Below are 288,358 nucleotides of genomic sequence, written 5' to 3' on the forward strand. Positions count from 1 at the left end.
TCCGTAACACTCTCCTCCGACACCGCATTTCAAAGAAATCTACTTTCTTCCTATCAGCTTTCTTCACTGTCCAGCTTTCACACCCATGCATAGTAATAGGGAATATGATGGCATGAATTAATCTTGGTGGCTAGTGACACATCCTTACACTTCAGAATCTTTTCTAGCTCCTTCATGGCTGCCCTTCCCAGTCTCACCTGTCTCTTCCTTTTCCACCAGATTGGGAGCTGGCTTCTGCTACGGGACTAGATCTTCATCACTCTCCATCCCTGATGTTATGAAGGGAGCTTCACAGATGTGGTAGGTACCTGTCTATATAGCCCAAAAATTCTGTAAAGATCCTTCTGACTGTTCTTTGCTAGGCAAACCCATACTATCTTGTGACTGAATGTTCCCCTGCTGTTCTCACCCGTACTTCCATCTCAGTTCCTGAGCTGACCTAACCAGGAAGTTAACTGCACATTGCTCTGTTTTCTGCAGTTGATTAGATACAATTGAAAACAGTCATCTAGCACAGTGGTACTCGCTCTGTGGGGACAGCTCATTGTGGCTCTTCCCCATACCACCTCTGGCGCTTATTCTAATTTGGGGGGATTTTCTTTGTACCTCCAACTGTGTATCCAGAAGTAAAATGCATTCAACAAATAAATTAATGGGATTATTTTTGTTACAATGAAAAAATTATTTGGATATATCATTACACATTTAATATTATTGGTTGTATTTGTTTGGTGGGGTGAAGATGAGTCTATTGCACATGATTTTTCCCCAGGGACTCTTTTTATAAGGAAGTCTGATCCAAGCTAATTTCCCCTCTTCTTAATCTAACAAAGGGCAGCTCTGAGGAAGGGGAACTGAGGAGTCTCCTCTGGAAAGGGTCAGCCCAGACAGTGAAACAAGTAGCTAAATTCTGTGCTGCAATATATAAGATCCGTCAGACAAAGCTGGGACTTGGTAATTTAACCTACAAAGGAAAATGTTATATTAATTCAAGGTCTTTTAAATTGCTTAAACTATCTAAGAATCGTATATTATATATATATACTGTATTATTATTATTATTTTACAGTTTTATCCTGTAACTGATATGAATGTTTTAATGACATTGGCTGTACTAATAAATCTGAATCTGGTGGGGTGGTGCATAGGGCATTCAGCAGTTATGTGGCTTTTTTGGTTGATGATGGTTGCAGATGTGACTCTCTGTGAGCCACATGGGGAGGGCCACTGCAGTGCCTGAATAAATGTGGTAGATTGTGGCAAAAACAAAGCAATGAAGGGGGTTGCGATGGGAGGCTTTAAGAGGGGAGTGGACACGTTCCTGGAGGAGAGGGCTATTCATGGCTACTAGTAAAAATGGATACTAGTCATGATGCATACCTATTCTCTCCAGGATCAGAGGAGCATGCCTATTATCTTAGGTGCTGTGGAACACAGGCAGGACAATGCTGCTGCACTCGTCTTGTTTGTGGGCTTCCTAGAGGCACCTGGTTGGCCACTGGGTGAACAGACTGCTGGACTTGATGGGCCTTAGTCTGATCCAGCATGGCCTTTCTTATGTTCTTATGATGCATTTTTTTCAACACCTTTCACTGACGGGAAGTTAAAGTTGTTTGGAACCGGTTGGGTGCAACTACATGCAGTCCTTATTCTAAAAAACATGGTTGGCTTTGTGTTGAGATTCTTCTTCAGTTTCCATAAGTCATAACGGTGGTGGGAAGTGCCATCAAGTCGCTGCTGACTTGTGGTGAGCCCGTAGGGTTTTCAAGGCAGGAGTCGAACAGACGTGGTTTGCCGTTGCCTGCCTCTGCGTAGCAACCCTGGTATTCCTTGGAGGTCTCCCACCCAAGTACTAACTAGCTTAGCTTTTGAGATCTGACGAGATCCAACTAGCCTGGCCCATCCAGGTCAGGGTAAGGCATGGTACAGCTTCCCTATTCTTGCTCCTTGTTAATGGCTGTTGCTGGCAGGAGGGATATGCACAACACAATAATATTGGGGCATTTGGGTGAGCATTGGGGCATGGGGTAAATCGTGCAGCTTGTTTTTGGTGGCATATTGTGGTTCTGTTGCAGTCTCTGACATAAACTAGTCACTTCAACAGCACGACATAGCCTAGTTACTTCAACAGCACTACCCGCTTCAGTTCCACTCTGCATCCCTTCAAAATAAATGGGATTGTTAAATAAGATTGCTTAGGGCTGGGCTGAAAGGAACTCAGCTCTTCCTGTTTTGGTCTGACGGTTATTAAGAAAGGAAGTTGTAAGTTGTAAGGTTCTGGCTATCGGTGTGGTTCAGACATAACACAACAACTGTTTATTTTAACTGTGATAAGTTTGTCGAACCAGGAATTGACTCTCAGAAATTCCCTCAAATCCTGGTTTGCTTTGACAAATGCTGGTTTAATCTGTTGCTACGTTTTGTAGCGTTGTATGTCTCGGAAGATGTCTTTGAAGGAATCCAATATGACTCTCTGTTAAAAGTCTGTTGGCATTTCTAATTAGTTAATTGGCAGGATTATTAACGAATCCGGGCACGGCCTCCAGAGGTCACGGCTAGAAATCCGATTCTATCTTTATACCGAAGTTTTTGTGTCGCAGTTCTCTGTCAAGAGTCAGGTGCAGAAGTCAAAAATTCTTGTTTTGAAGCAAAGTACAGGTTAATCCTGACATAATACATTTTTTTTGTGTGTGTGTTAGGGTTAAATTATATGCACAATGGCCAATCCGTTGTACAGTCCAAACTTATTTGTGTCCAGGAGCCCAGTATGAGAATTCCCTTTGTTAACCTGGCTGTTTTGGGTTAGTTTGTGCACAACCTCCTTCTGTTTGTAAACCTTTCTGTGCCACCTATCCAGCACAAATCATTCAAGACCGTCAATTCCATGACTCACCAGGGAGTGCCATATTCAGTGCAGCCCATGTAATCGTGCTGTCATGCAATTTGACCAGTAGTTAGCACCATTTAGGACAGAACGCATCTCCTGCCTCTGTTTCAGACCACAATTAATTATTTTTCATGGGCATTTCTGGTTATCATGAGGCATAGCAAAGGAACTGCATCAGAGGGTTTTAAAAGGGTTGCTTTGTGCAATTTAATCTTCACTATGGTTACAATCAGGTTTGGGGTCTTATTGGGGTCTTATTGCACATCTCTCCCTCTGGTGCCTCCAACAGATGTTTCCTGTCCTTGCCCAAAACTTCAATGCCTTAAAAACACATTTTTGTTTGGAAACTAAATATATTTGATAGGATAGCCACACATGGGCATGCTGTTGGTAAGGTTTATTCTGAATACAGAAATAGAGATTTCTCAAGGTAGGTTTGGGGAGGGATAAGCCCATCTAGTCCTTCTGATGTGTTGGAGAATGTGCAGCTCTAACTGTGTTATATTAAATATTAGAAGTTGCTCTTAGGTACATAAGACCTGTCAATTGACAACTGAGTCATGGCGACTCTAGCAAGGGGCTTTCAAGGCAAGTGAGGTGGTTTGCCATGGCCTTCCTCTGCAGAGCCTTCCTTAGTGGTCTCCCATCCAAGTACCAACTCTGCTTAGCTTCCAAGATCTGCTGAGATCCGGCTATACCAGGGGTGGGGAATGTCAGGCCCGGGGGCCATTTAAGGCCCGCAACATCATTTGGTCTGGCCCTTTGTGGGTCCTGGCAGATCTCTAGCTCAGAAAGATCTAAGACTGGTGATCCACCCCCTCCCGCGGACAGGAATAGCCTCTATTCAAGGCGGATGTCAGTGTATTTTGTCCAGAAAAGGAACCTTTTCCCCCCCTTGCAGAAGAGTCGTTAGCTATGGAGCTGCTAGGACCGCCCAATAAACTGTGTTAACCCTTTCCCACCCAGGCCATGGAGAAACGAATTCCCTCTGTACTACAAGAGGGCTGGGGGCGGAAGTGGCGACAACGGAGGGGTTAAAGGGGGCAGGGCCAGAATGCGCACGCAGGGGGGGGGAGTTTTTAGCCAGTGTGTCCTCATTTCACCCCTGCAGGTGGAGGTAGCAGGAGCCAGCTGTAAAATCCGGCCCCGACCATGCATTCATCCAGCGTGCAGCTGAATGGCTACGCCCGGCTGGTGCAGCAGACCATCCTGTGCCACCAGGTGGGCGAGTGCGCCACCGGTTGGATGCCTGCCTGCTTGCCCGTGCAGGGGCGGGTCATCTGGGGCAGCTGCCTGCTTGGGGCTTGGTCGGCTAATTTTTAAGTCGATAATTTTGTATGGCCCTCGAATTATGTTATAAATATCCAAATGGCCCTTGGCAGAAAAAAGGTTCCCCACTCCTGGGCTATACCATGCTGTCTTCCCTCCCAAAGTTGCTCTTAGATTTGCAAAATCCTGTTCCCTGCTATTACATTTTTATTCCTGCTTGTACCATTATGAGCTTGCAAGTCCTCTAGGCAACATCGGTGTCCTTTTTAATGTTCTGTGCAACTCCTAGTGTGTTACTGATGATAAACTGCAGCGGCAGACCCAACTGGTTTTTGTTCTGCTTTAGAAGCCCCCTGGATACAACGTTAAATAAATAAACAAGGTCTGTCAACCTGATTTAAAGATATTTTAGTTGGTTCATTCTCCGCCTTTTCAACTGGCTTATTGATTTATCCCATGGGTTAAATTTGTATATTACCATACCGTCAGTGTAGATGCCTTTTTGAGTTATTGAAGGCAGTGTAAAGTAATGATTTCATAAAGAAAAGCTGTCGCTTGCTGTTGGAAGGAAAGGCGATCTGTAATACCTTCATTTTCATTCTTTTTTCAAGAACACTCAAAGCAAAAATAGCTTCACAGTACTTGCAGTGAAGAAACTGGATATCCTTTCATTTCTCTACTTCAATAATTTATATGTAGTGACAGTTTTCAATTAGTATTAATCTTACTGACTGGATAAAATATGGTTTAACAAGATTCAGAGATGTAATTACTTAAGGTCAACATATGACTATATATTCAGGGGGGAAAATGGGTAATATAATCCCTGTCCCTCCTAATTATTTCCTAATTATTTCAATAGCTGTATCCAGATGTTACCTTGACCTGGATGGCCCAGGCTAGCCCAGTCTCCTTAGATCTCGTAAGCTAAGCAAGGTTGGCTCCATTAGAATATGGATGGGAGACCACCAGGATATAGCAGGGTTGCTGTGCAGAGGCAGGCAATGGCAAACCATGTCTGAACGTCTCTTGCCTTGAAAACCCTACAGGGTTGCCATAACTCGGCTGCAACTTGACAGCACTTTTCACCGCCACTCAGAGGTCACAAACAAACCATGTTTTGTGATAAGGAGACAGAAGTCACCAAGCTTGTACTTTCCTTCCCTTCTTGTGCTGTGCCAAAATTGAAGTCTTCTGGTTTTCAGTCTAGCCCATGGTTTGACAAATCCCAGGCGCCATGGCAATTAGAAATGTCAAGAAATTTTGCCAAGGCCTGGTTTAGCTGCAGTTAGTTATGATGTCCTGACCGGGCTGTTTAACAAACAGCAGTTTGTTTCTTGGCTGCAAACCAAGATTATTAGGATTAAACGGGGGCTTAGAATTCTGGTTTGGAGGGGAGAACCTAACCATGATTTGCTTAACTATCTAATTTGGCTGTCACAACAAAATAGACTTTCTGAATCAGGAAATCTTCAAGTTTGTGCAACATGCAAAGGAAGGAGAGAAGAAGCATGTGAGCCTGAGGACTTCCCGATCCTTATCACAAACAAATTATGGCTTGTTTGGGACATCTGAATGTAGCCAATATCTTCCAGAAGACTTTATATCAGTTTATGAAACCTTAAATTGAAATGCAGGCTGCCAGAATCTGAAACACTGATTGGGTTAGGCAATAATTTTACATTTTGATGGGAAAAGATGACAAGATCTGATATTCTAGAGTCTACTAGACAGTATTTTTATACAGGGTTCAGCAGCATTCTCCCTATATAAATCTGAAAGAAAATTGTTATATGACATTATACTTGTTCCTTATTTTATAAGGGATCAATTCCTTATATAATAAGTAGAGTTTGTAAAAATAACCAATTTAAATGTTCCAAAACAGATTTTTTTGCATATCTGATGGGTGATGCAAATATATTTAAGAAAAAGTACTAGATCCGGTTAGGAAAATAATACATGTTGTTACTTCATTGTGATCCCATCTGCTTTTTATCAGGCTTTCTAAATAATTTAGTGAAAGAAATAGCCTATGAAGTGATCTTATTAAGTAGCCTCAACTAAACTATTTGTTGTGAATGGACATTGCAGTCTGAAAGCATCTTCTGTTTGGTATGGCAATCTAAAAGGTAGGAAATGGCAGGAATAGCTGAACTTATAGAAATGGAAGATAATTTGTAGAGCACATCAATAAGAGATTGTTGCCTTTCATTCTGTTTTGGAGAAGAGATAAGAAATTGAATGCTTTTGATTTTTTAAGGCTTAGTTCAGGCATAGCACAAAACCATAGTTTAATTTAACTATGGCTCGTTTGTGCAAGCCCTTACCTGGATGGCCCAGGCAAGCTTGATCTCATCAGATCTCAGAAGCTAAGCAGAGCTGGCCTTGGTTTTAAGTTGCTTTATTAACCATAGTGCCCTGACCTGGATAGCCCAGGATAGCCCAATCTCATCAGATCTCAGAAACAACATAGTCAGCCCTGGTCAGTATTTGAATGGGAGACCACCAAGGAATACCAGGCTCGCTACATAGAGGCAGGCAGTGGCAAACCACCTTTGTTTGTCTTTTCTTGAAACACTACAAGTTGCCATAAGTTGGCTTGACAGCAAAAAAATTAACCATAGTATGTCTTAGCTTTGGTTTTATATGATGTTTGAATGCAGACATCCTGACTTGTTTTCAGGTGATTTCTTCTCAGGCTACAGAGGGAAGGCAATTAAACTAGCCAGCATTGTTGAGTGATTGTCTGTGAGCTGAATCTTGGATTCACAAACTAATCATACTTGAAATTAATCATAGGCTGTGGCTCAGTGGTAGAGCATCTGCTTGGTATGCAGAAGGTCCCAGGTTCAATCCCTGGCATCTCTAGTTAAAGGGACTAGGCAAGTAGGTGATGTGAAAAGACCTTTCTCTGCCTGAGACCCTGGGAGCCTCTGCCAGTCTGAGTAGACAATACTGACTTTGATGGATCGAGTGTCTGATTCAGTAGAAGGCAGCTTCATGTGTTCATGGTTTCACATTATGTCTGCACTGAGCTTTACAGTGCTATACCTGTTGACTTCAATGCACTTAGAAGGGGGCTACTCTGCTTAGGATTCCATTGGTAGGCTGCACTTCTAAGAACAGTTTCTTGGGAATAAGCCCCATTGAATAAAATAGGAAGTACTTTTGAGTAGACCTGCTTAGGAGCCCCTCATTAGTGTCCAGCCAACTTCAGGCAGATCAGTTGTAGCTCTGGGAAATCTCCAGGCCCCAACTGGAGGTTGGCCAATCCTAAGGGCTTCTGTATAAATTCTGTATAAATAGAGCTTCTGTTTAATGTGTAATTGTGTGATGATGGATTTATTTGGTTTGGGCGGCAGTCCCAAACAGACAAGGGAGCAAGCCCTACTGAGCTCAAGGGGTTTCCTTCCGAGTAAAATACTTAGGATTGCAGTGTTTGTCTTGCGCATATGTTTCCTCTCTTTTTATGTTCTGTTGCTTACATAAATTCAAAACTGTTCTTTTAGCAACACCACAGGTTTATATTTGCCGTCATATTAATATTCTGATTCATTGATTAATCGGCCAAAACGTTAGTTGATTAATCTCCCAATTAAAGCTTTCAGCCCTGATTTAAACATCGGAATGACACATTGACATCACTTTGTTGAAAATGCCCAATTATAAATTGAAAGGAGTCAATTAAATAGAGTGTTTAAATAGAGATCTTTGCCTGTTGACGAAGCAATTTTCTGCCTGTGCTGCATAAAAATATGAAATAAAGCAAAGAGTGATGGAGGTGGATGGTGGATTTGTTGTCTGTCGTGTATTTGAGTATTTCTCAAATACGTCCCTCGGCTTTTCAAAACACGCTGTGATACATGGAATGATAGCAACCGTTGAAATACAAAAATCATACACGTAATGTTAAAAAACTGAAAGCAGTTCTGAAAATTTCGACTGATAACCAAGATAGCTCAGTGGAAACACCATTTCCAGGCAGAGTACTTCGGAATAGCAGCTGTGGGGGCCAAACATCAGGCAAGGCCCATCGGCGTAATGCGTCCTTGTGGCATTTAGCCTGACTCAGTGGTCCCGTCAGTCAATCAATCAATCAATCAGTCTTTATTGCGTTAGCCAAAAAAAAAAAGCCATAGCAACAATGCAGAATAAGGTGGAAAATCCACCAAAGTAAAATTTCAAAAATAGTAAAATATTTTTTTTTAATTCGACATCTTACAGAGTATTAAAATACGAATACAAATTCATCATTGAAAATGTATATCTAATAATAGGAAAGAAAGACCATACAGTCCAGAGACAAATAAAAAGATAGCAAGTGACCCAGAGTGGAGCAGTCACGGGTCAGACATGCTATGGTCAGCGTGCCCCATCATCTTTTTATCCTTCATGATGGCGGCAGCAAATCTTGCCATTTGGAAAATAATGAATTTGTCTGATGAAGCATCACCCCTAAATAGTTAAAGCTAAAGTTTCTCATCCATTGTCCATTTATAATAATGCGGTCTTCTTCAAAAAATTATAATCTTGTTTTTATCTTAATTAACATGAAGTAGATTTTTTTTTTACAGTAGGAGCTGAACTTTCTCAACAGCCTTCAAAGACCATTTTGGTATAGGAAATTAGCAGTGTGTCATCTGTTTAGAGTAAGGTGAAAATGGTTTTGCCACCTATTTTGACTGGAAAGAAATGAGGACCCAACAGGAATTCTACCATATCATTTATGTATCGATTAAAAAGCAGTAGGGCCAAAATGCAGCCTTGGCGGACCCCTGTTGGGGTTTTAACTGAGCCAGACAATTGGCCATGGACACCTAGTCTAATCTTTAAACTGGTGTCCATATAAAGGCTCTTTATATGCTCTAGCTACCTATGATCTGTATTCATATTACTTAGTTTTAAATAATTCTTCCAGCTTGGGTGTGTTCAGTAGCTTTTGGCCATATACAAATGTTGGTATGTGTTGCTTAATCACTGAAGACTAGCCTAGCCTCAGGTTTTTTTCCCCATAGGAAGAAAACTACAATTCTTGTCACCTCTTGAGTATGAATATAATCAGGCAGGAAGTACCTTTGTTGGCAAGATCACTTCCTATTAACTACAGCTGGTGCCTCATGTGTTGATGGATGTCTCCCCTTCTTTTTTCCCTCAGGAAAAAATCAAGCTACATGACTTGCTAGAAGAAGAGGATGATGTTATGTTGGGGATATTGGTCTTTTGGACTTCCTGGGGCCGGCAACAGTTTACAGGCGATCATCCCCGAGCCTCAGAGCTGTGGTTTCATTCATGAGAGGAACATCAAAGAAGTCGCTTGTGGTGGCAACCATTCCGTTTTCCTGCTGGAGGATGGGCAAGTCTACACGTGTGGCTTGAATGCCAAAGGACAACTAGGCCACGAGAGGGAGGGAAACAAGCCAGGTAAGTTGATTCTCAACGGAGGGAACCAACCCCTGTTGGTGTGACAAAAAGGGCAGAATGGGAAGCGCCTATGGGGAGGAGATGGTGACTTTCACCCCTGAGTGGTGAACTGGCAAGTGGGATTTCACTCCGCAGTCGCTTCCTCCTGTCTACTGGACTCTCCATTCAAGCATTTCCTGTTTTCTAGGTTTGGACAAAAACCCCAGACGTAGTTTCAGGATTATATTTTATTTAAAAATTGAGAACCTTGCTTTGAAAAGCGAACTTAGGATTGCTCTACATGACTAGACTGGCTGTGTGTGGACGTCCTAAACAAATTGCATTTTGTTTGTGACCAGAGCAAGCCTCTGAAGTCCTCAGACTTCCATACTCCTTTCCCTTCCCTTGTGCATGGCAGGCAGAGGTTCAGATGATAGAAAACAACAAACTGCATTTTCCCCTTCTTGCCTAAGACCCGAGATTCCATGCTTTGTGTAGGACTAGGATGTCTTCAGTAGTAGAAAAGGGCAAGAGTCCAGTAGCACCTTAAAGACTAGCAAAAATATTTTCTGGTAGGGTATGAGCTTTCGTGAGCCACAGCTCACTTCTTCAGGTTTCTGAAAGCTCATACCCTGCCAGAAAATATTTTTGTTAGTCTTTAAGGTGCTACTGGATTCTTGCCCTTTTCTACTACTGCAGCAGACTAACACGGCTACCCACTGTGAACTATCTTCTAGGATGTCTTCAGTTTCCCTGCCAGGTGCAAGAGGAGGAGGGGAGGGGACATGTGAGCCTAAGGATTAGCCGCAATCAAAATGCTATTTATTTACTTCATGTATTCTCCTCCTTTCTCCCCAGTGGGGAACTGTAACGAGTAGCATCGTTTCCTCTCTTCCCATTTTATCCTCACAACTCTCCTGAGGGGTAGATTAGGCCCAAGTTTGTGTTGGGCCCAAGGTCACCCAGCAGGCTTTCATGGCAGAGAGGTGATCCTGGATGCTAGTCCAACACTCTAACCACTACACCATACTGGCTTAAGAAGGGACTGTGTAAAGTGGCTTAAAGTGAATAGACTGGAGGCGGAGCCCTCTGCGGGAGAAATGTTGACACATGCACATAGACTCGCACGGAGTGAAAGCAGGGATGAAGAAGAAGGGTTGGTTTTTATACCCCGCTTTTCTCTACCTTTAAGGAGTCTCAATCACCTTTACTTCCTCTCCCCACAACAGACACCTTGTGTGGTAGGTGGGGCTGAGATGGCCCAAGGTCACCCAGCAGTTGTCATGTGGAACAGCAGGGAAACCAACCCGGTTCACCAGATTAGAGTCTGCTGCTCATGTGGAGGAGTGGGGAATCAAACCCGGTTCACTGCTCTTAACCACTACACCACGCTTAAGTGCTGTGGAATACAGGCAGGATGGTGCTGCTGCAGTCGTCTTGTTTGTGGGCTTCCTAGAGGCACCTGGTTGGCCGCTGTGTGAGCAGACTGCTGGACTTGACCAACTTTGGTCTGATCCAGCATGGCCTGTCTTAGGTTCTTACGTTCACGCTGGCTCTCCTTGACCGCTACACCACGCTGGATGAGTGCAATGGCTCTACCCCACTGCCTTCACGTGATCTTTGGCTTGTGATCATAGTATCTACGCATGAGGAAGTCTACATAGCCTCCCTCTCCACAACTGGAAATGGTTATTTTGGCGTTCCCGATCACAGGAGGGAGACTATATGGATGCACTTTTTCCATGTTTAGACTCCATGCTCACAAAGCATCCATTAGTTGAGGAAAGGGGCATGCTATGCCAGTTTGTGTCCATTCCTGCTCTTTGTATTTTGACTGGCTGCCATTATTTATTGGGGGCTTAGGTAGTCAGCAAGCAGGTGGGGGGGCCAGAAAATCTGTATGTTTGGCCAACGGAAATCCTGCTGATTCCTCCTCTCCTTCTCTGCTACCTTTTTTCCTTTCATGATGACCCAGGGGATGAATAAAACGTAACATGACTTTGAGTAGGGTCCAAGGATTATGCTCTGCTAACAGTTGCATTTTCCTCTGGAACAAGGAACCTCCTGGCAGTGAAATAATCTCCTTGTGTCAGCAGAAGGATCCCTGCGCCAGAGGAAAATGCTGCCATTAGCAGAACTGATCCCCAGGATCATGACCTGTGTATTGAAGCAGAAATGGGAAACTCTCAAGGCACTTGTGTTCACCTTAGCTCTTTAAACTTGAAGCTGATAAACTGTATTTTGAGAATTTTTCTCAGCTTGCTATCAAGCTGGCTTAGTTTATTCTGTCTTTCCCTCCAAATGATTTTTGTTCTTCGTGGAGTTTGAAATATTTTCTAATCCTGTTTCTGTGTGTATGAACTACGTTTTGAGGTGGTTTTTTCTTTTTTTCTTTTTCCCTGGGCCTAAGAAATTAGTTTACCTCTTGTTCGGAGACTGAAAAGTAGGAAGCTGAGGGAGGGCAGGCGATTTAGAATAGCGGAAACATCTTCACAGTCCTTGCAAATAATCCCACAAAAATTACATGCTTACAAAATAACTTTCTACCAGTTTTCCTGCCAGTACAACCTAAAAGGTATCGGTTGTCAACAAACTTGTGTTCATTGTTGGTAACACTGCAGGCTTTCAACCACCCCTAGTGCTGTTGGCTGAAAACATATTAATAAATGATGTATCCTGTCATATCTCTCATCGTAAGGCTGATGAGGCTGTAAGGATACCTTCACTTGTCTCCTGCATACCCCCTGAAAGGGGGGAAAAGTCAGTTTTATTATTCATTTACTATACAGCACATGCCCTGCTTCAATACCAAGTTTTTCAAAGTGGTGTTCAACTTCAAAAGGATTAGAATTCACTTTAACATTAAAAGCCAGTCCAACAAAACAAGTAGCAGATCCAAAAACAGCACGCAGAAGCCTCTCTTTGAAAAAACCTGTTGGAAAAAGGTTTTTGTCCTTTTCCTAAAATATCCAAGTATTGGGGCTGAGCATATTTCCTGAAAAAAGATGTTTTGTTGAAAAGGAGCAGCTACTGAGAAGGCCCATTTCTAGTGGGTGCTAACCTTGCATCTGTGACACGGTGTTCCTGGAAGAGGGCCTTGTTGGCAAGTAGGGGGAAAGTTATTGCGGTCCTTGACCAGTATTACAAAGTTAAAACATCATTAAAACAACAATAGTTCAATACAACAACAAAATAGCTACATGAACATTTGAGCTAGTCAAATGGGTTTAAAACTCTGCACCAGCTTTAATATCGTTTCCCCGTGTCTTACATATCCCAAGACAGAATTTAGCTACTTGTCTGGATACCCAGTGGTTTCTATCAGACAACAGATAGTCCAGTTTAGCTGCATCAAATTAATCAAGAAGTCCAGTTTAGCTTCATCAAATTCATCAAGAAGCCCAACTAACACTGGCTGGAGATATTTTGATCTGGCATCCTTGTAATATTGACATCTCAGAAGCATGGGCTTTGTAGTTTCCACCTCCCGCATCGAGCATAAACATAATCTTTCTGAGTATGGGATCTTTTTTATTCTCCAGCAATTGGAGCAGGCAACTCTATCTCTGAGATACTCTGGATCCAACCTTTAGGGCTTTAAAGGTTTTCTTTAATCACCACTTAGTGGCTGTGTACAAGCTTTCTTACGGCTTTGCAATTAAGTAAGAAAGCTATCCTTTGACAGTTTGTTGTAGGCTGTTGCCGGATTATTATTCTTTGCCAGTAATGCAGCCGACATTCAATCACCCAAAGTGTTGTTGGCTGGAACATCTTCATAAATGTTGCATCCAGTCATGCTTCTCATAGTGTAGTTGGTGAGGCTGTAAGGTATCTCCTCCCGTAGGATGTGGCTCGGCTTGTAAAGGGAAAAGAGTTCCAAGTTTCTGGTTTCAGTTTCCAAAGGGATTCTTTCTCTACCAGCTTACTATCTGACTTATCCTGTTTTCAACGCAGCTTCACATGCTCTATTTTTAGCATGTGCATGCTTTTTGCATGCTCAGAAGGTAAGATCTAAGAGCAATGCATGTTTTCTGCTGCTTATATGCTCAGAAGATACTGAAGTTTCCTTGCCAGGGTTGCATGTGATGTTCCTGGCCAGGCAGTGAATACTGTTAGTGGAGTAAAGGGGCTGACTCATGCAAAGTAGCCTTATATTAGGGATGCCTGCCTCCAGGTGGTACCTGGAATTACAGCTCATCTCCAGACTACAGTAGGGTTGCCAACCTCCAAGTACTAGCTGGAGATCTCCTGCTATTACAACTGATCTCCAGCCGATAGAGATCAGCTCACCTGGAGAAAATGGCCACTTTGGCCATTGGACTCTATGGCATTGAAGCTCCTCCCCAAACCCCGCCCTCCTCAGGCTCCACCCCAAAAACCTCCCACTGCTGGTGAGGAGGGACCTCGTAACCCTATTTGCATATGGAGGTTGCATTCCACCCTTTAACCACCTCTTATTTCCCCTCTAATTACCCCCCCATCACTCTAGTAACCATCAGGACAAGTTTTATTTGATCAACATGCCTAGCAGTGAAGAGAAAATATCAACGTATGTATGACATGGAAGATACTGTATCCCAGGTCAGATCTTAGTTTCCAAAATATAAAAGAGAGCGATGGAAGGGGCAGGGGTGGGCCATTAATGAGGGCTGGCCTATGACCCACTTTCAGAGACTTCGCGACCTACTTTTGGGTCCTGACCCACAGGCTGGGAAACACCATCCTACCTGATACTGCATTCTATGCTCTCCCCCTTGATTGCTGTGGAATGTAATTTCTAATGGGCTGTAATCTGTCTGAAACAATTTAAGAGCATAAGAAAGGCCATGCTGGATCAGACCAAGGTCCATCAAGTCCAGCAGTCTGTTCACACAGTGGCCAACCAGGTGCCTCTAGGAACACATGAACACATGAAGCTGCCTTATACTGAATTAGACCCTTGGTCCATCAAAGTCAGTATTGTCTACTCAGACTGGCAGCGGCTCTCCAGGCAAAGGGTCTCAGGCAAAGGTCTTTCACATCACCTACTTGCCTAGACACTTTAACTGGAGATGCCGGGGATTGAACCTGGGGCCTTCTGCATGCCAAGCAGATGCTCTACCACTGAGCCACAGCCCCCAAACAAGATAACTGCAGCAGCATTATCCTGCCTGTGTCCCACAGCACCTGATATAATAGGCAAAATAATATAATTTGTATGCTAGTTGAAAGGAACAGAGGCTTTGCTGGTTGTTGCCTGGTGTTCAGACCCTGTGTAGCGAGTAGTTCTGTAGAGAATAGCTTCGGACTAGGGCCAGCGCTGTTGATCATTCCTCTAGTAAAATTTCCCCTGTGAGCAGCGGTATGTCTGCAAATGCATCCTGGCGATTGTAATTAAGATCAAAGTGAGACGTGTTCAAGTTCAGCGGCTTGGAAGCAAAGAAAGTGAATGATTCATGAACTGAAAGATTTGCCCTTATTTTACTCCTGTCCCCTCTTCTTTCAGTACTGATCTCCTCCCCCACCATTCTGGGGTGGGTTGTGGATGTTTTTTCTTCTCTTGAAGTACTTCAGGCCCTTCTGTGGGAATTCTGCCCCCCCTTCCTCAATAAGATATTGTGTTAAAAGGAACAAGATGCTAGATCCAAAAGCACACACCATCTGGAAAGGAACTCTTCCATTAGCTTGTGATTCATCCCTGGCTGTTCAGCTGCTTCGAGTGGAAAACAGAGGCTATTTTCAGTTTTGACAAACCCTTAATGAGGCACTATGTGTACAGAAGCCTCTCTGTGCCTGTGTTAGGCCATTTATGCATGGGAGGTTTTCCCTTGGATTTGTCGCTCTCTAGATGCACATTTTCCCCATCTGAATTCTCAAAACTCAAAACTACGCCCCCATGCAGAGTTTTAAGGTGGGGAAAATGTGCATCTATAGAGTGGCAAATCTAAGGCGAAAGTGATGTCGCACTGGTGACATGGTGTCACTTCTGGTATTTGCTGGAAATGATGTCACGCTGCTGGCATGGCGTCATTTCTCCCTATTCCCATGTTCCCCACCGCCGCTGGTTGCCAGGTGCTATTGAAGAGATCCTGCCCAAATAATAAATTCTGTCATAGAGCTACAGCTTCCCCTTGGGAATCTGACCAGTTTGCTTCCCATCAGTATGGACAAAATGAAATTATTTATTTAAAAGGTTTTCAAAGTCATTTTCTTCTCCCTTCTGTGCTCTCTGCAGTGGTCAGCTGCCAAGAGGTATCCTGTTACTTGCAGGTGACGTTTTCTTCTTCTTTTCCCCCCCACAGAGCAAATTTGCGCTCTAGCGGATCAGCACATAATCCATGTTGCCTGTGGAGATGCTCACAGCATGGCCCTCAGTGACCAAGGCCAGCTCTTTTCTTGGGGCGCGGGGAGTGATGGCCAGCTAGGACTAACAACTACAGAAGATTCAGTGGCTGTCCCAAGGTAATCAGAACAATGGTCAAATGCTGAGGTTTCCTAGGTAGTTTTGCTCATCCTCAATCTGCGGTGGAGGGCCTCAGATGTTCTTTCTCATCATCGCTGGAGCAGGATGCAGGGCCTTAGCTGCTGTGGCCCAGACACGGAAGAATCCCTTGCCCTTCTCATTGAAGCCTGACAGAGAACGTCAGTGCTGTTGTTTTTTAGGAAGAAGGCTAAAGCAGTCTTGTTTCAACAGGTTTTGAGAAGAGCTTAAATTTAAGATGAGGGCATTGGAAGATGAGCTATTGGTATATTATTTTCAGCTGTTTTATTATTTTGGTATTGAGGGTAGTTTTTGTATTGTGAAATGGTTTCAATTGAGGATGAAAGGCAGGAAATACATATTGGAAGGGGGGAAAGAGGTCCTCTAGGAAACTTGGATGCTTGCATCTGTTCAGTTGTGTTGCATTCCCGTTAGGGTTAGTTTTTGGTTCCCATATTTTGTGACACTAAGGAGCTACTTTTCTGGTTTGCTTGTTCTTGGCGGTCCATCATTACTTTACGATGAACATGTAAGAGGATTGATGGGAAAGCTTCCAAAATAAGACCAAACTTCCATTTGTCTGTAGTAGCCATAGCCCCCAAATGTGCACATATATACAGGAAAAACTCTTGCATGGCTGAAGAGGCAAGCTAATTAAATTTACATTGCTTCATGAGTATGTGTTAGAACCCTCGTGGCATTTTAACATATTGTTTTAATTGAGATCTCAGGGACCATCTAAAAGTACATCAGGGACTGGTGTTTTTAAGAATCCCTGTGATCGGTGATGAAAGAAATGGACATGGTTGTAACATGATATACTTACAAACCCCTCCATATGATATTTATCATTACATTATCGTTGGCACCGAACACTATTAGTTCTCTTCATGCAAACTAGTTATTTTTGTATTGCCAGTGTTGTGTTTATTAAACTGCTTTAACCTTGTGTTTATAGCAGTAAATGCCGTACTGAAAATTGGACGGATTCTCTTAGGTTCAGGCTATTTAAAAAAATCAATTGTTTTGCTGTTTAGGTTAATCAAGAAGCTGAACCAAGAGACGATACTGCAGGTCTCCTGTGGCAACTGGCACTGCCTCGCTCTTGCAGCTGGTATCGTAATATATTAACATGCAATAGCTGAGTACTCTTACTAATGCTGAACTCTTAGTGATTTGAATGGCAGATGTATAGAAAGAAATGGTACAAGAACTTGCAAAAAATGCATAGTTTGCGGATCCCATGTTGGAAAGAGGTGCACTATTTCAGTTTTCACTCAGGAGGAATTTTGTCTTTTAAGAGGGTACTTGTACACAAATTTATGCATAGTAAAACTCATAGAAGCTAAAATGACTAAACTGAGGCTATTGTACTTTGGTCACATTATGAGAAGACGAGAGTCACTGGAAAAGACAATCATCTTAGGAAAAATTGAAGGCAGCAGGAAAAGAGGAAGACCCAACAAGAGATGGATTGACTCAATAAAGGAAGCCACAGCCCTCAGTTTGCAAGACTTGAGCAAGGCTGTTAAGGATAGGACGTTTTGGAGGACAGTGATTCATTGGGTCACCATGAGTCGGAAGCAACTTGATGGCATTTAACACACACACACACACACACACACACACACACAAAACTCATATGCTTGATTGACTTAGATTTCTTTCCTCAGACCCTTCTTATGTTTTAAGAATATCTATACATGGCTCTGTTGAGAGAACAGAGTCACCTCTGGAGCCATGCCTTTGAACAAGTCCAGTTCGAATGGCAAACCAGGGAAGGTTCCAGAAGGCCGATGACCCTCTTTCAAGATCTGCCATTTCTAATAGCGCCTCATTTGGGGTAACCGCAAGGATTTGTATTGGGATGTTTTGGTTAGAGTATTGAGCGAGGACCTGAGAGACCCAGGCTTGAATCTCTACTCTGCCATGAAGCTCACTGGGTGACCTTTGGGCCATCGCTTTCTCTCACAGGGGTTGTTGTGAGGATAAAATGGAGGCGAGGAAAACTAGGTGTACCCCCTGGAACTCCTGAGAGGATGTGCAGGATAAACATTGATTAAATATGTAAGTAATAAATAACTAAAGCACAAAGATTATTTATCAGTAATCTGGAAGTATGAAATTTGTCTTAACCAGAACATAGTCCATCTAGCTCAGTGCGGTCAGCAGGTCTTCTAGGCTTCTATCGGGGGAGGTCTGTTTTGGCCCTGTTACCTCTTTTTAACCCGAGGTGCTGAAGACGGAACCCAGGACTTTTTGTATGCAGAGCGTCTCTTCTACCAGTGAACAATGGCTTCTCCCACGATCAGGGCTGGCTGAAGCCATTTGGGTGATCGAAGGGGGCCTCCTTCAAGCAGGCCACACCCATGGAGGGCAGCGGCAGTACGGGCATTGAAAGGAGAGTTTCCTCCTGTTGTTGCTGCCACCGCTCTGGACCAAGGCATGATAGTCACAAAGGCTTTGCCTTTAGAAAAGTCTTCATCCCAAGTCTGCTTCTGACAGCTGTTTCTTCCTCCTGCTCCTCCCATGATTCTCTTATTACAGCAAGGAGGAGGGGGAGGAGATGAATGCCTTCTGTTCACAGGCTAAAGACACAGGCCTTTCTAAATGCAAAGATGTAATCCCAGATTCAGGATGTGCTGCTCTACCTTTCCCTTAACAGTCCGGATGTGGCGTGAGTACCTGTTTCATTACAGTCAGAGGAAGGGAGGGAGGAAGAGAACTTCTCCCTCTGAGGCGAAGGGCATCTTGGAGACAGATAGGTGATTCCTTTCTGGTTCTAAGGTCGGCAGGAACTAGTAAAACTTTCACCCACTTCCTGCCTGGAATCGCCCTCTGTCTCCAGTTTTCCTTCCTGCCTCTCTAAGGTTAGGCAGCTCCTGAGGTTGCTCCGCTGTATGAAGCAGGAAAGGGAAAGGACAAGCCAAAGGCCGCCTGGACAGAATCACTGGCCCCTATCAGCATGGTGCCTTCAAGCAGCTGCTGGTGTCTGTCCAGAGCCTCAGGCAGAGGCCTTTTCTAACCCAACCACTTGAAATCTTTTCAACTGGAAGTACTTGGCCTTGAACCTGGGATTGTTTACATGCAAGACACGTGCTTTGTCAGTCACCGCTGCCTTCTCTCTATAATCCCTAGCATATTTTGAGCATTTGAAACATTTCAGGTGTGATATCTCATTAATCCACACAACCACCTTTTAAGTTAGGCTTCACATTATACACTATTATTATATGATTACAATAGTATTCCCATATTGCATATAGAAACCTGAGACTGAGAGAAAAGTGGCATATCTGAGGCTGCCTAGTGAGTTCACGGCTGAGGTGAGATTTGAAAAGGTACGTCTCGGCTCACGTTCTAAAGATCAAAATGTACGAGGTTTCCTTTCAAATAGCTAATAACACTACCCCTCCCCATTTCAATTAGCAAAGCCATACGGGATTGGAAGGATTAAAGGCTTTCTCCCATCTCATCGTGGCTCCAACTTGAACTGGAGCCTCACATGGTCACAATTTGTCTTTAAAAGACTAGCAACATAACTCTGTTATGCCTAGTTTGACAGTGATGTGATGGACATCACCTAAGATATTCCAAGTCAGAATGCCCCCCTTTTTCACAACAGAATGATCTTGTGTCAGAGTGTTGACTTTTCTGATTGCCGCTATTTGTTTTCTGCTTTTTCCCCCAGATGGACAGTTCTTTGCATGGGGGCAGAACAACCATGGGCAGCTCGGGCTGGGTAAAGAATTCCCCTCACAGCCGAGTCCTCAGTGTGTCAAGTCACTCGACGGGATCCCGTTGGTGCAAGTCGCCGCAGGAGGAGCACATAGCTTTGCCCTGTCTCTCTCAGGAGCTGTGTTCGGTTGGGGGAAAAATTGCTCGGGACAGTTAGGATTGAGCGACCAACGAGGTATTTTGAGGAGTTGCTTGGGAGAGGTGAAATTCTGACTAGTAATGGAGGAGGAGTTGCTGTGGAACAACTCGATTCTTTCTTATGAGTGGCCCATCCACTTCTTTGTGCGGGGGGGTTTATGAAGTGTGAAATGGGGGCAGTATCTTGCTAGAGAGGCTTACCACTGGATTTTTATCCTGCTTGACCAATACTTGAAAACAGAGCTGAGCAGTTGAAGGTTTGGTTTTGTCCAAGTCTGCTTGAAATGATTGCTGCTTTCTCTCTGCCCCCTGTTATCCACCCCCCCGTTGCTTCCTGAAAATAGCTGTTAGTACAGAGGGTAGCCATGTTGGTCTGCAGGAGAACAGCTAGATTCGAGTCCAGTAGTACCTTAGAGAACAACAGGATTTTCAGGGTATGCGTTTTTGCGACTCAAGGCTCCCTTCGTCAGATATCTTGAATCTAGCTGAAATAGCTAGGAGATTGCAAAGGAAAGGCAGACGCATAAGGGAAACATTATCTTCTCCTCCCTTTATATTTGCTCTTCTGACGTTCTTTTTGGGCCCATTGCAGACACATAATGTCCCCCAAGCTCCACTTCCCTGAGTGTGGAGTGGCTGGGAAAAAAAATATGCTACTATGTTCACATTAGTCCCCGCAGAGAAGTGGCTTTGGTTGTCATGGCTGTCAGTCATTTTTTATTAATTCATTAATGAAATTCATTGAAAAGTTTTCACTCTGCCCTCCCATTGGTCTCCAGAGATTAGTTTATGAGTGCTTCTGTAGCCATTTGATAAAATTTGTAACTATAATTTTTAACGGATGTAGATACTGTGTGATGTTGACATACTTAAAGCTGTCTTGTGAATTCTGCCATATTTCATAACCATATACTTTGTGGCACATGCTTTTATATTCTCTCCAATGCAGATCGGGAGTCTCCATGCCACGTGAAGCTCTTACGGTCTCAGATGGTCGTCTATATCAGCTGTGGAAATGACCACACAGCTGTCCTCACAAAGGTAAAGAAACATTTTAGGCTTTGACAGTGGAAGAGAGGGGAAAACCAGCATTTCTTGGAAGTAGGGCTGTTGAATTTAAAAAAATTCGGTATAGTTCGGATTCGGCCGAATTCGGCCCGTTTAGATTCGGGATATGCCGAAGTCCGAACTCCCCCACTTCGGATCCGTTCAATTCGGCAGGAATTCAAAGTTCGGAAAAAAATTCGGCCGAATAAAGCCATTAAAAACACAATCGCGCCTTTCCGCGGCTTGGGGGGGGGCATTTTTGGGGTTAGAGGTCCCAAACTTTCAGCAGAGCTTCAAAGGACGTTTATTGAAAGACTCCCCAAGTTTTGTAAAGATTGGGTCGGGGGGGCTGAGATATGGGCCCTTAAAGGGGTCCCCCCACCCTTAATGTGCATCTCTCAGCAGAGCTTGCCGCCCACGCACAAAGCTCCCAGCCCCGACAACAGTTTGCAAAACAACTGCAAAGCAACACAACCTTGTAAAACAACACCTTTGCAACAGGGAAAACCAGAAGACACACAACTGAAACCTCCCCCCTCAAACCAGGGAGCGAGAGACTCGAGGGGGAACACACACCCCAGGCAGAACCGACGAAAGCCGCCTTTGGCTTCCCCCCCACCCACAGAAACTGCTCCCTCCCCACACACACACAGACTCTGCTTTCCCCCACACACACACACATACACAGGAGAAAAATTATAGATTAAAGCCCCCAAAGGGGTCTTACTGTGGCTGTCTTCTGTTCAATCAAGAGGGGCTGAAGAGGACTTGTAATCCAAGATGATTCCAATTAGGCACGGGACGTTTTGCTCTGGAGAAGATGCACACAGGATCGGCTGATCCATTCATCCCAATAGGGAAAAGGGGAAAGGGGAAAGGGGAAAGCCCATATCTCGGGACCCTCTGACCCAATGTTCACAAAACTTGGGTGGTCTCTTAAGAACACTGGTCTGAAACTCCGCACAAAGTTTGGGATCTGCACCCCCAAAAATGCGCCCCCTGCAGCCACGGAAAGAGAAAAGGGGGGAGGCGATATTTCTGCCCCCACTGAACCCATCTTTACAAAACTTGGGTGGTATCTTAAGAATAATAGTCTAAAGCTATGCTGAAAGTTTGGGGGCTATATCCCCAAAAAAGCGCCCCCTGCAGCCACATAAATGGAAAAAGGGGGAGGGAAAAGGGGGAGAGCCCATATCTCGTGACCCCCTGACCCAATGTTTACAAAACTTGGGGGGTATATTAAGAAGCTTCATCTGAAGCTCCACTGAAAGTTTGGGGTCTGTACCCCCAAAAATGCGCCCCCTGCAGCCATGGAAAGAAAAAGGGGGGGAGCCCATATCTCGGGACCCCCTGACCCAATGTTTACAAAACTTGGGGGGTATCTTAAGAAGCTTCATCTGAAGCTCCACTGAAAGTTTTGTGTCTGTACCCCAAAAAATACGCCCCCTGCAGCCACAGAAAGGAGCAAATGTGCACAAGCACTCCCCACACACACACGAGGATTTCGCTCTCTCTCGCTCTCTCCCTGGCCGCGCCGCACATCAGCTGATTCCTCCAGTACTCAATCCTGACTGATTGTCCAGAAGAAGACCCAGCTTGGCCACCGATTGGCCGGGGGAGGAGAATGCTGCTTACTGACGGTTATGCTGCTTACTGACGGCCGAATTTGCCGAATTTATTCGCGAACTCCCGAACTCGCTGAATTTGGCCCCCCCCCCCCCGGTTGCCTGCCAGTTTTGAGTTCAGTTCCTCCCGAACTAAAAACCACCGAATCGGGAAATTCGGCTGATTTTCAGTTCGGGCCAAACCGAATCAACAGCCCTACTTGGAAGCACTGATGCCCCACTCATTTAGAACTACTTCCTCCCATTCTTCCAGATTTCCTTCTTCAGAGAATCAGATATGAAGATGAAACATGTCTGTGTATATGGGGGGGAGGGAGAATTGTGAATGCAACTGGGGGTGCCTTTGAGCTTTCTACTTGTAGCCATTTGCTTGGTTGAAGAGGCAAGCCACTTTTTAACCAAAAAGGTGGCTTTTTTCCCTAGCCAAGTGAGCATCGACAACTGTTGTGAGCTTCTCTTCTTATGTTTTATCCTTTTTTGTTCACCAGAGTGGAGGGGTGTTCACCTTTGGGGCAGGTTCCTTTGGCCAGCTCGGCCATGACTCCTTGAATGATGAAGTAAACCCCAGAAGGGTTCTGGAGCTAATGGGCAGCGAGGTGTCCCAAATCGCTTGTGGTAGGTGAGTGGACTTAATATGCTGCTTCACCAGTGTGGTGAGTAACAGTGTTGTTTTTGGCAACGAGCGAAGCAGGAGTTTGGACACTTGCAGTCTTGCACGGTCTTGGAAGAGTTCCCCCCCCCTTGATTCTGGTTGAATCTATAAACCAATCTTTTGAGGATCTTCCACGGTATTCACAGCAGATCTTAATTCTGCTACATTCTCAGCTCAGTTAATTTCCTCTTTTGCTGAACTTGTCTAGTCTCCAGATGTAAACTTTCTAGCAGGCGAACTAGCTTTGTTATGTGAGTCTCTTTGATGCTAACAAACTTGCATTTTCCAAAGGTTAATTTGTGAGTTGAATGGAGGCTTGCAAGATGGAAAATTCATACTCTGCACTCCTGCCTCGAGGCAGTCCAAATTCTGAATAAAGAAAAGCTGAATTCAGCAGTCTGCATAAATTATGCAAATGTTCTTGCTTTTCTATAATCATGGGGGGTGGGGGATGGACGCAAAGAACTCAGCATGGCACTGAAGGCCTAGCTTCCAACCACAGAATATCCTATTCAGCCATCCTTCTGGCTTTTAAAGATTTCTTTAGTCAGAGCCATTGCTCTTTTAATTATATCTTTATTTGCAGTCAGATCATAAGTACAACATAAAACATTTAACAGCTTTAAAAGAGCTTCATAAAATCAGCTAGACCAGAATGTAAAAACAATTTAAAGGATCAGCCCCTGACTACCTGGGTAGGATGGTTGGGAGGCGAGAAGAATCATCCATTGAATCTTTTTCTGGTCAGGCTTCTAAGAAACAAATGTAAATAGAAAAATAAATATTGCAAAAAGTTTGTAAACGTTTTGGTTGTGCTTTTTCAGGCAACACACACTAGCCTTCGTGCCTTCTTCAGGAATTATCTATGCATTTGGCTGTGGAACCAGAGGCCAGCTAGGAACTGGACATACCTGCAATCTTAAATGTCCTTCCCCAGTAAAGGGTCAGTGGGCAGCTTACAACGAGCAACACTTGGGTACAACAGGTGAGTGGCCTTCTTCCCCTCTTTCATTTTATTTATGTAGTCAAATTCAAATTCAAAAACCTTTATTGGCATAATAGATCGTACAAGGTATTCCAGAATTTGGCAAATGATAAAACATCAATATTGCAATCTGTAGCAATAGATATGAATAAAATGAGGTATCCCGGAGTACAGTGAATATAAGGTATATATAGAAAACTAGTGTCTACAAGTAACCGGAATAGCAGCTATTATATTTTTTGTTTGATTTTTATCATTAGAGCTTGCTTCAAAAACATGGCTACTATTTCTGTAGTTTCTGGATCATACCCGTTCAGTAAAAGTCTGAACAAAGAGTGGGGGGAAGAGTTCCTATCCAAAATTGATGGCATTAAAAATTTAGTACGTAGGTCCGCTAGCATTTCACATTCCAATAAAATATGATAAACGGAGTCTATCTGATTCAAGCCACAGTCACAAATTCTCTTTTCCAAAGGGGTACCATTAAATCTCCCGAATAAAACTGCCGATGGAAAGGCGTTTAGTCTAGCTAGCATAAAGGCCCTGCGGAGGGAAGGATCACTGTCTTAGAAAGTAGAAGTAATCCTGGAGGAGTCCAAAATTGGCAGAAAGACCCAATTTGGATGAAGAACAAGATAAAGGAGTTGCAGGCAGGATTGTTTGTCTTTCATGGTCAAATAGTCTTTGCTTAATAACTCGGAAAATGGTTTGGCTGTCCAGCATCAATAAGTTGTCTATATCTAATCCCAAGGTTTTCAGTTTGTGTGGGATAAGCGTGAACCACTCTATATCTGCAGCTTCTTTTAATAAAAAGGGAGTATGACGATTTTCATTTGGAGAAAAATGAATCTTAATCCAGTATTTAAAAGTTGAGAGCCAGGCTTTGGTCTCTAAAGTCATCATTCCAGTTTCACTAAGGATAGATTGGAATGGGACGCAACTAGGAAGTCCTAGTATTTGGCGGAGGAAGGAAGTCTGTACAGCTTCCAAATTTTTATTCAGTGCTTCTATCCAGACAGGTATTCTATACAGTAGTTGCGCCAAAATCTTAACTGTAAAAACATGAATAGCTGCAGGTACATATTGGTTCCCTTTTAAGTAAAAAAATCGTTTAATCTGTGATTCTGAATATTTAGCTAAGTTGATGACATTATTTCTGTGATTTGTCCAAGTTAAATTGTAGTTAAAAGTGAGACCCAAATATTTAAAAGTCTTGACCTGCTCTATTGGTACATTGTCGATGGACCATTTTGAAAGAAGCCAGCTTTTGGTGAAAACTAAATTTTGGTTTCGGCATAATTAATTTGCAATTTGTTATGTTTACAATAATCGGCGAACAGTTGTAGGTGTCTTAATAAGCCGACGCTTGTAGTCCCTCTGCCTAAAGTTTATGAGAGCCTTCTCACCTTTACAACTAGATTTTGCTACAATAGTAGGTGTAATTTTGGACGCCATTTTGATCTGTATTATGGGGTGATAAACTGATTTAAATTACGTTTTACTGTATTTTATGTGTGGGTTGTTGGAAGCTATCCTGAGCCTGTCCTGGGACGGAAAAGGGCAGGGTAAGAATATAAGAACATAAGAAAGGCCATGCTGGATCAGACCAAGGTCCATCAAGTCCAGCAGTCTGTTCACAAAGTGGCCAACCAGGTGCCTCTAGGAAGCCCACAAAGACGGCTGCAGCAGCATCTTGCCTGGGTTCCACTGCACCTAATATAATAGGCATGCTCCTTTGGTACTGGAGAGAATAAGTATGCATCATGACTAGCATTCATTTTTACTAGTGGCCATGGATAGCCCTCTCGTCTATGAACATGCTCTCTCCCCTCTTAAAGCTTTCCAAGTTGGCAGCCATCACCACACCCTGGGGCAGGGAGTTCCAGAATTTAATTATGCGTTGTGTGAAGAAATACTTCCTTTTATCAGTCTTGAATCTCTCACCCTCCAGCTTCAGCAGATGACCCCACATTCTAGTGTTATGAGAGAGGGAGAAAAGCCTCTCATAATACTAAGCCTGAAGTTTCACCTTTACAACTAAATTTTATTACAGTAGTAGGTGTAATTTTGGACGCCATTGCAATCTGTATTATGGGGTGGTAAACTGTTTTAAATTACATTTTAATGTATTTTATGTGTGTGTTGTTGGAAGTCACCCTGAGCCTGTCCTGGGATGGGAAAGTGTGGGGTATAGATAGAGTAAAATAAGTAAATAAATTGGCAGCGCTATGGGTGGATGCCGGCAAGAGCTGAGACTAGTCAGGGTGTGACTAGGCCTTTATATGCTCCCATAGCCTAGATTCAATGCTAATTGACACATTTATTTTTATAGTGGCATGCATTGCCTTTTGCAGCTCCCGGTGCAAAAAATGAGATTATAAAGTGTGGAAACTATGCTTTATCATATTGGAGAAGATGCTTGAAAACTTGCATGATTTTTATTTTACTGATTGGGTAGCTCTCTTCTATTTTATACGCACAGACTGGTTTGTGCTTGTGGCTCCCCTTAGCTTTTGTAAAATTGGTGTTGTGAGGAGTGAATTATTTGAAGTTGTCAGTGTATTATATTGGCCTCAGGGTTTCCTGAAAGGAAGCTACTCTCTCTGAGGACGGCTCCCTATCAACAAGAAGACATATTGTAGAAATATCAATCCTCTCCTCCAGTATACCTCCCTCAATTTGAGTTTGTGTGTTCTGTGCTTGAAACAGAGATAGCATTTATTACACTTTCTTCTTAAAATTATGCTCTAGTAGTGCCCAGCTTCAAAACAGATTATTTTATGAAATATTTGCAATGGCTTTTATATGGTAACCACTGGCTAGCGATGGAATTCAGTTGTAATAAGGCAGGACCATGTTTGTAGCCTATTTTCCATTCAGGGTGACCTTTTTCTGTCATGAGGTGTCTTGGAAAGGGGCAGGGTTTGCCAGGGACAGGATGTGGTGTAGTGGTTAAGAGCGGTGGACTCTAATCTGGAGAACTGGGTTTGATTCCCCGCTCCTGCACATGAAGCCAGCTGGGTGACCCTGGGCTAGTCACAGCTCTCTCAGTCCCACCTACCTCACAGGGTGTCTGTTGTGGGGAGGGGAAGGTGACTGTAAGCCGGTTTGATTCCTCCTTAAGTGGTGGAGAAAGTCGGCATCTAAAAACCAACTCTTGTTATTCCTCCTCTTCCTCCTTCTTATTCCTCTTCTCCTCATATGTAAGTCAAAAGGGCTTGCTAAAATCTGCCTTTTGTAGTTGTGGGTTGGACCTTTCTTCCCTTGGCAAGCCTCTTGTGCTGTTCCTGTATCTCAACTGTCCCCAGGGAGCAGCAGTCCAGTAGACATCTTGAACGGCAGTGGAGTGGTAGTGGTGAAAAGTGTTGGTCAAGTCACAGCTGATTTATGGCGACCCCCCCCCCCCTTGGCGTTTTCAAGGCAAGAGACGTTCAGAAATGGCTTGGTGTTGCCAACAGCCTAAACTCCTTCCAAAGGGGATTTTTAAATAGGATGATGTTTCTTCTCCATAGTCACCTGATTGACTAACGCAGGATAGTTAAAGCTATGGCTCATCTACTCCATTCCTCAAAATGAAACATACGTTGCTCAGGTCAGCGTGCAGCAAAAGGATGTGATTTAAGATGATCCCTCGGCAATGACATTCACAGTTTTTGCACAGGCAAAATGGCATTAGTGCTTTGTGTCAGTTTCCCAAATGTCGGCAGGAGCAGATTAATGTATGTGCTAAGGGTGTGCACTTTCCTCAGCAGTCTGAGGTTGAAGGTTCCTCTGCGTGAGCAGAGAGTAGTTCTGAGAAACTACGAGGGGCCCAAAGTCAGCCAACAGGCTTCATGTGGAGGAGCGGGGAATCAAACCCGGTTCTCCAGATTAGAGTCCGCTGCTCGTAACCACTTCATGACTCCACAGATGGAAATTCCTTCAGTCGTGGGAGATTTTGTATGGGATCCCACCTTGTGAGCCAGCATGGTATAGTGGTTAAGAGCGGTGGTTTGGAGCGGTGGAGTCTGATCTGGAGAATCGGGTTTGATTCCCCACTCCTCCACATGAGCGGCGGAGGCTAATCTGGTGAACTGGGTTTGTTTCCCCACTGCTACACATGAAGCCAGCTGGGTGACCTGGGGAAGGCACAACTCTGTTAGAGCTCTCTCAGCCCCACCTATCTCACAGGGTGTCTGCTGTGGGGAGGGGAAGGGAAGGTGATTGTAAGCCGGTTTGAGTCTCCCTTAAGTGGTAGAGAAAGTCGGCATATAAAAACCAACTCTTCTTCTTCTTGTGGTTCTGAGGAAGCAAGGTGTGTGTTTGCTGAGCCATCGCTAATGTGTATTGTTTTCTTCACAGATCCGTGTAAATATGACATTGTTCAACGTATCTTTTCTGGAGGAGACCAGACGTTCGTTCTTTGCTCTGAAAGGGAGGTAATATAAAGTCGTTCCTTTCCTAAATGGGGGGAATTTAGAGTGATCATAAAGAGTGATCCCATGCACTGTAACTGTGGGATTTCCTGGTTTGGCCATTCACTTTCTGCATGCAATAAAATATGAAGAATGGGCAGGGCATGATGAGAAAGTCAGTATCTCAACATCCCTTGGGGTAATGTTCCACCATTTTTTGGGAGGAGTTTAGTTCCTGGAAACAGCCTACAACCTCCGTGTAAGTCATCAAGCATTGCCATGTTCGTTTATTTGCATTACAAAATCAGCAGTGAAACTTCCTGCTTAGTGAGAAGGCATGCCAAAGAGGCAAGAGAGAAGCGCAGGATACATGTGTCATCATTTCTCTCTCTCTCTCTCTGAATATTGTGAACTACATCTTCTTTCAGAATTCTGTGCCTGCTGATGATTTCCGAGCCATAAATCAAAGTGACTACACCTGCTCAATTAATGATGAAACGATTGACATGTGGAGACACAAGCTGTCAGAGAGGAACAACCCCAATTCAGTAAAGTATGTTGCTTGCTTATCCTATGTTTTCAAGAATGGCAGGAGGGTGACTAAAGGTAATGGGTTGAATCCCATAGATCTGTTCTGCTAATGACGGCATCCCTCTGCGCATGACCTCTTGGCACATTGGCTGAGCATGCAGGGAGGGACAGCAAGCATGAGCATGCTGGCCCCACCCCTTGCCTCTGTGCAATCACTGGGTCATCTGCCCAATGAAAACATGTGGAGGGAGTGCTTGTGCATGCGCTTCCTCCATGTGTTTGGGGACGCTGCTTTTCCAACATGACCAATGGTGGGGATTGAGTGTACACATGGTGCTATACTCAGGAGCTGGTGATCAGGTGGACGCAGGAGGTGGGGCCAGTGTCATTGCTTTGCCTCTTTGTGCATTGACTCAACATGCGGAAGGGTTGTATGTACAAGGCAAGTCAGTTCTTTCGTTTGGCACAAGGAGCCTTCTCCTGGTTCAGGGGGGCTCTTCTGCCTCTTACCGTCAGCAGAGAGCTCCTTGCTCCAGGGGAAAGTCCACCATTTGTGGAACAGATCCGTAGGAGCCAGCTCTATATTACGGTCCTTCAGTGGGCGGTGTGCTTGTTGAACCATTTCTTGTGAGCTTCTGCTGTGGTTCAGGCCCTTGGTTCAGGCAACGCTGTTGTCTATGAGATACAGGCTCCTGCAAACCTGATTCCATAGCTGCCTCCATATGCAGAGATGTACCTTGATGCGATAGCGTTGTGATGGGTATAGCTAGATGGAAACCTGGAAGCTGGTTCCCTTTTACCATTGGGCACCCTGATGTCATTCAGGTAGTGGGCAGAGGATGTGTTGCACTGTCTGGCTCCTAAGGCTTTGCGTCTTGGGTCAGATACAATTGCTTGCCCTGATTTTAGTCTATAGGGAGAGCACAGTTCAGACAATGGACATCATGGTTTGTTGACATCTGCTGCATTGCAGCAGTTGTTGGAGGACAAACCGTGGAAGCCAATTTTGTTTCCAGTCTGTTAAGCAGTTATTCGGTCTCTAGTTAGTGCTCTGCTATAGTGAAGAATCTTTTGGTAATTTCTAGCAGAGAAATGATTGGTGGACAGTTCACATGTGTGCAATGGGCAGATGGCGTTCAAGGAGACCTGAACAGCAGAGCTGAACCATTATAGTCACTCCTTTATTTACTTACTCCATTTGTCATCTGCCTTTCTGTGCAGTGGGGGCCCAAAGTGGCTTACATCATTCTCATCTCCATTTCATCTTCACAGCAGCCCTGTGAGGTAGGGCTGGACTCAGAGTGTGTGTGACTGGCCCAAGGTCAGTCAGCAAGCTTCCATGGCAAAGTAGGGAGTTGAACCTTGGTCTCCCAGATCCTAGTCCAACTACACCACACTGGCTTGCTAAAGAAAGCCGTTGCAGCTGTCCCACAGCCAAACATGTAGAGCCATTTTAATGCATTGGTGTAGCTGTTAAGGTGACCCAGAGTCGAATCCTGCTCATCAGGAAGTTCGTTGAGTGACCGCGGGCCAGCCAGATTCTCTCAGCATGAGTATCTCAGGATAAAATGGAGGAAGGGACACCCGTGTACGCCACCCTAAGCTCCTTGGAGGATGGATGGTGTAAACCGCCAATCAATACTAATCGGTCTGTTGCTGGGTGTGACGAGGGGGAGAAATCTCTCCCACGTCACCTACTTCGCTTTACCTCAGAAAACTCAGACACCAGAGGCTTTACCCAGTTGAACAATAAAACAACAGGATTTTATTATATTTCAAAGGGAAAGGTATGGGAAGAAAAACTAGTATTAAGGAAAGGTACAAAGTTTCTATACGTATAATGAGTTGCTCAACACATACAGATCACATGATATTTTATCTAATTTAGGTTTCCAACACTTTAAGGTAGCTTAGTCCCATAACCTGCACACAGAGGTTCATGTGTATATTCTGGTGCCTAAAACTAGGAAATGTAGAGATTCTCCCTTCTCCTTTCCTTTATCTCTCTGTAGAATTACTTCACAGCACTTAAAGTAATTTCCACACAGCACTTGGGCCAGGAATACCTCCTTCCCCAGAGACTATTCCTCCCCTCAGTGGCTACAGTAGGGACCTTTCTCCCCAAACTCTCTCTTTTGTCACCCTTCAGGTTTCTGCCCCAGTCACACTAGGCACAACCTATCGCACCGGAACCTGGAGTAAAAGACCCCTTCCAGCAGCTCCGAGTCTCTTCCCTTAAACTCGGCCCCACTTACAGTCACTGACATATACGAACCCTTAGTCTATCACACTGGGTTTTGAACATGAATATTTGGAGTGTCAAAGGAAGTAGACTTTAATTCTTCAGAAGTACTTCAGGCTACTTGAATGACAGCTGGCCGAGGAATTATTCTGGCAACAATTTCTGTGTTGCTGCTGTTCTGAACTGCAGATGTAATATAACAATAACAATAATAATAATAAATACCCTGCTCTCCCCTGGTGAGCCGGGCTCAGGGCAGCTAACATCATATAGGTGTACATAATATAATACAAAAGTTAAAAAAAATATCTAAAATCATAAACTAGGTTAATATATTCTATGCAGATGGCACCTAAAACTATTCCACCTTAGGGAGGGTGCGCCAATAACCACCATCGATGTCACTCAGTCTGGGGGTGGGGGGTGGGGAGAAGGATGGAGACAGAAGGACACAGGGATAGGGAAACACAGAAGGAAGAAGGGAAGGACAGGGAGGGCAGGGGCAAAGGGAAGGGAAGAAAAGAAAGGAAAAGACCAAGAGGGGAAAGGGAAGGGAGGCCAGGCTTTAGATGTGATTCCGTCACTGTCCTCAACCATATAGAGAGCGGCTTGCCATGTTCTGTTCTCAGCATCACTTGGAGGAGGACTTCCATTCTCTCTCCAGAGGCCATCTGGCAGTGCCCTGGAAGAACTTTGTGTGATGGGGGGTGGAGTGATCCACGTACCAAGCTGCTTGAGGCATTAAACAAATCATCATGTTCTGTTATGGATATTTTTTTTAATAACAACATGTTTAAACTGTTTTGCGCAGCCTGCACATGGCTGTTACACTCCTACTTGACCTCCTTTTTTCTTATTCAAAATATTTTTGCCTAAAGGAATGTAGGAATGGGAGCAGTTGAACTCTTTAGGAAATAACAAAGTAAATGGTATATGGAATGAAATGCATTAAGGTGGACTTGTAACCGGTCTCTTGGTGTCTCTTCCATATCGCTCTAAGCAGTGAGGTCGTGCAAATCCTGTCCTCCGCTGCCTGCTGGAATGGGAGCTTCCTAGAAAAGAAGTAAGTGACCAAAATCTTCATGGGGGAAAACCCACAAATAATGTTTGCTGTCGGTCACTCATGGTGCGTGTGTTGAAGAAGCAAATGCAAAACAAAGATTAGTCAGTGCCAGTTATAGATCTGTGACTTCCTGGCAAGGGAAGGGGCTCAGATTTTGAGGTCATCTTACCAGGAACTTCTCCTCTGCAAATCCTGTTGAAATGAATGGGAGTTGCCTAACTGGGGGCCAAATGTGTGGATTGGAAAGGGGTGTCAGCTGGTCAAGAAGTGTCTCTTTTAGAAGGGTTTTAATTATCGTTGCAGGCAGAAGGAAAAGCCGGAACGGTGTAGTGGTTAAGAGCGGTGGTTTGGAGCGGCGGACTCTAATATGGCGAACCGGGTTTGGTTTCCCCACTCCTCCACATGCAGACAGCTGGGTGACCGTGGGCTAGTCACAGTTCTCTCAGCTCCACCCACCTCACAGGGTATCTGTTGTGAGGAGGGGAAGGGCAGGAGATTGTGAGCTGATTTGATTCTTCCTTAAGTGGTAAAGAAAATCGGCATATAAAAACTAACTCTTCTTCTCCTCCTCCTCCTCCCTGGCTGACCTCGCACCTTGCTGGCACAGTTTCTCTATAGATAGACTCTGCGCCATTGCATGATAGATGCCTCGGGGAATGACAAAGCTTGCAGAAACCTTCCTAGCTCCATCGTCTGGGTTGTTATGGCGATGGTAGTTATGTGATCCTAGGCTATGTTTAGCTCTGTGTCTCCCAAGAGCTTTAGCAATAAACTGGCAAATGTGGGTTGTGATTAAATGTAGCCTCTTCCTCATGGGAGCCGCTGCTGTTGATGCACCTCACCTTGTTATAGTATGCCAATTCCCAGTCCGAGAAAGTCTAGCTTGGCATTAGGGACTGTGATAGTCACAGAGAAGTTGTGTGTTACCTGCTTGATTTTTCACAGGCATTGCTTGGGAAGCACATGATGCAACCTTTCAGACACGTTGAAGGCCCCGAGTTAAATGCTTTTGTTAGCAGTACTGCAAGTCCTGTTGCACATTCCATGTAACAGAAAAAGAAGAGTTGTTTTTTATATGCCGACTTTCTCTCCCACTTAAGGGAGAATCAAACTGGCTTACAGACACCTTCCCTTCCCCACCCCTCAACAGACACCCTGTGAGGCAGGTGGAGCTGAGAGAGCTCTAAGAGAGCTGTGACTAGCCCAAGGTCACCCAGCTGGCTTCATGTGTAGGAGTGGAGAAACCAACCTGGTTCACCAGATTAGAGTCTGCCGCTCATGTGGAGGAGTGGGGAATCAAACCCGGTTCTCCAGATTAGGGTCCACCACTCCAAACTACCACTCTTAACCACTACACCAAGCTAGCCAAAGTATGCAATCCGTATCTTCACTTTTTTTACATTTGTTTTCCCATGTTCCCCACAACCCCACAGCAGCTGTGAGGAACTGCCTCTAAAAGAAAAAGAGGAGAGCAGAAACTGAGCACCAAGGGAGGAGGAAGGACTCCTGCCCGCCCCCCCCAAGCAGTTTTCTCATGCAAAGATTGCACCGGGGGGGGGGGGGCTATTTTATGAATTTTGCCGCTCGGCATGCACAGATACTCCACATGGAGCAACAAAATTGGTGAATTAACTCCCCCCTTGGAGTTTGTGCATGAGAAAACTGCTAGGGGGGGCAGACAGGAGTCCTTCCTCCCCCTGTGGTGTTCCGCGCCCATTTAGACTGCCTTTCTGGTGTCTCATGCTTCTTTCTTTCTTGCTCTTTGTTTAGAATAGATGAACATTTTAAAACTAGTCCCAAAATCCCAGGGATTGACTTGAATTCCACCAGAGTGATGTTTGATAAGCTAATGACAACTCAGCATTCCATCTTGCTTGACCAGGTACGAAGCTCAACCTATGTTTAAAAAAACTTTGTTTTTTTAGCAAGGAGATGTTTCTTCTTTAAAGCTTGTATGCTGGAAAAGATTAGAGCTGCAATCTCTTATTAAACTATTGACTCATACTTTATTGAAGACTAGGTGCAATTAAAACTATAGTTTTTACATTCGTGTTTAGAGGTACACCCGTATGATCCTTCTCAAATATCTGTTTAATGACCAGCTACTGCTTGTTCTGAGCAAGTCTGGACCAGGAATGTATGATGGGCAGCAGAGAAGGTTTAGACTGAATAAGGGTGCTTAATTATCTAGGACCTGCTGGAGCCAAGGGCTGGGAGGGTTTTGCAGAGGAAAATCAGTGGATGAGGTTTAGGGTAAAGCACAGTTCTCTTGCCCAAAGCTTCTCTACTTGCTTTCAGGCCCTTCTGGGCCTGATTTCCACAGGAGAATCGACAGGTGCAGAAAAGAGCAACCAAAAGGATTAGGGGACTAGAGCAAGTGCCCTATGAGGAGCGGTTAAAACGCTTAGGGCTGTTTAGCTTGGAAAGAAGGCAGCTGAGGGCAGACATGATAGAGGTCTATAAAAATATGCATGGTATGGAGAGAGTGGACAGGGAGAAGCTTTTCTCCCTCTCAAAACTAGAATGCGGGGTCATCTGCTGAAGCTGGAGGGTGAGAGATTCAAAGCAGATAAAAGGAAGTATTTCTTCACACAGTGCATAGTTAAATTGTGGAACTCCCTGCCCAAGGATGTGGTGATGACTGCCAACTGTCAACATATGTCAAAGTTATGCCTAGTCTGCAGTTTGCTAAACAGATCATACTGATCAGAGTGACAGCTAAGTCATGTGATGAGGCTGGTCTGATCCAGTTTGTACAGCCAGGAATGGGGATTTCCAGAATGACTCATCTCAGGTGAACTGTGATTGGTCATGAATGTGTATATAAGTCTGTATAGTGAATGTGAGTTACCTATTGCCTGAAATATATATGCTGGCGGAGCATGCTGTTGCTCAGAGCTGTGAATTTAACAGCCAAAGGACTCTGTGTAAATATTGTAAATAAACTGTACATAGCAGAACTGCATGGTGTGAAGTTGCTACCAGGTAAACTCCTGAAGTCCAGACAAGCTGTGCGCGACACCAACTTGGAAGGCTTTAAGAAAGGAGTGGACATATTCATGGAGGAGAAGGCTATTCATGGCTACTAGTAAAAATGGATATTAGTTATGATGCATACCTATTATCTCCAGGATCAGAAGAGCATTCCTATTATATTAGATGCTTTGGAACCCAGAAAGAACAATGCTGCTGCAGTTGTCTTGTTTGTGGGCTTCCGAGAGGCCCCTGGTTGGCCACTGTGAGAACAGACTGCTGGACTTGATGGGCCTTGGTCTGATCCAGCATGGCTTTTCTTATGTTCTTAGATAGGCTTTAAAGAAAAGGGCCTGTAATCCCTCTGCTCCATTAAGCCAGGTCGGAAGTCTTCCTCCAATCTAAGGGGCCTTCCTCCAGCTGAAGTGACTCTTTTTCCAAAGAAAGAGCCTCTTAAGCTGGAGGAAGTCAGGAAGTTCTTCCTGCCTAAGGTAGGGTACTGCCCAGAAGGTTGAGAACACAAGTGTTCAGTCTTCTGTAGTTCTGCAAAGCTCCTGGAGGTTTTTCAATGCTGATGTGTGTGCAAGAAACCTTTTTAACATGAGTCCTGGTCCAAAGGCCTGTTAGAACAATCCCATATCTGTTTCTTTTGTTTATGTTGACTTTGTGGTGCCCAAACCATACTGGAAAGAGCTACTGGAAAGGTGTTGGCTCTCGAAAACAGACTTCCATCTCTGCCTCACTATCATCTTGTTCTTTTTCTCCTCCCTAGGTCTTGAAGAGCTTTGAAAGCTTTTTGATCCCTCAGCTCCCCAGCTCCCCACCAGATGTCGAAGCCATGAGGATCTATCTGATTCTCCCCGAATTCCCACCATTTCAAGATTCCAAATACTACGTAACATTAACCCTTCCCTTGGCAATGGCCATACTGCGCCTGGACAGAAACCCCAGCAAAGTCTTAGGTAGGAGATGTCACATTTTTGGGTGTGTGTTTTATTCTTCATGCTTTTTTTTAGTGCATTTTTATCCCATCCTTTCTCTAGGGAGCTCAGGTCAGTGTGTATAATTTCTTTCCCTCCTCACCTTCACTGTATCCTCACAACAACCTGTGAGGGAGGTTAGGTGAAAGAGGTCTCCCAGTGAGCTCAGCAGCCAAGATAGGGCCTTGAGCCTGGCTCTCCCATGTATATCATTGCGGCACTGCTACGGCACACTGGCTCTCCTACATTGCTGTCTTATGTTTCTTTGAGCCTAAAATTGTTCACAAAAGAGCTTCATAGGTCAGCAGTTTGAAAGGGTGACCTTGAGCCAGTCACCCTAGCATTACCTACCTCACAGGGTCGTTGTAAGGATAAAAAGGAGGAGAGGCGAACAACATATTTTTCTAAGGTAGTTAGATTTTTTTGCCTTCCACAGGTGCAATTTCTGGCATTTTATAGGAGACACTCTAACATAATTTGTTTTCTGGTGTATATTTAATTCTTCAGGGGATGCCCAGATTTGTTTTTCTTTCTTTCCAAGCTAATGTGCATCATTCTGGTGGTCTCAGTGCTGCATTTTTCTCAGGGCACTCCTTTTGACTCTCAGCCTCTGGAAGCTAGTGCCATCTCAGATGCCTCTTCCTATAGTGTGGGAACCCTGCTGTGGGCATGTATTTCCTAGTGGCTGTTGGTCTTCTGCAAAATTAGTTTGTCATACCACTACTTTCACCTAGAACACTAGACATACCTTACTTTTGTCTTTTATGTTAGTGCAAACACTCCCCATAGTCATGGAATTCATTGTAATTATGTTGTCTTCAACCAAAGGGGGGCAATTCCTAGATACTGATTGGAGGCTTCGGCTATTTGGCCTTGCCCCACACTGGGACATTCCATGCCTTGTCCTTTTTTGCTCCTTTCCTGACAGAAACCCCCATCACTGGGGGATGCCTTTCTAACCCCTCAGCAAGGTAATCTGTTTTTATGTCTCCCCCCCTACAAAAACAGTCATCTTTACAAAAACAGCAGTAGACTAGAAAAGAGCAAGAGTCCAGTAGCACCTTAAAGGTTTACAAAATTTCTGTCAGGGTATGAGCTTTTGTGAGCCACAGCTCACTTCAGATAGACTGCATATATTTAGCAATGGTCTCTTAGTTGCATATATACTGTTGGGATTTTATTATCTCTTCTCTCCAGAGAGTCTAACTACAATTTTATAAGCCTAAGGTTGAAAACCTAAGCATATTTACTAGGGAGTACATCCCAGTGAACTTGGTGGGATTTACTTCTGAGAATGCATGCTTAAAATTTTCCATGCAAAGCTTGTAGAAGGATGTCGAGTTTGCAGTCTTATGCAAACTACTGGGGAATAATCCCCCCTGAATAGGTTGGCATTTGCTTCCAGATAAAGAGGACGGCCTCTGAACAATTGCTTTCTCTAAAAGTGAAAAGTGGATCTTATTGAAGATGTTGGGATTTTAGTCACCGTGGCTGAGCCAGGGTAGCAGTTGTCATAGTCTTTAATTGCCATCTCTTTCAGTGGGATCATAAATGCTACAGAAGCGCATTCTTTCTTGTGTTTTTAGATAACTGGTGGTCTCAGGTGTGCCCCACATACTTCTTGAGGCTGGTCGATCTCTATAAAGGCGCTGTGGTTTACCTTTTGCATGGGAAAAAAACATTACTGATCCCAGTCTTGTACAGCAGCTACATCACAGCTGCCCTGCGACTTCTGGAGAAACTTCATAAAGTAAGGGAGCAGAGCATGTACACATGGGCCTGCCAGCATGGTCCTCTGCGTGTGTTTGGAATGTCTGTGGTGGGGAATAGAGTCTCCCTCCCCTCCCCTCCCCTTCCCTTCATCAGGGGTTACATGCATAGAACACAGGCCATAGAAACATGAACCATGTTATCTGTACATCTCCATTTTGTGGTAGAGAGAGCCTGTAGTTCAGGGAAGCATGTGTTGGGCTGTTGGCATATAGATCTCAGTCCAGTGGATGAACACCTGTGCAGATGTGTTATGGGAAATGGCAGATCGGTATAATCCTGGTTTCTCCTTACTACAAGCACCTTCTGCACCATTGATGGAAGGCTTGTGCTAGTCAGTAATATTGTTGAGCTCAGGGCCATAGTTTCCCTGTCCTAGACTTGTTAGGGTTCGAGATATCAGAGATACATGTTAGGTCTTATTTTTCTGGCTTCATACTGCTGTGCATGAAGGAATTGTTCATTGCTTCTCTCCAAACTGATAAATTCTCCTGTTTTGACTTTTCCCTAAATCAGGTAAATCAGAAAGTTAAGCATGTAGAATATGACAAGTTTTATATCCCAGAGATTTCCAGTCTGGTGGACATTCAGGAAGACTACCTGATGTGGTTCTTGCATCAAGCTGGAATGGTAAGAGTCTTTGTCATCAGATTGCAAGGGGGCTGACATACAGCAGAGATTCCCATGACAATACACTGTATATATGTTTATGTATAAATATGCATATAAGTAAAATGGCCTCAATCAAGCTTCCTCCTCCTCCCCCCGTAATGGTCTCGGCACCCCAAAAAAATCACTGGATTTGTGTTTGTTGGAATAGCAGATTCCTTCTGTTGTATAAGAAACCTTTTTTTTAAGGTTTAGGAGGAAGAGGAATCAAGGAGGTAGAGCTTAACTGGCCTTGGGAGGAGGCTAGCTTATCTGGTAGTAGAGAATGTGCCATTGGCAGAAGAGGCAGGATGCTGGAGAAACTCCCTGGGCCAAAGGAAGCTGCCTTATACTGAATCAGACCCTTGGTCCATCAAAGTCAGTATTGTCTACTCAGTCTGGCAGCGGCTCTCCAAGGTCTCAGGCGGAGGTCTTTCATATCACCTACTTGCCTAGTCCCTTTAACGGGAGATGCCAGGGATTGAACCTGGGACCTTCTGCATGCCAAGCAGATGCTCTACCACTGAGCCACAGCCCTTCCCCTTCCCCCAGAATGAAAAAGTAAAAAGGAAACCCTTAAAACTGCCAAGATGAAAGTACATGCGGGTGTAAGGTATGGGGGAGGAAACTTTTCCCATCGGGCTCTCTCTTGTTGTTTTTGTGAGTATGGCTGCAGCTTGTGATGTAGACCTCCATGAAGTCATCTAACTGGAAGCTCACGTATTGTTCTTTTTCCTCCCCTTCGCAGAAAGTGCGGCCGGCGATCATGCAGGTAAAGAAAATCCCGGCTAACTCTTGCCGAAGTAGCTTTCAGCAGAAGCCTAGCTGGCACTTTTAAAAAATTGAATTGCTCCTCCTCCTTTCCAGGATGCCGTGACCCTGTGCTCTTACCCTTTCATCTTTGATGCCCAAGCCAAGACGAAGATGCTGCAGACGGACGCTGAGCTGCAGATGCAGGTATCTGGCTCTCCCTCGTTCTGCCTCCCTGGCCCTGGCTCATCATGGTTTTTCCCAACTGATAAGTCTTCTCTGACCTGCAGCTGTGTATGCAATCTAGCAAGAATAAATAGCGGAATCATTGGGGTTTTCACAATACAAACTGTTTTATTATTTGTTTTCAGGCTCCAAAGACCATCATAAAATGCCTTCATATTCTGTACAGCAGATAGAACTGTTGAGCATGTGTGATAGGTAGCCATTAATCTCTGGGGAGGAATGCACAGTCTGTGTCATATAGTGGGTGCAGATTTGGAAGGGCAAATCAAATCTCAGCTCAGCTGTGTGGTTTGCGGGAAGATCTTGGGCAGTGACTTTGTTTCAGCCTTCCCATCTGTAAAATGGGTGCCGTACTGCCAGCCTGTCCTACAGGGCAGATGCAAAGATTGATGAGTTCATTTGCATGCAGCGTGCTCAGCTCTTAGGAAAAGCTAATGGCAGTAGCTAATTAAGGCAGTGATTCGTTCAACATTGGAAAGCCTTTCTCTCGCTAAATGCTTCTGTGTGGTCTTGATGAATGTGCACGTGTAGAAGGAGCAACTCCCTACACCATGGAGACATTTTGGCAATATAGAGAACAAGAGCTCTTCCTCTACTATTCAAAGTTTTTAGGGGGTTGAGCAGGCTGATCTTTGCTCTACTCCCTGTTTAATGGACTTATTTTTTTATGTATTTGAGTAACTTATTACACTGCTATTCTCCCTGAGAGGGAGCCAACTTGCTTGCAAAAATACCTGATTTTTTAAAAAAAAATTAAGTGAAAATGCAACAAAACAAAACAGAAGACTGCTGCCAGTGTTTCTCTTGTTCTAGAACATGGGTTCTCAACAAGGGGGGAATTCCCCCCTGGGGGGAATTTTAGGGTTCCGGGGGGGATTGGGACCACTGTTCAACAATGTGTGATGTCCTGTAGATTATGTACAATCTGTAAAATTGTAGTTTGTTTTTAATTTAATCTGCAATGTTCAATAAAGTGTATCTTGGGAAGGGGGGAATTATATTCCGAACAATGGTGAAAGGGGAATGGAGCAAAAGAGGTTGAGAACCACTGTTCTAGAACAAATTTAGTCCTTCTTAAACTGTTTTGGATGCCTTTTCCTTTTTCTCTTTTAGTTCATTTACATTATCCCTTTCTTGCTTACCTGGGGTAGGTAAAGACTCCTTCCTTGTCGGTGGGATTTTGTGGCTTTCATAATTGCAATTTGGAAGAGCAAATGTTTCCAGTAGATGGTGCTAGTACAAAGATTAGCTGCTGAGGGGCTTATGTCTACTTCTGATGTGAATAGATTTCTCTCGGGGGGAAAAAGTTACAAGTCTGTGTATGGAAATCGCTGTAGGTTAAGGTTTTACAGGAAAGATCCCCAAACACGATTCTGGGGCCCTGATGGTTTTTGATGCTGGATCTCTCCCACAAAGTCCATATGGGGAGACACATGGTATCCCCCCCTCCTTCCTGTTTTGTAGTGATAGGGATTTTTTGAGGGAGTAGATGGGCACTTTTCCTGTTTTGCTCTAATTATCCTCAAATACAGGGAAGGTTAGAAGGAGTGAAGAGGGTACCCCAAGCTGTAACTAGTTTTGTGCGGCAACTGCTTTGACAGTGGGACACAGTGCTAGGGTTGGGACAGCTTCCCTGTTAAGTGGACTGTCGGCAGGGCTTGTTTTTACAACCCTCAGTCCCTCCGCATGCTGTCCTTACGTCTGGGTTTTTAGGGAGCAAATGGTACAACGGACAGGGGTACAGCTCAGCCCAGGGGGTCTCCCTGGTCCAATGGCCACCGCAGATATAACGTTGCTTAATCTTCCAACCATGATTAAGATGCTAGACTAGATTTAAAAAAAAGGAGGTGCCACAGAATGAAATGTTGTGTCCCACCAAGAGTCCTGCATTGACTGTCTTCTGGACTTTTTTCTGACTGAGAGGAGTGGAACTACCAGCACCTGGACTGTTGCCAAGCATAATCCTGAGAGACGATCCATAAAGATAAAATTGTCAATAACGTTGAAGGCTACCAAAAGCCCCAAGAGGAAGGAACAGCAACTCATTCCCCCATTCTGTTTCCCCCCGAAAGGTGATCTTCTGGTGTACAGAAGGGCTTGGATCCGGTGGTAAAATTCCACTCATGGAAAGGGGGCCAATTCACCCTTCCATTGCGCTCCCCTCAGTTTGCCCCTCAGAAATGACCCGGTTCCCGCACAGGGGGACTACCATTACCTTTTTAATAGACATCACCCCTTCCTTCCTCCCCCCCCTTTTGAATTGGGAAGACACTGTCTTTCTTGCAGGAAGAAAGGATAGAGGGCAGACAGAAAAACAAGCCAAGGCCCCCTTGTTCATGGTTTCCTTGTCCCTGTGTTGCAGGTGGCAATTAGTGGAGCGAATCTGCAGAATGTTTTCATGCTTCTTACCCTGGAGCCCCTTCTGGCACGAAGCCCTTTCCTTGTTCTTCACGTCCGTAGGAGCAACTTGGTTGGCGATGCCTTGAGAGAGTTGAGCATCCATTCAGATATTGACTTGAAGAAGCCTTTGAAGGTAAGATCCCATCAGTTTTTTATTTCCCACATCATCTTTGTGGGAAGCTGTATTTGTGGCTCTGTTCAGACAGCTGCATACAAACTGGCCTGACCACAAAACCTGCTTAGCTGTGACATCTGACTGCAGTTAGTTTAAGGAACCAGGTTGGTTGGTTAATGTCAAGCTGGGATTTTCAACTAAGGTTTGAAGATAGATTCAGAAGGTGGCCTTGTTGGTCTGCGGTAGAACAGCTGGATTAGAGTCCAGTAGCACTTTAGAGACCAACAAGAATTTTGGGTATAAGCTTTTGAGAGTCCAAGCTGCCTTTGTCAGATAGTTTCTTAACTGCAATTGGTTCAGTGCAGTTGGTTCTAATTGTGGTTTGTTCTGACGTCTGAAGGGGGATTTGAACATTAGTGTCCCAGAGTCCACTACACAACACTGGTTCTCTCAACGGCCGAGCAGCACCAGTCCTCTAAACCCAATTATTGGTGGTGGAAAGTGCCATCAAGTCACAACCAACTTATGGTGACCCTTGGTCTCCCATCCAAGAACTAACTGTGGCTGACCCTGATTGTCTTCCAGTATGTGATGAGATTGGGCTAGTCTTGGTCATCCAAGTCAGGTCAAGCAATTATTGCCCAAATATAAATGACCCTATTGCATAGCAAAAATTATTCTTGGTCACCAGTCTCTAACAGTCAAAAGAGACATAGCAGAGGGCACGGAACCCCATTAACTTGTTAAATTTTTATTGTGATTTGGATCAGGGCTTCGTGAGAAGGGAAGAGGAGATTTAACTCTGCAACCCACACTCTGTTTTGGTCATTGAGATTGGGATTTCCGTGCTCTTATTAGCAATTTACCTTCAATAAACTTCAAGGTCTATGATCTCCAACACATCTGTGTTTTGGCCCTAAGCCCTTCCTTTCACGCAGGACTCCGGCTAAGACATTTTCACTGCTGATGATGTCATTTTTCTTTACACTACATCAGGTGATCTTTGATGGTGAGGAAGCTGTTGATGCTGGCGGAGTCACAAAGGAGTTCTTCCTTCTGCTGCTGAAAGAGCTCCTAAATCCCATCTATGGAATGTTCACATACTACTCAGAATCAAACCTGCTGTGGTTCTCAGATACCGTAAGTCGTTGGCTTATTTGTGACTTAGAGGCTGCCTGCTGCTTTGTCTTCTACCACCAGCATTGTGGGATGTTGGGGGTTGTCTTTCTGACAGCATCCTCCATGCACTGGATAAAAACAGTGAGGGTACGCAGAGGAATGTTATTGGTGGCTACACCCAAGGTCCAAAACTCAACTGTATCCCACACTTCAATCTCATATTTAAAGTACCTATCCAAGAAGCTACCACATTGATGTTCCCGACTGAGTTGCTTGTTGCTTAGAAGACAGGATACTGCAACTAGGGCAAAAACCACACGTGTGAACGAGCTTCTAGTCCCTAGTCCCACACCCTAACCACTACGCCATGTCGACTGCCAATCTGCTTTATAACCTTAGTCTATTAAACCCAATGCTATGTGCACCAGGCAGGGCCGGATTTAGATTTGATGAGGCCCTAAGCTATTGAAGGTAATGGGGCCCTTTATATGTCCAGCTGTCCTTTGTCAACAACAAATTGTCGCTGTTTTTTGTGTTGAATATATGCTATATGGTAATTTATGGACCTAATAGGTATCTAAAGCCATTTGCACATAAAAAAATACGTATTTTATCAAATGTACATACAGTTTTTTTTCCTTTAATTTTTTTTTGGGGCCCCAAGAGAGTGGGGCTCTAAGCTCTAGCTTGTTTAGCTTATACGTAAATCCGGCACTGGGGGCTTTCGGGTTAGGGAAGACTGCCTGTGGTGTTGTGGTGTAGTGTTTAAGAGTGGTGGTTTGGAGCGGTGCACTCTAATCTGGTGAACCGGTTTGGTTTCCCCACTCCTCCACATGAAGCCAGCTGGGTGACCTTGGGCTAGTCACAGTTCTCTCCTAACTCGCTCAGGCCCTCCTACATCACAAGGTGTCTGTTGTGAGGAGAGGGAGGGCAGGAAATTGTAAGCTGGTTTGATTCTTCCTTAAGTGGTAGAGAAAGTCGGCATATAAAAACTAACTACTCTTTTTCTTTCTGAGATCTTTTTAACTGGCGATGCTGAGAATGAGATTCAGAGATTTAATAATATAAACCCCTGTGTTCTACAACACTTAAAATGTTATGCACTTCTGGATTTCAAAAATTCTACATAAACGAATTAGCTGTGGCTTGCCATTTGCTAGACTGCATCCCCTTGTATCGTCGTGCATGATTCCAGTGCTGATCACAGTGCATAACGCTAAACTAGACCTTCAGGTTTAAAGAGGGGAACCCAGATGCAACTCAGGTTCTGCGCAGCCACACATCAGTTGTGGGAACAGCACTTGGGGGAGTTATTTCCTCATTTTTGCTGCTCTGTGTGCACAGAATACTCCATGTAAAACTGCAAAAATGGAGAATTTTTAGAAAAATATTATTTTTAAAATTAAGATTCTATCCCACCCTCCCCAGCAAAAGCCGGGCTCAGGGCAGTTCACACAATAACATAGATTATACAATAAAACACAGTAAAAACTTATTAAAACAATGATTAAAATCTGCCCCATGAAATCAATAAATAGAGAACAACATGAATCAGATGGCGCACTTCACTGTGACATATAGGCAACAGTAGCGCCGGCAGGTAGTCCTAGCCCCCTCCCCCATAAGACGGAATAAATTCAAGGGGGTAGGGCAGGGTAGGAAGGACATCATTGATGGAAAGAAACCATAGCTGGCCTCAACCATAGGCCTGGTAGAATAGCTCTGCTTTGCAGGCCCTGTGGAAGTCCTTAAGGTCCAGCAGGAGCCTGGCCTCACTAGAGAGGCTAGTCCACCAGACAGGGGCCAGGGCAGAAAAGGCTCTGGCCCTGATTGAGGCCAGCTGGACACTCCCCCCATGGTGACATTCCCCCCATGGTGACATTCCAAGCCCATCTGGGCTCTCCGTTATTTTTTAAAAGCCATTGTGTGCAGCTACTGTGTGTCTATGGGGTACCCAGCCTGGCCAGGGAATCTGGACTCTGCTCTTTAAAAACCCAAACATCTAGTTTGGCCCATAGTTCTAGGTCTAGTCATGTGTGAATTGGGCCATCCTAAAGATCTAATACTGCAAAACAAATTTCTGTATGTCCTCTAATATAATTCTTGTCCATTGTGTGAGCTCACATATTTGGCCATTGGTCATTGAGGGTACATTAATCCTATATAAAGATACCCATGTGTAGCACATGCATATGTGAGCCAGTCCTCAAGGTGAAGTATTTCTGCACTTTTCTGGTTTCTTTGTATGCCCACTGATTTTAAGTAATGATTTAAGAATATTTTGCACTGCTTTTCTCCACAAAGCTTCAAATGCCTTGTAATCATATATAATTCAACTTAAAGGAGGGTCATAAAGAGAAACATCAGCTCATCCCACTGACAGCTTTTTTCCTCCCTATGGCTGAAGTGTTTTGTAGAGCACAACTGGTTTCATCTCATCGGTATAGTCTGTGGGTTGGCCATATACAACTTCACCGTGGTGGATCTTCACTTCCCTTTGGCTCTGTACAAGAAACTCCTGAATGTGGAGCCCTGTTTAGAAGATCTGAAGGAGCTGTCTCCCATGGAAGGAAGGTAGAAAGCTCTAGAAGTATGCCTTTCCTCTACATTTTTGCTTGACTAAGCCATGTAGAATTGCAATAGTGTTTTAAAAACTTGAGAGAAGGAAGACATTGCTGTTTTGTAAGAGACGAGTCCTTTTCCTTTGCTATCCTTTTGGGGTCCAGAGAAGATTCTGGACCCCATTGTGTGAAGCCAGTACTTTTTGAGAAGGAGAGTTTTTTATTTAATGTGCAGGCAACATCCATATCTCAGATGTCTGATTCCCCCACTCTCCCCTTTCTGTCTTTCCTTTGCCTCATATGTAGGAGCCTTCAACAGCTTTTAGATTACCCTGGGGAAGATGTTGAAGAAACATTCTGCCTGTGTTTTACAGTAAGATCAATGAATATGTATTGAGAGTGTCTGTGCAAGCCATTTGAAGCCCTTTGGGATGCAGTACATTTTGGCTCCGAGTCAGACCTAGATCTGTTCATCAGTTATGCACCATGGACACAATCCAGAGAACTCTTAGCTTCATTTGAAAAAGTCCCATGGATTTTAAAGAGAGTTAAAGCGGACTTGATTTTTATCTGGTTGCAATTGGCTGCTGTCCAGCTATTTGGTATGGATGCAAGGATCTCCAGTATAAACCCCTTCCACATGCAAGGCTTATTTTGGTAGAGGGAGACAGTTTGGAACGAATGGAGCTGTCCTCTGTTGAAACAAATAGGGCAATGCATATTCTTAGGAGTTTTATGTGCATGTGAGAACATGCCCAGGGCTATGAATCCAGCCCTTTGTGGTTCATAGCAAAGTCTTAACAAAGAAATGGTATTTTCTTAGGCATGCTTATTTGACATCCTCTGGAAAGGTCAAAATCGGACAGATGTAGTATTTTAAGGCTATGCCTGTCATTTCTCCATTTCTCACAACTGATGGAACCATCTTCCCAAGAGAAGCTGTGCAACTGTGCAAGTTATGCAGGGCAAGCAAATGGTAGAAAGATTGCACAAAGCAAGGAGAGGCAACTGGGGGCTTCGAGGACCCAGTGCTGCCCTCGGGGTTTCCAAGATAACCTCTGATCCAAAGGACCACCCCCTATGCTCCCCACAGTGCAATCCTAAACAGTATTATACCATTCTAAGTCCATTAAACCAGTGGGCTTAGAAGGGCATAATACTGTGCTGAGAGACAGTCAGAGGGTGCGTTAACTTCTTCTCTCTGCCCACTGTGGACAAAAATGGGCTGCTGCAGAGGTCTCCCCGTGCATACCATAGCCATTCACTCCAATGTATGATCCAGGACAGTACAGTCTGGTCCAATCTGGAGTTTGGGGCTGCAGAACGACTTATTTGGGACCCCAGATTCCTGGTGCCCCAAGTGGCCCGTTAACAGAACTGCCGCATTGCCGTTCTTGGAATGAAGGCCTAAATATGTTACCAGACTTAGAATCCAGAGAGATGGCAGGGGACAGATTTCATTTATAAGAAGTCAATCTTTACCTCCAGGATTTTTGACCGATATTCTGCACAATTGCTCCTTTATTTAAAAATATGGAGATGTCCAACAAGCCATCTTAGCCAGTGGCGGACCTATTTTTGGGACCCTGAAGCTTGAACTTTTATGGGGACGCAACCAGCAACAATAGGGATTCTGTGTTCAGTTTTGGGTAGGTTTGCATATGTGCACTCTATTGGTATTAGTGCTGTAAAAAAAACAAAAAAGGTAGGCCCATGGTTTATTATGCATCTGATCCTTGCATCTCCTCCTCACCTGGCCAGCCCAGACAATGAACCCATCCGTTTATTTAGCACTCAAAGACCAACAGATCACAAGCAAAAAGGAGAATAAAACACATATAAAACAACAAAATATCTGAAGTCATATATAACATTCATTTCAGTTTTCACATTTTAAACAACTAAAAATATAGGTTAAAATTTTAAAAGACAATACCATTAAATGCCATAGACAAAAAATTTGCAACCACCAAGGACACGTTTGGATCAATATCTGCCAGTATCTTAACTACAAACTCTTGCTTGGTATCAGGGCTCTATTTTTGAATATATCTATAGATCCATATGATCTATAGATATATAGATATATATCTATAGATCCAGATGAACAAATGTGGTGAGCACAAAAACTAGTGCTGTTATAATCAAGCTCTTGAAAGGTAGCTTCATGTTTTTGTTTTCGCCTGAACTTTACAGAGTAAAGCAGTTATTGTTTGTCGCTCTTTTTTTTTTGGTGCGGAAAAACAGATATGCCGAGAGAGCTACGGCGTGGCAGAGCACAAGAACCTCGTGCCCTACGGAGACAAGATTCCAGTGCAGAAAGACAACAGGTGTGCTGCAGTCTGGGCTGGTTGCTGTGTGCCGATCTTGGGAGTCGCGTGGGACCCTTTGCTTCCATTAACGCTCCTTCATGTGTACAGAAAAGGGGTGGGAGTGGGAGAAATTAAATGCCAGGAAAATAGTGGTGTAGGGAAGGGCAGCCATGAAGGAGCTAGAAAAGATTCTGAAGTGTAAAGATGTGTCACTGGCCATCAAGGTTAAGTTAATTCATGCCATCGTATTCCCTATTACTATGTATGGGTGTGAAAGCTGGACAATGAAGAAAGCGGACAGGAAGAAAGTAGACTCTTTTGAAATGTGTTGGAGGAGAGTGTTACGGATACCGTAGACTGCCAAAATAACCAAACCAATCAGTGTGTTATAGATCAAATCAAGCCTGAACTGACCCTAGAAGCTAAAATGACTAAACTGAGGCTATTGTATTTTCGTCACATTATGTCTTTTCGTCACATTTTTCACTGGAAAAAAACGTCATGCTAGGAAAAGTTGAGGGCAGCAGGAAAAGAGGAAGACCCAACAAGAGACAGATGGACTCAATAAAGGAAGCCACAGCCCTCAGTTTGCACGATCTGAGCAAGGCTGTCAAAGACAGGACATTTTGGAGGACATTGATTCATAGGGTTGCCATGAGTCAGAAGCAACTTGACTGTACTTTAACACACACACACACACACACACACGATCCACAAGGGAAAACATGTGGAGGGGGGGAAATAGACTTTGACAGAGATGAGAAATGTCATAAGACAGGGTCCAGTAATCTGCCGCTCCATCTCATTTCGTGACATTTGCCTTAGTCCTGGGGGAAGGAAATGAAAACCTAGCATCTTGCTCATTACTCTGCATGCTTTATGCTGCACTATTTGCAGGAGGCTTACCTTGGCAAACACGGTTTGGAACTTGGTGGGTTGAAATCGAAGCACCTCGAAATGTTAAGTTGAATGAGGAGGGGATGCCGTGGGCAGTTTACAGCTCGTCTGTCCCTGCTGGGCACTGGGATGCCCAGAGTTGTTCAAGCTTTGCAGCACTAGTTGGACGTGGGTGGGGAGGGCTAACCTAATCTCGTCAGATCTTGGAAGCTAAAGCCCTGGTTAGTATTTGGATGGGAGGCCACCAGAGGACGTCCAGGAGCACAACACAGAGGCAGGCAATGGCAAACCACCTCTGAACGACTCTCGCCTTGAAAACCCTACGGGGTTGCTATAAGTCGGCTGCGACTTGAGGGCACTTTCCGCCACCACCACAACACAGTAACCCAGATCGTGCAGCAAGAAAAGCTAAATTGTGGAATTAAGGATAGATAGTGAAATGTGAACGAGTCTGCAGACATTCACTTATTTGAAGGAATTAAGCCAGCCTTGCGTAGCTTGAGAGTCACTAAACACAACATAGCCTGCTGACCATCTGTGGATCCCTGCCAGATGCTGTACAACCCTCCGGTTTTTTGTGGTTCCACATGAACACCTGAAGCTGCCTTCTACCGAATCAGACCTTTGCCCCATCCAAGTCAGTACTGTCTACTCAGACCGGCAGCGGCTCTCCAGGGTCTCAGGCAGAGGTCTTTCACATCACCTACTTGCCTACTGGAGTTTCCGGGGATTGAACCTGAGACCTTCTGCATGCCAAGCAGATGCTCTCCACTGAGCCACCGCCCCTCCCCCAAACCAGTTAGGCTGGCTTGCTGTGTTGGGCTTGGTGGGGCCCCTTGCGGGCTTCCAAGGCTCGGGCTATCCTGAGATTTGCTCCTTAAGTACTAGAAATCATTCCTCACTCTGCTGGCCTCCAAGACTGGGTGTGTGTTTCTTTGCTATTCTGCCCTTCCTCTCAGGAGCTCAGGGAGGTTCTCCCCTCCCCATTTTATCCTCACAACAACCCTGTGGGGTGGTTTATGTCGAAGGAAGAGTAGGCTGGTCACCCAGGGAAACCATGGCAATGTGCGGATTTGATCCCTGGTCTCTTATTCTTGAGTCTGACACTCTGACCACAAGATAGAAGTTCTAGATTAGATGCAGAAGCTAGTTGCTTCCATGTGTATCTGACGCTCTTCTGAGCAACTAGATTTGATTCCAGTAGCCACTTAGAAACCAACAAGGTTTTCAGGGTGTGAGCTTTTGAGAGTCAATGCTCCCTTTGTCAGGTATCCCAAAATCTTGTTGGTCTCTGAAGTGCTACTGGACTCGAATCTAGTTCTTCTACTGCAGACCAACACGGCTACGCTCTGAAACTATCTTCTGAACAAGTTTAGGAGAAGTTAAAAAAAAAAAGTTCAGGGTAGATGCCAGGGCCTTCAGCGGTTCCTTTTCCCTCTTACTCCTGTATAGCATAGTTACCAGTTGTGTTTCTCCCATCCCCCTAGGCAGGAGTTTGTTGATGCCTACGTGAATTACATCTTCAACCTTTCCATCCACGAGTGGTACATGGCTTTCTCCTCCGGCTTCCTGAAGGTGTGTGGCGGGAAAGTCCTAGAACTTTTCCAGCCCACTGAGCTCCGGGCCATGATTGTAGGGAACAGCAACTATAACTGGAAGGAACTGGAGGAGGTAAGCAAACCGTCCAGGGCCATTTAATGTCTTGTTTTCTGCTGTGTTCTGAAGCCTCGCAGAGGGCAGCACTTTCCGAAGCCTTCGGAGAATATCTGACAGCTCCTTTTAGCTGGACAGCATCAAAGAGGGCCTCGGTCTCCTGAATTCATGACATGAATTCATTACATCCATGTGTTTAATTCTGATGAATCTATGCCCTTAACTTACCCTAGATGGCCAGCTGTAGATGTCGAGGAAATTCTTGAATTAATAGGTAATCTGAAGCCAGGCAAAGCCCCAGGTCCTGATGGTCTCCCGGCCGAATTGTTTAAGGCATTTACTGGTTGGTGGGCTCCGCTCCTTGCTAAACTATTCACATCTATTGACCTGTATGGCATCTTGCCAAACTCCTGGCTAAATTCAATAATAATTCCTATTTTTAAAAAGGGTGATCCAACTCTTCCTGATAACTTCCGTCCCATCAGTCTTCTTCCAGTCTTGGGCAAACTGTACGCGAAACATCTAGAACAGCGTCTCCTTAGCTGGGTAAAGGAAAATACAATAATAGGCCCAGAACAAATCGGCTTCTCCAAAAACAAATCAACCTTGGACCACTGCCTGGTTCTTGCCACAATTGCAGAAAAGTATATGAAAATGGGTGGCAAGAAACTCTTTGTCGCTTTTATTGACCTCAAATCTGCCTTCGACTCCATTATCAGAGATAAACTCTGGTCTAAGCTGTCTAGTATGGGAATTGACCCTCGTCTTTTATTCCTTTTAAAAACACTCATCCACAACATGCCAAGTAAAATATTCTTCAAACGGTGGCCTTACTGATAAGATCCCATTTAATAAGGGTGTGAAGCAAGGCTGTATACTTGCTCCCCTTCTTTTTAATCTGTTTCTGACAGACCTGGCTTGTTCTTTAGAGCCTATTAATGGACATCCTCCTAAATTGGGAGGCAAAGCTGTTCCTATTCTTTTATATGCCGATGACACCGCTATTTTATCCTATTCTAAAATTGGACTCAAACGCTACTTAAGTGCGTTTGAGGAATACTGTCATCTAAATCTTCTTAAAATTAATTACTCTAAGACTAATATCATGGTTTTTTCAAAAAAATGGTCGCCCACCAGCTGGCGTATAGGTCAGGCCAAAATCCAACAGGTTAAGAGTTTTAAATATCTTGGCATTACTTTTAATTATAACCTTAAATGGGCAGTTCATAGATCCAGGATTACCAAACTAGGGAGACTCTCTTCAAACCAACTGATGTCCTTCCTTCTTTATAAGGGTAACCAGTATGTCCCCGCTGCAGTTAAGGTATTCAACTCCAAAATCTTACCCCAGATTCTGTACGGTGTACCTATCTGGGCCAATGCGTTCAATCGGGACTTAGAATCCATTCAAGCTAACTTTTTTAGAAAAATTCTTGGTCTCCCTCGCTGTGTCTCTTATTATGCTATTACCTCTGAACTTGGTCAAAGCTTGTGTGAAACCAAGGCATGGCTGCTAACCATTCGTTATTGGCTTAAACTGTTTTTTAGAACAGAGCGTGGTTCTCTGATGTCCCTGCTGCTAAAAGAACTTCATAATACCTCCTGGGATTGTCTAATTCTGTCTAAAATAAGATCATCTGGAATCTCTGTGGAAGACCTGGCTTTAACTACTGAGGCCCATATTTTTAAAATTGTTAAACAGCGTTTCTTGGATATGGAGCGTCAGACGTTACTCCCCACTCAACCCTTGGTCTGTTCCCCTGCAATGTTGGGTCTCAAGAATTTAACCAACAATATTCCCCATTATTTTCACACTTTGGACATCCCACCCCTTCGCAGAGCCTTCTCTCTCGCTAGGGTTAATGCCTTTCCTTCAAGGATGTTATATGGAAGGTATCAACAAATACCAATCCAGGAAAGGACTTGTCCCTGTGATACCCATTCCCTGGACTCAATTGATCATATTCTGTTGGTCTGCCCTCTATATGAAACACCCCGTGGGAAATGGTTAAAAAATTGGCTTCTTTCAAAATATCTCCTATCTACCCAAGCAAAACGTCAATTTTTATTAAATGATTCCAATCCGGAGGTTACTGTAGATGTTGCCAACTTTCTAGTGGATGTGATGAAAGTTCAAAAAGCCCAACGTTTGTAATTTCTATTTTTGGAACTTTCTGGCCTATGTTTTTATCATAATGACTGCATATTTTATGTACTTTCTGTAACAATTGTAATATTACTTATGCCATTAAAGGTTTCATTCATTCATTCATTCTACATCCATTTCACTCAGAAAGAGTAGGAGAATTTTTCTGATGTTCTAAGAGGACAGCTTACCGTGCAGGAAACAGAGTCATAGAATAGAATCATAGAGTTGGAAGGGACTACCAGGGTCATCTAGTCCAACCCCCTGCACAATGCAGGATATTCACAACTACCTCCCCCCCCCCACCCACACATACAGTGATTCCTACTCCATGCCAAGAACATGCCCAAGATGCCCTCCCTCTCATCATCTGCTTAAGGTCTTAGAATCAGCATTGCTGACAGATGGCCATCTAGCCTCTTCTTAAAAACCTCCAGGGAAGGAGCGCTTACCACCTCCTGATGATGCCTGTTCCACTGAGGAACTGCTCTATGGAGTGGGTTGGAAAGAAGTGATGGAATGGGACAGGGGATAGCTAGGCACGTAAAAGACATGAGGTTTCGAGCTGGATGGTTCACAGGCAAACTAACAAATATTGTTTGCATACTTTGAAGAAGTCTGGAATTCCCACATCATCTCTTCAAATGTTATCCACAAACACTAGAAGTATTTTTTTTTTACTATCTGGGGGGAAATATTTCTTGTTGAAGACTGACTATCCCTGAGAAGAAGAAGAAAAGTTGGTTTTTATATGCCGACTTTCTCTACCACTTAAGGAAGAATCAAACCGGCTTACAATCACTTTCCCCACCCCACAACAGACACCCTGTGAGGTAGGTGGGGCTGAGAGAGCTCTAAGAGCTGTGACTAGCCCAAGGTCACCCAGCTGGCTTCATGTGGAGGAGCGGGGAAACAAACCTGGTTCTCCAGATCAGAGTCCACCACTCCAAACCACCTCTCTTAACCACTACACCACTGCTTTCCCAGAGTCAAAAGAGGCCTGTCCCTGGGTTTCCCTTCTGAAAAGACTGTATTCTAAAATTGTTGTTATGAGTCACTGCTAGATTTTGACATCTGCCTTGGGGTTCATGCTTCCACTTACAGAGTGCTGCTTACAAGGGAGAATTCTCTGCCACACACCCGACCGTGAAAATGTTCTGGGAGACGTTTCATGAATTCCCTTTGGAAAGGAAGAAGAAGTTTCTCTGTAAGTAATCTAAGGCCATTTATGCAGGGTCAATTTTGATGCTTGCTCAAAGCTCCTTTTTTAAATGCCACCTTTAAAATGACTATACACCGTCCCCATGCAAGAGGAGAAAGTCAAACAAATCCCACCCCCCGCCTGCTCCTCCATTACTTCGTTTGCAAAGCCATTAGCAATTGTTGTTTGCATAGCTAAGCGCGGCTGTGATTCTTCATGCTTCTTTCAGTGAGTGCTTCAAGGTGGGGTGGAGCAAATACAAAAGGTTGTGTTAAAGGGGCTCTTAAGAAATGCAAAGAGGTATGCAGCGGCATCGCAGTGAGTGGAATGACAGTTCAGCGTGAAGAAATCAACAAAATATGCGGGGCACTTCAGCCTGGAACGCGCTGCTAATTACCAAGCATAGACTGCCTAAGTCTGGGGTATTAAGTAATTTCCCTCTAATTCTATAGCCTGAGAGTCCTTGAGGGGTTTTTTGGCAACCAGAGCTAAAAGTGATTTACTGATGTATCCGCCTTCAGGAAAGGAATTGTGGGTATCTGTGCGTGTGAGTGGTGAGTGACCCGCCTTCCCCTCTCTCAGTGTTCCTGACAGGCAGCGACCGCATTCCCATCTACGGCATGTCGAGTCTGCGCATCGTCATCCAGTCCACGGCCAGTGGGGAGGAGTATTTGCCCGTGGCTCACACGTGCTACAACCTGCTGGACCTGCCCAAGTACAGCAGCAAAGAAATCCTGAACACTCGACTGACTCAAGCCATCGACCATTACGAGGGCTTCAGCTTGGCCTGAGGGGAGCTCCCCCACCAACAAGGACCGTTCTGTACAGAAAGAAAATACTGTCTTTGTTTTTTATTTTTGTAATGCTCCAGTAGTGGGGGGAACCCGGGATGAAGAGCCTCCGCAAAGGCCAACCAACAGTCCCCGGATTTTCAATTTTGAGGTTTTTGACCCATCAAACGAAATCAGTTTAATGCATTTTGACTGATTTTTTTTAAAAAAAAAAACTTCTCTCCTGCCTTTCCCAAAACTACGTTCAGTAGTTTTGATTTCTTGGTCTTTCCAAAGATAGGCTGTAACAACTTACAGGGAATGTCTGTTCTCTCCTCTTGGGAAATCCCCTTTCTGTTCTCCCCTCCTTTTTTCCTCCCCATGTGGCCCTCAGCCAAATCACAATAAACCTGCACGCACACCTGATCAGGAGTTGTTCCCAGGTCCACAAAACTTTATCTTCTAAAAAATTGTATTTCTTTAATGGTGCCGGAGAGTTCTATAGTAGCTGAGATCAATTCACATGGAGATTAGTTTGGGGGTGTGTGAGAAGATTTTATCGTCTGGGATCTTTTAAAAACTTTTTCCTCTAATTGAGACTCTTCCCATAAAAGGAGAGATGACATAAATAATTTAGCCAGAAGACTTTCAAAGCTGTGAAGAGATGACGGGAAAGAGAAATCATGATAAAGATCATACAAACTGGGAGTGGATGACTCATGGAGTTGGATCCGACCAGCTTTTCTGCTGGAGGAAAAGGAAGAAGGGGTCTCACACTGGGCATTATGGGACTTGCGTGGACAAAAGGCATGTGAGAATGGCAGCGGGGGCTATAGGAAGGAAAGCGGGGGCTATAGGAAGGAGAGCAGTGGTTAGAGTAGTGACTCTAATCTGGAGAACCGGGTTTGGTTCCCCACTCCTCCACATGAGCAGCGGAATCTAATCTGGTGAACCGGGTTGGTTTTCCCACTCCTACACATGAAGCCAGCTGGGTAACCTTGGGCTAGTCACAGCTCTCTTCCAGCTCTCTCAGCCACACCTACCTCACAAGGTGTCTGTTGTGGGGAGAGGAAGGGAAAGAGATTGCAAGCCAGTTTGATTCTTCCTTTAAAAAAGGCAGAGAAAATCGGCCTATAAAAACCAACTCTTCTTCTAAATAAAGCAAATAAATAAAACACCTGGGCAAAGAGTGAAATAATCCCTGGTCCCACCCTTTAAATGACCATCTACATTCAGATTGACTCCCCCCCCCCTTTTAAGATTGTGAGGAAAAATGGCAACAGAACTAGTAGCGTACTTCTGCCCTTGGGTGATTACCTCTGCTTTAAAATTTGACTTTTATGCAGCTGGATTTGGGGGTGGCCATATTTCAGTGTAGCATTTCTCTCCCTTTCTTTGTTCAGGAATAGTGTTCTGTTGTTCGCCGCCCTGAGCCTGGCCCTGGCTGGGGATTAAGGGCGAGATAAAAATAGAAATAAATGAATAAAAGTAATTTCTGGTGCTGTCCATCTCCCCTCTTCCCTTAGGTGTAGTTGAGGTTCCCTTGCCAGGTACTATTGAACCATTTTGCTGCCCCGGTGAACCCACTGCAGGGAGGATCAGGCCTTTGTCCTGCTCCTTCAGACTCTTTTTGGAGACCCAGCTTGGTGGTGTGGTTAAGAGTGGTGGTTTGGAGCAGTGGACTCTAACCTGGGGAACCAGGTTTGATTCCCTACTCCTCCACATAAGTGGCGGATGCTAATCTGGTGAACCGGGTTGGTTTCCCCACTCCTCCACAGGAAGCCAGCTGGGTGACCTTGGGCTAGTCACAGCTCTCTTAGAGCTCTCTCAGCCCCACCTACCTCACAGGGTGTCTGTTGTGAGGAGGGAAAGGGAAGGTGATTGTAAGCTGGTTTGATGCTTCTTTAAGTGGTAGAGAAAGTCGGCATATAAAAACCAACTTCTTTTTTCAATGGGCGGCTTTTCTCGGCCTTCCCTATAAGATTCAGGACCCACCAGCCCTCTGTGGGACCCTGGCCCACAACTGTTTACACTTTGGGGGAGGGAAGCAAGCTGGTGAAGCAGTTTCCTCTCCTTTCCAACCACTGCCTCCCAAGACCCCCTTCTTTCCTTCAGATCTTGTGAGGAATAGCTTATCCCTGTTTTTCAAGATCCGGTGTTAATTTAAAACCTGCTGTTGGAGAGTGGATTTATTTATATAAAATGGCAGTCTCAATCCTGCCCAAATTAGCCCACAGTTAATCCAATAGAAAGCAATTGGAGGTAGCCGTGATGGAGTTAATGCGATGGAATGATTCCATGGGTTTCAGTGGGACTCCAGAGCTTTGGTTGGATTAGGGCCACACTCTTTATGTACCTTGTTTAGTAGGTACCACTGAGCCATGTTTTGGGTTTGTTTGTGTTTTTTGCACCTTGTGAGGAAAGGCAATGAAAGGCTTTTGGGGCTTTTTAAAGAGAAACAACCCGATTTGCTGCTCTGGTAGCTGCTCAGCCTCTTTGTAATACAGCATTAAATACAGATCTATGAAATGTTTATTTTCTATGTGTGAGGACATAGCCCAGTATTACGCAATAAATGTACTGTTTCCTTCAGACTTTTATCTCTGCATATAATCCCCCCCCCCTTGGTCCTATTTAACTGAGTCACTCCTGGACATGAGCTAAGCCTCGTTAAAAAGTTGAAGGCAAGATTCGGGGGAACTTCTGTGGCTCAGTTCAGACAGAACATGAAAGCGTGTTCTAATTTAACTCTGGTTATAAGGTGATCGTCCGATCATGGGCCTTACCACTAACTCTGATGAATTAGGCTGTGTCGAAACAAGATCTGAAACCAGGATTTGAAGTGTGATTATTAACTATAGTTAACCAGCTGTGGTTTTCATCCATGTTGAATGTGGACATTTTGACTCAGTTCTTCCGCGCCTTGCTCTCAATACACTCCCCAGCTGCAGAGGAGCCTGCCTAGATCGGAGGCAACAAAACCCGCATTTATCAAGGCAAACCTGGATTTGAGTGATCATATGCAAGCCAGATCCTAGCTTCACTCACTAAGCACAGTTAAATTAAGACCTGGTTTCATATTTGTTTTTGTCCTGAGACAGCATAGTAGGAAGAGGAATTAGGGGAACAGAACTATGCCTGCTCACTGGGTCTGGCCTGGCCTGCTTCTGGGCCTGCCAGGTGGAGGGGAGGGACTGTGGCTCAGCGGTAGAGCATCTGCTTGGCATATGGAAGGTCCCACGTTCAACCCCTGGCATCTTCAGTTTAAAGGATCAGGATATAGGTGATGGGAAAGACCTCAGCCCGAGACCCTGGAGATCCACTGTCAGTTTTAGTAGATAATATTGACCTTGATGGTCTGATTCACATGAACACATGAAGCTGCCTTATACTGAATCAGACCCTTGGTCCATCAAAGTCAGTATTGTCTACTCAGTCCAGCAGCGGCTCTCCAGGGTCTCAGGCTGAGGTCTTTCACATCACCTAGGTGCCTAGTCCCTTTAACTGGAGATGGCGGGGATTCAACCTGGGAACTTCTGCATGCCAAGCAGATGCTCTACCACTGAGCCATGACCCCTCCCCAAAGGGATTCAGGATAAGGCAGACTGATAATGCAATGTGATGTGTGTACATTGATGTGACATTTGTATACAGTGCATTGCCAAAACCACATGTTGGTTAACCCACAGAATATCCATGGAACGATGGTCTCCCAGAGCTGGTTTTTGGCAATGCACTGAAGTCTAGAAATTTACAATCTGTCTTTTGTGAGTTGTCTTGAGCGCTCTTGGTGTGTGGGCTGGGTTTATAAATATTCTAAAAAAGTAACATCTTCCTTTTTTGAAACGTTTAGGAGAGATTTCTCTCTAGCCACATCAATACCTTCTGCCACTGGAATCCAAAGGTTCTGATCACATCGAGAACTAGGTAACTAAACTAGTCCTATTATTTTTTCTGGCCTGCTTATCAGTATATGGGAGAAATGACGGGGCACTGTTTCTATCCATCCCTAAACCATCCAAACTGCTCCCAGTGTGGTGTAGTGGTTAAGAGAGGTGGACTCTAACCTGGAGAACTGGGTTTGATTCCCCACTCTTCCACATGAGTGGTGGACTCTAATCTGGTGAACTGGGTTGATTTCCCCACTCCTCCACATGAGATCTGCTGGGTGACCTTGGGCTAGTCCCAGTTCTCTCACAACTCTCTCAGCCTCACCTACCTCACAAGGTGTCTATTGTGGGGAGAGGAAGGGAAGGAGATTGTAAGCCAGTTTGATTCTTTAACAGGGAGAGAAAGTCGGCATATAAAAACCAACTCGTCTTCTTTTCAGCCTCTCCCTATAAGTAAAAAGAAATCCAAACCAGGTTTATAGTTGCAAGACATAGCTGGGAAAAGAAGTGTAGCTGAGTGCTTAATCCTTTTTGCATTAGGAAAGACCCCTGGTGCCTCCAGATCTAGCCACGGGGAGTGTTTTTGGGGAATAGGTAAACAGCCATCTTGGCAGAAAGGGGACTATCACATGGGTTCTGGCTCTTCTCCGAAGCCAATTTAATGTGGCTTATCCCAGAGTTACATGCCATTGCTTTGGCCTCATTAAGCCAAGTTCCAGTGTGAGTTGAACTTGTTCCCATTCCTTCCTGACACCGGGCAGCACAAAATAATCTCAGCAAAGAAAATCCCACCCTCCTTTACACCCTTTGATTGCTGGAGTACAAAAAGACCTGGATTTTTTGGTTTACAAAACACTCATGGCAGTTCCTGTTTGTGAAGTCAAGCAAGTGTTCCGTTCCATAGCTTTTTTAACGTTTGGCAACCATGTGCAAACTTTGCAACCTCAAAGACCAGAGCAAGGATGTGACAAACTGAGTGGCCCAAGGCCGGGCTTGTTTTAAGGTGCAATGTGCCACAGTTCTAAAAGAACATTTGGCTCAGATCAAAAATTAAAATAATGCAGAAGTTGAATTGTTTGCATAAACACTTTCAGATTCCCAGGGCTGAGGGTTCCCCCCCTCCATTCTGGCATCTCATCTAAACTTAATTGAATGCCACATTAACCAATAAAGCATGTGTATGCACATGAGAAAAATGTGCAGCTGTGGAGTAGCATGGTCTAGGTGCATGTTCTGAGGGGAAGAATCTACCATTGACTCACAACCAACTCAGGGAAACCCCAATCCCGGGGTGTTCCAGGCAAGAGGAGCAGACGTGGTCGACATTACCTTTCTCTGCATAGTAATCCAACTTCCTGGGTGGTCTCCCATCCACGTACTAACTGTGGCTGACCCTGCTTAGCTTCCCATGCTCTAGTTAAAAGCCAGGCTGAATTACAGGTGAAAAAGTCATGCTCTGTTGATACAAATCCATCTTTGGAAACATTCCACGGGATTGATGCCTGTTGATACAGTTTGCATCCTGAACAGGGCTTGCATGTTCCCTTGTCCTCCACATGCACAAGGTAAAGTGCAATGTGTAATTTTTTTCCTTCAACAAAGTGGAAGTGTGCATGCTAGGCTTATGGAGGTAGCCACTATCACACAAGGGGCTCTGTGTGTAGACATCAGGCCCAAGTATGCCGGTTAAGCAGGTACAGTCCTGCTTCTCCAATGCAATATGAATGTAAATATTTGCTCGGGACTGTTCTAACAGGATTAGCAAAGTCCTGCAGAACCTCCAATTTTCAGAGGCTGCATTCCTCTGTTATCACCAGTACAGTTAACCAACTAGGTCAATGCATTTTGCATCAATAGCACTGTTGTTATTAAATACTGCCATTTCACTAGCCTCGATCTAGATCACAGCTCAACCCCACTCCGAGGGAGGGGGAGACTTTAACTGGCTTTAGAGTCCTTGACATGATCAAAGCATAGATAAATGCCATGTTGGCAAAGATGGCTGGAAGCTCTTGCAGTCAAAAATAGGTTTTATTTTCTTTTGTTTTGTACAAAATACAATCATGTACGAAAATGTACACATATAACATTTGTCAAATCAGTTGCACATGTTGAAAAAAGATTCAGTGTTTCAAATGAATTTTGCTGACGTGATGTAAACATAGAACTGAGCCCAAAAGGTTTCATCGTCTGGGGCAGAAAGCAGATCGTTGCTGGGAGGACATTGTGCAGGTTACTTTCACACTTAGAGTAAAATCAGACAAAAGGATTTTCTTAAAGCTGTATCAGCGACAGATGTTAGCTTCAGATTTCCAACTGAAATCAAACTCTATATACATACATCAGAAGGGGCACAACCCATGGGAAAATTCTCCTGCGCATGTCTGATTGAAACAGCCCCATAGTGTGATTTTTGCACAGTGCTCTATTTAACGGGGTTTTTCGGAGAGAACTTTGCCATGGTTTGTGTCTGAGAGTGTACAATTATAGGTAAAAGGTAAAGGTAGTCCCCTGCGCAGACACCGGATCGTTACTGACCCATGCGGTGACGTCACATCTCGACCTTTACTAGGCAGACTTTGTTTATGGGGTGGTTTGCCACTGCCTTCTCTAGTCGTCTACACTTTACCCCCAGGAAGCTGGGTACTCATTTTACCGACCTTGGAAGGGTGGAAGGCTGAGTCAACCTCGAGCCGGCTACCTGAAACTGACTTCCGTCGGGATCGAACTCAGGTTGTGAGCAGAGTTTTGGACGGCAGTACTGCAGCTTACTGCTCTGCGCCATGGGGCTCAGTAGTACAGTTATAGAGACCACTCAATAAGGACACGCAATAAGCATGCAAAAGGTGGATTGTCAATGCATGCAGATGTCCACATAAGGGTCGAACAGGCACAAAGATCACTTTGAACATACGCTTTCAGGCAAGGGTTGAACACCTAACAGTGGTGCAGAGTCATCGCAGAGATGGAATACAATTTGACATCTTGCGTAATGGTGGGGATATCGGATATACTGATCCCCTCTTCTTGGGAGACCCAGAGAGCGCTCACCTTATGTTGTCACTACAGAACTAAAAAATGTGTTTTGAGACAACCTATAGAACCTGCAAGATACGTGTTAGCAAAATCACCCAGCTTCAGCATTGTTCAAAGAAAAAAATATGCTGTTTTCCAAGGAATTAAATACCCCTTCTGTACTACACAATTTCTGTTCATCCATTTCATAGGACAAACAGACAATGGGAGAGCATGACTCTGTGAGGCCTGGCATTAATTCTACATAAACAGACATCCTTATGAAAATACGGTGATCTCATGATACAGGGAAGAGTGCCTATTCCCCTCCCCCATTATTTAATTGCAGTTTATAATGGACCATTGTACATCAGAGAATGGCAAGCAGGGACATATCTACACTGCCATTTTATGAGAATTTAACTGCCTCAGAAAAATCCTGGGAATTTTGGTTTGTAGAAGAAGAGTTGGTTTTTATATGCCGACTTTCTCCACCACTTAAGGACGACTCAAACCGGCTTACAATCACCTTCCCTTCCCCTCAACAGACACCCTGTGAGGTAGGTGGGGCTAAGAGAGTGCTTTAATAGAACTGTGACTAGCCCAACGTCATCCAGGTGGCTTCATGGAGAAACCAACCCAGTTCACCAGATTAGCCTCCACTGCTCATGTGGAGCAGTGGGGAATCAAACCCGGTTCTCCAGATCAGAGTCCACTGTTCCAAACTACTGCTCTTAACTACTATACCACGCTGGCTCTTCTACTTCTACAGATGTGCTAGGATAGTGGCTTAGCTTGACAGTTCAACTCTCATAAACAAGGATTGTGGTCTTACGTTTTTTCTCTAAAGTGTAAACTTTTATAGGCAGGGAGATTATGATGTGAGTTTGGACCAATGATCTGTCTGGTGCCTTGTGTGAAGGTAAAGCTGAATGGAGGACTGTTCATTTATTCCTGTCTAGTGTCGACTTGGCTAACTACAGCGGTGGGCCCTGGGACACATAAAGTGGAATTCTAATGCAAACGTCAACTCTAAAGCAATGGCTTTCCGCTCAACGTCATCCAAATGGCACAGTCCTTTCTTGAACCACTCCTGAACAAACCTGATGGCCATGAATGCCATCCGTGTAATAACTATGTATTACATTGATGGTATTTTTGGCTTTTACTTTTGGAACAACGCAGATGTAAACAACTTGTTCACCATTCTACAACAGACTCACAAGTGTCCCCATGGAGAAAACAGGATCAGGCCTTGCCCTTATAGCAACCACAGTCTAAGACCCCATACTTATTTGCATGCTGGGTGACCCCTGACCCTAGGAACTTTAACCTTTTCTAAAAAGGGTTTGTGTTCTGGGGGAAATTCTCATGATCACATGACCATGAAGTCTGCCAACTGGTGGTTTTCTTTTCCCAACAGAAAAGCATTAAGAAGTTTCTCTCTGTGCTTGCCAACAATGCACCTTGGTATAGCAAGCTGGCTTCGCCTTTTGGAATAAATCCGTTTTTTTTTTACAATTCAGGAAGATGCTGCTGATTTACTTTTCAGAGTAGAACTATCTGCATATATCTGCAAATCCAACCTTGACATCTAACAAAATAAAAGAAACTGTTAATCTGTTCCACACTTCAGTGTACAAAAAAATAAAAATGATTTGTCCATTTACTCAAGCGTAAACAAAAAATGCCATTGCTGCCTGCGAACAAATTATAAGCGTCTCCCCCTGCCCATATTTTTAATTCAAGGAAACTTTATATTTCAAAAGTGGTTCATTAATTATTGTTCTTATTTAGTTTTAAAATAAGTCAGCCTTGGTTATTTATAGCTGCAATTTGAAATATACAAACGTGCGCTTGAGCAGGAAATTAAGAAACACCCCCCCCATTCATCCTGTGCTGTTTCATAGCAAGCTGTGAGCGCCACCATCCATGTTTCCCACTAAATCCAGACACTGAAAGTAGGTATGTCACACCTAACACTAAAAAAGAAACCCTGCCCGCAATTATTTTGGCGAGAAAAGAGACACTAAAAACGACAAGAACCATTCGGTCTCATGAAAACGGATCGTGTTCTCTCAGTAGATTTTTTGGCTTGCTTTTGACCCTTAATTTTCACACCACGTTGCAAATTGCTTTTCAGACTCCCAGCATCTATTGCTGTGTGCTCTCAAGGACTGCTGTTCAAGAAAAGCAACTCTAAAGACCTCTTGGGTTCACAGAACTCGTTCTGCAATTCTTTGGATCCTGGCCCACATTTCTGCATCAACTTTGATCAGAAAAATCTTAGTAATTGCGATTCAGTTTGGAGAAGCAATCACTCACTGGTGCTCTGGCATGGACTCTTGTTACCCAGTTTTTAATTCAACAGATTTACGCAGTTTGCAAAGGCAGCTCCATGATCTGACATGGTTCATTTTTATCAAATGCACATTTAAAATTTTGTAGGACTCGTGCCCGGAAGGTTTTCTGCAGATTATGATATACTTCCTATTCAGCTCCTTGCTTCTCTAGACAAGTCTTAAAGCTCAGCAGCAGGCATATTTTTTTCCTTCCTAAAAGAACAACGTAACAAAAAAGTCAGGTAGAGGAACTTTTTTTTTTTTCAAAGTACAGTTTTGGTTATGCTTTCTATTAGTTCTGCTATTTTAAAAAAATAAACTCTCTTGCTCTCTCTAAAGTGCATCATTTGTACCTACAATTTTACACGAGCCATTTCAAGAGCGCAGCAATCTCGCTGCAGAAACGACTGCGGCTAAGCTTGCGACACAAAAGGGTACAACCTGATTATTGGCTATTGATGGATCTGTCAAAGTTTCTGGGGGGGCAACCAAAGTTGCTATGGCAAAAGACTGGCTGATTTGTCCCATGTTTAAAAACACAGGGCTGCATCCTCCTATTTCACTTAGCTAAGCGTGGCGCTTCCCTCCAGTGGAAAAGGTTCTTCCTCACCTTCTTACCCTGGAGGAAGGGTTGAGACTTAAAGGAACCCAGCCCATCTGGCTATGGACCCTTGGCTTGCTGTGGACGTTTCTGGCCAGTGTTCCAGGGAACTGGCCTCGGGGAGATAAAGGAGAGAAAACCAATAATGAAGACAGATTGGCTTTCAGGGAAGCTTGTCTGCCATTATCAATCATCTCACCAAGCAATCTCTTCTTGGCAAGTGTCCAAGGAAATCCAAGATGCCCCAGACCAATCTGAAAACCACTGGCCTAGTCCAATTTCAACTCAGTACTTGCACAACTTTGAGAATACCCAATCACACTTTTCTGTCTTCTTTTTTCCACGGTTGGATCCAGCCAGTTTTCCCGCTCAATTCCCATTCTCATGACAGCCCCCGTCCCACATGGCTTTTGTACGTACAGATCCCATGATTCTCCAGCATTATCCAATTTTGGTGGTCAAAGGGTATACCCTCCCTCCTTTTTTGGTACTAAGGAAGCTGGTTGGATCTGACCCCTTTTGTTCAAACAGAAGAGGCAGTCACGAAACATGACCCAGGGATTTAAAAAAAAAAACAGCTCTGAGAAAGAAGGCAATGCAAACGCCACGGTAGCAGCGTCTTCCCCACAGAGTGGCGATTCAACATTGAACAGCGGCAAACTGAAACAGCCGACAGCCGACAAACCAAGGCTGTGGTCAAAAGGAGATTCCCGAGAATATCGTTTTCAAACGCTACAGCTGAACAGAATCATCTTAAGAGTCGGCATCCTGTCGCATTACAGCAGACCCTGATGTTTGATTGGTCTGACGATTACAGGTAATCATTGGCGATTTGTGACAGCTCAGGCGAGTTCACCTCTCTTTTCATTCACGCACTGGAGAAGGCATAAATCTTACTCTGATCATCTAAAAATTTCAGAAGCCGCAAGCTGATCAAAGCAAAGGACCCCCCCCTTTGGAACAGAATCTTTCAACTGTTTCGTAATCCCTTCTTCCTGCTGGCTTGGGTGACCAGCTTGGAGAAAGAACAGTCTGCAAGTCTACGGAAAGATGCTAGACCCTGCCGTCCTGTTTCTCAGTCCATGGAGAGCTGCTCAAAAGCCCTCCAGTATACAAGGCTCTTGCTGAGTACTTCAAGCAATCATTCCTTTGGCTCGTCCAACTTCTTAACTCTATTGGCAAGGTCAAGGACGCCTTCCTTACATGATCTTGGAACTAATATCTCTTTTGCTGATAAGGACTTCCAAAAGCCTCATCTTGGCCTTAACCTGTTTGTATTCATTATATTCTTCTGCCATAGGAGTACGATCCTCTTTCTGGACGTTTCTGTGAGAACAAAGAAGAAGAGTTGGTTTTTATATGCCAACTTTCTCTACCACTTAAGGGAGAATCAAACCAGCTTACAATCACCTTCCCTTCCCCTCCCCATAACAGACACCCTGTGAGGTAGGTGGGGCAGAGAGAGCCCAAGGTCTCCCAGCTAACTTCATGAGTCGGAGTGGGGAAACAAATCCAGTTCACCAGATTAGCCTCCTCCGCTCATGTGGAGGAGTTCTCCAGATCAGACTCCACTGCTCCACACCACTGCTCTTAACCACTACATCACACTGGCTCTCACAGAAGACATGTAAATGGCTTCAGGTACAATATATTCTGTGGCCCAGGCTAGCCAAATCTTGGAAGCTAAGCAGGATTGGTCCTGGTTAGTACTTAGATAGGAGACCACCAGGGAAGTCCAAGGTTGCTATGCAGAGGCAGGCAATGCCAAACAACCTTTGAACATCTCCAGGATTGAAAAACATATGGGGTTGCCATAAATCAGCTGCAACTTAACTGCACTTTCCACCACCGGCTAAGAACCAGTTTTTGAAAACATCTGTTCTCTTGCTTGCTCAAAAGAGAGTTCATGACATTGACTGAGGAGGGAAAGGACGGCCTACTGAACAGGTGGACAAGATGAAGGCTGCAACCCTACAAGCCCTTTCCTGAGAGGGGCGTTAGTTAGCAAAGGGCTACACAGAAGGACAAACACATGGCTCAGCCAAGGCCTGTATGCTTTGACTCAGTAAGGCGAAGAGGTGGGATGAAAAATAAATTACCTTCCATTTTGTCGGAAAAAATTGTCTTCAAAATCTCTCAGTTTTTTCCGGATCCTTTTTTTCTCTTCCCTGACTTGTTGAAGCTGTTCTACAAGTTCTGGCCTACAGAATTCAACAAAAAAACACAACCCACTCAAATATATTAAATGAAACAAACAATCTGAAAGAGTACATATCTTGCTATCATGTGACAGACAATGATATACAGATTGAATATCCTTTATCCGGACTGCTTGGGACCAGAAGTGGTCCATATTTCAGATCTTTCAGTATATTGGAATATTTTGGAATTTTTGCATATACATAATGAGAAATCTTGGGGATGGGACCAAAGGTTCATTTATGCTTTATATATACTTTATACACATAGCCTAAATGCAATTTTAAACAATATTTTTAATAATTTTGTGTACACTGAACCATCAGAAAGCAAAGGTGTCACTATCTCACCAGAATACCTGTATCAGCTGTTAAACAAGAACAACAACAAACTAACAATGGCAGGCTTTCAGTCTCCATCTACGATGCAGTGTACACTGTATTATTTTTTTTAGGTGAGAGGAAACATTGAAAGCAGGCAACATGGATCTGCCTGCGAGCCAGCTCACAGGGTATGGATGTCTGGATAAGGGATACTCTACCTGTATTTACCTTTTTGATGCGATGATATGTTTCACCAGCTTGTTACAAGGAAGCAATCTATTGTTAGATTTCTTTCCTTTTATTTCAGGCTCATCTGACCAAAGGTCTTGAGCACAACGTGCATAGGATAAAATAATTTTAACATTACAGATTCTTAAAATGTACAACAGAAGTGACTTTAGATTCTTAAAATACATGAAACACTTTAAAATAAAATCATAATAACCAAAAATTGAGTTACTTTACAAGCATAACAGTAACTACAATAATAATAATATCACTAGTTAACAATAGTTTAACCTTGTTGGGCCTTTAAGGAAACTATTATTACCAGATAATACTTCTGGGTCAGCATCACTCAACAGAAATGGGACCACCCAAGAGTCAACAGGAAGATGATATCTTGATAAAATGGGTGCAATCCAGGTGGCCCTGTGATATTATTAGATTTATCTCACACTATTCTCCTCCCTTAATTAAGCTTCCATATTTACCAAAACACCCAGTGCAAGAAACAGAAAGATGGCTGGTTGGAAACTTGACGTACATAGAGGCAGCGTGGAGGTTTGAGAGCCCCATGTCATGGCTGCCCCTTGAAGGAATCCGATCGTCCACTGGAGAAACGAAGCCGTCGGCATCGTCTTCTAGCTGGTCCAAGAAACTTCTCACGTTGAAGTCTGATTTTACGGTGACTGTGAATTCCGGTTTCACGTTGCTGTCTTCCTCTGAGCCATCCTCTTCCTCCTGCAGAAACATTTGGACATCAACGATTATCTATATGGCCTGCAAAGGCAACACAAATATTATGCTTGTCAAAGGGCAGGCTCAGCATTCCAAACACGCTAAAGGAAGTGGGTGACCGGGAGCAGCCTTCGCTAAGGGCCAGTCGCATAACATGCCCACCACATGGAGTGGTTGGTGCAAACAAGGTGGGTGCCACAGAGACTGATACATTTGGCAATGTCTGGTGGTTCTGGGGAGGAAAACTAACCAAACTATTGAGCAAACTAGCACTGTATGGAGACACGCAGGATTCGTGGAGAGCCAGCATGGTGTAGTGGTTGGACTAAGATAAGAACATAAGAAAGGCCATGCTGGATCAGACCAAGCACACACTTCAGCCCAGGAGCTTTGGGGAAACTACAGAAGACTGAACACTCGTGTTCTCATCCTTCTGGGCAGTACCCTACCTCAGGCAGGAGGAACTTCCTGACTTCCTCCAGCTTGGGTGGCTTTCTTTGGAAAAAAGAGTCACTTCAGCTGGAGGAAGGCCCCTTAGTCTGGAGGAAGGCTTCCGACTTGGCTTAATAGAGCAGAGGGATTACAGGCCCTTGTCTTTAAAGCCTATCTAAGACCATAAGAAAGGCCCTGCTGGATCAGACCAAAGTCCATCAAGTCCAGCAGTCTGTTCACACACAGTGGCCAACCCGGTGCCTCTAGGAAGCCCACAAACAAGACGACTGCAGCAGCATTGTCCTGCCTGTGTTCCACAGCACCTAATATAATAGGCATGCTTCTCTGATCCTGGAGAAAACAGATCTTGGATACATAGGTTCGAGTCCCTGCTCTAGGCACCACCGCAAAAACAGCTGCCACAACAGCCCCAATTGTAAAATCTTGGAAGGTTCCACAAAACGCTGGAAGGTTCCAACCCCAGCATCCTCCTACAATGGAGGCAGCTGCTTCCTAGCGGGCTGGTTCTCCCAGCAGTGAGGCCAGCGGGGCTCTTGTGCAGCTCCTTGTGTACCTCGAGAAGGCAGAAGAAACCAGGGGCCGTCTTTCTGCTTTGGGGAAGAGAGAGATGGTTTGGTTTCAGTTTCCAGACGGGAGGCCTGGCTTCCTATGTGGTCGAGGTGTCCTAAACTTTTTAGTAATCCTCACAACAGCACTGAAGGGTATGCCAGTGTCAGCATCACCGAGCAAGTGCTGGAACATATCGTTTTCTTTGCACGAGGAAAGCATTAAAAAAATGCCACTGGGTACCTGCAGTAGTACTGTCTGCTCTATGGATTCTGTGTTATAGGCACAGATCGGGACCAGGTACAGAGTACACACCACAGAAAAGACAAGTGGCCATAATAATTTCCTTTAATTTCTCCCTTAGAAGCTCCTTGATCCATTGATCTTGAGCAGCATAATTTTAAATCTAATGTCTGAGGGATGTAAGAACTGAAACAAATCTTGCCACTGACAATGTAGCCTTGGGATCCCTATCACTTAATAAAAAAGGCATTATGTCAGACACAGAGGCATTAGATTTATATGTTAAAAGAGGAGAGATATAACGTGATCTAAGTTCCTTATAAAAACGGCATTCCAAGAGGGCATGAGCTAATGAATCGACAGAGCCAGAAGAGGAAGGACAGGTCCTGTCTGGGTATGGTATATTCAAAATTCTGCCTTGCATAACCATAGAAGGGTCAGCATTCAGTCTAACTAAACAGAAGGCTCTAGAATAATTTCCAAACAAGGGAAATATCTTCAAAGAAGGAGAGGCTTGTAAGTAGCAATTTTGCATTTTGAAAATTGAAAAAAGCATATATGTGATAGGTAAGGTTGCCAGGTCCCTCTTCGCCACCGGCAGGAGATTTTTGGGGCAGAGCCTGAGGAGAACGGGGTTTGGGGAGGGGAGGGACTTCAATGCCATAGAGTTCAATTGCCAAAGCGGCCATTTTTCTCCAGGTGATCTGATCTCTATCGGCTGGAGATCAGTTGAATTAGCAGGACATCTCCTGCTACTACCTGGCAGTTGGCAACCCTAGTGATAGGAATTTTTTTTTTTTCAAAAGAGCCACAGGGGTCTTGAACAGACACGAGTAGAATGTATCAGATGCAGAAAGGCAGAATTCAGCGGCTACTGATTTTTTTTTGTTTGTTTCGCTTCTTGGAAATGCTACCAATTAGGAACATACAATTGATCACTTTCACTCTGGGCGAAGGGAAGTGATGCGGGCTGAGCAAATTAGTTAGCAGTGGGGGGTTCTTCACCTTTATCTCCTTGAAGAAGGACGCTGTTTCACCCTCGATAATTGGCTGCAGCAAAGGACTTCTCCGCTTGCTGGACGGGGAACCCTGTGACAGGCATTAACAAGTAGGTTACTTTATGTCCCCTTTCTGCTCCATTTCTCTCTTTCTCTCTCACACCTCTTCAGCACTCATTTCCAGAAACAATTACATATTTAAAATTTTAAGAGCCTCAGTGACATTTTTTTTAGACCAATGGTTTGAAAGCTGCTTCTCCTATTATATTTTTCAAATGCAAGAAGGTGTCTGCATTATCATGGCCAAAAGACAAGCACAGGAACCTTTGCACAGAGGCTCCAGTATCCAGACATTTGTTCTGGTGCACATATGGAGCTTCCCGGCAAGCAGGGGCTTCCTCAGTCTTACAATCGCCTTCCCTTTCCCTCCCCACAACAGACACCCTGTGAGGTAGGTGGGGCTGAGAGAGCTGTGACTAGCCCAAGATCACCCAGCTGGCTTCATGTGGAGGAGTGAGGAAACCAACCCAGTTCACCAGATCAGCCTCCGCTGCTCATGTGGAGGAGTGGGGGAATCAAACCCAGTCCTCCAGATTAGAGTCCACTGCTCCAAGCCACCGCTTGAGCCGGCCTTCAGCCAAAGAGAGGTGGGCACTCACCTTCTGACCTGTGAAGAATAAAATGTGGCAAATGGCTATGGAACAAGAGAGCAAGAGTATTGCTGTCCTTTGAGCAGAATTCGGGGCCTTCGGGGAATGCCAAATGCAGGATAGGCAGAACAAAATCTTGCCAGGTCGCCAATCCAAACTGGGATTATAACAAGGATGAGGACAACATGGTGCACAAAGGCAGGATTTCTCCCTCTCACCCTACCAGGTGTGAGAAGCGACCCAAGCTAAAGACTCAGAAAAGGTTCGTACTCACGATACTAGGGATGGAGTTGGCCCTAGAGAGGATCTGCTTGACCAAGCGGTACCTGTCGTACAGGGGCTTCATCACCTGCCGTTCATGTTTTGTGACCTGAAAACAAAGAATAAGAACATAGAGTTGGCTGTGTGAGAGCAGAGGTGGTGGGCTGAAAGGCAGAAGCAGGCTGTATCAACTCCTATTTCATTGCCTTCTGCTGAATCTCATTTGTGAAGGACAAAACTTCTTGGAGCAAAAAACAAACAAACAGTGCCAGCTTTCTCCCTGTCCATCAGGTGGGCCTAGAAATGGGCATCTTGGCACCACTGGCAAGAAATTACAACAGCATCACTGACAGAGGTACATTGCCCATCTGATTTCTTGATGTTCCTAAGCCAATGATTCTCTCCTTAATCCCTGCTGTTCAGGTATCTAACTCTTTTATCTCAGTTCTCGCGAACCAGCCCCGGCCATCAGACTATGAAATCAACTTCGGGGCATCAATTAGGATCAAACGCGTGCGGAAGAGCTGAAAATATGCCATTGGACAGTTGCAGCAGAAATGTATTCCTTGCATCATATGATTGCACCAATGTTCTGTAACAATATCAGTACTGTTGATTATACCCTTAAGGGTCTGTAGCTCAGGTCTACTGTCATAGTTTGGTTTCATATCTATCACCAGCCTGAAAGAGAAAAATACTGTCTTGCTGTCTCTCAGCGGTCTCATTTAAGGTCTGATTCTGGCTCCATGTTATCTAAAAAACCTTGCCATTGTTATCTTTTCCGCTTTTGCTTATCAACCTAAAAACAACAGCACTGTGTCTATCAAAAGGAAAAGTTCATGTTGTAGAGAGAGGAATGTAGCAAGCTGTAAGAAAATACCGAAATACGACTTCCTCTTACAGAACTGAAAGGAAATCCATTTGCCAGTCTATTCCTGTATTTACCTCTGTATCAATCTATCATGGTACTTTTATCCCTACCCAACATCCAAAGACCTCTGCGGGGTGTGTGTGTACATGGTTTCACAGCCCCCCATTTGGCCCTCACAACAATCCTGTGAGGTAGGTTAGATGAAGAGAGAGCGACTGGCCCAAAATCACCCAGTGAGCTTCGTGGTCAAACAAGGAATTGAATCCGGCCCTCTTAGGTCTTAATCCCGCACTGTACTGGGGTCTACTCCATTACATTACACTGGCACTCCATATTATAGTATATAGCATCTAGGGTTGAAGAAGAAGAGTTGGTTTTTATATGTTGACTTTCTCTACCACTTAAGGAAGAATAAAACCGGCTTACAATCACCTTCCCTTCCCCTCTCCACAACAGACACCCTGTGAGGTAGGTGGGGCTGAGAGAGTGTGACTAGCCCAAGGTCACCCAGCTGGCTTCATGCGTAGGAGTGGGGAAACCAACCCCGTTCACCAGATTAGCCTCCGCTGCTCATGTGGATGAGTGGGGAATCAAACCGGTCCTCCAGATCAGAGTCCACTGCTCCAAACCACCATTCTTAATCACTACACCACTCTGGCTCTCTGGTTGCCAGATCTGGGTAGGGAAATTCCTGGAGATTTTGAGAGTGGAGCCTGGGGATGGCAGAAATTGGGGATGGGGGGACCTCAGCGCGGTATAATGCCATAGAATCCACCTCCAAAAGCAGCCATTTTCTCCAGGGAAACTAACCTCTGTAGCCTGGGGATCAGTTATAATTCCAGATCTCCAGCCACCACCTGGAGGTTGGCAACTCTAGCAGCATCACTAATTTCCATGCAGATTACACCAACAAAGCAGAGCCTGCCCTTTCATAAGAAATAGTTATGATAATTACTTATGTGGAACGGTTTTGTTGTGTCTGTTAATGCTATTTGGAAATCTATTATGGAAGAGTTGACAGTAATAATTATGCTATCTTTTAGACAGGGCTGCAAAACATGATTTGGATGGATAGAGAAAAAACAAGGTAATTGTAATGCTTAAACAATGACCTAATAGCACATCCTTCAGGCACAATAGGATTAATACAAAACCATGAATAAAAGAGGCAAGAACAAAATATCATTGAAAGAATGAATAGGGGGGAAACAACACCTAATGACTGATAATTTTGCCGTCTTTATCACTGTAAAATGTTTCCCTTACGTGGCAAGTCATTAACGGTGTTTTGAATGCAAATGGACAAGGGCAGGCAGAAGCAGGCCTCACTGAAGAAGACAAGGCCACAAACGTGGGCGTGTAACTTACACCCTTATTACTAACCGCATGAAACGACCCCTCGGAGATGCCAATTTTCATCAACAGCTTGTTGCAATGCATGCTAAAACCTTGGTAAATAACTGTGAAGCGCATCGTGTGAGACCAATATTTTGAGGCCAGGAACCTCGTCCTGGAAGCAGCTCTGGAAGCCCTTTCTGTGGGAAAATTACAGAGATTTCCCTGATGGCCTTTCAAAGGCATTGGCAGCAAGACAATTTCAGGCACGCTTGATAAGAATCCCACAGCACATACCGGTCTTCCATGGATGCTCTCGTAATACAAGAGGGCTTTCTGCAGAGCCACTTTCTCCGCTGCAATCTGATCCCGAGTCATATCCTAGATAGGGTGAGCAAAAAGAAAGGGGTTCACACCTGTAGCACTGGGAACGCTGCTGTGTTTGCTAATTTATCCCAACTATTTCCCTGCTCCGTCCACTTTCCTCAAAAGGAGCTGGACAACAGAAGATCCCAGTTTACCGTAGCTATGACGGCTGTCAAACTGAGCAATCATTTGCCTTTTCACTGTTTAACCCAGTGGTTCCCAAACTTTTTGGGCCACCGCCCCCTTGGTTCCACAGACTCTACCCCAGTGCCCCCCACCCTATAAAAAGCATTATTCAAAATAGGGGTTTGCATGATGCACTAAAGAAGAACAATACAAACTTCAAAACAGTGACAATTAATTGCACATCTATTCAAAATCAAATTAAAACTTTTAGTTGAAATTTATTTAACAAAACTGATGAACTTGATCCAGTGGGTACCAGCTCTTCAAAGTCTGGGGGGGAAAAATCTTTTTGACAGCTTGACCAATGTAAATTAGTGAACAACACAGTTGAAGGGACCCAACTCTAGAGCCCCCTGCTGCCCCCTTGCCTCTTAGTGCCTCCTAATCCCACTTCCCCCCGGGGCTGGTACTGCTCACTTTGAGAGCGACTGGTTTAACCAATGCATTAAGTAATTACATTTAAGCAACATACACTTATTAACAAAACTTCAACAGGGTGGCCATTGCAAGATACTGAAGGGTGAGACAACTCCCACATTGTTCATTCACAAAACAACTACTTGTTGTTACACCCTGGGGCTGACAGGTTAGGTTCCGCCTCTCCCCGAGAGCAACCAATGAGAGCTGATGGAATGTTAAGGGGGACAATCGGAAAGCAGCAGGTGGGAGGTGGCAACCAGGGAGTTGAGCAGGAAAAGAGTACAGCTGATTGTGAAGCGGAGGCGAAGAACAGCTTAAAGCTAAACAGAAAGAAAAGTCAATTTGTAACAACAGATCCCCAAAACTGGAATAGTGGAACCATTCAAAAGTTCAAGGCAAATGAAACACTGTAACCTCTACCTTACTTTCTTCAGTGTTATTATGTTCAAACCTTAAATAAAGGTTAACTCCTTGTTTGTCGCAAACCCACTTCTGAGCCCCTACCTACAGTTTAAGAACCACAGTGTTACGTTATCTTTGATATATTTTTTTATCAATGCACCAGAACAAACACCGTCTAAAACAGGGGTGTCAAACATAAGGCCCGCAGGCCGGATCCAGCCCCTTATCCGGCCCAGGCGGGCCAGCCGAGACAGCCACCCCTACTCCCTCGATCTGGGCTGGAGAGGAATGGCTCGACCAAGTGACATTTATGTTATATCCAGCCCTTGAGTTTGACACCCCCTGGTCTAGAACATAAACAAGTATGCCTAATGTCCTCCCACACTGATTAAAATGTGCCCTCGCCTATCATGACCGGCCTACACCAATCAATCAGTGAACGCTCTAGTTAATTTATCAATTAAACTGATAACATCCTGTAACCCTAGCTACCATCAGTGGAACTAGAGGTCTGAGCCTATGTGCCTCCTCAAGATGACCGCATGGGGTAATTCACAGTGGGTAGCCGTGTTAGTCTGTCTGCAGTAGTAGAAAAGAGCAAGAGTCCAGTAGCACCTTAAAGACTAACAAAAATATTTTCTGGCAGGGTATGAGCTTTCATGAGCCACAGCTCACTTCTTCAGATACAGCTAGAATGTGAATCCATCTGTCTTTACGTAGATTCAGACAAGCATTAGTATGTAAATGTTAACAGTATGTAAATGTGAATAGCAGGTATGATGGGATGAGGTGTGGTATGCAGAAGAGTCTGTGATGTCCAGGGGAGAGATGGGTGTGGAGAAATCAGCATTGGTCATGAGCCATGAATGCAAGGTCTTTATTCAGCCCAGGTAAATGCATTGTCTTTAGTTTGAATATCAACTGTAATTCAGCAGTTTCTCTTTCCAATCTCCCTTTGAAATTCCTTTGTAAGAGAACTGCTACTCTTAAATCTGCAACAGAATGTCCTGGAAGGCTGAAATGTTCTCCCACTGGTTTTTGAATATTGTGGTTTCTGATGTCAGACTTATGTCCATTTAATCTTTGTCTAAGAGACTGACCTGTTTGTCCAATGTAGATTGTGGAAGGGCATTGCTGGCATGTGATGGCATAAATACATGGGGTAAGTGTATCAAGGCTTGGCAGGAAACTTGTAGTGGGAGCAATACCCACTTGTATATATTGCTATTTGTAACAAGAGTGGTTAAGAGTCCTTCCTACAATCCCGGAGCGAAGAGTTAATAGATCTGTAGTCATCTATAGGGAAGTTCAATGTTATTAGCTTACATCAAAGCACTTTGCCACCATTATCTGAACAATTCACAAATCAGCCCCATCGGGTACTCCAAACTTCCATTATCCTTTTACCGATAATAATGTGTAGGCTGAGAGCTTACATCACATATCCATCATCTGCTTAAACTCAGGACTCAGACATAGGATCACATCATGCAAATTAGCCCTCTCTTCGATGCCCTTTTAACTTTCCAGCTACAGCAGATGTTTCCAAGGGAAACACTGCCAAAAGAGCATTCTTGTAGTGAGCCCCACTTCTACCACCATAATTTCGAGACAAATTTTAAAAAATGAACGGGGAAAAAATCAGATAGCGACTATCAAGTCATAAAAGGTACTAGGAACTAAGAGATGATCGTCTATGTTATTACAGTCATTCTCTGAAACTACCTGTGTGATCTTATTGGAACATAAGAGCAGCCCTGCTTGATTCGACCAAAGGCTTATTTCTGCCCAGTATCCTGTTCCCACGGATAGAAAGCCAGATACTTCTAGGAAGCTCATAAGCAGGGATTTAAGGCACCTGTCCTTCCCTGTCGATTACCACCCCCATCTCCAGCAGCTGGGCACAGTGCCACAGAGCACAGAAGCTCCATTTAACCATCCTGTCAAATAGCCATTGATGGAGTCTTCTGCTCCATGAATTGCTCTCATCTGCTTCTAAAGCTATCTGTAAGAAGATATCAATCAAAGAGCCTAGGAATTTACTTTCCATCTCAAGAAATAGCGTTTTTCCTTCTAAGTAGGAAGTCTGGGACCCTCGTATATGCAGGACCACCTCTCCTGGTATAATCCCCATAACATATTAGGATCGTCCGATGAGAACTTGCTGGTGGTCCCCGGCCCTAAGAATGTGTGGCTGTCCTCTGGCTTGGTGGAATGCTCTGCCAAGGAACATCAGGGCCCTGCAGGACCTAAGGGAGTTCCGAGGGATTTATACACCATCTTTGATTATTGTTTTAAGGTTTGATTTTATTGACAGTTTTGTTGTTATTATATGTTTATAAAGTTTTTTTTAAAAATGATGTTATCCGCCCTGAGCCAGCTTGCTGGGGAGGGCAGACCACAAATATGAAAGATAAATAAATAAATAAGTACTAATCATAGCTTCAGGGAAGTGCTGGGTACTAACAACTTGATTATAAGCAATTGTCAACTGTAATTGACTCACTCTGTGTAATCTGCCTTGAGTCCCAGTGAAAAAGGTGGACTATAAATGATGCTAATTAAAACTAACAAACCAACAGACAAATAAATATCCACTCAGCAATATGTACTACTGAGCTTAATGAAACTTTGTCATAACTATGGCTTCCATATGTATGTATATACATAATCCTGTGCATGTTTACTCAGAAGTAAGTACTCGATAGGACATGCCCCAGTGGGACTTATATTCAGGATTACATCCTTGGTCATCAGGTAGATGATTTTTCAGACAGCTCTTGCATGTGTAGTGAGCCAAAGTTCAACAGAAATCTGTTTATCTCTCGACTGTCTCCCATGTCTCTTGCAGATACAATATGAAGCAGCTTCCATTTGTTCACTGCAGATTTGTATCAGACCCTTGGTCCATCAAAGTCAGTATTGTCTACTCTGACGGGCAGCAACTCTCCAGGGTCTCAGGCAGAGGTCTTTCACATCACCTACTTGCCTGGTTCCTTTAACTGGAGATGCCAGGGATTAAACCTGGGACCTTCTGCACGCCAAGCAGATACTCTACCACTGAGCCACAGTCACAAAGACTGCCTACCGAAGGTAGTACACACGAGCCATATAATTTCAAACATATATGCTTTACGTGATGCACTAACACACTTGTATTTTTCTGAAAGCATGTGTATACATCAGTTACATAACAAGAAAAATTTATTTAAATCAGTCCACCCTGCAAAAAAATTAGCGGACACTCAGCAGCATCAAGAAGTGAGTATACCTAATTGTTATGGTGGGCAGGAGAATTTGCCATGGGGCTGCTACTCCCGGACCAACTCTCTATCAAGTTGGAGGAACGCTGGCAGAAAGGAGTCAGTTTGAGAAAGGTGGCCATGTAGACAAAAATTAATGAGAGTCTAGAGATGTACCTTAATGTCCTCAGGCCGGTTCGCCTCTGTCCTCTTCTCCTGGAGCTTCTTCTGGATGGACTCCAGCGTCACCTCCACTGCTGGCTTTGTTGATTTATCGGGCAAGTCTTGCTTCTTTTCTTCCTCTTTCTCGAGCTGAGACCCGAAGCTCTTGGGGAGCGTGTTGCTCCGCTGGCGCATCACCGGAGCCAGATCCTCCTCCGACATCTTCAGCCTTGACTCTAATTTAGGAAAGAAAAGTGAGTGGATTTTCAGGGGTGCCAGGAAGAGACTCTGCAGGAATCCTGGATCTGGACACAAACCACAAGTGTGTATGTGTTAAGTGCCGTCAAGTTGCTTCCGACTCATGGCGACCCTATGAATCAGTGTCCTCCAAAATGTCCTATCTTTGACCACCTTGCTCACCTCTTGCAATTTGAGGGCTGTGGCTTCCTTTATTGGGTAAACCCATCTCTTGTTGGGTCTTCCTCTTTTCCTGCTGCCCTCAACTTTTCCTAGCATAATTGTCTTTCCAAGTGACTCTTGTCTTCTCATAAATATAGAACGTTCTTGAGCAATAGGTTATATTGCAGGGCCATTTTGGACATCTTGAAGGGGTGTGTGTGTGTGTTAAGTGCCGTCAAGTCACTTCCGACTCATGGTGATCCTAGGAATCAATGTCCTTCAAAATGTCCTGTCTTTGACCGCTTTGCTCAGATCTTGCAAACTGGGTCAATCCATCTCTTGTTGGGTTTTCCTCTTTTCCTGCTGCCCTCCAAACTTAATTCCCCTTCTCCTCCCCTGTGCAGGGTTCCTCCACATCTATCAGACTCCAGTAACAGACTGCAGTGCAATCTTAAGCAAAGGTGCACCTTTCTAAGGTTCACTGAAGTCAATGGGCTTAGAAGGATGTAACTCTGTTTAGCACTGCACAGCGTCGTGCGTAACTCAAAACCCAGGATGACAGGAGCAAACACAAGAAGCAGATGTGAAGTTACACATCAAGGTGACGGCATAACAGAGGGAAGACGAGCTGACAGTCCACAGGCCATGTTCAGTTTTCAAAGCAATTTTATGTGACAATGGCTGTCCCCTCAACTCCACACAAGTCAACACAACTAAAATTTAACCACGTTGCATTGCCTTGAATTCACTTGCAAGAAAAAGTGGAAAAAATATTCTTAAAATGGTGAAAGAAGGAAGACCTACTTATTGGGTACTTAAAACAATAGGTACAGTACATCATGCTCCATGTGAAGACCGTAATGCTAGAAGGTGCCGACTCTATTATAGAACCAGGCCATTCGCAAGAAGGGTGGTACTGTCCGCCCACCTTGTGGAGGGCCCTTTTCGAAAGCAGGCTTGGCACAACAGATCTCTCCAGATTACTTGGTGTGTGAATAATCTGTTGCAAATAAATTGAGTGAGTCCAGAGCCTAACGATTCTGGATATTCTAGTGTCACTGCCGGAATAGCTTCCTACCTTTCAGTTGCTTCCGAAACTTGGCCAGATCATTTGTCCACTTCAGCACCTCTAGGTTGGCAGCTTTGTCACTATGTGATGGCTGGAGGATGAAATAAAGATCCCAAACGTTAAAACACAAAAGCATGGAGGCCTTTCATCAAAACCAGGGTTCCATTCAAGAAGTTTATGCACTGACTTCTGTCTCTTTGCATCTGATGTGAAGGCAGAAGTGGGGTTGGTCACACAAAGGGCTCCTTGGTGATGTGGGGGAGACCTTGCCGGCAGCAAACTAGCAGCAGCTGACTTACACCTGGGTTAAGTTTGTTCTCCTCTTCATACAGGTATTTAAAGTCTTGGTGGTGTCAGAGGCATGAGACCTTGGGTGTGAGTGGAAGAGGCAGAACCAAAGGGCTGCTGGCCCTTTGTTCTTAAGGACTCACAGCTCAGGGGCTGCATTAGGCAGTCCAGGGTGTGTGTTTTGTCCATTTTATTGTATTCTTTGTTAAAACTGACTGACAACATTAGATATTTTTTTCTGAGTTGCTTTGGGTTCCCACAGAGAGAAAAGTGGCATACGATTGCCATAAATAAATAGAAAGAGGTCCACATCTTCTTTCCATACCTCCGATCTCTCCTATGTAGGGGGAACTTGCTCACCAATCCAGGGATCAGATGCATATGGTCCTAATGCTCACCTCCTTTTCACACAAGGCAGAGTGAAAAGAGGATTCACCCTTGCATAGCCTGTGTTGTCTTCTCTGCTTCCATTTTAATAGCCTCCCTTTGCACTTCTGTCTTCATTGTGGGGCTTTCTCCTATAATATTACCAATCCTGGACATCTTCTAACTTCTCTTTCTCATCATGGTTGAGTAACTGTTTAAAGAAAACCCGCATCATTATCTCCTAAGACCCTAACTGTTTTATCCTTGGACAGAACTGAATTTCCGAAAATGTGCATGCCCAATGCATACAGGAGGCAGATACTGCTCTTCTCCCACTGGCGGGTTTGCAATGGTATTTGCTTGGATGGTGCATTCCCTAGCTCCTTCCTCCCAAGACTGTGTTTTCAATGGGAGAACGCTGTATCAAGTGACTTGCAACTACCTGCAGACTGAAATGTACAGCTCAGACACACCTTACATTTTTCCAGCAAGCTCAGGGTGGAATAAAGAGTTTTTCCTTCCTTCATTTTATCCTCACTACAACCCTGTAAGGCAGGTATGATAGAGAGTGACAGAAACCAGAGTGCAACCAGACATCAAAGGCACTGATGTATATCTACTGATGTATGTATGTATGACAGCCAGCATGGCATAGTGGTTAAGAGCGGTGGACTCTGATCTGGAGAACCGGGTTTGATTCCCCACTCCTCAACATGAGCAGCGGAGGCTAATCTGGTGAACTGGATTTGTTTCCCCACTCCCACACATGAAGCCAGCTGGGTGACCTTGGGCTACTCACACTCTCTCAGCCTCACCTACCTGACAGGGTGTCTGTTGTGGGGAAGGGAAGGTGACTGTAAGCTGGTTTGATTCTTCCTTAAGTGGTGGAGAAAGTCAGCATATAAAAACCAACCCTTCTTCTTCTACTTGCCTGCCAGCATTGAACCCATCCAATTCCCTACTCTGCCATGAAAACCTGCAGGGGGACCTTGTGACAGAGTCACTCTCTCTCTGCCCAGCCTACCTCTCAGGATGTTTGCTGTGAGGATAAAACAGAGGAGGGAATGATGCATTTTGATCTCCATCGGAGGAATAACAGTATAAATCAACTGTTTCTACTGAAGACATCAGCTGAATCTGATACATTTATGCAGCTTGTTAGTTACAGCAAACCTAAGGCTGCAATTAGCTGCAGAACACATGAATTGATTAGCTTTTAACCTTTTTTTCACTATGCTGGCAGTAATGTTTACAGAATTTTATTCCAAGGTATACTGAGTGCCACTTAGGGAGTCTGTGCAGAAATTGACATGGGACATCTTTGACACCCAATAATGTGATGTTTTAATCTGCAAATGTCATAAATCCTTCATAGACCACAAAACGATGAGAGAAGACAGACATCAGGGGTACAAAAGAACATGATCTAAAAACCTCTTGCGAAAAATATGTCAAGACATAACATTTCTAAACCAATTAAAAAGGGACAAAGAAAGAGAAGGCCACAAGGGCCATTTAACCCCTTCCAACCCAACTAAACTATCAGACGAGCAGATGCGCTATTAAAATCTGTAACTGTCAAGGATGTTCAAGCCGGTAAAAATTCACGTTTTGGCAACAGGGGAAGGTACTCCAATCTGCCCAGCACTGCCCAACAAATAAACACTAACTTACCCTGTATTTCCTCTCCTCTTCAAATCTGTCTTCAAACCTCCTGATCTTTTTCTTCAGCCCCTGAATCCTGCGTGTCAGCTGTGCTGGAGTCAGATCTTCCCGGTCATCATCATGAGAGCCCAAAGAAGAACTTCTTCTTCTGTAATGAACGTCACAGTGTTGTTTCTGAGTCAATTGGTATATACAGGATAACAGGGAAAAGGACTCTATCACATTTTTATTCCGCCCTTCCTTCCAAGAAGCTCAGGGTGAATTCTGCAATTTATGCCTCCTTTTTGCCCTCACAACAAATCTGCAAAGTAGGCTAGGCTGAGAGTTACCCAGTGAGCTTTATCTGAGTGGGGAGATGGCCCTAGGTCTCCCCAGCTATATTCCAATACGCTAACCACTACTCAAAGTGGCTCTGTGATACAGAGGAAGGTCAAATCCTCAAGAAGGTAGTTAGTGCAAGGTCCTAACATGAAGAAGAAGAAGTAAGAGCTGGTTTTAATATGCCGACTTTCTCTACCTTTTAAGGAGAATCAAACTGGTTTACCATCTCCTTCCCTTCCTCTCCCCACAACAGACACCTTGTGAGGTAGGTGGGGCTGAGACAGTTCAGAGAGAACTGTGACTAGCCCAGGATCACCCAGCTGGCTTCATGTGGAGGAATGGGGAATCAAACCCAGTTCTCCAGATTAGAGTCCACAGCTCCAAACCACTACACCACGTGATTGCTTGCAAATGAGGGGATGAGGCAACAGATCTTGGTGTTGCCTTTACAGAAAACCAAGGTGAGAGGATGGATATTGAGCTACAGCTTATTGGACAGCAAGCAGGACTGGATCAGAGGGACTGGAATCAACTCTCTGTACTTCCACAGCATCGTTGTGCGGGGTTCTGCCACATTCTCAGCCTCCATCCCTCTTCTGTAAAATGGGAGCAATTGTGACCAAAGCTTATAGGACTAAGGCAAAGTCAAAGTAAAGCTCCTCGAAATGAAAAAGCTGTATAAAATAATTAACAGCCATGTGGGAGGGGGCGGGGCACGAAGCAGAAATGGAAAGAACTTCTTTGAGGGTGCTTCCAGCCCGGAAATTTTTCTGAGGTCAGCCGCAGAGTATTAGCACGATCCGCATGGGATTTGTGTTGATCCCTGTGCAGACTGTGGCTTGTCCAAATGCTGTCGCAGGAGTACAGGAGACAACACCGAGTGCTGTGCAAAGCCAGCGACCGTTAACCCCAACCGTCCAGGTGCAAGCAAGGACCTCCCCTATGAGGTTCTTCCTGTTCTGGCTTTGGGACATGCTTAGTTCTACATGTGCGAGGGAAAGTTCAAACCCTTCGAGGCCCTCAACAGATGCTTCCACCCAAGGCTGCCAAACATGGGGTTTTGGTACAAAACTGGAAAACCCTTATGCTACAAAATCAGCAAACTACAAATATCATCATAAGCCAAAAAGGTACAATGTATGTATATCTCAAAAAAGTATCACAACCAAAAAGTATACGTCAATAACACATATTCACAGACAGAGCAATAAACAAATATACATCACGTTATAGAAATATTAGGACTGACACATAGTATTTTCTTAATCTCTTGCAGGAGATGTGAACAATGAATACATCACAGAAGAAAGTTAAGTGGAAAAATAGTAGTCCATATGGCTTGATGCTTGTATTTTTTTTGAGGTAGATCTTGAGGTAGAAGAATCGCCTGCACTCATTCGGACTGCATCAGACGGACACCACAGCCCTTTTCAGCAGTTACGTTTGACCATGAGTGACCCTCCTGATACGTACAATTACCATTTTGTCTCAAAGAAGGGAACGAACATATGTATATTCCAGCTCAGAACAGGGCCATACTGAGCCTGAATCCACATGCATTGTCTCTTGAGACAAAACGGTGAACACGTGTTATCGGGAAGATCACATGTACCACGTTCTCCCCATATTGCATGGAAAACCGCTTATGTGTCCTCACATTTAAAAAATGACCGATGCCGGCTGCAACTTGACGGCACTTGACACACACGCACACACAAGCTGAAAACTAACACTTCAAGGAGCAAGGTTTTAGCCCAGCTTTCTCCCTGCTGCTTTTCTACTTACAGGGAGTTTACCCTCTCTCACAGTGGAGGGTTCAAATGTGTGATGCATTTTACTCTTATCAGGCCTCCGCCTGTTCTGTTTGCACAGCAGAAAGGGATGGTTAGGATGGTTATGATGTCACAGAGTTTATGGAGTCAGAATGGACTATACCACCTCAGGCTGTGGGTGAGAAGGAAATACGTTTTTGAATGCTTCCCTGTGGTAAACGCCCCCCCCCAAACCCTTCCCCAAATAGTGCCTCAAGGGGTTTTTAAATAAGGAAGTGGTACAGTCCAGTATGCCACCTAAGGATTTTACATCATTTTGAGAGGCTGGTTCTGGTGTTACTGAAGGCCATTCTGAGGCCTCCCCACTTTAAAAAAAAATTTCTCACCTCAAACCTTCAACTAAATGGCTTAGAATCATAGAGCTGGAAGGGACCACCAGGGTCATCTAGTCCAACCCCCTGAACAATGCAGGAATTTCATTACTACCTCCCCCACACACCCTCAGTGACCCATACTCCATGCCCAGAACATGGCCAAGATGCCCTCCCTCTCATGAACTGCCTAAGGTCATAGAATCAGCATTGCTGACAGATGGCCATCTAGCCTCCACTTAAAAACCTCCAGGGAAGGAGAGCTTACCACCTCCCAAGGAAGCCTGTTCCACTGAGGAACCACTTCCCAATGTCTAGTTGAGGTAGCTTCCATAGAAGTACTTTTAAAATTACCAGTGCTTACTCAACAGCTAGCAACATAAGCGATCGAGTAAAACAGTCTAGATAAAACTACCCAAAGGAGAATGACGGAAAACCGGCCCAAACACTCTTCAAACATCAGCCAAAATCAGCCACAGGCCTCTGTAAACAGAAAGCTTTTGCCCAGTGCCTACAACTAAATAAGCCAGATTGCCAGGAGAGCTGCTGCAAAGAGGAACCACAGAAGTGAAGGGGCCACTGCATAAAAGGCCCTGTGACGGGGGGGGGGGGGAGGGGCTGAGGCTCAGTGGTCGAGCATCTGCTTGGCATGCAGATGTTCCCGGGTTCAATCCCCAGCATCTCCAGTTAAAGGGACTAGGCAAGTAGGTGATGCGAAAGACCTCCGCCTGAGACCCTGGAGAGCCGCTGCTGGTCAGAGTAGACAATACTGACTTTGATGGACCGAGGGTCTGATTCAGTACAAGGCAGCTGATTCAGTATAAGGCAGCTTCATGCGTTCTTTATGTGTTCATGTGAACGAGCCTCAGTTGAAGATTTTAGCTGAAAGGAGGTTCATAAATGAGAAAGAGGCCAAATCTTAGCCCAAACTAAAAAGGTCACCATTACATTTTCTTCCATTTTCCCCCTGGTGTCCTTGTGTGTGTGTGATATGCTGTCAAGTCACTTCTGGCTTATGATGACCCTATGAATTAATAACCTTCAAAACATCCTATCAGTAACAGCCTTGCCCAGGTCTTGCAAACTGAAAGCTGTTGTGTCTTTGCTGATTTACATTCCTTCAACACCAAAGGTAAATATTTAATAAAGGATTGGTCTTTTTTTCTTGGCAACCGGTGGCATGCTCAATGAAATCACCTAAGGTTTTTAATTTATATAACTGACTTTGGTTTCTATTTGACACCCACACCAAATTAGTAATTTATATAGTTTCACCATGCTAATTTCAGTTTCCACTTCTGGTTAATTGATGGTAAAAATGACCCCGCTGCCTATAATCAGAGTATGAACTTCAATTTATAAAAAATTACTGGGGCCGGGCAGAAGAGAACATGAATCACTCAGGGCAACTGACCTCCTTAAGACTGAGGAATATACACAGCATGGAGTTGCTGAAGAAAGAAAACAAAGTTTTATCATAATCCCTGCACTTCTTTGTGCCAATTTGACCCTACTTTTTGGAAAAGGGCTTTAAGCATCCTGGTCCCATATCATTCAGAGCATCAAATGTAATAACCAGCAGTTCATATCATGCTCCAAGCCAATAAACACCAAATGTGCCTCTTTCAGAATGAGAGATCATGAGAAGGAGGGCATCTTGGGCATCTTCTGGGCATGGAGTATGGGTCACTGCGTGTGTGTGTGGGGGCGGGAGGTAGTTGTGCAGACAAGGATTGTAAATAGTCTCAGATGGGCAGGACTGGAGCATGCCTGCCCCTGGCTGGACCCCTACCTACCTCATGAATGAATGCGCGTTGGGAGGGGAAGGAGGCACTTCCGTGTCGTCCAGGTACTGCTGGCTTTGACCGTAGGCATAGAAACGAGGGGACAGCATCGGGTCACTGTCCTCATCCAAAAGCTGTCGAATCAGGCGGCCAGCCTGTGGGGAGAGGTGGGCTTCGTCGGAATCTAAGCCATCGCGCTGCCAGGAGGAGAACGCTGGGACGGGCTCTGGAAATAAAATGGGGGGGGTGACATGTGAATTGGGATCTGGGCGGTCTGTGAAAATCAGTTAGCGCCACTGCTGAGAGCTGGATCCAGACTAAATCAGCAATGTACAACAATTCCCCCCCTTCCTGCTACAGAACCCCCTTATGTCATTTCTCAGGGTCTCCAGTCCCCCAGAAGCAGCTTTTTTGTGGCTATCTATGGGCTGAAGTGTGTGCGTGGGGGGGGGGGGAGAAAGTTCCATTCTGTTGGTAGAAAATTTAGGTGGGATCCAACCCACTGGGTGGTTCTGCAAAACCTACCCTTGCAGCTGCTTGTCCTGGTCGTTTTAGCTGCTTACAATGGCCTCACAGGTGAGTAGGAAAAAAAAGAACCAGCATACAAGACATCATCTCAGGGCACTTGCCCTAGGGTTGCCGGTTCCAGGTTGGGAAATACCTGGAGATTGTGGGGGCAGGGCCTGAGGAGGGCAGGGTTTGGAGAGGGAAGGGACTTCAATGCCATAGAGTCCAATTGCCAAAGAAGCTATTTTCTCCAGGGGGAATGATCTCTGTCACCTGGAAATCAGTTGTAATAGCGAGAGATCTACAGCCACCACCTGGAGGTTGTCAACCCTTGCTTGCCCCTAAGTAACTGTGGGCCACCCAACAGCCTGAGCAGTATTTTTGGCCAGCTGCATGCCTTGGAAAGCTGACCAGCACATCCATCTGCACTCAGCTTTTTATGATATGACATCTGGCATCTAATCTGACAACCCAACATTAGGAACAACAGAATTTCACCCATACCAAGATAAAGGAATTGCATTACTCTTTGCAAAGGCATTAGAAACCCAGTCATTAAAAAAAAAATACTCCAAAAATAAACCAATCAATACCACAACCACAACCACCCCGGAGCTGGTTCTTGAGCCTTGACCAGATCAAGAATGAATTAATCAGGACTCAACCCCTGCCTTTTGAGAAGAATGAAAAATATGAGTTATACAGCCTAAAGGTGCACATATTTTGCAGTAAAAGGAACTCAATGGACTGGAATGTGCTTAGGTGGATTGTGGCCAGTGAACTGAGAAGACCTCCCTTATAGTTTTGAGTTTGGGCCTAGCACAACCAATACAGAGGGAAGAATTTGCCACACAAAACTGATTCAATTGTGAACTTGTCCTTCCTATTCTATCCTTCTGTCACTCTATGGCAGCAGTCTTCAATCCATGGTTTGGAATCCATGGTCCACCAACACTTTTTTGGGTGCCTGCCAAGTGTTTTTAAGAAGTAGGTGGGGCCAGGCAAGATTTTTGCCCAGCAAGGCTTCTGATGGACTATTAGGGATTTGATTGGCTGTGCAGATTTTTTTTTTTTTTAAGTTGCTTTGGCATCAGCCGCCATCACAGCACAAGGATCGACACTGCGTTGCTGAAGTTAAGCTGTGGCAATCATTGTGTGGCTGACCCTGCCTCCTGTGACAGCCATTTTGTGGCTGCTCCCACCATGCCAAGTCCAAATACGCCCTCAAGTGCAAAAAGGCTGGGGTGGGTCTGCTCTGGTGGGCCGTGGCCCTCCACCTGCTGGGTTACAAGCCTCTACATAGCTGCCTCTTTTGGGGGGGGGTATTTTGGAAGGGTTTGCTGCTTGTGCACATGTACAAAGTGCAAGGGCACCACTTCCACTGCCTCTCTGCGCATACAAGCTGAGCACAGCATCAGGATGGTGAGAAGAGGGGACTCAGCGGTGGCGAGAATCCCTGCGTGGCTCTAACCTTTAGCTTGTTCCTCACTGTGGCACATCTCCTAGGGCTTGGCTTGTGTCTCCTGTTCCCAAGCCTCTTGGTCTGCTGCCCCCTGGCCTGGACACCAGTGAGGCTGTAACTCTGGCTTCTCTCTTTTCTGTCGCATGACTGAAGTATCAGCTTAATGAGTTCCATGCTTCTGCCTAGTCCCAAGACTGGAAAGGGTGAAGATTGGTAATTATCGTGGTACAGGCGAGGAGCGAGGGCTGTAAGCGTAGTCTGGGGAACAGTCCAAGGTCATTCACAGTGAAGGCAGAGTCCGAGATATCAATACAGGCAAGGGAAGTCCAAAGCGTTAGTCAGAGCCAGTCCAAGAAGTCAGGATACCAGGAATCCAATGGATAGCAGGGAAACAAGGCAGGTACTCAAGGAGGTTGGTGACAAGTTGCTTGCACAACAGCCAAGCCTAACTGATGGCTTAAATCCCTTCCCCTGCTGCTGTAGCAGCTAGCTGATGCTGATGAGGCTGAGTTCACAGGTGGTGCTTCAGCCCTGCTCTTCCTCATCACTGCTACTGGGGAGGTTCCTCTGTAAAGCCTTCAGCCTAGCACTTTGCCGTCTCTGCTGCATTGCCAGACGGACCTGCTTTCTCCTCTGCTCCAGTGGCCCTGGCGAGGCCTCTGGAGACACTGCATGTTGCAAGGTGTCAGGTCCAACTGGAGTCCTTGAGCTGGCTGGCTGAAGACATGGTGAGTCATCCCCTGACCTTCGCTGATCCTCCCCTCCGGCAGGCTGTAGGCCCTGTGGTTGTTCCTGTGGGACTTTTGCCTGAGGATGTCCCTCTTTGTCAGAGGAGGTCTCTGCAGGCTGACTCATGACAGTAATAGTCTATGATATGGTTTGTATGGGACGATGATAGAGTTGCCAGCTCCGGGTTGGGAAATACCTGGACATTTTTGGGGGCAGAGCCTGAGGAGGGCGGGGTTTGGAGAGGGGAGGGACTTCAATGCCATAGAGTCCAATTGCCAAAGAGCCATTTTCTCCAGGGGAACTGATCTCTATTGGCTGGCGATCAGTTGAAATAGCAGGACATCTCCAGCTAGTACCTGGAGGTTAGCAACCCTAGACAAGGGGGGGTTGGGGGAGAAGGTTGGTATGTGGAGAGATGCCTTGCCTTGCCACTCTCTTTTCCATTGGAGGAAAAATCTGGCCCCATTACAAGTAGACAAAGAGTCTTGAACAGCCAACAGTGAGTTTATTCTACAGTGCCAAAGAGCTATGTTAAGATTTGAACCACCAATGCAAAACTAGGAGAAGATGGAGGGATAACTGTACATTGAGGCACATGGCTCTCACATCAGCATGATGATGATGATGAGTTGGTTTTTATATGCCAACTTTCTCTACCACTTAAGGAAGAATCAAACCGGCATACAATCACCTTCCCTTCCCCTCCCCACAACAGACATCCTGTCAGGTAGGTGGAGCTGAGAGAGTGTGAGTAGCCCAAGGTCACCCAGCTAGCTTCATGTGTAGGGCTCCAGGTTCAATCCATGTCCATTTCTATAAAGAAATGCAAAGACCCAGACCTCTTATCTATAATCTGGAGAAGCCCTTGCAAATCCCATGACAGTATTGGACTATTTATTTAAATGGTTTTATGCCACCTTTCCACCCAATCAGGGTCCACAAGATGGCAAACATTAAAAAAATACAGTGAAAATTATAAAATCCAGTTAAAACATGTAAACACACAGCACTAGAAGGAGGGGTATGCCAGACTAACGGGTATGCCGTTATTGGGGGTGTGGCAGACTTTTGTTTCTTCACCTGCTGGCGAAAGACACCGATAGAGGGGGACAAATCTCTCTGGGGAGGGAGCACCAAAGTTTTGGTGCCACAGTGGGGAAGGCCCTTTCTTGAGTTGACTCCCCTCTAGCCTCAGATGGCAGAGGCAACTGAAGCAGGGCTCCACATGCTTGGAAACAGCCAGGATCCCCAAACTTCTTTAGATGACCGTGGGGGGGGGGAGGGAACCCTCTTCCTTCCTCAAAGGTGGGGACGTTCCACCTGCCCAATGGCCCACTCCTGCTTACCCAGCATGATCGTCTCGCTTCCCTCTATTCCTTTGTGACATCATCCTACTCTGTTCTACCCATGCATCTCAAGCCAGGCTTCAGCTGCTGTGAAATGGTCAGACAGCACGCATCCGGCCCCCGGCATGAGGAACCCCTTGATGTTCCTCAACCCCTTCTTTCATTTCTGAAAATAATGGTTCTGAATATTCAGATCCACAGAACTTTCACTGAACATTTGCCAGAAGCTCCAGTTTCAGACAAGCCCTGAAAACCATGAATCTCAAATACACGAATACCTATGAAGCTGCCTTATACTGAATCAGGCCATTCGTCCATCATGGTCAGTACTGTCTGCTCAGACCGACAACAGCTCTCCAGGGTCTCAGGCAGGGGTCTTTCACATCACCTACTGCCTGGTCCTTCTAACTGGAGATGCCGGGGACTGAACCTAGGACTTTCTGCAGGCCAAGCAGATGCTCTGCCACTGAGCCACAGGTAGGGTTGCCAACCTCCAGGTACTAGCTGGAGATCTCATGCTATTACAATTGACCTCCAGCCAGTAGAGATCAGTTCCCCTGGAGAAAATGGCCATTTTGGCAATTGGACTCTATGGCATTGAAGTCCCTCCCCTCCCCAAACCCCACCCTCCTCAGGCTCCACCCCAAAAACCTCTTGCCAGTGGCGAAGGGGGACCTGGCAACCCTAGCCACAGGCCTTCCCCTGCTTAGAAGAACCATAGCCAGAGAAACAGTGCCTATTTCCTTCCCCTGCAAACTGGCTGGTTTGACTGGCCAACTTTTGAACGCCTGCCATTGTGCGAGAGGAAAAAGGAAATCAACCGGACGAGAGACGAAATCAGCGTTTCTCAAAACAAAATAGAAAAGAATCATCTTGTCTTGTGACCATTCCTCACCTAATACCACGAGGGTCCTTAATAGTCTACGTTTGGACAGTTTGCTAAGCTGGTTTGCATGCTCCGACTTAGCGCCACGGGATTAGATGGTTTAAGGTTTTGTGCCTCGAACTTGTGATTCCAGAAATTTGGAGTCAAACATAAACACAGCTCCCCATCAAGGTACAACAAATACTTAAAAGCAGAATTTCTGCAGACGTTTCCTGAGCTTTAAAGCAATGCTTCTCCGAGGGCTTAGTTCTTTCATTAGTTAATGCCCATGCCTCAAGATGTCTGAACACTCCCACTACACTCCACGCACCTTACTTCACTTTGTAAAATCCCACCGGTAGTTCATTCTCGTCTTTGCCCTGCTGCTTCTAACCGTGCTACATTCCAGTGTCTACATACAGAAGAACAAAGAAGGAAGGCTTTTCCTGACCTATAGAGCTTCAGGCTGTAGATGGGTAAGCTGCATGGCTAAAAAAAAAAACCCTTGCAGACAATATGCCCTGCATGCAGAATGCTAGAAAGAGCAATTCAGCCAAGTCTTGTCTTTCTAGATGCAAGGAAACCTGGCCACCCCAGGGGTTTCCTGAAGGTGTTATTTTCCCCCTCTTTTTACCAGCACGGAAGGCACTCGTCACAAGGAGCAACTGGGAAAGAATGAGCGGACTGCACGCTTGGTGGCTGCAGGCTGCTTGGTAAGTCAGATGAGCGAGAGTCACGTTTCCATGCCATCTGCTCTACCTGCTTCCCTGCAACCCCACAAGTACTTATTAATCTGTTAACTCTCTTCACAAAATACTTCAGAGGTGACAAATGATGGCAGAGGGGAAGCATTTGTGGCCATGCAGCATGCCATCCTCTCTAAACTTGAGAGTACTGTATGTGTAATTTCAGGGCCATCTGCTGCACTGTGAAATGAAAACATTTACTTGTTTCCTTTGTAGCCGCTAACGGGAAAAAAGGCAGAGACTGACTGCAAGGTAATAGTTCACCTATTTACAATGGTAAACTGTAAATTGCCAGCGTGGTGTAGCGGTTAAGAGCGGTGGTTTGCAGCAGTGGAGTCTCATCTGGAGAACTGGGTTTGATTCCCCACTCCTCCACATGAGGCCAGCGGGGTGACCTTGGGCTAGTCACAGTTCTATTAAGAGCTCTCTCAGCCCCACCTACCTCACAGGTGTCTGTTGTGGGGAGGGGAAGGGAAGGAGATTATAAACCGATTTGATTCTTCCTTAAGTGGTAGAGAAAGTCGGCATATAAAAACCAACCCTTCTTCTTCTAATTGTAGCTCACAAAATGTTGGGCTGAACCTGGGCAGCTTTTTCTGTCAATCTTCACCCCCCCCACCCCCCGGTATTATAGCCCTCATTCCACATGGCTTTGACCCCATGATCCCCAACACAGCCTTTTCTGTGGTCCAAAGGGAAGCCCCTTTTCTCCCTCGGAAAAAGCTGATTGGATATATCTCACTGGTCTCAAGAACAGAACAAGTAGCAGACACCAGATGTTACATCCATGTGTACTGGGAGTTCAGCAACCACGTGTCAGAAGAACGTACTACCTGCAATGCTTCCGATACGCATGGTCGCCATGCCTGAAGAGGGGCAAAACAGATATTTTGCATGCATTTATAGTTGTGGTATTTGTTAACCAGAACCCTGCTAAATCCAGAGGTCAGCTCGCAAGCCCTGAATCTGTACACAGATGCAAAACATGTGTGTTGTCTCTGTTCACATGCATATTGGGTGCATCTCTGCATGGTTAGGAGGCTCCCGGTGTGTATGGATGTAACGCTTGAAATAGTATAGAATTATGCAAAGATCCTGCTTCAGTTGGCAATCCTCCTTGCTCTAAGCCATCAACAGAAGGCAGGAAGCAGGCAGCTGAGAATCCCTTCCCAAAGGAAGAATAAGACTCATTTTAATTGTCATTTTTTAATTCCTGTAAGCTGCTTTGGCCAAACCGATAACAAGTAAGTAATAAACACAGGACTAAAATTATAAAATGACAGAAAAAATTGGTTGGTGAATTAAGCCAAAACTCCACGCAATTTTTGCAAGCTTTTCCAATAGTGCTGAAGAAGCTCTCTCCCCACCATCTTATGTTTTGGAGCTCTTTCTGAAAACGTGCCTGTCTTTCCTTAAGTTACCCTCACTTGTCTTCAGTGGCGGCGTCACTCAGACAAATACTATTAGCTGTGTGTTTACTTACTTCATATTTTCCCTGCCTTTCTCTCCAACGGGGGCCCAAAACTGGCTTCCTGCATTCCCCTCTCTATATTATCTGCACACCAAACCAGTTAGGTAGGCTGAGTTGGTGTAACTGGCCCAAAGTGTTCTTCAATATGTGGTTATTTTTTGGGTGGGGGCGTGCATGTAAGTGTTTCATGAAGGGGGAAGAAAACGACAATTTGGGGAAAACAAATTATGCCCGGCAGCATAATATCCAGGAGGAGGAGACAGCTAGCATTAAATTAAAGGGAGGAAGGACTATTAAAAACTACTGATGCAAGTCCTGTTATGAATGGGCCAGTCACAGTTCTCTCAGAACTCTCTCAGCCCCACCTACCTCACAAGGTGCCTGTTGTTGGGGGGGGGGGAGGGAAGGCGATTGTAAACCGCTTTGAGACTCTTTACAGGAGAGAAAAGCGGGGTATAAAAACCAACTCCTCTTCTTCTCCTCTACTTGATTTCTGAAATCTCTTTTCAATAATATGTGATACATTTCTTCAGTAAAATAAACATTTTGGGGAACGAGGATGAAGCCTGTGAACGTTCATCTGTCGGTTGTTTCAGGAAGAAAAACCAAGAGGACCGGTGAGTTTCAGAGTGAGGTAGGGTTGCCAGCTCCAGGTTGGGAAATACCTGGAGATTTTGGGGATGGAGCCTGAGAAGGGCGGGGTTTAGAGAGGGGAGGGACCTCAACGCCATAGAGTCCAATTGCCAAAGCGGCCATTTTCTCCAGGGGAACTGACCTCTGTCGCCTGGAGGTCGGTTGGAATAGCGAGAGATCTCCAGCCACTGCCTGGAGGTTGGCAACCCTAGAGTAAGGAGAGCGATCTGGTAAGCATGTAGTGATGGAGCTACGAGACACAACGCAGGTCATGAAATGAAGCACGTACAATTGGTAATGAATAGCCAAAAGGAGAGAGGAGCTCTGGCGAAACAGAGCTGGGGCCCACAGGCAGGTAGAGAAGGGTACCCCACTTTAAAGGAGGGAACAGGAAGGGACAAGGCTGCAGAGAATGGGGGGCGGATACCGAGGTCTAGCCAGGCCTCAATCTGTGTATGCAGGAGTCAGATACAAGAAGTTAGCACTTTATTGCTGGAATCATAGAATCACAGAGTTGGAAGGGACCACCAGGGTCATCTAGTCCAACCCTATGCACAATGCAGGAAATTAACAACTACCTCCACCCCCACATCCCCAGTGACCCCAACCCTTGCCCCTCAATGCAGGATCCCACAATCAAAGCACTCCCGACAGATGGCCATCCAGCCTCTGCTTAAAGACCTCCAAAGCCGGGGACTCCACCACCCTCCGAGGCAGTGCATTCCACCATCGAACAGCCCTCACCATCAGAAAGTTCTTCCTAATGTTTAGGTGGAATCGCTTTTTTATTAGATTAAATCCATTACTCCGTGTCCTAGTCTCTGGAGCAACAGAGAACAAGCTAGTTCCCTCATCAACATGACATCCCTTCAAATATTTAAACATGGCTATCGTGGAGCAGAAGGAAGGCTACCAGATAGTGGCATGTGAGAGGATGCAAAGAGTGCTGAAAGATGAACCGATGAGCCGTATGTTATATCCCTGGTGCTGCACATAGCTGCTGACCAGCAACCACTGCTGCTGCTCAATAGTGTGAGGAACATAATCTCTCTCGTTCCATGTATCTGTAAATGTCATCAATTTCCCACAATGGCCATCGCCATCTTTGAATCAGAGGAAAAGTCCAACGAGTGAGCCATCCGCATGGATGTTTCTCAGCCATCATGGACCGGGTTGGGGGGGGGAATCAAAGTACCGTAACTAGGCTAACCATGCAACCCTAAGCAGAATTACACCCTTTGAAGTCCACGGACTTTGATGGACGTAGAAGGGTGCAGCGCTACTTAAGATTGCTCTGCGGGATATTGAACACTTGTACTTAGCATTCCACATATCTCCCATACCTAGGGTTGCCAGCTCTGGGTTGGGAAATACCTGGAGATTTTGGGGGTGAAGCCTGAGGAGGGATCTGGAGAGGGAAGGGACTTCAATGCCATACAGTCCAATTGCCAAAGCGGCCATTTTCTCCTGGGGAACTGATCTCTGTCACCTGCAGATCAGTTGTAAAAGCAGGAGATCTCCAGCTACCACCTGGAGGCTGGCAACCTGACCCTTACCCTGAGAATGACTTCCCATTTATATACCACACTTCCTGAGTGCTGAGCTCAGTAGCAACGGCTCAAGAGAACCAAGTGAGCAGTACTAAATATTATACACTATTAGCAATGGAACATGGAGCAAAACATTCCAGAAACGGACTGATCCAATCAAGGGTATCAGACGTGGTTCCTTGCATTGCAAAGCTCCTGACTGAACACCTATACCTCCAATGCATCGTTTGCTTTTCCTATGACGTTCATTAGAATCCTGATGGGATGGGGGTCACAGCCACAATGCATAAAACTACAATTTGGAAGTAGGTAGGCATGAGTGCAATGCAGGGAACTTATATAAGCTTGGTCTCTGATCCTACTAATTATCATCTGATCCTACTAATCATCATCTGCTGGCCTCCCTATTCCCCTCTCTTTGGGTATACTGATGTCAACTGAGGGGTAACCTGCTGCATATATTTGGCAACATGAGCAGTGTTTAGGCACCATCCGTATTTTTGTATTTTGTAGTTGTAAGTTTTTAATTTGGATTTTATTGTCTTAAATACAGTTTTTTGGCTAATTTTATTGTTGATTATATTATTGTATTTGTATGATGTTACCTGCCCTGAGCCGGGTTCAGCTGGGGAGGGCAGGCTATAAATCACAAAATAAAATAAATTATTAAGAATGTACTGGTGAAAACTACCATTCTGAACATTGTCTTTTATGCCTTTTAATATTTTTCATGTATTATGTTTGTCTGCCAACAGGGTCCTCTTGAGTAACCCAGGTCGATTTTTTGCAAAGGTATGTCTGCTGAATTACTTCTGCGAACGCTTCAGCGTGAGTACAGATTGCTAGTTCCTCTGATCACAACACAACATTTCTGGATCAGAACTCCCTGTGCCGTGGGAAAAAAGTCTTCCGAAGAAGTGTGTTAAATTGGAATGCAGTAAGTGGATGACACATGCACAAAATTCCTGTCGTGGGGTTCAGACCACCGTTTCGTCCAGGGAAGGGAAAGTCTATAATGGAATCCAGCGACGAAACAGAGAAACTTCTTTAATTACCAAAATGTTGGGGGAGCCACCATTTGACAGCCCTTCGTCTGAGGCTGTAAAATGGCATTGTATCACCCAAAACTCAGAACACCTCTGGACCTCAGAACACCTTACATAACCAGTTTCTTCACTGTATCCAGCTTCAAACTAGGAAAGAAAAGGACAAGGCAGAACCCTTTGGAAACCACGACGCTCACATGTTTCATTTGTCATTCTCTTTGCACCAGAGGGAAATTTGCATCACATAATGTGACAGCCTGTAGGGTGTACGGCCAGGCTCATCTGCTCCCTCGCCTCTCCCTCGCCTCACTATCTAATCAGCATTTGAAATCTATACTTCAAAGAAATAACAATTCTTTAAAAGGTTTTAAACACAGACAGCTGCATCCATTGGTGCAGGAGACAGGTAACCCTTATCTAAGTCAACTTTGGGAAAAAAAATTTAACTGATGCTTCTCACGTCACACCTAATTAGAATATTAAGAAAAATAACGAAGAAGCAAAGGCTATAAGATGCCCTTTAGCTCTCTAATGAGACAGGTTCGCATGCCAAAGTGGACAGCGTCTTGTGAATCATCAGCTTCTAAAGGAAAATTCTGTCGGCTGGTGTCTTCAGTCAGGAATACCCACACCTGCTCGCCTGCGTATTAGCTACTAGAACTGGCCCCTCTAAAAAAGTCTGAATAGATACGTAAGTAACATGGATATATAATTTGATAGCCCCCCCTGAAACACCTCTGTTTAGTAAAAAGAGGAATTGTATATCTTGTTTCACTGCCTTGGAGGCAAGATAGAATCAAGCCCTCATCCCTGAATTTTCAAATTAGGAGAACCCGACATAAAAGCTGCCTTCACAGAATCTGTGACGAAAGCATATTCAGGAGTCTCTGAAGGACTTACACAGCAGTCCTAGGCAGTGTTACTTCCAGTCTAAGCAGACAAGCTTCAACGGGAGCAGTTCTGCATAGGTTTTTGCAGATATTAGACACCCACATCAACAACGTTCCACCAGATGGGCCAAAACAGCTGTCTTTCAAAATACCATGACTTAAGTCTTTCTGGCTGGTGTTTGGGAACAAAAAAAAACACAAGGCCACTATTGCCAAACAGGAAGTGCCCCACCAGCTTCCTTCTCCTGCAGAGATAACTACAGCTCTGCTCAATCCTGCAATTGTCATGAATGTAAACAAACAAGTGCTAGTGACTCTCCTCTCCCTTCAAACACACACACTCCTCCTTTCCTGCCTGGGTGTGTTCCCAGCCGATGTGTCCGTGCGTGCCAAGACAGATGCAGAATATCAGAATTGCTAATGCAAAGCATCTCTCTATAGCCACAGTGAGAAACAGCATCACAGATTTATGGTCTTGAAAGAAAAAAAAAACTAAGGAGGAACAGAATTTTACACGGGAGGAGGGGAATGCATTGACATGGGACTACTGAATTAGGAAACCTAACGAGTTTTCCTCTGATGCTGATACTTATGTCAAAGCTTGAAAAGACATGCAGAAACAGGACTTGGCAATTCTGGGACGTAGGGCTGTTCGCCCTAGAGTGATGCCAGGGAGTAACCGTTCAACATCTCGGAGACCAACCAAGCAATTACTACCGTCAAAATACAAACACTACCTCTCCCTTTTCTCAACCGTCAGAATCCCAATATATCCTTTTCAGTAAAAGTGTCATTTTTTTTCATATTAAAATAGATTTTCCATTGCTGAAGATAGTTCGCCAAAAAGCTTAAGAAAAGATGCATCAACGAAAAGATGCATCAACGAATCAACGAAAAGATGCATCAATGAAGGTTTTCTCGCTCTCATGTCAACAAAGCCATCTACCATACCTTCCCAACTGCTTTCGCTACACAAGGCCATCAGGTCCAGCTGAGGCACTTCGGATGCGAAGGTCTCTTCCTGCGCGTCAGCCTCTTGGCTCCTCTGTAGTTTGGCTTCGGGAATGCTGGGATGTTCCTGGATCTTCATGCTTGAATTCTGCAGCAATCCGCCAAAGTGAGAAAACAGACGCAGACAAAATTTTTTGAAATGTTTGAAGTACCAACCCCCCGCCCCCCCAAAAAATACTCGTGAATAAAAATCAAGGTCCTTTTTTTACAGAGCAGAGTGCAAAACAAAAAAAGTCTTTCCCAAGCTGTTCGTTCTGTGCACCCCTTATCAGCTACTGGTCAAACTATCCTTTTCTCAAAAACTTTCTCCTTAGGTTAGAATGCTGTAGCCGTTTGTCCTGAAGCTGTTTCTCTCCAAAACTGCAGCTGGATGATTAAAGGTTTCCGGTTATTGAATGGGATGCAGAGGGAGGGATTCAGGTCAAAGGACTCGCCTTCCCTTAAACCTGCTTGACTTTTGAGGCATCAGCAAAAAAAAATAACAGTGCCTCTGTTGCTAAGGCTGCTGTAGCAACGGAGTGTCTTTTGAACGCAGACGCCACCACCGTTGTCCTGTCTCCCTGGAGGAAGCAGAATCAGCCAAAGAGGAGGGCAAGCAAGGGACGGTACGTGAACGCTCTTCCAGTGAGCTGTGCTGGCTTAGATCAATTAGTGCCAGCTAAGCTGACCCGGCGGCACGTCCCCTTGCTTTCCTGTCGTTGTTTTCTCGCTGGGGCGTGGGGAAGAGCAGGGACTATTTATGGAGGCGCTCAGAGTTATTACCAGCAAAACGTTGCGCAAGCCCCAGACCGGAGCGGGCTTTTTGGCATTTAGTGGCTGGAAGCTGTGCAGACCCTGGGAAACCAGCCAGAGCCTGGGAACGCTCCTTGCTCGGCCCAACCCCTGTCCCCCTCCCAACCCAGAGCAAAGAGCTGCTGGGTAGGTGATCTATAATTTATACTGGAGGAGAATGCCGTGGCTTTTTGCAGCTCAGCTCCCGACTGCTCACCGGCAAGATATCTGAGATGTGTAACACGGCTGTGTACACAGGACGCTCTGCTCTTTGCTCCTTCTGCTGTTTGTTTAACCATCACCTATCTGACTTCACCATTTGATTTTTTTTATCACGGGGTGTTCTCTCTTATTGCAGAAGGAACTTGCGAGAGAGAGAGACTTGATCCACGGGGGACTCTTAAAGTACATACTGTGTGTCAGTCCTATATATGAAAAATGGTCTTCGTATCTATTATAGGAAAAAGGTGAAGGGTGGAGGGAGACCTCTGTTCTCTATGCTACTGAGAAAGGATGGGAAAGACTGAGAAAGGAGACAAGTGACAGAACTGAATGACCGTTTAGGATTTACATCCCTCGAAAGTTGTATAGGAGAAAACTTTTAACTGTGGATCTCTCTTTAGAACAACGGCATTCCATTCATAAATACAACCTGTAAGTCTTTCATGACTTACAGGATGGGAGGAGGGGACATTCTGGTACTTCCACCCAAGTCTTCTGTAGGACTGTATAAATTCTCATTGGCTTGTGCACACGTTTCCTTTTTTTAAAAACAAAATAATCATAAAACCATATTTTTCTGCATACCTGGCGAGCCCTCGAGTTTGTACAAAACTCTAACTTTGACTGTGGGTAGCATGGTTTTACTGCCGTTGACTGACAACTATTTCCCATTAGATGCAGTGATGTACTTCCACATATTACAAGAAAATTTATTTTAAATTCTTCAGTTCTGGCATCGTACCTCTACAGAAGATTTAATCACAATATTCAAATTGTTGTTAGATGTAAGACAAACAGCTTCTCCAGTTAGGAAAGCGGATTCACTCTGTGACTGAACCGGCGCCGTATACTGGTTAGAGTGTCGTTTGAGGATCTGGGAAACTCAGGTTCAAATCCCTGCTCTGCCATGGAAATTTGCTGGGTGACCTTGGGCCAGTCACATATTCTCAGTCTAACCTACCTCACAGGGTTGCTGTGAGAATAAAATGGAGGAGAGGAGAACCGCGTAAGTGTCTTTGGTTCCCCATTGTGGAGAAAGGCAGGGTATAAACAATGTAAATAAAACTGTCTTTTAATTGATGGTGGTCTAAAGCAACACTCATACTTGCAGGCAAACGTGAATTGAGGGAGAGAGGTTTCTCAGTAACTGTTATGAAAATCCTGTGTCCCACATACTTCTGGGTCCTACAAGTGGTACACGTACCACCAGTTGAGAACCACTAATCTAAATGATGTTTTATCACATAGTAATTTGGGGGCTAGACATCCTTTTCTCTACTGTGTGCCAATATTTGTAATTCCCATTTTATTTTAACAAAATCTGATTGGGGAAATTGATTGCTACGGAAGATCAACAAGGATGCAAGCTGTCCCATTTGAAACAACAATAAATACAAACTGACCTAAGTAGTATCTGGCAGTGATCTTAAGCATATTTGCTAGGGAAGTCCCACTTACCGCAGTGCAACTTACTTAGAATTATAGAATCATAGAGTTGGAAGAGGCCATACAGGCCATCTAGTCCAACCCCCTGCTTAATGTAGGATCAACCTAGCACACCCCTGACGAGTGTTTGTCCAGTCTCTGCTTAAAGACTGCCAGTGAGGGGGAGCTCCCCACCTCCCTAGGAAGCTGATTCCACTGTTGAACAACTCGTAATGTAAAAAAAGTTTTTTCTATTACCCAGCTAGTACCTTTCCTCCCGCAATTTAAATCCATTATTGTGAGTCCTATCCTCTGCTGCCAACAGGAACAGCTCCCTGCCCTCCTCCAAGTGACAGCCCTTCAAATACTTAGAGAGCAATCATGTCCCAAGTAAGTGTTCTCAAGATTACAGTCATCCAGCCCAACCCTAGGCATTCTCATCTGGAAGGAAGTCCCACCGAGGTGCATGCTATGGACTTCCAAGTACGTTTGCACAGGGTTGCAGTTCCAGGATACAATCCTACTCCTGCAGAAATCAATAGGAAAAACTTTGATATGCGCCAGATGGGAGTGCAACCCATTTCTCTTTAAGAACACATGAAGCTGCCTTCTACTGAATCAGACCCTCGGTCCATCAAAGTCAGTATTGTTTACTCAGACCGGAAGCGGCTCTCCAGGGTCTCAGGCAGAGGTCTTTCACATCACCTGCTCGCCTAGTTCCTTTAACTGGAGATGCCGGGGATTGAACCTGGGACCTTCTGCATGCCAAGCAGGTGATCTATAGCTGAGCCACGGCCCCTCCCCTAAGAACAAAGCCAATTCACTAGGTAGACGTATCCCTGCTGACATCTGGACAATCATGTTGGGAATACAGTGCAATGCTCTTCTAGAGCTTGAGCTACACAAATAGACTTCTGCTTGTGAGAAGTAGCCCTGTTTCCAATTGTCAGTTTGCGGTGCAAAACAAAATCAAGCCTTAAGTGTGAAATCTGCGTTCCGTTGAATAATGGACACTGCAATCGAATCTGGATTTCACTTCACGCCCGTAAAGAAATATAAGTGAAAATGACTGTCTAGGCAATCTCGCCAGTAGGGAAATGACACACAAATTATAAATAAGCAAACCACAGAAACTCCAGCGACCCAGAGTTGTAATATTGCAAAACTTTCGTCTGCCAAATCAGCTCCAAGGAAAGAGAGAACTCTTGTGTTCAAAACAGACACGTTTTCTGGATCAAATTACTTTCCAGTTTCAAAGCTATAGTGCCACAGTCCCAAAATCAACATGCCACATGATTACCCCCCTGAGCTACATGTGGATTTGCCATGCTAAGACTTCAGCCCTAAGAACCCTGTCCTGCGAGTAAGCCCCAGTGACTAAAATGTATCTTGCTTCTGAGTAGACCTACTTAGTATTTCTCCCTAAGACAGCCAAACCATACCAGCATTTTTTGCACAGCAATGCAGAGAGGAGCAGGTCTGACTGTAAATGGGGTCATCGGGGGCCGGCTTAGCCCTCCCTCTGTTTGGATCTCCAAATGTATGCTGTGACTGAACAAAGGAAGGGGTATTGGGGATACTGGTGCAGAGGAAGTTAAAACCACCACAATATTGACAAAAGGCAGGGATAAGGGATTCTGCTATGCATTGCAAGTCCCCTGCTACTTCTAGCAACCTCCTTCTCTGGAAGCCACCCCCCAAACATACTAACAGATCATTTGCTAGTGCAGAATATGAGCAGGTCACAACCAACGCGAACACCTCTCTTGATCCCGATAAAAGAAAAATAATGTTTGTTTTGACGCTGAAAACCTTCCTCCGCCAACCGTTTGGACTTCGATCCATTGCACAACTCCCTACTTCCTTTCTTGCTCAGTTAACGTACGAAGAAAAACATTGCAAAGATTTTTTTAAAGTCCTTTAAGATCGTTTTGTACAACCCAACCTCTGCAGTTAAAAAAAAAAGGCTAATTCGAGAAGAAAGATATTTCTTCGCAAGCCACAAAAACATGCATCTGCCCCCTCCGGAGTTGGAGAATTTGAGAGCTACTGTAATGCTTCAGTAACAGGATTCGTCACAGGGTGGAAATGAACATCCTTATCCCCTTTTTTCTACAAGACACGCTGTACCAGTCTCTTAATCTGCTCTCATGTTGTCACACTGCTGCCATTTACGATCGCCAGCGATCGTTCAAAGTAATGCAATACAAGCAGGTCAGGGTGATTGGGTTGTGTTTGTTTTTTACAGTAACTGGGGTATGGCGACCGAGAGCACACATCCAGAACATTTTCTTCAGCAACTCCCAAGTCAACAGAATATTCATCAGGCAGCAATTCACCAGCGTAATTAGCCAGCGGATTTATTTATAACCGTACAGAACTTACTGTACCTCTGTGACAGCCTCTGAACTGCAGCCGTTTCCTTCATAGCCCATGTGAAATATAGACTGGATTGGAACGTTTTTAAAAAAACCAACTAGTAAACATTGCCACGTTTTTTGCCTCTCTGACACTGCTGAGCAGACGGCATGATCGGGAACCTCGGGATAAAAGGGGATCTCTGGACTTTCTCCACAACTGTTAGTTACACTCTGAGGGTTACTCGCTCATTCATGCAGTTCTTAATGCAATGAATAATCCATAAGGCCTCCTGAAGAATAATGGCAGCCCAGGCCCAAGGGAGGCATGGTTAATTTGCAGGAACTTTCTAAATATACACGGGCGGCTCGCTGCTTTAGCAAATGCATTAAAAAAAATTCTTTTCCCCTTCGGGTCGCCAGATGCCACTTAGATCAGAGTACGATCATAAACCTACTGGAACGTGCATTGCCTCTCTCTGCAAGTGGATAGCTTTGCAGGGGGGTGAGAGGAGACAGCTGCCAGAAAACCCGAAGTTAAAGTAATGTATGCTTGCTGGAAAACAGTGGGGAGAAACCAAGTGCTCCAGCAATGGCTTACTGCTACATCATGTGTGCTGGGGTTTGAGGCTGCATGGACCATCTTGGGAACCCAGGCTAGCATGAATACCCTACTGTCAGGGAAAGGAGGGCAGATTATGGAAGCAGGCAAGAAGTGGAGAGACAGAGCAGCCAGCTGTGACTTGCTACTCCCCCACCCTCTTGGTCGGATGCCAATTCTTATTTTATTTTTCATTTGCTTCAAATCCTGCCAGCGTGGTGTAGTAGTTAAGAGCGGTGGTTTGGAGCGGTGGACTCTGATCCGGAGAACCAGGCTTGCTTCCCCACTCCTCCACATGAGCGGCGGAGGCTAATCTGGTGAAACGGGTCGGTATCCCCACTCCTACACACAAAGCCAGCTGGGTGACCTTGGGCTAGTCACAGCTCTCTTAGAGCTCTCTCAGCCCCACCTACCTGACAGGGTTTCTGTTGCAGGGAAGGGAAGGTGATTGTAAGCCAGTTTGATTCTTCCTTAAGTGGTAGAGAAAGTCGGCATATGAAAACCAACTCTTCTTCTTCAAGGACACCTTGCAAGTTTCCATGGCAGAGCGGGGATTCAAACCTGGGCCTCCCAGATCTTAGTCTGACATTCTCACCACTACACCACAGGATGCTTGTAGAATGTCTTAAACTCCAAAGGCACTCTCTGTTTCTTCCTTCTCTCCATCACCTGGCCCCTTCACGTACTACGACTCTTCACAGGTCCAAGCAAATTACCTGCCAGTTCTCAAAAAGTGTCCTTACAGTTAGTCACCAGGTATATTTGCCTCTGGGCAAATTCTATGCCTCGTATCTGACAAAGGGAGCTCTGACACTCAAAAGCTCTTACCCCAAAAAACCTCGTTGGTCCCTAAGGTACTACTGAACTCAAATCTAGCTCTTCTACTGAAGACCAACATAGCTGCCCTTCTAAAACTATCGCTCTGCACACGGTAACAGTAATTTAGGATTTTTTTTTTTTAGTAAGGATTAGAAGAGAGGTTGGGTGGGCAAAGAAGCCCAGAAGATAATGGAGGACAGGGGTTTAGCGGCTGGGTTGCAGTGGCCACTAAGAGTAGGGGAAGAGGACAAAACAGTAGCCTTAGAAGAAGATGAAGGGGCCAGTGAAGTCCCCCTCCATGACTGTCAGAAACCTTGCTACCGAGGCACTAAGATCTCACCGTGGAAACAGGCTTTCGCTGTTTGTCTTGTTTCCCCCCATCCTCATCGGAAATCATCTGAAGGCCGATAAGCCTGTTCTTATTTACTTATTTTGAAAAAAAAAGAAGTTTAAAAAGCTGTTTGTTATAAAACGTGGGTTCCTAAGCTCCCCTAAGCAATGGGCTTAGAAAGGTGAGGAATGTAAAATTAACCGGAAAGAATGTAACATTTTTGTGACCCTCTAATACCTAGATAATGGGCAAGTTCTAGGCCTTTTCCCGCGGCGAAGGCACATGCTGAATTTTAAATTATTTGTAAGTTCATTCTTAAGACTCTCATTCAGTTCCTCATCTTTGCAAAATGTGTGCTTTGTCCCGTCACTGAATCCAGTGGGCAAGCTAAGTGTTTTGATGTGAATTGTAAGGATTTTGTGCAACCCTTTCAGCTTCAGCAAAGATTAGGGGGAAGGTTCACAAAAATCGTTCTTGGAAGCAAGAAAGCTCTTTACTGCTAGAATCATAGCGTTGGAAGGGACCACCAGGGTCATCTAGTCCAACCCCCTGCACAATGCAGGAAATTCCAAACTACCTCCCCACCCCGACACCCCGAGTGACCACCACTCCATGCCCAGAAGATGGCCTCTCATCATCTGCCTAAGGTCATAGAATCAGCATTGCTGACAGATGGCCATCTAGCCTCTGCTCAAAAACCTCCAGGGAGGGAGAGCTCACCACCTCCCAAGAAAGCCGGTTCCACTGAGCAACCGCTCTAACTGTTAGAAAGTTCTTCCTAATGTCTAGACGGAAACTCCTTTGATTTAATTTCAACCCGTTGCTGTTGGTCCGGTGCTCTTGGGAAGCCCAGCATGACACCAGGGGGCATTTGGGTCTCAGGAAGGGCATGAGGATACCATTTGCATGGCACATCTGCACTACACAAAGCCTTTCCGGGCGCAGTGACACTAAGCTGCCTCCTCAGAAGAAAAACAGAGTTTTGCCTATTTACTTGGAGAGTAGAGTTAGTGGTTACTGAAGAACCCCTGTCCTCCTTGCCTTGCTTAGTGTATCACAGCACAAGCAAGGGGGGGCATGACTCTGGAGTAGAGCATCTGCTTGGCATGCAGAAAATCCCAGGTTCAATCCCTTCCACCTCCATTAAAAAAACAAAACAGGGTCAGGTAGGTGAAAGACCTCGACCTGAGACCCTGGAGAGTGGCTGGCAACCTGAGTTGCAATAGGGGATACATAGGGGAATATCAAGACCCTAGAGCATATCCTTTTTGATTGTAAGACCTATAGTCATATTAGGGAAACTCTGATTACCCTCATAATTACCTGCCATCCTGACAAAAATAGAAGGACTCTTCTCTCAGTAATGCTTGCAGATAAGAATCAAGAGATCACTTTCAAAGTCGTCAAATTTGGATGGATAGCCTATAAGACTAGGAAAACTTGGGTAAGCCATATATAGGCTTTTTAGTTATAATTTTTATAAAGCTAATGTATAATTCTGTGAATTTATAATTTTAAAATGTTTCTTTTCTCAAAAGTTGTTTGATATACTGGAAGTTTGAATTATTATATTGATTCTATTTTTATTGGTCTTGGAATGTATTAAATCAATTTATTTAGACAACACATACCCTGATAGACCAATGGTCTGATTCAACACAGGACAGCTCCATGTGTTCCTGTGGGAAAGACTCAACATTCCCTGCCTTCAATTTCTGCAGGGCTGTTATCCTTGCTGCTGCACAACTTTGCAAAGCACAGACTTTTAAACTCCTGGGCTTATGTATCCTTCCAATACGAAAGTTTAAGGGCCAAACCAGATTATGAGATTTTGGAAGATCCATGATTGAAATCTCCTAAATCAGCCATTTTGGATTAGGAAAATGGTACGGAAGGAAACAGATAAACGCCTCCTCCCCAATACCATGACCAATATGAAGGGCCCCAGAGATGCTATTTACCAGTAAAAAAGGAAGGGCATGAAGGGCCCTCCCCATGAGGCACCAGCAATGGTGCCAGGAGAGACTCTACTGGTGGAAGCAGTAAATCCAGGGCCGCTGCCGGTTTTGGAGATGACACTATTTAATGTGTTGGATGGGCCAGAAGTTAATCCAATTTCATTACATTTTATTATTATGTAAGATGCTGTGGCAATTCTTCCCTGGATCAAAACATGGGGTAGAAATCAAACAGAAGAAGAAGAGTTGGTTTTTATATGCTGACTTTCTCTACCACTTTAGAAAGAATCAAACCTGCTTACAATCACCTTCCCTTCCCCTCCCCACAAAAGACACCCTGTGAGGTGGGTGGGGCTGAGAGAGCTCTAAGAGAGCTGTGACTAGCCCAAGGTCACCCAGCTGGCTTTGTGTGTAGGAGTGGGGAAACCAACCCGGTTCACCAGATTAGCGTCCACTGCTCATGTGGAGGAGTGGGGAAGCAAGCCTGGTTCTCCAGATCAGAGTCCTCCGCTCCAAACCACTGCTCTTAACCACGACACCATGCGGGGTCTCCTCTATCCCTCTCTACAGTACTGTGAATTGTTTTCCCTGAATTGTTAATATAAATATTAAATTTTCTTTCAGCAGGTGTTACATTCCTAAGGTATTACTGCAACCGTTCACACAAAGAGGCCTCGCTTTCTAGGGAACTATAGACGAAAAGTGATTCCCATAAACACCCTAAGAAAGGAACGATCAAAAAGGAAGGCGAAAACAGAAGTGACAGAGAACAAGAAGTTCTCTTGTTCTAAACGTACAGTTTCCCTCTCTTAATCCCGATAAACCCCAAAGCAAAGGGGACAAGCTGCAATTCGCAGAAGAAAGCATTAAGGGGCGGGGGGAATCCACCAAGATTAGAGGGGGGAAAGCACATATAGTCATTTCCGGGATGGGGGGAGGCAAAAAACAAAAACAAACCTGAAGCAAGGAACACAAACTGATCTCCAGCCAAGTGAGCTTATCACGCGGGCCTCTGGATTAGCTTCCGTACACAACTCAACAAGAAGCCAAACTGCTGACTTTGCTGGCGCAGAGTAGTGGCAAAAAGCTGGCACTGTCGACCAGGAAATAATGGGTTTGAATTTCACCTCTGCCTTGAACTTACTAGTTGGGCTTCAACGAGCCTACAACTCTTTGGGAATAAGAATCCCAACCTACTTCGCAGGGGTAGTGTGAAGATTACTGATGTGAAGCTCTTGGAAACACTCTAAATGGTTGTTGTTGGTGGAAAGTTTCATCAAGTTGCAGCCGGCTTATTGCGACCCCGTGGGGTTTTCAAGGCAAGAGATGTTCAGAAGTATTTTTCCATTGCCTCCCTCTGCTTAGTAACCCTGGACTTCCTTGGTGGTCTTCCATCCAAGTACTAACCAGGGCCGACCCAGCTTAGCTTCCAAGACCGGGCCAGTTTGGGCTTCCAAGTCAGGGCTCTAAATGGTTACATATTTTATTTTGGGTATTTATCACCACTATGCTAGATATCATACAAAGATGCTACCTCTTAATGTATCACAAGAGCTTCCCTTCTTGGAACTTCTTAACATCTACAGAACCTTCCGACACTGAACACATGAAGCTGCCTTATACTGAATCAGACCTTTGGTCCATCAAAGTCAGTACTGTCTACTCAGACGGGCAGCGGCTCTTCAGGGTCTCAGGTAGAGGTCTATTCACATCACCTACCTGCCTAGTCCCTTTAACTGGATATGCCAGGGATTGAACCTGGGACCTTCTGCATGCCAAGCAGATGCTCTACCACTGAGCCACGGCCCCTCCCTAATTGGACCTGGCCTTTGGCAGCCATTTCTGTGATGGTGCCACAACTCTTTTGCAAAATTCTAAAGATGCCTGAAGATACTGTTACCTCCCACCCCCCATTTTTATCCTGCCCTTTCTCCAAGTGGCTGACGGTGGTGCTCAGTTCTCTCCTCCTCCACTTTGTCCTCACAGCAACTTTGGGAAGTAGGGTAGGCTGAGAGCAAGTGAGTGGCCCAAGGTCATGCAAAAAGATATTCATGTGCTCATTTAGTATATACTGCAAGGATCTGAACCTAGATTTCCAGGTTCCAAGTTCAAACATCTAGCCTCTGAACCACAATGCTTCCGAAGCAGTTGCTCCACGTCTACGGCTACCTTCTGATTATATTCAATGCCTGCTTCTGTGCTGCAGTTGTTCTTTTCTTTTTCTTTTTTTTTTGATAAAAACTAATTTTTTAAAAATGGCACTAACCTGAGAGTGTCGTAATGAATCGCCATCATTTTCACTGTCCTTGCTAGAAGATAAAGAAATAGTTCAGATTAAAACAGTGTCATAGCCCAGTGATCCCCAACAAAAGAGCCCATGGGTATCTACAAAGCAAAGAGCCAGTCTGTGTCTTCACAGAGCGCCTATTCAAAAACAGCTGCCTTCACCACAAAAGGATGCTGAGCTTGGAACATCTCAACGTTTTTGGACTGATGCCATCCCTCCCTCCAAGTGTTTTGTGGTGGCATTCACTAACTGTTTGCAAAATTCCAAAGGTGCCCAAAGGCTCAACAAGGTTGGGGACTCCTGTTGTAGCAAAAGATAGCAATGTGCCCAAGAGTTAATACCACTATTTTTTCCCCTGAAGTTACAACTGCATATAATCTTCTGGACCTCAGAGTTTAAATGGTTAGCAGCATTATCTTATGCATGCTTATCAAGAAGCAAGCTCCATTGCATTCACTTGCTCCTCAGTTAAGTGTGGATAGACTTTCTGTGTAAATCATACATTTCAGCTTCCTCGTGGAAGACCTAGAGAAAATGTCATCCACAATTTACAAACCTTCAATAAAGAGTCTCCGATTAAATATTATACAGTTCATTTTTTATAATATTTTTTTATTTTCTTAATTTGACATATTAACATGTAAAGCAATATCTAATATAAAATAGTAATAGTACTAAAAAAAACAATTACAATTTCTAAAAAAACAATAAGTTGACTTCCCCCTCTCCCTCTTCCGTCTAAAAATAAATTGTATAAACTTTTGCTAACGGGACTAATCCCTTTACAGTTTTAATTAACATAATATTATCCTAACTAACATCATTAAATCAATGCTTAATATATAGTTAATAGAAAGTACAAATAAGGGATGAGATCAAATATTTTCCTAAAATGGTCCCATTAAAAATTAATATTTTCCAAAAGTAAACGCACAGTTTAACAATTAAAGTACTCAATAAAAAAGAAACAAACAGGAACCATTAAAAAGTGTTTGTATATAATAAAAAATAAAATAAAAAGGATATTAACTTCCCCTACACCTCCCTCCTTTTCCATTAAAAATTAGTTGCTTCATTAATTTTCCATTTCATCCTAGCGCTCATTTCAAACATATTAGTTCTAATAATCATAATCATATATAGTGCTATTTCATTCAGGCCAGTCCTTTTAACCAGTTCAAATATTATACAGTTCAGAAGTTGAAAACGTGTGTATAAAACGCCGTCAAGTTACAGCTGACAAGTTGCAGCAATCCCATAAGGGTTTCAAGGCAAGAGACAAACAGAGGTGACTTGCCATTGCCTGCCTCTGCATAACCACCCTGGATTTCCTTGGGGGTCTCCCATCCAAATACTAACCAGGGCCAACCCTGCTTAGCTTCTGAGATCTGACAAGATCGGGCTAGCCTGGGCCACCCAGGTCAGAAAACATTACTGTTCAAGAAAACCTTCGCAATAGTGCTCTCAAAGAGAATGTGTGCAGGCAAATGAAATCTAGAGCTACAAAGCTTGATACTAAGAATCTGGCTCGAACCCAGCGATCGGGTTTCAAGCTTTAAGCAGATCTTGTGCTTATCAATGTTTTCTGAAATCATGATTTCTAAGCAAGTCACCTGTCTTCAGATAGCACTTCCATGTCATCTGGTCCTCTTCTGTCCAGAGGCCTCGAGGAGCCAAAACTTTCCATCATCTAGAAAACATCAAATATTCAAGACAAGTGTTATAATTTTTTTTTTAAACATACTTTAAAATTACTTGTGTTTGTAGCATGCAAGCTTCTGGAGAGAACTGGTAACACTCAAATTATTACCACAGGCAGGGGTGCAGATAAAGAGTCATGTACGGCAATGGATTTGGGGAGGCACCGACCTCCATAACGCCCCACCAAGGAAGAAAAAGGCTGGTTCTTTAATGAGAGCAGGTTAGGGAGATAATGGGTACAGAAAAGTTGCCCACATACAAATCTCTATTTGTGGACATGAAGCAAAATCCTCACGGGTAACCCTTCTCCCTCCTCAAAGGTCTCCTCTCCCCAGGCCTCTCCATGCCAACATCTTTCTAAAGGGCTCACTGTCTTCTGTTTCACCAACTTTTCCCTCGGTCTCTTGGAAAGTCAGTTATTAATTTCACTCCTCTCTTACCCGACAACTCTAAGGCTTCAATCCTAAGGGGTGGGGAGCCGGCGTCCCCCAGCGCCGGCGTAGGTGCCACTTTATCATGGGATACAGTGGCAAACACGCTGGCGTCTGAAAGCGACAGAACTCCGCCGGACCCCGCCAGCACAGCCACTCTGGGAACTAAATCCCGGAAGAGAACTGCTGCGCTGGTGTGGGGGAGGCGTTCCCGGGGACGCAGCTGCCTTTGGGCAGCTTCCTAAGCCCTTTCACCCAGGGAATGCCCCCCTGAGCTGCAGGGGGCTGCGCCATTTTTTTTGTTGGAGCAGCCTTGCTGTTTTCAATGGGACAATTCCCCCCATTTTTTATTTTTTTTTAACTTTTTTTTCCTCCGTGGCGGCCGGGAAAACTTGGAGGAGGTGGTGCGGCTCTGCTGCTCCCAGCCGCCGCAGATCTCCCTCCCCTTTAGGAATGGGCTGCAACCCAATTTCCAGAAATGACCCCTTTTTTAGACTAATATCCTGTCCTCATTTGCACCATCAGTGGAAGCCCCCATTCCCCTTAGGCCTCCTTATCTCTGACAAGAGCACACGTTTCTTTCTTGAACTGCCCGAGAGCCAAATGTTCACAAGCAACCTGGACTCCCAAGTTCCAGTCTGGCAATCCTATAACCAGATATCTTCATGTCCTTTCTGCCCCCCTTTAAAGTCCCTTGTTGAATAGTACGAGTGAGGTTCCTGGAGTTTATGTCTACAAAGCTTAGTAAATTAGCAGGGCCTCAAGATCTTAGGCAGACCATGAGAGGGAGGGCAGGAAGGGTTGTGTCAGTGTTTGGCTCTCGTGGCCCTTTCTTACATGCCCAGGGAAATGCCGATCGCCACTTTGGAGTCAGGAAGCAATTTTCCTCCAGGCCAGATTGGCCAGGGATCCTGGAGGATTTTTTGGGGGGCCATCTTCTGGGCATGGAATAGGGGGTCACTGGGTGTGTGGGGGTGGGAGGTAGTTGTGAATTTCCTGCATTGTGCAAGGGGTTGGACTAGATCAGTGGTCGGCAAACCGTGGCTCGTGAGCCGCATGCGGCTCTTTGGGCCCTTGAGTGCGGCTCTGGAAACCCAAACGTTTCTGAGGAGGAGGAAGAGGTGCCCCCCCACCAAAAGTCGACCGCGAAATTTCTCCTCACCACCCCATTTCAGGTTTATTCCCCCCCGCCCACGAGAGGGGCGGTGTGTGAGGTAAAGCGCCCTCCTCCCCCCCCTTTCGCTCCTCTCACGGCGCGGCGCTCGAGGGCCGGCGGCGCCAAGGCGGGCGGTGGCAGCTAATCAGCGGGCGGGATTTTTCGCGCTGGTTTTGGCTGGTGGAGGAGGCCGAGGCGCTGAGGAGAGGCGGATGGGTGGACGGCAGGCCGGCCGGGGAGGGAAAGAAGGAGCCCAGGCGGCGGCAGTGATGATGAGGAGGAGGAGGTCGGGGCCCGGGTGTGGGGAAGCCATGTTTGATTCATGCACATTTTCCCCATCCAGATTCTCAAAACTCTGCATTGGGGGTTATTGGCCATTTATGAATGGGAGGTTTTGCCTTGGATTTGCCACTCAGATGCACATTTTCCTCATCCAGATTCTCAAAAGTCTGCATGGGGGGTTATTGGCCATTTATGCATGGGAGGTTTTGTCTTGGATTTGCCACTCAGATGCACATTTTCCCCATCCAGATTCTCAAAACTCAACAATAAGCCCCCCTGCAGAGTTTTGAGAATGCAGATGGGGAAAATGTACAGTGTTTGTCAGTCACTGTCATGATTTAATTTTATGGATACCTTACTTACAATTTAATTTTTATCAATAAATAAGATCACTATTAAGTATGATATCAAGTTTATTCAGTGTACCTATAGTTTAATTAAGACTTAAACTTTAATTAAAGTTTATTAAGTTAATAAACAGTGTACCTACCTATATAGTTTAAGTTTAAGAAATCTGGCTCTCAAAAGAAATCTCAATCGTTGTACTGTTGATATTTGGCTCTGTTGACTAATGAGTTTGCCGACCACTGGACTAGATGACCCAGGTGGTCCTTCCAACTTTATGATTCTATTCTATGATCTGAACAGCGTAACATTTGGTACAAAATCTAAGCTTACAAATCTCCTGTTTGTAAAAAAAAAAAAAGGGGGGGGGAGAACAGGCATAAGACCATAAGAAAAGCCATGCTGGATCAGACCAAGGCCCATCAAGTCCAGCAGTCTGTTCACACAGTGGCCAACCAGGTGCCTCTAAGAAGCCCACAAACAAGACAACTGCAGCAGCACCATCCTGCCTGTGTTCCACAGCACCTAGTATAATAGGCACGCTCATCTGATCCTGGAGAGAATAACTATGCATCATGACTAATATCCATTTTGACTAGTAGCCATGAACACCCCTCTCCTCCATGAACATGCCCACTCCTCTTAAAGCCTTCCAAGTTAGCAGCTATCACCACATCCTGAGGCAGGGAGTTCCACAATTTAACTGTGCGTTGTGTGAATAAATTCTTCATTTTATCTGTTTTGAATCTCTCATCCTCCAGCTTCGTCAGATGACCCCGCGTTCTAGTATTATGAGAAAGGGAGAAAAGCTTCTCCCTGTCCACTCTCTCCAAACCATGCATGATTTTATAGATCTCCATCATGTCTCCCCTTAACCGCCTTCTTTCCAAGCTAAACAACCCTAAGCAACTTTGGAACCAACCACACACACACACACACACACACACACACACACACACACACACACACACACACACAATCAGAGGAAACATTTTACCAGCTGTTAACCCCCAGACAAAATTTAAAAAAATAAAAAGGTTAAATCTTCAAAAATGTGTGCGGTTCCACGATTGGGTTGTAGCCAACCTGCTTCCCTCCCCACCTCCAATCCACCAGCAGACGCAAAAGTCTGTTTCTGTGCAGTGCGAGGCATCACTGACGGCTGAGCCTGCAGAAGGAAGACCTCGAGGTTGTGTCAGCAATGTTCACACTTTGTTGCTGCGGATGGCCAGCTTCCGCTGTGAAGGTCAAAGAGTGATTTCTAGCAAGCTGCAGTGAAGAACTGGCAAGCTGGAGAGCTTAGCCCGGCCTTCGGACCGTTCCCGTTCCTGCCATTTGCTGACAAAAGTTCAGGCAAGCAATTATGATAATCAAATACGGTGGGTCAAGTCGGTCGCCCTTCTCCTTAGAGGGCTTGAAATTAAGCTGCCTCAAGCTGTCAGACGCAGTTGTGAGGAATCCTTAAGTGCCCACGCTGTAATCTTTCTAGCCTTATAAACAGCCACGACTGGGACTGACTGACCAAACGGTCATAAGAACGTAAGAAAGGCCAAGCTGGATCAGACCAAGGCCCATCAAGTCCAGCAGTCGGTTCACACAGTGGCCAACCAGGTGCCTCTACGAAGCCCACAAACAAGACGACTGCAGCAGCACCATCCTGCCTGTGTTCCACAGCTCCTAATATATTCGGCATGATCCTCTGATCCTGGAGAGAACAGGTATGCATCATGACTCCATTTTTATTAATAGCCATGAATAGCCTTCTCCTCCATGAATATGTTCACTCCCCTCTTAAAGCTTTCCAAGTTGGCAGCCATCAACACATCCTGGGGCAGGGAGTTCCACAATTTAACTATGCGTGGTGTGAAGAAATACTTCCTTCTCTCTGTTTTGACTCTCTCACCCTCCAGCTTCAGCAGATGACCCCACATTCTAGTATTATGAGAGAGGGAGAAAAGCTTCTCCCTGCCCACTCTCTCCATACCATGCATAATTTCATAAACCTCTGTCATGTCTCTCCTTATCCGCCTTCTTTCCAAGCTAAACAGCCCTAAGCATTTTAACCGCTCCTCATAGGGCGGCTGCTCTAGCCCCATGATCGTTTTTGTTGCTCAGTCTCCAGATCGCTCTCCCTCCTCATCCCAGGCTCTTTCTACCCAGCATTGCTCTCAGAACTATATCAAGGCTTACTGATAATCAAAAGCTTTTTTAAAAAAGAAAACTTAAAAAAGAAGAGTGGAGAGGGAATGATAGTAGAGCCCGTCCACTGATAGGCCAGACACAAACAGCCATAGATTTTGCCATTTATCAGCTGTTGTTTCCTGGCGAACAAAGGAAGGGTGGAACTGCACCTGGTTGGCCAGTCCGCTACATGGTGTGGCATTTCAGGGTTGCAAAATGCAGAGCTATGCCAAAAAGGAGATGAGAGAGAACTCTGACGGGGCACTTTTGTTACTGGCTTTGAAAGGCGGCACTGGTGAGTTAGTCAGCCCCGAGCTTGACTAGCCCTGGCTAGCCCAATCTCATCAGAGCTTAGAAGATTAGTAGGGTGGACCACGGTTAGCACACATGAACACATGAAGCTGCCTTATACTGAATCAGATCTTTGGCCCATCAAAGTCAGTACTGTCTACTCAGTCTGGCAGCGGTTCTCCAGGGTCTCAGGCGGAGGTCTTTCACATCATCTATTTGCCTAGTCCCTTTAACTGGAGATGCCGGGGATTGAACCTGGGACCTTCTGCATGCCAAGCAGATGCTCTACCGCTGAGCCACGGCCCCTCCCAAGAGGGAGGTCAAGAGCATCACCTCCCAAGCCTCAAAGGAACATATCTGGAAACTACACCAGCCAAGCCAGAGTGACATCCTGGTTAGTACTTGGGTGGGAGACCACGGGTTGCTGTGCAGAGGAAAGTAATAGCAAAGCACCTCTGCTCATCTCTTGCCTTGAAAACCCCATGGTCCTGGGATCGCCATGCGTTGGCAGTGATTTGATGGCACACAATTATTAATTATCAAGTTTGAATGGCAAGAGTTTTGTCCTAAAATACCGCAGTGGGCGGGGGGCTCGCCCAGGCTGCTCTGCTACCAGAGAGATGATTTCCCCACGCCCATTGTTCACTGTCTTACAATAACTTTATTGGTTTTGCTTCTAGGCAATGATTCAGAATGGCCATTTGCCATTAGGGATATGAAGCTGATCAGGGATATGAAGCTGAACACATGAAGCCTTAAACTAAATCAGACCACAGGCCCATCAAGGTCGGTATTGTCTACTCAAACTGGCAACAGCTCTCCAGGTCTCAATTAGAGGTCTCACATTACCTACCACCCGATCCTTTCTGCTGAAGCTGCTGGGGACTGAACCTGGGACCTTCTGCATGCCAAGCAGATGCTCTACCACTGAGCCACATCCCCTCCCAAGAGGGAGTTCAAGAGCATCACCTCCCAAGCCTCAAAGGAATACCTCTGGAAACTACACCAGCCAAGCCAGAGTGACATCCTGGTTAGAGTGCCACACTCAGATTTGAGAGACCAAAGTTCAGATCCCCCATGAGCCAAGTTGGATGTTGGGCCAACCACTCCCTCTCAACCTAACCTGACTCACTGGTTGTCCTGAGGACAAAATGGGGACGGGAGAACCATGCATGCTACCTTGAGGAAGGGTGGGATAAGAATGCTCTACGATTCCTTACCAGAGGGCTATCCTGGTTGTCATTAAGCTCAGAAAGTTTGGTGCTGGATTTCTGCCGCTTGGGTTTGCTCCTTTCTCCAATGTACCCGGAGCTGTTCTCTTGCAATTTCTCAACATCTTGTGCAGTCAGCATACATTCTTCAATGCTGCTGAAGCCAGAAGGAATGTTCTCTTTATTGATGACCTCCCTTTGTAGAAAGAAGTTGCAGAGTTACAAACTGATTCAGCAAGTTCGTGAAAGCAAAGTCAGGAGTTATTGAGGGGCGGGGGAGCCCACTTTGGACTCAGGGCTGTTTCACATGTATTATAATTCTGTGTTCTAGCTACTGGTACTGACCTTTAGGTAGTTACAATTTAAGGAAAGATGACAACCTGTGAAAATTTCTCTGGGGACAGATCAATGAAATGGGCGCATGAGGCTGCCATAAAATTAGCACCAGCAGTTACATTAATTACAAGGAACCCAATGCATGATGGGGTATCTTAGCTTCTTGACCCCCCCTCCCCAGCCAGGCACTAACCACCTTACAAGGTACTGGTAACACCCAATGTGATATAGTGGTCAGAGTATCAAGCTACGCTTTGGGAGATCTGGCTTCAAATCCACACACTTGCTCAGTGACCTTGGGCTAGGCACTCTCTCTCTCAACCTAACCTACCTCTTCCTAGAGTTGTTGCGATGATAAAACTGAGAATGGAGAACTGTATACACCATCCTAAGCTCCTTGAAGATGGATGGGAAAAATAACTACTAGATTGGAGATGTATGTGTACAAAGGAAACTTAAACATCTAGAGGAACTTCACTTTAAAAAAAGACATCTTTGTGTTCAAACAAATATGTAATTCAATTTCCAGGTTGGTGTTTTTGTCTGTTATTAGCACTACAAGGAAAAAAAGGGATTTGTTTGTCTGGAATTTCCCTCTCCAAGTTTGTTTCTAATTCGTATGGATTATTACCTTACGGCATAATCTATTATGTAATCAGACGCCACGTATGCATGGGCTAATTCATCAACTACAATATCAAGGAAAATCTTTGCTGCAAATCCTCTCGGCTACTAATTGCTTAAGAACAAAACACCACCACCCAAACAGGAGGGGAAAGTATGGGTCACGTCTTTCGTTATGTCTGCGGGACAAAAAGATTTGCTTACACCAGCAATTAAAAGAGAATTAGTTTTCAGTACACTGGAAAGCAGAACAGGAGTATGGGAACGGCTCCACGTTTTGCCAAACCCTCTTTATATATATGCAGAGAAAATAATCACGATACTTTAGTTCCAAACTTATTTTTCTGGGAGGGCAAGACAGAGACACATTACAAACATTCAACAACATGAACATTAAACAAATCACCAAACAACCATACAAGCTAGAGTTTAGGGATCATGCCGCAGGATCTGTCTCCTCCCCTACCTTGCTTATACACCCTCACACACACCCCTTCCTCTATCCATGTTCAGCATTACATGAAAACAGTGACAGCCTGTTTGGATAGGAGTGGGGAATCCAATCCAGTTCATTAGGTTAGAGACCACCGCTCATGTGGAGGAGAGGGGAATCAAACTCGGTTCTCCAGATTAGAGTCCACTGCTTTTAACCACACTGGGACTCATTACATGATATGTGGCAGGCTAATCGATACAGGGGTTTCTCATATATTTTTCCCGAATGCTGTAGGCAAGGGGAAAAATAGGCTCCACCAAAAAGAGAGAGTCCAGACATAATGTTAGGTCCCATTTGATCAGTTCCACTTTCGATCTAAACCAGAGGGAGGTGCTGTGGCTCAGTGGTAGAGCATCTGTTTGGCATGCAGATGGTCCCAGTTTCAATCTCCGGCATCTCCAGTTAAAGGGACTAGGCAAGTAGGTGATGTAAAAGACCTCTACCTGAGACCCTGGAGAGCCGCTGCCAGTCAGAGTAGACAATACTGACTTTGATGGACCAAGGGTCTGATTCAGTATAAGGCAGCTTCATGTGTTCAAAGGGGTAGCTGTGATCACCTGCTGCAGCCAAGCAAAAAGGGTTAATTTATTTCAGCTGAAGCTTTTGTGAGCTGGAACCCACTTAGTAGGGCTCATCAAAGGCTGCAAAGCTAAAGAATCAGCTTCTCAGAAACAACAGCTTGTCACAATTCTCCACAATCGTTTTTGAAGCCACGCTACTCCCGCCTTTAAGGAACAGGACCAATTTGCAGAATCGGGGATTCTGACAGCCTTGCCAATCTTACTGAAATGTGGGGCTCTAGCAGGAAAAGAACCAGGGCTTGAAGATCGAACTGAGAGAGCAGCAAAAAAGGCAGATCTGCGACTGAAAGAGAAGGCAGAGGTGGTGGTGGGGGGAGAGGCACAGAGAACGTGTCTGCAGTGCTATATGCTAACAAACACGTCCGCCAGACCAGCTCTGACCTACTTACCCTGGACGCCTCACAACCCAGAGACCAAAATCAGAAACATCATTTCAGACACGTATGGGGGTTTGGGAACCCACCTACAGCGCCTTCCCAAAGGTGCAATCAACTTCTACTTTAATTCACTAAAACAAATCCTTTTATTTTCTGTATCGTTGGTATATTTCTCTCATCAATAAAGGAAGAATTAAGTGTTTCATGTGTCCTGCCCTGTGCCAGCATTACTTTATGCTATCAAGTATAAAGAACAGTGGTTTCTAGGCAAACATTATCTCCTTTAGTTATCAGCAGCTTTTCCCAGTCCAGCCACCTGAGTTTCTTTTCAAGTTAAGAAAAAGAAGAGTTGGTTTTTATATGCCGACTTTCTCTACCACTTAAGGCAGAATCAAACTGGCTTACAATCACCTTCCCTTCCCCTCCACACAACAGACACCCTGTGAGGTAGGTGGGGCTGAGAGAGCTCCAAGAGCTGTGACTGGCCCAAGGTCACCCATCTGGCTTCATGTGTAGGAGTGGGGAAACCAACATAGTTCACCAGATTAGCCTCCCCTGCTCATGTGGAGCAGTGGGGAATCAAACCTGGTTCTCCAGATCAGAGTCCACCGCTCCAAACCACAGCTCTTAACCACTACACCACGCTGGCTCTTTCTAAGATGTCATGGATTGAGAATGGGACCTTCTTACATGCCGAACATGAGCTCTGCTCTTGAGCAGCATCCCCGCTTCCGTCTCCTCTTCCCTAGATGGAAACTGTGGGAACCGGACGCAAGTGTGCCTTCTAATCCCTAAACCAGGGTGTCGAACTCAATTGTTACGAGGGACGGATATAGAGTAAATGTCACTTGGTTGGGCTGGACCATGCCTTGCCAGACCAGATTGAGACTGTGTGGGGGTGGCTGCCTTGGCTGGCTTGCGGGCCGGATAAGAGCTCTCAAGGGGCTGGATTTGGCCTATGGGCCTTATATTTGACACCCCTGCCCTAAACAACTGCAAGGGCCAGAATGTTACTTTTGGGGCGAAAACGCATGGTCGCTTTATCCTCCTTTAATCCCTGTTTCAGCCAGGATTCAGCCTGGATCGAACGCATGCGTTTCGCCTAATGTGCGGTCGATCCTGGCTAAAACAGGGATTAAAGGAGGATAAAGCGACCATGCGTTTTCGCCCTTGGTGGTTTTAACAGAGCAGGACTCTAATCATTGGAGAGCGGGACCAATTCTGAAACAGCTGATCTGTATAGACCGTCCTCACCTTCCATACAGAATTATAGTCTCCATCTCTGTACTTGGAGTTTTATAATTTATACTAGGGTGGATCCAACCATCTTCCAGGTAATCTTCCTCCAGCCTAAGGAACCTTCCTCCATTTTGAGTGGCTCTTCTTCTTCCAATAGAAGAGCTTTTTAATTTGGAGAAAGGATCCTCAGATTGGAGGAAGGCTTCAAACTTGAGCTAAAAGAAAAGGCAACCTATCCGTATTTTAACAAATGAAAATAAACTTTGCTTGAAAGATCCTCTTTCTCAGCCCCTGCCCCTCCAAATGCAACACAGAGACAATAGTTCTAACCTGCCTTTCAGGGTACTTGTAATTCTTATAATGTATCCGAAGTACTTTGAATGCTGAAAGAGTACTGATGCTGAGTATTGTTGTTACTACAGATCACCACAGCGATCAGTATTTCAGCTCTAAGGCAGTTTACAGTAAGGACAATAAAAAAAAACAGACAAAAAAAATTCAAGACTAATAATAACATTCAAAAACCAACCTGCAAAAGCTTAGCCAAACAGGCATTCGCCCAGCAAAACTGAGCGCCAGAATGAGCACAGCAACAGTAAAACCTGATTGATGGAACCGATAAGAAAAATAGGGCTACACCGAGCAATGTGTCAGCAAACCAAAAAAGGAAAAAATATGCAAGGTGATCTTTTCTTTTCTTGGTTTGATGGAACTGATGAAAGCAAACATTGCCTTCCCCTGAAAAAAAGAGACGAGGGGTTGCACCTGCTGAAACTCCAATCAGAAGGCGTTTGAAAGGACAGGGGCCACCAAAGAAAAGGCCCTGGTAGTTGCACAAATGAGGGTGCTTGGAGCAGGGGCTAATCGGCAAATCAGAAGAGCTCATACAGGAGACATGACTTGATTGTGCCCTGATTCCTCAGGCTGGGGCATGTTTCAACAACATAGTGGATTTGAAATAATGGTGAATTTTAAAAACATCTTATTACTATTTAATTCTATGGTTAATGTGTGCCTGCCAGAGGTCAGCCAATGCATTTTATAAAGAAATAAATATTTGCTCTGGGGTTCCAAAACAAACAGTCTTTTTTTTTAACTTCTGAAACTATCTGACAATTGTTAACGATTGGTTTTTTAAAATGGATGGGGAAGGGGAGAGAGAGAACGCCCAACGTACATATCTCTGTTCCTTCGTGCTTCTTCCTGCTCTTTATGATGCCGCCTCCTTTGCCGGGCAGACACGTTTGACGAGGTCGAGGAGGTTCCCGATTCAGAATCCTCAGAACTTTGTCCTCCGGATCCATGAGTGTCGAAGAGATGTTGCTCAACCGCAGACCGGATGGTTTTTTCTAAATACCTGCCAAGCCAAATAATAATAATAATGAAACTCTACACAAAATGGTTGCCGCAGCTTACCTTCAGTCACACGCTAAAGTTCCTTGTACTGTGGTGGCAGCTGCTGCCAAAGCAATGCTTAAAAAAAAATCTGCACAGCCAGTCAAATCTCCAATGGCCAATCAGAAGCTTTGCTGTGCAAAAGCCCCACCCGGTCCCACTCACTTTCTAAAAACACTTGTTGGGCACCAGGAAAGACGTCAATGGGCATCATGGTACCCAAGGGTACCAAGCTGGGGCCACTGCTCTACATTCAACCTCGCCTTTGAGCTAAAAGTTCTCTGAACAGGCCATTGCATTAAAACAAAACAAGCCAAAAGATGGGTTGCAAAATACAGGAAGATGCACACCAAAAAACCATAGAATCATAGAGTTGGAAGGGACCACCAGGGTCATCTAGTCCAACCCCCTGCACAATGCAGGAAATTCACAACTACCTCCCCCCCCCCACACCCCAGTAACCCCTACTCCATGCCCAGAAGATGGCCAAGATGCCCTCCCTCTCACGATCTGCCTAAGGTCATAGAATCAGCATTGCTGATAGATGGCCATCTAAGCCTCCAGGGAAGGAGCTCTTACCACCTCCCAAGGAAGCCTGTTCCACTGACGAACCGCTCTAACTGTTAGAAAATTCTTCCTAATGTCTAGACGGAAACTCTTTTGATTTAATTTAACCCTGTTGCCAGTCTAAAAACCTCAACCTACATATTTTACATGACCTTATTTTTCAACTGCATGAACCGCCAGCGACTTTGGTCAAGGACACTGTCCTGACCAGTCTGTGACATCAACCAAGTAAATAGATTAAGAACAAAAATAGGGCGAGCAATTAAAAAGAAAAGAGGGCAATGAAATAAATCAGTCACTCACTCTCCGGAAGCAGGGACACTGTTGTTGTTGGCCTGGGACACATGAGCACTGAATGAGGGGAAAAAAGGAAATGCGAAGTGAGATCCAAGCAACAAAGACTTTTGCAGAAAATCTGTCAAAAGTGAATTTCGGTTTCTGCTACACAATCCACTGAGTGACTAAAAAGGCTTCTTCTGACACAATGCCATGTGCACCTTATATTTTGGGGTGGGTCACACACGAAATTAAAACTATCACTTGTTTGCTGGTGAGTGTCAGATGAATAAGTGAACTGACACTGTTGGAAACTACTGGGTTTGTCTTCTGCGGCAGCTCATTTGCTTTAGCAAGTTATCACTTGGTATTTCAGTAACCAAGTGACAAACAAACGTGTGTACACCAGTCTTTGTGAGCCATTGGAGGGCACCGATTCGCCTAATGTTTCTGGTGACACTGCTGTGCCCAGGAGATACGGCAGGTATTAGTCCTCATAAAACAAACTTCCAGCCCTTTGCACAATTTACACACACCTAGCTTTAAAATGCACTATTAAATAACATCGCCCACAGGAAGAAATGGAGCGGCTTAAAAAAAATGGAGTGGCTTCCATTTTACCTGGAAGAACATGTTTGCTTGCTATTCTTTATGTTTCCCTGTGAACATTGTACAGCGCGAAGGGGAGGCGCATCTGTAAACATGGAGGGAGAAAAACGCTTCCACTGTATATTTACAGACATAAGAACATAAGAAAAGCCATGCTGGATCAGACCAAGGTCCATCAACTCCAGCAGTCTGTTCACACAGAGGCCAACCAGGTGCCTCTAGGAAACCCACAAACCAGAACCAACAGGTTGAACTTAAATCAAAAGAGTTTCTGTCTAAACATTAGGAAGAATTTTCTAACAGAGCGGTTGCTCAGTGGAACAGGCTTCCTCGGGAGGTGGTAAACTCTCCTTCTCTGGAGGTTTTTAAGAAGAGGTTAGATGGCCATCTGTCAGCAATGCTGATTCTATGACCTTAGGCAGATCATGAGAGGGAGGGCATTTTGGCCATGGAGTAGGGGTCACTGGGTGTGTGTGTGTGGGGGGAGGTAGTTGTGAATATCCTGCATTGTGCAGGGGGTTGGAATAGATGACCCTGGTGGTCCCTTCCAACTCTATGATTCTACCTTCCTGGCAAGCAGATGTGCCGGGATGCCCTCTGCTTCCATCGGTGCTCTGAACTGTATGGCTAGATTAGACTGAGACCTGTGGAGTCCCCCCCACCCTCCACCACAGCTCTGGAGATAAGAGGTCCCATGTGACATTTCACTGACGCTCACCCTGACTCCAGCGTTCATTAAACCAAGGCGTTATGAGCTTAAACCATTTCATTTGCCTTGATCCTCTTATCTGCAAGCGAATTAGTTAGCCCAGATGGCTGGGGACTGCTCGTATGTAAATCTACACGCCATGCTTGCATGTCAGGGGGGTCATAGTGAAAGCTACACCATGGAATGCAAGGCTACACATGCTGCCCCGCAACAGACGCTAATTGAACAAGGAATTGCTGCTGTATTACTTTAATCCTCTTGATTTTTTTTTAAGTTTTCCTCTTATGTATATTTGCACCCACCCAGAAAGACTGCTCTGATTCACCTGATGTAGGGCTAAGGCAACTGAGCGGTTCACAACTGCATTTTTAAAGCACATTTAGTGCAGCCAATGGAATCGTTTAAAGGCATGACTAAAAATAAAACTTAAAGCAGTAGGCCTCACGGTTCATTTAGTTATTGGTTTTTTTTTTAATTCTAGCCTATCTGTACAGTCTCAGGATGGAGAGGGAAGCTCCGTAGTTCGTTTGCTTATTAAGGGTATTTTTTTAAAAAGCACATTTAAAAATAAATAAAAATATACTACTAAATTAGCCCGAGCTTATCATTCACTTGCCCTGATCTAGATGGCTAGTGGCTAGCCCGATCTTGTCAGATCTTGAAAGCAAAGCAGGGTCAGCCCTGGTCATTATTTGGATGGGAGACCACCCAGGAAACCCAGGGCTGTTACGCAGAGGAAGGAAATGGCAAATCCCCCTCTCAAAGTCTCTTGCCTTGAAAAACCCTATGGGGGTCGCCTAAGTCGGCTGCAACTTGAGGACCCTTTCCCCCACTTAATTCCATCATTCGATCCCATCATTCACTTAATGACTGCTCAAACAGGCAAGACTTCCATCACCTTGAGAAGAGGGAAAGGCTCTTTCATATATGACATCTGTGAAGAACAAAGAATTAATCTTTGAAGTCTTGCCTGTGTTTTTTTAATAGTTACCAGGTGCCAGATTCCGGAACAGTTCCCATTCCCAGTATTACTAATGACTCCGCATAGGTGGGCTCTAGGCAAGCTGCTATGAGCACTATGGTGGGCCTCAGTTTCCTTTTTTCTGTTTCATACTACTTACTCTTAATAAAGTTATACTTTGCTTAGATACTTACTCTTAATAAAGTTATACTTTGCTTAGATGAGGAAACCCTGAGCACATGCCTGAGTTTTAGCATTTTACAGTGCTCTGTCTTCTTGCTATTACACTCTAATCTGGGTTACTCTTCCGGACTTAGGTAAACTGCCTGGTTTCCATATTTACTAGATCACTAGAAACGCAGTCAGAGATTCACTGGGTGGCCCTGGGCCAGCCACAGACAAGTTTAACCGGTCTCTGTGTTGCTCTGTGAGGGTTGCTCCGTGAGGATAAAATAGAGGGGGTTACCGCACTTGTATTCGCAACGATGTATTAAGAGTTTGAAAAAGTTATAAAAAATACTGTTCGCACTTTCTATGTATTCCACCAGTGTATTAAGAGTTTGAAAAAGTTATAAAAAATACTGTTCGCACTTTCTATGTATTCCCACCGATGTATTAAGAGTTTGAAAAAGTTATAAAAAATACTGTTCGCACTTTCTATGTATTCCCACCAGTGTATTAAGAGTTTGAAAACGTTATAAAAAATACTGTTCGCACTTTCTATGTATTCCCAGCGATGTATTAAGAGTTTGAAAACGTTATAAAAAATACTGTTCGCACTTTCTATGTATTCCCACCGGTGTATTAAGAGTTTGAAAACGTTATAAAAAATACTGTTCGCACTTTCTATGTATTCCCACAGATGTATTAAGAGTTTGAAAACATTATAAAAAATACTGTTCGCACTTTCTATGTATTCCCAGCAATGTATTAAGAGTTTGAAAACGTTATAAAAAATACTGTTCGCACTTTCTATGTATTCCCAGCAATGTATTAAGAGTTTGAAAACGTTATAAAAAATACTGTTCGCACTTTCTATGTATTCCCAGCGATGTATTAAGAGTTTGAAAACGTTATAAAAAATACTGTTCGCGCTTTGTTTGGCCCCTTTAGCTGTGAAGACGTTTTCCAACCATTTATAAGCCGTGGTATCCAAAAACCCTTTTAAAGCGATGTTTTTTTATAACATTTTCAAACTCTTCATACATCGCTGGGAATACAAAGTGCGGTAACCCCCAGAGAGAGAAGAACCCTGCACACGGATTTGAGCTCCTTAGGGGAACGGTGGGATTAAAAAAAAAAAAAATAACACAAAATGACTATGAGGCAACGTAATGGACTGGGAAGGGGGTCTGCCACAGGACCAAGAGGGAATGATAAAATGACAGCTCTTCAAGCACCCGTCCTGCAAAAACCACTCTGTAATTCAGGATCAAGGGCTTAAAATGCAATTCTGCCACAAACTTCAGCATGTTCCTTCTGAATCTGTACACATCAATTTTTCCTAAAGCATTTCCACACAGTATTGAACCAGAGTCGACTTATTTTGACGCCAGGTAGCTGACCAATGTGATTGCAAGAGTTATTACTCGCATTCCCACATTCTTCCCACCTCCGTCCACCTGGTTTCTCTCTCAGGACTGTGAACAGCGCCACCTACAGTTAAAAGGAAAGATGTGCTTGGAGGACTAGGAGGACTTCCCAGAAAGGCATCCGGATTAGTGTAATTGCAGCAAAGGGAGAAAGGAAAGGGAAACAAATGCCGATGATGGATTAAAAGAGCTGAATGGTGATATTTCTGGGCAAAACTGAAAGTGTACAGATAAGCTCAGCGCTCTTATGACATCATCTGCACTGGGATAGAAAAAGGATATCAGCCTATATCTGTGCAAGCTTAACAAGAAGATGGGACACATTTCTACTTCAGTGGTCTTAAGAAACGTGCCAATTAATAACAAGACCAGAAGGACCACTTTCATATTATCATGTGTAACATATTTTGGAAAAAAGAGGGGAAAGGTACAATACCACAACTGTGTAGGAATTACAAGTGCCGAGGCAGGGGGTGTCAAATAATTGGGAGAATCCTTTTGGACAACAACATAACTTACCAGATTCCAGATACTTTGCAAGAGCAGCTTAAGTTTTCCTTAAGTCTTTCTCAACTGATGGATATGATTAATACAATTTGGGAAATATCAATTTTTTCAAGTCACAAGACAACTCCTGGAAGAAGCGACTAATCGGAACGATCTGACTGATAAGCATTTCCCTGTTAACAAGAAGGAATCCCCTATCTATCACAGTTCTATTCTGCCTTTCCTCCAAGGAGCTCAGGGTGGGTGCCCCTTCCATTTTGTCCTCACAATAAGCTTGCAAGGTAGGACAGAGAGAGAGAGAGAGAGAGACTGGTCTAAGGTCACCCGATTTCACAGCCGAGTGGGGATTTGACCTAGGCTCTCACACGCCCTTGCACAGCATTTTAACTAGCACACCACATTGACTGTCCTATACTGGAAAAGGGTGGGGATAATGTTACACAGGCTGAACAACTGCCATTTAAATGTACATTATGTAGGTCAGCATGATATCACCACACAGAAGTGGAAACTACCCATAATTTTAAAAGGCTAACAGTCCAAGCCTATACATATTTGCTCAGCAGTAATCCCCACTAAGTATTTGGAGTAAGTTCCACTGACCTCACTTTGGAGTCATGCATAGCAGAGTAGCTTAATTATACTTTCTCTGCAAAATGAGCCCTGATGTGGTTTTTAAAAAAGGAAAACCCAGCATGAAACGGAATTTAGAGTGGAGAAATGACTGCAGAGAAAGGGATGTTTACCTTCTCTTTACCAGTTGATTGTGTGTTATACATTATCCCTCTCCACAACCCCGCTCTCCTGCTCAAACATGCTTTTTGGAACCTTACAGGGGAAAGCCACTTTAAGTAGCAGTTTGAAAAGGGTGACGAGGAAAGGGTTTGGGGAAACAGTAAAGCATCTCCCTCATAAGAAGAAGAGGAGGAGTTTGTTTTCATACGCCGACTTCCTTTACCACTTAAGGGAGAATCAAACCGGCTTACAATTCCCTTCCCTTCCCCTCCCACAACAGACACCCTGTGAGGTAGGTGAGGCTGAGAGAGCTCGAAGAGAGCTGTGACTAGCCTGAGGTCACCCAGCTGGCTTTGTGTGTAGGAGTGGGGAAACAAACCCGGTTCCAGATTAGCATCCGCCGCTCATGTGGAGGAGTGGGGAACCAAGCCCAGTTCTCCAGATCAGAGTCCACCACTCCAAATCATCACTCTTAACCACTACACCATGCTGGCTCCCCTACTACTATAAGAAGACCCCTGCTGGGTGAGACCAGTGGTCCATCAAGTCCAGCATCTTGTCTCACCCAGCAGTCAACACGTAACCCTCGAGGGCCAACGAACAGCACACAGAGGCTAAGGCTTCCCCTAATGTTGTTGCCTTGAGTGCGTAACGAGAGGTTTGCTGCCTGTGACTGTGGAGTTTCCCTTCAGACACCGTGGCTAATAGGCATTCATGGACCTCTCCTCCATGATAGTAGCCATTCATGGACATCCACCATCAGTGAATTCCACAATATCTTTACTTGTTGAGTAAAGAAGCACTTTTAGGTTGCTAGGCAGGAGACTAAAAGCCAGGACCTCCAAGGTAGCTTTCTCAGAAATGCTACCTGTTCCACGTGCAGGACCAGCTAGGCACGCACAGTTGGTGAGTCTCATTGTGTGGATGAGATGGTGGTGCAGGGAAGAGGGCTTTAGATTTGTAAGGAACTGGGCAACATTTTGGGACAAGCCGGGCCTATACAAAAGGGATGGGCTCCACTTGAACCAGGATGGAACCAGACTGCTGGCGCGTAATATAAAAATGGTGGCAGAGCAGCTTTTAAACTGAACCTGGGGGGAAAGCCGACAGGAGCTGAAAAGCATCCGGTTCAGGCAAACTCAGTACATATGGACAAAGGGAAAATTGCTTCAGATTGCCCACATAGGAATTACTTAGACATGAAAGGGAATGGAAAAAAAAAGATGGATAGCCATCTTAAAGATGCCCAAAGGCACATGTCAGGCAAGTCGAAAGAGAGAAACAGTGTGGAGGTGTTTCTATGCTAATGCTAGAAGCCTCCAAGCAAAAATGGGGGAATTAGAGTGCATGGTTTTAAGAGAAAACATAGATATAGTGAGCAGTACAGAAACCTGGTGGAGGGGAGAGAACCAGTGGGATACATTCATCCCTGGTTACAAACTGTATAGAAATGACAGGGAAGGGAATATTGGAGGGGGTGTTGCTATGTATATCAAGGAAGGCATAGTGTCTAATAAGCTAGAGACCATAAAAAGGGCAGACTCGTCCACAGAATCCTTATGGGTGACGGTTCCGGGCCCCAAAGGAGATTTAGTACTGGGGAAGTTCTATCGGCCCCCTGACCAAATGGCTCAGGGTGATCTTGAGATGGAGAATGAAATTAGGGAAGCATGTAAAGGTAACGAAGTAGTAATAATGGGAGACTTTAACTTCCCTCATATTGATTGGATAAATGTATGCTCCAGACAAGCCAAAGAGATAAAAATTTTAGACATCCTAAATGACTGTGCCCTCGAACAGTTGGTCATAGACCCAACCAGAGGGGAAGGGATCCTGGGTTTAATACTCTGGGTGCTGCCGGTGACTTAGTGCGGGATGTGGATGTAGTTGAGCCAGTTGGCAATAGTGATCACAATGGCATCAAATTTAATTTAGATGTGTGGGAAAGTGACTGGGAAATCTCATACAATTACCTTTGACTTTAAAAGAGGGAACTTCTCTAAAATGAGAAAACTAGTAGAGAAAGTTGAAAGGACCCCTCCCCTTCTTGCCATTTGTCCACCGAAAATCACACGTAACACACCTGCTTTCCCACCTGTGAGGGGAAGGCCCCCGCATATTCTCCCCCACAGGTTGGAAAGCAGGTGTGCGAGGGATAATAAGGAGAAAACAAATTGCTATGAAAATACAAGGTTAAGCAGCCTTTCTCCAATTCTGACTGCATTGCCCAAGAGGGCTTTTCATTAAAAAAAGAAAGAAAGAAAGATCTATCAAGAGTAAGAACCACACCACACATAGCATGGCACAAAAGAGGCCTGCTTTGTATTTTCAGAAACACTGACATGGTGTTCCAGTAAGAAAAAAAACAGGCACCTTATGTGTTTGTTCTTGTTCTATTTATTGATCAACTACTTTGATAACTGAGGGTGTAACAGAAATTAGGCTATTTCTCTGAGCCACGTACAGGTAATTCCTGCCAGCATCTTTCTTTCCTGCCCCTAAAAACATCCTTTCTATAAAGTTCAGTATAGAACACGACTTTTTTTTCCTTGTCCAAGAGTTCATTTTAACCTGGGTAGTCAAAGCATCTGTACTCAGAGGCTGATTGGATTACTTGAAAGGGTGTTATCTAACCCAGCTGACATTCACTATGTGTTGTTTCCAGCTTTCTGAAGAATGCCCTGCTTATCTAACAACTTCAGGCCTAACAATATCCGTCTCAACACAGGGAACAAGGCACAGATCTTTCCTCGTGCACAAATCCCTAAGAAATCAAATTATGAACATCTTCCTTTTGCTTTAGTATGTTTCAGGAGAAACGTGCATGGCCAAAACATTAGATCAGCCCTTCTGACTGCAATTCTTCCCTCTTTCATAAAATCAAATAATTGTCTTATAGTACCATCGACATTCCACTGAAGTCAACGACAAAGTACCCATTGATCTGAAGAACACTGGATGGCATGTTTCGTAACACCATCTGGTCAGAGAGGGGATGCAGTATAGGCAGCAATGACCCAAACTAGCATTAAAGGATTCCCCCCCCCCCTTCATTTAGATAATGACGCTTAGGGCTGTTTAGCTTGGAAAGAAGGCGGTTAAGGGGAGATATGATAGAGGTCTATAAAATTATGCATGGTATGGAGAGAATGGGCAGGGAGAAGCTTTTCTCCCTCTCTCATAATACTAGAACATGGGATCATCTGCTGAAGCTGGAGGGTGAGAGATTCAAAACAGAGAAAAGGAAGTATTTCTTCACACAAAGCATAGTTAAATTGTGGAACTCCCTGCCCCAGGATGTGGTGATGGCTGCCAACTTGGAAGGCTTTAAGAGGGGAGTGGACATGGTCATGGAGGAGTAGCTACTAGTTAAAATGGATACTAGTCATGATGCATATCTATTCACTCCAGGATCAGAGGAGCATGCCGAATATATTAGGTGCTGTGGAACACAAGCAGGATGGTGCTGCTGCAGTCATTTTGTTTGTGGGCTTCCTAGAGGCACGTGGTTGGCCACTGTGTGAACAGACTGGTGGACTTGATGGGCCTTGGTCTGATGCAGCATGGCTTTTCTTAGGTTCTTATAATATTTTTGACATGCAAGTACTTGCCTCATTCAGAACCATCCACAAGCTTGAGAAACAGGCGATATTTTAAAAACCATATTATGGTGCACCAAGAGATGTTGTAGGAGTGGTTGTGGCGACAGAGCTGCTGACGTTGATAAGTTAACTTCTTTGGCCACAAGCCTCCGGGCATATTTTGTTTTTTTGCAGATGAAGGAATTGAAACTTACTCAAGGTGAACCAGGCAAGTCCCTGCCTGCACTGGGATCTAAACAGGACTATCACAAAAACAGGGTGCAGGAAGGTGCCTACACTACGTGAATCTAAATATTCAGGAATTTCAGACACCCTCGGTTGAAAGAGTCCTCATTCTAAGGTGACAGAAGGTTTACACATTCCGATTCGGTGCACTCTTTGGGTTTCATCTCTTTGCTGAAACTGAGCTGAGAGAAGTAAGAAAGGAAATCACACCTCTACCACTGTGCTCATTAAAAAAATCTTTACAGCATTTGCAGGCCTGGTTAAAAAAAGAATACACACAAAATTCCTGCTCTTTGGCAAGCATCAAGCATTGTGTGATTGCTGGAATCTGGACAGCCCTTGTTACATAACTGTCTGCTCCCAATCACTGAACTCCTTGTACTCTATAAAAGACACAACCCACATCCTCCATGTGTTTACATTCATCACTCAGTTGCTGTATCACACCCATAAGTTTACATCACGGCAAGCTGCCCTGGCAGGAAAACAGCAAGGCAACAAGGAGAGCAGTTCCACCACGTAGCCTTGGGCACGGATTTACCAGCCTTTCTGATTTCTGCGAGAAGGCACGGAGGATAAAACGGCAGGAAGAACGTCTACCTCTCGCTTCAAGACCTTTCAAGTGGCAAAGTACCAGTGCTGACCCGTCTTGCCAGTCAAGTTAATTCCCCTTGGCAAATCGTCTCAAAACTGCTTCCTGGTTTGCCACAATGGAGTAGGGCTATGGTTTTGTTGTAAGATGATCTGCTTTGCATGAAGAAAGCCCCAGGTTTAATCACTGGTGATGTACAAGACCTCTGCCTAAGACCCTGGAGAGCTGATGCCAGTCAGAGTAGACAGTACTGACCTTGACAGACCAAAGGTCTGACTCAGTATCAGACAGCTTCATGTGTTCATTATCAAGGGGAGGGGCTGTGTCCTGATAACCCACTGCCAACTTCATGTGTGGTCGTGTTGAGCAGCAAAAAAATTAACAAGCTAACAAAAAGCAATGAGATCTAATATAATGTAGCTCAGTAGGATAACCAGCATCAGTATTAAAGGATGGGGTTACAAAGATCGATCCCAGACCTAGTTCAGTAATCTGTGTTATGTGCCATTAACTTGCTTCTGACTTATTGCAACCTGATGAATTAATGACCTCTAAAACATCCTCCAAAACATCCTATCATTGACAGCCTTGCTCAGATCTTGCAAACTGAAGCCGTGGCTTCCTTTATTGAGTCAATCCATCTCATGTGGAGTCTTTCTCTTCTCCTATTGGCTTCAACTTTTCCTAGCATTATTGTCTTTTGCGGTGTGTCTTGCCTTCTCATGAAATCACCAAAGTATGATTATTTTCAGCTTAGTTATTTTAGCTTCTAGGGAGAATTCAGGCTTGATTTGATCAGTACTCTAACTGCTACATAACGCTAGCTTTCAGGATTTGCTTATGAAGATTTACATGAAGCTGCCTTATCCCAAATTAAACCATTGGTTCAGCTAGACCAATACTGTTTATTCTGACGAGGAACAGCTATTTATGATTCCAGGCAGAAAACCTGAGGTCCTTTTGGCTGGAGATGCCAGGGATTGGAACAGGGACCTTGCACATGCAACACTGGTGTTCTACCATTGAGACACAGTCAAGAATTTACTAGGGAGCAGACATAAAAATGACTAATAACTGTAACCTTCATGGTTTCTTACAAATGAAACCCCGCAAAAGAATACAAAATAATGCAATACCTCAGATAGAAGGGCGACATAGGTCTTTCATCCTCTTGAGAGCTGAAAATAAATAAGAGATATTTGCCATCAGTATTCAAGCTTCTGTTCTTCATTTGCAAACTAATTCATACCAAATCACTGAGGTTAGAACGAAAGAGGATAATATTGGGATGAAATGAGGTTGACAACCCCATGGGAGTAAGATGCTCTGTTACACTCTTCAAGGTTACCAAATCCCAGCTCATTGGCCAGTAAGAACATAAGTAAAGCCATGCTGGATCAGACCCAGGCCCATCAAATCCACCAGTCTGTTCACAAAGTGGCCAATCAGGTGCCTCTAGGAAGCTCACAAACAAGGTGACTGTAGCAGCATTGCCCTGCCTGGGTTCCAAAGCATCTAATATAATAGGCATGTTCCTCTGATCTTCGAGAGAACAGGTATGCATCATGACTAGTATCCATTTTGACTAGTAGCCATGAATAGCACTCTCCTCCATGACCATGTCCACTCCCCTCTTAAAGCCTTCCAAGTTGGCAGCCATCACCACATCCTGGGGCAGGGAGTTCCACAATTTAACTATGTGTTAAGAAATACTTCCTTTTATCAATTTTTAATCTCTCACCCTCCAGCCTCCCTGCTTATAGGAATCTAGGGTAGCAAAGAGAAAGCAAGGCTGCAACCATTCTCCCTTACATCTTTATGTGGAAGAAACTTTTTTATTAGGTAATCTAAGCCCCTATTTATTTATTTACTTCATTTATCGTCTACCTTTCTTGTTGGCATTCAAAGCATTCAAATACAGTCTTCTTGGCATTCAAATACCGTATTAGAAGATAACGCATTCTGCTAACGGTGCAATAAAAACAAGGTAATACATACTATAAACAGTGTGAACAAAAACAAAATCTAGATTACCAAATTAGAAAACAATGCAAAAAACAGAATAAATACAATAAACAATGCAAACAGAAGAAACCTGATTCACTTGATAAAAATGCCTTCCCAAACTATCTGTCTGACTGCAACTCTATTCCCTTTACAAAAAAGTTGTCAAAATGTTTATCATTTGAACAAAGGTATTAACTGGATCTCAGACTTGTCACTGGCCACGTCTGGAATCCCCCAACCCTGACACTGGTACTGAAACAGTGTTTAAAGAGTTTTTCACCAATGCTTCAGGCCTTGGCCCAAGAGCTGGCAACTGGGAGAAGAAATGCTGCACATGTACAGGCCTTGGAACAGGAATCTTTTAAGTATGCACAAAAGAATCTTTTAAATGTGGCACCCATCGCATGGCATTCACACTCAATTCCCAGGCCACAACCTGCAACCTGGAAAAAGCAACAGGTCATTTGTTTTGGTCTAGAAATACTCATCTAAGGTCCGGCCTCTTTGGAATGGTTATCAGTTGACCTTGACTCAAAGATGAATCATCCAGATTGTCCGCAACAGCCCTTGGAGAGCAAAAGCACTGGGGAATGGCTGTGGCTCCATTTGTAGAGCATCTGCTTGGCATGCAGAAGGTCCCAGGTTCAATCCCCAGCATCTCCAGTTAAAGGGACTAGGTAAGTAGGTGATGTGAAAGACCTCCGCCTGAGACCCTGGAGAGCCGCTGCCGGTCTGAGTAGACAATACTGACTTTGATGGACCAAGGGTCTGATTCAGTATAAGGCAGCTTCATGTGTTCATGTGTTCAAGAATCAGAGTTCTCTACATCAAAGGAAATGTTTGCCAATGGAGCCATGTACCTTCTGCCCCTAGAACAGGGGAGGGAAATGCTCCTTTTCCAGGTCACACTCTTCTCCTCAAATATTTGGATACTTAGAATAAAATCAATACTTTTCGGTTCGTAAACTATTTTTATGGCATTCTGCTAAAAGGTCAAAATGCCTGCCAGGCAGAAACACAGTGGCTTTAGCGTATGACTGGTATATGGGGTTAACAGAGAGCTTGTTTGTTTTGGCGAAACCCAGCTGCAAACTTTGTTATGTTGGATCTTGTTTTCTTCTTATCATTCTGCTACAGCTTGGCAGGTCATGCATTTTTTGTGCATGTGTGAACAGACCTCAGCAACTTGGCTCCTGCAGAAAGACTCAGGGAGCATTTTCTGAATTAATTCAGGACATTAGAGGGATTTTAGCTGATCAAAAGTGCGGATTTACCTGCTAAACTGATTGCTGGGAGGTTAGACTGCATATTCCTTTGATAATTATGTTCTCTATCAAGCGGGATTCCAACATGGGGTATGACTTGATCCACTAGGTACTTTCTACTAATGGCTTAGGTCAGATGAACTGCTAAATTTTAGCTCTGCTGTATATAAACGAGCTCTAAGGGAGGCTGGAGTTTGCTTGCAGCCTTCCTCCTTCCTTTTACCACTGCAGTCTAACTGTAATTTGTGCTTGCCTGGGAACCAGCATTCTCAGCCAGGACCAAAGTGTGGTTCACGGCAGGTGCAAACCACAATTTGCTGATTGGGTGCCTGGTTGGTTGCACACCCAGAATTAGATTCTGGCATGCAAGAGGAGGAGGGAACCCCTGAGCAAGGCCTAGGCCCATTCTGATAGCACAAAACCTTGTCTGGTATTTTATCTTCTAAACTAGACTACAGTAATGCACTCTGCTTGGGGCTGCCCTTGAAGACAATCCAGAAGCTTCAACTGGTACAAAACATAGCTACTCTATTAGCTAGAACACGGAGGTTTGAATGTACTACCCCAATTCTGTAATCTACACTGTCCGCCTGTTTGCTTCTGGGACAACTTTAAGGTGCTGCTTCTTACCTATAAAACCATACACAGCTTGGGACCCACGTACTTGAAGGGCCATCTGTCCTGGAATGAGCCATATGCACTGACATAGATCCTCAAAGGGCTTTTCTATCCCTGAAGTCCATTAGATCTGTCACGGCTTGAGCTGTGGTTCTTCTCAACCCCAGAACCTGTTTTTTGCAACAGATTTCCAGACATGGCAGATCATGATGGGGTTGGTCTGTCTGTAGCAGTAAGAGCAAGAGTCCAGTAGGAGGTGAGGAAGATTCCCCCTTGGTCCGGTTTTGAAGACATTATAAAGCATGGGTTCTCAACAAGGGGGGAATTTTAGGGTTCGGGGGGGGGATTGGGACCACTGTTCAGCAAACTGTGATGTCCTGTAGATTATGTACAATCTGTAAAATCGTAGTTTGTTTTTAATCTAATCTGCGACATTCAATGAAGTTTATGACTATCTTGGGAAGGGGGGAATTATATTCTGAACAATGGTGAAAGGGGGAATAGAGCAAAAAAGGTTGAGGACCACTGCTATAAAGCCTTTCTGCTCATGGAGGATTCTGAGGGCAACTGAACAAAATCTGGACAACTAAGCCCATGCACCAGTGATGTCTTAGGGCCGTTATGTCTTTTCAAAATTTTGTCCAGATGTGTTAATATGTTCGTGCAGTGCAGTTCACACCTGCCTTTGTAAACTCCCTTCAAAATCTATTGGTGGGGGAGTCAGTTAAATGCTATTAAATAAATAAATATCTGAATACGATACAATCAGCAACTGGCCTACTGAGGAGAGCTGCTTTCTCCTTCAACCCATCTGTCAACTTACGGGCACACAAATGCAGCAACAAAGTGGAGTTTGTGGTTACAGAACTTGCCAGCGGGGTAATTCACAGGCCCCGGATCAAAACGCTGACCCCTTTTGCTTCTCCAAAACACCCTCCAGGACCACGGGTTGCTGCCCAGGACTCTAAAGCCCTGAAAGGATCTGTGTCAAACCTCACCTGGCTTGGCTTCACCTATCAGTTGAGAAACCTTACCTTGGACTAAGAAATCAACCCACCCACTTGGATGGAAAATTACGTGCTCAGAAGCACCATGCTTTTATCTATCCCAGCATGTCTCGTGTGATATGACCACCTCTCTTGGCTGGTCCTGAGCCACAAAACGGTCACGTGAAGCCTCATCTAATCTGAGCCACGCTATCCGATAACTCAACTAACCCTCCAGTGTTATCTACAAGATGCTTGTAAAGCATGCTAATTCAGATCAATGCTGCATCTTTTGAGACCTTCAACTGCCCTCTTCTTCCATTGTAATGCTGCATTCTTAATAACATGTTTACCCGCATAACACCACTCAGCTTTTGTTGATTCATTTCTTAAAGATTAGCATTAAGAGATAAGTCCGAGCGGGACGAGACACATCTGTTTATTATTTGAAGCCCGGCCAGCCTCCTTTGATGGGTAAGACAGAAAATGGGTCAGGAAGAGGTGGAGGGAATTACTGGAGTTGAACGGAAGCCAAAACGGCGCCCTTCCTTTGAATCCAACAGTAGCATGTTGTGCAGACCAAACACATGTTAAATTGCATAACAGACCCACAAGTATTAGGTTACCAAGCAACTGCAACTCTTCTCTGCAGGACTGCTTTCTGAAAACGTGGTGAAGAGTCAAAACAGCATCCATGCAATGTTTCGGCACAAAGGCTTAGAATTACCGTCCTCACCTACGGACCTTTGACAACTCAAAAGTCTCCCTTCGAGAACTGTATACTCCAGCCCAGAGTGAAGGCGCTTGTTTTCATTACACAAATACGACATCTGAAGTGTTAAAAGCATTTGAATGTGATACACACATACAAGCTTTAATTTCTAATGTATATCCCTTTCTAGCTATGTGGTGCAGTTCTAGCTATGTGGTGCAGTTCTAGCTATATGCAGTTCATATAGTTAATGCTCTGCCACAAAGCATTTTGAGGGGTCTCAATGGTCCAAAGGGAAAATATTATCTCATCAGGCTGATCTAGAAAGCATGCGTTCAAACCACCCATCGATGATCCAAGTTAAAAACATCAAAGCAATCACAAAATTTACCAACCTAAAACCTTTTTCTTTACCAGACTCTAAACTATTTGAGACAATCTTACAGTCTGAAAGATAACAATCCATTTTCTTACAATTTACAAAAGAGTTTCCTGAGCTCAGGGGTCCCCAATGTAGTTCCTTTGGGCGCCATGGCGCCCGCTGACACCTTTTCTGGCTCCCGCCAAGTGTTTTTAGGAAGTGGGTGGGGCCAGGCAAAGTTTTTGCCCAGCAAGGCTTATGATGGACTATTAGGGATTTGATCGGCCGCGCAGATTTAAAAAATATGTTGCTTTGGCAGCAGCTGCCATCACAGCACAAGGATCGACACTGCGTTGCTGAAGTTAAGCTGTGGCAATCCTTTTGTGGCTGGCCCCGACTCCCCAACTTTGTTGCTGCGCCAACCATGCCATGTCAGAATTCCAAATGTGCTCGCAGGCTCAAAAATGTTGGGGACCCCTGCCTCAGCTGGTCACCAGGAGAGAAAAAATGTGCTCTGGAGGATGGGCCCTATGGCATTATACCCTAGTTAGCCCCCTCCCCTCACCCTCCTCTCCCCAGGCTCTACCCCCAAATCTCCAGGAATTTCCCAACCCAGAGTTGGCAACCCTACTAGATAACCCGGTGAGTGGCTGTTTTTAAGCCTGCATAAAGCGTAACACAAAAAATGTGCAGGCCTTCACTCAAAGGTTAAGAAGGGGCAGGGAGCTTCCACCCATGCAGCCAATTAGGTTGAAAAGGCTGCCCACCACTAATGGGGCCACATGGCCCCCACCAGCCACTACTCCAAACTCCTCATAATCCCAAATCTTTGCATGTTGCTCTTTACAGCCACAGGTCAACGCTACCCTATATATTTTTTTAAACTACACATGCCTAAATATAGACATTTCTGATTATATTCATGGGTGGAGCTGCAAACTTGAAGACAGGCATCTTAAATATTGCTGCAGCCGGTGAGATTCGATCAGCCAGTGTGTAGGACTGCAGCACGGGGTATTTCCTCAGCAGTTTGAGCAGATAAGGTCACGCTGCACTTGAGCGACCCATACGATGGGAAAGCAAGCTCTAGCCCTAGAAGTTGTAGCCTGAAAAACAACAGGTGCCAGGGAAGGGATCGAACATCCCAAAGCTGAGGGGGACACCACTAAAAAGGTCCTATCTCTCATGGATGTTCACTAAGGTCGCAGGTGGTCCTTTAGGAATCCCAAAACCATTTTCTTGCAAGTAAAAATAAGAGTAGATCCCTATGCAAGCACTGGGTCATTACTGATCCATGGGGTGACATCACATCACATTTACTAGGCAGACTATGACTGCCACTGCCTTCCCCAATTGTCTATATACCCCCAGCAAGCTGAGTATTCATTTTACCAACCTCAGAAGGATGGAAAGCGGAGTTAATCTTGACCCAGCTACCGAAACCGACTTCCGTCGGGATCGAACTCAAGTCGTGAACAGAGCTTATGACTGCAGTACTGCAGTTTACCACTCTGCGCCATGGGGCTGCCTTTCTTGCAAGTAGTCCTATTTAAAATTAAAGGTAGCATTGTAAGTATTTCATGATTAGCCTGCATTTAGGGATCTAGCCTGTGCATGTAATATATATAAATATATATACACACACACACAAGCTTTAGCTAATATCTAATGTATTGTATACCCCTTTGTAGCTGTGTGGTGCCATTCGTATAATTAACGCTCTGCCACAAAGCATTTTCAGAGGCCTCAATGGAAGTCCAAAGTAAAAATATTATCTCATCAGGCTGATCTAGAAAGTATGCGCTCAATCCTCCCGTTGATGATCCAAGTTAAAAACAAGTCATTATAGCAGAATAAGAATAGCAACTCCCTTTGCACCCTACACAGCCCATAATACCCATGCAGAGAAGGCAATTAAGACGTTGATGGGAGATTATGTATCAGCTAGTGTCTATTCAGTGAAAGCCTTCAATGGCTGGGGCGCAGGTCAGAAATCATTAGTGGCACTCATGGCTCCATTACCAAGACCATTAATCACAAAATGGGCCTGAAGCCTTGTAGATTATCTCCTCTCAACTTAATTATTTACAGAGGGGGCCATAAAGAGGCTACTCAATCACGTACACATTTTAAAGCGTGTGAATTAGGTTTCGGACCCATTCCTCCGGAAGTGTACTATTGGGTGCCACCGGATGTTTCAACCCTAAGCCATTTCGATGGAACAGGAGAACATAAAAAGCGTACACCTCTCTCTGACCTAGTATTTCTAAAAGTGATTTCAATTAGCTATTTACAATGTACACTGATTCCAAACGAGGATCAACACGTGAAGCTGCCTTATACTGAATCAGGCCCTCAGTCCATCAAAGTCAGTATTATCTGCTCAGACTGGAGATGCCGGGGATTGAACCTGGGACCTTCTGCATGCCAAGCAGATGCTCTACCACTGAGCCACACCCCCTTCACTAACAGATCCAACAGTGCAATCCTAAGCAGAGCAGCACCTTTCAAACTCCATTGACTTTAATGGGTTTAGAAGGGCATTAACTCTGTTTAGGATTGCACTGTCAAAGACTTGTTTTGGTATAAACTTCTATTGGCTGGAAAGCATGCCACAATTAATTCATTAGTGCCTACTAGAGATCTGATATGAGGCCAACATGTTTGCTAACATGCTGAAAGGTAAATGGGTATTACCAACACAATCTATCTAGGTAATCTGGTAAACTTTTCTTGTATTCCATATATTGTTCCCTGTGTCTTAAAAATGGAACCTTCTCCACAAACCGAGCCTTTCCCCCCCCAAATCCCCATTCTAAATCTGTATCGTTAGAAAAATCTTGTGAAAATTCTGTAGCATTATCTGGACTTAAAATTTCGCAGTTCAGCCCCCGTAGCTCTCTCATAAAAATGCTTCCCTGTCACAGCCCTGCCTCTGTTCATCTATGATTTTCTTATCGTTAAACCCCGTGACCACATGAAACATCTTATTAAGAGGCTTGCACAAGCTGACGCTAAACAAATGTCAAACTGGGTTGTTGGAGTCATTAAAGTACCAAATGCTTTTTAGCATACCTTCTCAGACTTCTTAAACCAGCATTTACTTGTATATATGGTGGTGGAAAGTGCTGTCAAGTCACAGCCAACTAATGGCTGTGATCCCGTAGGGTGATCCCGTAGGGTTTTCAAGGCCAAAAGATGAACAGAGGTGGTTGCCGCTCCCTGCCTCTGTGCAGTAACCATAGTCTTCCTTGGCGTTCTCCCATCCAAGTATTAATCTGGGCCGATTCTGCTTAGCTTCCGAGATCTGACAAGATTGAGCTAGCCTTGGACAGCCAGGTCAGGGCACAGAACTGATTGGCGGTGGTGGAAAGGGCCATCAAATCGCAGTCAACTTATGGTGATCCCATAGGCTATTCAAGGCCAAGAGATGAACAGAGGTGGTTGCCATTCCCTGCCTCTGTGCAGCAACCCTGGTCTTCCTTGGCACTCTCCCATTCAAGTATTAACCTGGGCAGACCCTGCTTAAAAAGGTAAAGGTCCCCTGTGCAAGCACCGGGTCATTCTTGACCCATGAGTTGATGTTACATCCTGACATTTTCTAGGCAGACTTTGTTTACGGGGTGGTTTGCCATTGCCTTCCCCTTTACCCCCAGCAAGCTGGGTACTCATTTTACTGACCTTGGAAGGATGGAAGGCTGAGTCAACTTTGAGCCGGCTACCTGAAACCGACTTCCGTCAGGATCGAACTCAGGTCGTGAGCAAAGCTTTGGACTGCAGTACTGCAGCTTACCACTCTGCGCCATGGGGCTACTGCTTAGCTTCCGAGATTTGACGAGATTGGTCTAGCCTAGGCCAGCCAGATCAGGACACAGAACTGCTTGGTGGTGGTGGAAAGGGCCATCAAATCGCAGTCAACTTATGGTGACCCCATAGGCTTTTCAAGGCCAAGAACAGAGATGCCATTCCCTGTCTCTATGGAGCAATCCTGGTCTTCCTTGGTGTTCTCCCATCCGAGTACTAACCTGGGCCAACCCTGCTTAGCTTCTGAGATCTAACAAGATCAGGCTAGTCAAGGCGATCGTACATATACAAGGATTATAATGCTTGTAAAATATTTCACCTAGTGCCACTGCAGGAGCTCTTCCACAAATGCTTCTGTAAGATTTAAAAACCACAAGAGTCACTCAAAATCAATATCTGCTGTCAGCTCCAGGAAAAAGCCCATTTGACTGTCCCACCTGTAAGGGTGCAGCCCCTTCTGTGAGAATCAACACATCGCCAGGAAAATCCACCTAACTGACCGTGTCCATTTTACAGTAGTACTAAGGGATGAACCCTTGGGAAAAGAACTGCCCCCACTGTACTAATGTGACACTGAAATGGCATATAAAACTCTTACTTGGCAATGAGTTTAAAAACTATAGTAACCCTCCACCACCACCACCACACACAGACATCAGGGGCACAAAAACCGCTTTGGCTTAGTGCCAACTCTCCCTCAGCAATGTCGACAGGTGAAACTGTTGATATACCAACAGAGGATGGTTGCAGAGGGTTAGCCGTATTGGTCTGCAGTATCACAGCTAGATTCGCGTCCACACTATAACCCAGGAGGCAGCTGTTTCTTGATTGTGGAGGGTCTAAATAGGTTACTAAAACAGTACTGTGAAGCAAGTGCAGAGCTTTGAACATGAGTGTTTAAAGTTGTCTTTCAGGCAACCCATTTCAGTGTAGTGGTTAAGAGCGGTTGTTTGGAGCGGTGGACTCTGATCTGGAGGACCGGGTTTGATTCCTCACTCCTGCCCATGAGCAGTGGAGGCTAATCTGGTGAACTGGATTTGTTTCCCCACTCCTACACATGAAGCCAGCTAGCTCTTAGAGCATTCTCAGACTCAACTACCTCATAGGGTTTCTGTTGCGGGGAAGGAAAGGTGATTGTAAGCCTGTTTGATTCTTCCTTAAGTGGTAGAGAAAGTCGACATATAAAAACCAACTCTACTTCTTCACATCCTGCAATTTCCACACAGCCTTCAAGGGCAATCAGAGGTAAAAGTACATTTTGTGTGTGTTTATATGACATTTAACAACTGCCCTCAGTGTTTAACGACAATAACAGATTTTGCCCTTGATGAGTAGATACGGTAGTCCTTTGGCATCATAAAAGAAGCTGCTTATGTTTACAGGCCCCCAGGATTTGGCCCGAGTCCAGGCATGTGTTTCTGGGTAGATGACTAACAGCATGTTTAGTCGAGGCTGGGAAAAGCAAGAATGTGCATTTTCTAAGAGGTGGAGCACAGGGATTGCTGCACACAAAGAGCTTTTAATCTGACAGCCTATGGGAGCTTCATGTGTTTCCTGGAAGTGGGTCTGCGCCTTGTCTAGTTCATGCATGCAGGAGACAGGCGGCAGAATGGACCGCACCACTTACCACAGCGGATTCCAGCTTGAACTTTTCCTTTTCAAAAAGAACACTAACATAGCAGATAGAAGGCTTCTACATTCTCTACCTGAATTGCTAGTTTTCTGTTTGCAAAGAGGTTTAAACATTGCCTTTTTATGGTTATCAAAACAGAGTTCTCTGCAGGGTTGCCAACCTCCAGGTGGGGCCTGGAGATCTCCCACAATTCCAATTGCTCTCCAGATGACAGAGATCAGTTCCCCTGGGGAAAAATTGCTACTTTGGAGGGTGGACTCTATGGCATTGTACCCTGCTGAGATCCCTCCCCAGGTTCCACCCCCCCCAAATCTCCAGGTATTTCTTCACCCAGACCTGGCAACCCTAGTACTCTGTGATCTTGTGTTGCAGTCTGAAGCGGTATAGTCAGTCCACTGCCTTATCCCTAACTTGATTCCATACAGGTGTGAACCAGGGTAAGAATGAAGGTTTGGTTAGAACAAACTGCAGGTGAGTAGTTAAACTTGCACTAGGCAGTACACCACAGGTTTGAAGGTGGATGCTCCAGTGACTGAATGTTCCTCTTTGTTTCTTGTACACACACACACAAGATCTGCCAGGGAGAAAGAAACCAACCTGCTGAAATAAGCCATTTATTTTAACTAAGCAACTCTTTGAAATAAAACTGCCAACTGTTGTTTTCCAACACACTAGGGGCCCAGGCCAACCTGCAAGCCAAACATAAAACAAGGGGCGCCGTCAAGACAGCTGTGTAGAAGAATGCTGTCTGTCTAGTAAGCGTATTTCCAGTTGAGAGAAGTGTGCATTTCAGCCACCAGCTGCGCTCCTCAGAATCCCCGAGAGATGAAATGGAAGAAGATGTTTCCCATGAACTAAAGCCATTTAATTAAAAATTGGAACAGTGACGGGCAGCCGGAGGTGGTGCTATCTCCACTACAGATAAGCAGAATTGTTTGACCTGGCAAAAGGATGAATTTTCCCTGTCACTCCGCAGTTTACTAAAGCCGGCACTAGGGAAAGATGCTTGGCAGTACATTTTCAGGCATTTTATCCTAAGCAAAACAAATATCCTTGCAGTTCCAGAAAAAAGAAGAAGATATTAAAGCGGATGTATGAATATCAAACGTATTTGCTCTGTTTTCCAAACTAAAGTCAGTCGGAACCATACTTATACAATTAAGACACAAAATGTTCTTCTAAGAAGCAGAACATGGACTCCAAAACTAATGCTGTTACCATTCAAAACTTCCTTATGAAGCAACTGCCTACTTCCATTTTTTAAAAAACGGTAAATCATCTACTACCATACCGTTTTGATACAACCACATTGTCTGTCATACACACACACAGTGATGAAGAAGGGATTGTCTTAAGGCAAATAGACAAAAGCAACTTTCTATCAGTTCCAAAGACAAGTTTGAAAAAAGAGAGCGTGGTGAGTGCGGAGTTTGAAAAGAGCCAGCGTGGTGTAGTGATTAAGAGTGGTGGTTTGGAGTGGTGGACTGTAATCTGGTGAACCAGGTTGGTTTCCCCTCTCCTCCACATGAAGCCAGCTGGGTGACCTTAGGCTAGTCACACTCTCTCAGCCCTGCCTACCTCACAGGGTGTCTGTTGTGGGGAGGGGAAGGGAAGGTGATTGTAAGCCGGTTTGCTTCTCCCTTAAGTGGTAGAGAAAGTCGGCATATAAAAGCCAACTCTTCTTCTTCTAAAAACCCCCTCTAAAAATCTACAATATTTCAAAGGGCCATTTCTAGTGTTCAACAGGGCACTGTAAGGTTATGTCACGATAAATACTCTGGATGGCATCTTATTCCTAAACCTGCATTCTTGCAAGATGAACCATACTGACTCAATGCAAACTGCCCTGCAAATAAATATGTCTAATAAGACTTAAGACGAGACAAGTGCCCTGCAGGGAAAAGGGAAGCAAACAGACCAAAACACATTGATTTGTGTTTGTTAATAAATGTGGATTTATTAATCAATTCTTCCTTGCCTTCTCATGAAAAGAAGCCCTTGATTCAAACCGCAATTCAGAGTTGGTTGGATTTATTCGGTAAAAACCTGCCTAGGAGCTCCTCCCTGCTCAAAATCCAGAGAAGTCTACCGTTTGCTCCTAAATACTTCCACAAGGCATATGGAAGGAAGCATTTTATACCAAACTAATCAAGAACGCTGGAAGATCCAAACTCATTTAGGAAAGTTTTTTTTTAACTGCACATGAAGACCGTGGGTTTAAAAACCACACACAAGTAGCCAAATAAGTATATCATAATCAAACGGACAATATTTCTGTAAAATAAACCATGCAGATACGGGCTGTAACTAACAGCCTGCACGCCTTTCCCAGAATATATTTCACTTAAAACCTATTTAAAACTCATGACGTCTTACAGGTTGTAACTGCAGCCTTCAGTTGTTGTTTGTTTTTTAAGATGCTTTGATTCCCCTTTTACTGCATACAGATCCCCAAAAAACTGTGAGGAAAGAAAGGAGGAAACTGGCTGTAACTAACAGCCTGCACGCCTTTCCCAGAATATATTTCACTTAAAACCTATTTAAAACTCATGACATCTTACAGGTTGTAACTGCAGCCTTCAGTTGTTGGTTTTTTTTTTAATATGCTTTGATTCCCCTTTTACTGCATACAGATCCCCAAAATATTGTGAGGAAAGAAAGGAGGAAACTGGCTGTAACTAACAGCCTGCACGCCTTTCCCAGAATATATTTCACTTAAAACCTATTTAAAACTCATGACATCTTACAGGTTGTAACTGCAGCCTTCAGTTGTTGTTGTTTTTTTAAGCTGCTTTGATTCCCCTTTTACTGCATACAGATCCCCAAAAAACTGTGAGGAAAGAAAGGAGGAAACTGGCTGTAACTAACCGCCTGCACGCCTTTGCCAGAATATATTTCACTTAAAACCTATTTAAAACTCATGACATCTTACAGGTTGTAACTGCAGCCTTCAATTTGTTGTTTTTTTTAATATGCTTTGATTCCCCTTTTACTGCATGTGTGTGTGTGTAAAGTGCCATCAAGTCACAGCCGACTTATGGCGACCCCTTTTTGGGGTTTTCATGGCAAGAGACTAACAGAGGTGGTTTGCCAGTGCCTTCCTCTGCACAGCAACCCTGGACTTCCTTGGTGGTCTCCCATCCAAATACTAACCAGGGCTGACCCTGCTTAGCTTCCGAGATCTGACCAGATCAGGCTAGCCTGGGCCATCCAGGTCAGGGCTTTACAGATCCCCAAAAAACTGTGAGGAAAGAAAGGAGGAAACTGGCTGTAACTAACCGCCTGCACGCTTTTCCCAGAATATATTTCACTTAAAACCTATTTAAAACTCATGACATCTTACAGGTTGTAACTGCAGCCTTCAGTTGTTGTTGTTGTTTTTTAAAATATGCTTCGATCCCCCTTTTACTGCATACAGATCCCCCAAAAACTGTGAGGAAAGAAAGGAGGAAAACTATCAGACGTGACAGATGGCCGGCTGGGTTTGGAAATCCTCCCATCGCTGCCGCCGCTCGCCTTCTCGAATCTGACCTTGAAACAAAAAAAGCAACCACAAAAAAGAAAGAAACTAACCGCTAAGAAAAGATTTCTAAAAAAAAAAACAAAAAAAACAACTCGACCTCCGAAATTTACCTTTGCAGAGGCATGATTTCACAAGCCATCCCTGGGACTCCGCACGGGGATAATGAATGGGCTCTCCTTGAACCTTTGCAAGGAGCGCGCCTTCTCGCGCTCGCCCGGCGCGGCGGGGAGCGGCGTCTCCAAGCCCGTCCTGCGCGCAGACAGAGCCAGAGGCGCGCTGGAGGCTCGGACCCCGGGCAAAGCTTTTCCCCCTGGTTGCAAAGCCCTGCCTGGATCAGGCTGCGCCCGGAGACCTACAAACTCTCCGCTTTCCTCTCCCTCCGCCTCCCACCCCCTGCGATCGTTGGCTGCCTGCAAAGGAGCCAGGGCAGGCTTTTTAGACGGGAGCGCCACGGTGCTTTCCCTTTTTCTGTCTCCTTCCCCCTTTGGCAGCGCCACCCTCCGGCACACTTTGACCTTTTGTGCCCAAGGGAGCCTCCGGCCAATCGGAGGGAGCGGCCAGTGGCCACGGCTGGTCCGGCCGCCCCCAGGTAACTCGACACTTTGCACGCGCACCCCGCCCCAGGGCGCCGCCCCCAGCTGCCAAGGCGTTCAAGGGTCCCCGGACGTCTCTTTGCATGGCAATAGGCGCGCAAGACCGAGCAGCGTTTGCAAGGCGGAACCGAAAAAAGCAAGGAAACCACACCCCAATGTTTCAAAGGGCCATTTCTAGTGTTCAGCAGAGCACTGGAAGGTTATGTCACGATAAATACTCTGGACGGCATCTTCTTCCTAAACCTGCATCCTTGCAAGATGAACCGCGCTGGCTCAATGCAAACTGCCCTGCAAATAAATATGTCTAATAAGGCTTAAGACGAGGCAAGTGCCCTGCAGGGAAAAGGGAAGCAAACAGACAAACAACGACAGAAAAAGGGCAGCCGGATTGTCCCGGCCGGCTCATCCTACCTGCCTTTCCCAGCACGCCGAGCTCCCTTGAGACAGACACGTCTCCCTGTCACGAAGTGCAGCAAGCCAGAGGGCAATCCTAGGCGGTGTTGCTCCGGCCTCATCCCCTTCGTTTCATAGAATCGTAGAGTTGGAAGGGACCACCAGGGCCATCTAGTCCAACCCCCTGCGCAATGCAGGAAATTCACAACTACCTCCCCTCCACACCCAGTGACCCCTACTCCATGCCCAGATGGCCAAGATGCCTTCCCTCTAGGGTTGCCAACCTCCAGGTAGTAGCTGGAGATCTCCTGCTATTACAACTGATCTCCAGCTGATAAGAGATCAGTTCACCTGGAGAAAATGGCCACTTTGGCAATAGGACTCTATGACATTGAAGTCCCTCCCCAAACCCCGCCCTCAAGCTCCACCCTCAAAACATCCCACCAGTGGTGAAGAGGGACCTGGCAACCCTCCCTCCCTCTCATCATCTGCTTAGAGTCAGCACTGATGACAAATGGCTATCTAACCTCTTAAAAACCTCCAGGGAAGGAGAGCTTACCACCTCCCAAGGAAGCCTGTTACACTGAGGAACTGCTCTAAATGTTAGATAATTCTTCCTAATGTCTAGGCGGAAACTCTTTTGATTTAATTTCAACCCGTTGGTTCTGGTCTGACCTTCTGGGGCGACAGAAAACAAATTGGCACCATCCTCTATATGACAGCCCTTTGAGTACTTGAAGATGGTTATATCCCCTCTCAGTCTTCTCCTCTTCAGGCTAAAGATACCCAGCTCCTTCAACCTTTTCTCATAGGACTTGGTCTCCTGACCCCTCACCATCTTTGTTGCCCTCCTCTGGACACGTTCCAGCTTGTCTACATCTTTCTTAAAATGGGGTACCCCAAACTGAACACAATACTCTAGGTGAGGTCTAACCAGAGCAGAGTAAAACAATATCAATGGGGTTAGGCTAGTGTAACTCTCCTTAGGGTTTCAACGGTAGAGGGGCTAGCAAATAAATGAATAAAGCAAACAGCAGTTTTGTGTGGCAACTTAAAGACCAACATTTTATTTTCTGGAGAAAACCAGACTAGGTTATCTTTCTTTCAGTATAGCCTCCCACTTTTGTTTCCTGGCTCCTGTTCGACTAGGAAACCCCCCAACATAACACTAAACAAATTTCTACTTGAAATAAACCCCATGAAACTCAGTGGGATTTACTTGCAGCGAGTTGAATTGCAAAAGGTAAAGTAGTGATTTCTTACTGATCAAGACTGCTGCAGAATTTGAAGACTTTCCCCTTTCCTCTGGACGTTAATTGAGGCAGGATAAAAAAAAAGCATTCAATAATAAAGATCAAGGGTCACCGTTCAGTCATACATATTGCTGTCTCACACAAGCTATGTTGAAGGGTCAAGGTGAAAAGGTGTCCATTTGCATGTGGCTGGCCAAATCTAGAAACTTCTGCCTCTTCTGAGGAGTCCCTTGCTGGAAATAAAGACTTTTTCCGCTTTCTGGCTTGGCCAAAAGCAAACCATGACATACTTTATTAGAAGAGATGTGATCGGAGTCAGCCCCCAAATCTTTCGCAGCATTCAATTCGCTCTTGTGAAACTGAACTAAATGTTTGACATACCTAATTATAGGTATGCTCCAGGAATTCCTAACAACATACTCGATGAAGCACATGTGTGTTTACATTACAGGAAAATCCAGCAACATGAGGCATGTCGATGTGTCTCAATGACATACAGGAAAGAATTTCTTTTGACATTCCCTTATGCAACTCGTTTAGGAATGGGACAAAAATCATCTTGACAACCCTACATTTGTCCAGAGGTTGCTGACAACTTCCAAACATGCCTGACATATCCAGATACGTTCTCCAGATGCATGATTTGCTTGTGTGTGTGTGCCGTGATACAGCTGACTTATGGTGGCGACCCCGTAGAGTTTTCAAGGCAAGAGACGTTCAGAGGTAGTTTTTGTAGCATTGTACAGATTAACGAATGACTATAGAGAACCCAAATTCAGAGATCCTCATGTTATCTCCTTCTCTGGCAGTGCCAGTCAGTTACTACGAGAGTAGGAAGGGAAGGGTGTGTGTCTGCCTGGTATCACCTCCCCCCCAATAGTTAATTGGGGCTGTCATAGTTTAACATATTTTCCCTTGCATTTCTACATTAAAAAAAAAACATTCCAAGAGGCAAACAAACCACAAACATTATCCAGTATGCAATGAATCACAAAGCTGCTGACAATGATTTGCGTGTGATTTTATTATTTTTGTTGTGCGAAAATAATAATAAGTGTGCTTATCAGGGTAGAAAGGTGATAACAGAAATAAACGTCACTAACTTTAAGTAAATCCAGTTTAAAACAATACACTTTAGTAGAAAAGAGCAAGAGTCCAGTAGCACCTTAAAGACTAACAAAAATATTTTCTGGCAGGGTATGAGCTTTCGTGAGCCACAGCTCACTTCTTCAGATTTTCGTGAGCTGTGGCTCACGAAAGCTCATACCCTGCCAGAAAATATTTTTGTTAGTCTTTAAGGTGCTACTGGACTCTTGCTCTTTTCTACTACTGCAGACAGACTAACACGGCTACCCACTGTGAATTACAATACACTTTAGAAAGTGATTGCCTCTATATGTGGTTAAAACAGGATGGTAAACAAGATGGACTTCAGTGTAAGGCAGCTTTGTGTGTTCATGTGTTGTAATAGCGAGAGATCACCAGCCACCTCCTGGAAGTTGGCAACACTACTAATATTGCCTCCTAACAACAACTTTCAGAGGTTTACCGCCTCTGTGTATGGCTGAAGGAGGAGCAGGTATGGAGTTGAAGTACCCGAGAGAGGTTGATAAACTCTGAAGAGTCTCAGCTTTCACATGCTGCTAAGTTATTTCATGCCTCTTAATATTAACAGACTGAGAAGTGGGCCTCTCTATAAGAATGTTTTGTGTACACGGTTAAGCAAGACACAGCGACTAAAAAAAAAAGTTTTCCTCCCCAATGAGTCATACTGTCGATGTAACTTTTAAAAATATAACATAAATCTTGAGGGTTGGCTGTCCCTCTGCCCTACCCCCTGCTAGGTGCTATGATAGTTGGTACAGATGATTCCTGGCAAGACCTTCTTCTTGCCTTCAGTCTGCCAAGCTGCTTCCAAGAGGCAGGTTTCCCCCTCCCCACTGCAACATTTTTAGTCAACAATTGTCCAGAGGTGCTGCAGGCTCTACCAGAGTCCTGTTTGGAAGCCTAAAGACCAGATGTTTCATGCACCTGCCCCAGCCCCAAACATGATCAGGTAGAGGTTGAAGCCATGAGCATGTAGGCGATCATTTCGGAAGTCACGGTTGCTGCATTGGCCTGAAAAAGCACTCTGATGGGATACAAAACCACTTTTTATTATGCCTTGGGTTAAACATGTCACTTTTCTAACATGGAGAGCGGCTGTGGCTCAGAGGCAGACCATCTGCTTTGCATGCAGAAGGTCCCAGGTTCAATCCCTGGCATCTCCAGTTAAAGGGACTAGGCAAGTAGGTGTGAAAGATCTCTTCCTGGAACCCTAGAGAGCCGCTGCTGGTCTGAGTAGACAGCAAGGGTCTGATTCAGTACAAGGCAGCTTCATGTGTTCATCCTCTAAGACACGGTAAATATTAGAGCTGGCAAGGAATCTGCTCAAGGGAGGCATTAGCTAAATCCTGTTAACTCCGAAGGTTTTTGGTGGTGATGCTAAGTTTTGGAGACCTGTGCTGATCATACTGGTGGCACGTAATATCACCTGGAGATCTCTGCAAAGGCTTCGTTCAATATAGCTTTTGTCACTCCCTCTACCTAATTCTCACAGTGGGACAGGGAAAACTCCTCAGTGTTGTGGAGGCAAAAATGTCCCAGTTGGTGTGGAACATGAATGGTTATGCAGCATCATGAGAACTTCTGGTCTTGTGTACACTGCATCCCATCATATATTACACATGAATAGGAGCAATCAGGTGCCTGAACAGAAATTTTTGGAATGGCAACAGTTATTGCTAGAAATGTAACCAGGGTTGTGCTAATTGAGAGAAGAGAGAAGAGGTCACAGCCACTGGTTAGCCTAAATCAATATTATCCATTCCGTTAATTGTAGGAAATCACTGCATGTTTCCTTTTTAAAAAATGCTGTCAGCCATTTAAGGGTATAATTCCCCAGGTGGCAGACATCCCAGTGCCAAATTTCTGATCCTGGCAAACTTCTGTCTCTCCAAAGTCAAAGCAGCAGCTCTTCGTGGCACTATATTCAGGCAGAACATGAACATTTGCTTTCCTTTATTGCACAAGCCCAAGCGTATCTAGAACAAGCCGGTTGTCAGGTCTTACAGCAAAAGAGAAATGGAATTTTCCATTTAATCAAAACCAGACGAAGCCCTGAAATTTCATCTGCAGCCTGTTTCTGACTCTTCCCTCCTCCCACTCTTAAAAACAGCCAGGCTGGCCAGTAATAGGGACATTAAACACCAAGAGTTCACTTTGAAGTCAATTGAGTTCTAACATTCTTTGACACTTTTAGACAGGTAGAACTTGGAAATTCTACAACTGACCTTCTTTTGCCTTGTTTGCTAATATACTTTTTTTTTTTTTTAAAGGTTCACACATGTACTAAGTTTCCTATATAGGTTTTCGATCTCGCTCTCAAATGCCGAGAGCTTAAAGCTTGTTAGAATTAATTCTGAAAGCAGAAACAGCCTGTTTGCAACAATGGTTATTTTTAATTGGAAGAATATCTTTCAGAGTTCCAAGGGACGCGTTATCCATCAAGAAAAGCATGTCCTTCCAAGCTCTCAAGAGAATTCTTTCATTAACCCCTTTCCCTGAGAGCGCCAGAGCTCTCTACACACTCCCTGCACAATTTCCTTCTCCTTTTTCATCCATTACCAGGCACTAAAGGAGTGCTAGTTTCTTACACTGAAGGTCTAAAATCCATCCCTGGCATGTCTTATCCAAAGACCCGGGTAGAGGCTTGAGAAAGACCTTTCTCTGCCTGAGACCCTGGAGAACTGCCTGACCAGATGGACTCTTTTGTAGCACCCTGGCAATTAGCTCTTAATAAAAAAAACTGGGCCACTATGGGCTCTCTCATCAGTTCCTCTTATCAATGACTCATGAATCAGCCAAATAACTTATTAAGACCAGAGTTTTCCAGGTAGAGAGGCAGCACGATCTGAATAAGATTCAGAATCCCCTCTTTAGAAAGGACCTGCTTATTAGGAACACCACTATGCCTTATCTGTCAGATCACAAATCATGAATATCGTAGGGCTTTTATGCTCCTTTGATATAATGCTCTTCCCTCTAAGTTTCTCGAAGGGATATATAATAAAAGGCCAATGGATGCATGAAAATGTATATGCAACCAGGATGCATTAGAAACCACTGAACATGTTCTTTTTGAGTGCATGCTATGCGATCATATACACTCAGGCCCTCTGATTCCCTTGTTAGTGGATTGTTCCAGACCTCTCAGAAAACATCGTCTAGAGCTCCTTTTGTCAGCTATAACACCAAATTTATCTGTTAGTATGGCTAGATAGGCGCCCCATGGCGCAGAGTGTTAAACTGCAGTACTGCAGTCAAAAGCTCTGCTCACAACCTGAGTTTGATCCCGATGGAAGTGGGTTTCAGGTAGCCGGCTCAAGGTTGACTCAGCCTTCCATCCTTCCGAGGTCGGTAAAATGAGTACCCAGCTTGCTGGGGGTAAAGGGAAGATGACTGGGGAAGGCACTGGCAAACCACCCCATAAACAAACAGCCCATTCCTGAGCCACGCCGGTGGCTCGACCCAAAGGCCTTTGGAGGCCGACAAAGACCTCCGCTGGTGCGGGGGCCCACAATGGCGGCGCCCAGAAGGTACCCGGCCGGCGTGAGTAGCCCCAGCACCGCTGTGCAGGCCTGGCCACTGGTCCCTGGCCACGGCAGCGCTGGGCCTGGACACTGCCTGAGACTCCCGCCGGCCTCTGGCTGCTGGCACAGCGTCAACGGAATGCGTAATGGCGCCGGCCGGGGGCCCGACGTTAGTCGGTCTCCTGAGCCGTTTCGGCTCGGGAACGCCCCTTTTTGTTTTTGACAAGATACGCCACCATCTCCTGTGCAACCCTATGAGGCTTGCAAGAGTTTTTGGCGCTGGGCGGAGGCAACGCTGATGGGTTGCCTCCTAAGCCCGGCGTTGGCAGTCTGCTCAGGAATGCACTGATAGTCTGCCTAGTAAACGTCGGGATGTGACGTCACCCCATGGGTGAGGAATGACCTGGTGCTTGCACACGGGACTTGTACCTTTATGGCTAGATTTACCTGGCTGGCAACTAAAATAAGACAAAATGCACTTAAGGCTCTGGAATAACCAATCTGTGCTTAGAATCTCTACTGTTTTATGCGTATCTTGGAGGATTTTATCCCTTTATTCCAGTTTTTAATCTCCACTACATTTTTATCTTTTGTATTATCAGTCCGTAACTATTTATGTAGGTATTTAATTACAATTTTTTAGAATATTTTTTTAGAATATTTTTTTAATTTTCTTCATTTAATATATCAACAGAAGCAATATAATAGTAATAATAAAAAGAAAAAGAAGTAATATCTCTAATTTAACAATAAAATGACTTCCCCCTCTCCCTCTTCCATCTAAAAATGAATTGTATAAACTTTTGCTAACAAAGCTAATCCCAATATTATTTTAATTAACCTGTTCTCAATTTTTTAGAATATTTGATGGTCTATGACTGCAAATAAAGTCTGTTCTGAGTCACATATAATCAGCTTTGTATATTCATATTTTGGAAATATTTTGCATTGTCTCCTTTCTCTGATCCATGAAGAGAAAACAGAGCCAAGCTTTTACGGTGGGAGCAAAAGATAACTGCTGACTGGGCAATTTAAGCTCACTGCCTTCCAACTCCGTAGCCAACATTTGTCTAAATAATGTAGCAGTTCCTCCTCTTTAGAAACATGAGCAAATAAGGAGCTTGGAATTACACGTGGAAGTCTGAGTTGCAGAGCCAGAAAAGGGTCAGTAGCACACACACACGCGACTAAAATAGTTATTGGCTCTCCACTTAAAATAACAAGAGTGGAACCAGTTTATCCTCCAGTTTAGAACAGACAGATTGGGACATGTGCTTTTCTGCTGTAAAATGGGGCTTCTTAATGCAAACTCTTGGGGATGGCGGTCTTAAAAGTGAAAGAAGGGCAGAAAAGGTGGAGGAAGGGGAATAGTCACACTTCCTTAACCTGCCAGCCAAATGTTACTTTGCCAGGAAACACCATGTTGAAAATTTTCACGAGTTTTCCAAGGCAACAGCATACAGAGGTGTAAAGGTTTTCGCTACAGAAAAAAACCCACATTGCTTTGTCCATTATAGGTCAAGGTCAAATTAAGGAGCAAAATGTTTTTGATTACACAGAATCTTTGCAAATACATTTTTAAAATTAAGCAGTTGACCATTGGGAATTTTAAGAGGGTTCCATGGTTTGTGAACTGTTGACTGGTATAATCTGTGCATACGAAACAACCTCAAACATTATTTTATCCACCTACTTGCAAGGCCAACCACAATAAATCAGCCACGTTTCCATGTTCTCCTAATCAGTCCTTCTTTAAGGTTGGGAGAGGCCAGCATAGGGATCCCTCCAGCCAAAGGACAAAACCATTGCAACAGCTGGTGAGAGATATTATCTCTTAGAGGTATCCATGACTCACTTTGGGGCAAATAGGTCAGTAGTTAATAATACCCCAGAGGAGAACATCAGAGAAAGTAGAATGCAAATTAAGCCACAGTGACCTCAACCAAATTCCATTTTAGCATAAGCACTGTCCCAGTTCATGTGCGAAAGCTACGTAAGTCTGGAGTTTGTCAGGCCTGGATGGGAGACCACATAATAACCCACATGAGGAATTCAGAAGAAGAAGAAGAAGAGGAGGAGGAAGAAGAGGAAGAGGAAGAAGAGGAAGAGGAAGTTGGTTTTTAAGGAAGAATCAAACCGGCTTACAATCACCTTCCCCTTCCCACAACAGACACTCTGTGAGGTAGGTGGGGCTGAGAGAGCTCTGAGAGCTGTGACTAGCCTGAGGTCACCCAGCTGGCTTCATGTGGAGGAGTGGGGAAACCAACCCGGTTCACCAGATTAGAGTCCGCCGCTCATGTGGAGGAGTGGGGAAACAAATCCAGTTTTCTATAGTCCACCCCTCTTAACCACTACACCACACTGGCTCTCCATTGTCCCAGGGACAATCCTGAGTTTCTAGTCTCTGCCCTTGGTAACGTTTTATTCATGCCTTTTGGAAATGCCTTGTTACAATTTTGTCAGCATGAGCTGCTAGAGGGGTCATTCTTCAGGGCCCTACTCCCTCGACAGAGTCTCTAGAACTTGACTCTCCAACTTGACTCATGGTTCTATTAAAACATGCAGGTAAATCCACATACACAAACTCTACTGTTCAAGGTAGTCTTCCACACATGGGCATTTCACACATTGGCAAGGCTCTTTCTGAACTCTTGCTAACAGTGTGCAGGGCAGGTGCTAGCAGATCTTTAAACCAAAGGCCTCCTATTTTTAAACAGGGCAGGACAGGTTATTGCAAAAAGAATTAACACAGCATACAGAAAAGGGCCTTCAGCAGTGCGTATGAGGGAATGTTCTGGCAGTAATCCCTGTTTGAAGCCATCTTCTGCCAGCAGGTGAAGAGTTTTTTCAGCGAGCCCTCCTTCCTGACCAATGTTTTAATTGTTGTTTTTATGCCTTTGTATGTATTTCAGGTCTGGTCTTACTCCCGCCTACCCTGTCTTTGAGGAGCCGATTATCCAGCCCTCCCCATTCACCCAATAGCCCCTCACGTGGGTCTGGCCTGGCCTCTAAGGTTGCCAACCTCCAGGTCCTAGCTGGAGATCTTCTGCTATTACAACTGATCTTCAGCCAAAAGAGATCAGTTCACCTGGATAAAATGGCTGCTTTGGCAATTGGGCTCTATGGCATTAGAATAGAATAATAGAATCGTAGAGTTGGAAGGGACCACCTGGGTCATCTAGCCCAACCCCTTGCACAATGCAGGAAATTCACAACTACCTCTTCCACACACTCCCAGTGACCCCTACTCCATGCCCAGAAGATGGCCAAAATGCCCTCCCTCTCATGAACTGCCTAAGGTCACAGAATCAGCATTGCTGACAGATGGCCATCTAACCTCTTCTTAAAAACTTCCAGAGAAGGAGAGCTTACCACCTCCTGAGGAAGCCTGTTCCACTGAGGAACCGCTCTAACTGTTAGAAAATTCTTCCTAATGTCTAGACAGAAACTCTTTTGATTTAATTTCAACCCGTTGGTTCTGGTCCAACCTTCTGGGGCAACAGAAAACAACTCGGCACCATCCTCTGTATGACAGCCCCTTCAAGTACTTCAAGCATAGAAGTCCCTCCTGTCCCCAAACCCCGCCCTCCTCAGGCTCTGCCCCAAAAACCTCCCGCTGATGGCAAAGACGGACCCAGCAACACTGCTGGCCTTGCCTGTTTCCCTGGTCCAGGTGCCCCTCTTCAATCATCTGCTGGCTGGCTCCTATAGACATTCTTGCCTACCTTAGGCAGGCAGCCTATTCCTGGTGCCTTTCCTTCCCTCTGATGGCTGTGGACCAGGTAAGCATCCCAGCTCTGGGGCCTTGGGAGGGGGGTTCGAGTCCCGGCGCAGGCTCATGCCTGGACAACAAATATAAATAAATAAAAGCACGCCTCCATTTTCTAATGTGAAACGCTGGAAGGTAGAGGACAAATAAATAACTAGATTAGCTAAGCATGGACTGTAGAGATTGGCTCAGACAGGAACACCATTTCACATTTTAGAGAAATGAGACTATTGGCCTTGGCTTAAGGAACCCCTCCATGCCCTCACCATGAGTACAACTCTGGTAGTTTCAACCAATTTATAGCTAATGCAACTGGCAGGTTTTCCTTATGTAGGAAGCCCATTTGCAGCTGACTCAGGGGGCCTTGAAGGAGCCGAATAGATGCGACTTCATTTCATTTTGACTCCATCTACATTTCTGCTGCCTCAGACCATTATTCTGCACTGGTGTGCAAAGACAAGCTGGCATTAACTCTCTGACAGGCTACTTCTTACATAATTGTTCCTTTCGTTTCCTGGGAAAGAGGAAACGTACACAGGCTAAGCCAGATGGAGCTCTGATATACCGATTGTAGCCAATAAATAGCTCCTCAAGTTCACAGGATCAAGTCACTCACTGAGAGCATCCAGGCCTCCCTCGGGAGGTGGACGAGAAGCCAGTCTCCAAAAAGAAGCCGTTGGCCTTTACGAGAGATGCCACACCCAACATTCAGTGCATTAATTTCGCTCCACAGGCCTATCTCCTTGTGACTGAAATGGATGCTGACGTTACATCTTGGCTTCCTTGGAGAAGCACTGGGAATGGATTTCTAAAAGGGTTTTCTGGGAACAGATCAAGTTATTTAAAAAAACTAGGTCATTCAATCTACCAGGAGAGAATAGCACATGGCAGAGTTTGCTAGGTTCTTGACTGGTACTCTGTGGACAAGGAGAAACACGAAGGGCCAGATCACACGCCATGATCAGTCTCTTGACAGTTCTCACTTTCTCTAAAATGCAGCCTTGGAGGTACGGTTGCCAGTCTCCAGGTGGGGCCTGGAGTTCTCCTGGAATTATAACAGAATTACACCTCATCTCCAGACTACAGAGATCAGTTCTTCTCGAGAAAATGACTGCTTTGGAGGGTGGACTCTATGGCGTTGTATCTGACTGAGGTCCCTCTCCTCCCCAGGCTTCATCCCCAAATCTCCAGCAGCTTCCCAACCTGGATCTGGCAACCCTGCCCCCCCCCCCCGTCCCCCGCTAGTGGCCAGGGAGGACCTGGCAATCCTATCTACCTGAGATTCTTTAACTGGTGATGCCAAGTATTGAACCTGGGACCATTTGTATACAAAGCAAATGCCCCACCACTTAGCAATATATGCTGTATCCACACAGGGGCAAGAAAAGCCACCCATGCTGTGGACACAGCAGTGATCAGGATGGAGGCACATAGGGACAGCATCTACAGGTCCCATCCCCATGCTGCTGTCACTGAACACATGAACACATGAAGCTGCCTTATACTGAATCAGACCCTTGGTCCATCAAAGTCATTATTGTCTACTCAGACCGGCAGCGGCTCTCCAGGGTCTCAGGGGGAGGTCTTTCACATCACCTACCTGCCTAGTCCCTTTAACTGGAGATGCGGGGGGTTGAACCTGGGACCTTCTGCATCCTAAGCAGATGCTCTACCACTGAACCATGGCCCCTCCCCACCCCCTTCCTGCTCATCTAGGGTTGCCAGGCCATGTTTCACAGCTTCAGGGGTCAGGGTTGCTGGAGATCTCCCGCCGTCACATCTGATCGCCAGGTGACAGAGATCAGTTTACCTGGAGAAAATTGCCACTGTGGAAGGGAATCATACCCCGTTGAAGTCCCTCCCCTCCCCAAACCCTACCTTCCTCAGGCTCCACCCCCAAAATTTCCAGGTATTTCCCAACCTGGAGCAAGCAACCCTCTCAGAGGTGCCGACACGGGGGGGCCCTGTGGGGGTGTCTGCGCCATGACTTCATTTCAAGAAAAACACCTTGAAAGAAGGCGAGGCCAAATGCCAATGGTGCAGTGGAAAGATGAAAATTTATTGAATAGAAACTAAAGAAGTCCCTATGCATCTCACGCGCAGCTTCTTCAGGGGATCTGAACCATGAGCTAGAAGGAACATGAATAAAATAATATTAAAATGTGTGAGGCCCCGATACTTGTGCCCTCAGCAAGCCACTCCCTTGTAAAACAATACTAGAACATTATTTGAAGCAAGGAGACGGCTCAAAGAACAGACCATAGTAACAAGGGGTGTGTAGAACCAATGGAAATTATGTATTAGTCAACCAGCACCTGACTTCCAACATAATATTTCCTAAGCAATAATCAATAGAGAGATTATATCATAATGCCTCCAAGTAATCAGGGAACTCCTTGCACCTTGATTCATAATTGAATTACTAATCACGAACGTCATGATTGAATGCTTTCTTGAAAAGAGGGTAGCTGTGTTGGTCTGCGGTAGAAGCCCTAGATTGATTCCAGTAGCACCTTAGAAGCTAAAATGACTAAACTGAGGCTATTGTATTTTGGTCACATTATTAGAAGACAAGAGTCACTGGAAAAGACAGTCATGCTAGAGAAAGTTGAGGGCAGCAGGAAAAGAGGAAGACCCAACGAGAGATGGATTGACTCAATAAAGGAAGCCACGGCCCTCAATTTGCAAGATCTGAGCAAGGCTGTCAAAGATAGGACATTTTGGAGGACTTGGATTCATAGGGTCGCCAGGAGTTGGAAGCAACTTGATGGCACTTAACACACACACACACACAGAGAGAGAGAGAACCTTAGAGAACAACAAGATTTTGGGGGTATGAGCTTTCGAGAGTCAAAGCTCTCTTCATCGGATATCTGAAGAAGGGAGCTTTGACTCTTGAAAGCTCATTCCCTGAAAATCGTACCGGTCTCTGAGGCGGTACTGGACTCGAATCCAACTGTTCTTAAAAAAGAAAACCCTTGCTTTTTGTCAAGCATTCTGAATTGGCTCACAATGAAAAAACAAGATTCTGCACATGCGCAGAATGGGCTATTAAGTTTATTTCGGGCCTGAATTATGGCTGCTGGCTGCAGCTCTCACAGCACAAAGCAGCCAATCCCAAGGGCTCCGACAGCACGGTGGGCAACTCCACAGACTCGCTGGAGCCTCAGAACAGCCCCTGATCTTCACTACTTGCCTGAAAATGTCTCCAACTTCCTCAGCCTTCACAGCCAATGGTTTATCAAGGCTTTATTAATTTCTTTGTTATTTCCCTGCCACATTTTATTTCCTTGACCTTCACAGTTTATGATTATATATATTAAAAACACTCCTCAGTGCATCAGCATTTTCATAATGCAAATTGATCAAACTAGACGAGGCAGTGTGAAGTCTATTAAAAGATTTCCCACACGCTTTCTACTAGTAAATGGCATCAGTGAGGCCTCAAATTCAGACCAGGGCCGCAAAGCACCCAAGGGTCAAAGCTATAACCCTTTCCGCCCATTAGAAATGTAATTTTTCCAGAAATTTTAAAGCCATAGGAAAAGAAAACATTCTTTTCCAATTCTTCTCCATGCCTGGGAAAAACAGAGATCTCGGTGGGAAATTGAAATATATGCAATACTTCCCCTCTTATCAAACCTAAACTTTTTTTACCACTTCAACTACATGACATTCATTGTTTATAACTCAGTAAGCATACACAATTATATGACTTGGTATATTTATGGAATTTAACCAACCATATATATGCCTTAAGTAGTCTACAAGCAATATTGTGAATATAAACAATATGAGAGAGAGGGCGAGAGCTGCAAACCTCTGTATACACCACACTACTTCACCAAATATATTGTAGATGTTTGCCATCTGACAGGTAGGAAGGGTTGAAAAAAGGAAGTACAAATTTTGTAACAAACAAAAGGACATGGACATAAACAGTCTCATGTAATCACAATAGGACTACAAGCTCATGTGGATATTGAATTTTGTAACACTGAAAACACCAAACTATTTAAGATTACCGCACACCATATAACTTACTCATTGTGGACAGAATTAGTCACATATAAATAATGAACATATCCTTGAAAAGATGGTGTGTGTGCAAACAAGAATTATTATCCTCTAATTCCTTAGATTGTCTTACTACACATACAGAGTAATACTTAGTCTTCAAACACATTTTACTCATTCAAAAAGAGAACGCATGAAGGATCCTGACTGAGCTGAGTGGGGAGTGATAGGAATGCTTCCCTGCCCCCTCTAGCTTCAGTCTTGTGGGGCGACAACTGCAAGTGAAAGTCATTGCTATTTCCTGGCTGTGTGGAGGTTTAGTTGATGTGAGCAGGTGCTTCCCCCACACCAGTAATTCATGACATAAAAATACCACCATGGTGTACAAATATACAACCTGGTTTAAAAAACCTGCCTACTAATAATATAGAACCATTATATTAAATTCTTACTGATAGTAAACTCATATATTGCAAGGAAGAAACCAGTAAATTTCACTAAGGCCGTTTATACAGGGTGAATTTTGATGATTGTCCAAAACTCTTTTTTAAAATGCGACCTCTAAAATGCCTATTCACGGGCCCGACGCAAAAGGAGAAATTCCACCCCCCACTCGCCTGCTCCTTCATTCCTGTTTGCATAGCCATTAGCAACCGCCGTGTGCATAGCTAACGCGCAGCTGTAATTTTGCAGGGTTCCTTGAGGGGATTATTCGCGGCAGGGGCGGAGCAAACACAAAAGGTCGCGTTAAAGGAGCTCTTAAGAAATGCAAAGCAGGTATGCGCCGGCTTAGCAGTCACTTCCTAAATGACGGTTCAGCGTGAAAACCTCAAAAAAATATGCAGGGCAATTCCAAGCATAACTGGCCTAAATTTGCCTGGATGATTTAAAAACCTTAGCTTAGAGAGACAGTATGGGATAGCGGCTAGCATACTGAACTAGAATCTGAGGGTCTTGGGTTGAAATCCTTGGATTGTCATTAAGCCTGCTGGATGACAAGACTAGAAGATAAAATCAGAAGATAAAATCAGAAAGGGAGAATCATGAACGCCATTCCGGGTACGAAGAGTGGTACGAAGAAAAAGAGGAAGACCCAACAATAGATGGATTGACTCAATAAAGGAAGCCGCAGCCCTCAATTTGCAAGACCTGAGCAAGGCTGTCAAAGATTTTGGAGGACAGTTTGGAGGACATTTGATTCATAGGGTCGCCATGAGTCGGAAGCAACTTGACGGCACTTCACACACACACACTTAAAAAAAAAAAAAGAACCACAAGTGAGGTGAATCAGTGCCCCAAAGTAGGGCGGACTACTCACTGCCCCTACCATTATGTATATTTATAATGTTGAATTAAGGGGGCCCTCCAACCTGAAACTGCATTTTGTGATACTGGCAATCTTTTAAATTTATTTGAGTGGATGTATGTTTACCATAGCCCTTTGACAAGCACCTCGGCCTCACTTTTTGAATTTCCAAATGAAAACGCCGCGGTCGCGCCTCGCAATCACAGAGTAGCCGGAGCGCGGAGATCGATTTGATTTCCTCCCAGCTACTTAGAGATGAGCTTTTGTGAGAGACAGTCTTGAGCGCAGATTCCTTTTGCACGCTGATAAGCAGACTCTTTAAATACCCCCCCTTTTTTTGCGAACAAATAAAAAGGCACTCTCTTTCCCCAGGCTCCGAGGCTGAGCGCAGAAATTGTTCAAATAGCTGACACAAGTTACAATCCCTCTGACCATCAGCCACTCTTCCCTTCCTGAGGCAACCAGCTTGATTAGAATTTTTTTTTTTTTGCTTTGCCCTGGAAGTCGCAGGTGCATTTCTGGCTGTGCCTGAACCAAGGAAAACCAGCAACAGTTCAGTGATGCTAGTTCACATGTGATGACCCCCGGCCCTTTCATCAAAATCTCCACTGGGAGAGTCCTGGAGAAACTGGAATACAAAGTGAGGGAAAGAAGCTTTTCCACGATGCCCAGCTACGCTGAATAATTATATGCATTTCCAGGCAAAATTAATGCCGTTTATTTACTGACATTTTAAATAATACTAATACTAATGTAATGCAGCTGAAATGCACACTGTAATAAACAATCTGGATGTCGTGAATAAACTGATGGCATCTAAAAGGGCTGAGGTTTTCCAGGAAGTAGATCTTGGCATAAATCAGGGATACCCCAACGTGGTGTGTGTGGGTACCATGGTGCCCCCCGACACTTTTTCTGGTGCCCGCCAAGTGTTTTTAGGAAGTGTGTGGGGCCAGCAAGGCTTCTGATTGATTATTGAGATTTGACTGGTTGTGCAGATTTTTTAACATGTTGCTTTGGCAGCAGCTGCCACCACAGCACAAGGATCTACACTGTGTTCCTGAAGTTAACCTGTGGCTATCATTTTGTGGCTGGCTCTGCCTCCTGCAGCAGTAGGGTTGCCAACCTCCAAGTACTAGCTGGAGATCTCCTGCTATTACAACTGATCACCAGCCGACAGAGATCAGCTCACCTGGAGAAAATGGCCGCTTTGCCAATTGGACTCTAGGGCATTGAAGTCCCTCCTCTCCACAAACCCCACCCTCCTCAGTCTCCGCCCCAAAAACCTCCCACCGGTGGCAAAGAGGGACCTGGCAACCCTATGAGGCAGCCCTTTTGTAGCAGCACCCATCATGCCATGTCAGAATTCCAGATGTGCCCACAGGCTCAAAAAGGTTGGGGACCCCTGGCATAAATTGTGGCACAGGCAGTATTGTGGCAATATTTTTGGGTAAAAAAACCAAACTCGATGTAAGGAATCATTAGAAATGAAAGGGCAATCATCTAGCCATTATATAACTCTATGGTAAGAGGTTCTGCCCTGACCTGGATGGCCCAGGCTAGCCTGATCTCATCAGATCTCAGAAGCTAAGCAGAGTCAGCCCTGGTTAGTATTTGGATGGGAGACCACCGAGGAATACCAGGGTTGCTGTGCAGAGGAAGGCGCTGGCAAACCACCTCTGTTCGTCTCTTGCCATGAAAACCCCAAAAAGGGGTCGCCATAAGTCGGCTGTGACTTGACGGCACTTTACACACACACACACAAGGTGTTACAAGATTCTTATTTTAAAGACCACCATTTTAAAGGAACCTGTAGCTGATCCCCTAGTCTGAACGTCTAATTGCTACACTACATTGGTTCTCTCCGGAAGCATCAAACTGTTTTGTTCCAAATAAAACACTCCCAAATAAAACGCTCCCAGTCCCTTTATTGGTTGTACCTGGCAGAACTGAGCTTTTTGTTGAGCAGAAAAGACAACAAACCATGCATGATGATAATATAAGGGGGGGGGGAAACAAGACAAGGTCATCTGGGATGAAGATTACATTTCTCTTTGTTTTCAATGGAAGGAAGGAAAGGGAAGGTGGAAATGGAAATCTGTAAAACATGCGCTTGGCTCTCCGTTTAAGCTAAAGGTGTAAATTAGGTAAGTTTTTTTCTTTCTTTTTGGCAATGATGAAAGCCAAGCAACTGAGTAGAGAATATTAAAAGTATTGAATGCTGATAATGATTGAGTTTCCTGGGCCAAACCAAACCAGTACCCTCTCCTAGGAAGACCATCCCAGAAATATCTGTGAATATAAAAAGTAAAGGCAGTTTGTTTGGCATCTAAGTGTAGATAGAAATAGGCAATTCAATGGGAAATTGTGGCTCAGTGGTACAGCATCTGCTTGGCATGCAGAAGGTCCCAGGTTCAATCCCCGGCACCTCCAGTTAAAGGGACTAGGCAATTAGGTGATGCGAAAGACCTCAGCCTAAGACCCTGGAGAGCCGCTGCCGGTCTGAGTAGACAATACTGACTTTGATGGACCAAGGGTCTGATTCAGATAAGGCAGCTTCATATGTGTCCCACCCCCACCCCCCATCATATCCACCTGCGAAGATTTGCTGTTAGGATTACCAACCTCCAGGTACTAGCTGGAGATCTCCTGATATTACAACTGGTCTCCAGTTGATAGAAATCAGTTCAGCTGAAGAAAATGGCCGCTTTGGCCATTGGACTCTATGGCATTGAAGTCCCTCCCCTCCCAAACCCTGCCCTCCTCAGGCTCCACCCCCAAAATATCCCACCAGAGGCGAAGAGGGACCTGGTAACCCTATTTGCTGTGCTAGTAAATAGAAAGGGGAGGGGAGATACATGGGCTTTGAGGGGCTTTGAGTCCACACTGAGTGGAGAAAAGTGGGGTGGGAGGGAAATATCCAAAAAATAACAATAACCAGCTGCATCCCTGCTTGACTATACTCCATTGTTTTAAAGAATTCAGCTTTGCATTAAAAATAGCATTCTGATGTCACTTGTTCCAGAAGCTTCTGAGAGTCACAGCAGCATATAAAGTACAGCAAGTTTCTCCTTTATTTCTCCTTGTTTGCATCCTTTTCACCACCTCAAGTTAGAAAGCAAACCAACCGAAGGTCTTCATTGTTCCAGGCCATGTTGTGTGATAAGAGTAAAATTACATATTGTTGACTGGAAATGTCAAGTAGGGTTGTTGATATTTTTTTCTTCCCCCAAGTATATCAGGCCAATCCATTTCTGTGCTTCTGTCATGAGAGTCGGAAACAGGTTTACATAAGGAATGAGAAAAGGTCAACCGGTAACGCTCATCCTCTAAAGAACTCACAATGTTTTTTCAAAGGTGGTTTACTAGGTGTGGGAGCTAACTTTTTAATAGGGAAGCAAAATATTGGAGGAAGATACTTGTTCCTATATAGGGTTGTAAACAGTCTAGCCTCCATGGGAATCTGTTATCCCTGCCAGTTAATAAGTAATCATCTTGTGACCCAAAATGATTTAACTTGCTCGCTCGCTCTCTTTCTTTCTCTCTCTCCGCTTTAGGCCCTTGTTGTGCTAGTTTTTCCAAGATGACTCACTTAATTTTTGAAATGTACATTTGACTCCACCCTCCTATGCAATCAATCCCATTTTTATATTCCCCTCTGGCACCATGAATGAGGTTGCATAACCAACTTTTTTGGAGAAAACATTCGTCCAAAGCACAGACAACAAAGCCCCTTGTGACATCTGTTTGTTTGTTTCCCCTTTCTCCCAACTTTGAGAAGGTTGCAATCTTGGCAACAGAGTTTGTTCCCCCCCCCTCCCGCCCCATCGTTGCCAAGTTTTTCCACTGTACAAAAATTTCCACCACCACTACTTCAAGGTTAGGCTTACTGCAGCCATCCTAGCTACCAAAAGGGGTGGGACATACAGGGAGATGTTAAGTAAACCAGACCCAGCTCATTTACAGTAAAGCATGAGGGAGAGTATTACGGATACTGTGGACCGCCAAAAAAAAAACAAATCAGTGGGTTACAGATCAATTCAAGCCTGAACTGACCCTAGAAGTAAAAATGACTAAACTGAGGCTATCATACTTTGGTCACATTATGAGAAGACAAGAGTCACTGGAAAAGACAATCATGCTAGGAAAAGTTGAAGGCAGCAGGAAAAGAGTTAGACCCAACAAAAGATGGACTGACTCTATAAAGGAAGCCACAGCCCTCAATTTGCAAGACCTGAGCAAGGCTGTTAAAGATAGGACGTTTTGGAGGATACTGATTCATAGGGTCGCCATGAGTCGAAAGCGACTTGATGGCACTTAACACACACATAAGGGATGTCCCATTTGCACTGGCAGTTCAGTACTGGTTTAAGTTGGGAGCTACTTCCAAATGTGCCCCTATATCGCTATAGGATCTGTATTCTATCTATGGTGCTAATTTGGTGTTCAAGAACTGCTGGAGGAATCTAGCAGCACATTCATTGCTTGTAAAGGACAGTGGAGAAGGTTCTAGAAGTGAATAAACGCCATCCTTCTGGGCAGGAATAGCTGAGCGGTGCCTGTGTCCAAGGCGGGAACCCACAAGAGACTTTAGGAAGGCTACTGTTTTCTTCCCAGCCTGGATGCTAAGCAACAAAGAAATAAAAATATCATCACCTCCATATGATCGTACATAACTGCCCAGGACTGGTTCTAGTTAGTTTGTTATCCCAAGCCAGGTATACTTCTTTCCTCCTCCTGCACCTCTACAGTCCAAGCTAAGCCCCTGCGGTACATCAGTGTGATGCGTCCACACCCTCCTCATGTCGCTCTAAGCAGTTGCTTGAGTGCCTAAGCCATAGAGCCAACCCTGATGCGGCCTTACACTGTGGCCATTTATGCAGGGCTGTTTCCCCGCAGTCACCCCGCCGACTGCTTCGGGGCTTCCTTTTCGATTACGCATGCCTTTCCCAACCATCAGAGGTCGCCTTGCTCTCCCTGAGCGTTTCTGCGCATTTGCCCGCGTTTTCATGATGCTGTTTTAGCCAAAATCTGGAAAACGCAGGCAAAACGTGAGGGGGGAGGGCACAAAGAGGCCTCTGACAGTTGGGAAAGGCATGCATAATCAAAAGGAAGCCCTGAAGCAGTCGGCAGGGCGACCGCGGGGAAACAGCCCTGCATAAATGGCCTGTGTGCGGCAGCTGGTCCTTCCAGCCTAGGATTGTCTCTTCTGAGTGGTCAACAGTTCTCCAAAATCCCAGACAGAGACTTCCCATAGGTGAGGAGACAAGACTGTGGACATAAAAGTCAGCAAGGGTAGTATAGGAATAAGTTATTTCCGCCTGCAGAGGTGGAGTGAATGCCCTCTGAAATACCTGTTTTAATGCCCTGATATTATGGGGCTAGGGCACTTTAGTGTCGTAATAAATGACAGCAACACACGCATGTCTCCACCTTGTTTATGACGCTGCTTATAGAGCCATGTGACCAATAAACACTTTCCACCTGGAACATGGAGTCATATAAGTCAGTCTGTGCATTATAGCGTTTGCACAATCAAAACTTTGCTTTGGAAATTCTCAGGGATACCCAGAAGGTGACACTGGGAACTTGCCCTGGCAGGTACCTAAGAAGCATGTATTGCTGTCATGAAGAGCAATTTATCACCTCTGGCAAAAGACACCGAAAGCACATGAAAAGCCAGTTTATGTTTTCTTAACTGTTGCCAATGAACAGTGCGCCAGCAGAATTGCTTGCTCTAGACAAGGCGTGAAACCAATTTAGCTTGGAAAGTTGCACCGGAAGTACATCGAGTACTGGAAGCTAATTTTTGTATTTGAAGGACATTAAACAAAATTTGGGGAGGGCTCACAACTCAGTGGCACAGCACATGCGTTCCACGGAGAGGGCCTAGGTTATAAAGCCTGGCATCTCCAGCTGAAAAAAGGATCTCAATTAATACTAGTCAGGGGAAGGGCTGTGGCTCAGCAGCGGAACATCTCTTTGGCACGCAGAAAGTCCCAGGTTCAATCCCCAGCATCTCCAGCTTAAAAAATATATATATCAGGTTGTAGGTGATGTGAAAGACCTGTGCTTAAGACCCTGGAGAGCTGCTGCCAGTCAGAGTAGACAATACTGACCTTGATGGACCAATGATCTGATTCAGTACATGGCAGCTTCATGTGTTCACCTGGTGAGGAGTACTTCTACAACATGAACACATGAAGGTGCCTCATAGTGAATCAAGCCCTTGGTCCATCAAGGTCAGTACTGTCTACTCAGACTGGCAGCAACTTTCTAGGATCTCCGGTAGAGGCCTTTCACATCTACTACTACTAGAGATCTTGGAGTGATACAAACAGTACTGGGCTAGATGAACCATCACTCCACATGCTCACATCTTACCACCTGTATTTTCCTACTATAGCTAGAACTAGAACTTGCAGATACAGCTACCCTTATTTCTACTCTGGAATTGTTAATCCAAACTGTATAAACTTTGTGTTGACCCCAGAGAAAAGCCATAATATGTGGGCCAGACATAATTAGATACAACCAACAATTACTTCATTTAAAGAAAGGGACAGTGAGTTGAGTCTTTGTCTTATAAAGAACTCATTACACCCCTGTGAATAGCAAGACAAACTATGCATTGCGCAGAACAGGAAAAAACAAACAAGCGATAACAATAGTACAAATGCTGGACTATTGTGTTCCACAGAAAACTTACGAAACAGATTGGATTTTGTTGAATGAAAATTGGATTTCTTGAATGTCAGATGCCACTTTTAGAAGCTGCTGACTGGAATAGACTGGACAAATATAAAGTTATCTCCAGGCTGTACTAAAGGAACAGAATTTCATTGTTCTGTAAAGATTTGCAGATTTAGTGAGGGGTGAACTCGGAAGTTAAAATGGTTCAGTAGCGGAGATGGAAACAACCATCTCTTCCAGGGATAGAAGAATGGAAAGATAAACTGATGGAATATGCAATAATGGCCAAAATGACCTACTTGATGAACACAACAGAAGTGATGTCTCATGATCAGCATAATGAAATGTGGAAACTCTTCTATAGTTATCTTGAGGCTACTTGAAACCACAGTAAAAGCCTAACGTTATATAATTACTAGTTAGTTTTTTGAAGTACAGTAGTAAACTTCCTGAACAGCCATAAGAAACATATGATGACATTCATTATTAGAATGAACCTATATTTGTATTTGTATTTGTATATTCGTACTTAGATGATAGCCAATTCAAGAGATACAATAATCTTTATGTAGCCCGCTCGGTTAATTTTTAGTATGAGCAAGAATGTATGGTTTTTTCCCCCCCTTTGCCTTTCCCTGCCCTTTTTACCTTCTGTATCCTCAATAAAATAAAATAAAATTTAAAAAATGGTTCAGCAGCAAGGCAAGTGGACCCCACGGGGCTGGTGACATTGCAGGGGGCACTCGGCTCGCGTTTGGCCAGTGGTGGCCTCAACAAGTCAACGCTGTCGACCAGTTCTCTCCAGTCCTGTGCCTGAGCAGCCTTGAAGAACAGCACTGAAGGGGCCACTCAGCTCAGACCCCGCTGGCTGCAGCACAGGAGGAGCGACAGATGAGCAGATGCCCGTCCACACCGCTGTGGGCTCAGTCCAAGCCAGGCAGCCTCTGTAAGGGAGGAGCCGTGGCTCAGTGGTGGAGAATCATGCTAGGCATGTGGAAGGCCCCAGGTTCAATCCCTGGCATCTTCAGTTTAAAAGATCAGGATTTAGGTGATGGGAAAGATCTCAGACTGAGATCCAGGAGAGCTGCTGCCAGTCTGAGTACACAGTACTGACCTTGATGGACCAAGGGTCTGATTCAGTACACGGCAGCTTCATGCTTAGCTTGATGCCGCTCACTACCAGCTTCCCACAGGTCACTCCCTATTTTATACACATTAAAACTTAGAATAAAAATGTCACAGACCTGCTAGACCTCTTGTATTTCAAGGCCTGTTAGCAGTTGGTTTGCAGTTCTCCTCTGCAGCCATCTGTATGGATGCCCAAACAGCAACTTATGCCAGGGGTCACCAAACATTTCTGTAGGAAGAGCTACTTCTGAGTAACAAAAACTATCCTGAGCAACCCACCCCTCAAATATATTATCACATTTTGTTCTGCCCTAGAACAGAACATGAAAGAGTACCAGAAATGAAGCCATGAGCTAAGCAGTGTAGGAAAAAAATCCTATGAAATAAAAACTTTTTAAAGAAACTACTAGAGTTAGGCTGACTTAGGTCTCCAACTTTAGCAACAGGCCTGCCGCACTGGGCCCTGCTACTTCCATGGCTGCTTAGTGGAGCAGCAGGAGACAAAACGGGGTTGGGGAAATTAGTGCAGCACCAATGGTAAAATGTCACTTCCTGTGTAAGCCCATGCAGCAACTTATGCCAGGGCTGTGGCTCAGTGGTAGAGCATCTGCTTGTCATGCAGAAGGTCCCAGGTTCAATCCCAGCATCTCCAGTTAAAGGGACTACACAAGTGAATTATGTGAAATATGAAATAAGAGCTTTTTACAAAGCCTAGAGCAGATATTTTTGCCATCTTTTCTTGGGTCTTCTAGGGAAAGCAAAAGCTATTCTGTGGCAGCTGGTAAGCGACCAGTAGCTCACAAGTTATCTGTGGTGACCCCTATTCTATAGGTACCTAGATATTTCATTTAGTGGAGTCTTGGACTCTTACCACAGAAGATGCAAAACCATCCAGAGTCCCCTCGTACACAAGCTCCTGCAGCTGATGCCTTCACCAACCATAAGCAATAAGCAGGGGGAAAGATGGTGGGAGAGGTGGAGGTTGGCTGGAAAATGAGGAGTCCTCGCAGGGGGTAAGTGGGGGGGAAACAAGCAAAGGAAAAGAAGGATCTGCCTACCTCAGCAAAGAGTGAAAGGAATCGCTCTTTCTTTCTTTCTTTGCCATCAAGTCACAGCTGACTTATGGCAACCCCACATGGGTCCCAACCTGAGGTACACGTACCACCAGGGGTACGAACCAAGTCATTTCAGGATAAGTGAAAAGAAAAGAAAGGAATGTGAAATAACAGCAACCATATTAATTACAAACATTTTGGTAATATGAGGGGTACAATTTATGGAAACGGGCTGCCAAGGGGTAAAAAGGTAAAGGTAGTCCTCTGTGCAAGCACCGGGTCATTACTGGCCCATGAGGTGACATCACATCCGGATGTTTACTAGGCAGACTGTGTTAAGGGGTCATTTGCCATTGCCTTCCCCAGCTGTCTACACTTTACTCAGAAAGCTGAATTTAAAAAATTGTTCCTGGAATACCTGGATGTTGCTGTGAGAAAGCAAGATGGGTACTCATTTTACCAGCCTCAGAAGGCTGGAAGGCTGAGTCAACCTCGAGCTGGCTACCTGAAACCGACTTCCGTCGGGATCGAACTCATGTCGTGAGCAGAGCTTTTGACTGCAGTACTGCAGCTTACCACTCTGCGCCACGGGGCTCCCAAGGGGTACACAAGTGAAAAAAGGTTGGCAACCACTGCCACAGGGTTTTCAAGGCAAAAGACGTTCAGAGGTGCTTTGCCATTGCCTGCCTCTGCGCTCGCAACCCTTGACTTCCTTGATGGAATCCAATCCAAATACTAACCAGGGTCGACCCTGCTTAGCTTCCGAGATCTGACGAGATCAGGATAGCCTGGGCTATCCAGATCAGGGCAGGCATTGCTCTACAAGAGTTTTTTAAAGCCCCAGAAACATCACCATACGAATAACCCTCACTGGAAACAGGTGGGTTGCAGAGTTCAGTATCAAAAGGAAAATGAAGGGAGCTGTCCACTGGGACTCTGCAACGCATGGTGCTGAACCCTGACAGTAATCTTGGGATCCTTGCAGAGCTCTGTACTGGAGCCTTGGACCCCATAACTAGGATGGGGCTAGAAGCAATGTCACCCTAAATGAATGGGACGCAGGCATTTTCGGCCACAACAGCCCTGTTCTCCTGGCTGCAGCCATTTCTCTCACCCAACAAAAGTCAAAGCAGCAATAAGACTCGTGTTAGGGGCTGTGGCTCAGTGGTAGAGCATCTGTTTGGTGGTAGAGCATCTGCTTGGCATGCAGAAGGTCCCAGGTTCAGTCCCTAGCATCTCCACTTAAAGGGACTGTTGTATCTGCGGGACCGCCTCTCTTGGTATACCCCTGAAGAACTCTACAGTCATCAGATAACAACTTACTGGTGGTCCCTGGCCCTAAGAGTGTACGGCTGTCCTCAACGAGAGCCAGGGCCTTTTTAGCCCTGGCGCCGGCCTGGTGGAATGCTCTGTCTGGTGGCATCAGGGCCCTGCGGGACCTTAAAGAGACAGAGCTTTTCCGCCAGGCCTACAGTTGAGGGCAGCCACGGGCATCATATTCGCTGGCCTCCCTATTCCCCCCTTCTATGTTAACTTCTATGTTATTCTTGTTAATTGGGGGGGGGCAGCCTGCTGATTATTCCGGGCACTATGGGCTAAATTTGGCACCATCTGGGGTTTTAAAGGTTTTTAATCGGGTTTTATTAATTTTAGAATTATTATTAATTTTATTGTTGATATTTTGGTGTATCCTGGATGATGTTACCCGCCCTTTGCCTGGTCTTGGCTGGGGAGGGTGGGTTATAAATCAAATACGGTAAATCAAATAAATCAAATACATACATACATACATACATACATACATACATACATACATACATACATTCATACATAAAGGACTAAGCAAATAGGTGATGTGAAAGACCTCTACCTGAGACCCTGGAGAGCCACTGCCAGTCTGAGTAGACAGTACTGACTTTGATGGACCAAGGGTCTGATTCAGTATAAGGCAGCTTCATGTGTTCATGTGTTACCTCTGGTTGAGTCACTTTAACCCCTCACGCGAACGTTAAAAAAAAAAGAAATTATTAATAACTGTTCTGGAGATGGGAGTGTGCAGTTAAAAGAAAGATGAATTTTAAAAATTGTTCCTGGAATAGCTGGACATTGCTGTGAGAAAGCAAGCAGCCCTGCGTGATTTCAAAAAGCTATCCAAGCAGATAAGGAAGTTCTTTTATACCACAGGATAACTCACTGCCAGTGGATGCAGTGATGACCACTAGTTTAGGTGACTTTCAGAGGGGATTAGCCAGATTCATGGAGAAGTGGTTCATCAATGGCTAGAAGCCATCGTGACTAAAGGGAACCTCCACACACAGAGACAGTCGATCTCTGAACACCAGTGCTAGGAGCCAGAGGCAACATTAGTACAATGCCTTGGCCTCTATGCTATGGTTGTTGGCCACCCAGCTATGGTTGTTGGCCACCCAGCACAACTTCTTCAACAGAAGAAGAAGAAGAAGAAGAAGAAGAAGAAGAAGAAGAAGAAGAAGAAGAAGAGGAGGAGGAGGAGGAGGAGGAGGAGGAGGAGGAGGAGGAGTTTTTTATATCCTGATTTTCTCTACCACTTAAGGAAGAAATAACCTGGCTTACAATCACCTTCCCTTCCCCTCCTCACAACAGACACCCTGTAAGGTAGGTGGGGCTGAAAGAGCTCTAAAAGAACTGTGACTAGCCCAAGGTCCTCCAGCTGGCTTCATGTGTAGGAGTGGGGAAACCAACCCGGTTCACCAGATTAGCCTCCACCGCTCATGTGGAGGAGTGGGGAATCAAACCCGGTTTTACAGATCAGAGTCCACCCTCTTAACTACTACACCACGCTGGTTCCTGTTTACTGCCCAGATGTGTTCCAAAGATGCCCAGGGTTTGCATTTTATGGGAACAATACACTGTTGCCAGGACCAGGATAGGCTTGAAGGAGAAATTTTGTAGTCTGGAAACTGGTGCCCTTCATAGAGAACTATTCATGACTGCCCAATAGTGGGCAAAAAGGGTAGTTCTATCCTCTTCAAGGCTGGTTCAATGTGACCCAGCCCAGCTAAAAATGTTTCTGGTTCTGACCTAAGGCATTATTTGTGTAGCAGCCCAGCTTATGCCTTCCCTACATACCTCTCTACTTTTACCATCTGCTTCCACGCTCTCATTACTTTGGTTTTTAAGCAGGGGTTCTGCTGCCCTTGCTAATACAGGATTTTATTATTTATTTGAACAAGGAGACTCACAAAGTAAAGCATAACAAAAAATAACACTATAAAAAGTTGTAACAATTCAAAAACTGTTATTAAAAACATCAGCAAGAGCATAAGAACAACTTAAAACATATAGCCTGCCACCTAAAAAGTAAAGGTGGCACCAACAGAGCCTGAAGGGGAAGAGCAATGAACAAGCTAGAGGCCACCACTGAAAAAGCCCTGTCTCTGGTCACCTCTAACATCACATCGGAAAGCAGGAGCACAGAGTGCAGGGCTAGGGAGGAAGATCTTAAACAGTGGTGTGAACAGTATGGGGGGATGCCTCTTCCAGCCATAGCGATGTAAGAAACAGCAGCTAAAGCATTCCATTAAACTCGAGTTCTTCAGAAACAGCAACTAGCGTTAAAAAACCTGCAATAATTGAGAACCCACACAATCCCCCACCAATTTTGTTTCAACCAGAAGTATACATAACAAATGGACACAGTATTTCATGCTTATCTGCACTTCCTTACAAACTGGAAAAACCCACCGTTGAGAAATGTAAAACCTAATTCATTGCACAAACAGATTTAGGATTGCATCTGAGTATTCCACAGGGATCATTTCACTTTATGACAGTAGTCATAAAGATCGTTTAACTTTATGACAACAATCTTAAATGATGGAAGTCGTAAGGGAACGTTTCTTACAGACCACCATTAGAGCATCTTAGGTGCACATGTAAGCAAAGCATCCTATTGTATACTAACGCTAACACAATGAAGGCCTGATTTAATACGGACACGGCCGTCAGCTCAACCAATTCCTCACAGCCTTTGCAGCAACGCTACAAGGCTGCTAACGTGCTTTGTGTGCCCAGCAAAGACGCTGAGGTTCCAGAAAGATGATTTGCAAACTACATATTGCATTTGATGGAGAAAGAAGGAACACTTACCTGGTGAAGAATGTAGAGCTGCTTACGAAGGAGATTTCGTCAGCTAAATCCATCTCCTCTGAACAAAAACTGCCGGTTACGTGGATGCTAACCCTGGGAATTCCTTCTGACAGCATGGGCTGCGGCACTGTGCGTGCCACAGAAGATCTTTCTTGCTTCGACTTTGTGATCTAGAGAAGCAAAGTAAAATATATATATATTAAAAAATGGATATCGAGGACAAAACCTTCCCAGCTCATTTGCAGCATGCAGGGTATATGTGGCTGCTTTATAAACGACAGTGCTGTGAATTCACAGCAAAGAATGAGTCAGCAGAATGTTTCTACCAAATGAAAGAATGTACATCTCCTGCTAAAACGCAGCTATAAAAGCTTGAACCATGACTCAACCAAGTATCTTGAAGAATATTAAAGTGAAATTTTGCTCAAAAGCTGGGAATTTTAAACAACAAGTAACACAAATCATGAGAAAAGAGCAAGAGTCCAGTAGCACAAGTCACTATATTTAGAATACTGTAACAAGCTTGAATTATGTGAACGTCATACTCAGGTTGCAACTTCTGATAATTCTGAAGCGTAACCCATTTTACACAAGAGGAAATGATAGACAAGCTTTACCTGCAATGAACAACACATGGAAGGAGCTTGTAGAAGATGTCTTGGCAGAAAGCATGTGCCCAAACAGGGCTCCAGGCCTGGCCTAAGAGGCATTCTAGCACTCACACAAATCGGGAGCAAGACAGTGCTCACATCTCCAGAATACCCAACTTTGCAGCAAATGGGGCAGCCAAGCTTTATTTATGCAAACTCTTTCTACATATTTTGAGCTGTGGACTTGGGACAACACATAGTTAAATTCCCTGCCCCAGGATCTGGTGATGGCTGCCAACTTGGAAGGCTTTAAGAGGGGAGTGTACATGTTCATGGAAGAGAGGACTATTCATGGCAACTGAGAGGCGTATTCAAAATGGATACTAGACATGATGCATACCTATTATCTCCAGGATCAGATGAGCATGCCAATTATATTGGGTGCTGTGGAACATAGGTAGGACAATTCTGCTGCAGTCGTCGTGTTTGGGGGCTTCCTAGAGGCACCTGGTTGGCCACTGTGTGAACAGACTGCTGGACTTGATGGGCCTTGGTCTGATCCAGCATGGCCTTTCTTATGTTCTTATGACTTGTCCACCTGACAGCTTTGCTCCGTTGCTGATTTCTTGCAGAGACGTCAAGTCAAAAGCGGAGGAATGACCTCCACAAACAAAGGGCACAAAAGAATACGGAGATTTTCCATGACAATTAGCACAATCAGTTGTGTGTCTTTCAGGTGGCAAGACTGTTCAATCAGCCTGCTCAACACTTGAAAAACCTCTCCTTCCAGAAACTCCTTAGTCTCCATTTATGCATGCCACAGCCAAATGTCAAATATTAGTGGAACAGTGGTACTATAATTCCCTTTAGTGATATATAAGTCTACACAGCTTTTGCTCATTTGCCTGTTATCAAAACAGCACACAAGGCAGACATTGTCAAAGATATTGTCAAAGATCTCCGCCAAAGCAAATGGGGAGGGGGCATAGCTCACCGACAGAGCAGTTCAGTTCCTAGCATCTCCAGGTAAACGGATCAGGTAGTAAGTGATGTGAAAGGCCTCTGCTTTAGATCTGGGAAAGCTGCTGCCAGTCAATAGACAATGCTGACCCTGATAGACCAAGGATCTGACTCAGGCAGCTTCCATGTGTCTAAATGTCACTGGGTTCCTTGAAGACAATCGGCTTACTTCTTGTCCTGGGACAGTATTCAAGTGCACAGCGGTTTCACTGGTGCGTTAAATGCTCCCTTTGTTTAAGCGCAGAACGAGTTGTCTTCCAGAAAAGTAAACATTCCAATGAATTCCTTGCTGAGCTAAACTCACAAGCAAAAGCCCTGTATTACTGTTTATTAACATCAGCCAGAATAACACAAAACTTTCAAGTGCTCTGAAGCTCTTAATCAGAATCCAAGATCTAAAAAACATTAAGGTGGTGAGGGAGAGAAAAAAAAACTCTTGTCATCTCTTCATCAACATCCCATAATAAGGAACTTATGTTTGTTTACTTAGAAAGTGGTGAGTGAGGGTCGCTGCATACGAACACACATGAACACACGAGACCCTTGCTCCATCAAAGTCAGCATTGTCTACTCAGTCCGGCAGCGGCTCTCCAGGGTCTCAGGTAGAGGTCTTTCACATCACCTACCTGCCTAGTCCCTTTAACTGGAAATGCCGGGGATTGAACCTGGGACCTTCTGCATGCCAAGCAGAGGCTAAACCCCTGAGCCACAGCCCCTCACAAAAACAGCAACCACATATATTGGGAGGATCTACATAGTTGGTATATACAGCTGTTAAATCTGAGAACAGAAACCCATAGAAACCCATTCAGGCGATCAGCTCATTACTGATCTCAACCTAGATGCTGCTACTTCCGTTACATCCATAATCAAAAAGAATGCGCTCTAGATGTCAGCTCAAAGTAGGGAAGCCTCCCAGTAATAACCTCTGATGCCTACGGGTACCTTGGGCATTGGCGGGAGGACTTGGGGGGAGGCCTGACCCCCTGGCAGCTTCTGAGTTCAACCAGAAGTAACATGGGACGCTCTAGCATTCTGCAAAAAAACCTCTACGGTAAAACGGCTGACGTAACTTCTGGGCACTCAAGGAGCGATGTCACTTCCCTTCTGAAGTGCTGACATCACTTCTGGGCATGCAGGGGATGATGTCAGCGCATCACCGGCAACATCATTATGGCTCCAGGAGGGACCACCTGGTAAGTCTCCCACTGGTTGCCAGGTTGAAAGGACTAAGGGGGTTATTCAGGAGCCTTTACCATCAAGAGCTTGTGTTTTCGTAGATGACAATTCTGTCAGTCGTGCCCTTTACAAGGAGGCAGAAGCCAACTGTGGAACAGTACCGGCTACACTTTTATCAAGAGCAACCACCAAGGACACAGCAGGAGACTGTTGTTTACACACACACAAGAGTTCACATCCCATATAATCTATGGCTATAATTTCCTTAGATAGCAACAGAGACAAAGTGAGTATGTGGAAGCTGGTGTCCTTCAAAAGAAAGTTCTCGCAGACATGACAAATTCAGCCCTAATCAGAAGATATTTCCTTCAGATATCAAAGCTGAATGACAAAAAGGCCAAACCAGCTCCGTTCCCATAGGCTTGGAAGAGCTTTAACCTTCCTGGGTCGGGGGGAAGTTGATCAAAAGGAATTGTAGACTGGGGAAAAGTATATTCTTGCCTTCCTGCCTAGTCCTTGAAACAGTGCAGAATACAAACAAGGCCTTACTCAATGACATTTAGGGCCACTGGCGCCAAGCATATACATTTATTGCTTTAGAGCAAAGGTTTCCAAACTTTTTGAGTCATGGAGCACTTTTCAGAAGAGAAATTGGTCACGGAGCACTAATTTTCACCTATATACTAAACCGAACGACAGTAGTATTTTTCTTTCCAATCTCTTCACGGAGCACTAGGAGATGCTTCGCGGAGCACCAAGTGCTCCTTGGAGCACAGTTTGGGAACCTCTGCTTTAGAGGATCATAGACTTGAAAAGGTCCTTACAGGCATTCCAGTAAACACCCCCCCCCCCATGTAGGAAATCCAAACTAGGGAATGCCCAGCAAAGGGTTTCCTACCACTTCTAGAAAACCTCCACCTTTAGGCATGTAGTTCAGCTGTACAGCATCTGGTTTGCATGCAGAAGGTTTCAGGTTTAGTTCTGGCATCTCCAGTTAAATGGATCAGACAGGAGGTGATATGAAAGGCCTTTGCCTGAGTCCCTTGGGAGCTGCTGCCAGTCATTGTAGACTGACTTTGATAGGCCAATGGTCCAACTCAATAACCTAGTTCACAAGTTACAGTGAACATATGTACAGTCCATGTATAGTGTACTCTTGATATGTCTTCATACCTGCGCTGAGTAATTCTCATGTTACATTCAGCACATTAACAGCTCTGAGCATGTGGTCAAAACTGCACATTTATCCAGGTACTGGTCCCTGGCTTAACTGGCAAGTTAATGCACATTGGCTGTTTCTTACAAACAGATGTATGCATGCACGTGCAAGGCGTATATGTGTCCACTGTAACATATGAATAGGGCCAGTAGAAGGCAGCTTTATGTGTTCTCTGAGGGAGAGCCCACTCACCCCTAGGTAATACAGAATTCTAATGAATATATCATGGTACTTAATGATATTTTGTACATTTCTTTAGTGTGTCCCAGGCACTTCAGATAAATGATCTTGTTTCAATCCTTACAACAACCTTATGAGGTAGGACAGATTATTGCATACTGGAGATGGCAGGGGGGACAGACTGAGGTTAAGAGAGAGAGGGGCTTGCTTACATCCATCGACCAAGCAAAATTCATTGGCAAGGCTCAAACCAAAGACTTTTTGATTTGCAGCTCAGTCTTTTAGCCTCCACACAATTTCAACACTGTCTCTCTGCCCAAGGAAAAACAGCTGAAAAAAAAACAGTAAATCAACAAGTGTTCTGTTCAGGGCAGCAGAAAATGGGCTCCACTCCAAGATAAGTCACTGGACAATTTTTTTTAAGTGATGTAAACAAAAGATAGGTGATATGTAAAAGCACCAATAAACTAAGCCACCAACTTGAAAAACAAGGAGAGGCAAAAGGCCTCTGGTACGTAGGGGCTGCTGTAAACCTTCGGCTTTTGACCTCCGATTCAATGGTGGAATTAAGAGGCTACAGCCGGAAACATTTATTGAACTACTGGAGCAGGCTTTGGGCTATTCCGTAACCTAACAACCACATATGATTATGGACAATCAGTTTGCAGGCATGTAACATTTTGGGTTCCTTTCCCCAGACGCCTTCCAGAGCCCCGTCTTGAGAATGGATGAACGGATGACACTGCTTTATCCCGAGTCAGACTGCGGCCTCTCTAGCCCAGTATTGTGTACTCTGACAGCTGCTCTCCAATGCTTCGGGTGCTTTAACCTGAGACCGTATAGGTGCAAAACATTTGCCCTACCAGAACTATGGCCCCGTCCTAAATTGTTTTAAAGATACCACCTTCTGTCTTCTAGTTCTGTCTTCTAGTTGCATAGCCTTGCTGGGACACAAACCCAGGATTTCTACACCCAAAGTGAGAATCATGCCTCAGTGCATATTAGGAGGAAATGATGATGAGGAATGCCCTTATGACCCATTTCTTGCTGTTTCCAATAAGATGTTGCTGCCCTTCTCCAAATCTCCCATAATAAGAAGCCAAGCTAGAATGTATTTTGAGTAATATTGCAGTGCTTTCTTTCATCACCGTTCATTTCTCTTTTCTGTCCTGCACCTAGTGCCTTTCAACTTCACAGGAGTTTCTCTTAGAAGCTTGAGAGGCCAAAAAGCTCCCTTTATCAACTTTATTCATATAGCTATTTATTTTACTTCATTTATACCCTGCCTGCCTCTCCTAGAGAGACCCAAAGTGGCATATATTGTTATCCTCTCCTCCATTATATCACAACAACCATGTGAAGTAGGTTAGGCTAAGCATGTGTGACTGGCCCAAGATCACCCATCAAGCTTCCATGGAACAAGTGGAGATTCGAAGCTGTTTCCCAGATCCTAATCTGACACTCCTACACCACACTGTCACAATGCCACACATAATTCTATAGTGAACTCTACCCCATCCCCTTTTAGTCAATTTTTCTCTAAACCTGAAAAGCCTCAAACTCTACAACCTTTCCTTGTACAGAAGGTGCTTCAACATGTTGATCACTTCGGTTGCCCTCTTCTGCCCTTCTTCCACCTCTGCAATACCCCTTTTGGAGATGGGGCAACTCCCTTGGCAGGCATAGATAGCTCAGTGAGAGATTTATCTATACTGCTGCTGCTTCTTGATGGAGCAAGGTCTCCTTGAGTTTCATCTGCCTCTGGAAAGGTTTATATAAGCCCTAGTGGCTGTCCTGGCTTGAACTGCTCTGAGTGACACTTTCACAGATGGGTCCTTAAGTAAGACACCCCCTCCCCAAATCTAACCATCAGAGACGGCCAGTTCTTCCACCCATGCACAGGAAATTCCAGAAAATGTGCACCTACAGCTGCTATGGACTGGCAATCCCAGGAAGCGGCTGATCATAATGCTGATAGTGAACTAAAAGCTCTGCCTTTCCATATCCTGGCCGCTGAAGACGTTTTAAATGAGTTGAAGGTTTCAATGCAGCATTTATGAACTTCTCCTATGCTTTCAGGCACCATTCCAGACGAGGTGTTAATACGTAGGCCATTCTGGGCTGAACAGGAATCCAAGAATCAGTGCTCAGCTATCTCTTGCCCATTAGCAGGCCCCCAAGGAGATATTTTGGGCAACAGGAAAGCTAAGACACATGAACCCAACCCACCACACACCCAGCTGCCAGTTACTGCCCTGGCTGCCGAGAGGCCAGCAAGAATTCTCACTGGAAAATTCCAGCTTTCGCAAGGGCTCTGAGCTGAAACATACACCAAAGACAACATCAAAGCTAGTGTGACTTCATTAAATTAATTTTTCTTAAAAAAAAAAAAACCACTAGTGAGGAAGCAGCCATTTCAGGATAAGGTTGCCAATTTAGGAAATTCCTAGATAATTTGGGGGTGGGAAGATGGAGTTTAAGGAGGGAGCTCAGCAGATGTGATGCCATGGGGTCTATCCTTCAAAGCTGGCATTTTGTCCAGGCCAAATAGGGTTGCCAACCTCTAGGCGGTGGCGGGAGACCTCCCAGAATTATAACTGGTCTCCGGACAAGAGATCGGTACCCTTGCAGAAAATGGCTGCATTGGTGGGTGAACTGTATGGCATTACATCCTGCTGAGGTTCCTCCCTTCCCTAAACTCCACCCTCCTCAGGTTCCCTCCCCTCCAGGTATTTCCCACCCCCAGAGCTGGCAGCGCGAAGGTCAAATGATCGGTGTAGTCTGGAGATCAGCTGTAATTCTGGGAGAAGTCTGGTAACCTGGAGGCTGGTAACCCAATTCCAAGCGGCTGCCTACATTGCACTTATACCTTTCCTTTCCTTTATTCCTTGGAAGCTCCTTGATCCATTGATCATGAGCAGCGTAATTTTAAATCTAACGTTTGAGGGATGTGGGGACTGAAATGGATCTTGCCACTGACAACGTAGCCTTGGGATCCCTGTAACTTAATAAAAAAGCCATTATGTCGGACACAGAGGCATTAGATTTAGATGTTATAAGGGGAAAGATATAATGTGATCTAAGATCCTCATAAAAGCGGCATTCCAAAAGGGCATGGAGCTAATGAATCAATAAAACCAGAAGAGCAAGGACAAGTCCTGTCTGGGTATGGTGTATTCAAAATCCTGCCTTGCATGACCATAGAGGGGTTTACTGCACTAATACAACCTTTGACATTTTGGAACAACAGAGCCTGGCTAACCCCAGTGAACATTTAGAGCCCATTCCTGAAGGGGGGGGGTGAAGCTTTTTAGGAGCCAGCATGACTACACACCGGCGTAGGTGCCACCTTATCATGGAATAAGGTGGCACCTACGCCGGCACAGGGGGAAACATGCTGGCATCCGGGAACTGCTGGCCCCTGCCACCAGCTCAGCCGTGCTGGCAAGCCTGCCCCAGCATGGCATTCCCGGGACATTTCTGGGGAGGAGCTGCCGTTAGGAAGCTTCCTCACCCCTTTTGCCCCGGGAACATCCCCTCACGCTGTGGTGGTGCTGCACCACTTTTTTTTGATGGTGCAGTGCCATTGGACGCAATGGGGGATTTCCCTCCTTTTCTCTATTTTTATGTTTTAAAAAGCTATTTTTTGCCTTTGCCACGGATTTGCCCCCCCTTCAAGATTGTGCCGTCCTCTTGTAAGTAGCACACATTGATCCTCTTTGAAAAAGAACTGCACAGCAATTATTTACACATACCCAATACATACCCCCAACAGCACAGAGGATTTTTTTTCGTATCTGCCAAAGACACTGAATGACAAATCTATTAAATGTTTGTTCCAATGGGGGAAAGTATCTGTAGAAAAATCTTTACAGAGAATATCTGAAAGCTCCACCAAAAAAATCCACTTGTTTCTTAAACTGTCCTAAGGCCAGTTTGAGTCCCATGGATGTTATTTTTGTTCTCACTGGAAAAACAGATCAGGGAAAAACAAAATTAACAGGTGTCTTTCATGACCTCTTCTGTGGCTGCTGCCCAGACAACATTATTTACACAGAGAAAGTTATCAGCAGATTGCAAAGGTCACCATGGGCCATAAGGGTAGCCGAGGTCCCTAAAATTCATTTCTCCATTGAAGCCTGTATCTTGTTTTTCACCTTTTTTTGTCCGTTCAATGGTCATGGAAATCAGCAAAGAATTAATAACCAAGGCAAATGGGCAGTCCTAGGCACTGTTCCTTAAGCAGAATGGGTTTTTTTGGGGAGGGGGGTATAAATATGGAAACATTCTGATAATAAATTTTTGCTTCCAAAAGTTAACGACTATGCCAAAATGAAAGAGCACACAATTTAAATCCATTGATGTATGTTCAAAAGGCGAGAATGCACTGTTAGAATCCTGGTCCTTCTCCATTTATGGTATTAACATCCCACAACACAGGATTACAGGCTATTGAAAGAATCTGGGTGCCTACTTGACATCATTGGCATTGTTACATAGGGCACGATAAATCACGTAGGTCTTTTCAAGGCATGCAGACGGTTCACATAAACACCAGCGATTTCTGCTTCTCTTCAGCCTGAAGGGGCTGTGAGTCAGAAAATTGGAGGGGATGGACCACAGCTGCACTAATACGTCCAAATCGACTCAGCTTGTCATCACTCCCCATGCGAACATGGGTTTGGGGTGTCTGATGAATCTGTGTCTTTTCCCTCCAAAAACCCATTGCAGTTTTCAAGAGCAGTTTTAAATCGTGGAAGATTTAGGTCAGGTTAAGCACCCTCTCTTTCCCCTGCTCTTCAGAGCAGCTGCCTGGGCAGAAAATTAACAGAGTCAAAAACAACAGAATGCCCGATGCACAGGTCTCTCCTGTCAAGTCTAGTTTGGCCCTTAATCTTCAAATATTTCCCCTGAAATGATGAGTAAAGTCTAGCCTATCAGGAACCCGCAAGAAGAGAGAAAAAAGACAGGATAAGTAATGTGGAAAATATCAGATACTATTTTTTGTGGCTAGTTTGTAGGTATTGGTGATTTTACTGTAACACAATCTGGGTGCCAAGGAAAAAATGTATGTGATTTTATATTACTTTTTCTGTTTTCCCTCCCCTCTTGTTACTTATAAAAAAAAAATTAAAACAAAAGGAACTTGCTAGATCTTCTAGCTTACCCAACTGTCCTTTCTCACCTTACAAACTAATACAGCTCTGGGCCTAAGGAGGTAATCCCAAAACTGGGTGTGCCAAATTTACATTGCAGGTAGAGACATTCACTTGGAGGAGGAGGAGGAGGAGGAAGAGGAAGAGTAGGTTTTTATATGCTGACTTTCTCTACCACTTAAGGAAGAATCAAACCAGCTTACAATCACCTTCCCTTCTCCTCCCCACAACAGACACCCTGTAAGGTAGGTGAGGCTGTGACTAAGAAAGCTGTAACTAGCCCAAGGTCACCCAGCTGGCTTCATGTGTAGGAGTGGGGAAACCAACCCAGTTCACCAGATTAGCATCCACCGCTCATGTGGTGGCATGGGGAATCAAACCCAGTTCTCCAGAGTAGAGTCCACCACTCTTAACCAGTACACCATTCTGGCTCTCACTTGGTACGAGGAACACTATAAAACAAAACAAACTATACACGTAGAAAACCCTTTTGTCAGGAAGTTCTAGACCACATTTTATGCCAATTTTCTACATAGAGGGATTTTTCTCCTCTTTGGGGGGTAGGAAGGAGCATTCAGTCATAGAAGCTCTATGCTTACATTATGAAACAGTGTAGACTAAAACATAGGTTTACCACCTTAATGAAATCTAGGCCAGGCATCACACTGGAATACCAGTATTCCTAGGCCCTAGGAATACCAGCCTCCAGGTGGGACCTGGGGACATCCCCTCCCCCAGAAATTACAGCTCATCTTCCCATCTTCAGAGATTGGCTCCCCTGGAGAAAATGGATGCTTTGGAGGGTGGGCTTCATGACACTGAGGTCCTTGCCTTCCCCAGGCTCCATCCCCAAATCTCCAGGAGTTTCCCTTCCTGGAACTGGCAACTGTACCCGCCCCCCCCCAACATCCCTGGCAGAGGCTGGGGGGACCTGGCAACCCTAGTTTGTCCAGTAAAGCTGACTGGCAATATAGGTTCAGGAACGACAAAAGAAAGCACTTCTTTGCACAACGCGTGATTAACTGGAATTAGCCACCTACGAGACAGGGAGATGACTACTAAAAGAAATAAAACATATCCATAGACGCTGCCATGACTTATTAGCCAGGACAGCTAAACAGAACCTTTTTGTACAGACACGGTATACCTCTGAATATTGCTGGTATTTAGAGACTTGGCTAGCCTGATCTCGTCAGATCTCAGAAGCTAAGCAGGGTCAGCCCTGGTTAGTATTTGGATGGGAGACCACCAAAGAATATCAGGGTTGCTGTGCAGAGGAAGGCACTGACAAACCACCTCTGTTAGTCTCTTGCCATGAAAACCCCAAAAGGAGTCGCCATAAGTCGGCTGCGACTTGATGGCACTTTACACACACAGAGAGACAGTGAGTTCAGGGATGGTGAGCTTCCCAGGTCATTTGGCTATTTAACTGTTGGTACGATCCAGAAAGGCAGTTCTTGTGTTATGAGCAAGCAAGTTCTCTTCTAGAGGACAACAGTTATTCAGACAACAGACAACTCTGTCTGTTCTCAGTGTCTGTAAGAGATCCTGTCATGTTCCCGGTCTCCAGAGGTCTAGAACAGCATATCCAAAGCAGTGCAGGCTTCTACAGAGGGGGCTGAGCAGGAATCTGCCTCGAGCAGCCCACAGACTCTGAAGCCAGCCTAAATAACAGCATTCTGTGGGCTACTCAGAGACAAAAGGCTTGACATGTCATAGAATCAGAGAGTTGGAAGGGACCATCAGGGTCATCTAGTCCAACCCCCTGCACACTGCAGGATATTCACCACTGCCTCCCACCCCAACCCCCAGTGACCCCACTCTATGCCCAGAAGATGTCATTTGAGGCACAGGACCAGATTCCTCATGTGATGCCTTTGTACGCCTTCAGTTATTCAGTATTTTAAAAAGACAATTCACTTATGATTCTGAGAAAAGAGTAACGGTTATGCTGAGAAAACTGTATGGGTAACTCATGTTTTTACCACTCACCTAGCCACATTGGACAACAAAAATCTTCAATCAGGAACATTTTATGAATAGCTTCTCCGAATTGAATACGTCTACATCGAAATGAGGAACCGGAACATAGTTAAGAGGAAGAATCATGGGGTTGGATCCCACAGGTCTGTTCTGCTAACAGCAGTGCGTCTTTTGCTAGAGGGTCTCTTACGCCAAGGGAAAAGGCCTTGCTCTCGAGAAAGGCACCGTCTTAGGCAGAACAGCTCTATGGAATCCAACCCATAATAACCTAGGACTGAAAGAGTTAAATAATGTCTCTCTCTCTCCAGCACAGATGAGCTTATTTTGATAGGATGCCGTTATTTGATGTCATTTGTTTTGATAGGATGCCATTATTTGTTGTCTTCTACTCAGAAAGAGCTCCGAGGAAGAAGGAAGTATTTCAGTCCCTGCCTCTGGACATGCTGCTTTGTAACTGGCTGTGAGAGAAACCAAGCTTGCGTGCCCCTTATGCACGGAGATTTCACCTGGGCTTTGCTCAGGGGAGATGGAAGAGTCGGGTTAACAGAGGAATGGGAAGACCTGGACATTGCGAAGGCTGGCAGCGAGGTCATCTCTAATGGAGGGAAAACTCATGCATAACTCCAAGGAACAACTGATTCAGACTGGGGGCGAACGTGAGTGAAAGTACCCATGCATAAAAGACCCGAGCCTGTCATGACAAAAGGCTGGCCGATGAGATTGGGGGATGCCTTGGTTCATGATCTGAGTGCTAATTCTAGGTGAGGCCTTTCTCTTCCCGGATCATTCAGAGGCAGTCTTTTCATACCCTGATAGCATTATGCAATTGGCCCTGGTTCCTCTTCCCACCATTCGATCTCTCTCTTTTGTTCTCTGCTGGTCAGAGACGTGTCTCTCTGCCTTTAAGGCAAAATGCAGGCCTCAGCCAAGCGGAAGATGGCATGGACAAAATGCGGTAACAAAAGTTACATCCAGTATTGACGACGTTTGCCAGTTGCTTAATGTCTGACAAGGGCTATGGCTCAGTAGTAGAGGGCTTTAAAGGTTTCAAGCCCTGGCATCTCCAACTCAAGGATCTCAGGGAGCTCATGTGGAGAAAGATCTCTTTCTGCCTGAGACCCTGGAGAGGCACTTCTTGTCAGAACTGATTATATTGATTCTGACAGAACCAAGCGTCCGACTCTGTCTAAGAAGAAGAAGAAGAAGAAGAGTTGGTTTTTATATGCCAACTTTCTCTACCACTCAAGGGAGACTCAAACTGGCTTACAATCACCTTCCCTTCCCCTCCCCACAACAGACACCCTGTGAGGTAGGTGGGGCTGAGAGAGTGTGACTAGCCCAAGGCCACCTGGCTGGCTTCATGTATAGGAGTGGGGAAACCAATCCAGTTCACCAGATTAGCCTCTGCTGCTCATGTGGAGGAGTCGGGAATCAAACCCGGCTCTCCAGATCAGACTTCACCGCTCCACCGCAGGTTCATATGTTGATTACTCATTAACTGGGTGGGGGTGAGATTTCTTTTGAATCAGGCTACCAGGTAGAATTGCAACTGTACTTCTACCTCATGCAGTAAATTCTGAATATCACTAAAGCTAGCAAGTTGTTGGTTATTTAATTCATTATGTTGTTTACCACACAGGGGGCACCATTTAGATTTTTGGCCTCGGGTATTAAAATGTCATGGGGTGTCCTTGAGCAGGAGTAAATCACGTTCATCTAGTTTTCATTTTATATTTGCTTCAGCTATCTGGAAAGTTACTAACCTTGAAACTTCAGCTAAAGTGACACAGGCCTTCCCGGCACCCTTGAGAAGAGCAGGAAGGGCAAACACAGACATGAAGCTGACATTTCAAAAGGAAGAAACTGTTGGGCTTTTGGAAAACAAAAGTCCTTCGTAGATCAATGCATAGACATTTTTAATATTTACCACGGCTAACCTGCAATTCAAAAATTAGACTCACTTAGGAGTCAATGGTCAAATGGATTTTGAACAGCTCTGCATGCTCTCCTAAGGACACTTTCCTAGGAGTAAGCCCCAATTATTAACATGAGAGTAGAGCTGCTTAGGATTAACTAGCTCCTGTTGCCTATGGTTGCCAGCCTCCAGATGGGGCCTGGAGATCTCCCAGAATTACAACTAATCTCCAGACAACAGAGATCAGTTCCCCTGGAGAAAATGGCTGCGTTTGGAGGGTGGACTCTATGGCATTATACTCTGCTGAGGTCCTTACCCTCACCAAACCCTGTCCTCCCTAGGCTCAACCCACAAATCTTCAGGAATTTCCCAACCCAGAGTTGGCAATCCTACTAGGGTGGCTAGCGATCTCCTGCTATTACAACTGATCTCCAGCCGACAGAGATCAGTTCACCTGGAGAAAATGGCTGCTTTGGCAATTGAACACTATCACATTGAAGTCCCTCCCCTCTCCAAACCCTGTCCTCCTCAGGCTAGTCCCCCAAAATCTCCAGGTATTTCCCAACCTGGACCTGGCAACCCTACCTATGTCTGATTTTGATTAAAAATATGACAAAGACAGTCCTTTTTGCTGTAGCAACTAGGAAAATCAGAATCAAGTATGTTCAGTCTAAAGATGCTCCCTGCAGAGGGGATCATCTAATTTAAATTCATCATAATATGTTTGATATTCACATTTTTAGAGACTGCTGCAATTCTGCCTATACAGTAAATGTAATGGCTGAAAATAAATTTGCTAATTTGGAACGTAAGAACGTTTGGTCAGTCTCACTGAACTTTGCGTATATATACTCGTGAGGAACAGTTTTACAATGACTTAAAACAAATAAATTTTACTGACTTGGGGGAAAAAACACCTCTGTGCGGCAATGGCCAAAAACACAAACAAACCTACCCTAGAATGGTTAATATGTGAAAGTTTGAGGACCTCTGAGACTGAAAGGGAGAAAAGGCAGATTGTTTTCCTGAAAGCTTTACTGCCTGCAATAAAAGGCCCTCTGTTATCATCCTCCACAATGTAATAAAATACCCAGCTTCAGTTTTGTTTAGGCAAACATTAATGTTCATAATGTAAATAATCTCTGCCAGTCCCTGATCTTTCTGCTGAATCTTTCATAAATTCTCCTAGCACAGCAACAGAGGCAAAATTCAGACTGGCTTCCAAAATAATGCCTATACACATGTAGTTCTGCTCCAAAACAGCTGCATTCTCATAACAATACAAAGTACCATTCAAACCTGTTTGCCTCTGTGACCCATAGATGACTTTCCTATGGCAATTCACATCCTCTACTGATGTCCAGACTGGATTACTGTAATTTGTTAGATAGTAATTTTACTGGATTACTGTAATTTGTCTCTGGAAAGCATTCCAAAACTTGACCTGGTCAAGAACACAGTGGCCAGGTTGTTAACAAGGATTTGTCATACTAGATTTATCTGTCTGGCTGACTTCCAGTTTGCTTCCAGGTACACATACCTGGTTTTGAGCAATAAACAACTCAGGAGCACCAGAGGCCAAGAACCTCATTCTGCCATATGAGACCCCCCCCCCCCCATCACTCTGGAAGTGCTTGAGAGACTTTGCACTAGATGTCCCCTCCTTCAAAAGTGAGGGACCAAGGACTGGACTAAAGATACCCAACCCCCACCCCAAATATTTATTAGGTGTTCACTCATAGAAGCTCAGTGAACCCTACACTATTTTCATCAGCTTTCAGCTCACAAGCTTATGTTTCTCTGTTGCTTCTGCTAGTTAACTGTTTTCTGTGATTTTTCATAGACGCATAGAAACATAGAATTGGAAGGGACCACCAGGGTCATCTAGTCCAACCCCCTGCACAATGCAGGAAATTCACAACTAGCTCCCCCCACACCCCAGTGACCCCTACTCCATGTCCAGAAGATGGCCAAGATGCCCTCCCTCTCATTATCTGCTTAAGGTCACAGAATTAGCATTGCTGACAGATGGCCATCTAGCCGCTGCTTAAAAACCTCCAGGGAAGGAGAGCTTACCACCTCCCGAGGAAGCCTGTTCCACTGAGGAACTGCTCTAAATGTTAGATAATTCTTCCTAATGTCTAGACCGAAACTCTTTTGATTTAATTTCAACCCGTTGGTTCTGCTCCGACCTTCTGGGGCAACAGAAAACAACTCGGCACCCTCCTCTATATGACAGTCCTTCAAGTACTTGAAGATGGTTATCGTATCACCTCTTTTCTTAAATTGATTTTCTAAGTTCACCATTAATATTGGATTTCTTTTAAATTCCTATATGCTCCTAAATGATGTCATATTGAAGGAAGACCTTGTGGAAGAAAGGCAAGAGATTAAAGTTTTTAGATAAAGACATTTGTTCAATTTATAGGATGTAGGTATTTTAGCTTCTGCAAGTTTTTGGGGTGGGTGGGTGTTCCAAGCCACGTGATGCCCCCTGGGCACTGGAACATAAGAAGGGCCATGCTAAATCAGACCAAGGTCCATCAAGCCCAGCAGTCTGTTTACACAGTGGCCAACTAGGTGCCTCTAGGAAGCCCACAAACAAGATGACTGCAGCAGCATTGTCCTGCCTGTATTATAAATCACCTAATATAATAGGCCTACTCTTCTGATCCTGGAGATAATAGGTATGCATCATGACTAGTATCCATTTTTACTAGTAGCCATGAATACCCCTCTCCTCCATGAACATGTCCACTCCCCTCTTAAAGCCTTCCAAGTTGACAGCCATCACCACATCCTGGGACAGGGAGTTCCATAATTTAACTATGCGTTGTGTGAAGAAATTTTATTCAGCTACCTCTCTGGTATCCGAAGTTTCATTAGACTCTGGCCACAAACTCTGAAATATATCTTTGGACCCATAAAGGCCAGAAATTTGCTTTTGGAGGGGGAAGCCCTCAAACTCCCCTATTGTTGCCCAATACCAAAATTCATGCTCCCAGCGCTTTCCCACTCCAGAATACTCACAACCTCTTTATTGAGCACATGAAGCTGCCTTATATTGAGTCAGACCACTGATCTATCAAGGTAGTATTGTCTACTCAGGATAGCTGTGGATATGCAGCAGAAGTCTTTCACATTACCTGCTACCTGATGTTTTGAGCTGGAGATGCCAGGGATTGAACCTGGGACCTTCTGTATGCAAAGCAGGTACTCTGCCACTGAGCCATGTTTGTGGCCCCTCTATGAGACACTGAATGGATCTCAAGCATGTTTTTTGTTGCTCAATAGCAAACATGGGGGCTCAGATTTGGATGGAAGCTGAGGTTAACTGTTTTCACTCCCCACACCCACACCATATTCCTGAACTCAAAGAGCATCACGAAGCTGCCATTTCACCCACAGGTAACTTATAGCTTGCTGTTATGATTCCCCAGTGGGGAAAACAATAGCTATATAGGCTACTGGATGCTGACAAAATAGCACTGGTAGAAGTTAACCCTCCCATGCTGTGACTCCCAAATCAAATTTCCCTGGGCTGCTGCTTAAAAATGTAGATAATTCACAGATCTTCTAAGTCTAGTTTGAGCCTGGCTCTCAAATCCAAAATTGTGACAGAGGTCCCACGGGAAGAATTATTGGTAGATTGTAAGCACTAGAAGTTAAAGGTGACACTTTGTACCGACAAAGGGAGGGTGACGTAAGGTGTATACAGGGGAAAGTGGCACTCTGCTCGAGGATCCAATCAGCTTGATTTTAAGTGCTGCAGGAGACATATTCTGAGTGTTATAACAAAGTTCCGGAAAAAGTTGAATAAGGGCAGACACCTGAGAGTACATTGACGGCGTCATAATCTTGCACATTCTTCCTCTAAACCAGATTCTTTAATAATATATTGTGGCAATAGGGAAAGAGGATGCTCTCATTATCAGCAAAACAAAAGTTAAGTTTTATTGGATGGATGCAATTCAAGCTGTTTGTTCTGTTCAAAAGGTATGGGGCAGTCCTCACAATCTCACCTCAGTAGGAACAGTGATAATCACTGCCAGTTTATCATACATAGCCACAGTGCTTTACAATATTTTTGTTCATTCCAGAGATATACATCCTGCCTTCCCATTATTTAGGGTTTCAAGGAAGCTAGCAATATACAAATTACAACATCGGGGGCTTGATGGATTTCCATTTGATTGGGTTTCATTAATTGGGGGGGGGTGTTTATTGTCACTGGAGGTTTTAAATAAGAATTGTACAGAACTCTGAGTCATGGGAAAAGGTGGGATATAAATATTTTAATATACTAACAGATAAAAAATAAGGCCAAGACAGATGGTGCAAGTAAAGTAAAAATATATATTTTATTGCTCAGCTAAAAATTCCCTACCAGTTTCATTAACAGGCTTCTTCAGGGGAATCTGTTCGTCTTTCAATATTCCTTCAACAAGATACAAGATCAGTATTTTTTTTTTTTACTTTACTTGCACGATTGGCCTTGGCATTATATTTTTTTCATCTCTTAGTGACTGGTGTGGCCCTTTTATTTTCTCCTTAATAAATTGATAAAAATTTGTTTTCTTCCCACACTGATGACATCAGCTATTCTGGTTCTCATCAGTGGCAGCAGAGAAAGATCAAGCCTTCCCCAGAAGCAGCCATTCTAACTTAGAGAAGAAGAGAACAGTTGGGTTTTTATATGCTGACTTTCTCCACCACTTAAGGGAGACTCAAACCGGCTTACAATCACCTTCCCTTCCCCTCCCCACAACAGACACCCTGTGAGGTAGGTGGGGCTGAGAGAGCTCTAAGAGAGCTGTGATTAGCCCAAGGTCACCCAGCTGGCTTCATGTGTAGGAGTGGGGAAACCAACCCAATTCACCAGATTAGCCTCTGCCACTCATATGGAGGAGTGGGGAATCAAACCCGGTTTTCCAGATCAGAGTCCACCGCTCCAAACCACTGCTCTTAACCATTCATTACACCACACTGGAGCAGAGCAATAAGGAGAACTGGGCTAGAGGGCCAGGACTGTTTCTGCCCTGTATGATATGTACAATATAAACATTGTTAGGTAAAAATCAAACAATGATTCACTCAAATCAGCTTTGCAATTCATCTCATTTTGGGTAGAAGGAGAACAAGTCCTAGCAGCACAAACCACGTACTGTACGACCATATGTGTTCAAAATTTATCTGTGTCATACAACAGACAAATAAAGTTAAACTGCAGTGGACAAATTTCTCACCCTTGTAAGAAATGATTCTGAAAAGGCCACACTTAGAGAGCCATACGAGAAAAGCATATAAAGGCAGTTGTCTTAAACATTACTAGATCACATGGTCAAAACTTTTCTTTATACGAAATGTTGTTACATCGGTTTCTGTGGGGTTTTTTGGATTTGGGTATATTACACCTGAATAGTTTCAGGATTTAAAAAAAACTGTATCCCCATACTGGTACGGGTTTTTTTGGCATGTTTTTTTTGGGGGGGGGAATTCTGAAAATTTTTAGTTCCATTATATCCTATGGGGAATATTTGCAGGGCTCTGGGGAGGGGGTGTTTTTTAAGATAGAGGCACCAAATTTGCAGCATGGCCAATGGTTGACTCTCCTTATAAGAACTTCTAAGTTTGGTAAAAATTGGATGGAAAAATGGGGTCAATAAAATTGGACCCCCTGACCCAATCTTTACCAAACTCAGGGGTTCTTGTAAGGAGAGATACCAGCAAATACGATGCAGATTTGGTACCTCTACATTAAAAAACAGCCCCCCAGTGCTATGGAAAGAATCCCCATAGACTATAATGGAGGCATTTAAATTTTAAATGCTTAGCAAATGGGCAGAAGCATTTTTTTTGCTTCTGTAGGTGCCCTTTAATAGAAGCCGCGGCAATCCCAGAAAAGCCCATTTTTTTCGGCTTTGGCTTTTTTGACTGTTAAAGGGCCTTTTCCCCCAGCTGTAAAACAGCCAAAAAGAGCTGAAAAGGCATTTCCCAGCTTTTTTTCCAGTTTGGCAAAAGCCAAATACATACCCCTAGTGGGGTCGGTCAGGCTGTCTCCTTAAAAGGGAAGATATTTGTAATTGGAAGTTGAGAGTGTGTTACTGGCCCAAGGTTACCCAACAAGCTTCCATGGCAGAGTAACTGAGCTTCCCACATCCTAGTCCAGCAGGCTCCCAGTCTGTTTCCAAGTTCAACAGAAGGTGGTTATTTATTTTATTATTTATTAGTGCTGATGCTTTTAGAGAAACAAAGAACGCACAACAACATTTCCTGAAGGTTCAGCTTTCTAAATGTAAAATGGGGTTCAAAAAGACAAGGGAATTTACCAAATCTTAAACTCTACTATCAGCCAGCCTCCTTAGCAGCATTAACAAAATGGATAATCCACCCTGAAGACAGGAAGATTAGACTTGAAAAAGCTGGTATGAACCAAGGATTTCATTCCCTTCTATGGAAAAAGAAGGGCATTAAGACCACAGACCCTAAAGGATACGATGGTAACATTAGGGAACATCATGTGAAGATATGGGACTCACTAAAAACAATTCTTAGTCCTTCCCCTCCAATACTAATGTCACCTATGGAAGAGTATCTGGACTTTGCTACTAGGAAAAGTAATGATTTTGTTACCTATCAAGGTTTGTTGGCAAGAAATGGCAACAAAAATGTTACAAGAACTTCAAAATGAAAACACAAACATTTCATGGTTTGCATATCATCAAATAATTCACTGCTTGAGAAAGGACTGCTATGGTGAAAGCAGTATGAGAAACTTAACGGCGTTTGAACAAATAATAACATGATAAATAAAAAGACAATGAAATTTAGTAACTTGTGAATTGTTTTGCCTTTGTTTTAATGCATAAGAAGCCAGTAAAATATAATGCATGCTGGGCATATCAGAGATACCTACTGGTGTAAACGAAATGTTTATTTCAGCAATTGTTCCTCCTCCCTCACCCTGCCCCAGGTATAAGTCTGTGTGAACCCTCCAAAATCCCTTCTTAGTCCTCCAGCTCTGCACAATGAACATCACACAAAGTCTGGAGTTTTAAAACACATACACAACCCAAGGAGGGAAAAGGAATTTCCAACAGATTGATTGTGCCTTCCACAATTCAGAGTGGGGCCGGCGGCTCATGCTTTTGAGCAGTGGGATTGACGTACTTAGCTTCTTCGTCACCCCAAATGAATGGAAGACTCAGCTGGGGAACGGAGATATGTCATCCTTCCCAGCACGCCAAAAACCATTTCCCGAAAATGAAATTCCACTGAAGGTACAGATTGAGAGAGGTAAATTACTCAATTGCAGACACTGATATTTCACAGTGGGTTTTGAAATAAAAAGCATTTCCTGTTCTGGGCAGATCAAAAACAAAATCTAAATTTGGTATCAGTAGTGTTTAAAGCCAATCTTTTTTTAGCTATAAACATACTCTGAGCTTAGCCAGACACACAGTCTTAAGATACTAGACTTAAGTCATTTATGCATGGGTACTTTCACTCACATTCACCCCCAGTCTGTCTTGGTTGTTCCTTGGGAGTTATGCATAAGTTTTCCCTCTATTAGAGATGACCTCGCTGCCAGCCCTCACAAATCCTGGATCTTCATGTTTCTCTGTTAACCCAATTCTTTCCTTTCCCCTGAGCTCAGTCCGGGTGAAATTTCTGTGCATAAGGCAAAGTGCAGGACACACAAGCTTAGTTTTGCTCAAAGCCAATTACAAAGCAGCATGTCCAGAGGCGGGGATTCAAACACTTCCTGCTTTCTGAGAGCTTTTTCTGAGCAGGTTTATTAAAACCGAGGTTTGGATTTCTCCCCCCCCCTTCTTTTCAGGTTGCTCCATTTTTTGTTTTATGTTCTTAAAATGCTTTTTTATGCGACAATTGGGTTTGGGAGGGGAGGGAATTTTTCTCTCACTACAGCCAATTACGGAGCAGCATTTCAAGGGGCAGGGATTCAAATACTTCCTGATTCAAGCTTGGAGACTGCTGGTGCAAAGACTCCCAACAGGAAAGTGTGGTCCAGCGAGCAACGAACCTCAGGTAAAACTCCCATGCATAAATGACCATATAGTCAGAGTGGTTTAAAGGTTAGTGTTGGGACGAGAATCCGAGAGCCCCAGGTTCAAATCCTTTCTCAGCCATGAAGCTGGGTAATCTTGGACCAGTCACTCTCTCTCAGGTTTGTGGGGAGGTTTAATAGGGGAAGGGAGAATCATGTAAACCACTCCGAGGTTCCTGGAAGAAGACCCTTGCCAAAAAGGGCTTGTGGTTGGCAGTTGGTTCCCACCTTCTTCATCAGGCTGAATTTTTAAAAGGTGTGTGGGGGTGGGGAGAGTTCTTCAAGCCAGGACCATACGTCCTACATACTAGGTTGAATGCTTTACTGACCCACAGGCTACAGGATGAGGCAAGTAGGAGGCTGCATCCTTGACCTGCTGAGAAGAATAAACAGTGGAAGCCGTTCCACTGAAAGCATGAAAACCAATAGTTGATCAAATGCCTCAGTGTAATTCTTGATTATTTAGAAAGGCACCTTTAAAATATAATGTTTAGGAGACTGAAAATGAGGTGAAAAGGAGCTAGGAGATGGGGAAAGGAGGAGAGAAATGACAATATATAGGAGTCCCCACTTCCAATATGTGCAAAGAATGTTGCTGAAAAATTCAGTGTAGTGCAGTGGTTCCCAAACTTTTCAAGCCACCCCGCCCTTGGCTGCACAAATTCAACCCCAGTGCCCCCTACCCTATCCTATAAAAAGCATTATTCAAAATAGGGGTTTTTATGACTCATTAAAGAAGATAATAACAAAACAGTAACAATTAATTGCACATCTACTCAAAATCAAATTAAAACTTTTTAGTTGAAATGTATTCAACAAAACTGATGAACTTGACCCAGTGGTAACAGCTCTTCAAAGTCTGGAAGAAAATTCTGATAGTTTCCCCCAAATTTGCCAGCATGGTGCCATAGCTTGGTCGGTTGTAAATTAGCGAACAACACAGTTGAAGGGGCCCACCTCTAGCGCCCCCCTGCTGCCATCTTGCCTCTTAGTGCCCTCCTAGGTAATCCCACCCCCCAGAGGGTAGTACTGCCCACTTTGGGAACCACTGGTTTAGTGGGTGCCACAAAAGCTTAAAATGACAGCGCTGCCAGTATACCCGGAGCTCGTCAAACTCTGAGTTGGAAAAGGGCAATATTTCAAGAGTGGTTCCTTAAGACAGCAACACAAACACAAGAGGCCAATGCTCTCTGCAGTCTGGGTCATGTGTGTTAATACCAAGTTCAGCAGGTTCAGGGAATAAGACACCTATATGTCACATATACTCCCGGTTTGGCATGCCTCTCCTTATGCATTCCAATCCAGTGCCCTTGGGAAATGACATGAAGACAGGCGCAAATACAACAAATTACAGCTTCAGTTCTATACATACTAAGGCAATGACCAATGTCAAAGTTAATCACAAAAGTTACCCTGGTACCAAAGTGGCTGAAATCTCTGGCAACTCACCAAAGGGTGGGGCGAACATGCCAAAACCTCCCAAGAGTGTGTGTACAGTACAGTACTGGGGGTCAGTTTTAAAGGATCCTTTCTTGTTTATCAAGCCCTCTTACAAAAAGAACAGGTGCCCGAATTATCAATTTATTGAGAAAGCAATCCTTAATGAAAGCATACCCATAGAGAGAGGCATGACCTAGTTATAAGAGAAACCAAAGCTCTTCAGGGCTAGCCTCTCTGCTAATTCTTGAACTGGGAGGGGAGAGAGAAAGACAGGCACAAACTGGGCTGCTTATCCAAAAACCGAACATGTTTCCCTTCAGTCCAGGAGCACAGTTCAACTCTACTGGTTTGGGGGGGAAGAAAAACATCTGGTGATCCAATGAAACTAAAAGGTTTCATTTCTAAAGCTCTGCAGAATTTCCGGGCTTTAGAGAATCTAGGCCATTTCTGAGCTCCTGTGTCCTGCTTTCCTGAATTCCAGCCGATAAGTTCCTGCAGATTTGCAGTAACGAAGGATAATGACTCTGGCCCCAAGCAAAGCCATTCACTGAGCTCATAATCAATACACGCACACATACAAAAGGTAAGAGAGAACCAAACGAAACAGTGCCGTTTTTAAAGATCTGGGTCCAGATTCTCAACGTGTGCAACCACACAGCAGCAATGGGAGCCTGGGCCCAACTCTTTAAAAACAGTCCCATTTAGTTTGGCCCAGAGACGTGCATCTTAAGCCTGCTGTTAGAACAATGACTTTGGATAAACCACATACAACGATCAGTTACGTGCAGCTGTTCTCTGGCATCCTTTTTACAACATTACTGTTGTGGAAATGGTACCCTGAAGACCAATGCTGGGGAAGGGGTAGGCCAGCGTGGTGTAGTGGTTAAGAGCGGTGGTTTGGAGCGGTGGAGTCTGATCTGGAGAACTGGGTTCGATTCCCCTCTCCTCGGAGGAGGTTAATCAGGTGAACTGGATTTGTTTCCCCACTCCTTCACACAAAGCCAGCTGGGTGACCTTGGGCTAGTCACAGCTCTTTTAGAGCTCTCTCATCCTCACCTCCCTCACAGGGTGTCTGTTGTGGGGAGGGAGAGGGAAGGTGATTGTAAGCTGGTTTGAGTCTCCCTTAAGTGGTAGAGAAAGTAGACATATAAAAAACCAACTCTTCTTCTTCTTCTCTTCTTAACCCTTTCCCCCCTTTTTTATATTAAAAAATCTCCATGGTAGTTTCTTCAGAGTTGAGGTGATGAGGTGGCTATGACTTTGTGGCATATTCCACCTGCCTGGTGGAATAGTCTCCCAAATGAGATCAGGGCCCTGTGGGACCTCCAAGAACTCCGTAGGGCCTGTAGGACGGAGCTATTCCGCCAGGCTTATGGTTGAGGCCAGCAACGGTTTCCCTAAAAATACTGGCCTGTCTAGTCCTTTTCCCCATCCCGCAGTTGAGCCCTTCCCTCTATTTAGGGGGAGGTCAGTTCCACCTATTATGCTGCAGACCATTTTTATGTGATTTTAGCGCCATCAAGGAGACAATTACTCCCTGTTTATTGAATGTTTATTGAATTATTTTGGGCTATTTTATATGTATTTAAATGACATTTTAAGGGTTTTTATGGATTTTATTGTTCTGTATTTGTGAGCCGCCTTGGGCCTGGCCTTGGGTAGGGGAGGGCTGGGTAAAAGTGTAATGAAATAAACAAACAAACAAATAAATAAAGTCTAATCTCACTGGCCATGAACTAACTTGGCAGCCATAGGTAGCATGCATCTGGTGCCTGGCACTGAATCAGACCATTGGTCTGTCAAGACCAGTCTTATTTTCTCTGTCAGCAACTCTCCAGACAGAGGTCTTTCACATCACCTGCTGCCTGATCCTTTTCACTGGACATGCCTGGGATTGAATTTAGGACCTTCTGCATACAAAGCAGATGCTTGCCCACTGAACCATAGCCAGTTCACTCCCTGTCAGCTTCTCTTCTTATCAGGTTGAGGGGAGGAGTGAATGGCAAAAGCAAGATAGAGCAAAGGGTGTGACAGTGAGGAGGCGTGGCCAATGGCTGTGCATCTAGCTTGCACACAAAAGTCACAGATTCAATCCCCAGCATTTCCAAATCAAAGAGTTAGGTAGCAGGTGATATGAAAGGCCTTTATGTAGACCCTGAAGAGCTGCTGCCAGCCAGAATATACACCACCTGACCTTGATAGATCAATGGACTGACTCGGTATAAGGCGGTTCTATGTATCCTTGTGTTGGATCAAGGTGACAATGAAGACAAAGCAAGGTTGGGGGGGGATCCTGCAGAACACACAACAGAGTACCTTTTCTTCGCTAAAACTGATCAGTACGCCTGATGTGCAATTTGTTGGTAGACCAGAGGGGGTGACAGAGTACTCACTCTTTGTACAAGGTTATGTTCAAAATGGCTGCATAAAGAAGTTGTTAATGAGGTCTTGTGGCACACACTTATTTGTGAGAGACCAGATACATAACGCCTGAAATGGATAAGGGGTTAGGAGTACCCACATGGCTTACTGGTTGTGAGGAATAGTCACCTCTGCCTAAAGTCTAGGGTTGCCAACCTCCAGGTAGTAGCTGGCGATCTCCAGCTATTACAACTGATCTCCAGCTGATAGAGTTCAGTTCACCTGGATGAAATGGCTGTTTTGGCAATTGGACTCTATGGCATGGAAGTCTCTCCTCTCCCCAAACCCTACCCTCCTCAGTCTCCGCCCCAAAAATCTCCAGGTATTTCCCAACCCGGAGCTGGCAACCCTACTGTAGCCTCTTTCTTTGGACTGAGCTTGGAGGTGGCAAAGAGGTCTCAAGTTCAAGCTCTACTACAAGTTCGAATCCAGACAATATCTTGAAGCATCAGCTCCCCGTTCTTTGCCCACCTGCACAAATCTAAGGCTTATTCAAAGCACTGTGCCTAATCTGGAGAGAAGGAATCGTGTTTGTAGAGGGAATACGCAGAGAGATGAATTAGAACAAAATTCTGTCAAGACTATAATGGAAGTTGTAGCTACTAATATGAAGTCTGATTTTCAGTACCTTGTTTCTGGGGCTAGGCGTTGGCGTTTCTCTTTCATAACTGCTCAGAATGATTGGCAGGTTCCGCTGGCAGCTGGCCTCCTATAATGAGATACATTAATTAAAAGGTATAAGCAGAGTTGAAAACAGTAAGAATACTCCCTCCCTTTTACTCACATGAATTAATCTCTCTCACCCTAAGCAGCTATACAAAAGCAGAGCTTAATAGCTGGATACAAGTACCTCTATGCAAAAAACAGAACAGTCTGGCTCAGGATTTCAATGAGCCAAATCCTGGTTCCATAAATTAACTGCAGTTGAAATAAACCATGTTTTCAAGTTATTTTTGAGTTGAGTCATTGTGTCTAGCCAATCCAAATTCTGTGCCAATCAAAACCAGAGTCTGCGCCCTGTTCAGATGAAGACAATTGAGCAATGATCTATTCATAGGCTTTGAAAGGGGTCTGTTCAACGGCAATCCGTCCAGGCTCCCAAGTGGAGATAGACAGGTTACCAAAATAAATAAGGTGTGGTAGTGTTGAAGATTTAGGAAACGGAAATCTTCCCTCTCCAGTTGTAAACTGTAATCCAGAAAGTACAAGACTGGCCCTGTCGTGACTATAGTGTATTTCCTAAAGTTTGCTCAAACTCACCAAAAAAACACTGGTGGCACAAAAAACAGAATCTGCTGAAGAAAGATATTTGGGAAGAAAGATATTTGGGGTCAATATATTATCATATTAAACCCAGTCATGGAATTCTAAGGAATTAGCTGAATATGCCCTCCACCCACAGGCAGAGATTGCTGGTATCCCAAGTCAAACCCCAAGGACTGATAATACACTGGCAAATTTCTGATGACTGAAAGCAGCAGATTCAAAGGTAACCCTAACCATATCGTGGTACAATGTTTTATCACAGAGCTGCAACTTCTTATCCAAAAAATATGGTTCTTTTATACTTCAAACACCAAAATAAGTAAATTAAATTATTACTTCACTGGAGCATTCTCCTCTCCCTGGATTTGAAAGCCTGAATTTAAATTTCATAATGTGGATCGAGGCTTTACTCTTGGATTATAGATGGGGAATAGTCACAGCTCAAAGGCAAGACCAGATGCATGGGTCAGTTAGTCCAATTCCTGGCACCAAAGGAAGGCCCTTTTCCCTATCATGTGAGTATTCTGCTACTCACTGACCTCTAATAATATTCCTAAAAGATACTATTCCTTTCAAGGGAATGCCCTATTCTAGAGTGCACCTATAAGGTAGACAGTCAACCTGAGTACAGATGCTACTAATGGCATGGGAAGCAGAGGGACTGGGAAATGCTTGGGTATGAGCAGGAAAGTCCAGGAGCCTGGATGTAGCACCAAGTCAAGCTTAATTTGTCTCTCCAGCACTACACAGCTGTGCCAAGGCCACTACACCCCACCACCTCTGCCTGTTGCCACTAAGCTGGGCAGTGTGGGGGGGGCAATAATGGGAAAAATTGGCAGGTGATCAGCATTGCGCCGACATCATTATGTCACTTCTGGCACAACCTGGAAGTGATATCAATGTATCAGGTGACACTCTAGCATTTGCCCAAAACTCTATGATTAAATCATAGAGGGTTTTCATCATGGTAAGTCTCCCACTAGTTGCCAGCCTCTTAGGGGCTATCCAGGTCAGGGTTATGGCATTCTAAAAGGTAAAGGTAAAGGTTCCCTGTGCAAGCACCGGGTCATTCCTGACCCATGGGGTGACGTCACATCCTGACGTTTACTAGGCAGACTTTTGTTTACGGGGTGGTTTGCCAGTGCCTTCCCCAGTCGTCTACACTTAACCCCCAGCAAGCTGGGTACTCCTTGACCGACCTCGGAAGGATGGAAGGCTGAGTCGACCTTGAGCCGGCTACCTGAAACCGACTTCCGTTGGGATCGAACTCAGGTCGTGAGCAGAGCTTGGACTGCAGTACTGCAGCTTACCACTCTGCGCCATGTGGGAGGGGAGGAGGCTTATGGCATTCTACAATGGCATAATATAGACTTGGTTTCTGATGTTGTATTCATCAACACCAATATATTTGTTAACACTCTCGAGAACCAGTTCAATGTATCGATCTGGCCACAGCCACAAACAAGGACCTGGGAGACACACATTCAAATCCCCATGTGAACATATTTATTTAGATAGTTATATCTCTTTTAACGCCAACGAAGACTCAAAGCAGTTTACAACACCATTCTCCCTTCCTCCATTTTATTCTCACAGCAACAACCCTGTGAGATAGTTTAGACTGAGAGAGTGGCTGGCCCAAAGTAACCCAGCAAGATTCCATGGTAGAGTAGGGATTTGAACCTGAGTGTCCCAGATCTAGGGCTGCCAGGTCTCCTGCTCCGGCAGGAGGCCGCGGCGCAGTTCACAATGCATCCTCCCATGTTTCCGTCCCAAACCCTCCTACCAATTGCCAGAGAGCCTGGTACCAATAACCAGATCCCAGGCTGACATTCATACAACTACATCATGTTGACCCCTGAAGCTTATTGGGTGACCATGGGTGGGCCAGTTGCTTCTTGAAGGGGGGGTTGTTGTTGTTGTGAGGATAAAATGTGTTAGAGGAGAACCAGATAGGCTGCCCTGGGCTCCTTGGTTGATGTGTAAGACAGAAATGTAATGGATAGGACAGTGTCCTTGGAAAAAAGATTTCGAAGAAATTACTGCACCTTCAGAGGGTAAAAGTGATCGACTCCCTCTTCTACTTACAACTAAAAGTATACCGAAGGCAAAGGACATGCAAACCTAAACTGGTCTACTCAGAAATAAATCCCATTGAGTTTAGTGTGCATAGGGCTGCGGCCTTAAATGCTTATGAACTTTCGCCCACAAGAGATTGTATTGCTCTCCCAATCTTTCCTCATTTAAAAATGTTGTGCAGCATTAGGTTTGTTTCTTCTCCCCCACCCTCCCATCTGCTCAATGAAGCACAAACTGATCTGTGAGAAGAAAATGTTCCCTCAGGGAGGCAACATCAATCAAAGAAACAAACAAGGTTTCTAGAGGGATGCCTTCATGTGCTCTGCTCCAATTATATCCACCCATATTTACTATTTTAACCTCACTGGCATGAACTTTGGTCGGGATGATGGAAAACTGGTGTTGGCTGACTTCATTTGGTAATAGAGTTAACAGCGGGTGTGTCCAGCTCCCTGGGCGGACAGCACTTCTTGGAGAAGAAAGAACATCCTATCTACTTGAACTATAACCTGGAAGCAAAGTTATCCATTACAGCCGGAGTATGTGTTACATTTGCCACACAATCTCTGCGGTAGACATGACGTGTGGTCTGGCTGTAGAAGAGAACTTCCACGTTAAAGGTCAAGTAGAGAGGATGCTCTTTCCTCAGTGTGGTGAATTTTTGCCCCACTCTCCAATAATGTTTAGAAGTCCTTGCTAAGTAAGGGGTGCCAACCTGTAAGCATCCCCAAACCCTATTCTGAGCAGCTTCTTGTTGTTACAGACTATCATCATATGATGGCAATGCTCCATGAGATAAATGCTTCTCCACCCCATTCCCCTTCCTGCCATAGTATTTAGAATTTGCCGCACAGATTTTCTTTTCAGCAATGCACCCATTACATAGGTAGGGTTGCCAACCTCCAGGTACTAGCTGTAGATCTTCTGCTATTACAACAGATCTCCAGCTGACAGATCAGTTCACCTGGAGAAAATGGCTGCTTTGGCAATTGGATTCTATGGCACTGAAGTCCCTCTCCATGGCTGCTAAGCAGGGTTGGCACTGATCAGTACGTGGATGGGAGACCACCAAGGAAGGCCAGGGTCACTACGCAGGGATAGGCAATGGCAAACCACCTCTGAACGTCTCTTGTCTTGAAAAGCCTATGGCAAAATTAAGTAGAAAATGACAATAGCCTTTATCGTGCACTTAAACATAAGCACCAGGCAAACACCTCCGTGGAGAGGGTTCCAAACATTTGGTGTCACTATCAAGGTGGCTGTATGCCCGGTCACCACCTGCCTCACTCCTGAAGGTAGGGGAGTTTCAAGAACATTATTTTGTTGTTCTTAAGAACATAAGAAAGGCCATGCTGGGTCAGACCAAGGTCCATCACATCCAGCAGTCTGTTCACACAGTGGCTAACCAGGTGCCTCTAGGAAGCCCAGAAACAAGTCAACTGCAGCAGCATTGACCTGCCTGTGTTCCACAGCACCTAATATAATAGGCATGCTCCTCTGATCTTGGTGAATTTTTGCCCCACTCTCCAATAATGTTTAGAAGTCCTTACTAAGTAAGGGGTGCCAACCTGAAAGCATCCCCAAACCCTATTCCGAGCAGCTTCTTGTTGTGACAGTCATCATATGATGGCACCCCACCCCCCCTTCCTGCCACAGTATTTAGAATTCGCCACACAGATTCCCTTTCCAGCAATGCACCCATTGGAGAGAATAGGTATGCATCATGACTAGTAGCCATTTTTACTAGTAGCCATGATTTGTTTTAATGATGGGTGAGGTTTGGGTGTGTGTGTTAAAATGTGATTTTATTACGTATGTTTTGTTCGTCAGCCATCTTGGTGACCCTTGTGAGGGCAGAAAGATGGGATATAAATTTTGTGAAATAAAATGAATAAATAAACGAAGTAAATAAGTAAACCAATAAAGTCATCAGATCCTCAAATTACTAGGGCTTCAGGAGTCTCACAAGTTCATCTCAGAGTTCAAGGACTGGCGGTGCACTCCCAAAGAAGGTGGGGATGGCAAAGGCCGTAATCCTCTCAGATCAGGTTTCCCCAACTAACAGGAGGGGTGTTTGCTGCCCAAAGGTGGCATCAGGTTGCAGGAGGCAGTGACAGCTGGCAGTAAAGGGACTGAACAGAAGGCATGGAAAGCGAAGGGGGATGGGGAAGAGAATCTAACAAAATCCATCACACATAGCTCAAAAGGGGGATGGGCGCAAATGATGCTGATAGTAACTGGATGGGCTCTGCTTTGGAATATTTTCCTTCTGGCTTAAACGTGTAGTAAGCGATCAAGCCAAAGGTCATTTATGCAGGGGAAATGTGTGTTTGGTTTGCTGCACAGTTTTCGGATCCGAATTCTCAAACATCATATGCATGAGGGCTTCCCCCCCACCAAAGAAATTCCAGGAGTACCTTGTGATTAATTATGCATCCCCAGTGAATCATGCAGTATCTGAGTCCCTCCCCCTGAAAACGCAGCCTTGTTGCAGTTTACTTGGAGGGGGTGGGTCAGCTCTTAAAGGGACTTCTCCCTGTCTGTGTGTGTGCTTTTGCAAAGCTGGGTATTCCTCCCCTTCTTTCTTCAACAGCTATCTGCCAGGAGCTGCCTTCCAGCCTCTTCGGTTGGTGTCTTCCTGCAAATTTCATGAAAGTTTCACTCCCTCTTTTGTGCTTCACTTTGAGGGATGGGGTTGGATGGGAGGGACAGACATGTGTGAGAGAGAAGCCAATATGGGCGTGGGGAGAGAAACCCAAAGTTATGACTATGCATGGAAATGGCGGGGATTTGCCTCACTCTTTGCCTCGAAGCAGAACTGCGGGGAAAGAACGAGGCGGGAGCGAAGTGACTTCTAAAGGTTAGTAAAACCATGAATAATGCAAAGGAAGCCTTGAAGAAGTCCAGCAGGGATCGTGAGCTAAATACCCCAAACAGAACAGCATTCAAAAGCTCAGTTTCCTGTGCAATAGAGGGAGAATGAGGGGAAAATCACAGCTAAGTTTCCTCCAGATGGGCAACTAAGAGTCACTGTGGTAGGCTATAATCTTCCAGAGGGTCTTGACCCCTGCCCCTTGGTCAGCTTTCCTGCTCATTGTGTGTCCTTCCCCCTAAGCTCCCCATGAGGGAAAGAAGCAGGCACAGGAGAAGGGCAGAATTTGGGTTAAAAAATGGGCCACAGGGAAAGGGTGAAGCGCCTCTTCCCCACCTGCCCCTTCCTTCTCTCCCAAGTACAGCCTCCTGAGGCTGCTTTTCAGTTCAGACAAACGCGATCTGGACTTAAATGTGACTGTGTGTAGTAGGGAACTTTGCTCCCCACTTGTCAAAAAGAAAACAAATGATGAATAAATGCATCTGTAAAGTTGTAGCACCAGCCTCAAACCACAGGCAACCACAGACTACACTGTGCCATCCCTGCAACTCTAGAAGAGAAACCCTCACAGAGCTCACAGATGCTTGGTATTGTGTGATGTCAACGTGGTGTGGTGGTTACACTAAGGACTGGGAGACTGGGGGCCAGATTAGACGTGATGGCATCCTCATGCCACGATGGGGACGCTGCCATCGTTTTAAAGTGATTTAAAAATGCCACTAAGGACTGATCCTGACTGGGCCCACAGCATGGCAGGCTGAGGTACTCTTGTCCCTCTCCCATGTCTTATCAATCGCCAAAATGGCTGCACCCTCATCCCCCCATAGCCATTTTGGACCTGGGGGTTGGGTGGGAAGAGATTGCCAAGCTGTAGGACCAATCAGGATTGGGCCATCACAGCATTTTAAATAGGGTTGCCAATCTCCAGGTACTAGCTGGAGCTCTCCTCTATTACAATCGATCTCAGGCCGATAGGGATCAGTTCACCGAGAAAATGGCCGCTTTGGCAATTGGACTCTATGGCATTGAAGTCCCTCCCCTCCCAAACCCCGCTCTCCTCAGGCTCTGCCCCAAAAACCTCCTGTTGGTGGCAAAGAGGGACCTGGCAACCTTAATTTTAAATCACTTTAAAATGGAAGCAGTGGTGGTCATAAGGAAGCCATCATGTCTAGTTTGGCCCTCAGCCAAGAAGTTCACTGGTTGACCTCGGACCAGTCACCTTCTGCCTAGCCTACCTCACATGAGGGCTGTGAAGACAAAGTGGGCAGAAAGAACTATGTACATGACCTTGAGCTCATGGGGAGAAGGGTGGGATAAAAACAGAAAGGGTTGGATCAACAGATCCATTCCACCAGAGGAAGGGTTTCTCTCACATGGAAGTACCCTTCCTCTGAGGCCTTCCCTAGATGCCTGAAGCTCTTTCACTGGAGGAAGAACTTCCATTGGCTGAACAGATCAATGGGATCCAACCCATACTGTGTGACTTCTTCACTCACATCAATGAAAAGCAAAAAACAGCTCTCTCAGAAACACTCACTTTCACCAATATAATTTTTGCTAATTCCTCACATGGGTGCTTTTCTTTCTCCTCCTTTGTGAGTTGCCACTCAAACAAAGAGGTATAGTCTTCCAGCATCTGGGCCATGAGTTTGTTGCAGATTTCCAGCTCCTTCATACCTTCAAATCCAGAAGATACACTGCAAAAAAAAAAAAAGTTTGGAGCATTAAAAATACACACGGTGCTTAATGGCTCCTATCGGGATAACTATCTGCCAGCCAACTGGGTCATCAGGGAAAGGAAGCTGCCAGGGATCAAGTCACAAGACAGACTTGATCCAATCCCCATCTCTTTCCATAAACCACGAGGCTGAGGCTGAGCCTTGTTTATTCTGCATATAGCTTCTTCAACAGCAGGGCTGAATTATGAAGAGGAAGGTAATACACTAACAACTACAATCCTAAAGAGCCTTTTGCTATTTTAAGGACATTGACATCAATGGGTTTAAAAGGGTGTAACTCTGCTTAGAATTGTATTGTGAATCCTACAGTTCTGTTGTGTAGCAGAAAAGGAAGCAAGGGAGTAATACACCTGGGGCCTGCTACTAACTTCTCTGTAGGCACAATCCCAGAGGCAAAGTACTGCCAGAACAGCCTCTAAATCCAACAGCTGGTAAAAATAAATGCTCTTTACCAGCACTCAGTTCCTTATTTTTCATTTTACTTCTCATTAATTCCACTTCACCTACCCCCACCAGTTAGGGTTGCCAACCTCCAGGTACTAGCTAGAGATCTCCTGCTATTACAACTGATCTTCAGCCAATAGAGATCAGTTCCCCTGGAGAACATGGCCGCTTTGGCAATTGGACTCTATGGCATTGAAGTCCCTCCCCTCCCCAAACCCTGCCCTCCTCAGGCTCGGCCCCAAAACCTCCCACCGGTGGCAAAGAGGGACCTGGCAACCCTACCACCAGTCCCAGTATGTGTGTGTAAACAGCCATCAAGTCACAGTTGACTCATGGCAACCCCTCATGGGGTTTTCAAGGCAAGAGATGAACTTGGGCTTCTTTGGTGGTCTCCCATCCAAGTACTAACCAGAGCCAAACCTGCTTAGCTTCTGAGATACAAGATTTGGCTAGCCAGGGCCATTCAGGTCAGGGTAGTCCCAGTATACATCATAATAATTTAGCATTAAGCAAGTATTGTGAATGGTATACAATCAGAACAATAATTCATTTAATCCAACTTCTTGTTGCCCATAGTGGCTAACCAAGGGCACAGAATGCCCAGAGCAGGGATACAGAGGCCAAAGACCTCTCCCTGATCCTGCACCCCAGCATTGAAAGGCATACTATTTCTAACCATGGAGGTTCTCATTTAATTGTCATGGCTAATAGTCACTGATGAGCCTCTCCTCCATAAATTTGTCTAACCTCCTTGTAAAGCCACCTGCCAAACTAGACATAACATCCACCACAAGTCAGGTTGGGGTTCCCTGAATTCAATCCCCAAATCGCGTTCTCTGACCTGGCTTACAGACCGTGACATTGGGGAACTAAAGTTCTCAAGTGCTCTGGGGCCTGGTTTGGTGTGGGGGGAGAGAGCTTCAAAGGTTGAGCGTCAAACTATAAACTATAACAAAATAATTACATTTATTGCCAACTGTACACTATAAAATTGTTAAAAACCCAGGGCCTGGGATGCAAGCTACATATAAAAATGTCATCTAGGTTGTGTGAGCAACTATCCATGTCTTAACGATTTGGGTTAAGCCACACAAAATATTAGGCATTATACGGCCTCTTATATGCATGCAATTCTTTTTTGTAAAATCTATTTATAGTTATGATATGAGTAAAATTAATTTGGCTTTTTGTCTCCCTTTTCTTATGGTTTTCTATTTTCAGATAAAAATATCTCATAAGGTTCATTTCCAGATGTGGTTTTTTTAAAATAACTTTCTGTATTTATGACCAATGAGGAAGGCCTATTCGGGCCCAAAATCGTCTGGTCTTGCATTGGTCATTTATAGTGATTATATATCAACTGTGTATAAGAATTTTATAACTGATGTTTCTATATGTAGCCGGCATTCCAGGCCCTGTATTTTTAACAAATTTATAGTGTACACCTTGCAATAAATGTAATCATTTTGTTATAGTGCATAGTTAGTAGCTCAATCTTTGAAGCTCTCTCTATATATTTGGTTGAGTGCCCCCCTTTTTTTGTTGTTCTATTGTAATTTGGTGGGGAGGAGAGCAGGGGCTTCAGCCTTCCTCCCATGCCATTTCAGCTCACTCTCTCCCTGTACCGTGCAGAAGTCACGTCTAGTTTGGCCCTAAGCTTCTGATCACAACCACAATACAGCCTCTTGGATTTCTTACTACTGTTTTAATGTTTACAAAAATCATCCTTCCCATCTCACGATAAAGTCCAGTGGAAGAGCAGAATTAAGCTTTCCCAGATAAGAACAGCAATCATAACCTTTGCTTATGTCAATCTCTTTTTAAGAAATGATTAACCTTTTGCATGTTTTGATTCTCAGCAGTGACTGTTGCTCTAAAAGCCAACTGGCATTCCTTCACGATATCCTGACCTTTCCCCCAACACGACCACACTGTTCTTTGCTGTTCACTCTTGCATACTCTGTTCAGACACTATGCCAAACCATAGTTAAGGGACCGTGGCTAAGAATCCAGGTATGACTAAGTGCACAGCCCAGCCTGGCAAAACACGGCTCATGACGGACTAACAATCCACAATCAGGAAACATAGTCTGAACTTGGGGTTTGCAATGTTGGTTTGCACTGATGCTAGTTTGGTGTGATATCTGAATCGGCAAAGCTTTTATGACTGTTGCTTTGCCTACAAAAGCCACTGCGTTTAGACACAGGATTGCAAAGCGGGAGGGAAAAGAAATTTGAGAAGGCGTTTTAATGCATAGTTTGCTTGTATGTTCGGAAGCTTAAGACGTGGCTTATGTTCTAAAATATGGCTAGCACAAGCCACATGGAAGGCCTGATTCCTTTATGCCTGCAATCTGTTTCACAATGACAGCTTCCTTTGGATTACTAACATGTTTCACCCTGTGTAAGACACAGGCTGAGGCAAAGTGCCATTTTGCAAGAGGAGACGGAGGAGGAGAAGAGTTGGTTTTTATATTCTATCACTTAAGAATCAAAACGGTTTACAATCTCCTTCCCTTCCCCTCCCCACAACAGACACCCTGTGAGGTAGGGCTGAGAGAGCTCTAATAGTTGTGACTAGCACAAGGTCACCCAGCTGGCTTCATGTGGAGGAGTGGGGAAACCAACCCAGTTCACCAGATTAGCATTTGCCGCTCATGTGGAGGAATGGGGAATCAAACCCACTTCTCCAGATTAAAGTTCACCGCTCCAAACCACCGTTCTTAACCACTACACCATGCATACGAAGGGCATACCAATGGCATGGAGCCCTGTTAGTCGTAAGTGGCCTCTAAGATTCCCCAGGTATATCAGAGCGATCTATTCAAATACGGGAAGCATAAATACTGCTGATGCTCTATGTGTTAGTTTGCTGGCCTTTGCCTGTTTGTGTTCCCGCTCACTGTCCAGTTACATAAAACTAGAATTGCAGATAATTTCCCAGAAGCAAAAGGTGGAAACCTCTGAGCTTGAAGGCTCACTCTTGGTTCTGTTTCAAAATGCCAGGAATAAATTGCTGTTTATGTGCATTACTGGAGCAGCATCTGGGCAGCTATGCCCTGCACTTAAATGGAATGAAATGTCTGGTTTGCAATTACTATATTGATGTCAAACTGACCTGGCCTAGGAATACAAGAGACAGTGGTACATCATTACAGAAAACTAACCAGGCAACATATCCTAACAACTGGAGAGATGGACTCAAGGCTGCCCCAAGTATTCAACTCATAAACTGAAAACGGAAGTTCTCACAATACATTGTAATAGCAATGAAATCTCTGAAGGATTTTCTTGGTAAGCAGTAGAGTTCATTTTTTGGGCAACATATAGAGACGTTTTTAAAGAAAAACTGAGGGTCCCCACCCTTGTAGTGGTTAAGAGTGGTGGTTTGGAGCGGTGGACTCTAATCTGGAGAACCGGGTTTGATTCCCCACTCCTCCATATGAGCGGTGGACTCTTAATCTGGTGAACCGGGTTGGTTTCCCCACTCCTACACTTGAAGCCAGCTGGATGACCTTGGGCTGGTCACAGCTCTCTCAGAGCTCTCTCAACCCCACCTACCTCACAGGGGAGGGGAAGTGAAGGTGATTGTAAGCCGGTTTGATTCTTCCTGAAGAGGTAGAGAAAGTCGACATATAAAAACCATCTCTTCTTCTTGCAATTCTGAGATTCTAACTCAACTATTAAGCAATGGTTTGCAGAAAGATGCTAAATTCAAATTTTGGAGAATCTGCTCTGGACTAAAACATGCCTGATGGAAATGGAAGGAAGACTCCAAAAAGCAATTTCAGGGAGGTGTAAAAGGGCACTTGGTCTGCATGCAATTCCTGAAGACCTGAGAAGAGGCACGTATTCAAACAAACAACTCCCCCACCCCCAGCCTTACTTGTCTCTCCATCGAGACTCAAGGCCACTGCGAGTCTCGAACTGCTCACTCGAGAGATATCAGGTAGAGATTTAACCTGTGTGCTGTGACTAACAGATCAGTTCCACTGGAGAAAGTGGCTGCTTTGGAAGGTGGACCCTACGGTATTACACACTGCTGAGTTCCTCCCCTCTCCAAACCCCGTTCTCCACACGCTTTACCCCCAAATCTCCAGGAATTTCACAACCTGGAGTTAGCAACCCTAGCTGTGATCCAGCTCTGTCCAAAAGAGGCAGCTGCAGGGAGACCAACCACACCAGGCAAGGGCATTGGATGGGTTGGAGCCAGACTAAATTTTCCAGTGGCAGAATTGAATTTCCCTGCTTTCATCCCTCCCACAGATCTGCACAAAAATACTACTTCTGGGGAATACGTGGAGGACTCTGTGGAATGCAGGGCGGCCTGCAGCAAGAAGAAGAACTCAGTAGAAATTAGCAGTTCACTCTGGATGCAAGCCTTGGAGTGCTGGAAAATCAGAGAGCTCACAACTGAGGAAAGAGAAGGAAGAGTAACAGGCCTCCAGCTATTTATGGGTGAAGGTTGAATACATGATTGCCCAGACAAGTGATTTTAAGACATTCCCTTCAATAATGTGCAAAACTCTGATAACAGGATTAGTCATTCCTTTCTTATTGTTCAGACTTTTGCATGCGCTCGAGCACTGTGGTCCAGCTAAAGCAACATGATGGCAGCTTATGCCATTACTCAGAGTAGGATCACTTTGTTTGTTCCCCCACCCCCATGACCTATATGCACTGTTACAAAATTTTGCCCTATCACTAAATGAAAAAAAAAACAATGGATATTTAATCTCCCTGGGTCTATTCCCAGGGTTATGATCCAGGATTATGATCCCAGAGTTATGAGACAGGGTTGGATCATCTACACACATGGATGCCATAATTCACCTGAGAAAGGAGTCGATACCATTATTGTTGACAGCAGAGAAGTTTTTAAAATACAACCTAGATAGAAACATAATAATTATACCTACTATCAAGCAGGAGTCTGACTCTGTATGGGAGATCCTTATGCGTGTGTGTGTAAAGTGCCATCAAGTCACAGCTGACATGGGGAGAGACTGTGACTCAGTGGTAGAGCCTCTGCTTGGCATGCAAAAGGTCCCAGGTTCAATCCCCGGCATCTCCAGTTAAAGGGACTAGGCAAGTGGGTGATGTGGAAAGACCCCTGCCTGAGACCCCGGAGAGCCACTGCCGGTCTAAGTAGACAATACTGACTTTGCTGGACCAAGGGTCTGATTCAGTATAAGGCAGCTTCATGGGTTTATGGCGACCCCAGCAAGGAGCTTTCAAGACATGGGAGAAGAAGAGGTGGTTTATCATTGCCTTCCTCTGTAGAGTCCTCTTTGGTGGTCTCCCTTCCAAGTACTGACCCTGCTTAGCTTCAAGATCTGAAGGGATTGGGCTACACCACACTGCCTTCCCTCCAGGGTAGATCCTTATACTGGTGGGGAAAACATCATCACCACTGCAAGAAGAATACTATGTGAGGTCCCATAATAAGAAAAAGTAAAGAAGATGGAATGGTTAGGAGCCTGGCTGGATTCCAAAGGGGATGTGCACATGTCCAGAGAAAGCAGAAAGTATGTAATGAATGGAAATAGCCACACACCACTACTATCAAACTGCCCAAATAGTAGAAATGTTAATGGTAACATGGCCATAAAGACCGACTTGATGAGAAGGAGAGCGACAGTCAGTTTCTAACTTTGCTTCCCTGAGTGCATTATCTAGTTCTTTTCCACCCTGCATCTTCTAGCTCTTCTCTTCCCTTGCCCCCCCGTACCCTCCCTCCCACCATCCCTTGCTTCCTTATGGTGCCTGCTACCCAATCCACCTCCTCTCCTCCATAGTGACAAGGGTGGTGGACAAACTAAGAGCTGACCATGGTAACATCATCACTCATCCCTTCCTGAGAGCCTCTCCAGTCAATATCACGTTCTTCGCTCACCACAGAGGAAGAAGAGGAAGAGATCTTGGTGTGAATCAGCGACCTACATCTGACATATTCCATATCACATTACCAGTTCCTGAATCACTCAGGCTGACACAATCTGATTACAGCACATTAGCATTTCATTAAAAGACTTTTGAGGAATGTGGCTACATGGAACTAAAACACTGTAATCCCCAGACAGTCAAGTCCTGTCACATCCATATTGCTACCAGTTCCTATCATTCTGTCTCAGGGCACGAAAGGGCCCAAGGTCTCTGAGGTAGCTTTCTGGCCAAATGGGGACTTAAACCCAAACTCCTGAACATCATACCTATTACAGCACACTGGCTGGTATCCTACCACTCCGCTCAGCAGAGTCAGAAGCCTTCCTCCAGCCTAAGGAGCCTTCCATTGCAGGAAGAATTACTTCTGTAGGCTGGAGGAAGGCTTCTGACTTTGCTGAGCAAGAAGAGGAGAGAAGAACTGGTTTTTTAAATGCCGACTTTCTCTACCACTTAAGGAAGAATCAAACCGGCTTACAATCACCTTCCCTTCCCCTCCCCACAACAGACATCCTGTGAGGTAGGTGGGGCTGAGAGAGTGTGACTAACCCAAGGTCACCCAGCTGGCTTCATGTGGAGGAGTGGGGAAGCCAACCTGGTTCACCAGATTAGCCTCCGCCACTCATGTGGAGGAGTGGGGAATCAAACCCGGTTCTCCAGATCAGAGTCCACCGCTCCAAACCACCACTCTTAACCGCTACACCACACTGGCAAGAGAATATAAGCCACTGCCTCTTATTTCTAGGGTGCCTACTCAGTTTTTGTGGAACTCTGAGCATGTGCATTGGGCCTCATCAATACTCTTGATTAAGCACAGAGCATGCACAGAGCTCACCTTACGCCCCCTTATGTCTGTGCAGTGGAAGAGAAGGTTGATAGTAGTGGGCAAGAGATCTTTCTGTGCAGGTTTTCCACAATTATTATCACTGGGGAACATATGATAAGCTTTCAATGGATCATTTAATTACAAATCAATATTGTTTTAAGTGAGGTAAATGTTGCTGAATGGGCTTTTGAAAACTTTGCTCAATCCAGAATATGTAAGAGCTACTGAATGTTAAATCCTGAGCTCCCTGGTGGCATACTGAAAAGTAGGGTTGCCAACCTCCAGGTTGGGGCCTGGAATTCTCCTGGAATTACAACTGATCTCCAAGCGACAGAGTTCAGTTCTCCTGGAGAAAATGGTTGCTTTGGAAGGTGGACTGTATGATATTATACCCCACTGAAGTCCCTTCCCACCCCAGACCCTGCCCTCCCCAAGCTCCACCCCCAACATCTCCAGAAATTTCCCAACCTGGAGTCGGCAACCCTAACCATGGCCATGTCCGCACTGCGCGTTTGCAGCTCCAATTTCCTTGCATATTCCCACTTCATCTCACCCGAAGGATTCCGAGGACGTCTCCAGAGCACAATTTCTCCGCGTTAAGCGCATCCGCTTATACGGCGAATTAATAAAATAAAACGCCTTCCACACCAGGTGCCTTAAAGTGGGAACATGCAATGTGTGTTCAATCCACTTCCTGCGGCCAGCCAACCCCCGCACTCCCCCCGCCTCCCTTACTAACGCTGGACCAATCGCCGTCCTTGCTTGGAGCGCCGACTGGGCATGCGTGGGAGCGTGCCGGTCTTCGGGCTTATCAAATGCAGCGGAGAAAGGCGGCGCGGTGGGAACAGAAATTTAAAGTCGTTTTGGATACTTGTGTACTGGACGCATGTAAATTGCGAGGTAAATTGCTAGTGCGTTCACGGGCCATGTCTTAAATTCTGCAATTTTTAAAGCAGCCTCCTATACATTCACAATTTTAAGCAACGGAATAAAATCTGACTGTTTGCTGCTGTGGTTTCGGGTTTTGTCTTGTCTTTTAAAACTCTCCCCTCAGAAAGGAATCTCCCTCGTAAAGACACAAATGTAGAACAGTAACAATTATGTCTATTTATCTTATCTAATCCAAGCTGGGCAGCATACAGAGAGAGAAACAAGAGGTCAACTTTTGTAGCTAAACATTCTGCAGCACAAACGGTAGTGAGAATTGAGGTCTACTAAAATTGCTCTGCGGGATTAAGTGGAATGACAATGTAATCCGCACAGGGGGTCAATTGATTGCTCATGGTATCTCTGGTCTACATTCTTGTGGTCTGACTTGGGACAAAATGAAACTGGCAGGTGAAAGCAATGGATGGGGGGGGAGAAAGAGGGCATGCAAAACACACACACACACACTTTTTACCCAGTCAAAAGCAGTAAAAACAGGTGGATGACTAATCCAGGAAAGGCAAAGATGACAGCCGCAATCGGTTCGCTGACAATCATGTGTGTGTGTTAAGTGCCATCAAGTCGCTTCCGACTCATGGCGACCCTATGAATGAAAGTCCTCCAAAATGTCCTATCTTTGACAGCCTTGCTCAGATCTTGCAAATTGAAGGCTGTGGCTTCAATATCCCCCGCTATTCTATATGTTTCTCAAGAACCTCCAAAACGTCTGCAGTTGGCAACTATGGAATGACATCCATGAAGTTCTCCCACTCAGCTTGAAGAGGCATGAAGAGGTGTCCACCTTTAAACTGACCTTATTCTATTCCATGCAAAACATGAATATTGTAACAACATAGTTCCTTTCCTTAAAATATACCCCAAATGCTCCACTGTTGTCATAAGAACATAAGAAAAGTCCTGCAGGATCAAACCAAGGCCCATCAAATCCAGCTGTTTGTTCACACAGTGGCCAACCAGGTGCCTCTAGGAAGCCCCCAAACAAGACGACTGCAGCAGCACCATCCTGCCTGTGCTCCACAGCACCTAAGATAATAGGCATGCTCCTCTGAACATGTCAGCCTAACAGCAAGACATTCCATAGATTAGTAATCTACACACACAAAGACAGTCTTCGTTCTTCCTTATTTGGGCTTCTAGCAAGGCAAGAAAAACCAAAGGAGAAGGATATAGACACAATAAATAAGATAAAGCTCATACCAGACCATTTCTGCTCCCCACCCTGTGATGCTGTAGACACTTTCAGACGTATAGAACATTATTTGGGGCAAAAATTATCTGTAAAACTTTGACATTTGACCATGTAAGACACTGGCCTAGTAAAATTCACCGGGAATAAAGAAAAATAAAAGGTACCAGGTACTAAAGGTTAAATATTAAAATGATGCATTAACAAGAATCTCACTCGAAGCATCAAATATGATGCGTGCTTTCAGTGTTCAAAGTCAAACATTAATGGACCTGAGCACCATGATATTAAGCATTATACCTCAATGAGTAAATATTTCTCCAAAGAGAGGCATCTTGCACTACACCCTAGAGCAGGGGTGTCAAACATAATGCCTGGGGGCAGCATCCAGCCCTCTGGGAGCTCTTATCCGGCCCGCGAGGCCAGCCATCCCCAGTCCCGATCTAGGCTGGTGAGCCAGCTGCCACCCCCCCTTGCTCCCAAGGTGTCAATTATCAAAGACTGCTAAATAAAAGAAAATACTGTAAGAGTGTTATCGTTTTAAGCATGTTTGTATTTTAAGTAAAAAATAATATAATTAATTGGCTTTTCCTTTGTCTTCTATACAGTTTGTATCTCTGGTACCTGGCATTAAATTTTATGGTGGTGGTGGTGGTGGTGGTGGTGGAAGAGGAAGAAGAGGAAGAAGAATAAGAGTTGGTTTTTATATGCCGACTTTCTCTACCACTTAAGGGAGACTCAAATCAGCTTACAATCACCTTTCCTTCCCCTCCCCACAACAGACACCCTGTGAGGTGGGTGGGGATGAGAGAGCTCTTAATAGAACTGTAACTTGCCCAAGGTCACCCAGCTGGCTTTATGTAGAGGAGTGGGGAAACAAATCCAGTTCACCAGATTAGCCTCTGCCGCTCATGTGGAGGAGTGGGGAATCAAGTCCAGATCAGACTCCACCGCTCCAAACCACTGCACCACACTGGCTCTCATGGGCCAGTACACATGGGCCAGCCTGACCAAGTGACATTTATGTCATATCCAGCTCTCATAACAAATGGGTTCAACACCTCTGCTCTAGAGGGTTAAATAGCAGGGGAAAGGTTGTAGCTCAGCAGTAAAGCATCGGCTTTGCATGTGTAAGGTCCCAGGTTCAATTCCTGCTATCGTCATTTAAAAGGGTCAGGTAGGAGGTGATGAGAAAGACCTCCACCTGAGATCCTGGTCAGCCACTACCAATCAAAGTAGGAAGTAATGACCTTGATAGACCAATGGTCTAACTCAGCAGAAGGGCAGCTTCCTTTGACCAATCTGATTTCCTCTTGATTATTTATTTAAAATATTTATCTTGATCTCAGATATTCAAGGTTGGTAACAAAACAGCAAAAAACACAAGGTCACATACATCATATGTGTCCAGCAACATTAAAACCAATACACAAATTAAAACACATGGATAAAATGCAACTGTCCCTTCACCAAACTACTTCTGGATCAGAAGGAGGCTGCTGCATCCATGCAGAATTTCAAACAATCCGTCCATCATGGTGTTCCTTCCCAGTTCTTCATCTTTATATTTGTTGTCCACTGTTGGCAGACCACTTTCTCTTTTCCCCACTTCCTAGTAAAAGTTACCACTTTGCCAATACAGGCAGGAAAGTTGCTGCTTCCCATTAAGAAGCTGAACGAGAGATGCCAGACTTCGAACAGAAAACCTTCTGTGAATGCCAAATTTACATAGGTATTTTACTTTAAGAACATAAGAATGTAAGAAAAGCCATGCTGGATCAAACAAAGGCCCAACAAGTCAAGCAGTCTGTTCACACAGTGGCCAACCAGGTGCCTCTAGGAAGCCCACAAACAAGATGACTTCAGCAGCATTGTCCTGCCTGTGTTCCACAGCACCGAATATAATAGGCATGCTCCTCTGAGACTGGAGATAATAGGTATGCATAATGACTAGTATCCGTTTTAACTAGTAGCAGTGGATAGCCCTATCCTCCATGAACATGTCCGCTCCCCTCTTAAAGCCTTCCAAGTTGGTAGCCATCACCACATCCTGGGGCAGGGAGTCCCACAATTTAACTATGCATTGTGTAAAGAAATACTTCCTTTTATCAGTTTTGAATCTTTCACCCTCCAGCTTCAGCAGATGACCCAGCGTTCTGGTATTATGAGAGAGGGAGAAAAGCTTCTCCCTGTCCACACTCTCCATACTGTGGCCAGCCCTGTCAAGCCACCAAATTGCAACAAAATGCAGCTGCATACCTTTTCCCATATCAAGACACCCTCATTGCCCCTATCCACATTCCCCTTTGTTTCAAATCAGTTGGCATTGGGAACTGTGAACATACACACACACAAGACTGTCAACACAATGATTTGCTTACAGCACAAATAAAGTTGCTCGTTTTCATTACCGCCTACTGGTCAGCGCTCTCCAGATTCCACAGTCCCACAAACAGGCAAGTCACAAGGGAAAGAGGAAAGGAACAAAGAAAAACTAGCAGCAAAACAACAACCCCCAAGAAAAGCGTTCTTGACCTACAGCTTGAAACTAAGAAAGCAACTTCAGCATCTCAAAAAAAGGCAACAGGTTTAGGAAGTTTTTTTTTTAAGTCAGCAAGAATGAAGAGATTGTGCCATGTCACCGTGATAAGAACATATCAAATAACGTTAATACTTTATTTCTAAAAACTGTCATGTCATCCTCCTGTCGGGTGCACTGCCTCTAAATTCCACAGCTAAATTTTATACAGTGAAGATGAATGCGCCTGCCTGTTAAAATAAACACTACACTAGCAGCACAATCCTATGCCGTTTTTCCAGTCCAAGCCCACTGAAATACATGGGCTTAGGGTGGAGTAACTCACCATAGGATGGCACTGCCCTACCCTTTTGGATTGTAGCATTCTGGTACAAACCAGTCAACCCTGTATATTACTCAATGCAACACATCCAAGTTAGCATGCTTCCAAAATCATCTCGGCACACGCTGCATTTTTATCGCACCACGTTAGGCATTATATTTCACCGGATTCCCAGAGTACAGCAAATTTACATCAAATACCGGTGAAAAAAAGAAACGAGTGTGTTAAATGGGAGCAAGTCCTGTTCTTCTGCCCGAGAGTTCCTGCATCTTGGTAAGTTAACTTGCCATTAGATAAAAGGGTCAAAGTTTATGCTGAGACAGACGATTAATCTGGCAGCGGTTCTCCGAGGTCTCAGGCAAGAGACTTTCCCCAGCTTTTTAAACTGGGGAAGCCAAGGACTGAACCTCGGATTTCTTATGCGGTGCACTGGAACTATCACTGAGATATGGCTCCTACCCATAAACCTATCAAGTGCTAAGGGCTAATTTGTGGGCTTACCACTTGCTCAATTAAGAAGATCCTTTTTATTATAGGTTGGATCCAGACAACTTTTTAAAATCAATCTCACCCAACTCCTCCTTATTGCAGCTCCAAACCCACATGGCTTTGGTTCATGCAGACCCCATGATCCCCAACATAATGTTTTTCATCGTCAAAGGAGATAGTTTCAGAAGGAAGCCATGTTGGTCTGCAGTAGAACAGCTAGATTCAACTCCAGTAGCACCTTTGAGACTAAAAAGATCGTTGGGGTATAAGCTTCCGAGAGTCAAAGCTCCTTTCGTCAGATTTTGAACAAAGAAAGCTTTGACTCTCAGAAGCGTATACCCTCAAAATCTTGTTGGTCTCTAAGGTGCTACTGGACTTGACCCTAGATGGTCAACGGAGACTCTCTTTTTCACCAGTGGAAAAGCTTTTTGGATCTAAGAAGAAGAAAAAGAATAGTTGGTTTTTATATGCCGACTTTCTCTACCACTTAAGGAAGAATCAAACTGGCTTACAATTACCTTCACCTCCCCCTCCCCACAACAGACACCCTGTGAGGTAGGTGGGGCTGAGAGAGTGTGACCAGCCCAAGGTCACCCAGCTGGCTTCATGTGGAGGAGTGGGGAAACCAACTTGGTTTACCAGATTAGAGTCCACCACTCAGGTGGAGGAGTGGGGAATTAAACCCGATTCTTCAGATTAGAGTCCACCGCTCCAAACCACCGCTCTTAACCACTACGCCATGCTGGCTTTTAACCCCTAGAGCAGGGGTGTCAATCTGGCAGCCCGGATCCAGCCCCCGGAGGGCTGCTAAGCGGCCTGCGATCCAAGACCCGCCCCCCCGCCGCCTCCCGGGTGCGCCAGGCCCCCAGCAGGGGCTAGGTGCGCTTTCCCCGCCACCCCCTGCACTCTCCCTGGCGCAGCCAGGCTGCCACTTGCATTGCTGCAGACCTGGCCTCCCGACTGGTACTCCCCCCCCCCCATTCACGGAGGCCAGGTCTACCCTTTGGTTTCTAGGGCATAGAAACCAATGGGTAAACCTGGCCTCTATGGAGTCTCAGTTGAGAGGCCAGGTCTACCGCCATAAAAACCAATGGGTAGACCTGGCCTCTGTGGCGGGGTGGGTGGGAGTATAGCCAAACAATTTGCTGTAGTGTCAGTCAGCTGTGTGTGGCTAGCCCCCCCCACCCCAGTCTACATCCTGCCCCAATTTCAGCCCCAAACTGGGAGTTTCGCTTAAGCAAGGAACTTACTGAAAACAGTTTGGTCCAAAAACGGTCGCAAGGTTGGAAACCGTCATCCTGTTCTCAGAGTGGTGCTCAGCGACTCTCCTCAGGAACCGGCAAAGGTACTTCAGGAGGCAATAGTGGGCCTCGGGAAGCTGCCTCAGGAGCTCTCTCAAAGCATTTGCGTTCAGGCCAAAATTTTGCTTTTCTGTAGGTGAGGAAAAAAAATACAACAAGGTTCTAAACACCAAATAAAGAACTGGCAGGAGGCTGAAAGATCAAATTGGTATATTGCGATAGTGGGCCTCGGGAAGCTGCCTCAGGAGCTCTCTCAAAACATTCACGTTCAGGCCAGAATTTTGCTTGTCTGTGTGTGTGTTAAGTGCCGTCAAGCCGCTTCCGACTCGTGGCAACCCTATGAATCAAAGTCCTCTAAAACATCCTGTCCTTAACAGCCTTGCTCAGATCTTGCAAACTGAGGGCCATCTGCTGAAGCTGGAGGGTGAGAGATTCAAAGCAGATAAAAGTACACGACGCATAGTCAAATTGTGGAACTCCCTGCCCCAGGATGTGGTGATGGCTGCCAACTTGGAAGGTTTTATGAGGGGAGTGGACATGCACAGGGAGGAGAGGGGTATTCCATGGCTACTAGTAAAAATTGATACTAGTCATGATGCATACTTATTCTCTCCAGGACGGGAGGAGCATGTCTATTATATTAGGTGCTGTGGAGCACAGGCAGGACAATACTGCTACAGTCGTCTTGAGGGCTTCCTAGAGGCACCTGGTTGGCCACTGTGTGAACAGACTGGTGGACTTGATGGGCCTGGGTCTGATCCAGCATGGCTTTTCTGTTGTTCCTATGTTCTTATGTAACAACAGCATAAAAAAAATCAAACACAACAGTGTGGCTAAAGGCAGGTCTTAAAGGAAATTCTACACGTGCAACTGAACTGACCATCAACCTTCTGTTGTATTCAACTCACACAAGCTTCATGATCTTCCTATATTTCAGTTTTTGGACGGAGAGGAGTTTTAGGAAGAAAACTCTAATGCAGGGGTGATCAATTTTTGGGGTGGAAGTGCCAACCCCCCCCCTCCACAATGTCTACCTGAGATGATGTTAGCGTGCCAGCAAACAAAAGAGGGGAGAGGATGCCAGTTCTTGGTCAGACATTCTGGGAACAAGACGAGTCCCAGCAGCAGTGCAGCAGGCGCCTCAAGAGGTTTGCATCAGGTGCTTGGGGGAAAGAATCAGCCCTTTGTGCTGAGCAAAACGATGTGGCGTCCCGCCACATGGCACCTGTGAAAGGGGTTGCCTACCCTGATCTAATATCAGTCTTCAGTATGATCCTAGCTTGAACATGTGACTTTCAAACATTTGGAGTGGTGGACCCCCCTGTTAGTAAAGCCATTTGGACTTTGGATCAAAACATTCCCATTTAAAGTCCCAAATACCAAAATATTCTAAATAAGCCCAAGCCAAGCTAAATGGAGACTGTGAGGCAACCAGGTGTGCTCAGAAACGACCCATTTTGCAATTTAGCTTAGTCTTGCATGCTACAAGTGCTTATCAAATGACAGGGCGGGACATTAGGTTATGAGGTTGCTCTCTTGTGGCTGGAGGTTTGAGGCTACAGTTACTACACGTCCAGCTCAACTCAATGAACTGAACAGCTGTTGTATGGATGTTGTGCCCTTTTTAAAATAGCAGGAGAGGTTGAAAACCCAGCCCAAATGTTTATATGTTTGTTTGTGTTTAAAAATAAAACTTACTTAAAAAATACCAACCCAAATGTAGAGAGACAGGCCATTTTATGAGTAGTTAGGGATGACCCTTGCAACCACGCTGCAGATTTGGGGACTCTACCTCCAAAAATGCTCCCACAGGAGCTTCGAAAAAAATCCCCATACACTACAATGGACCCAAATTTTTTGGTAAACCCGGAAATAAGCCAAATACTGGTATTTACCGGTATGGGTATTTGGCTTATTCCGGGTTTACCGGAAAAAAATCAGGCCCAATAAACCCGAACCCAAAATGTACCTAATTTTTTTTTGCACAACCCTATTTACCACACATCTGTGTGGTAAACTTTTCCTTAGTACTGTACTTGGTAGGGTGATACAGATTGAGATCTCCCACACCAGGGTACTTTGTGCCCAGATAATTGTTAATGTATCATGGTATAAAAGTAAGTGGGTTGTCATATCATTTAGTCAAACAGTGAGGAGAATTTTGCTAACTTCCTGCACCTGGTCAGAAATCTAGATGAGCAGGAGAAGACTATAATTCTCACCGAAACAAGATGATACAGAGGACTGGTTTACCAAGTGGTCTTTCAATAGAATAATGTAAAAATATTTGTCTTTTTGCTTCATGAGCTGGATATATATGTTACTTAAGACATACATTTGCCAACCAATAGAAGTTCCTTTCCATGGGTACCATGATTATTACTGCTACAGTACAATAATGACATCCAAATGTAGTTTAATCTGAATACTATCTTATTAATGTTGCTTACCTTAAAGTATCTGGCCCCTGTTTATGTAATACTGATCATACAGAACTTTCAGATCACCTTTGGTTTTAAACAAATGAAATGACTGACTGTCCATATGGTTTTCATTTGAAATGTGGAGTTGGAGGAGAGTGTTACGGATACCGTGGACCATCAACAAGGCAAATCAGTGGCCTCTAGATCAAATCACGCCTAAACTCTCCCTAGAAGCTAAAATTACTAATCTGAGGCTATCATACTTTGGGAACATTATGAGAAGACAAGAGTCACTGGAAAAGACAATAATGTTAGGAATAGTTGAAGGCAGCAGGGAAAGAGGAAAACACAACATGAAATGGATTGACTCAATCACAGACAATCTGCAAGACCTGAACAAGGCTGTTAATGATAGGATATTTTGGAGGTCATTAATTTATAGGGTCGCCATGTTGGAAGTGACTTGATGGCCTTAACACACACACCCAAGTGGTTGTATTCAATCCACTTTAAATGGGTAAATGAGAGCCTGTGGACGAATCTGACCTACTGTCTTTTTATTAGATTCAACATACACACCATGGATTATGGGTTACATAGCCAAAGGAACAAGCCTTTCCCCTATCAAAACTGTTCTTCTAAATAAATGGGTCACCAGAATGGGGTAGAAGAATGTGGGGGGAGCAGAGCAAACATGACTTCTGCCCTAAAAGGGTGGAGGGGGAGAACAGAAATTGAAAGATTTATTTTTTACCTAAAAATATCGGACTCCTGATTAACGAAAAAGGGGAAATATGGTCAGAGGAACCAATGGAAGAAATATATAAAGAAATGCAAAAATCAAAACAAGGATTGGCAGGAAAAATCTACAGGAAAATGATTTCAAATAAAGATAAGACAATAACATGTTTACAAAAAACTTGGAGTAAGGAAGGTCAGATATCAGAAAACACAGCAGGTAAAATTATGAAAGGACTAGAGGAAATAAAAGTAATTAAATTCAATGAATTGGAACATAATTTTTTTACAAAATGGTATAAAACACCAGCGCAATTAGCGAATATGTTTCCAGGACTAAGCCCCATGTGTGGCACTGTAGACAATCTAAGGGTTGGTTCTCCCACATGTGGTGGGAATGCCCAGAGGTTAGGGTCTTTTGGACACAAATACTAGAAATTATAAGGAGAAAATGTAAAGTATCTTTAACCATAGATTTTAACCTAATGTTAATGAGGACAACAGGGAACTCGGGGGTAAACAAGAGGGATCAGGCCATATTCAAGGCTATGTTATTAGCAAGCAAAGCAGTAATAGCTCTGGGTTGGAAGGATAAAAGTAAATGGACTATAGAAATCTGGCACAACTATTTGTTTGCATTTATACAGTCGGATATCGTCGCGATGATGCGCCAGAAGACTTCATGGGAAGACAAGAGCAGGGAATCACGAGTAGATGGAAGACCTATTTAGAGTGGATATCAACGGAAGGAAGAAAAGACATTCGGTGGAAGATCCAGACTTTGTGCCCGCGGCTGGGGTTAAGAGACTAAAAAATATAGAGAAGGAGTGGGGCTAGGGAGGGGGATGGGAGGGATGGAAGGGAATGAGAAAAGTACGTTATACAAACAATGTATGTAGAATAAGAAATATATATTTGAAATTTGTATAAAAAGAAACAATAAAAAAAATATATCGGACTCCTTAACTGATCTGCCTTGATGAATCTGGACAAATCAAGAGCAAGATAAGAGCAGCAAATCTGAACACATGAACACGTGAAGCTGCCTTATATTGAAACAGACCCTTGGTTCATCAATGTCAGTATTGTCTACTCAGACCGGCAGCAGCTCTCCAGGGTCTTTCACATCACCTACTTGCCTAGTCCCTTTAACTGGAGATGCTGAGGATTGAACCTGGGACCTTCTGCATGCCAAGCAGATACTCTACCACTGAGCCACAGCCCCTCCCCTGAGGGTGTGACTTGACTCTGGATACATAGTGAGGTTGTAACAAAACTGGAGTTTACACAAAGGCACTTCAAGATGATGTTCTCCGTCACCACAGTATACTATCTCTCCAATGAGTAGCATTATTTGTTATCACAAAGCCTTGGAGTTACAAGGCCTAATCTATTCCATAAGGGAAGTGTATTTTCTGGCCATCTCCCTGATTAGGAAATGCCTTGGAGAACTCATTGTCTCTCACCACCTCTTGCCAGCTCTCAAACTCATTTGGTACTTTTCCAGTTTAACAAAAGTCTTTTTTTTATCCCTTGATGTTCTTAATGTTCTCCTTTCCTTAGGGTATGAATATTCTGCAGCCAAAGCAGCTGTAACCAGCATCTTCAGCCTACTGGAACAAGAGAAGTCTGATTCATTTGTTCCTGCTTCCTGTTATTCTTTACAGGACAGCAAATGTAAGGTTCTGAACAATACAAGAGATACATCATGTGCACCTAGGACTATCTCTCCATTCAAACGTCATGAACCCAATCCTCAAAATCATGGGCTGGAGACTCAGGAACATGCCATGGGCTCACACACTCACCCTCTACCCTCTTGTATGCAGATTCCCTCTCCACTTCCTTAAATTTTGACATTTACGTTGCCATTGTGTGTCTAATTCACTCTTCTCTACTTAAGGATAGATGGACTCACATTCTAGCTGTATCTGAAGAAGTGAGCTGTGGCTCAGGAAAGCTCATACCCTGCCAGAAATGTTGTTAGTCTTTAAGGTGCTACTGGACTCTTGCTCTTTTTTACGCATTACTCTTTTTTGCCCATTCCTGAGAATTGGCGAACGGGAAAGGCGGGGAGAAGGCGCAGGCGAGCCGTCTCCTAACGCCGTTCGCTGTATGCCGTTAAACAAAAAAAAAAGCCTTTTGCGGCTTTTTGTTGTTTAACGGGGGCTTTCGCCCCATTGAAAACAGCGAGGCTGCGCCTGCTAAAAAACAGGCGCAGCAACACTGCTCCCAGCACCGGCGTAAAGGGGTGAACGGGGACAGGATTAATGCGTGATTAGATGCACTTACGCTGGTGGCGAGGTCACGCCTCCTCCTATGAGGACTCCCCCCTCACGAATGCGCGGTAAGTAATTAAATCGTGGCACACACTGTCAATGGATGTAGTGGTGGCCATGAGCACAGAGGGCTTTAAAGGGGGATTAGTCAGATTCACGGAGGACATGCCAATCAAGGGCTACTAGCCAAAGGGAACCTTCACATTCAGAGGCAGCAAACATCTGAATACCAGTGCGGGGAAGGTCTTGACCCCAAAGCTCTGTCTGCTGGCCCTCCAGGGTAACTGGTTGGCTACTAGATGCTGTTCTGATGCAGCAGGGTGATTTTGAACAGGCAGGAACCAAGCCCTCTAACCCGCTTCATAAAAGCACCATTTGTTTGTCTGCAAACAGTGCAGTAATCTGTGTCCCCGTTTTAGTGTTATTTAGTGTTATTACTGCTTTCCTGAAGGTTTTTCCAACACAAACCGGAGCTTCAAGTGTTGCGTGGAGTGATAAGTATCTGGGGCTTTGATGGCCACAAACAAGCAGGTCATTCTTCTTCCTCACAGCTCAACCTTGTTCTTATCAAAACACAAGTTTGGGAGTGAAGGACAAGGCGTGCTGAAAAAGAACCCCGTGGCGAAATAGCCAAAAATAGCAGATTGGCAGGCCAGTTTTACTGCGAAGCTTGAGGACGGGAGCCAAGAAGCCTTTTCCGCTCACACAGCAAACTATTCACCCCTGTGAAAGTTTAAGCCAATAGTTCAATTTGTTATCTTTCTTAAACAGGAGGGAAACTAGGTGATTTTCATAATTTACACTTATAATAACAGGCATGTTTTGCTCAAATATCCTAGCCTAGTACTCACCAAGGTCGTTAATCTGTGTCTTAAGCACATACCACTTGGGGGAGTTCACAAGATTGAATGCCCTGCCTTTTGGTATGGAGGCTCATTCAAATTTGTAAAAAACAACAATTTTTTTAATTTATTTTTTAAATTAGGGAGAAGACCAAGGTGGTGGTGGTGGAGGAGGAGGAGGAGGAGGTGGAGACAAAGAAGAAGAGTTGGTTTTTATACGCCCACTTTCTCTACCACTTAAGAAAGAATCAAACCAGTTTACAATCTCCTTCCCTTCCTCTCCCCTCTACAGACACCCTGTGAAGTAGGTGAGGCTGAGAGAGCTCTTAAAGAGCTGTGACTAGCCCAAGGTCACCCAGCTGGTTTCCTGTGTAGGAGTGTGGAAACCCACCCAGTTCACTAGATTAACCTCCGCCGCTCATGTGGAGGAGTGGGGAATCAAACCCGGTTCTCCAGATTAGAGTCCACCGCTCCAAATCACCACTCTTAACTGCTACACCACACTGTCTCTCTGGGGACACGAACTCCCAGAACCTTTCTGCTATCTCAAACTGGGGTCCTACCCAGAATGAATGTATCATGTAGATAGGCTCCAAAGATCACACTGTTAATTCATTCTGGACGTTTACAAACCTCTTGAGCACCCATAAAAAGGAAAAGCTCTGCCTCAAGGTTACTCACCTAGAGGAGTTGAAAGTTGTGATCCCTACATATTTTCTCATTTTACATAATTTACTTGGTGGCAGTGGGGAACGGACCCTCTGCTCATTCAAAGTGGATCTCTATTAAAAAGCCTTGGCCAATTGAAGAAACAGAGTACCTAGTTCAGTAAAATACATCTCCAGGAGTTCTACTCACTGGTACAAATTATTTTGGAAGACAGAATTTGCATTTTTGCAATTGATAATAAGAATTCTTTTGGATGAGAACTCTGAACACGTCCACTTAAAACTTTCCAAACTTTTTTTAGAGGCAACTTAAAAAACAAACCCTTTTTTTTAAAGGAAAGATTGTAAAAGGAAAGAAGAAGAAGAAGAAAAGTTGGTTTTTATATGCCGACTTTCTCTACCACCTAAGGAAGAATTGAAGTGGCTTACAATCACCTCCCCTTCCCCTCCCCACAACAAACACCATGTGAGGTAGGTGAGGCTGAGAGCTCTAAGAGAGTTGTGACTAGCCCAAGGTCACCCAGCTGGCTTCATGTAGAGTGGGGAAACCAACCCGGTTCACCAGATCAGCGTCCGCTGCTCATGTGGAGGAGTGGGGAATCAAACCCAGTTCTCCAGATCAGAGTCCACTGCTCCAAGCCACCACTCTTAACCACTACACCTCTCTGGTGGTATACTACACAGTACTACACAGAAAAGGGCATGTGCTGTTTACACAGACCATTGCAATTTGGTATGAAATCGGAGCTGCTTTAAAGATCTGATGTTTCGTTTCCCTCACCTGCAGACCAGAATTTTAAACTCGGTTTTAAACTTGTAGCGAAACCATCAAGCCACGATTTCTTAAAGCACCCAATTTGGAAGGCGCAATAAACTGCGGTTTCTTCCAAACTAGGAATTCCTCCGTTTTGGTGCGGTGCTGAGCGAATCTACAGACTTCCCTGCTCATTTTAGTCCCAAATCGGGTAGGCTTCATCTGCTGGGTCTGAATGCATGTGGTGCCTATAAATGTAGCGGGCCAGACAAGGAAGCGTGTGCAGGACGTGTGGGAGCAACGAGAAAGCCAGTCACCTTGATAAAGCTGCATGAATTTGGGATGCAGCGCCGACGTGATCACTGCGTCTGGCAGCTCCCTCAGAAACAACTTCAGCAAACTGGCGGCTGAGCTCACGTCACCCTCTGCAGGCAGCTCAACGTCCTCGCCGTTCTCGTACTTTGCTCGCAGATGCTCCACGGTTTTCAGATTACCGTTCACCCTGAAAAGACCTTCCTGTGCCAGCCCTGTAATTACAGATGAAAAGGAGACAAAGTAACTAGCTCATCCCCCTGCTCTGTATTTGAAAAAATGCACAGCCAATTATTTGCATCCTCAGTTTAAAAATCTCACAATATTAATTTAGACACAGGGATGGGGGAGAAGGCCTCACCACACCTGAGACACACCTGTGAAAATGCTCTTAACGATGAACATTGTATTGACACAAATATTCTTTGAACTAAGTGAGGAAGTCAAAACATAAACTGGTTGCTAAAATTAGAGGAGAATTTACTAAGGCAAGTTTTATTATGTAATTGCAAAGTACCAATATTATAGAGAACGAACGAGAAGTAGCATATTTAATGTCAAAAAGCTAGAACAGTATATCTAAGGGAAGTTACTGAAATGGAAAAAAAACAATATGTTCACCTAGAAATTGCTCGTGTTTTATATTTTAGGTTCTATGTTTGTATTGTGTTGCTTTTGTCATGTTTCTATGTATCTTATTTTTGTTTGTACTTTTATGTTTACGAAATTAAAAAAACAATTATAAAAAACAAAAAAAGTATCTGGTATAAATACTTACAAATACAGTCATTTTATACAAAATTGTATTTCCATACACATTTCTAGGGACAGAACTTTTTTAGATTTTTTTGAAAACAAACCTAGTTGGGAAAGACCATAACAATCCACCTTTGCTTATCTCTTGCCTTGAAAACCCTATGGTCCTGGGGTTGCCATGAGTCAGTTGTGACTTGACAGCGCACAATTATTATCGTTATTTGTTGGGGAAAGGGGACTGGTGTCCTCAGTATGACACATATTATGAAACCTCAAAACTGGTAACTTAAATATGGCCTGTGCAACACGGCGCAAAACTGTATTCCTCTCAACTGATGAGGAAGAGTCAGAGGACCCTTTTGTTAGGAACAAAGAAATCAGTTTGCATTGAAGCAAGGGAACGGCAGTTTTAAGTTATGTTGGGAATCTCATGTCACAAAAAAATGCAACAAAACCTTTAAACGTTGCCTAATACCTGTTGAAAAGGATGTCGGGAAATTGATACATTGCTTCCTCACCATTGTACCAAATCAAGGAGGAGCTATGGCTCAGTGGCAGAGTATCTGCTTGGGAACCACAAAGTCCAGGGTTAATTCCCCAGCGTCTCCATTTAAAAGGATCTGAAGAAACAGGTGTTGGAAAAGCCCTCTCTACCTAACAACCTAGAGGGTCACAGCTAGTGAACAGTAGACAATGATGCTCTAGATAGACCAATGGTGTGACCATGTAGCTTCATATATGTTCACAGGGAACCTGTCCTTCAAGAAAATGTTCTTGACAATGCATTTACTGAGATCAGTGGGGCCATTCTTGTAACCTTGACCTCAGAATAGTATTTTCAAATGTATGCACTCTAGAATTTAATAGGTCACCACACAGAGAACTAATTGTTCATCTGTTCTTGGCAGCTAGAAGAACTATTGCTGTTCACTGGAGGAACAACAGATACACTGATAAGAAAGTCCGGCTGAAGGACAATCTGGAAAACTTCAGCCACAGCACAGTTGACTTGGCTACTTAAAGGTCAAACAGATCTCGATAGTTTTGCCGCAACTTGGCTTCCTTGGTTATTTTGTATTGAGCAAAATGCCACTAGTTTTAGAATCCAAAATCAACGTAATGGGTAGACCTCCAATAACAGAAGGGGATTTTTGCTGAATTCCCCCTTCCATGGCAGATTCATCCCTCATGCTGTTTCTGGGGGGTCTGCAATCCCTAGGGGGTACTGTGTGAACCAGGAGGGGACTCTGTACCATGGAGATGCCACTGTTGAGAAGCCTTGGGCATGTCTCCAGCGGGGTCAAATGGGAACCTCTAATCCCAAGGACACTTTGGTAAGATACCATTTGTCATCCTCATCATGACCCCAAGACCAAACCAAGCAACTCTTGTGGTACTGCCAGGGCCATTCAGTTCAGCTTGCTCCAAAGCCACTTTAACATTTATTCGTTTGGATATTTATACCCCACTTTTCTCCCCAGTGGGAATTCAAAGGGGGTTATTACATCATTCTTCTCTCCTAAAGAGAAGAGATAGAGTGACTCGTTGAAGGTCAACCAGTGAGCTTCCACAGTAGAGGAGGGATTACAAGCTAGGTCCCCCAGATCCTAGTTCAATAATCAATACACCAAGCTGGCACACTCTAACATCCCTATCCACCAGTGGCCTTAGGTGATACCCTATTTCTTAGTCCCCACTTAGGGTTGCCAACTATGGCTGCTGAGCCCTCAGTGGGGGAGGGGGATTCCCTACCCCAGATCCCATTGGAGAAAAAAAAAAAGGGCCTCATCTACTTATAGAAAGCTCTTACCACAGAGTTCCTGGCGATTCCTAGAGCAACCCAGAAGTGACAAAGGGTAGTTCTAGGAATTGCCAGACACTCTATGATAAAGCCTCATCTACTTACAGGAAGCTCTTTTTCCCCCCCCTCCGGAGGTCCCTGCTCATCCCCACAACCCTCCTGCCAGTTGCCAGGCTATTACCAACCTCCAAAGGGGGCCTGGAGACCTCTTGAAATAATAACTAATCTCCAGAGATAAGTTTCCCCGGAGAAAATGGCTGCTTTGGAGGGTGGACTCTATGGCATTAAAGCCCAATGAAGTCCCTCCCTTCCCCAAACCCTGCTCTCTCTAGGCTCCACCCCCAAACCTCTAGGAATTTCCCAACCCAGAGTTGGCAACCCAACTTATTTGCCACAGAGAGATAATTAAACTGGCCTTATGGTACAAGGTGTTGGACAGATAATACATTCATATAACTTTAACTCACTGTGTGTGTGTGTTAAGTGCCGTCAAGTCGCTTCCGACTCATGGCGACCCTATGAATGAAAGTCCTCACTACAGAAATGCTAAGCATCATGGATTATCTGGAGCAGTCCTCAAGGTATTAAAATGGAGAAGCTGACATCTGCTGGGTAACAGACCTCAGTGCAGAAAAACAAATTCTTTTTATATCAGAATATGAGCATCATATGTGAATATGGGTGACCCACTTCATCTTTCAAATAAATGGCCTTTTCAAAAGCATCAGGGCATGGCGCTGGTTAGACCCTCAGGGCTCAGAGGGAAATTTTGAAAATCAAAACGACTGCATAGTACTTTCAGTTTACCAATAGTTTAGTTTGCTTTATTTTATCTTGAGTTTACATTGGGAAGGAAAAGCTGAATGAAGGAGATAAATTCCAGGAGATTTCCAGGCCCCATCTGGAGGTTGGCAACTGTCCCAGGTATCCCTGCCAAATGTAGCTATAACTGCAGGGCAAGAACGGAGCCTCAGCAAACTCCAATACCTGGGGTCCTCTTGGAATAGAATTGCTAACCTCCAGGTACTAGAAAAAAGCAAGGCTCTGTGCTGTAAAGTAAGTCATCACAATAAGAGACAGTACAATAAACAAATTGTGTCAGTGAATATAATGGTGTCAAAACATACAAAAATACAATATACAAACACAACAATATATACATTAATCAAATGCACAATGTAGCAAACTAAAGTACCAGCTAATAATTCATTATGAAATTGACATGAAATAAGATGTCCATTCCAAGGTAAGCAATTTTTGACAAAAAGTCATAAAAGTATGGACAGAGGTTTGTATTTTCCCATAGGAGATAACCGAAGAACTGGAAACAGAACTCCGAGAAATCCACAACAGCTCAAAGGACGTGTCGTCTAGATCATGTGACCACGTTTTGCTATGGGCTTCATCAGCTGTACAATCATGAAAGACAATTCAAAAGATCAAATGGGTAATATCTTGCACTAGACCCGAAGGTTCCTTTCAAAGATTCCTGCTAACAAAAATATTTTCTGGGAATCCTGCAAGCTGCTTACCGTGGCGGGTCAGGTACTCGACTATGTCCCACACCAACGTGGGGACCCCGTCCCGGCTCAGCCCCTGCCGCTGCAGCTCCGCCAGCCCCACGCCGAAGACCTTCCGCCAGGAGCTGGCCCTCCGCCTGCTCAGGGGGGCAGCGGCGGCGGCGATCTTCTTCATGTCTTCCTTCAGCCGCACGGCCGGCTTGCTTTGCTGGAAAGAGCACAGGAAGAGCGAGCAGTCAGTCGCGGCCACCACCGGGGGCTGCATGCTGGGGGTGGAGGGGGGGCAACCCGGCCAAAACCCTTTCTGGCTGCAGAGGAGAAGGGGCCCCTCGCGGTCACATTCCCCGTCTGAATCCTCAAAACTCAAAAATAACCCCCCATGCAGAGTTAAGAATTTGGATGGGGGAAATGTGCATCTAGAGAGCAGCAAATGCAAGGCAACACCTCCCTTGCATAAATGGCCAACAATAAGCCCCCATGGAGAGTTTTGACAATTCAGATGGGGAAGAGAGCAGCAGATCCAAGGCAACACCTCCCTTGCATAAATGGCCAACAATAAGCCCCCATGGAGAGTTTTGACAATTCAGATGGGCAAGAGAGCAGCAGATCCAAGGCAACACCTCCCTTGCATAAATGGCCAACAATAAGCCCCCATGGAGAGTTTTGACAATTCAGATGGCGAAGAGAGCAGCAGATCCAAGGCAACACCTCCCTTGCATAAATGGCCAACAATAAGCCCCCATGGAGAGTTTTGACAATTCAGATGGGGAAGAGAGCAGCAAATCCAAGGCAATACCTCCCATGCACGCAAGCCTGGGAGGGCTGAACGCTTCGGGAGCAAGGCCCAGCGCGCCAGGACGAGGGGAAAGTCCGAGGGAGGCACCTCCGCTTGCGGGCAGCCGAGCCACGGGGCAGAGGGCCAGCAGTGTCAGAGGGGCATCTCCGCAGCAACTGAGGGCAGGGCCCGAAAGGAGAGAGACGCCAGAGGGGAAGGCCCCGGGGGCTCCTAAGCAGCCGCTCCAGGGAAGAGGGAAGGGGACTGGCGCCTCCAGAGAAGCCGGGGCGGAAAAGAGCAACCAAAACTGACCCGGAAGACTAGGGCCATTTATGCATGGAAGAAGGGTTTGCCTTGGATTGGCCGCTCTCTAGACACACACTTACCCCGTCTGAATTGTCAAAACTCTGCATGGGGGCTTATTGTTGGCCATTTATGCATGGGAGGTGTTGCCTTGGATCTGCTGCTCTCTTCCCCATCTGAATTGTCAAAACTCTCCATGGGGGCTTATTGTTGGCCATTTATGAATGGGAGATGTTGCCTTGGATCTGCTGCTCTCTTCCCCATCTGAATTGTCAAAACTCTCCATGGGGGCTTATTGTTGGCCATTTATGCAAGGAAGGTGTTGCCTTGGATTTGCTGCTCTCTTGCCCATCTGAATTGTCAAAACTCTCCATGGGGGCTTATTGTTGGCCATTTATGCAAGGGAGGTGTTGCCTTGGATCTGCTGCTCTCTTCCCCATCTGAATTGTCAAAACTCTCCATGGGGGCTTATTGTTGGCCATTTATGCAAGGGAGGTGTTGCCTTGGATCTGCTGCTCTCTTCCCCATCTGAATTGTCAAAACTCTCCATGGGGGCTTATTGTTGGCCATTTATGCAAGGGAGGTGTTGCCTTGGATTTGCTGCTCTCTAGAGGCACATTTCCCCCATCCAAATTCTTAGAACTCTGCATGGGGGGTTATTTTTGAGTTTTGAGGATTCAGACGGGGGAAAATGTGCATCTAGAGAGCAGCAGATCCAAGGCAAAATCTCCCATGCATACATGGCCTAGAGCAACTGCCCCATGAGGAGCAGTTAAAGCGCTAAGGGCCGTTTAACTTGGAAAGAAGGCGGTTAAAAAGAGCCATGATAGAGGTCTATGAAATTATGCATGGTATGGAGAGAGTGGACAGGGAGAAGCTTTTCTCCCTCTCTCATAATACTAGAACGCGGGGTCATCTGCTGAAGCTTCTTAGATCAGAGGAATATAAGAAGAGCCCTGCTGGATCAGACAAGTGGTCCACCCAGTCCAGCATCCTGTCTCACACATTAGCGAACCAGTTCCTCTGGAGGGCCAACAACTGGGCATAAAGGCTAAGTCCTTCTCCTGATGTTGCCTCCCATCCTGAGGTTTACTGCCTCCTGAGGTTTACTGCCTCTGAACATGGAGGTTCCCTTTAGTCACCATGGCTAGTAGCCACTGAGAGGCCTATCCTCCCATCAGGACCAGATTTGTCCAGGTCTGACTCCACCCAATAAATCAATTCTTTATCATGCAATGTGAAGAAGCACTTTCTTTGTTCTGAATCGACTGTCCATCAATTTCAACAAGCAACCCTGAGTTCGTGTATGATTCAAATTTAAATACCTTTATTGGCATACCATTGTACTATTCACATAAAAGGCCCACATGATTGTTATTAATTTTTCTTTGTATGGCAGGAGCTCTGACTTTGGTTGCCCTTTTCTTATACCCTGACCCAGGTCTACACAACTTGTGACACTTAAAGCCAAATGGAGCCATCTAGCGGCTTTTCTTGTTTTTGCAGACTGGGCCAGCCAGCAAGGAGATAAAGTTTACTTGTATTTACTTTTAATTTTTTATTAACTTAATTAATCCCCCCTGGTTCTCCCATGGGGACCAAAAACAGCTCACATCTTCCTCCTCTCCTCCATTTTATAGCCATGTGAGATAGGTTAGGCTGAGAGAGAGAGACTGCGTCTGGTCCAAGATGATTCAGTGAGCTTCCATGTCAGAATGGGGATACGATCCTGGGTCTTCCAGATCGCAGCCTGACACTCTAATCCAGGGGTTGCCAACCTTTTTGAGCCTGTGGGCACATCTGGAATTCTGACAAGACATGGTGGGCGCAGCAACAAAATGGCTATAACAAAATAGCTGCTGCAGGAGGTGGAGCCAGCCACAAAATGATTGCCACCGCTTAACTTTAGCAGCACATTGTTGATCTTTGTGCTGTGGTGGCAGCTGCTGCCAAAGCAACATTTCAAAAAATCTGCAGTGCAGAGTGGGACCACTGCTCTAACCACTACACCACCCTTAGCTGTGTTAGGTCACCATGCACAGTTGCTTTCGGCCACCAGTTGTGCCAAGCTACTCCAAACCACTATATAAATATTCCTCGCAGTCCTTCTCCAACGGAGGTAAATATTTCCATTCTGCAGATGGAAAAAGACTGCCTTTCTAATCATCTATTTTAAGTTCTGGGAACACCAAAGAACACAAGGCAGGATTCCATTTGTACATAATGAATGTGTAAAAGGCTGAAAAGACCCACACAACTTTTCATGTTATTTCTCCTTGAAGATGTTTCAGAACAGCAATCTGATCTTTAACTCAGCTTACAAGCAGGCAAAATGGGCCTAGACAGAAAAATGCGTCTTTCTCTCTGGAAACGGGGGGGTGGGGGTGGTTTGAATTTTCCAGTTAACTTTAACAATCGTTTACAAAATACTTCTCATGGCGTCAACGCCTCAGTTAAATCTCATCTAGTTTGAACAGGAAGAACTTTTTAAAAGACTGTCTTTTTTTAAAAAACTCTTTTTTTTAAAGGCAAGGTGGATTCCTCTAAATAGTTCCACTCTTAACACATTGGCTCATACTTATGTGGGTGGCGAACACACGCCCAGGCATGCTCAGGAATAATCCCTTTCTGAGATCAGCTATAGTAGAAAAGAGCAACAAAAATATTTTCTGGCAGGGTATGAGCTGTGGCTCACGAAAGCTCATACCCTGGCAGAAAATATTTTTGTTAGTCTTTAAGGTGCTGCTGGACTCTTGCTCTTTTCTACTACTGCAGACAGACTAACACGGCGACCCACTGTGAATTATCTTCATGAGATCAGCTAGGTGGAGATTCCAGGTGGTCCGCCCCCCCCTCCCGCAAGAAAGTGATGTTCAAAAGAGGACTCACGTAAGGGAAAGTCCAGAAAGAAAATAGTATTTGTCTTCTTCTTTTTTTAAAGGGGGAAAACCACAGCATATATACTTAGGCAGTGCTGTCAAGCACACTGCAAAACAGCCTGTGGTTAGGCAAAAAACAGGAAAGGTCTAAAAAGAGGATTAAAAAAATGTGTGTGTTAAGTGCCGTCAAGTCGCTTCCGACTCATGGCGACCCTATGAATGAAAGTCCTCCAAAATGTCCTATCTTTGACAGCCCTGCTCAGATCCTGCAAATTGAAGGCAGTGGCTTCCTTTATTGAGCCAATCCATCTCTTGTTGGGTCTTCCTCTTTCCCTGCTGCCCTCCACTTTTCCCAGCATGACTGTCTTTTCCAGTGACTCTTGTCGTCTCATGACGTGACCAAAACACGACAGCCTCAGTTTAGTCATTTCAGCTTCTAGGGTCAGTTCAAAGTTAACAAAAATACCCAGGCATTAATCAAATTCCTAAAAAAAAAAATAATAAAAAAAACTTGAACAAACATCCAAACGCACAAAACGCATCTCACATGCACTGAATTTCTATCGCACCGATTGTTCTATCCAAAGGAACCTACAAAACACCAGCCCAAAGTTGATTTTCCGGCTGAAAAGTTTTTAAAAAAAATCTCTGTCGTGCACTGAATATCCCGCTGGAATCCACAACAGGGTCACAGCGGATCGCTGCACCATTGGCACAGGAGCGATCCTGGCTAAGCGCCACACCGACTGGCTGGTTAACTTTATAGCAAATCCGAAACACAAGCCGGCGACACTTACAAAAAAAGTAAGGCAACATTTCCTTGCCGCAAACAACAAAAGGTAACCAGGTTTCCAGAGATCTGACCATCTGGATCCCTCCCCCCCGTTCCCACACTTGGAGCAAGAGACAGCCTGTACTCACGCAGATGGCTAATGCTCCTGCCCCCATTCTTTCAGAAGTGTCTGGAAGGAGTGATGAAGATCGGATGAAAGCATTAAGCGGACAACCGGGGAGCTCCCAGCCTTGCAAGCCTCGGGGCTCTTAAGGAGTTTTGCATTTATTTATTTTTGCTTCGGTTCAGAGGCTGCCAAGCAAAGCAAAGCAAAAAAACAAAACACAACGCCGCCGATCGGCCCCTCGCCGGTCTTGCCCCAAAGCTTTAAATTCTTTCTTGCGCCTCTGGAACCGCATGGCTGAAGTCGGTGGCTCGAAACTGAAATCGGAGCCGGCCAGTCTTTGCAGCGGCAGGCTGGGGGAGAAAAAAAAAAACGTCACATGACCCAGGATTTAGGAGTCATCAACATCTTTTCCCTGAACTTCCCCTGCTTTCTTAAGGAGCAAGAGGAAAGCTTTTTTCTCAAGACGCCTTCCCCGATTCCAGTGGAAGGTTTTGCATTGGATCTGCCACTCTTTAGATGCACTTTTCCCCCATCCATATTCTCAAAACTCAACAATAAGCCGCCATGCAGAGCTTTGAGAATTCAGATGGGGAAAATGCACATCTATAGAGTGACAAATCCAATGCAAAACCTTCCATGAATAAATGGCTTAAGAGAGCTTTAAGAATACCTTGAGGTATTCTTTAATGGATACCTTGAGGTCTAGCTGCCTTTCCACCCTTTTAATCCAATACTTGATGGTTTGACATGCCTCACTTTTCTGCTTCAGCAGATACACCCAGCCATAACGAGTAAAATCATCCACAATACATAAAGCGTACCGGTTCTTAGACACACTCTCAGGAAATGGACCACAGAGATCTAAATGAGCAATTTGCAGAGGTCTTAGATATCCAAGAATATAATTCACAGTGGGTAGCCGGGTTAGTCTGTCTGCAGTAGTAGAAAAGGGCAATAGTCCAGTAGCACCTTAAAAGACTAACAAAAATATTTTCTGGTAGGGTATGAGCTTTCGTGAGCCACAGCTCACTTCTTCAGATACACGTCTTTAGATATCCAAGGAGGCAGCCAAGAAATCGGAAGGAGATTGTGGCTGGGAAGGGCAGCCATGAAGGAGCTAGAAAAGATTCTGAAGTGTAAGGATGTGTCACTGGCAACTAAGATCATGTTAATTCATGCCATCGTATTCCCTATTACTATGCATGGGTGTGAAAGCTGGACAATTAAGAAAGCTGATAGGAAGAAAGTAGATGCCTTTGAAATGTGGCGTTGGAGGAGTGTTACGGATACCGTGAATGGCCAAAAAAAAAAAAAACAAATCAGTGGGTTATAGATCAACTCAAGCCTGAACTGACCCTAGAAGCTAAAATGACTAAACCGAGGCTGTCGTACTTTGGTCACATTATGAGAAGACGAATCACTGGAAAAGACAATCATGCTAGGAAAAGTTGAAGGCAGCAGGAAAAGAGGAAAACCCAACAAGAAATGGATTGACTCAATAAAGGAAGCCACAGCCCTCAATTTGCAAGACCTGAGCAAGCTGTTAAAAATAGGATGTTTTGGAGGACACTGATTCATAGGGTCGCCATGAGTCGGAAGCGACTTGACGGCACTTAACACCCACAAAATAAACCAGGGGAATCCAGCCACACCTTAATAAAGACCAACATCAGTGATTCCAGCATAAACGTTTGTGAGTCGGAACTCACGTCATTATGCATTTCCCTAAAATTTATGCCACGATAAACTCCATTAATCTAACAGGGCCATTGTGGACTCCTGTTTTATTTTGCTGCTTCTAACTAACATGACTACCCACTTGGAATTTTCACCAAAGATCTAAGTGGCCACTGGCCTCCATCAAGTCATTGTTTCTCAGCATATATCCTCCTATCTGTAAACTGGGGATAACAAGCAGTGCTTTTTAAAAAACAATAAGGTGCCAGACCCCACAGATAAGGTCGAGCTTATTGCCACTACTTTCCCTCTCAGGACTTAGGACAGCCCTCTCCCTCAAAAAGTGCCGGTGCTCAGTACTGGTGAGTACCATCACACACACAAAAAGCCCTGATAATAATACCGGTCTACCTTTCAGGGCTGTTGTCAGAATTACTGAAGTACTGGTTTAGATCCAGTCTAAATTCCGTGCATAGAAGCACAACCCCCCCTTCCCGCATAGCCCCCAAATGTCCCATGAAATGCTGCTCCTGGGGGAATGGGCAATCCCCTCAGGAGCAATTTGAGGGGGAAATTGAAGGGCTGCTGTGGGAAGGAGGAATTGCCCCCGTGTGTGAATCTTTCCAATTCGGTGCTTTTGTGCTTTCCTGGGTTCCTTGAGGCTGTTGATACAGTGCAGGGGCTCCCATCTGGGTCTCTGCATTTTTCCCAGTCCCTTGCATCAACCCATCATGACTACCGTCATCCTATTCGATTGCTCAGTGGCAGAATGCTAGCAGAAAGTCCCTCATTCATTCCCTGACCTCTTTACTAGCCAGCAAGTATGTGGAAAGATGCTGGAGACCTGTTGCCCACTACAGCAGACAAAGTCAATCTATTTACTGACTTGATCCTGGTCAGGGCACAAGCTTATGAGGCAGTGACTTAGCTTGCTCAGAGTTACATCCTTGGTGCAACTCTTTAGGATTGCACTGCTGGTAAACCAACTGACTGTATTATCCTGCCAAGTAGTATTTCCTGTTCTGCTTGGCATAAAGTTGCCAGCCTCCAGGTGCTGCTGGAGATCTCCCGCTATTACAACTGATATCCAGGTAACAGAGATCAGTTCACCTGGAGAAAATGTCCAGTTTGGAAGATGGACTCTATGGTATTATACCCCATTGAACTCCCTCCCCTCCCCAAACCGTGCCCTCCTCAGGTTCCACCCCCAAAATCTACAGGTATTTTCCAACCTGGAGCTAGCAGCCCTAGCTTGGCATGTAGAATCACCAGCCCTTTCAAGTTAAAATGTAGTAGGCAATGTGAAAGACTCTTTACATCCAGAGGCCCTGGAGAGCCACTGCCAGTCTGAGTAGACAATACTGGCCTTGATGGATCATGGGTCTGATCCATAGGTTTGCCAACCTCCAGGTACTAGCTGGAGATCTCCTGCTATTACAACTGATCTCCAGCCGATAGAGATCGGTTCACCCGGAGAAAATGGCCGCTTTGGCAATTGGACTCTATGGCATTGGACTCTATGGCCTTCCTCAGTCTCCACCCCCAAAACTTCCCACTGGTGGCAAAGAGGGACCTGGCAACCCTACTGATCCAGTATAAAGCAGCTTCATGTGTGTTCAAGTGAGACTGGATGTAAAGATTCATTTCCCAGCCTTAGATCCGTCAACTGACCTGGCCAGGGGTTGAATTTAGCATATTTTGGAAGCAAAGCAGGTTTTCTCCTCTGAGCCACAGAACCCCCACCGCAGCAGAGTATGGCTGCGTGTCCCTCTAGAACGGCGGTCACATGGGGATTGAGGCTTGTGTGAATCCGCTCCCTCTCTAATCCACTAATGTACTTTTCCCAGACATTGCAAAGAGTTTTCTCAGCCTATTTAGCCAGAAAATGTTTTCTCACAAATTAAACCAGATTAGATGTTCTACACTTCAGTCTGCAGGTAGACAGAAGTTGATGGTGGATTCTTTTTTACATGACACTTTACTATAGAAGTCAGCTTTAAAGAACTGCCTTTTTTTTTTAACCAGCCAGACTTTCAACAGCAACAAACCTGCAGAATTTAACAGAGATTTAACAGGGCCCCGTTGAAACTAGTAGTCCTGCTTTAGTGTTGCCACCCTCCAGGTGGGGCTGGTATGGGTATTCGGCTTATTTATTTACCGGAAAAAAATTGGGCCGAATAAACCCAAACCTGCAATTTACCCCCTCCCAAATTTTTTTTGTACAACCCTAGTTCTGAAGTGGGCTCTTAATGAAACCTTCAGCCACAATAAATCGGGTAGTCTTCAAGGTGCCGCGAGACTCCTCTTCGGTTTTGTTTCATCAGACTTACTTGGTCCCGACTCTGGAGCGTTATGGAATTTCTTTGAGCACGTACAGAGGGCATTTGCCTTACCAATGAGGAGCCACAACTGATGCATCATTTTTCTGGGTTGGGAGGGCACAAACATGAACCTCAGTGTTTTACAAAATGTAAGAGCTCTGTAACTTGCTAACAGGGCTGCTGGCCAAGTTTTCAGATACCTCACCTATTCCTGTTTCTTCCTCTACCAGAATTACAGGGGGAGGGTCACGGGACTGCTAAGGTCACTCATGGAGCTAAAACCGCCATAGCTTAGAATAACAGAATCATAAAGTTGGGACCACTAGGGTCATCTAGTCCAACCCCCTGCACAATGTAGGAAATTCCATACTACCTCCCCCCCACACCCCCAGTGACCCCCCACACCCCCAGAAGATGGCCAAGGTGCCCTTCCTCTCATGATCTGCCTAAGGTCATAGAATCAGCATTGCTGACAGATGGCCAGCTAGACTCTTCTTAAAAACCTCCAGGAAAGGAGAGCTTCTTATTTGTTGTCTCTCATCTGCTTCTGACAGCACTGCATTTTTGCTACTGAATTGGATCGTACATGGCACATGATTCCTGACCACCAAAAGACAAGGGGCTCTTCCCAGACTGGGGTTGCCAGTTGTGGGTTGGGAATTTTTGGGAGTTTTGGGGATAGGAACTGGATAGGTCAGGGTTTGGGGAAGGGGGGAACCTAGAGGGTATAATGCCATAGATTCCACTATCCAAAGCAGCCATTTTTCTCCTGATGTCTATAGTCTGGAGTTGTAATTCTGGGATATCTCCAGACTTTACCTGGAGGTTGGCAAGCCTAGAGCGGAGCCTGAGGCAGGCCCTCACCAGTGTATAATGCTATAGAGTCCACCCTCCAAAGAACTGATCTCTGTAGTCTGGAGATCAGTTGTAATCCTGGCAGATCTTTAGGCCCCACCTGGAGACTGGCAACCCTACCAGCCCCAATGCAACACATGCTGTCACTCATTACATGTTGCAGACACGTCTGAATTTACTTAAATGAACCGCTTCAGGTTTTAGGGTTGCCAGGTCCCTCTTCGCCACCGGCGGGAGGTTTTTGGGGCAGAGCCTGAGGAGGGCATGTTTTGGGGAGGGGAGGGACTTCAATGCCATAGAGTCCAATTGCCAAAGCGGCCATTTTCTCCGGGTGAACTGATCTCTATCAGCTGGAGATCAGCTGTAATAGGAGCACTTCACTCCGCCTAGCATACTACATGTAAACTTTGCATTATGTCTTTTTAATTCACAGTGGGTAGCCGTGTTAGTCTGTCTGCAGTAGCAGAAAAGGCCAAGAGTCCAGTAGCACCTTAAAGACTAACAAAATATTTTCTGGTAGGGTATGAGCGAAAGCAAAACTTTGCAAAACTTTGAAGTAGAAAAGGGCAAGAGTCCAGTAGCACCTTAAAGACTAACAAAATATTTTCTGGTAGGGTATGAGCTTTCTGAAGAAGTGAGCTGTGGCTCACGAAAGCTCATACCCTACCAAAAAATATTTTTGTTAGTCTTTAAGGTGCTACTGGACTCTTGCCCTTTTCGACTATGTCTTTTTAAGGCAGGGTTTTTTTAGAAAGTGGGCGGGGTCAGGTGGGCTCCTACCCAGCAGGGCTGCTGATTGCCCATCGGAGACCTGATTGGCTGCGCAGATTAAAAGAACATTTCAGCAACAGCTCCCACTAGTTTTATTCGCTCTCTGACGCCTCTTCCCCAGTGTAATGCAAGCGAGCAGCGCCACCTAGAGGTCAAGCGGGGCCTTCCTTGCGCCTGCCGACACAACGTTCTATTCGCCCCGCCCCTCTCTGCGCTCTAAGGACACCCTCCCAGCAGCAAAGGACAAAAAAGGGGGGGGATTGACGCATGCGCTAATTAAGGTGGGGCCTCAGCCTCCTGCAGGAGGAGGAGGAGGAGTGCAGCCTGCGGACGCAGAGTGACAGCTAGGAAAGAGTTGCGTTGCAAGGAGATGATGCATTGCCTTCTTTATTTATTTCTCCGTTGCATAAGCGAAGAATCAAAATTCTGGCAGTCAGAGGCTGCAAGGAACCCGTCCCTGGAGCAGTTTCATTTGTTCTGATGAGGGTAGAAAAAATGCTGGACAGAACTTAGTGCGAGGCTAAGCTGTGGCTCGGGAGGAGCTGTGGCTCAGTTTGTAGAGCATCTGCTTGGCATTCAGGAGGCTGCAGGTGCGATCCCTGCCGTCTCCAGTTAAAGGGACTAGGCAAGTAGGTGATGCAAAAGACCTCTGCCTGAGACCCTGGAGAGCCACTGCCAGACAGTACTGACTCTGATGGACCCGAGGGTCTCATTCAGTATAAGGCAGCTTCATGTGTAAGCCCTAGAATTTATTTCCAGAAGCAGGGATTTCAGCGAGTGTCATGTAAAGATTGCCTCTGAGCAAATGAAGAGTGCATCCTCTTCCCAACAGAATAACCATAGACAGTCCATCCTTTAATCTATTTGAACTATTCTGCTTTTATCCCACCCTTATGGGAAAGGAGCTCAAGGCAATGTTTCGCCTTTCTCCATTTTATACTCTCTCTCTATATATATAGATAGATAGATAGATATAGATATATTTAGATCTATAGCTGTGTTAAGATCTAGTGTAGGTTTCCCTGAATTCAAAAAGGATGAAGTTTAAGAGTATTGTACTTCTGGTTCAAGCCTTCATATGGGGGGGCCACTCAGTAGGCAGAGTGGCACTGGGGGAGAGACCATAAGGCAATTGGTTATACATTTTGTTACAAGGGACCATCTGAAGTGGTGCAATCCAAGCACAACTGTGTTATTTTAATTAAATGACCTATTTTTTTTTAACAATTCTATGCAGTCTATATGCCAAAACACACCAAAGCTTCCTAGTTGTTCCAACCCTTCAAGCATGGTGGTGGAAAGTGACATCAAGTTGCAGCCCACTTATAGTTACCCTGTAGGGTTTTCAAGGCAAGAGACCCACAAAGGTGGCTTTGCCATTGCCTGCCTGTGAATGGCAACCCTGGGCTTCTTTGGTGGTCCTCCCATCCAAGTATTAACCAGGCCAACCCTGATTTTTTGTTGTTGTTGTCGAGTCACATCTGACTTATGGCGACCTCAAGCCAAGAGACGTTCAGAGGTGGCTTTGCCATTGCCTGTCTCTTCGTCACGACCCTGGTATTCCTTGGAGGTCTCCCATCCAAATACTTGCCAGGGCTAACCCTGCTTAGCTTCTGAGATCTTAGCAGATCATGCTATTCAGGTTGGGGCCCAACCTTGATTAGCTTCTGAGATCTGATGAGATCTGGTTAGCCTAGGCCCACTGAACAACAATTTGGCCTTTGTTGGCTTTTCCAGTAGCTGCTCCGATGCAGTAGAACAGTCTCCCACAGAACATTGGAAGAACCAGTTCTGTAGCTTTGGAGGGGAATGTATGTACGATTAAACTTTGCAGAAGGGTGCTTTTAACACTCTGTCTTTGAAGAGAGATGGCTCGGCTCTGTTTTAGAATAGCCAGGATGAGCAAACATGTGTATTCTTTGATGTTTTTATGATATATTGGTTTGTGCCTCGAGTCCCTCTTTCCTGGTAGAAAGGCAGATCTATAAAGTGTTTTAAACAAGCAGCTATTATTTCTGGGTGTGTTTGAACCCTGCTGGAAGAGTGAGTGAGGTTTGAGGCTGAGCAGTGGGGTGGGCTCATAACTTTTGGATGGCAGGAACTGTGATGGTGGAAAATCAAAGAGCAGAAAAGCTTTTAGCAAATATCCTGTGAGATGGTTCAGATTTGCCAAAAAGCCCCGTGGGGATAATTATAAGCTTTATGAACAGTCTGACTGAGCCTCCCCCCTTCAGCTAAGTCCACTTCCATTATTATTAAACTACTGAAGAGGAACTATATTATGAGCAGAGATAAATTCTGACAGAATTACGACCCAGTAATAAAAAGGTGTCGAGGGATATGTTGCTGTAAAATACTGAAAAGGGTTTTAGGCTGTAAGGAAAAAAACGGTCCAACCTTCTATGGTCATCCATATACAAAAACATAAGAGAGTCCAAGAGAGTTGAGGTTTTCCAGAGATACTCTTCATGTATTTATTTATGTTGGGGTGGAAACCATGTAAGGAGCCAACAAGGACTGCAGATGTTCCCCACTTTCCCCTCCCCTGTCAGTCTTTTCCTACCCGGTGAAAGTTTAGATGGAGAAAGAGGGCAAAACTGCTTCCCATACTGTCAGCAGAAGCTTGCCGGAAATGCAATTTTGTCCCCTCCCCTGTCTCCGCTACACCCTCCTGACCTTGTTCGGTAGTTTCTTTGTGGTCAGCCAACTTATGACAACCCTGTAGGGGTTTCAAGGCAAGAAGCTTCTCATTGGGCTAGCCTGGGCTATCCAGGTCAGGGCCCTCCTAACTTACATGACTGTTATTCCTGTGGCTACATAGGTCCCAGCCTCGGGAATAAATTTTCACAGGGGCAGAAGGGACTGCTGGGGAGAGGGGAAAGCAGGGAAGATTTGCTTAGGGCATTTGTAGGTTGCCTGCTCCAGAGACCTGGTCAAGTAAAGCAATAAAATAACAGAAACAACTGTCGTGGCTCACTGCTGCATCGGGGTTGTGGCACAAACCAGCTTCTGGAGGTGTGCCTGATTGCAAACATGGACATGTTGGAAGAGATGGTATAATCATGACACCAAACATGGCAAGCCACGACCCAGATGCAGCAGCCTTCTATGGCAGATTCGAACCTGGGTCTGATACCTAATGTTGTATTTTGTGGAATCATCCTTGGACGTAAAAAATAGTTCTTCAAGTATTATTTCATTCATTTTAATGTTTTACCTTTTTATACCACATCCTCTCCTGTATAGTCTTGGAGCAGTTTACTAGAGCACTGGGAGGAAGACAGCTGTGGTGGGGGCACTTATTGTCTCGTTCCCATAACATCACCAACCCATAGATCCTGAGAGCAATGTTAAAATTGTTATTTTTTTCAGTAAAATTTACATTTTAAGGCAAAAATCACATGGAGAACAAGACCAAGACATTTGTGTGTGTGTGTGTGTGTGTGTATAACATGCACACACACATATATATAGAGAAAGTGAGTTGGGTGCAAATTCCACATTGCAGATAAGCCACCATTAGCCATTAAGATTTGAACTAAGGAGAGCCATCACCAAACCGAAGTGGATGCCAATATTGATCAAAACAGTTAAACAGCACACAATACACACAACCAACAAAAACCAGCTGTAAGAACCCAACTCATCAACGATCAAAGACAGGACAAAGAAAAGTTATTCAATGTACTACAATCATTTTTATTACAGTTTTATAGCTTTGATTCAGATGTTTTAACACATATTCTTAACATCTCCTAACCAAACACAAGATGGCAGTGTTTATTGTAATGCAAGAATCTGGCTCACCAATGAAGAGAGGTGGTCTCTTAAATATCCTGATCTATGTCTTCTCTAATATCTCAGGACTGCCAGAGACATTTTGGTGCTTGAGATTAAAAATTGAAATCCCCCCTACCCCAAGTAACACGAAGTATAATTCATTTTCAACACATGAACACATGAAGCTGCCTTGTACTGAAGCAGACCCTTGGTCCATCCAAGTCAGTATTGTCTACTCAGACCAAGGGTCTGAGTAGACAATACTGCAGCTCTCCGGGGTCTCAGGCAGGGGTCTTTCACATCACCTACTTGCCTAGTCCCTTTAACTGGAGATTCGGGGGGTTGAACCTGGGACTTTCTGCATGCCAAGCTGAGGCTCTACCACTGAGCCACAGCCCCTCCCCTGTATGTTGCCAAGGTGGTAGGCACGGACAACGTGGCTTCCCAGCAATGAATCTTTCTCTATTCTCGTGCCAGTTGTGCAATAGAAACTCTGAGCCTGTGATGAGGCAAAGCTCCCTTCCAGGCAAACAGATAAGCTCTCCCTCTCTCTCTCTGTGTGTGTCTCTCTCTTCATGTGTGTGAGGGTGCATAATATCCAAGGTCCTCTAGAGTCTAGACAGGTTGTGACACTTTCTTCACAGGGGCTGTTATAAGAACAGATGCAGCAAACACTGCAATGCCCTTGGCAAATTAAAAGAGCCCTATAAATAGTAAACTGTAACCTGATCTCAGAGGTCTATAATTTGTTCTCTAAAGCCTGAGCAATATGTGCCTGGTTTCCAAGTTCATCATAACTATCTTAATTCACTGTTCTGACAGAATATCATTTTTATCACAAAAATGACTACATTGGGTGCATTTTTTTAAAAAAGTGGTTACAGACTTTGTGCTGGGAGGTTAGTATACATTCTGCAATCCTGATGCCACTCTACAACAAGCATCTCACCAAAGATTGGAAGTTGCTTGAACGGAAAGAATGCTTTCTTGTCACTCCGCAGTACAGAAACGAGTTATTGCTCCTCCAAGTAATCCTGTTTTCAGAGTCTCCTATCCCTTCTCAAATCTGGCAATGATTTAATGATCAGCACTGGAATCCAGAACTATAAAAGGGGAGCGGTTGGGTGGCAATCCTGCAAACGACGGCCTCCAATCAAAGTCAAAGTGTTGTGCTGAGACCATCCTAACTACCATTTTCTGTTTGGGAATAAAATTTAAACAAGGAAGACATCCAAGTGCCAAGCTGAGAGGCAGTCTTTGATTCATTCATATGTATTTATTTAGCATATTTCCATCCAGGCTTTGTTGAGTGGTCAAAGAGTCTTACAAAATGCAAAGTTATTACAACATAAACATTGAATCATCCAGTGTCATTACAACAAAAGCTACAAAAAGCAACAATCTAACACAAGAGTATAATCACTGAAAATCTAAAGCCATTAATTACTCACACATACATTATTACAAAACTCAAACTGACACCCAGTCTTTTCTTAACTTTGCTTGGATCTCAAAAACTTGTTTCAACAATTGCAAAAAAAGCACTAGAGTAGCAATTGATTTTTGGGGGGTGGGTGGGGGGAAGAGACTACGTAGGCTTACCATTTGCCCTGTGATGGTGGACAAGGTCCTACCTCTGAGCTCTAGGCTTTGATGGGGCTCTTCAGCAGGAGCAAAAAGCAGGGTGGAAAGCTATTTCACAAGACACTTCCGGTTTGCACCTGGAAGTGATGTCACAACACTCTAGGAATTCGCCCATCCAAGAGATGGGCAAATTCCTAGAGCATTCTGGTGTCACTTCTGGGCACAAACCAGAAGCGACATGGTGACATCACTCCCTGCGCCCAAAATACTCCCGTTGGTTGCCAGCGCTTGGCTGACAACCCTAATATCATACCACCACTGAGACACAAATGAGAAAAGCTGGCAATCTGCAGGCCAGGTTGAAGAACAAACAGTTGAAGTGTTTGTGCTAGTCTCATAACACAATAGATAATATGAAATTCATTGAGCTTAGTGCTGATGTGTGCATGGTTAGGGATCAAAAGTCAGGTACCTGTTAGGAAGAGAGGGTTTCCCACTTCTTGAAGCTGGTACTTGCTCTCTGGCTCTTGTACCTATACAAAACAGAAGTCCAGTGGTACCTTAAAGAAGACTAACAATGTCTATTCCAGAATGAGCTACGACTGGATTGTCCTGTGTGGACGTGACCATCCAGGTGCTACAACAGATACAGATCAGAGCTTATTTGCTGCATATTTGCATTACATTTAGGCGGCTTCCTGTTTGAATTCTACTGTATTTACTTAAATGTAAGATGACCCTGAATGTTGGACAACCCTTTTAAAAATATTATAAACAAAAACATTTTTATTATTGGGCATAACTGTAACTTGTTTGCAAATGTAAGATTACCCCCTCCTTTTTATGACATACCTATGAAAAAATCTACTCTTGCATTTGAGTAAATACTGTAATAGACAGTTCAGGGTAGGTAAGTCTTACCCTGAACTGGTATGTCCCATGGGGTTTGTTGTGTCTTACACTGCAGTGTGTTCCAACAGTGTGATTTATGGCAATTTTACAGCAGCTTTGCAGCCCTCTGAATCTGTTTGATGTCCTAGCTGGTTCATTATTTTCAGAAAAAGAATGCAGTAGGAGCTATGGCCAAAATGATGGATACAGGTACATGCTTTTCTAATTTATTTGCACAGTCTACGTTTGTGCCTGTATCTTCTGGGTAGGTTTGTAATACATAGCTCTTAGCCAAGCACAGCACTGTCTTATTTTGTTGTGTTGTTCTCACAACACAGTAGGAATTAGGAGCAGGGGAATCTTTAATGAAGAAAGAAATAATTTAACCAAGCCATTGGTAAATGTAATTACCCCTTTTAGTACCTCTGGTTTTGGGGGATGGTGAACCCATAGTGGATATGTCAGAAACTTAGTACAGTCGTTGTGGCTGCCAGAATTTTTTAAAGGGAGATTTGGAAGTGCCTAAATCACACTAGTCAATCATAATTCCAGGGGGGGGGAAATAGGGTTGCCATCTCCAGGTTGGGAAATACCTGGAGATTTTTGGGGCGGAGCCTGAGGAGGGTGGGGTTTGGGGAGGGGAGGGACTTCAATGCCATAGAGCCCAATTGCCAAAGTGGCCATTTTTACCAGGTGAACTGATCTCTATCACCTGGAAATCAGTTGTAATAGCAGGAGATCTCCAGCTAGTACCTGGAGGTTGGCAACCCTGGGGGAGAGCATATTTTTGTTGACATGCCTCTTTAACATCGAAGATAAACATAAGAAAACAAAAAGAGCCGTGTTGGATCAGACCAGTGGTCCATCTAGTCCAGCATCCTGTCTCACACAGTGGCCAACCAGTACCTCTGAAGGTCCAACAACGGGGCATAAAGGCCGAGGCCTTCTCCTGATGTTGCCTCCTGGCACTGGGATTCAGACGTTCACTGCCTCTGAATGTGGAGGTTCCCTTTAGTCCCCATGTCTAGTAGTCACTTACAGAACTGTCCTCCATGAATCTGTCTAATCCCTTTTTAAAGCTGTCTATGCTTGTGTCCATCACTACATCATCTGGTAGAGAATTCCATATTTTAATCACTCGTTGTGTACAGAAGTATTTCCTTTTGTTCATTGTGAATCTAGTGCCTATCAATTCTATTGGATGCCCTTGAGTTCTAGTATTTTGGGAGAGGGACAAAAAGTACTCCTGTCCACTCTCTCTTGTCCCATACATCATACATCCTTGGCTATTGTGCTACCATTTCACAATAGCAGTAATTCACACCTGGATGGTCTTGTCCACACAGGCTAATCTAGTTGCAAGTGGTTCCAATGATGCACGCATGCAGTCATGATGTAGACTGCCAGTAGCATGCAGAAATCTGCATTAGGGATCAAGTTGTTGCTGCAGTCTTTCCCTTAGCTCTATGAAATGGCAGCGTTCTCCATTTGCATTTATTTACTAGCTCCTTTGACCAAAGGTCTTGAGCTTAACAAATGGCAGCTTTCTGAGGTGCAGCAGCTACTAGCCAAGTGCCACTGCCGCTGTGAGACAGCAGTTATTTTAAGGATTTACTCCTTGGCTGTGAGAAATCCAGAAATACTGGTGTGATTCTGCATTTCACCCTCCTGCCTTCCCTCAGCTTAAATAACTTCCAGTTATTTAGAAAATTTGGCACACAGGAAAAACAATGGCTGCTGCAAAAATAGAGACCTGGGTTAGAACTTTACTTGGCAAACAGACCACCCAACTGAAATATTAGGGTTGGATCCTAGGAGTCCCTTCCTTTAAGTAGGATCCTATGACTCTTTTCCACCAAGTTTTCCTCCAACAGAGGACTTCCTTCAACCAAGAAAGACTTCATCAAAGCAAGCTTTTATCCATCCACAAAAGGTAGTTCTCCATTGGACAACATCTTCCTTGCTGAAGTAAGACTTGGTGGTGGAAGGTGCTGTCAAGTTGCAGCTGACGTATGGCAACTCTGTAGGGTTTTCAAGACAAAGGATGACCGGAGGTGGTTTGCCATTGGCTGCCTCTGCATAGCACTCTTAGACTACCTTGGTGGTATCCTGTTGAAGTATTGACCATGGACAGCCCAGCTTAGCTGCCAAAGTCTGACGAGAACAGAATCATAAGATCTGACCTTTGGTTTGTCTAGTTCTGTAGGATCCTTTCTATAGTCTTCAAGTAGCAGCTGGACGAACACTTGTGAGGGATGCTTTAGGCTGATCCTGCATTGAGCAGGGGGTTGGACTAGATGGCCTGTATGATCCCTTTCAACTCTCTGATTCTGTATCTTCAACAACTCAACTTTCTGTGTCTTCAGCAGAGCAATACAAAGCTGGTAAACTTTGTTCTCCTGTACAATATACCTATGCTCACACATTAGTATTAAAATAGACACCAGTGGTAAGCTGCAGTACTGTAGTCAAAGCTCTGCTCACGACCTGAGTTCGATCCTGACAGAAGTCAGTTTCAGGTAGCCGGCTCAAGGTTAACTCCGCCTTCCATCCTTCTGAGGTTGGTAAAATGAGTACCCAGCTTGCTAGGGGTAAAGTGTAGACGACTGGGGAAGGCAATGGCAAACCACCACGTAAACTTAGTCTGCCTAGTAAACGTCGGAGAAGTGAGGTCACCCTTTTTTACCTGGATAGTGACCCATTCAATAAAGTATTTCTCTCCTGCACTCATAACCAAGTGCTCATGGTAGCTTACAAGGAAATGTTTTTTTAAAAATACACATTAAAAAATCAGCACTAACAAAATAAAAACCCACCAGTAACAAATTAAAAAGCCACAGCATAAAAGTCAACAATACTTCTTGTTTGGTTTTCTGTTAGTAGAGTATTCAGAGTTGTCTGGGATCTTCCTATGCCATGTTTTGCAGTCTCACCGCAAAGTGGGTCAAGCCAGACAGAAATTAAACATAAAATAATTAATGTGGGTATAATGGAGTAGCTAAAAACGTGAGCTGGAAATCCATTTCCAGTGGTGGGGGATTGAGGGCAGTATGAAATCTCTGTAAAATTTGAGCCAGATGGTTCAATAGTGGTTAACTAGCACGGCCTTCATTAGTCACCCCCCACCCCCACCGTGGTCATTGGTTTAAGTGGGTTGCGTGCAGTGACTGCAAACCGTTTAGAGAACAGAAAGCAAGTAACCAGATTATCCTTTTCGCAAACTGGATGGAGAGAAATGGAATGTCATCAAAAGAGCAATCTCGGTAAATAGACAGCCATGTGAGGTTTTTAAGCCCATTTAATTCAGAAACATCGATTGCAATTTGTCTTTTGTTAAGATTTTAGAGGTGCTTTGTTTCGGTTACCCAGTTCATTATATGAAAGTATAGCATAGGTAATAATTTTGAGCAAAACCTGAAGATTTAAAGGGCACAAAACGTTTGAGCTGCTAATTCCTCAAAGCGCTGGCCTGTGGAAGGGCTACTGAGCACCACACAGGTCTCTGGATTTGCTCTGGAGCCCCTTCCCAAATTTAAAGAAAAACAGTATTGAGAAGGAAAGGAAGAAAGAGAAAAACTCCCTTTCAATATGGCAAACCAAAGAGAAAGAGTGTGAGAGAGACACTCTCCCCTCCCCTCCCCCACAGGGAGGCAGGAAAAGAAGACATTAATATTTAAGAAGAAGAGTTGGTTTTTATATGCCAACTTTCTCTACCACTTAAGGGAGAATCAAACCGATTTACAATCCCCTCCCCTCCCCCTCCCCACAACAGACACCCTGTGATGTAGATGGGGCTGAGAGAGTGTGACTAGCCCAAGGTGTTACCAAAATTGCTCCTTGGATGGGGAATTAGCTTGAGCAATCGGTAACTATGTATTTATTAAGCAGGGATCGCCCAATGTCTACAAGGGTTGTTTTCAGTGACTCCCAAATAAAGACAGAGCAAAGATTTCCAGATTAAAAAGGTGTTTATATATATTCATTCATTCAGTGTTACAAATAACACACATACAAGAAACTAGGAATAAAAATAAAGGAGGTAAGCTAGAGACATTGAGGGAGTTATTAATTAGGAGATACTTTACCGATCTCTGGAAGTGGAGATGTTCCAAAATCCGTGGCATAGAAGTATACAGCAGGGGGGGGGGGGAGAGGTGTATCAGAGACTTAAGCCTAGTCAAGTCACCGAAAGGGAGGGGGGGAGTGTGGAAGTGTTCTGGGGGAGTGTTCTGCAGGTAACCTGGTCTTTCGTCCTGGAACAGCCTGTTGTTGCAATGGAGCACTAGCCCAGGGCAATCGGGCTGATGGTGCCTTAGACAGTACATTCAAACAGCTCAGGGAGTCTCTGGTGTGGGTGCCATGTCCAGAGCTGGAGCTTTAGGTATCATTTGTCACCCAGCTGGCTTCGTGTGTAGGAATGGGGAAACAAATCCAGTTCACCAGATTAGCTTCCGCCGCTCATGTGGAGGAGTGGGGAAACCAACCCAGTTCACCAGATTAGCATCCGTCGCTCATGTGGAGGAGTGGGGAAACCAACCCAGTTCACCAGATTAGCATCCGTCGCTCATGTGGAGGAGTGGGGAATCAAACCCGGTGCTCCAGATCAGAGTCCACCGCTGCAAACCGCCGCCCTACACCATGCTGGAAGCAGAGTGTAAAGAAGTCTCTCTAGGAATCCATATTATCTCACTATAGCCCTTCACTTAACTGGAAAACATATCAACTGGTCTCTCTGGCCAAGGTTATGACCTAGCCTGGATTGAAATGTCATGTCCTTTTAACAGAGGCCAAGTGAGATCATTTACTTCAGTGCCATGACAGGTTTCAACTTCCCATTTCTATATTTTCCTCCAAGCCAAACAGTAACCTAATTTCTTGCTACAGGAGTGGACTTACTGCGAGTTCAAATCAAGCAACAGGTTAAAGTGCATGAAGCTGGATTCCAAGAGAAGCTTCTAGTAGCCACTGAAGACCCTGAGAGTTAACCTATTGGGCTGACACCGAGCTGGCTGTTCCTTCCCACTTGCATGAAAGCAAAATGAGGCAGGTGGATTGCTTGGCTTCTTGGGTCCCCAAAACAACTATATCCCATGCCACCTCCCATGGCCCTACCTTGTGGTGTAAAATAGTATAGTCTATCAATGGGTGCATCAGGATCTTCTGTTCTGTTTAAACTAGGGTTGCCAGGTCCCTCTTCGCCACCTGCGGGAGGTTTTTGGGGCGGAGCCCGAGGAGGGCGGGGTTTGGGGAGGGGAGGGACTTCAATGCCATAGAGTCCAATTGCCAAAGCGGCCGTTTTCTCCAGGTGAACTGATCTCTATCGGCTGGAGATCAGTCATAATAGCAGATCTCCAGCTAGTACCTGGAGGCTGGCAACCCTAGTTTAAACTCTAAGATAACGTGTGAATTTTCAAAAATTCTCTGAAGTGGTATATAGTACAAAGTGCTGTTATAGAGGCGGGCCCAGTAAGAAATTGAGCCTGGGTTGGCATGTTTACCTTTTCCCGCCTTTCCTGGTGCTATTATGTCTGTGGAGACAAGCCATAAGCTGGATTCTGTCAGTCCAGTCTGCTAGCGGTGGGGTTCTTGCACAAGCAAAAAAGCATTCCCCCCCTCACCGAAGTATGTTGTATCAAGTGACAGTCATCATATCCACAGAGTTTTTTTTTTCTTGTTTGCCAAAAGTGTTTTGGAAAGATCAAAATATACAATATATAGAAATGTGGAGCACAAAAGGGCTTATGGACCTCTCTGTTAATTGCTGCCATAGGCTTGCACGCAAGATTCGTCATAACACTGCCATCTGCCATGCCATGTTCAACCTGCTACGATCTCATGTATCACTTTTGATGTGGGAGAGAGACGTGAGCATTGCTTGATGGGCATTCACAGGATCCAGCATATGGCTTACATGCATATGGCTTACCTGCATCCAAAGTAATAGCAACCCATCGTTGTTTATCTGTTTGCGTGTTTTGAATTTCTTCTACGGAAAGGTTGGATTCTGTGGGATCCACCCCACTGCTTCTATGCTTCTCAAGTACTCCATGCTCCCTTGGCCATTTCCTCTCCCTCCATAATCTCACAGGGGCTGGAGTTCACTGCTAGGTCCTGAGACAGCCAAGCTTCCCAGCACTGGTCGCAGCCTCGGATTCTTAATAGCTCAGGGTGAATAGAGTGCATTTGGAGTCCAGTCAAAGCTTATTACAGCCTGGTTGGTTTTAGTAGTTAACCAAGGTCAACAAGATGCGATATCTTGGGCGGGTTAAAAAATTCTAAGGCTGCTTTACCAGCTACTCCTGAAGACAATTAGCAGAGAAGGTCTAAGTATAAAAACACATTAAATGTAGAAGAAGAAGAAAAGGGTTTTATACCCCGCTTTTCTCCACCTTAAGGAGTCTCAAAGCGGCTTACAGTCACATTCCCTTCCTCTCCCCACAACAGGCACCTTGTGAGGTAGGTAGGGCTGCGAGAGTTCTGAAAGAACTGTGACTAACCCAAGGTCACCCAGTGGGCTTCATATGGAGAAGTGGGGAATCAAACTTGGTTTGCTGCTCTTAACCACTACACCATGCTAGCGCTCTGGAGGGAGACCATTTGCTGAAATGAAAACAGTGTCATGAAGTGACGTGTGGATTGACGCAACTTGGCCCTTGCTTTTATAAGCAAAGTCAAACTGGTAATAACATCAGCTTCTTTTTCTCTTCATGTTTTTTCTCTCATCTTTCTACGGCATGCTACTTAATCCAATTCCTAAATACACAAAACATCCATTATGTTGGATATATGCTATTTAAGGAGTCTTCCCCCCCCCCCAACACTTCCACAGGAAGTTACTTTGAAGTGGGGATATGGACGCGACTCTTCTCCATCTCATCTGCCACACTCAAGTTTTGAACCCTGTTTTCATTGTTCCGCACTCATCTGCCCAAGGGGCAGAGCTACCAGGGCAGGTTCCCTTTAGAGGGAAGAAAACCGGAGTCTTTTTTTTTTTTTAATAATTTTTTATTTTCTTCATTTAATATATCAGCATAAAACCAACATCCAATACTAAATAGTAATAATAAAAATAAAAAAAACAAGTAGTATCATTAATTTGACAATAGAATGACTTCCCCCTCTCCCTTTTCCATCTAGAAATAAATTGTATAAACTTTTGCTAACGGAGCTAATCCCGATATTATTTTTAACCTGTTCTTATCCTATCCAATATTATTAAATCAATACCTAATATAAAATTAATACAAAGTACAAATAAGGGATTAGATCAAAGAATATCCTTTAAATGATCCCATTGATTTTCACAGTAAGTTCTCCAAGCCTCCCATTCCCCCCAAAATTGTACATTATCATTCTGGTTTATCAAAGCTGTAAGCTTCGCCATCTCAGTCAATTCCAGCATCTTTTTTATCCAGTCTTTTTTGTCTAGTAAGAAAACCGGAGTCTGATGGCGTTTTTTGTAGTATTTGTTGCGTTAACAAATACACAAGCAGAACAAAGGCAGAGGCATTCCAACAGGGTGGTAGATCCAGTATTCTTTGTTGTATTTCCAGAGAGATTTGAGAAGGGCAGGGGGAGAGATCTTGTAAACAGTGCAACAGGCAACTGATAAGTGGTATCCTTCATTTGGCAGGGCTCCTCTTTCAAGTGTCCATGGGTACTGGATCACATCCATTGGTGGACTACCTCCTAACAATTAAGAGTTCTTTGCCATGACTACAGAGATATATCTGTAGTCTGTCTTGGATCAGTCTCGATTTTAAACTTTAAAATTAATTAGTTATTTATATACAAACAACACAGTACATGATAGAGCTCACAACTGTACAACCTGCATTTCAGTGAATCAAGCAGAGTCCGGATCAGTCTGGATTTTAATAACTTTTAAATTTTAACTACTGTGTGGTGGCAAGCAGGACACTATTGAGGTTATGTCTCTGGATCCTGAAGGGACCTGGGGTCAGAAAACCCCATAAGTTTGGGCATCCAGTTACTTAGGTGCCCTAGAGGGTTTAGCCCCCTAGCATCAATAACCATTACAGGCTCTAGTCTTGTAATGTTTATATACCATATGTAGTCTATACAATAATGTAGTCTGTATGGCGTCATTTTGGGTGGTAGCCCCAATACCCCAGACTACCCTGCTCTCATCAGAGCTCAGAAGCAAAGCAGGGTTGGTACTTGGATGGGAGACCACCGAGGAAGACAGGGGTTGCTATGCAGAGGAAGGTGATGTCAAACTACCTCTGTTCATCTCTTGCATTGAAAACCCCATGAGTGGAACTTCAAATGGTCACCATGAGTTGGTTGTGCCTCCATGGCACACTTTATTATTATTAGACATTTTGTGTTTTGATCTGGGGCTAACCATCACCCCCCTGGCTTTGAACACCTGTCTTGAAAATTCCTTCTGTTGAAGCAGAGAGGGCCGATCTTGTGTCAAAGTGCTGGACCAAGCAGAGATGCTGTAATTCGTTGTTTAAAACAGCTTGACATCCAAGGGCCTTTTGGCAAACGTCTCCATATCTGGTACATCTGTTCTTAGAATACCGTAAAGAGAAACATTATCTCTGAGAGAGGGTGTGAGGAACCCTTCTCAAACAGCTGGAGCGCATCAGACCGATCGTCCGTGCAACTGAACAGTAGTATCTGGTGGCCTCTGATATCCCACATGTAATAATGAGAGCAGAGGGGAAGAACGTGTTTGCCGCAGGAAGATAATTGAACTCTTGCTCACCCGTTCTGGAGCGATGCATGCACTGCTGCCAGAAGACCAGAATGCAGAGCCATCAAAAGCATAAATGAAATGATATCCACTCATCCCCATCACAAAATAGAGATTCATTACTTACTTTGGGACATGGAATGGGAATCTTGCCATACAGGGGATTTTCACTTGGAACAAAATGGCTACATGAGCTCTTTTGGGATGTGAGCTATGCTGCAGGAGAGTAAAAGCGAAAACTAAAACAAAGCAGTACAGCACTTGGTGCCTGCAGCCAAAAGATTTCATCTTCAAGCTGTGCGTATCAAATCTTGTACCTCTTTTCTATCCTATTTTTCTGGTTACCAGGAGGGCAGCTTTTTGGTGTCCTATGGATAGGCCAGGTCAACCTGATCTTGTCAGATCTCAGAAGCTAAGCAGGGTCAGCCCTGGGGATGCGAGACCACCAAGGAAGTCTAGGGTTGTTATGTAGAGGCAGGCAATGGCAAGCCACCTCTGTTCATCTCTTGCCCACTTTACACCACCATTCAAAGTGGTGGGCCTGCATTCTTTCCTATCAGAATCTAAATCACCGGGGGTCCCACAAACTAATGATGCAGGTTATAATGCCTAATCATCATATCCTAGTCAGTGACCAGAAGATGGCCAAGATGCCTTCCCTCTCATCATCTGCCTATGGTCACAGAATCAGTATTGCTGACAGATGGCTATCTAACCTCCTCTTAAAAACCTCCAGGGAAGGAGAGCTCACCACCTCCTGAGGAAGCCTGTTCCACTGAGGAACCGCTCTGTTAGAAAATTCTTCCTAATGTCTAGACGGAAACTTTTTTGATTTAATTTCAACCTGTTGGTTCTGGTCCGTCTTCTGGGGCAACATAAAACAACCCGGCACCCTTCTCTATATGACAGCCCTTCAAGTACTTGAAGATGGTTATCATAGTCTTCTCTTCAAGGTATGTTTAGCCTAATTCTAAGTGCCAATTAGAGTTGGGTTGTGCAGGAACTGGGAGATCCAGCAGAGAAAGCAGGTTCTCTGGCTAAGGTCAGAGCTGAAGTCAGCTTTTAAGTGTTGGAATCGGCCCACCCGCCTGCCTAACTCACCAGATTCCCTTTATAAGACGGCAGGAAGTTTGAAGACCTGAAACTTGCATTCTGGCATTACTAGATAACCTTCAGGTCTTCTCAGCCAGGGGCTTACAAAAAATTAGTTTCCTTGGATGGCCAGTGGTTTCTTGGATAGAAATAGAGTCAAGCTTCCAAGTCCCGAGGTCTGAATTTCCGTCTTTACCAAGTCAGGCTTGAACCTTGTTCATGGTGGACAGCCTTTTTCAGACGGAACCCGAGGAAAGCCTGAGAGATTATGGGTATGATGTGGCTGTCTTATATTGCCATGACTGCTAAGGTTTCACTAGCTTGAGAGTCTTCTGTTTCAAAAGTGCACACCTCCATTTTTGAAGAGAGCCTAAGAAACAAAACCAGTTTTCACCGATAACGAATATATGTGTCATCTTTGTCTTTCTCTAATCTGGTTTGTCCCACACAGTGAGCAGCCTGTCAGCCATAGGAACCAAGTGTATGTGGATTCTGTCTTTCCCTCCTGAAACTCTTCATCCACTTTGGCTAGAGAGGGTATGATCTGATGCTACCTGGAATAGCTGCAGCCCCACATAGTGAGGGAGACCTGCCTGGAAAATAGCTGCATACCTGAACCAGATCTTCCCACAGATTGTCTCCCCTTTAGGGTATCCTGAGCACTGACAACCTAGGGTTGCCAACACTAGGTTGGGAAATTCCTGGAATTTGGGGGGTGGAGCCTGGGGAAGGCAGGATTTGGGAAGGGGGGAAGCTTGACTCCTCTATTTCCACCCTAGAAACCACTGGCTACCCAAGGAATCTAATTTTCTCGTAAGCCCCTGGCTGAGAAGAGAGAGGGCACACCTGAAGGTTATCCAGAACACACGTTGCAGGTCTTCAAACTTCCTGCCTTCTTATAAAGGAGATCTGGTCAGTTATGCAACCTAGAGTTGTCAGCAGTAGGTTGGAAAATCCCTGGAATTTAGGGGATGGGACCAGGGGAAGGCAGGATTTGGGAAGGGAGTCCACCCTCCAAAACAGCCATTTTCTCCCGGGGAACTGATCTCTATGGTCTGGAGGTCAGATGTAGTTCTGAGACATCTCCAGGCCCCACCTGGAGGCTGGCAACCCTAATTGTGGTGGCAGCTGTTGAGAAACAGTTGTGGATAACAGAGGAAATTGCCGAACAGGCTTGAACTGAAAGTTTTGTGTCCTTGAATTCATGGAAATTTAAAGAGAGAAGGCTTTTTACAAGAGGCTTCTGAGTTAGGCTGGCTTGATTATGAACCGTTTCTTCTTTCAAGTGACAGGATATCACTCTTGGCCACAGCATGATCACGCGTGGTACCACACTCATGCTGACGTATTTACAAAACCAGTTGAACATCTCAGGTTCGTCTAAACAAGCTACTGTACCTTGCACAGACCACAAAAGAGGAAAAGGAAGGGGGATTCTATAAAGTTCTGCCTACTTGCTGAGGAAACTATTCATAATCCAGAAATATGTCCGAATCTATAAACAGTCTCTTGTATTTTGACACGTGGTTAACAAACTTAAAGTGAGACCCAGTAGCTGACAAAATATGTTGAGAATAGGGGAGGGGAAGCTCTGTAATAAACCATTCTTTTGATCATTAATTAGAAAAGAACATTAAGTGGGGAGATGGAACGAAGGCAGAATCTCAGCGTGAATGACCCACATCTGCTCCCTGAACTAGCGGCCACAGCAGGCCAGAAAGAATTAGATTTTTCTTTCCTGGTAATTTCAGCAGGAAGATGGCACCACACAGGCAAATTCCTTCACAGTCTAGTTGGCACCAAGCTAATTCCCCGAATCCATTTACATTAATGCCTGCGTGCATTCAGGATCTCCTTTGGGGCTTCATTGTGGAGCCAGATCGAGCAGAGAGTTCCTTGCATTCAGACCCAGTCCTGTCGTGGCTCATATGCACAAGAGAAGCCAGGAGCCAAAGTAAATGTTACAGTGAGAGATTTGTGAAAGAAGTCCCCCCAGTTTTTTTAAGGCTTAAAGGCAGCCACAGGGGAAGGAGGCTGATTCCGATTAGGGTTCTGTCATTGGCGTTTGTTTGGGAGAGATTAATCCCTTCTTCGCTCAACACTGTTTCCCCAATGCAAACTGCCTCTTCTCCTGAATTGGTTGCTGGGTGGCTCAACAGTGCCTGGATGTTTCCAGAGTGGTGTAGTGGTTAAGAGCGGTGGTTTGGAGCAGCGGACTCTGATCTGGAGAACTGGGTTTGATTCCCCACTCCTCCACATGAGCGGCGGACGCTAATCTGGTGAACCGGGTTGGTTTCCCCACTCCTACACACGAAGCCAGCTGGGTGACCTTGGGCTAGTCACAGCTCTCTTAGAGCTCTTTCAGCCCCACCTGCCTCACAAGGTGTCTGTTGTGGGGAAGGGAAGGCGATTGTAAGCCAGTTTGATTCTTCCTTAAGTGGTAGGGAAAGTCAGCATATAAAAACCAACTCTTCTTCCTTCACAGGGCAAATAGCAACTCTGGGAAGAAGGAGCATTTTGTATTGGGAAACTGGGGCAGGGAAATGCTTTAGCCAGTGCCAGATCCAGGTTTGGGGAGGCCCTGGGCAGAGAGTGCCCAGGGCCCCCCTTCTGCCCACCCCAAGGTCCCCTTCTCACAAACCCTCCCACCACCTGCGATCACAGCCACCTGCACCGCGTCCATGCCTTTCCCCAACAGAACTGGCTGTTGTGTGCAGCTGCTGCGTCCATCAAAGACAGCTGCCTCTGCACGACATCGGCATGCACTTCCCCATCAATGCTGGAAACCTGGGTGGCAGTGTGTGTCTGTGCCGTCAAGTCACAGCTGACCTATGGGTTTTAAAGGCAAGAGACACTCAGAGGTGGTTTTGGCATTGCCTGCCTCTGTGTGGGCTGAGAGTTCTGAGAGAACTGTGACTGGCCCAAGGTCACCCAGCTGGAGTGGGGAGTCGAACCCGGTTCATCCAGATTAAGAGTCCGCCGCTCTTAACCACGACACCACGCTGGCTCCACACTGGGTGGCAGAGTACTTGCAAGAAAATAGGCAAGGAAAGCCACATGGGCATGTGGCAGGCCCTGGCAGCTGCCTCACCTCCTGGTAAGCTGGCACCAGCCTTGGTTTTACCACCACCCCGGCCTTATCAGGGACCCTTGCAGCTGCATTTAAGCTTTCAAAACACACACAGGGCATCAGAGAGAGGAACTCCTCTTCCACAGACACATGCTTGTCGAAAAGTAATAAAGGCACAAGTATGGAAATAGTCAAAAGGTAGCTAGAGGCAGGGCTGTCTTAGTACATGGGCATGCTGGGCAATTGCCCAGGGGCCCCGCGAGCATAGGGCCCCCATGCTAATCTAAGCATGTTGTGACTTGCTGTCACTGAATAAATAAATACTATACTAAACTAAAAATATTTGTTATCGGAAAATGCATATTTAGCATGTGTTTTGCTAGAGATAATGAGCAATATTAATGTTAATTTGGGTTTGGATTAAGAATAAGTACTGAAGTATAATGTAAGGAAGGACTTGTTCATGATGGAAGCAGAATGTTTAAATATTCTTGTGAGTGGTTGTGTAGGGTAGAGGCCCCCAGCGCACTGCTTCGCCCGGGGGCCCGTAATGGTGTTAAGACGGCCCTGGCTAGAGGCGTTTCCTTTTTGGCACAGAAGGATGTTACAGTGGAGGTGATTTAGAACCAAAAGGTATCTTGGCATTTTACTGGCAGATAGTGCAGATAAGTCATAGAGGAAGAACTAAACAGGTGAGTTCTAATAAAGGAAGTGACAGACATGGCTCAAGGGAACCGAAACAAAAGGGGATTGTGCACATGCCCGCAAGAGAAGCCATCTGAATCCATCTATAGCTTTCCATTCAAACTTGGGGAGAGACAGGAAGGCTACATACTAGTGAAAAAGGCTGAACAATATACCGAGCAGCTAAGAACACCTTGTTGTTGCCCATCTATTGAAGCTAGTTGGGAAAATAACCTAAACCTAATTTATCCTTGTGTGAATGCATTTTTGCACCACTGGTCATTCTTTTTGTGCACCATCAGTGATGGGTTAAAGTGGAAAAAAGTACTTAAGATAGCATTGCTAGCTCCGTGTTTGGAAATATCTGGAGATTTTGGGGGTAGGGCCTGAGGTGGGTGGGGTTTGGGGAGGGACTTCAATGGGATATAAAGCCATAGAGTCCACCTTCCAAAGGACAGGGAGTCGCTTTACTCCCTCTCTCATAATACTAGAACACGGGGTCATCTGCTGAAGCTGGAGGGTGAGAGATTCAAAACAGAGAAAAGAAAGCATTTCTTCACACAATGCATAGTTAAACTGTGGAACTCCCTGCCCCAGGATGTGGTGATGGCTGCCAACTTGGAAGGCTTTAAGAGGGGAGTGGACATGTTCATGGAGGAGAGGGCTATCTATGGCTACTAGTCAAAATGAATACTAGTCATGATGCATACCTATTCTCTACAGTATCAGAGGAGCATGCCCTCTATATTAGGTGCTGTGAAACACAGGCAGGATAATGCTGCTGCAGTTGTCTTGCTCGTGGGCTTCATAGAGACACCTGGATGGCCACTGTGTGAACAGACTGCTGGACTTGATGGGCCTTGGTCTGATCCAGCATGGCTTTTCTTATGTTCTTAAAGCAGCCATTTTCCTCAGGTGAACTGATCACTGTCATCTGGAGATCAGATTTAATAGCAGCCACAACCTGGAGGATGGAAACTCTCTTCAGATGACATTTCTGTGGAGGAGGAGGAAGAAGAGTTGGTTTTCGACTTACTCTACCACTTAAGGAAGAATCAAGCACCTTCCCCACCCCACAACAGACATCTTGTGAGGTAGGTGGGGCTGAGAAAGCTGAGAGAGCTGTGACTAGCCCAAGGTCAACCAGCTGGTTTCATGTGTAGGAGTGGGGAAACAAATCCAGTTCACCAGATTAGCCTCCACTGCTCATGTGGAGGAGCGGGGAAACAAACCCCAGTTCTCCAGATCAGATTACACCGCTCCAAACCACCGCTCTTAACCATGACACCACGCTGGCTGGAAGGGGGGTAATGGGCCACAGTAGGGTCTAGTGGATACTCTGCATGCTTCCCAGACAAGGAACAGTTGTGATCTTACAGCCTGCTGGGAAAGTGCCCTTTTCATTGGTCCAGTGTGGTCTTCACTCCTGTCCCCATTTGGGTGCCAGGTGCAGAATGTCAAGGGAAAGCAAAAGAGGGATATTTGTAGCCAAAAATGGGAGGCCATTGTCATGGCAGCAGATGGTTAAAGAGCCCAGGAGGCCTATTTCCTTTGTTGAAACAGTCCCTCGGCCCTACGTGTGTCAGCTAACCACATGGAAAACAATGGTTCCAGGAAGGAACCAATCTTTTGCAGAGTGGAATCTGGGCTTCTTTATGAAAGAAGCAAGTCCTGCAATTGTCAACAGCAATGACAAGAGAGTCAACAGCAAAGCCAACAGGATGTGTGAAAGAATTTTAGATCTGACGTGCCACATGGTTGATATTACTTGTTTTTTGTGTGGGAAAACCCAAGCATCTGTGTTTGCTGTGCTAGTTTTCTATTTTCATGGGCCAGCTAGAATTTCCACCTGGAATTTCTACAGGTGCGAGAAAGGAGGTAATTTTCATCTCCGATCCCAAGCTGACGCATAGAACACACGAAGCTGCCTTATACTGAACCAGACCATTGGTCCATCAAAGTCAGTATTGTCAGAATGGCAGCCGCTCTCCAAGGTCTCAGACTGAGGTCCTTCACATCACTTATTACCTGACCCATTTTAACTGGAGAGGCCGGGGACTGAACCTGAGGCCTTCTGCGTGCAAAGCAGATGCTCTACCACTGATGCCACAGCCTCTTCCCACCAACAAAAACCAGCATTTGGGGCTGCCACAGGTGGATGGAATCAGCAAAAATCTCTCCCCCTTCTCCTGTGTGTCAAAATTCTAGGCTAGATCCAAGTTATGAAGCTTTTAACATAGCAGAATGTCCCAAAATATAACTCTGCAACTACAGACTGTAATGACAAAGTATATTCTGTGACCTCCTTCATTCATACTTTTGAAGTTCAGGCTTTTAAGAAAGCAAAGAAATGCTCTCTAGTTCCACCCATGCTAGTTAACTGGCCCTCTAAATACAAGTCACTCTGCTCTCATGCGCATTCCAGTGGCTTTCTTTAAAAACCCAGCTCACAAACCCAAACCAAGCTCATAAAAACCAGTGTTGATTTTTTTTATTATATTTATTACTGTGGAAATCAGGAGATGTAAAACAGGAAAACATGGAATTTCCTAAAGGCATTGGAACGGCTCGATAACGCAACTTCTGTATATCATTATAGGACTGTTCATACATGCATGTTTCTAAAAGGTAATATCCAAAATAAATGCTACGGTACAGCTTTGAAAGCTAAAACTAGCTCTATTTTGTACAGAACTTCACAGTCAGTGATTTTTATTTTGACCTATAAAAAGAATACAGCCACAAGAATGTAAGGCAGCTTTAAAAGCCTGTCAATCTTTTGATCATCTGTAGACAGATTTAAGGCCATTTTAACGTGATCGGTGGTCAGGAGTATTTAAGGTCGGGTCCCTGTGCAGTTCGGGATTGGGTTTGCATGCCTTTCTTTTCCTTTTTGTGTGTGTCATACTGCTAAGGCTCTGCTTGGGGTGAGGGAATACAGATAATACCCTGAAGCCGTTATCATCCAGTGAACTTTCAGAGACAAATTCTAATACAAACTTTCATTTCCCTAGATGCTCTTATGGCCTTTTCACACACACTATACTGTATACCGACTCTGCTAAATTCTGCTCAATAAGAAGCCACAGCCAAACTTGGTTTTCCTCATTTTTCTTTTTTTACGAGCACAAGCTTGGCCCCCCCCCCACTTCTTGTCCAAATGCTTTTGTTTTCTTTTGCGCTGTAAAGTCGCAGCTGACTTATGGCAACCCCATCGGGTTTTCAAGGCAAGGGATAAATAGAGGTGGTTTGCCATTGCTTGCCTCTGCGTAGCGACCCTGGACTTCCTTGGTGGCCTCCCAAGTACTAACCAAGGCTGACCCTGCTTAGTTTCTAAGACCTGATGAGACTGGGCTAGCAGCATGCTACTACTCAAATGGAGAAATTTCCTACTTGTCAGAGTGAAGTGCTGCCTGCAAACATTTCAACAGTGGGGCAGTAGCTCCAAGGTAGAGTGGTGGAAAGCAACCTCCATGTTTATATTTTTTTATTTCTAGCCTCCCCTCAATCCCCAACCAAGGCCAGGCTGTGTTGTGGCCATAGCTTGCGGTCTTAAGGGACACGAGTAAGCGCCAATTCACACATGGTTTAGGAAATACTTTTAGAAGAACAGATAATGAAATGAAAGGCATCAAAGGGGTTAATCTTCCTCTATATGGAGTCAATGAATGCCAGACTCTACACTCAGCAAAAATAGGTGGCAGAAAATATTGGGAAGGGTATCCTAAGGAGAAGGGTAGCTAGAGGAGGCTAATCATTGCATCTCGGCCGAATTTGCTTACTTGAATGATACTGTTCATATGGCCAATTCGGCTCTGAACAATGTCACACTAAGATCAAAATTAAAAGCATCTCAGCCCAACCTAGCTCCAAGACCCAGGGAGATGAACTGCAACAATATCAGCCCAAGAGTCCTGGAGTTAGTACATGATAAGCATCCAGTTAGGTCACATTGAAGAGAGAGATTCCCTCAAGTTCACTCCACTAAACTTCTTTTCATTTAAGATTTTCATTGAGTGTTCATTTGGCTATTTAAATCATTTAGGTCTCATTTACTTGGGTTGTTCTATAGGAATCTTTCGTGAGGGCCATACAGATCACCTTTAATCGTCCACAATAGTGTACGGAAGACTATCTGAATTCCCGTTTTTTTGTCCCTTCAGGAGAATCAGCTGGCTTTCTTGCACTGCAGATCCACATGATAAGCTGCTGCAGTATCATTGTTAAAAAGGCCTTTTATCCAGGTCAATGATCAGTTCAGGCAATTAAAGCGACTTGCATTCTGCCCTAATAGAGCAAAGTTTTTTTGTTTTTGTTTTTAAAAAAGGATAATACTTTTCTAACAGGAGATGTGCTGGTGCTGTGGACCTTTGGGGTAGGTGGGGGAACCAAGGGCACTCTATTGCTTAGCTACACGCGCATTTTTGGCAGGCATGTCTTGTGAGCCCATGTATTGTATTCACTATCAGTCCAAAAGTTTTGACTTTTTCTAAAGGGCTGCACAGTAGCTGTCCTTTCCTGCCTGCTCTCGCCACTCAGCAACCTGGAAACCTTCTCTTTTTCAATTGTTCTGAGTTTTTTTTTTTTACAAAAATATAGCTGTATGTATTGGAAACACTAGAATTAGAGGCTTTAGTCAGCTGTGTCAAGGGGTGGGGTCCCATTCCACAGCTAAAAGCAGCTGCAGGACGTTAAGACGGATCTCAGTTTCCTTACGAAGCAGAAAACTTCCATTGTGGTTTTTTTTTTTTAAACTGCATTTATCTCCATGATTAGCTTCATCCATGATTGGAAGGCCAGCAAGGAGGTCAGTTGTTAAATGAAAAAGAAATGTGGTATATCAGTTTCCTCTCTTGTGAACTTCAAGTCCATTAAAATATGTTTTTCCGTTGCTGTTTATGTCCTCTGTTCTTCTGCCACCTCGCAAAACTGTCCACAGACTCTGCTTTTAAGACTGTCGCACAAGAAAAGTATCCAAGGGGAGAAGTTCTTTGTGACGCAAAGGGTGGAAGGAAATGGACAGAAGTTTCCCTTAATGGACATCACTTGACACTCTGCAACAGCAACCGATAACAATTTTGGATGGAAACAATGTTATCTGAAGGCACAATAAACACCAGAAAAACTTTTAGATCATCTGAACATAGGACAGCTGCCAACACTGCAGCAAACACTGAGAGGAGAAATACATCAGTGCCAACACAGACGAAGCTGTAAGAGAAGCCAAACATCAACAACTCTTACCTAACTATACTGTCAACAGTTACTACTATTCAAATAATCCACACAGGAGGTTCACATTTTTGGACAGAGGAGGAGGGAATCAAGATTACAGCATCCCATCATTATTAGGCATCTAAATGACAAATTATCAAACATGGCAGATCGTGTATCAACAGGAAGGCTGGGAGTGAATTAAAAGAAAGCTGCAACGTGAAAGAAGAGTGGAATTGAAATGTCACGACGGCATGCCAAAATGGGTGCAAATTCTAGGGGCAGATGACTAGATTGGCCAGTCCAGGTTAGAGAACAGATCTAGACTCTGTGACCCGGCTGTGCTTACTGTTGGCTGAAACACATTATGGATGTGCCACTCTGTTCTTCGAGGAACAAGGAGACTGCAAGAAACACAAGGCCGGTGCAAGTCATGCATTTTCTGCTAGTTTCCTTTCCCTCTGGCTATGAAGAGCAGTCAAGAGTAAATGGGTAATTGGTGAATTTATAGGCTATAATCTCAGAGCCTAATTCGACCCACAGATGGCTAGTTGCCTAGCACTGCCTTATCCTTCTATATATTTAAATACTGCTGGGTTTTAACATCCCTTTATGGCCTGCGTGCATCCTAAAATAAATGTTTACTATGATGCGCTCTGTCCTGACTACTTCTCATTTAACTCCATGCCCAGACAACGTGGGCAGCCAGTGTTGGGGACAACAGCTGCAATACACCTTCTTTTGTCTGGCAGAGACCTCTTTCAGGTACATCTCACAAATGCCATTTTGACCAGCACCGACGCAACTACCAGTGGGGTAACAGGGACTGGACATGTGTTGGTGTTGCCAGACAGGTACATATACCAGGGTGCCAGTAAAATCAGGATACCAGATTAATTAACAAAATAGTGCTTTTTGATCACACAAAGCAAACCTTTAGCACTGTGAACCCATGAAGCTGCCTTATACTGAATCAGACCCTTTGGTCTATCAAAGTCAGTATTGTCTGCTCAGACTGGCAAACAGCTCTCCAGGGTCACAGGTGGAGGTCTTTCACATCACCTACTGCCAGATCATTTTAGCTGGAAATGCAGGGGATTGAACCTGGGACCTTGTGCATGCCAAGCAACTGTTCTACCAGCTGCGGCCCCTCCCCATATGGTGGATTTTGCTCCCACTAAAAACAAAATAAGGAATGGTCCTCGGGTGGGGTGTTGGGGACATTTGCCGCAAAAGTGCATTGTATGGAGTAAATAAAGACTGGACAGAGATGACGCAATAGAAATTATGAGAAATATTTAATGAATTTAAATCTCTAATAGATTTAACACTCTTGAACAACCTAGGATCAAAAATCCCTAATTTATTATTTAGCCCTTATGTGATTCTAAAAAATGACTTTTCCCCTAAAAACTGACCGGAAAGGATGATGGATGCTTTAAGAAAAAAGATAGGAAATGGTCTGTGTTGCACAAGAAAAATACATACATTAGAAACGATCGCAAAAATATAAACTCTCAGCATGTTCCTGTTTACCACTGGCCCAGCGCAATAAATATGCCAAAGACAGTAACCAAGTCCTCACTTTCTATGTCAGTCTTTCAAATTTACAGAACAACATATTTATCGTGTTAACAGTAAAACGATACAATTAGTAACATGTAGGATAGATTTTGGCAAACATCAGAAATGAGACTTCTCCATCATTTAGATCAGTGATTCCCAAACTTTTCGGGCCACCGCCCCCTTGGTTCCACAAACTCAACCCCAGCGCCCCCTCCCCTATCCTATAAAAAGCATTATTCAAAATAGGGGTCTGCACGACGCACTAAAGAAGATAATGACAACATTTCAAAACAGTGACAATTAACTGCACATCTATTCAAAATCAAATTAAAACTTTTTAGTTGAAATTTATTCAACAAGGCTGATGAACTTGATCCAGTGGTACCAGCTCTCCAAAGTCTGGAAAAAAATTCTGATAGTTTCCCCCAAATTTGCCAGCAAGGTGCCATAGCTTGATCTACTGTAAATTAGTGAACAACACAGTTGAAGTGGCCCACCTCTAGCACCCCCCTGCTGCCCTCTTGAGTCTTAGGGAAACCTACCGCCCCCCAGGGGGTGGTACTTCCCACTTTGGGAACCACTGATCTAGATATTGTAGGGTAAAGTAACCATGTTTGATGTAAAGCATCTTTCATCAAACATCTGTGGAAACAGAAAGGAGCACGTATGATCTGTACTGTTCAAACCTGAACCCCATCTATATTCGTAGATTTCACTGGAAAACCCCAATAACTTTGGGTGTCCATGTGCATAGAAGTCACAAGCATGCCCCCAGCAACAATGCAGTCACAGCACATATTTTGGCAGTGTGGCTTCCTCCTAGTAAGACCTCCCCTCCCATATTTATTGATTCTAGCTCAACATGAGCATGAGTTGTTGTCCAGCTTCTTCGGATACTATGATAGGGTTAGCATCTCTCTCATCACTAGAAGTGACCACCATTTTTTAATGGAGCTTTGACTCTCGAAAACTTATACCCCAAGTATCTCGTTGGCCTCTAAGGTGCTAACTGCTCTCGGATCTAGCTGTTCTACTGCAGACCAACATGTCTACCTTCTGAAACCACCTTTTTTTTACTGGCCCTGTTTCCACCAACCCATCAAAATTAAAGTGAAGTGTACTGCACCACACATATCTCCATACAAGGAGATACACTCCACTAGCAGAAACTCTTGAGCACCCAGGAAAAGAAGGTGAGACTCTATTCTTAGAACCCCAGTCCTAAGCACATGCCCTTGGATGTCGATCCCATTGATTCTTACTTCCCAGTTAAGCACTCCTCAAATTTTGTGTGTGCTAAGTGCCGTCAAGTCGCTTCCGACTCATGGCGACCCTATGAATTAAAGTCCTCCAAAATGTCCTATCTTTGACAGCCTTGCTCAGATCTTGCAAACTGAGGGCTGTGTCTTCCTTTATTGAGTCCATCCATCTCTTGTTGGGTCTTCCTCTTTTCTTGCTGCCCTCAACCTTTCCTAGCACGATTGTCTTTTCCAGTGACTCTTGTCTTCTCATAATGTGAACAAAATACAATAGCTTCAGCTTAGTCATTTTCGCTCCTCAAATTACAGCCTTTTAATAACACAATGCTAAGCACACTGACTGGGCAGCGCATCTCACTTCCAGGCAGGTCTGCTTTCCACTTCAGCTTTAGAGGCTAATCCTAAACACTTGCATTGCAAGCTACCTTGAGGACTGGATATGGACTGAACCATGGGTTAGATTTTTTTAAATACAAATTTATTTGGAAGCCAGCCTGATTGGTGTACTTAAAACAAAAAACCAAACGCCTATGCTATATGGATATACAAACACACTAAAATGGTTTGGACTGTGGTTTTAGGATGCACACCATTCCCGCACAGGCATAGCTGGATGACATGTGCAGGAATCAACCCTGGCTTCCACAGAGCCTTTCCCCCCTACCAGCCAGCATGGTGTAGTGGTTAAGAGCAGTGCTTTGGAGGAGGTGGACTCTGATCTGGATGACCAGGTTGGTTTCCCCACTCCTCCACATGAGCGGCAGATGCTAATCTGGTGAACTAGGTTGGTTTCCCCATTCCTCCACATGAAGCCAGCTGGGTGACCTTGGGCTAGTCACAGCTCCCTTAGAGCTCTCAGCCCCACCTACCTCACAGGGTGTCTGTTGTGGGGAGGGGAAGGTGATTGTAAGCCGGTTTGATTCTTCCTTAAGCAGTAGAGAGAGTCAGCATATACAAACTAACTCTTCTTCTTCTTTTTCTACCTGTACCCATCCATTGGGGGTGTGGCATATCCATCCTTTACTTGGAATATGTGTAACTTAATCTTGGAAAAAGAAGGAGAGCTGGCTATGGTTGCATAAGCTTCTCTTCCTTGATGCATCCTGAAAGGACTTGGTGCTAATTGCTCTATTTATGGTTAGCTGTTCCTCTTGGGAATGAATCATGCCCTGAATCTTCTTTTCCTGAGGTTAAACATCTATCCAGTCCATTTAGCTACTCCCTCCTCTCCCCTCCAGCAGCCCTGTTTGCAGACACCTAGCACCAGGCACGTAAAATCCTCAGGAAGAACAAAGTCCAGCGTAAGTCATATAAACCTTTTTACCCAATAAACTGATAACATCTGTTCAAAATACAACAGAGACAGCTCAGTTTTGGGAAGGATTTAGCACAACCTTTTTTTTAAGGGGTTGTTTCAAGAGCAAGCATTTCAAGGATCAGTTGCAGGCAGGGCTGGGACTCCTTCTGAGAGGTGACCTCTTACCTGCCCACCAAAAGGCAAACCACAGAGCAAAATCTGATAAGATGTACATCGGAGAGCATTCCAGAAGGGTTGCTAATGGCCGGAGCCAATGCAGAAATCCAGATCTTTTAAGCATTAAAACAGCGTAGAGAGGAAAACTCGGCTCACATCCGCAGACAACAAATGGGATGATTTAATACTTAAAAAACAACACAGGTAACGCTGAGCTTTTGTAAGTAGTAATGGAAAAGAAAAAGAGTTGATTTTTATATGCTGACTTTCTCTGCCACTTAAGGAAGAATCAAACCGGCTTACGATCACCTTCCTTTCTCCTCAACAGACACCCTGTGAGATAGGTGGGGCAGAGAGAGTGTGACTAGCCCAAGGTCACCCAGCTGGCTTCATGTGGTGGTGTGGGGAATCAAACCGGGTTCTCCAGATCAGAGTCTACCGCTCCAAACCACCGCTCCTAACCACTACACTACTCTGGCTCTCCTTGTATTTATATAAGTTACCCTTTAATTAATTCAATTTTTTTGAACTTATTGGGAGAATTCTCAGAAAATGCTCTACATTATTCCGACAAAGCTCAGAAAACGCAAATGTTGGGGAATTTGTGCACAGCCTTTTCCCACACCCATCCTAAACAAGCTTCCTTTGTAAGCTGAGAGGGATCCTGGGAATGTGGAGAGGAAGATAAACACGGGATAAGCCTTGCAGGGAACATCCTTTGAGTCTGGATATTCCAGGGCTTGCTGAGATGTGTCATCTCCTGCTGGCATACGTGGGAGCGCCATAGCATATAGTCCCTTAAACTTCCCATGGCAATTAATTGAATTGGGAGTCATCAGGAGTTACAATTCCCGTGCATCCCAGAAAGAAATCAGGCTTTAAGGATGGGATGTCCAAAGTCCCTCCTGTCATGAACGAGCCTCCCATATGCCAGTCCCTGCCCACCACAAGGGTGAGAGTCAGGGCAGGGTAGCGGTTAGAGTGCCAACAACGTAAAGGGGAAAAACTTAACCCTAAAAACTCCAGAATTAAGTACCCTAGGGTCAAGAACCCTACATGAGGGCCAAAACTAAGTACAAATGATCTTCTGTAATTATATATAATGAATTTATTACAGACAAAAATCCACACCTTGTATACAGCCAGACAGACTAAAACGAAGACCAAATGTGAAGGCGGCCACATGGACGAAACGTTTGGTCTTAGTTTTGATCTAATTGTCTGGCTGTAATTTTGTGTCTAATTGTGTTTTATGTTCATATTTATAATAGAAATATAGAGGCTATGGTAGGGCTGTTGATTTTTGTCTGTAATAAATTCATTAGATCCTTTGTACTTAGTTTTGGCCCTCAGGTAGGTTAGTTCTTGACCTTAGGGTACCTAATTCTGTAGCGGTTAGAGAGTCAGACTAAGATCCGGGAGGCCCAGGTATGAATCCCCGCTCTGCCATGGAAGCTTGCTGGGTGACCTTGGGCCAGCCACACACCCCCAGCCTAACCTACCTCACAGAGATGTAAGGAGAAAGCGGAGGACAGGAGAACAATACAATCCATTTTGTGTTCCCAATGGGAAGAAAAGTGGGTGGGGGGGAATGAAACAAAATTGCTTGGAAAGGGAGGATTAACTGATGGGAAAAATCCATGAACCATGTCAAAACTTTACGGGGGGGGGGTTGCTTATCTATGTGTGTGGGTGGGGGTGGGATTTCCAAACAGTCCCAGTTTCACCACATCACTAGTTGCATGCATGCTTTATCTCCTGCTGATATTTACAGCCTGCTTAACTTTGACTTGGGCTTTAAGGTCTTCATTTGAGTCCACCAGCACCTTAAAGGCTATATATATATTTTTTTTTTCAGGGCATAAGCTTCCATGAATCAAAGCTCACTTTGTTAACTAGCCAGCGCGGTGGTAGTGGTTAAAAGCGGTGGTTTGGAGCGGTGGACTCTGATCTGGAGAACCGGGTTTGACTCCCCACTCCTCCACATGAGCGGCGGAGCCTAATCTGGTGAACTGGATTTGTTTCCCCACTCCTACACATGAAACCAGCTGGGTGACCTTGGGGTAGTCACTCTCTCTCTCAGCCCCACCTACCTCCCAGGGTGTCTGTTGGGGAAGGGAAGGGAAGGTGATTGTAAGCCGGTTTAATTCTTCCTTAAGTGGTAGAGAAAGTTGGTGTATAAAAACCAACTCTTCTTCTTTTTAACTCATAAAAGCTTATATTCTGGAAAATTGTGTTAAGTCTTTAAGGAGCGACTAGACTCACATTTTATTCTGCTACTACAGACTAAAATGGCTACCCACCCAAAGGTCTTCATCGTCACTGACAATATCCAAGCAAGCCCTGGGTAGGTCAGTGGTCAGAATACTAAGTATTGGGCAACAGGACAAACCGTCAGTGACATCCTGTCTACTAACATCTGGTTTATGCCATCTTATTTATTAAATATTTATATCCCGCCATTCCCCATAGCTGAGTCCCACCAGTGTTTCTGGTATTCAACTAATTAAAATCTGAATAGTTTGGCTTAAACAATTTGTTGACATCCTCCTTGGGAAACTTTAAAAATCTTACAATGCGGTCCTAAACCAGAGTTACACCCTTCTAAGCCCATAGGTATAATTCTTCTTAGGACTTCACTGTAGTCTACTGCGCTTATTATCTGTACTTCATCATTTTACTGACAAGTTTTTCAAGTTATTCTCCTTTCACCAAGGAAATTGCAGGGTTTTTTTTTTTTTTTGCTGAGCAAGCAAAACCAATGATTCAAGACATGCCAGTTAAAACCTGCCTTGTTAACAAATTCATCAAAATGAGCAGGGAACAGAAGGCACTGGGAGGTATGGAAAATTGGAACTGGTGAACAGTGGGATGATCATCTCTAGAGCACATTAGTGGTAGAGTGGAAACATCTATAACTCTAAAGTGAAGGCGAATCTTGTATTGTGAGGCCTCAACACACATTTACAAGCAGAAGCAGAAGAGTTGGTTTTTATATGCTGACTTCCTCTACTACTTAAGGAAAAATCAGACCGGCTTACAATCACCTTCCCCTCCCCAAAACACACACCTTGTGAGGTAGGTGGGACTGAGAGAGTTCGGCGAAAACTGTGACTAGGCCAAGGTCACCCAGCTGGCTTCATGTGTAGGAGTAGGGAAACCAACCAGTTCGCCAGATTAGCATCCATTGCTCATGTGGAGGAGTGGGGAATCAAGCCCAGTTCTCCAGATTAAAGTCCACCACTCCAAACCACTGCTTTTAACAACTACACCACGCTGGCAGATTTTGGCTAAATATTGGGAGAAACTTCCTAACAGTAAGAGCTGTTTGGTGGTGAACACATGAAATTGCCTTATACTGCCTTATACCCATGGTCCACTGAGGTCAGTATTGGCTACTCAGACCGGCAGTGGCTCTCCTGGGTCTCAGGTGGAGGTCTTTTACATCACCCACCACCCGATTGTTTTAGTTGAAGATGTTGGGGATTGAGCGTGAGACCTTCTGCATGCCAAGCAGATGCTCTACCACTGAGCCACAACCCCTCCACAAAGCTGTTCAGTGGTAGAACAGACTGCCTTGGGAGGTGGTGGACTCTCTTTCACTAGAAGTCTATAAGCAGAGGCCAGAGGGCCATCTGTTTGAGATTCTGTAGTGGCAAGTTACTGCTTTGAGCAAGGGGTGGAGCTAGATGACCCCAAGTTCCCTTCCAGTACTAGGAACAGAAATAGTCCTTTCAGCTCACATTCCTCTGGGAGGATCTGTGGGAAAACAAAGAGCTTGAGGAAGATAAGACTGACCATCATTGGAAGGGGTGTAGCACAGCTTCTGATATATCAATGATTGGGAGATGAAAGGTGAGACGCAGCTTGCCTCTCCATCCAGAGATGACTCACAGAAGAGACCTGGCCACTGTTCTGGTTCCTCCACAGCCTCTCTTTAAGGCAGCCCACCTCACCCATTTAGAAACATTGCTCTAGAATGTAAACTTCACTCTCACAAGGTTAGAAAACTGTTTGTTCTGTGTCCAAATTAACTGACATATTCACGAAGCACAGCACAATGATATGAATCCAATTTCTGCCAACGACTCCCCCCCCAAAAAAAATCCAAGTTTGGCAGCCACGCAAAGCTATTTCACACTTTGGGCTTGGTCACTGCAGGCAAGATCCAGCCAGCTTTGCCACTCAGTCTCAGCCAATTCTCCTCCTCATGACTGCTCCCATCCATCACGGCTTTTGTCCATGTAAGTCCCATGATCCCCTGCAAGGCCTTTTTAGTGGTCAAAGGGGAATTCTTCTTCCCTTTTTCATCAGATGAAAAGCTGACTGGATTCAACCCTACCCCTCTTCTATATGTTGAGAATTTGTTTGTATTAATTAAAAAATAATAATTTAATTTAAAGACTACTCACAGCATTTCTAATCTTTCTGATTCTTTCCTGTGTTTAACAGCATCGCTTCTGGAAGAAATATCAAATAAAGAACCCCTAGTATTAACGCCAGTCACAGAAATGCAGAGCCTGCTTAGCTTCCAGGATCTGATGAAATCGGGCTATGCCATGCTGCCCTTCCCTCCCATCTCTTCGCTCTTAGGGATGCTTTAAAAAAATTCTCAATGTGTTTGGGGATTTTTAAAAAACCCAGTTTCTTGCTCTTTTGATTCTAACATTTAAAAGGTAAAGGTCCCCTGTGCAAGCACCGGATCATTCTTGACCCATGGGGTGACATCACATCCCGACGTTTACTAGTCAGACTTTGTTTAGGGGGCGGTTTGCCAGTGCCTTCCCCAGTCATCTTCCCTTTACCCCCAGCAAGCTGGGTACTCATTTGACCGACCTTGGAAGGATGGAAGGCTGAGTCAACCTTGAGCCGGATACCTGAAATCGACTTCCGTCGGGATCGAACTCAGGTCGTGAGCAGAGCTTGGACTGCAGTACTGCAGCTTACCACTCTGCGCCACGGGGCTCCTCGACTTAGGTCTACCGAATGCCTAACCTCCCTCCTTGCCCTACTTTGGGGGACGCCTGCAACCGTATCACTGTTGAATCGTCTACATCATTAAGAACATTCTGTAAAGGATTTATTAGGATGTCAACCACCACCTTCCCTCTTCCCACTTTCATCTCCAAAGCAACCAGGATCGCTGCAGTAAAATTGGCAGTTTTAATTTGTGCTTCGTTAAGTACTTGTCTCTCCATTTGGCAACAGACTGGGGCCAAGGACTGCTACATTAACACAAAAGCTGTGTGTGCCAATTGCAGAATAAGGACAGATAAGAGGACCACAGGGAATATAACGAGTACTCATTACTACCCCCACTGTCTTGCGCAACAAAGCTGAACTTGGGGGCCCATTTGCCACGGATTTCTGTGTACACGCATACAAAAAGTGGATACAAATGGATGACTGTCACCTCCCCACCCACATTCCCCAATCTTTCAGTCCAACACAGAAGAGGCAGTGGGGCGGACGCAGCAATTAGGGCGCCGGATGTTCTGCAGCATGGAGTGGAAAACGTTGTGTTGCCTTCCCTTCAGTTTTTTATTTGACGACGTATCCGAAGAAATGGATTTCCGGTTTGGGGCGCTTTGGGACTTTATCAGTTTTTCGTGTTCCCTGATCTGCCTCTGCAAGTGGTTCTGGATAGCAATCCCCAACGATTCCGGGTCGAGGGAAGCCCCGTAGACTTCCCAGGTCATGCCTTGTTCATCCCACACGACGTCCCTGATGCGTTTGGACTGCTTCAGCTGCACTTTGGCCTCGGCGGCTGGCCTGGATTCCTTCTTATTGCCACCAAGATGTAGTCTGTGTTGAGCAGATGACACCATCTTATCGAGCTTGGCTTCCTTTCTGATTTCACTGCCTTTGGCGCCCTGAGCTCCTCGAGCAGGGACGGGACTTTTACGTGACTCAGACACCGGACCAGCTGTCAGACTCTGACTGCCAGAGAGTTTCACCTCTTTGTTATGTTCTGGAAATTTAAGCTGCTCTCTCTTCCCTCCGCTAGGACTACATGCAGTCTGGGGCCCAGCAGTGGCTCCCGTTTTACTCATCTCCTGCTCGCTCGGATGAAGAGGGACAAACTTTTCCTCCCTCTTTGGTTTTACGTCCTTGTGGGAACTAGCTGGACCAGTTTCAAGACCACTAACAGTCTGGATTGGCAAATGCAGCCCTCTTTTGCTAACAACAGTGCATGCAGCCTGTTCAGACACTCGCTGGCAAGATGGAGAAGCCTGGTTGTTTTCTGAAACATGGGGCCCGGGGTCCTGATGTATGCTATCGAGTCCAGAGAGAACGGCAGAGGGAGGTAGCTTGGTTTCGACGTTCACAGGTTGTGAAGGAGCCAGGGGCTGATTGCTGCTGTTGACAGTAATCTGGTAAACAGGTCTGGTCTTCAACGAGACCGAAGCGCCGGCTGGTTGCTGAGAATCGCCCCGATTTTTAGCCGCGGCAGCCTTTTGTGCATCTACCCTGGTGACTGGTGTTTCTTGAGCGCTACCGGAGGCTAGCGAGCACGGATGCTTCCCATTGTCCGACAAAGACGAGCATATAGTGTCGTGCATCCCCACTGGGTCGCTTTGAAGCCTGCCAGCCTGACTTCCTGACGTATCTACCGCGGCCAGTGCCTGAACATGCACGTCAGGCATGATGCCCACTGGGGGAGCAAAACCGTCAACAACGTCGGATCGTTCCTTCCCACCGACTCCTGTATAAATAACGTGCAACTGCTCCTGCGTCGGTTGTGTCTCGGGATGTGCGCTCTCTCTCAAGAACGCAGCAAAGATACTCGGGCTGGTGGAAGCGGATTTGTTTTCCACGCTGGCCACAGCCTGGACCTCGGCATCTTGGCGGTCCTTGCGCACCGCCTCCCCACCCGCAGAGCCACTGTCCATTTGCACTGTCATTGTGCCCGTGTCTCTGAATTTGGAAAGCTCTGCCACCGCCTTCTTTTCAGCCTCTGTCTTGCCGGATAGCTGTGCTGCACTCTCAAGATTGGGTTTCTGTAACGTTTCTGGCACAACCTCAGCCCTGGGATGGGGACTGGCATCCTTTCCATCTATTCGCTCCGAATCCTTTCTGGCCATCAGCTCAGCCTCCAAGCAAACAGGGGACTCGGCCCCAGGACCAGAGGCAGCTCCAGACTCCTTCACCGAAAGGTGAGTCCTCTCAGGATCAGTCGTTTCACCTACAGTTTCCTTCGCTGCTGGAGACGCTTGTTGTGCTGTGGACGGAAGGCATGAAGAAATACAACCATGGTCTTTGCTGTCCTTGGCACCAACTCCAGGGGTGGAATTCACCTTGTCGGTGGCCCTACAGAATTGCCCTCTGTCGTCACTCTGAGTAACCTCACTGGCCTCCTGAGCAGGAAGCCTTTTGACCGCCTTCTGCACAGCCCCACAGCCCTCCGCTGCAGCCGGGTCTCTGGCACCATTGCTGCCGTCCTGTTCAGGCTCCAGAACAGCCTGATGGCCTTCTTTGGATGGGCTTAAAGACCCAGGAGAAAGCATGCTTGCTTGATTAGTGTCATGCCCACAGCACTGCTCATCCCTGTGCTTATCTTCTGCTGTGGCACAGCTCATCTCAAGCAAATGATCTCCAGCAGTTCGCTCCTTGGCAGCAAGAGGGAAGCCATTACTGTTCGTCTCTATGCTTGCTTGCTTGCGCTGGGTTTTAGGAGAGGGCGGCTCTCTCAGGCCATTTTTCTCCTCCGGAGCTGCAACCAACGAAAGCCTAGCAGATCTTAGAGGATCCGGTACAGTCCCCATGGAAGTGGGCCAAGTTAGGGGCTTGCAGACAGCTTCACTAGCACGAGTCCACTTTCCTGGGGAAAAGCGCTTACACAGACAGAAGCACAGCCGCAGGCAACTCTTTCTTGCAACCGATCTGAAAAAGAAGAAAAAGGACATAATTAACAACACAGTCCCATGAGAGCAATCACAATGTCTAGCATAAGCGAGATGCTCCTGACCACATTTAAGATGAGTCTGCACTGGGGATTAGAGCAGGATTTGTACTGTGATTGATTAACTGATTTATACGCCGCTCTTTCCTGGTCAAGCCAGGCTCAGAGTGACTAACAACCTTATTAAAACAATCTGAAAACAATCCAAAAGTACACAACAATAGACACAGCATTATGAACAATGAACAGCATTAAAAACCAGGCCCCCTTAACAATAGCAGCGACCATTACTTCCATAAAATAATAACTTATAACAATAGCATAAGCTTTTTCCATCTGTGGGAGCAGCTGAGGCAAAGAAAGAAGAGGAAGGGGAGGCCAGCCAGATGGGAAAACCGCGGCAGTCCTCACCCATATGCCTGGCAGAACAGCTGTTTTACAGGCCCTGCGGAATTGCTTTAAGTCCTGCAGGGTCCAAACCTCACTGGGCATTGCGTCCCGCCAGGCCAGGGCCAGAGCCAAGAAGACTCTGGCCCTGGTTGAGGACAGCTGGATACTTTTTGGGCCAGGGATCGCCAGTAGATTTTCACCAGTTGAGCGAAGCACTCTTTGGGGGGGGGGGTATACCAGGCGAGGTGGTCCCACAGGTATGAGGGTCCCAAACCATTTAGGGTTTTGAAGGTCAATACCAAAACCTTAAACCTGATCCAGTGCTCCATCTGGAGCCAGTGCAGCTGTGGTCTGAACCAGAACCAAAAAGCCACCCCCTACCCCGGACATGCCTCCACATGGCAATGCTTCTCTGAACTCAACTGTTCTAGGACAAATGAGGGGCAAAACATTTTTTCCAGGGCAAGGAACATCTTTGTGGACCAGATAAGATGAAGGAGGGGAGACAAACCGATTAAAACACACCCTGCTGAATTGCCAGAGGTACACGAGCAGTGTTGAGGCCAGGGGTTTAGTTTCTTGGAAAGACCACCTCTAGAATGCCTGAAACAAGGACGGGTTTTCGCAGCCAAGACCTCCTAGTTCTGTAAAAAGCAAAACATGTTCCTCTACCACTTCACGTCTAGCTGTTCGCATTCAGAAGAATACTTCGGTGGGTCATCTGATTGCAAATGAAAGGCAATTTCTCCCACGCAAGGGGTTCAAAAGGCCCTTTGTTAAAAGCGACTTCAACGGCAATCTTGGACATTTTGCTTTTCTTCTGGTGGCTGAAAATAAACAAGGTCAGGTTGGAAAAGGAAGTACTAAAATGATTTACTTTGTAATTTTCAGCTGGACTAAAACACACAAAAGACCCGCGCTTTAAAGTCCCGACACTAGGAGTTAACAAAGACAGTTATATAAATTTCATCAAAACCAAAATAAAAAACTCTGCATTACTGAAGTGCACGTTGACCTGTTTGAAGCAAGCCCATTTTCTAGGTGCTCATCCGCTAAATCCAAACAGCAGGCCGACCCAAGGCAGGGTGGGGAGCCAAGTCCTATCCTGCCCCGTGGCTACCAGCATACAGCTAACTGAAGCTCAAAACACCAGCAGATACAGGAGGAAAAGCCTAGGTCAATAGCTTTCAAAATGCCTTCCAGAGAGCCCAAGGGTTCTTCAGAAGCTTATCAGGTGTTCCTCTTACAGATCTTACAGATGGACATGTTCATGGAGGAGGGGGTATTCATGCCAACTAGTAAAAATGGATGCTAGTCATGATGCATGCCTATTCTCTCCAGGATCAGAGGAACATGCCTAATGCATTGGGTGCTGTGGAACATAGGTGGAATAATGCTGCTGCAGTTGTCTTCTTTGTGGGCTTCCTAGAGGCACCTGGTAGGCCACTGTGTGAACAGACTGCTGGACTCGATGGGCCTTGGTGTGACCCAGCATGACTTTTCTGGTGTTCTTAACCTCACAGACGTGGATAAAAGTTCCTCCAAGGATCATGTGCTCGTTTCTCCTGGCCTTTCACCAAAATGCATAGCCAGAGTAGCGTATTCATAGAATCATAGTTGGAAGGGACTGTGAGGGTCATCTAGTCCAACCCCCTACACAATGCAGGAAATTCACAACTACCTCCCCCCATACCCCCAGTGACCCCTACTCCATGCCCAGAAGATGGCCAAGATGCCCTCCCTCTTATAATCTGCTGAAGGTCATAGAATCAGAATTGCTGACAGATGGCCATCTAACCTCTTCTTAAAAACTTCCAGGGAAGGAGAGCTTACCACCTCCCGAGGAAGCCTGTTCCACTGAGGAACTGCTCTAACTGTTAGAAAATTCTTCCTAATATTTGACAGAAACTCTTCTGATTTAATTTAGTTCTGGTCTGACCTTCTGGGGCAACAGAAAACAACTCAGCACCATCCTCTGTATGACAGCCCTTCAAGTACTTGAAGATGGTTATCAGATCCCCTCTCAGCAGCAGCTGCCTTCAAACCCATCTGACTGGAGTCCCAAACGGGTCGCAGAGTCCTTCTTGCTGGATCGTCATGAGCCCCCATAAGTGCCAACCCGTTTTTTTGTTCCTATTTGAAAGGACCCCACAGCTAGCATGCATGTGTAGAGAACAAATGCACCCATGCCTTCCTGACTCTCTCTCCATGCACACTTACGGGGGCAGCAAGGCAGTGAGGTGAGATCACCCAGCAGCAGAGAGGATTCCACTTGAGCACAGGCAGGTTCAGAAAGCTGCTCCTCACAAAAGCTCTATCTTTTCTCTGCCCCGGCACTGTCTAGCCACCCTCCTACTTCCACTAGTCAGTCTTCCAGTGCTCAGCTCATGTGCTCATATCAGAGCAACTGCTTGATATGCGGAAGGTCCCAGGTTCAATCCCCGGCATCTCCAGTTAAAGGGGCTAGGCAGGTAGATGATGTGAAAGACCCCTGCCTGAGACCCTGGAGAGCCGCTGCTGGTCTGAGTCAACAATACTGACTTTGATGGACCCAGGGTCTGATTCAGTATAAGGCAGCTTCATGTGTTCATGTACTTGTGGGGTGGAATCCCCTCTCCCCAAGAAAGCTGATATTTCATAGGTGGGAAAGACTCCCTGCTACAACTGTGGGTGAAAAAGCCGTAGGTGGCAGAGGTGAAAAAGGTCAGTTCAGAGACAGCGCTCATGCTGCAAATAACCATGCACCGTTGGAAGGACACCTTGCAACCTGATCCTACCTGGGTTCAAATCCCTGCTGGGCTACGACACCAACCTTGGGCCAATAAATCCCCCCTCTCTTTCAGCCAAACTGACCTCACAGGATGGCTGTGAGGAGGAAGCAGGGAAGGGAGAACCACACATGCCGCTTGAACTCCTTGGAGAAAGGGCAGGACAAAAAATATGACTGGCTGATGGATGTACCCTTCAGTGTGGACCAAGACAGAAATACGTAGGCGTCACCGATAGGATAATTCCCAACCCCCCCTTTTTTGCAATACTGCATATTGGCCTTAATAAAAATTAAAGACTGTTTATGATCTAAAAGGCAGTTGAGCTGGCGGGGGGGCTTAGAGGTACAGGATCTGCACATAGTCCCCTGTTCAGTTTGCAGTATTTCCAGTTAAAAGGATCAGGTTGTAGGTGATGTTTTCATATCTCCTCTTCCTGAGACTCTGGGAGCTGCTGCCAGTCAGAGCAGACAATTCTGGCCTTGATAGACCAAAGGTCGCCCTCAGCATATAAGGCAGTTTCATGTGACCCCCACCCCATGCACATTTCCTTCCCTACCACACTTATAAAACTTACGCCCCAGGCTGTTTATAAACCAGACTTTATGGAATAACTGATGGAGTCCCTACACTACTCCTGTTTGAACTCTTTTTGAACTCCCACAGCAGATCATTGGTTATCATTATTTCTGCTGAGCTGTGGAACTCACTGCTGCTGGCTCAGCGGAGTGAAGAGTAAACTCTTTCTACCGTGGCTGCTAGCGCTATTAGTGCTGCTGTGTGACCATTGCTCCTTAGGGGGACAGTGTGCATTCAGAGAGTTGGCTGGTGACAAAAGGAATAACGTTTGTTTGTGACACAGCTGTCAGTTTGATTTCTTAGAGGAAATATGAACGTATTGGAAACTCTCTGCCTTGAGACAATGTGCCGTTTTGTTGTGTGGGTTTACTTTTCTGAATGAAGGAGAACATCGTGGCAATCACAGGTGTTGAGCCATTCATGTAAGGAAAAGCTGGTGCCCCAGGGCATAAACTGCAGAGAAAGGGCATAAACTGCCCTCTTACATCTGCCTGCCAGTTTTACCTGGGGGGGGGGATGACTCCCCCCTTACCCTATTATGTGGCATAGTTTATCTTATTTATTTAAAATATTTTTACACTGCCTTTCCACCCACAAGGTGGCAAACATTAAAACATTTCAACAATTAAAAACCCAGTTAAAATTATATAATGCAATTAAAACACATAAACATACAGCAATAGAAGGAGGGCCGATATCATTATTTGAAATATACCTGAAGAAACAAAAGATCTTCACCTGCTGGCGGAAGAAGTATATATAAACCATACATACACACACACACACACACACACACACACACACACATATATAGTTTTTATATGCCGACTTTCTCTACCACTTAAGGGAGAATCAAACCGACTTACACTACGACCCACTCCAGTCAATATTCTGAGTGCAGAATTCTGCACATCTGTAGCTGGCTGGATCCAACCCGCTGATTTTTAATTCTCCAGCAATTGAATACACATAAATAGCACACTGGCAAAAAATCTAAAAAGCGATGTGTTACTTGTACAACTGTTCATGACTGTAATCTAAATATTTGCGGGGGACGACATGGAGCGGTTTTACATAAAGACTCTCTGTGATAAATGTTTGAAGCTGCCCAGGAACAAGTTGGTAAAACGGGCCAATCGACTCTAGAACGGAGCTATTGTTGATGCACAGAGGGATGAAACACACCCCAAGGAGGAAATCTACTGTATTTCTCCCCCCCCCCCCCGTGTGCACAGGTAATTAAACGGGATTTCTACATGGGATGGATTACCATTACGTATGCA

At 44.9% G+C, this 288,358-nt stretch overlaps 3 protein-coding genes across 3 annotated transcripts; 1 reads left to right on the forward strand and 2 right to left on the reverse strand.

Moving 5' to 3' along the window:
- Positions 1–216: 216 nt before the first annotated feature.
- HERC3 (HECT and RLD domain containing E3 ubiquitin protein ligase 3) lies at positions 217–55,000 on the forward strand. Its single transcript, XM_056855194.1, has 25 exons — positions 217–300; positions 9,315–9,580; positions 15,841–16,000; positions 17,057–17,133; positions 19,711–19,932; positions 20,845–20,936; positions 23,056–23,186; positions 24,044–24,204; positions 28,546–28,622; positions 29,027–29,151; positions 32,375–32,434; positions 34,205–34,316; positions 36,180–36,369; positions 37,974–38,137; positions 38,674–38,787; positions 39,554–39,577; positions 39,673–39,762; positions 42,164–42,334; positions 43,313–43,456; positions 45,843–46,009; positions 46,303–46,369; positions 48,244–48,326; positions 50,693–50,876; positions 54,109–54,211; positions 54,788–55,000. Exons 2-25 carry the CDS (start codon positions 9,352–9,354, stop codon positions 54,994–54,996), a joined length of 3,156 nt encoding a protein of 1,051 aa, XP_056711172.1. The 5' UTR covers positions 217–300; positions 9,315–9,351; the 3' UTR covers positions 54,997–55,000.
- A 10,638-nt stretch (positions 55,001–65,638) lies between these two features.
- Positions 65,639–240,568, reverse strand: FAM13A (family with sequence similarity 13 member A). The gene is given in 25 exon segments (XM_056855228.1): positions 65,639–66,149; positions 66,923–67,024; positions 68,112–68,308; positions 70,553–70,636; positions 71,470–71,565; positions 73,960–74,043; positions 78,456–78,676; positions 79,918–79,999; positions 82,237–82,375; positions 86,488–86,701; positions 98,672–98,819; positions 109,482–109,524; positions 111,116–111,192; positions 117,110–117,296; positions 121,931–122,110; positions 123,019–123,066; positions 133,660–133,701; positions 176,399–176,568; positions 202,198–202,278; positions 209,324–209,483; positions 223,473–223,653; positions 231,545–231,754; positions 235,629–235,824; positions 240,495–240,523; positions 240,526–240,568. Coding segments are annotated over 25 exon segments (3,141 nt in total). The 3' UTR covers positions 65,639–66,022.
- Positions 240,569–280,831: 40,263 nt separating this feature from the next.
- GPRIN3 (GPRIN family member 3) lies at positions 280,832–283,201 on the reverse strand. The gene has a single exon (XM_056855894.1). The coding sequence runs from the start codon at positions 283,199–283,201 to the stop codon at positions 280,874–280,876; it is 2,328 nt and encodes a 775-aa protein (XP_056711872.1). The 3' UTR covers positions 280,832–280,873.
- Between the last annotated feature and the right edge of the window lie 5,157 nt (positions 283,202–288,358).

This window comes from Euleptes europaea, chromosome 9, assembly GCF_029931775.1.
Source record: "Euleptes europaea isolate rEulEur1 chromosome 9, rEulEur1.hap1, whole genome shotgun sequence".
Taxonomy (NCBI): domain Eukaryota; kingdom Metazoa; phylum Chordata; class Lepidosauria; order Squamata; family Sphaerodactylidae; genus Euleptes; species Euleptes europaea.

Excerpts from the sequence above, each read along its gene's own strand:
- GPRIN3 (XM_056855894.1), bottom strand. The coding sequence starts at position 283,201 with ATGGGGACTGTACCGGATCCTCTAAGATCTGCTAGGCTTTCGTTGGTT.
- HERC3 (XM_056855194.1), top strand. The coding sequence starts at position 9,352 with ATGATGTTATGTTGGGGATATTGGTCTTTTGGACTTCCTGGGGCCGGC. Across the intron at positions 20,937-23,055 it reads ACACAGCTGTCCTCACAAAG|AGTGGAGGGGTGTTCACCTT; the intron begins GTAAAGAAACAT and ends TTTGTTCACCAG. Across the intron at positions 46,370-48,243 it reads CATTCTGCCTGTGTTTTACA|ATATGCCGAGAGAGCTACGG; the intron begins GTAAGATCAATG and ends GCGGAAAAACAG.